General features: G+C 38.8%; 1 protein-coding gene and 1 pseudogene across 1 annotated transcript; both read right to left on the minus strand.

Annotated features, from left to right (window-relative positions):
• Nucleotides 1-33226: 33226 nt before the first annotated feature.
• On the minus strand, nt 33227-201216 carry TRPC6 (transient receptor potential cation channel subfamily C member 6). The gene is made up of 13 exons (XM_027563913.1): nt 200575-201216; nt 91930-92704; nt 76396-76581; nt 71418-71582; nt 62337-62553; nt 55613-55846; nt 51306-51570; nt 49689-49884; nt 48700-48903; nt 46912-46986; nt 36620-36703; nt 35065-35140; nt 33227-34177 (listed from the first exon to the last, which is right to left on the minus strand). The coding sequence occupies exons 1-13, from the start codon at nt 200739-200741 to the stop codon at nt 34026-34028; spliced, it is 2796 nt and encodes a 931-aa protein (XP_027419714.1). The 5' UTR covers nt 200742-201216; the 3' UTR covers nt 33227-34025.
• A 71963-nt stretch (nt 201217-273179) lies between these two features.
• On the minus strand, nt 273180-273827 carry LOC113905138 (annotated as a pseudogene).
• Between the last annotated feature and the right edge of the window lie 14531 nt (nt 273828-288358).

Raw genomic sequence — 288358 nt, forward strand, 5'->3', positions numbered from 1 at the left:
GTATATGATATGAGAAAATATTCTAATGTCATTCTTTTACATGTAGCTGTCCAGTTCTCCCAGCACCACTTATGAAGAGCCTGTCTTTTCTCCATTGTGTATTTTTATATCTTTTGTCATAGTTCAATTGACCATAAGTGTATGGCTTTAATCCTGGGCTCTCTCTTCCGTTCCACTGGTCTATGTGTCCATTTTTTGTGCCAAAACATACTCTTTTTATATTTGTAGCTTTGTAGTATGGTCTGAAGTCAGGGACCAAGATACCTCCAGCTTTGTTCTTTTTCCTCAAGATTTCTCTGACATTCAGGGTCTTTTACCAATTTTAGAATTACTTGTTATAGTTCTGTGAAAAAATGTGATAGATATTTTGATAGGGATTTCAGTGAATCTATAGATTTCTCTGAGTAGTATGTACATTTAAAAAATATTAACCCTTCCAACACATGAACATAGGATATCTTTCCATTTCTTTGTGTTATCCTCAATTTCTTACCACTGTCTTAAAAGTTTTTAGAGTATAGGTCTTTCACCTCTGTGTGAAGTTTATTCCTAGGTGTTTTATTCTTTTTGATGAGATTTCCAATGGGATTGCTTTTATTACTCCCCCCCCCTTTTTTTAGCAGCACTCATTCTTTATTTATGAAGCTAAGAGTATAATTTTTTAATATGAACTTATTGTACAGATTTCTGTGTTAATTGCACTTGCTGTAACTTTACTGAATTTATTTATTGGTTCTAAGAGTTTTTGATGGAGACATTAGGGGTGTATGCCCTATATATATATGTGTGTGTGTGTGTGTGTGTGTGTGTATATATATATATATATATATATATATATCATGTCCTCTGCAAATAGTGATAGATATACTTCTTTTCCAGTTTGGATTTTGTTTATTTCTTTTCTTTATTATGTTAAATGAAAGGGACAAGAGTGAACATCCTTGTCTTTTCCCTTATTTTAGAGGGAAAGTTTTTAGTTTTTCACCATTGAGTAAGATGTTACTTGTGGGTTGGTGATGAATGGACTTTATTATGTTGAGATATGTTCTCTCTCAGACTTTCCTGAGAGTGTTTTTTATCATGAATGAATACCAAATTTTGTCAACTAATTTTTCTGTTTCTGAGAGAATCATGGATTTTTATATTTCCTTTACTGCTGTGGTATATCATATTGATTAATTTGCAAATATGAGCCAGTCTCAGATCTCTAGAATGAATACAACTAGATTCTTGTGTTTGATCATTTTTAAATATTGTTAAATTAGATTTGATAATATTTCGTTGAAAAATTTTGCCTCTATATTCATCAGAGATATTGACCTGTAATTTTCTTTATTTTTTGTAGTTATTTGGTATTAGGGTAATGGTGGCCTTGTAGAATGAATTTAGGAGTCTTTTATCCTCTTCAATTTTTTAGAATATTTTGAAAAGGTCTTTTATATGCTTGGCAGAATTTCCTTGTTAAGCCATCTGGTCCAGGACTTTTGCTTGTTGAGAATTTTTGATTACAGCTTAATTTCACTATTAGTATTTGGTCTATTCAGACTGTTTCTTCCTATTCCATTGAAAAAATTAAAATTATCCATGTTTTCTAGGTGATCCAATTTGTTGTTATGTAGTGTTCATATGTTTATCTTTGTAGTATCAGCTGTAAATTCTCCTCTTTTATTTCTTACTTTGTTTCTTTGATCTCTATTTTTTTCATAATGAGCCTAGCTAAAGGTTTGTTAATATTTTTTTTTAATCTTTTCAAGAACAAAGTTCTTGATTTCATTACTTTTCTATTGTTTTCTAATCTCTACTTTCTGTATTTATTTTCTGATCTTTATTGTTTTTGTCCTTCTTCTGACTTTTGGCTTTATTTGTTCCTTTTACTAATGCCTTTAGATGGTATATTGTTGTTGTTCAGTCTCTAAGATGTGCCCAACTCTTTATGACCCCAAGGACACCAGACCCCTCTGTCCTCCACTATCTCCCAGAATTTGCTCAAATTTATGTCCATTGAGTCAGTGATGCTATCTAAACATCTCATCCTCTGCTGCCTCCTTCTTTTGCCTTCAATCTTTCCCAGTATCCATCTTTTTCAATGAGTTCGCTCTTTGCACCAGGTGGCCAAAATATTGGAGCTTCAGCAACAGTTTTTCCAGTGTATTCAGAGTCAATTTCTAATTTTCAGATCACTTATGCTTTCTTATATGTCACTTGATTTGCTGTTAATTCCCTCTAGTTGGTTGGTTTTTTTTTTTATTTTATTTTTTAACTTTACAATATTGTATTGGTTTTGCCATATATCAACATGAATTCGCCACAGGTATACACGTGTTCCCCATCCTGAACCCTCCTCCCTCCTCCCTCCCCGTACCATCCCTCTGGGTCGTCCCAGTGCAGCAGCCCCAAGCATCCAGTATCATGCATCGAACCTGGACTGGTGACTCATTTCATATATGATATTATACATATTTCAATGCCATTCTCCCAAATCATCCCACCCTCTCCCTTTCCCACAGAGTCCAAAAGACTGTTCTATACATCAGTGTCTCTTTTGCTGTCTTGTATACAGGGTTATTGTTACCATCTTTCTAAATGCCATATATATGTGTTAGTATACTGTATTGGTGTTTTTCTTTCTGGCTTACTTCTCTAGTATGTTTTTTATTCCAGTTATTGTATTCTTCAGCTTTGACTGGTTCTTTTATATATATATATATATGTTTTGGTTCCTTGTTAAAATTTTCACTCTGCCTATTATTTTCCTCAGTTCTGTTAGCATTTTTATTACTAATACCTTGAACTCTTTATATTGTAAATTATTTATCTCTGTTTTATTAGTTATTTTTCCTCCATTTTATCATTTTGCTTAATGGTCTCTCTGTGTGAAACTATGTGAAATAATTACCTTGGTCTTGATGTGACCTGAAGTGAGTGTGAGCCACAGATTCCCCCAGGAGGTTTCGGTAGCTATCACTTTGATGTGAGCTGGGGCTACTCCTATGCTCAGTAGCTATCACCAGCTTATTGCAGTTTCAAGGTGCTAGTACAGAAGTCCTGGGGGTCATGTCTGAGCTAGTTCTGTTCCCTCTAGGTGTGCTCTTTTCCCACTCTCATCAATGGCAACTTCACCCCAGAGAGGAGTGGCACTGAAGCAATAGAGGCTGCAGCGATCATTTGGCATGGGCCAGAGGTATCCTGAGACCATCCTGTCACCCCAGGCAGTGCTTGCAGTCTGTCACCTCCATGAAAGCTTGTAATGGCTGCCCTCACCCAGTTTCAATGCTGCGCAGGTGGAGGGCATCTCTATAACCCACAACTGTGCACTGTCCTCAGCAAAAGCCACTTTTGCACTAGTACGAAGCTTTGCAGGAGCCAAACATGCCAAAGTGGGTACTCGGCTTGGTGTGGGTGTGCCCTGGGGCAGTCATGGGAGACTCCTCAGAGTCCCAGGCATCTCAATTTGCTTTCTTCACCTTGTTTTGGGAGCAAGCAAGTGTGTACACACAGAGTCATACATGTCACAACTCCAATGTCAATCCCGCTGACTTTCAAATCAACTAAGGATACTTGCCTTGATGCATCAGTCCCCAGAGGAAGGGCATCCAGTATGGAGCTCAAGCTTCTTACTCCCCAGGGAGGATCTCCAGGCCTTTGCAATCCCCCTCATTCTCTGTGTTGCCTCCCAGGAGTGCATGTCCCAACCTTCACTTCTCTTCCCTTCCTACTGATTCTGTGTAGAACATTTTTATAGCCTTAGTTATATAGGAGTCTTTCTGCCAGTATCCAGTCTGCTTCTAGGGAAAATTATTCCACATATAGATGTATTTTTAATCTTTTCATGGAGGAAAGTGAGCTCAGCATTCTTCTACTCCACCATCTTGATCTCCGAGGCTGTTTTTCTATTGTCTAACTCATTAGTTTCTAAGAGTCTGTCGTTATTTCTTTTTTTCTAATTGTTTAGGTTCATTCCTTCACTTTTTAGTGACTTCATTAGCTAAATGCTTCAGTTCAGTTCAGTTCAGTCACTTAGTCATGTCTGACTCTTTGTGACTCCATGAAACATAGCACGCCAGGCTTCCCTGTCCATCACCAACTCCCAGAGTTTAGCCAAACTCATGTCCATTGAGTCGGTGATGCCATCCAACAATCTCATCCTCTGTCGTCCCCTTCTCCTCCTGCCCTCAATCTTTCCCAGCATCAGGGTCTTTTCAAATGAGTCAGTTCTTTGCATTAGGTGGCCAAAATATTGGAGTTTCAGCTTCAACATCAGTCCTTTCAATGAACACACAGGACTATTTGCTGCAGGGAGTATAACTGACCAGTGGCCTCAGCGGCTGCCCTTCTGAGTGGCGTGCTAAGATCATGCTTCCCGTGACTTCCTCCCAACTAATAGATGAGCATCGTCAAGGAGCTAATACAGAACTATTCCTTCAAAACACAAGACTCTTTTAGTATGTGGTTTTGCTTGAGAACTTCCACTGGGCTGAAATTTTCATAGAACTGTGCTGTAATCTGAGACCCTTATTACATAATTCTGGCTTTCTCAAGATCTCCTGTCTTCAAAGGATTAAGATTTGTACCATGGGCTAAAGGTTCACCCTACCTTCTCTGGTGTTGTCCCCTTAATTCTTTTTTCTTTTAAATTTATTTTTAATTAGAGGATAATTACTTTATAATACTGTGTTAGCTTCTGCCATACAGCAATGTGAATCGGCCATAACTGTACCTATTTTCCCTTCTTCATGAACCTTCCCCTACCCTTCACCCCATCCCACCACTCTAGGTGGTCACAGAGTTCTGAGTTGAACTCCCTGTGTTATACAAAAACTTCCTGCTAGCTATCTATTTTACATATGGTAATGTTATGTTTAAATATTACTCTCTCAATTTGTCCTACCCTCTCTGAGGTCAGGGGCAGAAGCCGGGAGGACCCCATGCCCGAAGAGTGGCAGCCAAGAGTTACCCAGCGTCCGAGGTCAAGGGGGGCGGCTGAGAGGAGATACCCAGCATCCGAGGTCAGGGGTGGTGGCCGGGAGGAGCAACCCCACGTCCAAGGAGCTGTGGCTGTGTGGGCGCAGGGGGGCCTAGTGGATCTATCCCACGTTGAAGGTCAGGCAGGGCGGCGGTGAGGAGATATCCCTCGTCCAAGGTAGGGAGCAGTGGCTGTACTTTGCTGGAGTAGCCCTGAAGAGATACACCATGCTCAAGGTAAGAGAAACCCAAGTAAGATGGTGGGTGTTGCAAGAGGGCATCAGAGGGCAGACATACTGAAACCATACTCACAGAAAACTAGTCAATCTAATCACACTAGGACCACAGCCTTGTCTAACTCAATGAAACTAAGCCATGCCCGTGGGGCCACAGAAGACGGGTGGGTCATGGTGGAGAGGTCTGACAGAATGTGGTCCACTGGAGAAGGGAATGGCAAACCACTTCAGTATTCTTGCCTCGAGAACCCCATGAACAGTATGAAAAGGCAAAATGATAGGATACTGAAAGAGGAACTCCCCAGGTCAGTAGGTGCCCAATATGCTACTGGAGATCACTGGAGAAATAACTCCAGAAAGAATGAAGGGATGGAGCCAAAGCAAAAACAATACCCAGCTGTGGATGTGACTGGTGATAGAAGATAGGTCCAATGCTGTAAAGAGCAATATTGCATAGGAACCTGGAATGTCAGGTCCATGAATCAAAGCAAATTGGAAGTGGTCAAACAAGAGATGGCAAGAGTGAATGTCGACATTCTAGGAATCAGCGAACTGAAATGGACTGGATTGGGTGAATTTAACTCAGATGACCATTATATCTACTACTGCGGGCAGGAATCCCTCAGAAGAAATGGAGTAGCCATCATGGTCAACAAAAGAGTCTGAAATGCAGTACTTGGATGCAATCTCAAAAAGGACAGAACGATCTCTGTTCATTTCCAAGGCAAACCATTCAATATCACAGTAATCCAAGTCTATGCCCCAACCAGTAACGCTGAAGAAGCTGAAATTGAATGGTTCTATGAAAACCTACAAGACTTTTTAGAACTAACACCCCAAAAAAGATGTCCTTTTCATTATAGGGGACTGGAGTGCAAAAGTAGGAAGTCAAGAAACACCTTGAGTAACAGGCAAATTTGGCCTTGGAATATGGAATGAAGCAGGGCAGAGACTAATAGAGTTTTGCCAAGAAAATGCACTGGTCATAACAAACACCCTCTTCCATCAACACAAGAGAAGATTCTATACATGGACATCACCAGATGGTCAACACTGAAATCATATTGATTATATTCTTTGCAGCCAAAGATGGAGAAGCTCTATACAGTCAGTAAAAACAAGACGAGGAGCAGACTGTGGCTCAGACCATGAACTCCTTATTGCCAAATTCAGACTGAAATTGAAGAAAGTAGGGAAAACCACTAGACCATTCAGGTATGACCTAAATCAAATCCCTTATGATTCTACAGTGGAAGTGAGAAATAGATTTAAGGGCCTAGATCTGATAAATAGAGTGCCTGATGAACTATGGAATGAGGCTCATGACATTGTACAGGAGACAGGGTTCAAGACCATCCCCATGGAAAGAAATGCAAAAAAGCAAAATAGCTGTCTGGGGAGGCCTTACAAATAGCTGTGAAAAGAAGAGAAGTGAAAAGCAAAGGAGAAAAGGAAAAATATAAACATCTGAATGCAGAGTTCCAAAGAATAGCAAGAATAGATAAGAAAGCCTTCTTCAGCTATCAATGCAAAGAAATAGAGGAAAACAACAGAATGGGAAAGACTAGAGATCTCTTCAAGAAAATCAGAGATTCCAAAGGAACATTTCATGCAAAGATGGGCTCGATAAAGGACAGAAATGGTATGGACCTAACAGAAGCAGAAGATATTAAGAAGAGATGGCAAGAATACACAGAAGAACTATAAAAAAAAGATCTTCATGACCCAGATAATCATGATGGTGTGATCACTGGCCTAGAGCCAGACATCCTGGAATGTGAAGTCAAGTGGGCCTTAGAAAGCATCACTATGAACAAAGCTAGTGGAGGTGATAAAATTCCAGTTGAGCTATTCCAAATTCTGAAAGATGATGCTGTGAAAGTGCTGCACTCAATATGCCAGCAAATTTGGAAAACTCAGCAATGGCCACACGACTGGAAAAGGTCAGTTTTCATTTCAATCCCAAAGAAAGGCAATGCCAAAGAATGCTTAAACTACTGCACAATTGTGCTCATCTCACACACTAGTAAAGTAATGCTCAAAATTCTCCAAGCCAGGCTTCAGCAATATGTGAACCGTGAACTTCCTAATGTTCAAGCTGGTTTTAGAAAAGGCAGAGGAACCAGAGATCAAATTGCCAACATCCGCTGGATCATGGAAAAAGCAAGAGAGTTCCAGAAAAACATCCATTTCTGCTTTATTGACTATGCCAAAGCCTTTGACTGTGTGGATCACAATAAACTGTGGAACATTCTGAAAGAGATGGGAATACCAGACCACCTGATCTGTCTCTTAAGAAATTTGTATGCAGGTCAGGAAGCAACAGTTCGAACTGGACATGGAACAACAGACTGGTTCCAAATAGGAAAAGGAGTTCGTCAAGGCTGTATATTGTCACCCTGTTTATTTAACTTATATGCAGAGTACATCATGAGAAACACTGGACTGGAAGAAACACAAGCTGGAATCAAGATTGCTGGGAGAAATATCAATAACCTCAGATATGCAGATGACACCACCCTTATGGCAGAAAGTGAAGAGGAACTCAAAAGCCTCTTGATGAAAGTGAAAGTGGAGAGTGAAAAAGTTGGCTTAAAGCTCAACATTCCGAAAAGGAAGATCATGGCATCTGGTCCCACCACTTCATGGGAAATAGATGGGGAAACAGTGGAAACAGTGTCAGACTTTATTTTTCTGGGCTCCAAAATCACTGCAGATGGTGACTGCAGCCATGAAATTAAAAGACTCTTACTCCTTGGAAGGAAAGTTATGATCAACCTAGATAGCATATTCAAAAGCAGAGACATTACTTTGCCAACAAAGGTTCATCTAGTCAAGGCTATGGTTTTTCCTGTGGTCATGTATGGATATCAGAGTTGGACTGTGAAGAAGGCTGAGCACCGAAGAATGATGCTTTTGAACTGTGGTGTTGGAGAAGACTCTTGAGAGTCCCTTGGACTGCAAGGAGATCCAACCAGTCCATTCTGAAGAAGATCAGCCCTGAGATTTCTTTGGAAGGAATGATGCTAAAGCTGAAACTCCAGTACTTTGGCCACCTCATGCGAAGTGTTGACTCATTGGAAAAGACTCTGATGCTGGGAGGGATTGGAGGCAAGAGGAGAAGGGGACGACAGAGGATGAGATGGCTGGATGGCGTCACTGACTCAATAGATGTGAGACTCAGTGAACTCCGGGAGTTGGTGATGGACAGGGAGGCCTGGCGTGCTGCTTTTCATGGGGTCGCAAAGAGTCGGACACGACTGAGCGACTGATCTGATCTGATCTCCTTCCCCTGCCATGTCCACGGTCTGTTCTCTACATCTGCTTCTCTATTCCTGCCCTATAAATAGGTTCATCCCTACCTTTTTTCTAGATTCCATATATATGTGTGTGTTAAAGGAGTTGTGGTACATATAAGTAATTAAATATTCAGTTCAGTTCAGTTCAGTGGCTCAGTTGTGTCCGACTCTTTGCAACCCCATGAATCACAGCACTCCAGGCCTCCCTGTCCATCACCAAGTTCTAGAATTCACTCAAACTCACGTCCATCAAGTCGGTGATTCCATCAAGCCATCTCATCCTCTGTCATCCCCTTCTTCTCCTGCCCCCAATCCCTCCCAGCATCAGAGTCTTTTCCAATGAGTCAACTCTTCACATGAGGTAGTCAAAGTACTGGAGTTTTTTTTTTTTTAATTAATTTTATTTTATTTTTAAACTTTACATAATTATATTAGTTTTGCCAAATATCAAACTGAATCTGCCACAGGTATATTTACTCAGCCATAAATAAAGAATGCTTTTGAGTCAATTCTAATGAGGTGAGTGGATCCCTAATTCTTAATTAATATTTCCTTCATGAAATCAAATCCCATCTTAACTTTTTCTGAAAGGAAGTGAAGTGAAAGTGGGTAGTCTCAGCCACAAGGTGGCATCTGAAATGTTAAATATTTCACAAGCAGTAACTGGAGAAACTCCTCAGTGGAGGGGAACATCACTACAGGTACAAGATTCAAGCTTTTGCAAAACATGGCAGGGCAATATCTGGGACAGAGAAGTTTGTCAGTGACTGCTAAATTATATTTATGTCCTGGGCAAAGATAATGAAAAACTGAAGACCTTGAAAGCATTTAAAAGCTAAGTGTGAGTGCCAGAGGGCTTCTTTAGTACCTTATGTCCTGCAGTGGGAAAGTTGACACAGTTGAATAGCTGAACAGAGATCTAAATGTTGAAGTTGGAACTCCTAAGATGTAAAAATGGTGAGAAAGCTTGGGAAAAGTTGAGAAAACTTGAGACCCTGAAAAATGGAATTAGGGCATTGAGAAGTACACCAATGAGTATGAGAATGTTGGCTCTGTACACACACCCTGGACAATCCTCAGAGTTTGCATCAAGTAGCTACCCTTCTTTAATAAGAGCCAACACTTTCCTCTATACTGAAAGATGCAACAGAGACTTCTGTCCAACAAGGTGAGAGGCACCCCCTCATAAGAGCTTCTCCTTCTTTATCTCCTGTATCCCAGACTGATAACCCGTTGAAGATATTCTGGGCCTGATAAGAGAAGGAAGAGATTATATACTGAGAGGAGCTGCAAAAATTGGCTATCCTGTATCATTATTGGATTTTGAGAGTATTTGATCAAAGGTGATGGAATTTAAGAGTGGTCATGCAAGAATTCATTGACTTGGGGGAAATTTCTCAAGACACTGAACTTAACACCCACCCTGGCAAGGACCCTAGGGCAGGCAAATTCACTACTAGGGAGGCTATTGGAAACCTGGAGAAACTGATCACTCAAATTGAGTCAAGTGCAAATGTTTAAGTCCTGGAAGACAGTGGAGAAAGGAATAAAGAGGCTGAGGGATATGGGCAGGCCAGCAAGGATTTATTCTGGGAGGGCAGAAGGGCCAGCAGAATTCTGTTCTGCAGGAAGATCCAGAGGACACTCCATTCATCAAGGTCACCAGTAATGTACTGATGACAAGGACAGCAGTTTAGGGCAACTTTCCTCTGCAGGCCAGTGCTTACAGTGGGAGAGGCAGTCACAGAACTGACAGAGCTGGGCTTACTAGTATCCACGGGGAAGATGGAACCTTGGGGGATTAGAGGTGAGGTGGCAGTACTTAGCACTTAACTGCCAGAAGCCAGGAGGCCATAATTAACATAATAACCAGCATTCACAGAGGGCAGCCAGAGGGCCTGATCTTCAGGGAGTTTTGTAGATGGTTAATTGAGCATATCGTTCCCAGGAGCAAAGTGGACAGCAGCCAAAAAGGGAGCTATAAAAAATCTACTGCCAGAAAAAGGAAGAATGGAGGAGCGGAAGGCTGGGGACAGTTGCTCCAACACAAAACCACAATTCCATGCTCAATTCCCAGACCCCAGCCAGACTGCAGATGCTGAATGACATAGTTCCTCTGGGGAGGGATGACGTCGCCATTAAATCCCCTAAAATATGAGCACTCATGGTCCCCATCATATCTCCATATAAGTCGTAGTCTGGTCTCCACAGAGACAAGACAGATCCTGGATGTATACCGCAGCGTGCCGCAGCTCAGAGGCCTGGTGAACCTGAGCAGTGACCAAGAGCTGACCAGACAGGATGAGGAGACAGTGGCTGGGGTGGCAGAGACGTGGTGCTCTCCAGGTTGAATCAGCCTCCTCACCCCCGACTGCACTGTCCTTCTCGGCCCTTCTCCTCATGGGTGCCTGACTCTGCCCACCTCACTGACTTCTCTCCACTTTATCCTTGGAGTAAGCCTGTTCTGCACCCATCCTGTCTTGAGTCTGCGTTTAGGAGGGTCCAAATGAAAAGAGGAGCCTTTGGTGTTGATCTAAGAGGGGGAAAAAAAGCCAGAACGTAAGAACCTCCATCAGGGCTTGTTTTTCCTGAGGAATTTTTTCTCTTGGATATTTTCCTCAGATCTCTGGTAAACAACCTCAATTAATGACTTGTTTGTCCCCAAGCCACCCTTACACTCTCAGACTAAGAATTCTGTTTCCCAAGCCTACTCCCATCCACAACAGAGCTATAAATTACAACACTTAACTACAGCAGGGCTGGAAGAATGTGAGGCCAGTTCAAGCCTCCCAGGCCAGAGTCTCTCAATTTATGCTCAGGGCTCCCCTTCCAAATCGGCTTTAACTGCTGATCATTAAAGGGCAAGGAAACTTCTGATCTTAGTCTGTGTGGTCTCCCCTTCCCTCCCCTCACGTATTCTTCTAGTGTGGCAGGTGGTCCATGAGGGAGCCACAGGCCTGTTCCACATGTGGCCCACCCGAGGCGAATCGTTATGTGGTTCTGTTGAGGATTCAGAATCCACCCGGCCCAAGGCTTTTGTGACGTGACAAGAAGAGCCCCTTTGTGGTCTGATGGAAAGATCTAAAGGTTCGAGCCCTTTGATTGCTGTGCCAATCACCTTTCTTTTGAGCTGAAATTAGTGATCACTTCTACCAAGTGCACCCTCACTTGTAAGCAAAGAATCACCTGGTCAGTACTGACCGTGTACATCACGGTACTCCCCGAGGCTCCGAAAGCATGAGTTCATAAACATTCATCAGTATCCTTCCTCACTCAAGGGGAGCTTTGTACCACGTTTATTTGTTGTGTGAGGTGCATGTCACTTTTGCATATCGCTGAACACTCATTGCTTGAGATGCCAGTAATTGTTCTGCCAAAATGGTTTCATGGTCTAAAATTAATTAAACCTGAAAGCCATTAGACTGAAGCAACTCTAACATCACAGTGACCTATGTAACCCAACCAAATCTAAGCCCGTAATGACCCCAAGGTTAAGGACAGAAACCTGAGGACAACTAGTCACAAACAGCCTACAGGGCTTTAAGCCATAGCCAAGCAATAATAATAATAACTATATATATATATATATATATATATTTTTTTTTTTTTTTTGGTTCCTCACTTTATAAATCTTTCTTCTAGCTCCTACTGGAGTTCTCCTAACCACTTCAGCATTTTGCTGCCTGATACAAACTGATTTTGCTCAAATAGATTCTTTTTCTTAAAATTTTTTAAAATTAATTAATTTATTTTAATTGGAGGCTAATAACTTTACAATATTGTGGTGGTTTTTGCCATACATTGACATGAATCAGCCATGGGTGTACATGTGTCCCCCATCCTGAACCCCCCTCCCACTGCCCTCCCCATCCCTTCCCTCTGGGTTGTCCCAGTGCTCTGGTCCTGAGTGCCCTGTTTCATGCATTGAACTTGGGTTGGTCATCTATTTCACATATGGTAATATACATGTTTCAATGCTATTTTCTAAAATCATCCCACTCTCACCTTCTCCCACAGAGTCCAAAAGTCTTTCTTTATATCTGTGTCTCTTTTGCTGTTAAATAAATTCTTAAAATATTTGATATGCCTCACTTTATCTTTTAATAATGGTTAAATAAAATTTTAAAATGCTGGACTAAAAAAATGTGTAAAGGAATACAAAAAAAAAAAAAAGAAAATGTTTTGATTTCAGAATTTCTCAGAGTCTTTAAAATAACCAAGAAGACATATTGTGATTCTTCAGGAGGAAATAGAGTAGATAGTACTTGCCAAGATTATTTACCACAAAACCCATGGAGTCCATCCTGATTTCTACAGGGTAACTTTCTACAAGTAATGACCCAGAGACTGACACCTGCAAAATGCAAGGTGGGGGGATGAGAAGGATGTTGGATGCCATCCTCTGTCTAATGAGTGAGGTGTTAAGGTTCCAGAGTCAACTGGAATAGAGCTAATCCCTGCTCCCCCTCTCTATGGAGCTTCCTGTAGCCAGAGCCCTCAAGACTGAAAACAATTTGATTTTAATATCCTGGCTGCATCTATTGCAACATAAGGGTCTAAACTGTAGTCCCTGCCTTCAACTTTTAGTTCAGTTCAGTCACTCAGTCATATCCGACTCTTTGTGACCCCTGCAGGACACCAGGCTTCCCCTTCCATCACCAACTCCTGGAGTTTGCTTAAACTCAAATCTATTGAGTCAATGATTCCATCCAACCATCTCATCCTCTGTCATCCCCTTCTCTTCCTGCCTTCAATCTTTCCTAGCATCAGCGTCTTTTCCAATGAGTCAGTTCTTGTCATCAGGTAGCCAAAGTATTGGAGCTTCAGCTCCAGCATCAGTCCTTCCCATGACTATTCAGGACTGATTTCCTTTAGGATTGACTGATTGGCTCTCCTTGCAGTCCAAGGGACTCTCAAGAGTCTTCTCCAACACCACAGTTCAAAAGCATCATTTCTTCTGTGCTCAGCTTTCTTTATAGTCCAGCTCTCACATCCATACATGACTACTGGAAAACCATAGCTTTGACTAGATGGACCTTTGTTGGCAAAGTAATGTCTCTGCTTTTTAATATGCTCTCTAGGTTGGTCATAGCTTTTCTTCCAAGGAGGAAGCATCTTTTAATTTCATGGCTGCAATCGCCATTTGCAGTGATTTTGGAGCCCCCCAAAAATAAAGTCTGTCATTGTTTCCATTGTTTCCCCATCTACTTGCCATGAAGTGATGGCACCGAATGCCATGATATTAATTTACTGAATGTTGAGTTTAAGCCAACTTTTTCACTCTCTTTTTTGACTTTCATCAAGAGGTCTTTAGTTCTTCGCTTTCTGCTATAAGTGTCATGTCATCTGTGTATCTGCAGTTATTGATATTTCTCCTGGCAATCTTGATTCCAGCTTATACTTCATCCAGCCCAGCATTTCACATGATGTAGTCTGCATATAAGTTAAATAAACAGCGTGACAATATACAGCCTTGACGTACTCTTTTTCTGATTTGGAAGCAGACTGTTTTTCCATGTCCAGTTCTAACTGTTGCTTCTTGACCTGCATACAGATTTCTCAGGAGGCAGGTAAGGTGGTCTGTTATTCCCACCTCTTGAAGAATTTTCCACAGTTTGTTGTGACCCACACAGTCAAAGGCTTTGGCATAGTTGATAAAGTAGAAGTAGAACTCTCTTGCTTTTTTGATGATCCAGTCGATGTTGGCAATTTGATCTCTGGTTCCTCTACCTTTTCTAAATCCAGCTTGAACATCTGGAAGTTCATGGTTCACATACTGTTGGATCCTGGCTTGGATAATTTTAAGCATTACTTTGCCAGTGTGTGAGATGAATGCAATTGTACAGTAGTTTGAACATTCTTTGGCATTGCCTTTCTTTGGGACTGGAATAAAAACTGACCTTTTCCAGTCCTGTGGCCACTGCCAGCCTTCAACGTTAAGTGTTGGTAGATCCAGACTGTCAAGTGTACAGTTAATGGTTTTCATTCCCTTTTCCAAGGTTCAAATGAGTCTCATCAGAAGACAAACTCATGGTGGCTGTGGAAAACAGGTCACAATGGCTGTGGAAAACAGGTCACAATGTGAATTCATTTGGCAGTGAAGGCAAGTGGATTGTGTCCCTGGATATACCTTTAGCAACACTAAAACTTTCAAGATTTTCCAAAATAAAGCATTCCTATTAATGTGACACACTATAACAGCCAGTTGCATCATCCCTCATTTGGGAAGATTGTCTGGAGGAGGAAATGGCAAACCCCTCCAGTATTCTTGCCTGGAGAATCCCATGAACAGAGGAGCTTTGCGGGCTACAGTTCTTGGGGGTCATGAATAATCGGACATGACTGAGCATGCATGCATATAACAGCCATGAGTCCACACTGCCCTTTGGTTTGAAGGCCTCCTAGGCTGTGGTTTGTCCTTAAACCTCTTGTACACCACCATCCCACGTTTGGCAAACCTCTCCAGGATGCATGTACATGCAGAGGCTTTCTGGTACATGCTGTGGCCTAAAGATAACCTGAGTTGATTCAGAGTGAACCCCTCTGCCAAGTCCTCTCTGGAATTAGGGGTTCATTGCCACATAGATGGGCATGACGGACTCAAGTAGAGAAAAATGCCTAAAGACTTAAGTGCTTGGCTGATACAGAAAATCCCAGGGTTTGGGAGGCATATCCCTGTAGGAACATTTGCTGTTGGCTTTCTGTTGATCATGAGGCTCCATCTGGCCTCAGGGGACTGTCCACACATGCGAAGTGACTTGCTGCCGCACTGTGGAATGTTCCAGTTGCTACATGTAATGTCTTCTAAAATCTCCATGAATTTTCTTCATTTAACATGGAGAATTTACTTCAATATTTATAAATTTATCACTTTCATTAAGAATCCAAAGGCATGCATTTATTCTAAGAATATGAGATTTTCTGAGATACACAGACTTGTTTTCCATCCTGACCCTGCTTATTCCTCATCAGTGCCCAGAAGTGAATACAGTGACACTCATGTAGCGAGGGGACATCAGGAATTTCCTCTTAGCCATCTTTTTTTTTTTTCCTGGAGACGTGTCAGATGTTAATAATATTCATTCCTATATCAAGACCACAAGACGGAGGCTGTCCCAGAGACCCCAGCTCAGATCACAAATCTAAACCTATGTCAGCCTGCACTTAGGGGAAACTCTTGTCAAGGAAACCTAACAAACACCAAATGCAGTCCTCCAACTCAGCTCTAGGTACCTTACCCTTCCCTGGAAAGTAGGACCTGCTTTGCCTTGGCTTTGACCTTCCAGCCAGTTATGTCCTGTTTCTACGTTGCTACTTCTAAATCTGTTAAAACTCACCCCATCCCAAACCTCTCGGGCAGAATGCTGCACTGCCATGAGCACTGTACTTCCCCAACCCGTGGATTCCAGACCTTAAGTAAAGGACATACAACTTTGACTAAATGGTTTTAATTTTGCCAAAATTTGACAGCTTATATGAGGAGGCCTGTTTTGAGGTATCAGAAGCAGGCAGGGAGAAGACCTGTGAGAGGAGGGCTGGGGAAGGTGTGGGGAGGAGTGGGAGACACTAGAGGGAAAAGCAACACAGACTTAATGGGCTTGTAAAGAACAAGTAGAAGATGTCAGGAAACCCTGTATGCTTGACCCTCTAAACTACTGCATTTAATTACTTGCATTCACTTTGTGACTTAACTCCATGGAGTTTGCTAATGCCCTTTTCTTAGGGGAAATGTTGGCACTTCTGGCCTGTAAAAGACAAAACACATTTTCTAGGATTTTTTTTTTTAATGTCTAAAGTAAATAAAATGCAGATAACCATTTTGCAGGAGAAAAAAAAATCATGAAATAAAGTTGGGTGCACAGATCTTATAATGGTACCATCCTGGGAGCATCAGTGGAGCAGCTGCCAGAGGAACAGCCCAAGGAAGGAGGGTCACCGCTTGGCCTGGAAGGGAAGGCAGGGCTTGGGGCACGTTGGGAGGAACGGATCGCTATCTAGATGTGTCCTTTCCCCACTCAGCTCTTTCTCATCAATTTACAGGAGGGGAAAGTTAGAATTGTGCACTGGGAAGCCATTTGTATTTCCTAGTGTGGTCTTCTCATATGCATGAATTGAGAAGTTTTCTACAGTTCTTATTTATGAGAATCCCTGCTGGGAGACCTGGGTTCGATCCCTGGGTTGGGAAGATCCCCTGGAGGAGGGAAAGGCTACCACTTAAGTATTCTGGGCTGGACAAGTCCATGGACTGTACAGTCCATGGGTAGCAGATAGTCGGACACGAATGAGCGACTGTCACTTTCATTGCTGTCTCAGACAGTAAAGAATCTGCCTGCAACGCAGGAGACCTGGGTTCCATCCCTGGGTCAGTAAGATGCCCTGGAGAAGGGAATGGCTACCCAGTCCAGTATTCTTGCCTAGAGAACTCCATGGACAGAGGAGCCTGGAGGGCTTATCTACAACAATAGAATAAATCTCTCCTCTCTCTGCTGCATCTTGTAGCTTTCACGCATAAATCTATTGTCACGATTACCACCCTATGTGTGCTCACGTGTCTACCTTCTGCATTAAACTAGTCCTGGAGGCACAAGGAACAAGCCACACTCACCTCACTGTCTCAGCCCCCAGCACCCCGCGAGGCCTAAAAACTTGGTTGATGTTTGTTAGACTTAATTAAACTGAAGCTGGGAGAGGAGAGGCAAGAGAGAGGCATAAAACCAACTTTCTTTTCATGCTCAGAAGGAAATTAAGGACAGAGCTCTTAGAATCATTAAGCTTCATTTTCCCACCTGCAGCCAGAAATCTGTTCACTCTAGTTATGTTTTCACAGATATACTTGCACTAACCCCACAGGCTACCTCCTGTATAGCTCAGATTGAAAATCCAGGCTCTATCTCCAGAGTTCACAGTCTGAACAAGCCAATCTGGGTTTGTACCAGCCACCAGCTGCTCCCTGTCCTTGTCAGACAGAAAAATAGATACATGACCTATAGCTGTCACAAATTACAGTGCTCATGCTACCCAGAATAGTACAAGCTGTTCTTTCTTTTCTCAACAGTCAATCAACCTCGATGTGGAAAACCCATTAGAGCATCTTCGCTGTGCTGCTTCTGTCTCTCTCACCCTCTCATTGGATCCTGCAAACCGGCCTTTGGGCCAAGTTATTTCTTTTTCTGAGTTAATTAAAGTGGGGGGACAGCCACTGCTACTGATGGGAGGTGGTTACACACGGGACCGGATTTTACCATTACTTTTTCCCATTTAAGTGGTTCCATCTTCAGTTTTCCAGGACTCAGTTTCACCTGTTACTCCTAATTAGAGTCAGCTCCTACTTATTCAACTCATCAGGTATTTATGAAGCATATACCAGAAGTGTGAGTTGCGTCTGTAACCTCTGGAAGGAAAAGGACAAATCTAAACATCATCTAAGCTTGATCTTCAACACGCTCACTACTGATAGCTCAGGACCTGTGGCAGGAGGCGTAGCTGGCAAAGGTCACCATCGCCTTGTTACTGTCGGGGATACTAGAGCAGAGATTGGAGTCTTTGGAGTAATTTTTCAACCAGCAGTTATGAAGTGCTCAATGTGGACCAGAGTCCCTGTATTGCTCACTGTTTTAATACCCTGTCCAGCAAGGTGGCTGGATGAGAGTTTAGAATTGGTGGTAGTGGGGAAACGGATTAGAGATCATTGTCTATCCAAGTTTAAACTGATTTTCCTGACAGAACTGGTGAAGCTAGTTATTCACAGACTAATCCAGTCTGCCTACAAAGAGAAAATTAGAATTATTTCAATTCTAGTTTCAGTTAGCTCAATTTCAACATGAGCTACTGTTTCCCTCCTGGGTTTCATTTAGTCATTTATTTTAAAATATTTTTAGTGAGTTAAAAAATCTTTTGAAGACGGTTTCAAAGACATCAAGTTATCTGTAACCATAAAGCACCATTTCCTGCTTGCTAAAAAGAACATTTTCTTATTGATTTCCTGGATTTTGTGGAGAATAGGTGCAGGAACATATATCTATATCTATTTATATATATATACAGAGAGAGAGACAGACAGATACAGAGACAGAGTGAGAGTTTTAGGAATCTCTCACCTGGATCGCTTCAGAAGGTAAGCAGGGTAACATCCTAGGAGGGCTTTACAGAGTGGGGCAATGGCGCCCTCTAGTGGCTGACCTTTGTCAATATGCCTTCGGCTGATCTTGCCTGCCGCTGATGCTACTGCTGCTAAGTCTCTTCAGTCGTGTCCTACTCTGTGCGACCCCATAGACCGCAGCCCACCAGGCTCCTCCGTCCCTGGGATTCTCCAAGCAAGAACACTGGAGTGGGTTGTCATTTCCTTCTCCAATGCATGAAAGTAAAAAGTGAAAGTGAAGTCGCTCAGTCGTGTCCGACTCTTAGCGACCCCATGGACTGCATGCAGCCTACCAGGCTCCTCTGTCCATGGGATTTTCCAGGCAAGATCTTCTTGGTAGGCTCCTGGTAGATCTTGCCTGGTAAATTCAAAAACAATTTGTTCTTCTTTGTCTAACTTCACTGCTGATAGACAGGAGCAACTTGACCTGAACTAGATGATTGCTTCAACACTCCTTCTCTTGAAAATAGTTTCTTTTTTTATGGTTATGTAAAATACATGTATAAAGTACCAGCCTTTCCATTAACAATTCTGGGATTAGAATATTGGTCTCAAGCAAGAAACATGTTCACTCCTTCTTTTCTCTAAACCTCAGTATAGGGACTGCTATGAAGACTGAAACAAGCAAATATGTAAGGCATCACATGAAGCACACCCAAAGAAAACTAGTGCACATTAAACAAGTATTCTCCAAGGGGACTACTCATTGACATTTTCTTACTCTGAGTATTAGAAAATTGACTTTAACTGTCAAATGGGAAATGGGATCCCAACAAAAATGAGCAGAGGGGCACAGTAATTATGAACAAATATTTTAGTTACCTTTATATCATATTGAGTTAAATGCTTTGTAAGGAGAATTAAACCAAACTTACTCTGTATACTTATCAGAAGCTCCTATGTATCTCTTTTATCAGTTGCAGAGCTCGAGCACCAATTCATTCCTACTGTGGAGCTGAGGTTTGTTTTACCCCATATGACAAAGAAATGGAAGAGAATTCTAATGGCATAAGCAGCAAAACCATTCTTTGTATGTTAGCTTCTTGGGCCCTTTGGGACCAACTTAAGTAAATATTTCATATTTGTGATCTCAGGATCCGGTGCTGCAGAGTGGGAGCTGTCCCTGCCGCCAGGGGCTCTGCAGACCTCTGCCGTCACACCCAGCTCAGGAGCAGTGTTCTCCGTGGGCTGTGAGAGTGTGTGGGATGGACACTCCAGTGGGAGCTAAGACACATCCTTCCATTTGTGCGGTACTGTAACACTCCCTGAGCAATGCCATTAAACACATGCAAGCCGCCCTCTATCCATCTGTCCACAGAGACCACCACTGTGAATCACAGGCATTTTAATTCCAAAACCTGAACTGCCTCTACAGCACTGTCGTTTTCAAACAGACCTGTATTTAAGTCCTGATTCTACCACAGTAATATGAGGCACAGTTAATGCTGCAGGGTTTGGGGAAAATTATGTGATCTATAGTTCTATTTGTTTATTTTTGTCTGTTCTGGGTCTTTGTTGCTATGTGGGCTTTTCTCTAGTGGCAGTGCACAGGCTTCTCATTGCGGGGGCTTCTCTTGTGAAGTATGGGCTCTAGGGTAGGTGGGCTTCAGTAGCTGTAGCTCCTGGGCTCTGGAGAACAGGCTCAATCGTTAGGGCGCCTGGACTTAGTTGCTCTGGGGCATGTGGGATCTTCCCAGCTCAAGGATTGAACCCATATCTCCTGTATTGGCACATGAATTCTTTTACCACTGAGCCACCAGAGAAGCCCAAATTATGTGATCTGAGTGAGCTTGAATGTTCTCATTTCTGCTAAAACAGTAATACCTACTTCACAGGGTATCTGGACAGTACATGAGACCATAGAGGTAGAGACCTAGCACAAATCTGGCCTTGATGAGTGATTTATAGGTGACAACTGTGGCTGATGATGATTACTAAATGTTCTACAAGTAATAAGGATCTTTGAATGATGAAAACTTAAAACTATAAAATAAAAATGTTATCATTTAAGAATCTGTATAGTTTTAGAAGTGATTTATTTTATAGTGGTACGCATCTACTTGCAACACTCAAATGTCACAGCAGAGTCCCATGCATTGTTAGTGAAGAAAATGTGATGGAGAAATTTGTGTGTGGCCCTTGTACAAGTCAAGGCCTTCATGGCATTCCCTCTTTACACAGTCTTCAGGGCACCTTCTTAAAGGCCATGGTTATGAGCAGGGTTATTAGAGACCACCAGTGACCTTGGAAAAGCCATGGAGCTAGCGTTGGGCTACCAGCACGCTGCTCCAGAGGCTGGAAGGCACACTGGTACTCAAGCTGAATCTGCCAAATGAAGAACCACAGTATCGACCCTTCTCTACTAGGGAGTGATGCTGTAGGGTGACCCCAATATATGGCTCACACCAGCCCTGAGTTACCAAGTGCATCTTGCTCGTCCTGAAATACTGGCTCAAGTCAGTCAGTTTTGTGAAGAAAATGATGGCAAGTTCTTCCTTCCTTCATCAGCTCCCCTCTTGACCTGTAATTCTTGGGGCAAGCATTCTGATACATTTATTGTCATTTCTTGATAGAAATGGGCAGAGAAGTGGGCACAGAATCTTCCCATTAATCACCAGGCAGCTTGGTATCTGTCACTAGCTTCTAGTAGATATTCAGAAAGCCCTGAGACTGGTGCCAGTTTCCTGGCATGCTAGGGGCAACGTAGTCCATGTTAAGGAAGTTACAAGGAAAGAAAGGGGAAAAGAGAGAAAGACTCAGCTTGAAGCTTGCACGTATAAGCTGTGATCAGAGAGAGTATAAACAGGGCTGTGACTGACCCCATTCCTGCAGGTATGCCAAGAGCAAAGGTGTGCGGAGAGCATCACCACGCGGACTCTGACCCAGCCAGTTCTGATGCTCCTGACATCTCACCAAAGTGCCATTCAGGGATGACGGTGGCATGAGAGGAAGAAAAACGGCTCAGCTTCTAGAAGGGGTTTCCCTGGAAGTTTAGCGGTAAAAAATTCTTCGCTGGCGATGTAGGAGATGCAGGTTTGCTCCCTGGGCCAGGAAGATCCCCTGGAGAAGGGAACAGCAACCCACTCCAGTGTTCTCGCCTAGAAATCCCATGGACAGAGGAACCGGGCAAGCTACAGTCCATGAGGTCACGAGTGAGACACGACTTAGCGACTAAACCACCTCCACCAGTTTCTAGAAATGAGGGTCTGAAACAGGCCCCAGGCAGGTAGCTGGAGAAGAATGTTGCTCTCACTGACTTGAAGATCCCACCAAGGCTCCTGAGGAAACTCAGAGTAAAAGCCTGGCCGTCTGTGACGTCAAAGCTCCTCCCACCTGGCCGGCACGCATTTCCAGTCCGAGCTCTCGTCTCTAGCTCTTCCGTTCGCGTCTCTGCTCCAACCCTTTTCCTTTCCTCTCTGTTCCTCAGATACAGCAGACTCTCTCCCGCCTCAGTGTCTCTTTCTCAGGTGGGCCCATGAGGCCGTTCTCCTCACGTACGTGCCAAACTCCCTCCCTCACCTCCGTTCGGTCTTCTCTCACGAGGCCTTTTCCACCCTGCTTAAAATTGCAGCTCCCTCACCGCCTCAGTTTTCTTCATAGCACACGTCCCCTTTTAACACCCTGCGCGCTTCCCTTAGTTATTCTACTTCTAGGCTACTTCCCCTTCCTGAATACGGGTTCCAAGAGGAGTCAGAGGTTCCTTCGGCCTTCGGCCCCCAGGGCAGTGCCTCCTATAGGTGAGTGCGCAAAGCGTGTTTATTGTACAGCAAATTAAGTGTCGAACTCGCTGTTCTCAGCACTGTGTCTCAGGTAGGGCACGGAAACTCCAGGAGACAGGAGGCCTGAGCACGAGGGCCTCACACAGGGTTGTCAAGGAGTTTCTGATCCCGTGGGCTTTCGGAGAGCCGGTGTATTTAGGACTCAGCAGTAGAGTCCTTCAGCCTGTGGAGTGGTAACTTTGAGGAACGGATATAAGACTGAGGGTGCCAATAACTAAGCCCCTGCCATCCGCACCCTGGGGGTACCAGAAAACAAAGCCCAGGATGAAGCTATCCCCATCAGAAAGAGCAACCCTACACTGAAGGCAAATTATGTGTGAAGTTTGGAGGGGAAACTTAGGATACCAAGGCCTACAGACAAAACGGGGTGTGTGGGCCTTGATATTTCTCTGGATGACTCCCCTCCCCCAAACACCTGGCAAAGGTCAGTGAACGCCTCAACCAGGTCTTTATTGATCCAGATACATATCCTGAGGTGTGTCCTGGGATTATTTTATCTCAAAAGTGAGTTGGGCAACCTAAATGACCATCAACAGATGAAACAGATAAAGAAGATGTGGTATATTTGTAATACAATGGAATATTACTGTTATAAAAAAGAATGAAATAATGTCATTTGTAGCAACATAGAAGAACCTAGAGAGTATCATCCTAAGTGAAGTCAGAGAAAGACAAATATTGTACATCACTTATATGTGGAATCTAAAAAACTGATACAAATGAACTTATTTACAAAACAGAAACTGACCCACTGACATGAAAAACACTTTTCAAAGGGGAACTGGGAAGCAATAAATTAGGAGTTTGGGTTTAATATATACACTACTATAAATGAAATAGGTTACCACAAGGAAATATACTCAATATTTTGTAATGACCTATAAGGGAAATACTCTGAAAAATAGATATGTATGTACATATAACTGAATCATTTTGCTGTACACCTGAAACTAACACACCATTGTAAATCAGTCTACTTCAGTTTTAAAAAGTGAATTGGGTATCTGGGGAGGACAGAAGGTAAAAGATGTCTGAGGATTGTATCACCCAATGTCTGACAAAGATGTTCAGTTGTACTGTCCTTAGAGAAACAGTGCTTCTTGTACATGCTCTTATTTAATCCTTATGAGGAAGTCATGAGGAAGGCATTTTTAAGCAACTGAGGAAAATAAGCCCCTCGGAAATGTTCCACATTTCTCTAAGTTCAAGGCAGTGTCAGCAGGTGGGAGGCAAGCGTCCTTCAAGGTCTGTCTCAAAAGCTATGTGCATCTCTCTGAACCACATTGCCACATATTGGCATCAGCAGGGTGGGGCAAGCCTGCCTGGTTCCTCGCAGGTCCTGTCACCAGCCTGCCTGAACTGTGTCAGTGTGACCTCCCAGATCTGGGATAGAATACATTGTGGTTTGGTCAGCAGCCAGGCATAATGGGAACAAAAAAGCCCAAGTTGGATGTCATGTACAACACAGTAATTATAGTCAATAGTACTGTATTGTATATTTGAAAGTTGCTAAGAGAGTAGATCTTGAAAGTTCTTGTCACAAGAAAAAAAAATTGTAACTATTTGTGGTGATGGATGTTAACTAGAATTATCGTGGTGCTTATTTCACAATATAAACAAATCATCATGTTATACATCTGAAACTAACATAATGTATTAGGTCAATTACACCTCAATTTTTTAAAAAAAGAGAATGAAAGGAATTCTGAATGGTAGAAGCCAAAGTGGACCCACCGATTAGCTCCTTTCAGGAAACCAAAGACTGGGTTGATATTTGCTCTTTTCCCAGTACTTAACAATGAGATTTTGGTAGAAAAGTCTCAATTATTCCAAGCAAATGACAACTCTTATGGGGTGAAATTCCATCACTGACTTTGTGTTCAGGGTGGCTGCTTTGCTCTGTGGGGCAATTTGTAAACATTTTAGAGATATCACTTTTTTTTTTTCTTTTTTTTTTTTTGCACTTCACTATAATCTCAGGATGTCAAGTGCACAGCAAGGATTACTCCCCTCCTCTGATGATAAAGGAAACCAAAGTAGCAGAGATAAAGGCAGCTTCCTGCTGCCCCTTTCTCCCTAGAAATTCTGATTGCACTATGTCACCCAGGCAGACCTCCTCTCAACGCTAATCTCTCTTCTGATGTAGATGAAAGGTGATACCCAGGAGGTTGGGACCAGAATAAATTTCTCAAAGAATGGAAAAAAGAGCCCAAGTCAGGCCAGACTTGTGTGTACTCTCTGTCAGTCTAGGGTACACCTCTATGGTGACCAGAGAGAGAGAGCCCTGCAGCATTAGAATCTGTGTCCCTCACTAGACTGCAATGCTGACAGAGCCTGCAGGAGGTCAGTGGGGTCTCCTGTCAAAGTGTTTGGACAGCAAGTCTTGAAAGGGTTTCTCTCAGGAGTTTTGTCTGCCCAAGGCCTGTTCTGTTTTTCTTCTCCTAGGGAATAGCAAGCCCTCCTGGAGTAGCAAGTGGCACCAAACACATTCATCCAATATGTATATTCATTCAGGAAATATACTTTGAGCACCCACTATGTTCTGGGAACCCTGTAAGTACCTGTGACACAAATCCTGTGCCATAGTAGTAAAGAATCTGCCTGCCAAAGCAGGAATTACAAGAGACACGGGTTTGATTCCTGGGTTGAAAAGATCCTTTGGAGAAGGAAATGGCAACCACTCCAGTATTCTTGCCTGGAAAATCCCATGGACAGAGGAGCCTGGCAGGCTACAGTCCATGCTCAGTCAGACATGCCTGAGCACACAGATGCAATATATGTTTTTTGAGGGTTCATGCAAATCCTTTTTTGGTGGCAACAGTGTTGTGAGTATTGTGAAGTAGGACATGTAAGGGAATCATTAGTCATTGATGCTCTTTGATGCATTTTATTAAGGCTGTCCTGAGCTGTTGCATTCTCCACAGCCTTCTGTTACATTTCTGCTGTGCTTTAAGCTAAGGACAACTGCTATGATTGGTTGTAAAGTGGTCTAATTGAACAGCCCCATATTCTAGATTTTTTTTCTTGGACCCACTTTCATCTAAAGTTACCAATTCTGGGTCTCATTCTTCTTTATGAGGAATGAGGACCTCTTTATAAAGGACCTCTTTATCCAGAGGTCTACATAAATTCTTTCAGTTTGATGTTCATAACTGCTTAATATATCACCCTTATTAAAATTACATTTCAAAGGAACGTATTATACCTCTACTTAAAGGAATGCCAACTGGTGGATAATCTTAAGGGCCTAGCTGCCTCATGAGGTATGTCGGTCCAGCATGTGTGTGTAACTCTCAACACTTATCTAGTTCAATGAAGTAAGCAGCCGCCTCAGGAAACAGTCCTGTTTCTGATGCGTACAGACACCGCTTGGTTTAACCCTAAGTATGACTAACGCAGAATCTCCTTGGTTTCAAGAATCTCTTGGGGCTTCCCTGTTGACTCAGTGGTAAAGAATCCATTTGCCAGTGTAGGAGACATGGGTTTGACCCCTGGGAAGACATGGGACTATCCCACATGCTGTGGAGCAACTAAGCCCGTGCACCACAAAAACTACTGAGCCTGTGCTCAGAATACTCACAGCTGCTGAGCCTGGGCATCGCAACTACTGAGCCCGTGTTGCAACTACTGAAGCCTGAGTACCCCCAAGCACCCTGGAGCTGTGTTCCCCAACAAGAGAAACCACCACAATGAGAAGACCATGCACCACAAGTAAAGAGGGGCCCCCACTTGTGGCAACCAGAAAAAAAACCCACACAGCAACAAAGACCCAGTATGACCCAAAAATAATTAATTAGAAAAGAAAAAAAAAAGGTACATGCCCACTGTACATTGGGAGTGGAGCGGGTGTTGTCGGGGCTTCTCCAGATGCTAGCAGACCCCTTTACAGTGCACCCCTCCCTGACATCTGTGTGCTTTTGCTTCTAAGTGTCTGTACCTGACATGCTCTCTGCAGGCCTGCTTTGGGCTACTGAAGCCTTACTCAAAGAGCCTGGGAGTTTTTGTCCTCTTGGGGCAGCTCCTAGATGAAGACCAATGGATCAGAGGCAGAACTTCCTCCAGGTTGATGAAATATTTTAGAGCAGGTACTCTATTAGATCTCAATCAAAAAAAATTTTGTTTAAAACCTATTATATTCATTGCAATGTGTTGGGTGCCATTGCCAATAGTAGTACTAGAAACAGAAAACAAGTAGTTTATGTAGAATCAGTAGTTCGATGGGGCCTACTTTATTCATCCTAGAGAGCCATACAACACTTGAGAAGAAATTCTTTACCATCTGCCAAGTGGAAAATGAAGCCTTAGTGGGATTTTGCCTGCATCACACATTTGTGAGGATTTCTCCTTCCCTGTCCTGCTTTTCCCAACTCTTCATCAGTTTATCCTGGGCCTGGGAGCATGACTTCATTCCAAGTCTGCTCTGGGAAACGTTATTTAAGACAGCCTGTATGAGAGCAAGCATCGTGCCAAGCCACCACAGATGTATTTCCAATACCGCTATTTCCAGGATGTGGAAAGAACAATGTGTCAGCCTACGGGCAGGCTTGTTTGAAATATATGTTACTTCCAACCAGAAGTCTCATTGACGTGAAATAACACACCTCACTCCCAATACCTTGATGCGCGCCTGGGGGCTTTCACAGCATCGAACAGGCGACATGTCTGACTCCTGTGTCTGACTAAGGCTCCTGGAGGGTAAAAAATGAATCCTGATTATTGTTTTAATTTTAAGTGAAATGACTGAATAAGCCACCTATTGCTGACACTCACAACATCCCAGTATCTGTACTAGGCAGGGAGATGCCTAAAAGTTCCTGGAACAAAAGTAACATTAGATACTCCTCGTGTAAAGCCCAGGTCAAAACACACTGACAAATGAGTCCAGGCTTCATTTTCTACTTGGCACATGGTAAAGAATTTCTTCTCAAGTGTTGTATAGCTCTCTAGGATGAATAAAGTAGGCCCCATCAAACTACTGATTCTATATAAACTACTTGTTTTTGGTTTCTATCACTGTTATTGGCAATGGCACCCAGCACATTGCAATGAATATAATAGGTTTTAAATAAAAATTTTTTGATTGAGATCTAAGAGTACCTGCCCTAAAATATTTTGTGATAATATTTTATAACAATACAAAATTATCACAAGCAAAAGTGACACATATGCCTTAAGAGTTTTCTAAATATTATTCAAATATGATTTCTTTTTTCAAGGAAGGAAAACCTTCCTTGAAGTTGGGCCAGAGGGCCAACTTCTCATCTAGTCTCTGTATATTTCTTTCTTACTGATCTCAACAGATCCTTTCTTAGCACAGTGCTCCAGACACATTTTCCAACTAATCAGAGCAACATGAGTTGAAACATAAATTTCATACAATATTATGAGATTTAGGAGGGAGAGATTTAAGACAGGGTAGAATTCGAGAACCACATTCTTTCTCTACAATTGCTACCATTAACCAAATACTTATACACGGCAAGAATGATTTTTGAGTCTAAGATAACTCATTTTATCCTCACAGTAACTTTATGCAGAAGGTGATGTTAGCTTCTTTTCATCTGCAGAATTTAGTATACTCAGAGTGGTTAAACAGCTTAATGACAAATGCACAGCTGATGATTGTCATAGGTCAGATTCAAACCCCCATGTTCTGGCTCTAGAACGTATACTCTGAACTACTAGGGTGAAGAAACTCAGTAGAGGAGGTAGATACAGAGACTAGAGGGAAAAGTTGAAATCATTGAAATGAAAATGAAAGAAAAGGACAAATGAGAAAAGAAACAATCAAAAAGTGCAGATTTGTAAGCATTATCTATTTTTTGTGGCTGTGCTGGGTCTTCATTGCTGCGTGCAGACTTCTCTCTAGTTGTGGCCAGCAGGGCCACTTCACTGCAGTGTGCAGGCTTCTCACTGCAGCGACTTCTCTTGTTGCTGAACATCGGCTCTAGAGCGAGCAGGCTTAGCTGCTCTGCAGCATGTGGGATCTTCCAGGAGCAGGGATTGAACCCATGTCCCATGCATTGGCAGGCAGATTCTTAACCACTGGACCACCAGGGAAGCCCAAGCATAATTGTTTTTTTCTAGGATTATAACCATATTTTGAAAAATGTCTTTGTTTTGATTTATATATATAAAACAGGCATATATTTTACATGCATTATATGATTACAGACTAAATATAATGACAAACTATGTATATGTGTCTATAATATTATTCTACATATTAATAGTAGCAGCAATATGAAAACATGATAACATTTTTTAAAACATCATGTAACACTGAAATTTTACTTCTTCCAATTATTCTGAAGGATAGTCCATTTCCTGAAGGAGAGTGAAGGGTAAATGTCAGACGACTGAATCACAAAATACTGGAAAGGTTAAGGCAGAAGCAGAGAGTTGCCATAGTACTTTTAGTCTCAGACATGATAATTAGTAAATTTATTCTGAGACTGTTCTTGTAATGATTCAGAAGTCTATTTTCATGGACAACGATGAGGACAAAAAGGCAGGGCAGTCGCGTCCAAAACTCATTTCTTAAATGTCGTCATCAAGGTTTCCTCTAATGATTTAGGAAAAAATATTAATGTTCTATGCATTTACTAGAGGGCATACCTATTTGTCTACCTTTTACACACTGTTCCTATAGTTTATCAGTAGATAATGACAGAAGCTTACGGCTTTCAGAGTGGCCATTAGAAAAAGAAGAAAGTAAACCATTCTTAGATTCTGTACATACCAATATTTCTCTTAGTTTTTACTTCAATGTCTTTGATAACATGATACTTAGGGAGTATGATGACTATTATGAATCTGAAAAACTATTTTTTAGCACTATGACTAATATGATCTCTTTAGTAGGTATAATTCCCCTTATCATTGAATAAGTTGGCTGCTTGCTTTGTCATTTTCAAAGAGTTTGAAAAACTTGAATCAATGTCCCCATGATCCACCTACACTGGATATATATCAGTCAAATGGCATTAATATAAAAAAAGCCTATCATACAGTTGGTCAGTATCTCTAGCTATTTACTCAGTTGTACAAAAGTCTCATCAAAAATTGATTTCAAAATGAAAACTTTCTGTGATTTGAGAATAGGTGTTATCAAATTCATACTGGGAAAGTTTTTAAAAGTGTCCACAGAAATATTTACAGTCGTTGCTGTAAATACAAAGTAAAGAAGAAACTTCGAGCAATCATTCTAATGATTCAATTAATTTGCCTTCATTACCTGAGTCTTTTGTTTGTGGTGTATCTCTAACCTCAGGTAGTCACATATAAAAGTAAATACTCAGAAAAGTCAATGTTTTCTATGGTAACAGATTTCTCTGGTAGCTGAATTTTGAAGTTGACTGTCAGTGGTAAGATGCTGAGCTGTACTCCTACACAACCTGTGATCAACTTGCTCACTTGGAAAGCTGCTCAGATAAGTTTCCCAAGTACAACACAGAGGTCTGGGTCAAGAATTCACATCCTTTTTGGTAGGTTCTAGCATTTTCTTGTTGATTCTTGTATAGCAGTCAGTTGTGATTTTGGTATTTTCATAAGGGGGAGAATTTCTACTCTGCCACCTTGAGCTAATCTCTAGATGACTTCTTCTGTACAGTGATAGATGATCAAAACAGATTAAGACCAAATTTTTGATACTGTTAATATTTTAGTTCTGACATTTTTGGTATTTTTTCTTATTGCTAATTCAACCAGGAAATAAATTTACCTTTTTATTCTATAATATTTTATTGTTCTGTACTTCAAATTGTCTGCCTATATTGAAGTGGACTTTTGTTCCAGTATTCTGTAAAACAGAGATTATATACTCATTTCCTTTATCTCACTTTCAAAGGATATATTAATGTATACTATATCATTTTTAGATTAGGCTAAACTATAAAAAAAACACTAAAATGTACTTAAATAAACAGTTTTAAACAATGTGTACTTACTAAAAAGGCTTTTCTTAATTATATGAAAATGAGATTCAGATCTAAAAAAAAGAATTCATATCTTTTTCTGCTTCTTTAGTGATTTAACCTGCAGCCTCTAGTTGGGCAGAGGCTGTAACTACAGTAGAACCTCCCACCCAGCACCATTCAGCAGAGTGGTGGGAACACCTAGCACGTGACCCCAAGGGATGGTTTCAGGGTGAAGAAGGAAGCTATACCTGCTTGTTGGAACAGATAAAAGTTATACTTAGACTGTGGCACTTGGAGAAACAGCTCTTCCTTGGCCTGAAGCTGGATATTGGTACAGACTGATTCTATTGGAGCACTTTTAGGTCAGGCTGCCTGGTTGGCAAATACTGCTGCATAGTCTCTCCATTTTAATTGAAATTTTAGTATATATTTTTTCTTTTTTAACTATTCATATTAAAAAAAAAAAACTATTCATATAGTGATAAGATTCTTTCATACAGGAATAGTGCTGGATGGGTGGGATAGATTGTCCAAAATCAATCTGTTCTCCTCAGCCTGAGTCACAGCCACTGAATTCACTCTCTCTTCCTCTGTGCCCCCGACTCATGTCCAACTCTTGGTCTTGCTCACTGTATGCTCCCCCCTCCCCTTAATATACATCTCCATCTCTTATTCTCTTTTGTATCTACAATCCTTTTGAAATCAGATCTTCTCTTTACTCATAGCCTTCCTTGATTAATGTGATTATGTGCCTGTGGACTGGGTATACAATGGAACACTGGATTTTCAGGTACAGGTTATTTTTCTTCCCCTACAGATTGAACTATGAGCTTTTGCACTGAGGCAATCACACTGCAGATTAGCTGGTCAAGATCCCAGGTATATGTGAGACCTCTGTTGTGAAGCAGGCCTAGGTTTTAGTCCTGATTCTGATACTTACTCTGTATGCAAGTCACTTAGCCACTAAAAGCCTCTGTTTTCTCATTTCTAAAATGAGGATAGTAATAATAGTTACCTTATACAGCTATTGTAAGCATTGGTTGCTGTTGTTTAGTTGTCTAGTCATATCTGACTCTTTTGTGACCCCATGGGCTATAACCTACCAGGCTCCTCTGTCCATGGCATTTTCCAGGCAAGAATACTAGAGTTGCCATCTCCTTCTCCAGGGGATCTTCCCGACCCAGGGACTGAACTTCATCTCCTGCTTGGCAGGCAGATTCTTTACCACTGAGCCACCAGGAAAACCCATTGTAAGCATTGTTATATTAAATTACACAGAGCACAGAAAGCATTTATCACAGTACTTAGCAGATGGTGAATATTCAGTAAGCACTTCTTATAGTTGTATGAAGTCCCATTTCTTTACTTGGTTGCAGTCTCCTTGAGGTCAGATGCATTTTCTATCTCTTAATCCCTGGCAAAGTTTTAAGCAGACAGTAGATTCTTGTGATTAATTTTATACACCTAGTAAAATAACATTGAATTTGTATTATTTCTCAATTTTAGAGTAAGAAGAGCAGAGTAAAACAGGCCCAGGAGTGGGCAGGCTTGGCCCTCAGGGAGGAGCTGTGTGGTCAGAGTATCAGACATCACTGTTCTGTCCTCCTTCTGGGACCCGAAGTCCAGAAAGCTCCAAATCTCAGAGAAGAAGTATGAGAGAGAACAGTTTGGATAAACACATTTAAATTTCTTAATCCCCTAATTGTAAAAGGTTAAGCAGATTCAACATGAATACATGATTTAAAGCCAGTGGTCTTGAGACTTTTGCAGGATGGTTGTGCTTTGACCATCCTTTGCCAGTATGCCTTGAAATTAAGAAGCTCTTGCTGGAATTCTTAAACCCTTTCTTAAAATATGCTTGGTTTCTCTTATCATCTTCCAATTAAAAGGAAATGAGAAAAGATGCCAGTTCAGCTGCCCTTTGAAGGAAATATGTTGATCTCAGGACATATAATTTGAATAATAACACGTAGCACTTTGCCTTTTACTGAGGGGGCCACCATCATGCCTGTTGCATTTCCAAAACTTACATCTTGTCAGGTCAATCAAAAGTCAGTCCAACTCACCACCTGTTACCTGGTAAGCCTGGCCACTGCGGAGCTGCTGGTGCTCCTGGTGGCTGGAGTGCTGAGGAATCTAAATATCTTCTGTAGAATCTTCTAGAATCAAGCCCATTTGCTGTCACAGAATGCTGCTTGGCATGGAGGCCAATCTCTTGCATGGCATAACACACAAGGTTTTTGCATTTAGGTTATTTTAATTCATGGGTAGTGCATTTGGTATGAGTTTGATTTTTACAATTTCTGATTCAAATATTGTCACAGAACATTTGAAAACAGACCTTTTCTGTATCACTAAATAACTTTTCAATTAAGTGATAACCATAAATACAAAAGTCACCTAATATAAAATCTCAGCTAAATTTTCAGATCTGGTTACATAAAGGTTTTTTGATGTAAACAAAATCAAAGTTGGGGCTAACCAGATTCTCTGTGACCACTTTATCTTTAAAATAAAATTTTGCATATGAAGCCTCTCTTTATTGAGTTTAAAGCAGCACTTCCAGTCAATGCCCAGCATCATCTAAATATTGATAGTCTGGGTAGCTGAAGTGTGAACCTTCATTTCTTTCTTTTAGATATTGCCTCACATTATCAATACATAATAGCAACCTCTTGGTAAATGCTCATGAATGCAAATTCTTATTTTATATATTTTGAGAGGAGTGTAGAATATACTGAGAATAACAGATAAGTATTTGCAAGTTCTGTCTACACATTTTTTTCCTTTCCATCTGTTGCCATATGTAGGAAATCACCTATAAAGACCCTTGGAAATGGTACAAAATTGTGCTGTCATTTGACCAAATAAACACAATTGTCTGTGGCTTTGATACTTCTCCAATAAAAAGTTCTTATTTGGCCAACATCTTTTTAGTCACAATAAAAAGTACAACTTAAAGAGCTTTTAAGTATCTACACTGGCTGCAAAAGAAAACAGGACAAGTATTTCATATGCATGTGTGCACATACACACACACACACACACACACACACACACACACACACACACACCACACACTGAACTTTGTTTCCAAGGTTCAGTGAAGGCAGCACTTTTTCACTGGTAAAATATCCAAAGAGATGAATCAGAAAATTTAGGAGCGATTTAACACCACTTTGCACAGACAATATCAAGCCTATTTTGTGGGGACTAAGAAGGGTGGATGATTAAATAGTATTCTCTAAATGGCAAGAGATTATTTTTCTCTAAATTCAAGTCTGGAAGTCACCATCAGGGGTCCACAGAGCAGGCAAGAAGATGCCTGAAGTCACCATCAGGGGAAATAACACAGTGCAGTGTGTTTGCCCTGCCAGCGAAACGATCCCCAGACAGACGCTACATGGCACTCACATAATCACAATAGTTAGACCCAAGAAAGCAGTTTATGAAGAAAAGCACCAAACAATTGGGTGTAATTTTCATCATAATCTGCAATCTTTAACCTGAATAATGAAATTTAATCACCATAAATATTAAATAGTAGAATTCCAAATGATTGGATGACCCAAGTTATCTTTGAACTTTTTCTTTTTCAAAAGCTGGTCACAGTGGCACTTAAAAAAATAAATCAGAAAATAATATGGCTTCAAGTGGACGAATAAATATGAATTTTTAAGAAAGTCTCTGCATTATCTATTGCTTTCCTCTTGATTTGGCTCCATTGATAATTTCTCCCCAAGTTTTCTAATAAGTTCTGCCAGGTCTTCTGAATTCTGAGTTTTTTCTTCAAGGAGTTCATAGCGGAGACTTGAGATGTCTTGTTTAATTTCCTTCAGTTCCCCTTTGAAAAACAAGAGTGACAAGAATTAAATTGTAAATATGTAATGCAGAGAAGCTAGTGATTCTGTATAGATCAAAATCTGTTTTAATTCCACACATATCTGTATTTTGAATCTTTTCAGAGGAAATCACTCTTAATGGGGGCAGATTTCTGTTTTCTCAGCTAAGTATTTTGGGTAATGAAAAGATTATAGAGAAAGCTTATAATGAAAGTCCCCCTAAAATAATTGAAATTGAAACACTGGCAACAAATATTAAAGGATTTTGGGGCCAATGGACCCTCCCTTTCACCACCCACTGATTTCTTCCTCCAAGTGTAAGTAAAAGCATTAGTCACTCAGCTGTGTCCAACTCTTTGCAACCCTGTGAAGGCTTCTCTGTCCTTGGGATTCTCCATGCAAGCATACTGGAGTGGGTTGCCATGCCATCCTCCAGGGAACCTTCCTGACCCAGGGATCAAACCGGGTCTCCTGCATTGCAGGCTGATTCTTTACTGTCTGAACGACCAGGGAAGTCCTCTCCCTCTAAAGCCCCCCACAAAAATAGTACAGTCTACTTTCCCTGTTTGCAGGCTCCGCATCTGGAATATGAAGGATAGACTGGAATACAATACTCCTTTTTTGTATGAGGAACTTGGTATTGACACAGGTCCTAGAACCAATCTCCCACAAAGACTAAGGGATGACCACAGTTACTTATCTAGCCAACGGCATCTGCCCTTTGGAGAAATAGCCTCTATTTCCTCAGCATGAGGCAGTGCTGATGCCCGTTGCGATGCGGTCTCCTCCCCTTGAAGCCCACCCTTCCCACGTCCACCTCTCCAGCTCTCCCTCAGCTTGGCCTCAGGCCCCAGGTGTGGCTCATGCTCACGGGCTGACTTCAACTCACCTTCATTCACTTCATCACTCTCCTTGTCTATCTGGGCTTGTAATACATATCTTTTAATGAGCCTCTTCATTATTTTCTAGACAGGAAAAGGAGAAATCCATCTTAGTTTTACATTCATGACCAATCTCTCATTTGGAATAAGCTTCTGAATCTTTCTGTCTTTAGTAAATACTTTGAAGTGATAGCTATGAGAGATTAAGATGATTTATCTGATAGGGAATGTATACTATCTACAGATTTTAAAGTAAATTTTAACATCACCAGGGCTAATGACTCAAAAGTTAATTCATGAGAAAAGAGTAAGTTTAGAGCAAATGCGTAATCCTTGATGTTCATTGCTTGTATTTTACTTGAAAAATGTTAGAACAAGACACAGCCTTTCAGCTGGGTGGGTCAAAGGTGTGCAGTTCGGCCTGTGGGAATGGAAAGTTAAGTAAATGTGCCTCATTTATGGATTTTCCCCTCCATTACCAAGAAATGTAGCCAGTTTTGATTGTATACTTTCTAATAATTTAGGAATGGCTAGTTTCAATGTAATAATATTTCTCCAGCACTTGGCTTCTACCATGAGGATACTGCTTTTACTATATACTTTTTATTAATAATAAGAGGCTCAGCACATATGTAGGAAGTCCTGAGTGGATGGATATATAGCTAAACCAAATCTTACTACCTAAGCCCAAAATTAAATGATAGACAATAAAGTCCCACTTTCAATAACTTATTCTAAGGATGTAATTAGGTATACAAACAAGTCTGTTCATAGTAGTACTCCTTACAATAGTGGAAAAAATAAACCCTAAGTGTTCATCAATAGGGGATTATTTATTTGTACAAAGGAATACAGTACATCCATTAAAATTAATATGAATATATGCTTTGCGAAGTGGAAAACTATTACTCATTATATATTATTATCTCATTTAGATAACACAGCATATTTGTTGGTGGTGCTGTTTAGTCACTGAGTTGTGTCCAACTCTTTTGCAATGCTGTGGAGTGTAGCCAGGCTCCTCTGTCCAGGCAAAAATAGTGGAGTGGGTTGCCATTTCCTTCTCCAGGGGATCTTTCCAACCCAGGGATCAAACCAGCATCTCATGCATTGGCAGGTGGATTCTTTACCACTGAGCCTTCAGGGAAGCCCAATATTGCATAAACATTTCTATAATAATATTAAAATGTATGTAAAATTATACACATACGTATAATCATCTGGCAGAATATTTACAAAAAGTAAGTAGTCTTAATTGCTCAGTAATAGAGTTTGAGGTGACTTTTACTCTCTTCTTATGCTTTTTGAATATAGTCTTGATACAATAAACATGTAGGGTCTAATTCCCATGATGGCAAGATTTCATCTATTTCATTTACTTCTGTATCTCTAGTACTTAGAAAGTGCATGGTATGTTGTAATTACTCAATAAATATTTTTTGTATTAGTGTATTATCACTGAAAAAATATCATAACAGGTCATTATCCTTTTAATAATCGCACTGGGTGAGTTTCTAAATATTACAAATAACTAGTCTTATTTCTTTAAAACCTCATGCTTACCTGATATTGTCTTGGAGGATTAGTGAAACTGTTTAACTGGAAATCTTCTGAGCTCCTTATACTTGATTGTTTACTATGTGCAAACTGTAATTTGAAAAGAATTAGAAATTGATTATTATTTAATTTTTAAATAATGTGATGGCATTTATCTCATAGTTTCATATGTGATAGTTACACATATGAACTAATAGTCTTATATACATAATCTTTTCTATATGTATGCTGCTGCTGCTAAGTCACTTCAGTCATGTCCGACTCTGTGCGACCCCATAGACGACAGCCCACCAGGCTCCCCCATCCCTGGGATTCTCCAGGCAAGAACACTGGAGTGGGTTGCCATTTCCTTCTCCAATGCATGAAAGTGAAAAGTGAAAGTGAAGTCGCTCGGTCGTGTCTGACCCTCAGCGACCCCATGGACTGCAGCCTTCCAGGCTCCTCCACCCATGGGATTTTCCAGGCAAGAGTACTGGAGTGGGGTGCCATTGCCTTCTCTGTTCTATATGTATAGTGCCATTTTAACTTAATTTGCTTAATATTCTTTCTTCCAACACAAATCATAGATGTTTTAGGTGTGTTCAGCCTCTTGGTGACTATTAGAGGTTGTCTGAGGACTGTCTTAGACTTTGTGGCTGTCAGTCATGCTGTCATGAGAGTCATGCTTTAACACTCCCACAGTTGTATCCTTGGTAGAGGGAGAGACAAACAAGTTGAGAAAATAATAGTGGTGATCTCAGAAGTCCACTGGTGAGGGAGCCACAGTCCAGCACGACTGACAGCACCATCTGCACATGCAGTAGACTGTGATGAGACTCCTGAGGAAACACCAGGAGACGACTTTGTTGAGGGATAGGATCCAGGTGTCAAGAAAGCACTAATAAATCTATTTGAATTTTAGGACGTGTATAATACCCTATCTGGGTAGGACTTTTCAAATAATACATATGCTTGAAGAGGCAAATGACAAAGAAAGCAATCTGCAAGAGAGGTGGTAAAGCACCATATTAACATGCTAAGAGAAAGATTAGAAACCTCTTTAACACATTTTCTAAAGGGAAAATGGCTTTGCAAAGAAATAAATAGGAGAAACTGAACAAAACACAGTATCTCCAGATATATATTTTGCGGGGTGCAAAATTTTTTCAGGGGTAAAGAAACTTCAAGACCATTTTACTAAGACAGCCATGATTTCTATTTCCCAGTGATATCTATGTTGTTAAAGCTAATGCATGCTTGCTTGCTTCAGTTGTGTCCGATTCTTTGTGATCCCATAGACTGTAGCCCACCAGGCTCCTCTGTCCATGGGATTCCTCAGGCAAGAACACTGGAGTGGGTTGCCATTTCCTCCTCTGTTAGAAGTAAAATGAAAGTGAAAGTCGCTCGGTCATGTCCAACTCTTTACCACCCCACTGGAGTATACGGTCCATGGAATTCTCCAGGCCAGAATACCAGAGTGGGTAGCCTTTCCGTTCTCTAGGGGATCTTTCCAACATAGGAATCAAACTCAGGTCTTCTGTATTGCAGGTGGATTCTTTACCAACTGAGCTATCAGAGAAGCCCGATGAAATTCAATTAAAATCCTTAACTCCAATTCTTTGATGCTATAAATGGCCACACATTGAAGTAAAGCAGCTATGCACACATTCATCCATTAAACAGGTATTTTATGAGCATCTTCTATATGTAAAGAACTGTGCTATGTCCTGGGTATTTAATGAAGAACATAAATAATTATCTAGCTGAGTTATAATAATAGGGAAAATACGGCAAGGCTGACAAGATTCATAAAATATATGTATAATTGTGAAGATATTCTTTAGATAACATCCTTTTTCATGTAGCTATTTCCCTTTCTCTTTCACCCTTTCTAAAAATGTCAAGAATACAGACATTCTGTATTTTTTTTAACTTGATATCAACTTTTAAAAAAATAAGATAAAATTATACAATTGACCAAATTAACCAGAAAGATGGCTTAGGTTCTGTAAAAGAACTCTTGACAAAAGCCTGAAAATTCAAATCTGGTTCTGCCTTCAGTTTAGCTGTGGAACACTAGGTGAGAAGCTGAAATCCTATAATCTCTCCTGATAGTGAAGAGAATGCCCTAGTTGATCTCTGGAGTCCTGCTGCTGCTGCTGCTAAGTCGCTTCAGTTGTGTCCGACTCTGTGTGACCCCATAGACGGCAGCCCACCAGGCTCCCCTGTCCCTGGGATTCTCCAGGTAAGAACACTGGAGTGGGTTGCCATTTCCTTCTCCAGTGCATGAAAGTGAAAAGTGAAAGTGAAGTCGCTCAGTCGTGTCCAACTCTTTGCGACCCCCTGGACCGCAGCCCACCAGGCTCCTCCATCCATGGGATTTTCCAGGCAAGAGTACTGGAGTGGGGTGCCATTGCCTTTTCCACTGGAGTCCTTCAAACCCCATTAATTTATGAATTTGTGAGACAAATGTAAACTTCAACATATTTTAATATTTAATTCATTTGCAAATAACATAATCATTAATTTTTATAATGATATAAAATATAATGATCTTAACCTATAATATTAGATATGATTCCTGAATTTCAAACTGTGACTTATGCTTTAAAGACATCATTAAACATGATGACCAGAGTCAAGCTCACTTCCACCCCTCAGTTTTTAAGCTAAAGCATGGAGGGTGAGGACAGGTTCATAACCAGAGGGAAAAGATCCAAACAAAGGGAATTTTGGAGCATCACAGCCATCTACTTATGAACACCTAGCCTCATGGTGACCAATTATTAATTTAATGTTTTCTTTTGTTAGAGGCCACGAACATATCCAAATGGTGTTCATGGAAATAAGAAAGTGAAAATTTATACTTCTTTGAGATTATTTTAGAGATGAATGTGTGGACCTTAGTACATGATGTGCCAATCATCCCAAATTAAAGCAGCTCCACAACACACCACACCTATGGCAATAATACTTTTTTGAAAACTTAATAACCCCACAGGTGGTCTTTCATTTGCTCTTTTCTAACTTAAGGCCTTTGAATTTGTTGTTCCCAATCCCCACATCATTATCTTCCTGGGTCTTTGCCTGACTGACTTGCTTTGTCTGATCCTCTGGAGTTGAGATGAATGTATAAGCTCCTCAGATGGCTTTCTCTGCCCACCCCACGAAAACAGATCTTAAGAAAGTTAGGCCTTTTGTATCCTTCGTGCTCTGTGCATGCCAAATTGCTTCAGTCGTGTCTGACCCCTTGTGACCCTAAGGACTGTTGCCCACCAGGCTCCGCTGTCCATGGAATTCTCCAGGCAAGAATACTGAAGTGGGTTGCCCTCCAGGGGAGCTTCCCAACCCAGAGATTAAACCCGTGTCTCTTATGTCTCCTGAATTGGCAGGCAGGTTCTTTACCACTAGCACCACCTAAGAAGCCTCTTGTATCCTTCATAACATGCCAATTACTTATTCATTGTCTTGTTTACATGGTTATTGTCTACACCCTCCTGGGCTCCACAGAAGAAAGGACTTTGTTTAGTTCATCTCAGTTTCCCCACAGCCATCATTCTGAGACAGATGGTAAATGATCAGAAGTAGTTGGCTGATGAAATGAATGAAGAAGTACTTTTGGGTAACTAATGGAGATCACTTGGTTTCCGGACACCTTGCTGTACAAGGCATGTACAATCTAGGTTCATGAAACAGCTGGCTACAACTCAACCACATGGGAAAAATATATCTGAAACCTGGAGAGCTGGTTTTAAGGTCTGAGGCAGATGACTTACAAACTGACATACTGGATGACACAAAAGAGGCAAGGGAAAGCCAGAAAACAGTTTTAAGAATGCATACGATTATAGGTTTTCTAAAGTGTGGATCTACAGTATGTCATACCGTTTTAGCATAACACATGGCTTCCCTTTGCATGCATCCAGTAGGCAGAGTCTGGGCTTTCTCAGTTGCAACATTTTTAACACTTTGGGCTGAGTAATTTTTTTTTTTACTTTAAAAATTCCATGTGTTTGAAAATTAAATGTCCACTTTTCAATGACAGGTGTATCTAAGAAGCCATTACAAGGAAAATTAGAAAATATGTGTAATGAAAATAATAGAATTTTATATCACTAACACTGCCATTTAATAGAAAAATCTATAATCACTTTTTAAAATCCAGATGCACATTTTTGAAAAATACAAATACCCAGGTATTGTTTTTTTGCTCCAAAGCTCCAGATGTAATTCCAATGAGCAGCCATGTTTAAAAATAAGGTTTTTAATTTGATCTTTTACTTTCAGCCTGTTTCACTTTTTCTATTTCATATTCAGTGCTCCCATTTCACTTCATTTATGGGTTAGGTACTTCCTTACTGTGGAGGTCTTCTAGTGCATTGTATAATGTTTGCCTGTATCCCTGGTCTTCACCCCTAGATGCCAAAAATAGAACCCAACACTAGTTTTGACAACCAAACCTGTCTCCAGGTATTACAGATGCACCCTAGACTGCTGGTCATGTGGGATCAAAATCGGCTCTCACTGAGAACCAGTTATATAATTAAATGGTACCTGACTAAACAGTAATAAATCCACTTGGATCTTTTTTATGTGACGAATTCTACTCTAAATCTGCCACGTGAATTTGAATGCAAATCTAACATCTATACAGCAAAAATTTCGAATCAGTTTCTAATATGTAGTAGGTATTCAACAAGCACATGTTTAAAAACTTAATAACCCCAAGAAATAATATGTAAGAAGAAACTTACCCAATGGTGCAAAGAAGCATTTTAACCACTTGGTGGCAGAAAATTCTAATTTATATTTGTTTTGATGTACGGCCACTAAAATAGACTGAGAAGTCGAAGCGAGTCAGTGGGCAATATGAGTAGCATTTAACCCTTAGTGATTTGGACATTTACAGATGATACTGATGTATAATATGCGATGGGAGTGAGGAAGGGGGTTTGGTGAGTGGAAGCAGGGATGATTGGGTGTGAGCTCTGTACCTGACTAATATGCAGATATACACTCCAGTTCTGAAGGAAGCACTGCCTGCTCCTTTTTTTTCATACCTTCTACCACATTTCCTGCATTATGTTGTCTTTCCTTCACTTCCTAGGAATTAGTTTGATATTAGCATTTTCATCTTGCTGCAGCTTCACTGTAGGATGGCAGTGAGGAATACTAAATAACTGTTGTTATTTGTTAAGCGGAACAAGCAAGCTTCAGTCTTTGGAATTTTTTATGTTTGGACATAGCAACAGTTCTGAGAGTTTCCCACTCTCCACAAGCATTGAAGGGTCTGAGGCTGGGATCAAAGCAATGAACTGAAAAAGTATAGGCAATATGATCAGTCAGCAGTGGGTGCTGACGTGTGGGAATGAAGCCACGTGGTACAGTGCTTGTAAAAACTCTTGCTTTGGAATCAGGTAGATGTGGATTTGAATCCTGGCTCTGGCACATGTCTGAAATGGGACTTTGAGCAGTTCATTTCACCTTTGTTATCCTCAGGTTTCTCATGTATAAAATAAGGAAAATAATATTACCTACATCCCTAGAGCTAAATCTGAGGATTAAAGATGTAAGTGGTGTAGAATATGTAGCTTGACATACAGTTGATATTGTACAAATGTCAACAACTATTATTACTATATGGAAGGATAAATATCTACTTTGTGGCTTTAGACCTGTTTCATGGTTGGTTTGAATCTGTTTTTTTTTTTTCTTTTTTCTTTTTTTTCCTGGAGATACTTCGCTGAATATTGCTTTTCACTTATGTGTCCATGACTAAGGCATTCAGGCAATGAAATATTCAATGATTCCCACACCCAGATGAGCATTAGAATCTCTTAAGGACTTAATAAAATACACATTTCCAGGTTCCATGGCCAGAGATTTTAACTTGATAGCTCTAGAGCAGAGGATGGGTAATTTGCACAAATTTGTATGGCAAAATGACCCTGGTGATTGTAATTGGAACTATTTCATCAGATGACTAAAAAGACAGCCTCTGACCTAATTGAAAGCTAGAGGACGTAGTTCTTGGGTATGTAACTGATGAAAAAAATCTATACATCTCATTCAATATAGTGCAGAATGGATCCAAAATGCCAAGATGTCTTTATGCTCCACACTGGCCTATTGTCTGGGTCACGTGAAACCTGCTCTGAAACTGACACTTGAAGGTGATCTGTTCTAGAGCTGGAACAGAGCAGATATTCAAGAAGCTATTTGGCATTTTTAGGTTTACATATATAATGTAGTATAGCAGAGACTGAATATATGCTGTTCTTTCAGACTCTGTGTCTGAAAAGTTAATGCTAGAGACCACCAAAGTGAGTGACAGAATTAAAAGTAATGACTAAAGATAATGATGAAATTAAAAGATGCTTACTCCTTGGAAGAAAAGTTATGACCAACCTGGATAGCATATTGAAAAGCAGAGACATTACTTTGCCAACAAAGGTCCGACTAGTCAAGGCTATGGTTTTTCCAGTGGTCATGTATGGGTGTGAGAGTTGGACTGTGAAGAAGGCTGAGCACAGAAGAATTGATGCTTTTGAACTGTGGTGTTGGAGAAGACTATTGAGAGTCCCTTGGACTGCAAGGAGATCCAACCAGTCCATTCTGAAGGAGATCAGCCCTGGGATTTCTTTGGAAGGAATGATGCTAAAGCTGAAACTCCAGTACTTTGGCCACCTCATGCGAAGAGTTGACTCACTGGAAAAGACTCTGATGCTGGGAGGGACTGGGGGCAAGAGGAGAAGGGGACGACAGAGGATGAGATGGCTGGATGGTATCACTGACTCGATGGATGTGAGTTTGAGTGAACTCCGGGAGTTGGTGATGGACAGGGAGGCCTGGCGTGCTGCGATTCATGGGGTCACAAAGAGTCGGACACGACTGAGCGACTGAACTGAACTGAACTGAAAGATAATGGATGCTTACTTTGTTTCAAAAAGTATTGTTATATGGCTCATCCAACTGATTTCTATAGTTTACGTGGAGCAGATATGCAGGAAGAAGATGTGGAGGAATGTTCATGTGACCTAACCACTTTAACCTTCAAGGAGTCAGAAAGCAGACCCGAGAGAAATAGAAACTAAACATAGACTTCATGAAAAAGTGAGCAAAAGCTATACAAACTGAGTAAGGGAAAACACACCATGAGAGTTCTTCTTAGTACATAACAGTGTCAAACATGTTCCAGTAGGAGTTCACCTCAGCAACAACAGGCAAAAATAAATGGAACTACAAATGGTTGCTTTAAAAAGCATTTTCTCGGGAATATAGTTAACATATCATGCAAAAGCACACTATGTGAAATGTGCCTAGTTTTGTTCATCATAAGCTTACATGGCAAAGAGAAATAGACATCTGTGTTGGTTTGGTCCTCTGGGAATCAAATGCCAAGACAGTGTCAGAAATATGAAATGTGTTCAGAATCATGCCTCTGAAAGATAATGGGAAGGGTGAGCAGACGGCAGAAAAAGCTTCCAGACCATGAGGCTTGGCTCACGTGTGAAAGAGGGAGAGGTAGGAAGATTGAGAGCTAGGCACAGAGTGCCCCAAGAGAGGTCCTGTGCTGGCAAGAAATGCCCAGGACCCAAAAAGCATGACCGTGGTGGGAAAGCTGAGGGTATCCCAAAGAGGCTGCAGCAGGAGGCTGCCAGCTGACCGAGCTCCCCAAAGCAGGTTCTGTCTTGCAAGAAGATACGAGCCATACATCTCCATGGTTGCCAAAATAAACAGCCACTCTAGAAGTTTTGTTGGTTGCCTCCCTGGTGGCTTGGAAGGTAAAGAATCTGCCTGCAATGCAGGTGACCTGGGTTCAATCCCTGGGTTGGGCAGATTGCTTGGAGAAGGGCATGGCAACCCACTCCAGTATTCTTGCCTGGAGAATCCCCATGGACAGAGAAGCCTGGTGGGCTTCAGTAAACAGGGATGCACAGAGTTGAACACGACTGAAGCAACTTAGCACACATACACCAGAAGGTTCAGCTGACACTGAAATCAACATTTTATTGATCCACCACTAGGGTCAGACACCAGAGGCTTTGTATTGACCTTAAAGAGTTTATTTTAATCTGGGGTTGAAATATATGCTAATGGAAAGCATAAAGTAATCCAGTCATGTTAAAACGATATAAAGTATATTTTTCAGATGATTTAAACAAATTTTAATTTTCTACATTTTTGGAGAAACTACAGAGAAAATAAAATTATTTCATTTGAAAGGCACTACAGATTCTATCTGCCTGGAGAATTCCATGGACATAGACTGCAGGGTTACAGTCCATGGGACCACAGAGTCAGAGACAACTGAGTGACTAACACACACACACAGCTGCTGCTGCTGCTAAGTTGCTTCAGTTGTGTCCGACTCTGTGCGACCCCATAAACGGCAGCCCTCCAGGCTCCTCTGTCTCTGGGATTCTCCAGGCAAGAGTACTGGAGTGGGTTGCCATTTCCTTCTCCAGTGCATGAAAGTGAAAAGTGAAAGTGAAGTTGCTCAATGGTGTCCGACTCTTCGAAACCCCATGGACTGTAGCCTACCAGGCTCCCCTGTCCATGAGATTTTCCAGGCAAGAGTACTGGAGTTGGTTGCCATTTCCTTCTCCAACATACACATAGATTCTATCATAAAGCGAAAAAAAGCATTTTAATCCCCTTTAAATGTTTTATACTTGTTCAATGATTTATTGTTATCATTCACTCATCATACTTTCAGTATAAGCAATTTCTTACTGCAAAGTTATAAAATCCAACTTGAAGTGAAAGTATTAGTTGCTCAGTCATGTCCACCTCTTTGCGACCCCATGGACTGTAGCCCACCAGGCTCCTAGTATCAGTGGAATTCTCCAGGCAAGAATACAGGAGTATGTAGTCATTCCCTTTTTCAGGGATTCTTCCCGACTCAGGGACAAATCTGGGTCTCCTGCATTGCAGGCAGATTCTTTACCATCTAAGCCACCCGGGAAGCCCCAAATCCAACTTACACTGACCTATTTTTTTGAAAAATTTTGTTGAGTTAATTATAACCAAAGGACAAAAGCTGCTTCTCTGTAACAAGTACCTACTAGTGTTTGTGATTTACAAAGCTTCAACTGAATCCTCCCAACCATTTTGTGTGATGGGTTGTACAACTTGATTAGTCCTATTTTGTCAATGAGGAAATTAAGGTTCAGAGAAGTTAAATGAATTGCTAAAGTGGCAGAGATGAGATGAGATCTCAGTCTTCTGACTACTTAGTTCAATGCTCTCACTATATCAATATTATATCAATGCTTAAGAGTATTCCTATTTTGTTAGAGGAGGTAACACACTTGGCTTAAAAACAAAACAAAATCGCAACCCTCCTTGGCGTTTGTGTTGCATGCGGTGGCCCTGGAACAGAGCTCTGGCTAATGAGATATAGTAACAGATGTTGGGAGGCACTTCTGAGGGTGGTGACCGATTCCTCTGGTGCCCAACTTTTCCTCTGCCCCCTTGCTTCTTCATGCCTGAATAGTAGGTGTCATGTCTGGAGGTAAAGGTGTCATCTTGTATTTGACTACGATAAAAGTATCCAGGGGAATTGCAGAGACTCACTCCTGACAAGAACCCTGTACTGCCAACTCTGGAGAGTTAAATGAGAAGGGAGAAGACAACTGTCTTGCTTAAATCACCATGTTTATTATTACCATTATTATGTGCAACTGAATGCAAGTCTCACCTAATACATTGCTCTTCTCCTGATTAGTTCACTCATAATTTCCTTCTGCCTTGTGCCCCTACTATGTGCCTGCTGCCAGAATGAATCAAAAGTCCCCATCATGAAGGATTCTGCCACTCCAAATTAGGCAGCTGATGTAGCTCTCGGGTACACTGCTTATTGTAAACTGTGCTGACTGGAGCAGCCACTGAATTCTCAGGGAGCCTCTTTTGACAACCTCTCGATTACTGACAAATAATGCAGCTCTGCTAGGTGTGCATAATCGCCACCTGAGCTGTGAAGAATTACATTAATTATATCTCCATCAGGTCCCTGACAAGTTCCTCTATTATTTTAATTTTTCCTTCTTTACATCACAGTTCTATATTTTATCACCCCAAAGTACTCCAAATATATGTTTAATATCTGCCTTAAACAGCCATGTAATTCTTTTTGCTGATGCACTGGACACAGGCTTGCTTTAACTTCTCAATAGCAGATTCTTTGAGCACTGCCAAATTGTTAATTCTTTACTGTGTCTACTGTTTCTTAAAATTGCTTCTGAATATTTGTCCTTCTTTCTGAGAAGATAAGCCAGATCATAACTGTGGCTCCATATTTTCAAATGTGATCTTACCTGTTTTCTGTCAAGTGATAATTTTGAAAGGTCTTCATGACTTCCCAAAATTCCAAATTTCTTTCCTTCATTTCTCTTTTAAAGATAGAGAGTAAAATGAATATAATCACTAATTATACATTGAGAACTGTAAGAAGAATTTCAGTCTTCCTTCATCCCATATTCTAAAAGCCATCTGGTCTAATTCTCCAGCAAGTTTCTTTGAGAGGAACATATTCTTACTAGGGTCTTCCGTTTGGTGAATACTCGGACATTTTGTTTGGACACTGAATTGTCTGGGGTTGCAGTTCTAACCACATGTTACTAAGAGCGACATGCTTAGTAACATGGAGTAAGGTGAGAGAAATTTTTGCTATTCAACCCACTGAGTTCTGTAAGTTATACATCTGGGAGAGCACCAAAGATCATATATTTTTTCCAAAATTCCTATCCAAAATAATCGTCATACATTTAAAGAAAGCTTAAGAATTCTCAAAGCACTTTCACATATTTATTTGATTTGATTTTCATGACATAGATATAACTGTAATTCCCATATTACAGGTGAAATTGGAGCTCAGGGAGCTTAACTTGAGAATCCCAAGTAGTAAGATGCAAACCCAGCAGGAATTACAATATTTCCTTTATATTCAATAATAGAACCTTATAATTGCAAGGGACCTTTATGATCATTTGGCTCAGTTGCCCACCCAGTGCAGAAAAATCTATAAAATCCTAATACTGGTCATCTAGCATTTATTGATTACTTAAAATGATAGGGAACTCACTATTTCATAAGAAAGCCCACCATTCTGTTGGACAGATCTTGATAATTTTTTTTTTTACATAAAGCTAAAATTGAACTATTAGCAAATTTTGCCCATGGCCTCTTTTCCTATAATTTGAAGAATAAAATAAACAAATGTATTTCCTCATTAAAATTGGGAATTGTAAAAAATATTCATTGTATTCCCCTTCAGTCTTCCTTCTAGAAGCAGCTGACTCATCACTTATCTATGACACCATATCCAAACCTGTCTGCCTCTTGGCCCTCCTCTGGCGGCATCTAGTCTGTGCTCCTCCTGGATACAGAGTTCTGTCCCCTCGGAATTCCTGGCAGAGAATAACCTCCCCACCCCCACGCAGTCCACATAGTGCTCCACATGCTCCACACATTCCTTAACCCTCTGTGATGGTTCTACTCCTTCATCAGGCACTAGACAGATCACTTCCATGGATTCTTAAGATGGCCCTGCTTCATGAGATTACAGTTTCCAATTAGTACCCTTAGATAGATCTTTCTTGATGTAATGCCAAGCCTCATCTCCCATATTACATGTGAGCAATTGATTTCTGAAGTTCTTTGTGTAGTACTTAAGAGTCTGTCAGTGTCCCCGAAGTCATAATTAGCTAGCTGTATAAGTTGAAGGTGAAAAAAAATTGAAGCTGCCTAAGCTGAGGTATATAACTACACCTAGCTGTATAAATTGAAGGCAAAGGGAGGGACATGTAGCTACCACAGTGAAAATACGCCCCAGAATAGCTCTTCCTTTTAATACCCACGCTGGAAAATGTGACACATTATTGTAGCTACATTTCATGGATTTTTCTTATATTTTTTAGTAAAAAATGTCCAGTGTACTCCTAATAAACAGACAAAAGCCAAAGGACTGCTCTGAGCTAATTGACTACATTTGGGAACGAATAGGCATGTCATCACAAACTGCTTCTTTATAAAGGGATGTGGTATCGTGCCTATCATGGTTTTAGTGTTTAAAAACATAACTTCAAATTATTAAGTCAAATCACCTTGTTCATTTCTGCATCCTCCTGGAAACCTTTTTTATGGCCCTGGAACAATTCAGAAATCCATTTCTTAAGCCTCAATAAGAGATAAAACAGGGACTTTGGACTTGGCACCAGGTTGAAGGGAACAGGAAGAGTTCTTCCCTCCTCAAAGTAAGAAAACCAAAGTTTGGCCCTTGCGAATTTCCATTCCACATCAGCATCATCCTATACAAATAAATATGACAGTTCAGCAAGGAAATGCATAAACAGAATTACTGGGATGCTTCTGACATTGTGTGGCTAGATGGAAGTAATGTTACCTACAACGATCTCAGACCCCAAACACCACCCCAAGATATTCTCAAAAATATTAAGGTACTATTCACACACTCTTAGGAAAGAAAATTTAGGAAAATTTACTTAAAAAAATTATCATTCTTACAGATCTTAAAACTTGCATGTATTTATAAATACACTGAAAGTTATAAAGCTATTTTCCTATATTCTGAAAAACACTATGAAAAATTATTCACTCTTATATTTTGCAACAGATCACTGCTTTGATGAATTTGGGACACACACCAAGATTCTTGAATAAAAATCACTCTAAATTTGAGAAAAAGTCAATTTTGAACATCACTCAAAGTAAGATTTGGAGAACAGTGGCATTCATAAGCAATAATTTTTAAATGAAATATAAATTCATGCTGATATAGTATCTCTAAGAATTTACAAATAATACTACTAAATCATACAACATTTCTCATCCTTATTTCTTACTATCCTACCACACCCATAGATGATGTGCTTGGAAGCAAAGGATTAAAATTTTCTGATTACTACATATAAAGAATATAAAAATATAAATTTTCTATAAAATATATAAAGAACTATATAAAAAGGTAAAGAACAGATAGAAAGTAGTCTATAGTATCACCACCATTGCTGAGTTGATCCCTGGAATAGTTAAAATATATACCACATAGTATACAAATGTATAGAGATTATACCTCAATTTCCTGGAATGAACTGTTGATCATTGCAATTAACATGTTTAGCAAAACAATGACCATTGTAACATTATAGACTCCATAAAGAACATAACCGATGTTTTCAATAAATTTGTGATTATAGTTGATGACCACCGATTTCACTTCAGAAAGTCCAAATATAGCCCAAAACAGTGTCTTAAAACTCTCTTCCACACTGGGTAAAAAAAAGGAAATAAAGGAGATGATAAAGCATACAAATGAATGACAATGATAGTATAATAAAAGCAAGCTGATTTAATGTCTGAAAATTATTAGATATTCATGAGAAAATTCTTCACTTCCCTGAGCCTCAGTTTTCTTTTTTGTAAAATAGGTACAATAACTATTTCCAGGATTGTTGCAAGGATAAGGGAATATTTTGCATATGAAGTACACAACTCACTATCTGGCACATAATAAGTGCTCAATAAATGTTAACATAACTTCAAGCCACAGACATTAACATTTAAATAATCCATAGTTTTGGTAAAGAAAATATTAAATGTATTAATAAAAACAATGTAATATGTAATTTATAATTTATATATGTAATGTAATAATGTAATTTATAGTCCTTTTGTGTTTTCTGCTCATCTACACTTCTAATATCCAATAAATAGATAATGGTATGTGTCTTAAGGTGTCTTAAGGAAAATATGACAATATAAACATAGTCAATGTTACTAAAATCACTGACATGTCTTAGGAATTTCAATGCATTAGGCATAATTATTGACCAAAATGAAGCTCCTCTGCTTAGGTCAGTTGGTTCAATCTCTCTGATAAACTGAACTTTACAGGAATATGAATAATAGGTTATGCTTTGATCAGTACTTCTCATTGTAACATTTTTTTGTTGTTCTTCAGTTGCTCGGTAGTGTCCGACTCTTTGTGATCCCATGGACTGCAGCATTCCAGGCTTCCCTGTCCTTCACCATCTCCCAGAGTTTGCTCAAATTCATGTCCACTGAGTCAGTGATGCCATCAGTCTTTCCTAGAATCAAGGTCTTTTCCAGTGAGTCGGCTCTTCGCATCAGGTGGCCAAAGTATACCTGAATACCTAATATTTGAGTAATGTATTCCAAACATACTTTATAAAAAACGTGTATCCATGATGAACATAAGTTAAAACCCTTGTTGCTGCTGGTAACTCAGATTGATTTTGGAAGCAGCCATTCTTGTAGGGCCCCAGGAGTCTGAACTGAGCAGGATACAGCAGTGAGGAGCACAGATGCTAGGGTCAGTGGACAAGGGACTAGTCCTGGCTTTTCTACATACTAGCAGCTATGAGACACTCAGCATGTCATTTAACTTCCCTGAGCTTCAGTTCCTTTTTGTGTGAAACAGAAATAATAAGATAATGTGTATGAGGTAGCTCCTGGCCCTAAAATTGTTAACTATAATTACTTACTATTAGAAAGGTTGCCTACATTGTTGAGTTCTTACAACACATTTAAAACTTCTCTCATAATGCTAAAGAGTAACTGGGAATAATGTCTTTACTAAAACATTATTTATCCCACTGTTGTATATGAACACTATTAGGCTAAAGTTTAATTGACAATCATCATGATTAAAAGAACCAAAAACACCTACGTTGTGAAGGCTTCGTTTTGCTTTGCACCAATGTAGTAGGAATAGAGGTTGAACATTCCAATCATAAAGGCCACAAACACCATGATGAATATGACCATGAACTTGAAGATATCTTTTACCGTTCTTCCAAGTGATATCTGCAGAGGTCCAAAGCTTTCATTTGCTGGTAAAATGTAGGCTATTCTGGAGAAACTTAAAACTACAGCAATTGCATAAAGACCTTCAGATATAATTTGAGGATCAGAGGGGTCCCACTTTATCCTGGCTAGGAGAAAGGAAAGACAAAAGTTATGGTGAGTTTATTTACATTTTTTACTTGGGGCTTTCCTGGTAGCTCAGATGGTAAAGAATCTGTCTGCATTGCAAGAGACCTGGGTTTGATCCCTGGATCAGGAAGATCTCCTGGAGAAGGAAACTTTTTACTTAACTTCTTTTCTGGGATAGAAATATAATTACATTAGCAATCCAGTTCCTAATGGAACTTCTTTAAGTGTCAGGTATATTTGAACTTTTGAATTTACAAAGAAAATTACCCCCTGGTTTGCTGGTAGTTTTCCATAATGGTATAGCATAATGGTTGAGAGTACAAACTATGGACTTGGCTTATGTAACCACTCCGATACTCTTGCCTAGAGAACTCCACGGACAGGAGAGTGGTGGGTTGTAGTCTGTAGGGTCGCTGAGAGTTGGACATGATTCAAGCGACTTACCACACATTTCTGCATGCATCTATCTATCTAAAATCAACTAGAAGAACTAATACAAATTATTTATCTTATTAATAGTTTTATTTTCCCATCTTTAAAAATGACATACTGTTTATACCCTATCATCTGTTGTGAGAATTTAGCAAGTCAACATACATTCAGTGTTTAGAAAGTGCTTGGCACTAGCTAAATAGTGGCATTTACTATTTAATCTTAAACTATAATAAAAGAAAATAAGGCCCTAGTAAATGATATCATTATTTAGTCTTAAACTATAATTATACCATAAAGTAATTTGGGGCCTGTGCAGTACTTGTGGTTATTTAAACTTACTAAGGTAATTTATATTGGCCATTCAAGTCTATTTTTATCATAGAATGTAGTAATTATTCATTTATGAATTTTTCTGACATTATTACATCAGAACATCAAAAATCTAATTAAGAAGCCATTATGAAGAAAAATGCAAAGCAGTGTGTAACAGAGAGGAAAAACATAATTATAAATTTGTATTTGCTTATTTGCTGAGAAGTAGAATTAGGAACAATAAAGTAATAAAAGCAGTTTATTTTTATATAGCACTTTGAATATAAGTTCAGTATAAAAATAGTTTGACTTGTAAAATTCCATATATTAAAAATTTTCTTATAAAATAATGGCTATATTCCCTGTGCTGTACAATATATCCTTGTATAAAAGCCCTACATGTGCTCTAAACATTGTTAGGTATTAAAATACTAAAGAGAAAAAAAATACTAAAGAGAAATAATAAAAAAGAAATCCCTATGTGATACAGCCAATAAAACTCATAGAGACGTCAACTGTATGTTAACTGACATCTTATCAGAGGAGGACTTGAAGTAAGTAGTCAAAGAGAATCTGTTTTTCCCACCCTAGGTTTCTACAAGGAGAGGTTTTCCCTAAGCAATAACTGAACCTACTTCTGTTCCTTTTTTAGTCACTTTCCTCCTGGGGAGGTAGAATGACTTCTCTGATTGCTAAACTAGGGTAGAAACTGAGCATACTGGACTCAGCTCTGCCCTCTTTATCTTGGGAATTTCCTTCTGATCTTCCACGGAGGACTCTCACATGATCAGATACCTGCTACCATACCCCTCTTTGGGTATGACTGCCCTGTCCATGGCTGCCTGGAAATTGGAGGATACATCTGCCTAAGCCTGGGGTTCAGTATTGCTGAGCCAGTTGACTAATAAACTCAGAATTATATCATCCACTCTAAACTTTGTCAGTATTAAAGGTGATGATTTGACCTAATGTTGGCACTTTGTTTTATTTCTCATCTAGTTCAAAGGCTTCCCTCATGGCTCAGCAGGTAGGTTATATCCCTGGGTCGGGAAGATCCACTGGAGGAGGAAATGGCAACCTACTCCAACATTCTTGCCTGAAAAATCCCATGACAGAGAGCCTGGTGGGCTACAGTCCAATGGGTCGCAAAGAGTTGGACACGACTGAGCGACTAAGCACAGCATAGCACTAGTTCAAAGTCTGGGTGAGAAAAAGGGGTGCTATTTATTGGGAGCCTTCAATGATTCACTTGCTTTCGAATAGTTTACATGCCTTAAACAGAAATGGTACTTAAATGTGTACTATTTTTAATAGACAAGAAGAAAAAAATAAATCCATGACATAATACAAGCATTCTCAATGAAGTTTGGTGGTTAGCCAATTAATCCCAGAGATAAGGGGAGATGATTCTTGTGATTGAGAGGTTTTCTGCCAGAAGAAATATCAGAAAAGAAGTAGAAAGCATAATAAAAGATATAGATAATCTGAAGAAGCTGGAAACTGACCAATAATTTTATGAGAATTGAATAGTAACCAAACTGCTACTGATGTGTTCCTTTTTTTTTTTCTTTCATCATTTTATTTATCTAAAAAAATTTAAATAAATTTTTATTAAAGTACAGTTGAATCACAATTCTGTGTTAGTTCCTGCTATATAGCAACAAGAATCAGTTATACATATACCCACTCTGTTTTAGATTCTCTTCCCATATAGGTCATTACAGAGTATTGAGTAGAGTTCCCTGTGCTATACAGTAGGTACTTATTAGTTATCTATTTTATATATAGTAGTGTGTATATTACTTTACGCTAGTAAAGTAATGCTCAAAATTCTCCAAGCCAGGCTTCGGCAATATGTGAACTGTGAACTTCCTGATGTTCAAGCTGGTTTTAGAAAAGGCAGAGGAACCAGAGATCAAATTGCCAACATCCGCTGGATCATAGAAAAAGCAAGAGAGTTCCAGAAAAACATCTATTTCTGCTGTATTGACTATGCCAAAGCCTTTGACTGTGTGGATCACAATAAACTGTGGAAAACTCTGAAAGAGATAGAAATACCAGACCACCTGTCTGCCTCTTGAGAAATTTGTATGCAGGTCAGGAAGCAACAGTTCGAACTGGACATGGAACAACAGACTGGTTCCAAATAGGAAAAGGAGTTCGTCAAGGCTGTATATTGTCACCCTGTTTATTTAACTTATATGCAGAGTACATCATGAGAAACGCTGGACTGGAAGAAACACAAGCTGGAATCAAGATTGCCGGGAGAAATATCAATAACCTCAGATATGCAGATGACACCACCCTTATGGCAGAAAGTGAAGAGGAGGAACTCAAAAGCCTCTTGATGAAAGTGAAAGTGGAGAGTGAAAAAGTTGGCTTAAAGCTCAACATTCAGAAAACAAAGATCATGGCATCTGGTCCCATCACTTCATGGGAAATAGATGGGGAAACAGTGGAAACAGTGTCAGACTTTCTTTTTCTGGGCTCCAAAATCACTGCAGATAGTGACTGCAGCCATGAGATTAAAAGACGCTTACTCCTTGGAAGGGAACTTATGACCAACCTAGATAGCATATTCAAAAGCAGAGACATTACTTTGCCAACAAAGGTTCGTCTAGTCAAGGCTATGGTTTTTCCTGTGGTTATGTATGGATGTGAGAGTTGGACTGTGAAGAAGGCTGAGCGCCAAAGAATTGATGCTTTTGAACTGTGGTGTTGGAGAAGACTCTTGAGAGTGCCTTGGACTGCAAGGAGATCCAACCAGTCCATTCTGAAGGAGATCAGCCCTGGGATTTCTTTGGAAGCAATGATGCTAAAGCTGAAACTCCAGTACTTTGGCCACCTCATGCGAAGAGTTGACTCATTGGAAAAGACTCTGATGCTGGGAGGGATTGGGGGCAAGAGGAGAAGGGGACGACAGAGGATGAGATGGCTGGATGGCAGCACTGACTCGATGGACATGAGTCTGAGTGAACTCCGGGAGTTGGTGATGGACAGACAGGGAGGCCTGGCTTGCTGCGATTCATGGGGTTGTAAAGAGTCAGACACGACTGAGCGACTGATCTGATCTCATCTGATCTGAGTGTGTATATGTCAATTCCAATCTCTCTCTTGTGTTTATCCCTACCCTCCCTTCCCTCTTGGTAACCATAAGCTTGTTTTCTACATCTGTGAGTCTATTTCTGTTTTGTAAATAGGCTCATTTGTACCATTTTTTTAAAGATTCTGCATACAAATGATATAATAAATTCTGCATTTTATAAACATGTTGACTGGGTACTGTAAACTCACCCAAATTGTAGTATTTCACATTGTCTCCCAGTGTGACTTTTGTTAAATCTTTTAAAGTATCATTTGCATCAATGATGCTCTGGGCTTTGGAAGCATGCCAAAATGCCATGAATCTTGCAATGAATGATGCTGCAAAGATTGCCAGCATTCCAAAATCAAGCATATTCCACAACTCAAACAAGTACTCCTTGGGGCCTTGAGTCCAAATTTCTTTACATTCAGCCCATATCATGCCTGCATGGGAAAGAGGTTAAAATAGGGGTTAAAATCCAATTTCATTCCAGCCTTAGTTTTCAACAAAACAAATTTAAAAGGTCTCAGGCTGACATTCAAAACCCTTCAAAATATGACCTCATCTTACCCATTCAGCCATAATTATACTGTCCCTACAAATCCTATAGTCCAAAAATATCAGTGCATTATCATAAAGCAATTTGACAAAGTTCATTAAGGGCATTCAAGCAGCAAACATGATTTGATCCATTAATTCTGTACATAAGATGTTCATTATAGGATTCTTTATAATAAAAAAATATATATGTAAAAACAGCGATACTAACATCCTCAAAATAGAAGTAATCATGGGACTTTCACAAATAGACTATTATGTAGCCATTTCATATGATATTTTAATTACCATGGAATAGTGGCCACAAGAATGTGCCCCACAGGCCTCCAAATACAGAAATTCAACTGGCCATGGGCCAAAGCTGCAGCACTCTGAAGACTATAGACACTTTTGCCCTAAGGCCATGCTTCCCATGGGCTGCTCCTCACCAGTGACTGAGGGCACCCCTTCTTGAGAGTCATGGGACTCCTCCAATGGCTGACCTCAGCTCAAGGATCTCTTGACAGACTTGTCAAACTTTCTTTAGACAGAATGGATATCTAGGGTGCTTCTGTCCTACCTTCCTTCCCTCTCTCCTGCCCTGAACATCAACCTTGCATCACAGTCTTACAGCCCTTGAAGGTTTCTTCAGCTCCCTCCCATTTCTCTCACATAGAATTTCCCTTAATAAAATTGTTGCATGTTAATTTCTGTCTTTGCATATGCTTCTTGGAGGACCTAGACTAATACACAATGGGAAATGTTTATGTCATAAACATTCAAGCATGCCAAGTAAACATTTTATATATTCTATGATATTATGTTTAAACCAGCATAGTAAAAGACTAGAAGGAATTACAGGAGCATAGTAGTAGTAGTAGTTTCTTCATGGCAGAATTATTAATAATGTTGCACATCCACTCTAAAACTTAGTGTATTACTTAGGAGCACAGGTTTTGGAATCAGACACCACGGCATCACTAATGCAATGAACATAAACTTGGGCAAACTCTGGGAGATGGTGAGGGACAGGGAGGCCTGGTGTGCTGCAGTCCATGGGGTCACAAAGAGTCAGACACTGCTGGGTGCCTGAACAATCACAGTCATCCATTTGTTAGCTGTGCAATCTTTGGCAACTTACTGAAACTTTCTAAAATTCAGCTTGCAAAATGGGGATGATAGTAGTTTGTACCTACTTCATAGGATGGTCATGAGACTTAAATAACATATAGAAAATGCATAGCACAGTGTCTGGCACTTGAAAAGATAACTAATACTTATTGAGAATTTACTATTTCAGATTTTCTATGTCTGGTATATATTTTCTTTCTTTATTAAAAAGAAGTAACTTTACCCCTATTATCTTTAAGACATCCTAATCTCTGATGTCCTGTCTCCTCCTAGAGCCATCTGGAGAAACACAACCTAAACACCAACAATTCCTCAAAGTCTACTTCCATCAAGAAGTCTCCAGGGTCCCCTAGTTGAAATAAATCTTCCGCCCTTTCTGCGACTAATCACCTTCCCCAAATCCCCATGTTTGTCATAAACTTTTATCACAGAACCTATGTGAATGATTGCGAAGCCCTGTAGGGGTTTTAAAAAGCCATGCTGTGTCCTTCCAACAGCTTGTGCGTGCACGCTAAGTCACTTCACTTGTATCTGACTCTTTTCGACCCCGTCGACTGTAGCCTGCCAGGCTCCTCTGTCCATGGGATTCTCCAGGTAAGAATACTGGAGTGGGTTGCCGTGCCCTTCTCCAGGGGATCGCCCCAACCCAGGGATCGAACCTGTGTCTCCCGTGTCTCCTGCATTGGCAGGCAGGTTCTTTACTACTAGCACCACCTGGGACTCGCCTTCCAACAGCTTAACTGTGCTTTTCTCAAAATCAGCATTCAACGTATCACACGACTTACTTATTTTGAAATTATTCCAAATTTAGAGAAGGCTGGGATTGGATTCATATATACTTTAGTGGATCAGACTTATTAATAACATAGGAAACACTGCGTGTGTCCACTCATGCACATGCACACACACACACAAGTATGAGCAAGAGTGAAAAAATCTGAGGGCCGTCTGTGTGTGGATGTGGTCCCTGGGTTCCCACCAGCTTCCTCACTATGAAACAAGGGTAGTTTGGAGTAGCTGAAAAACGGATTACTGGGGGTTTTCAATTCGTATAGTCTAGTTGCTTTCAAAGCTTCTCTCCTTCCCACTTCTCCTCCATCTTCTCTCTCTTTAAGGGGTACACTTCTTGGTAAAAATGATATCTTCTCAAAGCTTAAAAGATAAAACAGACACAGCAAACCATTCTGTTTGAAGGAAGAATTTCCACATTATGTTTTCTGAGGACCCCCAGGCGTTGCCAAGCATAGTTCAAAATCCTCCATCTAGTCCAGTTTCTCCACAAGTGGAGAACTTCCACAGGGTGGAGCCTCTGCTTGAATATGTCCTGAATTACTCCTACTGAAGGCTGCTCATCTGGACATTGTTGACTTTGCAGGAAGTATCCCTTCACTGTGAACCTGTCAGTACTAATTCTGCCCTCAAAAGAATGAATCTGCTCCCTCCACCTTTACATTTCTTAAAATAAAATTTTTTAAAAAGCAAAAACACCTGTGCCCTCATTAAATTTATTCTTCTAGAGCAGAGGTGGGTTTCCCATTTCCCATTTAAATGAAATTTGAATTCTAGGATGCCTTATTTGCCCAGGATCCTCCATTTTTCCTTCTCTATTTTGCCTTCTTTTTCTCTAAATGGGGCCCTCCAAAAAATTAAATTTCAGGCTTCACAATCCCTAGGTTCCGCCCTACCTCCCACCCTACAGAGTAAGTTTCTCCAGTCCCAACAGGGGCTTTTCTGTGGAGAAGCCACTCACTTTTCTGACGGCTTTCCACTTGGAATGCTCCCTATTTTGCCAATTGCCTGCAGCTGTGGTCTAGACAGAGTGTGGCTCAGGGACTTAATTACAGCCCTTCCCTGCAGTCCTTCCCTCCTGTTGAAGAGTCAGTCCTGCATTGCATTTCCTTCCTCGGCGCTCACACTGGACATTAGGCTAAAACTGCTGCTTAAGACCTTTTCCTGTCAAGTGTCATCAAGCACGTCTCCCCCTCCCTGTGTTCCTGCTACCCTTCTCATTTCTCTTTGTTTTGAGCTCACCATTCTGTCTTGTCAAGATCTCTTGGAATGCAGAGTCCATCATTCAGCTTTTCAACTTTTCACTAAAATTAAATCAATTTGCTTTCTGTGATCAGTAATGTCAGTCTTTTCTTTCAAACCAGCTAGCATCAGACCTAAGTAACTTAGGCCACTTAATGATTATTTCCAGAAGGTACAACCACTTTCAAGAAAATTCAAGAAGAAAAATAAATATCAGTGTTAGAAACTGAACCAGGAGTCTAACACATGCTACAAAGTACCAGTTGTCCATTCTGAGTTGTTCATTGTTTTACCTGTAAATGAACACTGAGAACATCTCCACATCTCAAATATAAAGGTTATTGGGCCAGTTGTTCCAAGGAAAATGCTTTTATTCATAAAATTAAAAGTTAACATTCTTGGTTTAGGTTTCCAGGTGAAAAAGGAAAAACTTCTAATGCTTATATTAAAATATTAGTATGAGAAGAGTAAATTATGTTTGATAAAGAATGAGATGAACATGGATGCACGTGTATGTATGGATGAGTCCTTTTACTGTTTACCTGAAATTATCACAACCTTGTTAACTGGCTATGCCCCGATACAAAACAGAAAGTTTAAAATAAGAACAAGAATAACATGAACATTCATTATATCTAATCCCCTTACATAAAATTAAATGCTTTCAAAGTTTAACCTTGAAAGAGTCATATCTTGATTAATATCTTTTCAGTAGGAAATATCACTTCCATATAAAACATATGAACTCTTAATGAAGAGTTTAATAATAATCATAGCCATCTGAAATTTATTAAACATTTCTAATGTGCCAAGTACTATATTATGTATGTTACACATGCTAACACGCACAAAACATGACGGCATATAGGCATATTTAGCTTGAGATAAAGGCAATGTCCAAATGATCATTCTTATTTTAAATCAAATATTCAAAGTGAGATGTAATATATTTCTTAGAGCTTTATAGCATAAGACAAACCAATTAGAAAAGAAAAAGTGGACAATCAAACTCTTCTTTATCAAAGGTTTACCTTAGTGATGCAATTCACATGTTAAGACACTATATTTCTCCTTGGAACATAACCAGGAAATGAAGTGATTCAGAAGTTTTGAATAACTCTCAATGCTGTTGAATTACCTCATATGCATTTAAAATGCTCATAAGGTAATTTGTATAGTGCTTTATAACATTTCAATTGATTATCCGATCAGCCCCAGAATGAGGAAGCCTAGAAGATATCCCTTGCCACAGAAGTAACATAAAACTGACTACAGATGCTTCTCCAGATCACCAGGGGAGAACCAAGCTTACGGACTGCCAACAGTTTTGGATAAAGATTCCTTGAGCTCTCTTCTCACATCCTTCTCCACATATCTACCCTGCAGGACTTCCTGCATAGTCAGGACCTTATGGAGATAGCTGAAACTTTGTCCACAGCCTGGCTTCTCTCTAGGGTTGCATTTCCTATTACTTAATAGACGTCTTCACCTGAAAATCCCATGGGCACTTCAAAGTCAATCTCAAGCAAACTTCCTTACCAGCTTTTCATTCTCCTGGTCTCAATCCTTATCTTCCCTCTGTATTCTTCCTCTTAGAGACTTGCAGTCAGCACCTTAACCCAAGGCAGAATCCACAGCTCTCCCTGTCCATGTGCAATACATTACCAGGTTTTTTGAAGAGTATCTTTTACAAAGCTCACAAGTCCTTTCCTCACTCCCTTTCCACATTCCACACATTCCACACATGGATCACTTCAGTTGTCTCTCAGCCTCCCGAACCCCCTCCTCAAAGCCACCCTCTACCTCACAGCCAGATGTGTTTTATAAAAGGTGAGGAATCACAGCACCAATAGCTGAAAATCATCCTCTGACCGTGTCTCCTCCCCTCTCTCCCATCAATCACATCCATAAATGAGCCTGCGTTATAGCTGAGCCTAACACATGACTTGGCAAATGAGGAGCCAAGTGTGGACCTAGTTCCACATCTTTGCCTTCAGCTTTTTGATCCATGCCTTGTAGCGTCCTTCAGTTCAGTTCAGTCGCTCAGTCATGTCCGACTCTTTGTGACCCCATGAACCGCAGGACGCCAGGCCTCCCTGTCCATCACCAACTCCCGGAGTCCACCCAAACCCATGTCCATTGAGTCGGTGATGCCATCCAACCATCTCATCCTATGTTGTCCCCTTCTCCTCCTGCCCTCAATCTTTCCCAGCATCAGGGTCTTTTCAAATGAGTCAGCTCTCCCCACCAGGTGGCCAAAATACTGGAGTTTCAGCCTCAACATCAGTCCGTCCTTACCTCCCCATAAACAGTCAGTAGGATTAACATGCCCTTATCTTAAAAATCTCAGGTTGAATGTACTGTCTAGGGAGACCTTCTCTGCCCCTTCCACATCCCACCCACTCAGATTTAGGTGCCCAATCTGTATATGTTCATAACCCTCTAATAGCTCCTCAGTAATATTATTTGTTACATAGTTTTCTTTGTTGATTTACTTGTTGACCTGCCTGCCCCCCTCCAGCAGACTTAACTTCCTTGACTATAAGGACTACATTTTATTCACATTATTAACCTCAATAGGTAATAGTTACTGAGTCTATTCATTTATAAATATCCAATTGAAATATCTTTTATTTGCATTATATTTAATGTCAAGCAATATGGATGACTGATTCTAAAGACAGCCTAGTAATTGAGACTGCATTCTCTCTGTTTCACTTTCCTTCTGGGAGACCTAAAGCCATAATGTAGACATTATTATTATACGATAGAGTAGACCTCTAAAGCACAAAGACAGTGGGTAATGTGATGCATGTAAAATGATCTGAACAGTTCTTAGTACATAACAAATGTTCAATAGGTGTGAGTGGCTAGGACCTTCTGTTCCTATTAAATTGCAACATAAAATCATATGGTTATTTTTAAGCTTGAAGTCACAGCTGTCCCAAAATATGAATGGCAGTTTTTCATCACTGGAAAGGTTTGATTCATACTATCCTGTTCATTTTCTTCCTGGGTTTTTCTTGGAAATCTAAAAAGCATGTGGCATGTGAGAGAACTGTGGTACTGAAAATGAACCCTAGATAACTGCACTTTAAAAACACAAAATCATGTTGTGCAGAGCATTGTATTATGCTGCATACATTTATATAACTGACGTGTGAGAGAACAGGTGTCATTCAGTCCTATTGCTATGGCTGCAAAAATAAATGATGAGAGAAAGTCAGTCTTTACCTATTACCCAGGAAATAATGAGCATCTCCATCCATGAGAAGCAGGATGTTTTCATCCTGAACAGCTGTTTTGCATGATCTGTGCTGGTTTCATTAGGAAGGATTTTGGTGCCTTCGAATCTGTCAGCTGCATTCATGACTAGCAGTCCCAGAAAAATGGTGAAGGAGGCAGCGTGTGCCACAAACTTCATGAATGGTCCACGCATTATCTTTCCCATCTGCCACAAAACACACCAAAAGAAAGTCTTAGCTTTGTTGTGTGCATTTTGCAAAACACACATGTCTATACACAAGAACAAACATCTGTGCAGTCCAATGTTCTTCTAAGATAATTATGTACATTTATAACTGATAATAAAAAAATAATCCTTTATGCTAATATAAAATTTTGTCTCATTGCTCATCTATATATGCTGATATTTGGGATTGATAGTTAAATAAATTCACTTCTATAAAATAATATTTAAGTTCTTAAAATATATGTGATACTGACAAAATATTTTATTAGTATAATAACAAAAGGCAGAGCAGAGTATCACAATTATTCATGAAAAACAAACTAATTTAGTGGGCATGAAGTTTTGAGGAAGCAGCAGTGAAAATATTAAACTGAATCTACTTTGCCATGTATACACCCTTCGTTGACATTTGCCTTCTGGGCTTCCCAGGTGGCATTAGTGGTAAAGAACCTGCCTGCCAATGCAGGAGACACAGAAGACGTGGGTTCAACCTCTGGGTCAGGAAGATCCCCTGGAGAAAGAAATGGCAACCCGCTCCAGTATTCTTGCCTGGAGAATCCCATGCACAGAGGGACAGAGGAGCCTGGCAGGCTACGGCCAATAGGATCACAAAGAGTCAGACACAACTGAAGTGACTTAGCACTAGCACTGTCCACACATGTATTTCACTGATGTGGGTGCGAAGAACTGACTCATTAGAACAGACCCTGATGCTGGAAAAGATAGAAGGCAGGAGGAGAAGGGGACAACAGAGGATGAGATGGTTGGATGGCATCACCGACTAATGGACATGAGTTTGAGTAAACTCCAGGAGTTGGTGATGGACAGGGAGGCCTGGTGTGCTGCAGTTCTTGGGGTTGCAAAGAACCGGACATGACTGAGTGACTGAACTGAACTGCTGTGGGTGCAGGTCAAGCTTCAGGTGATACTGTATGTTGGAGATGCTATGTGGAGCAGAAGTCAGGAGTACCAAGAAAAGGACGCCCAGCCAAGGGCAGGACAGCAGGGCAGGTCCCGCCATGCACTGAACCAACGTCCTGGAATGACACTGCATTGAAAGTCAAACACTTTAGGTTCAGGTTCCAGTTTCATTCCCTAGTTAGCAATGAGTGAACTTCCTAAATTATGTGAAAATCAGAGTCTTCATATAAAATATGGAGACCATAAAGCTCCTGCGCATCAATAGTGCAGGAATCATTCCCATCTGAGATGCACGCATCCTAGTCAGAGCAGAGGTGTGGTGTGTGCCCAAGATGTGTCTCAGGGGCTCTGTGCACCCCTGGAATGGTAAACAAAACTCAGCACACGCATGTAAGGATATTTTTTTGTAGGAGAGGGCTCATAGCTTTTAACAGCTTTTTAAATTAACTGATTATTACAGAAAAATATAGAAATAAAATACAGAAATTAATAATAATACCACCACTTATCCAGTACTTTTATGTGCTAAGTACTGTTTTAAGTGCTTTACTCTATTAATTACATGTAACTGTTACAACAATACAAAGGGGTATATGCTGCTGAAATGCCCATTTTACAGATGAAGGAAAAGAGGAAGAAAGGTCCAGAAACTAGCTCCTTAAGTGGTAGAGCTGGAATTTGAACTCAGGTATACTTGGGGCTTCTCGGGTTGCTCAGCTGGTAAAGAATCTGCCTTCACTGCAGGAGACCCTGGTTCAATTCCTGGGTTAGAAAGTTCCCCTGGAGAAGGGATAGGCTACCCACTCCAGTATTCCTGCCTGGAGAATCCCCAGGGACGGAGGATCCTGTTGGGCTACAGTCCATGGGGTCGCAAAGAGTCACATACTACTAAGCAACTAAGCACAGCATATTTGTTTTAAGAGTTAATGTTTATATTTGGTTTACAAAACAATTTCTTATTTTCTCATGGAAGTACATATACATGTAAATTTTTAGGGGAAAAAAAAGGTTCTAAGGTTTTTAACAAAGAAATGCTATAATGGAAGAAACCCAATCAATATTCTCTGCTCCTACAAACTTTATCAGTCTATATGGTTTTCAAAATCATAAAAGTTAGAGCTAGAATGATGAGTCACATAGCTTAGTCCTTTCTCTCTTAATTAGAATCATTTTTTTTAAAAATTTTTATAGGAGTATAATTGCTTTACAATGTTGTGTTAGTTTCTGCTATACAACAAAGTGAATCAGGTATATGTATATACATTTTTCATTCTTCTTGAGCCTCCCTCTCGCACCATCCCACCCCTGTGATTCGTCACAGAGCACCGAGCTGAGCTCCTTGTGCCATCAAAAGCTTCCTACTGGCTATCTATTTCATCCATGGGAGGGCATACATGTCAATGCTGCTCTCCCAGTCTGTGCCGCCCTCCCCTTCCTCTTCCATGTCCACGTGTCCACTCTCTACATCTGCATCTCTGTTCCTGCCCTGTAAATAGGTTCATCAATACCGTTTTTTCCAGATTCCATTTTTATGTGTTAATGTACGATATTTGTTTTCTCTCTCTCACTTAGGCCAGGCAGAATGTCATGCTGTGTATGTGTGTGTGCATGTGTGTGTGTATGTGTATGTTTATCTAGATCAATAGATCAATCTAGTTTTAAGTCAATGGATCCATACAATTAGATATATTGCAGAGCCAATTCAAAATTAATTTGTAAAAAGTTGCTATAAAAATCATGTCTGAAAAGCATACTTCCCTAAGTAAATATTCCTTAGCTTGAATCAGAGTATTTTTTTGTGTTTCTTTTTAAGACCCTGTTTAAATAGAACTCTCATATAAAGTTAAAACAAATGGGAGAGAAAATAGGACTGATTTCCTTTTGCCTACTGTCCTTATCGATGTTTTTCTTTAAATATGGACTGTTAAAAACTGAACATTAATGCAACTTTAATTTCTTTTCCATAGTGTACCACATATACAATTTAAATTTGGCATTGTTATATATACAATTTATCGTGACTTGGCTATTTAATCATGTATTATATAAAGTTTTTCCATGATCCAGTGGATGTCGGCAATTTGATCTCTGGTTCCTCTTCCTTTTCTAAAACCAGCTTGAACATCAGGAAGTTCACGGTTCGCATATTGCTGAAGCCTGGCTTGGAGAATTTTGAGCATTACTTTACTAGTGTGTGAGATGAGTGCAATTGTGCGGTAGTCTGAGCATTCTTTGGCATTGCCTTTCTTTGGGATTGGAATGAAAACTGACCTTTTCCAGTCCTGTGGCCACTGCTGAGTTTTCCAAATTTGCTGGCATATTGAGTGTAGCACTTTCACAGCATCATCTTTTAGGATTTGGCATAGCTCAACTGGAATTCTATCACCTAGAAAAACATCTATTTCTGCTTTATTGACTATGCCAAAGCCTTTGACTATGTGGATCACAATAAACTGTGGGAAATTCTGAAAGAGATGGGAATACCAGACCACCTGATCTGCTTCTTGAGAAATTTGTATGCAGGTCAGGAAGCAACAGTTAGAACTGGACATGGAACAACAGACTGGTTCCAAATAGGAAAAGGAGTACGTCAAGACTGTATATTGTCACCCTGATTATTTAACTTCTATGCAGAGTACATCATGAGAAACGCTGGACTGGAAGAAACACAAGATGGAATCAAGATTGCCGGGAGAAATATCAATAACCTCAGATATACAGATGACACCACTCTTATGGCAGAAAGTGAAGAGGAACTAAAAAGCCTCTTGATGAAAGTGAAAGTGGAGAGTGAAAAAGTTGGCTTAAAGCTCAACATTCAGAAAACGAAGATCATGGCATCCGGTCCCAACACTTCATGGGAAATAGATGGGGAAACAGTGGAAACAGTGTCAGACTTTATTTTTCTGGGCTCCAAAATCACTGCAGATGGTGACTGCAGCCATGAAATTAACAGATGCTTACTCCTTGGAAGGAAAGTTATGACCAACCTAGACAGCATATTCAAAAGCAGAGACATTACTTTGCCAACAAAGGTCCGTCTAGTCAAGGCTATGGTTTTTCCTGTGGTCATGTATGGATGTGAGAGTTGGACTGTGAAGAAGGCTGAGCGCCGAAGAATTGATGCTTTTGAACTGTGGTGTTGAAGAAGACTCTTGAGAGTCCCTTGGACTGCAAGGAGATCCAACCAGTCCATTCTGAAGGAGATCAACCCTGGGATTTCTTTGGAAGGAATGATACTAAAGCTGAAACCCCAGTACTTTGGCCACCTCATGTGAAGAGTTGACTCATTGGAAAAGATTGATGCTGGGAGGGATTGGGGGCAGGAGGAGAAGGGGACGACAGAGGATGAGATGGCTGGATGGCATCACTGACTCGATGGATGTGAGTCTGAGTAAACTCTGGGAGTTGGTGATGGACAGGGAGGCCTGGTGTGCTGCAATTCATGGGGTCACAAAGAGTCGGACACAACTGAGCAACTGATCTGATCTGATCTATATAAAGTTTAATCAAATAAAGCTCATACACAGGATTAAACTTTATATAATACATGATTAAATAGCCAAGTCACAGCAAATTATATATATAACAATGTAACTTAAATTGCATATATGGTACACTATGGAAAAGAAATTAAAGTTGCATTAATGTTCCGTTTTTAACAGTCCATATTTAAAGAAAAACATGGCTAAGGACAATAGGAAAAAGGAAATCAGTCCTATTTTCTCTCCCATTTGTTTTAACTTTATATGAGAGTTCTATGGATCTTGTGTATGAGCTTTATTTAGGAGAAGGAAATGGCAACCCACTCCAGTGTTCTTCCCTGGAGAATCCCGGGGACCGGGCGGTCTGGTGGGCTGCCTTCTATGGGGTCGCACAGAGTCGGACATGACTGAAGCAACTTAGCAGCAGCAGCAGCATGAGCTTTATTTAATCGTTTACTTCAAGGTTCAATATCTTTCTGGTGAAAAAAAATCTATTGTTATAAATATTAAATGATCGTTTTTAAAGTTCTCAATTTATTTGACTGTTGTTGAAAACTGGGATTGGGGCATTGACTATTAGTAGTGAAATCTATGAAAAACTTATTTACTCCCTGCCTTGTTCAGGGGAGAATCAGAGGCAGCCTTCAAAACACAAAATAACAAAAACTCAAGAAAGCACAAACTAAAACAGGAGGAGAAGAGAAAAGGCTAGGGATGTAAAACAGAGTGAGTAGAGAGCCACCCACGTTAGAGTGGACCTCAAGTCTGAGAGGCCTGGAGCTTGCATCCAGCTGTCTGAACACATCTCAAGCCAGTATTCAGCCATCCAGGGCGATGAGCTGCACCTCCCTCCTGAGCAGGCTCACTCTCGCTCTTCACGGGGTTCCTGGCCCTCTGCAATCGACCCCTTCATTCTATCCAGAGGGCAAACAGGAGAATCAAACCAAGCATTTTTGTTGCTCATTAAAGGTTGTAGTTTAAAGAAAAAATAAAACAAGAAAACACATAAAAAGTTGGCTTATAGGAAACTATAGTGACGTGTGTGGATATTCATATTTTCCATTTATTATCACAAATCATTGAGAGCTGAGTTTCCCTATAGAGATGCTGGGAGATTTGGTGGACTTTAGGAACCGAAGTTACTCCTTTGAGTTTACTATGAGTTACTCATAGTAAAATTTGTCATCTATATATTCTGTGATGTAAACAAATTTCTAAAAAAAATAACTAAAGAATAATTGACCAAAGTGAAAAACTGATGGAGTTTCAAAAGGGAGGGGATATTTGTATACCTATGGCTGATTCATGTTGAGGTTTGACAGAAAACAGCAAAATTCTGTAAAGCAATTATCCTTCAATAAAAATAAATTAATTAAATTAATAAAAAACCACACGGGTTGGAGGGGGAGAAACTTGTTGGGCAAGGTCTGTATTTCACTGGTATGATTATCTGGCTACAATATTCATTCCCTTTTTGGGAACTACAGATCAGATGTTATGCTACAAGTTGATGCTCTTTCAGTCCTTAAAGCTGAACAAATACAAATTAGAAAGATGGTTTTACAAAACAGATTGGCCTTAGATATTCTAACAGCCACACATTGGATATTATTAATATCCACTGTTGTACATATATACTAGATATGAGTACTAATGTTACTCACTTTACTAAACACGTGAACAAAATGAATCAGGCTATGGATACTCCTAAAGCCACAGTCACCTCACTTTGGGAAACGTTAACTAGCTCCCCATGGTGGAAAACTATCTTAATCGTAATAATTCTAACTGTTCTGTTTTTGCTGTTTGCTTCACATCTGTAACTGTGTAACTGGATTTGTTTCTCGCCGTCTGAAAGCTTTTAGGTTACAAAAGGTTGTTCAAGCTCCTACGAGTACCACAGCCTCCTCCAACTATTACTTGGGGCCCCTGGATCAGAGACCCTCCATTTGAGGGTTAGGAGAATATGCTGCCTCAACAGCAGGAAGTAGTTATGTAAAGAAAATGATGCCCCTTTCCCTTGGCAATATAATTCTCCTAAAAGAAAAGGGGGCGATGAGAGAGTGAATTCCTAGGCAGGTTAATAAGAAGTTCAGGGTCCCCGAGGAGAGAGGGGTCTGGGATTTTTGAGGAAGAGATAGGAGTCTGGAATTCTCAAGGAGGAGGAAAGGACAAACTTTTTTTTTTTTTTTTCCTCTCTCTACATTCCTTAGTCTTCATCACATAAAACTTTTTTTTTTTTTTAAGCCCAGAACTGATGATTACACAAAAAAAAATTCAGTTTAAACTCTGTACTGGGGATTATATAACAACAATGTAGCCTGCTTGAGGACAGTTTTTGCTTCCTGAAAGCCTTCTGACTAATCCTGGTATCTTAGAATGTATATTATGGGAGTGGGTCTGGTAGGGTCTTTCTACTGTTAAGTTCTAATCCTGTCATCCTAAAATGTAAATTGTGGGAGTGGGTCTAGTAAGACTTTTACAACCTTGAGACATTCTTTTGATTTATTGTAATAACTAATTTAAAAAGTATATAACCCCCTTGCCAACACTAGCGAGGGGGGCATTCTCCATCCCCCTTCTGATGTCTGTGTCAGTAGCTTTCGCTGTCCCTTTGCATTTTAATAAAACTCTGCTACACAAAAGAAAAAAAAAAAAACTGATGTACCTGAAAAATGACTGAAAGGAAGAACTTTAAATATTACATCATATTCTTTTTAAGTATGTATTTATGATCAAATAGCTATTAAATACCAATAGTAAATAGAAAAGGTTGAAGCTAGTACTAGCTGAAGCCAAAATGATTTGAAATCACAGCATGACCTATTTTTACTATCATGAGCATAAAACATATTTGGATTATGGTAGAAAAAAGAGAACAAGTAAGGACAAAAAAGAATTTCTTAAAGAGCAGACTTGAGGAATGAAAACCAAGCTCTAAACAGAAACAGGGACTCTGTCAAGGTGCATAGGACTGAAATTTGATCTGGTATAATTTTCATGGATGTTTTTGAATTTTTAAGTATTTAAAACAGTATTTTAAATAAAAGTATTAATATAGCCTGAGTAATTTTCCATTATTACAAAAAAATTTTTTCTAAGCTGTAATATTTATATCTGTATCACTAAAGGGAAAATATATTTTATAATCATGCTTCAAACCCTAAATAAGAGTCAGTAAAATAGATTTTAGATATGAGAGAAAAATACATTGACAGTGTCCTTTTAATTTGATTATTTGCCTTGATGATCTAAATGAGGATGAAAAACAGATGGCAGAAAGAAACACAGTTATGGAAGAAGAAATAGTGAAGGAAATCAGGTTGATTAGGATTTAATCAAAAATTAAGAAATGTGAAACTCTAAGGACTGCCAAAAATAGTCTGTCAAAGACCAAACCCTCTGAAAGGCATTATGTTTTTGAGCCCATTATGGAGAGGGGCAATTATTCACTTTAGAAAATATATTACAGTTTGATCACAGAGTAATAAGAAGCATAATTCAGTTTAAATCTCTGAAGAACCCAGAAATGTATGTTGAAGCAGAATAGAGACCACATACATAGATGTGGCCTGTGTTCTAGTAAGGAGGATTAATTAGTTTTTTCAAAATGAAATCTGTCATTCCTATGAAAAAAGGAAAAGCTTAACTTTCTAGAAAAAAATCCATGCTATAAATTCTAATTCTAGTAAATATCACTATTTTCATTTTATTTTCCTCCTTTATATTTTATTTATGAATCAATTTTTGGCCTTTATGGGGAAAACATTTATGATGATAGATTTTACCCTCAGGAGAAAATGCTCGGTTTCTAGCAGTTCCTATCTTCATCACTGGAAGTAATGATGAAGCTCCCACTGTGTGAAAAAGGCTTTGCATCGGCTTCTTACTATAAGCCACTTAGAAACATTCCTATAAGGTTAAAGCACCAAATATGTGACTAAATAATAATTTTTAAAAATGTTGGCAATAAATAAAATTTAAAAAACAATGGCAAGATGTTTATTTTAGCTAATAAATTAAGATTTATTAGCTAAAATAAATGATAAACAGAAACTTTCATCTCAAATTTTGCCAGCAGGGGGAAAAACAAAAGGAAGCATTTTTAGGATGTTATTTGAAATTCTGCTCAATGCATGCTTCATTAAAAATGTAGAAATATATGCACAGGCATGACTAGAGAGAAGACAAATAGGAATAATCTAACTGATGTTTTGTTTCACATATTACTAACAGTGATATTACAGGTGAATTTTTTCTTTCCATTGCTTTTTAAAAATTTCTTATAGCAAATATATTATTTTTATAATGTGAACCCAACTCTGACTTCCTGACATTTTTGTTTGAGAAATAGAATTTTCCCTGCTTAACTGGGTCTGATAAATAAAACAGACAGACTTTGACGGGCTGACAGAGGTCCAGGCTTCACAGACGTACCTTGCTGCACGGAGCGAACCAGTAAACGAGAGCCAGGAAGGGCAGTCCCACGGCAACGGCGAGGACCACAAGGAACTTGACCGCCATGGTCTGCTGCCGCAGCCCGGAAAGGTTCTCATACCATATGGACAGGAGCTGCTGTTGGCAGTTTGGATGGGCTACAAACTAGCAGGGGGTAACAAAACATTTAACAGCTTGATTAAAGAAGGATTCAGCATAAGCTTTTTCTTGTGTTCTAATATTAAGTTCTATCCTTTCTCATAAAAAATATTGTTAGAATTAAAGAACAAATGTAAAATATGTAGGGGACAGGTATCAAGCAATGTGGCCGGAGGCTGTAATGCAGTTTATGTAAATTCAAGGATTCAAATTTACCAAACTTTTCCTTTAGGACTAATAGACTTTCAAAGCATAGACGAATTTTGAAAATTTACTGTTATAAAAAGCTTCATCAATATTTTATAAAAGGACTTTCATGATTATGCACTTTTTCCATCTAGAAGGAATGATATAAAGATCCTGCTAATTTGGATGTCTAAATACTTTTTTTAAAAAAAAGTATACCACCTTTTCTGCCCTGACCTAAAGGGCTAAATGTATTTTATACTAGATTCCCATTTGCATATGATCTTTTCATGGACTGCCTATTCTATTCCATTGATATATTCCTGTGCCATAAACTCTTTCACATAAGAAAATTATATAACTAAATTTCATAATTTTTACTTTTCAGAATATTTTTGTTCTCATATATTTAATTTTTACAGATGAATGCTATATATGACAGAGAGCATCATTTAATATACAAAAAGCAACAATCCAAAATAACAATTGCTGAAGAATATTAAAAGGTTAGACAAAGGACAGATTATATAAAGGAACTAAAAATGTTTCCTAAGGATGGTTAACAGTCAAAGACAATTAAATCAAGATACAGTGTTTGTCTTTGTAGAATGGTAAGGTTTAATGATACATGAGTGGAAGAAATAAGCCCGTTTATACACTGTTGACGTGTACCTTTTTTGAGGGAAATTTATCAAATGTTTTGAAATAACAGAAACTTAAGAAAATAATAGACACCCTTAAACAGTAAATGGATTAAATGAACATAATTATATAAATCAGCATAATGATATGTAGGCTTTGAAAAGGTTGAGTGGATGTTTACATGCTAATCTATGAAGATGTCCAAGATAAATGTATGGAGAAAAATAGAATACTGACTATTCTGCATTAAGAAATAGGAAGACAGAAAGGGGTTATGTCTATACTGTTTGAAAGCCAATCATAAGTCTGTATTACTTTTATTATAAAATCCACCTTTAAAAACTGGTTTTTTAAATACAAAGGGAGAAAAATCAAATCAACAAAAATAGAAATGAAAATGGAGAGATCACAACAGACAACACAGAAATACAAAGGATCATAAGAGACTGCTATCAGCAACTATATGCCAATAAAAGGGACAACTTGGAAGAAATGGACAAATTCTCAGAAAAGTACAACTTTCCAAAACTGAACCAGGAAGAAATAGAAATCTTAACAGACCCATCACAAGCATGGAAATTGAAACTGTAATCAGAAATCTTCCAGCAAACAAAAGCCCAGGACCAGACAGCTTCACAGCTGAATTATATCAAAAATTTAGAGAAGAGCTAACACCTATCCTACTCAAACTCTTCCAGAAAATTGCAGAGGAAGGTAAACTTCTAAACTCATTCTGTGAGGCCACCATCACCCTAATACCAAAACCTGACAAAGATGCCACAAAAATAGAAAACCCAGGCCATTATCACTGATGAACATAGATAAAAAAAAATCCTTAACAAAATTCTAGCAAACAGAATCCAACAACATATTAAAAAGATCAAACATCATGACCAAGTGGACTTTATCCCAGGGATACAAGGATTCTTCAATATTCACAAATCAATCAATGTAATATACCACATTAACAAATTGAAAAATAAAAACCATATGATTATCTCAATAGATGCAGAGAAAGCCTTTGACAAAATTCAACATCCATTTATGATAAAAACCCTCCAGAAAGCAGGCATAGAAGGAACATACCTCAATATAATAAAAGCTATATATGACAAACCCACCGCAAACATTATCCTCAATGGTGAAAAATTGAAAGCATTTCCCCTAAAGTCAGGAACAAGACAAGGGTGCCCACTCTCACCACTACTATTCAACATAGTTTTGGAAGTTTTGGCCACAGCAATCAGAGCAGAAAAAGAAATAAAAGGAATCCAGACTGGAAAACAAGAAGTAAAACTCTCACTGTTTGCAAATGACATGATCCTCTACATAGAAAACCCTAATGACTCCACCAGAAAATTACTAGAGCTAATCAATGAATATAGTAAAGTTGCAGGATATAAAATCAACACACAGAAATCCTTTACATTCCTATACACTAACAATGAGAAAACAGAAAGAGAAATTAAGGAAACAACTCCATTCACCATTGCAACGAAAAGAATAAAATACTTAGGAATATACCTACCTAAAAAAACAAAAGACCTATATATAGAAAACTATAAAACACTGGTGAAAGAAATCAAAGAGGACACAAATAGATAGAGAAATATACCATTTTCATGGTTCGGAAGAATCAATATAGTGAAAATGAGTATACTATCCAAAGCAATCTATAGATTTAATGCAATCCCTATCAAACTATCAATGGTATTTTTCAGAGAACTAGAACAAATAATTTCACAATTTGTATGGAAATACAAAAAAAAACTCAAATAGCCAAAGCAATCTTGAGAAAGAAGAATGGAACTGGAAGAATCAACCTCCCTGACTTCAGTCTCTACTACAAAGCCACTGTCGTCAAGACAGTATGGTACTGGCAGAAAGACAGAAATATAGATCAATGGAACAAAATAGAAAGCCCAGAGATAAATCCATGCACATATGGACACCTTATCTTTGACAAAGGAGACAAGAATATACAATGGAGAAAAGACAATCTCTTTAACAAATGGTCAACCACTTGTAAAAGAATGAAACTAGAACACTAACACCATACACAAAAATAAACTCAAAATGGATTAAAGATCTAAACATAAAACCAGAAACTATAAAACTTCTAGAGAAAAACAGGCAAAACGCTCTCTGACATAAATCACAGCAGGATCCTCTATGACCCACCTCCCAGAATATTGGAAGTAAAAGCAAAAATAAACAAATGGGACCTAATTAAACTTAAAAGCTTCTGCACAACAAAGGAAACTATAAGGAGGGTGAAAAGACAGCCTTCAGAACGGGAGAAAATAATAGCAAACAAAGCAACTGACAATTAATCTCAAAAATATACAAACAACTCCTGCAGCGCAATTCCAGAAAAATAAACAACCCAATCAAAAAGTGGGCCAAAGAACTAAACAGACATTTCTCCAAAGAAGACATACAGATGGCTAATAAATACATGAAAAGATGTTCAACATCACTCATTATCAGAGAAATGCAAATCAAAACCACAATGAGGTACCATTTCATGCCAGTCAGAATGGCTGCTATCCAAAGTCTACAAGCAATAACTGCTGGAGAGGGTGTGGAGAAAAGGGAACCCTCTTACACTGTTGGTGGGAATGCAAACTAGTACAGCCACTATGGAGAACAGTGTGGAGATTCCTTAAAAAACTGGAAATAGAACTGCCATATGACCCAGCAATCCCACTGCTGGGCATACACACTGAGGAAACCAGAATTGAAAGAGACACATATACACCAATGTTCATTGCAGCACTGTTTATAATAGCCAGGACATGGAAACAACCTAGATGCCCATCAGCAGATGAAAGGATAAGAAAGCTGTGGTACATATACAGAATGGAGTATTACTCAGCCATTAAAAAGAATACATTTGAATCAGTTCTAGTGAGGTGGATGAAACTGGAGCCTATTATACAGAGTGAAGTAAGCCAGAAAGAAAAACACCAATACAATATACTAACGCATATATATGGAATTTAGAAAGATGGTAATGATGACCCTATATGTAAGACAGCAGAAGAGACACAGATGTATAGAACAGCCTTTTGGACTCTGTGGGAGAGGGCAAGGGTGGGATGGTTTGGGAGAATGGCATTGAAACATGTATTATATATGAAATGGATCACCAGTCCAGGTTTGATGCATGATACAGGGTGCTTGGGGCTGGTGCACTGGGATGACCCAGAGGGATGGGATGGGGAGGGAGGAGGTAGGGGGGTTCAGGATGGGGAACACATGTACACCCATGGTGGATTCATGTCAATATATGGCAAAACCAATATAATATTGTAAAGTAATTAGCCTCCAAATAAATAAATTAAAAAAAAGAATGTGAAATTTTAAGAATTAATGAGTTTACATACAACTTAAGATATGCGCTGTTTATGGAATATATGTTATATCTCAATAAACAATTTTTTAAAGAAAAAAATAAGTAAAACGTATCTTACATAACTTAAGAAAGCAGTCAAGAATAGGAGGCACTGCCTGAAGACAGAGACTAAAAATATTCCACAAATAAAGATGCAGGAGATTCAAATGCACTAAAGAAGGAACTGAAGGCATTGGTCCAGAAGTGGACAAAATTAATAAGTGGAGATGGGTCTTTTTTTTTTTTTAAACTTCACATAATTGTATTAGTTTTGCCAAATACGGATGGGTCTTAAATAATGATGTTCCCATCCTACAACAATGCCTTGTATTTTGAACACACAAAGCCATTTTTGCATCATTCGTTAAGTAAAAGAAAGTGTCAATCATTGGATAAACAAGTCTAGATTTTTAAAGACCAGCATTTAGTGTAGGTGAAATGTCTCATTGCCTGGCAGTTAGAATTTACTAGAGGTCCTACCTAGAGCAATTAATTAGAAAAACCCAGCTTAACCTAATTATGCCAATCCTTCATCTTGATTTAGCACCAATAAAAACTGAAATAACATAAAAGGGGCTTTGTGCCTGGTCTTACTTTTTTTACGTCATACTTAATGGCAAGTTTTAAACGGCTGAGGTTAGGACGATAGTGATCTCCACCACTGTGGTGTATTTCAACATCCCCATTCAGAATGGCTTCTACTTCTTCAGTATTTCTGCACAGATCAAGGAGTCCAACAACAAAATCTTTGCACTGCATCGACAGTTTTTTGTAGTCATTCTAGGAAAGATAAAGCAAAAAAAAAAAAAAGTAGAAGTATCACATTTTACTATGTTACACTGTAGAATTTATCAGTGATTTGACTGTAGAGAATAAAAAAGCTCTATTTTTAGGTTTATTATTCTTTTTAAAGTGCTTAAGTTGCTATTCTGTTGAGTGAGCTCTGAAATATATTAGCACCATAAAGATTGTCCTTATATTCCAAAGAGGAAATTTGTCTAAAACACAATGAAAGTTGCCAAAAAGTACTGTACTACACCAAACTCACCTGCTGATTCAGGAGAAATAAAAAGTTAGCAACTCTTCCCATATCATGATCATACTTTCTTGCACACATCATATCTCCTATGTTCATAACTTCACCAGCTAGGCACATAATACACACATTTGCTAGGTCTTTGGAAGACTTTATATACAGTGTTGATAAACTTGAGAAACAGAACATTTGGTAAGGTTTCAAGAAAAGCAAACATATATCACTTCCCTATTTACTATATTGTTATTGAGGAACTTTACTTATCAAACTTATGGGGTCAAAAGACAAGATCTAATATATAGTCTGCAAATTGAGATTCTTTGGATAAAAGGAAGTTTAATGAAAATACTTTGATTATAAATTACTGCTGAGGACCTAATAGCATGTTGAGAGGATTTGGAGACTACAGATCATATTTAAACATCAAATACTCTTTTCGAATTTACATACACCATCTATATATATATCTTCATTCAGGTTTCTAAAATTTCCTTCCTCTGGATTCTCTTACATGGAAATAAGGCCATTCATAACCCAGTGTTAATAAAGAAAATCTATTAGCTAGAATTTGTTGCATTGCAAGTGGATCATAGAATCTCAGTTAATCTTCACAGTCACCTTGATCACTTAGGTTACATCCAAAACTGCAGCCACTAGGTGCCAAAATGAGGCTTTAAATTTAACCCTGTTTGGCTGCACTTTGCCTGTAAGAGTTTTGTCACTTTGTCTCTTTGTAGAATGCTTTTCTGTTTTGATCTATGAAAAACTGCAAGGTAAGCCAGGTAAATATGATTTCCATTTGGCACATCAAAAAACTAAGGTCACAGCCTCCACGGCGAGTTTACTCTTAAATCAGCTTTGCAGATGCAGAATTAGTTGTCCCCTCCATTTTGAAGTCACCAGCGTTATAGGATAAAAAGATTCCTTGCAGGAATCAAGAGAAGAAGATATTGGAGAAATAGGAGAGGCTCTAGATATGATTCAATAAGGTAACATTGTGGGGAGTCTATATGGAAAACAATTTCATCCTGAATGTATGCAAAGGACCTACTTGGGCTCCTCCCTGTTAGTTTCACTTTGCTAACTGTAGGTTCAAATAGATTCTATAAAAGGAATTTCGTAAACTATGTCTCAACTGAGAATGACTCAAACTCTTTTCCATGGTATCTGGTCAGATAGTATAAACAAGGTCATGAGGAAACAGCTCTTCCCCTTTCATGAAATAGTCGGTTAAGGTCATGGCGAAGACCTTTGAGGTGTGGAAGTACATATGTTGTCCATGCCCACGATTCCATGTTATAGTGTTTAGGAGCTTGGGCTTTTAAGGTTAAATGTGTGCTACATGCATGCTAAGTTGCTTCAGTCATGTCTGACTCTTTGTGACCCTATGGACTGTAGCCCGCCAGGCTCCTCTGTCCGTGGGATTCTCCAGGCAAGAATACTGGAGTGGGTTGCCATGCCCTCCACCATGGGATCTTCCTGACCCAGGGATCAAACCTGCGTCTCTTATATCTCCTACACTGGCAGGCAGGTTCTTTAACCACTAGCACCACCTGGGAAGCCCAAGGTTAGATATACTTGTGATCAAATCCCAGCTCCTCCAGTTTTTAGCCATGTGCTCTAAGGTATGGAGAAGGCAATGGCAACCCACTCCAGTACACTTGCCTGGAAAATCCCATGGACGGAGGGGCCTGGTAGGCTGCAGTCCATGGGGTCGCTAGGAGTCGGACACAACTGAGCGACTTCACTTTCACTTTTCACTTTCATGCACTGGAGAAAGAAATGGCAACCCACTCCAGTGTTCTTGCCTGGAGAATTCCAGGGACAGAGAGCCTGGTGGGCTGCCGTCTATGGGGTCGCACAGAGTCGGATATGACTGAAGTGACTTAGCAGCAGCAGCAGCTCTAAGGTAACTTAAAATCAATCTATGAGGTAGGTGCTATTATTATTCTCATTTTAAAGATAAAAAAATACAAGCTTAGTGAGATTAGTTGTGCTAAAGAAATCACACATTTCTTTATATATAAAGAAAGAATATATGTAAAGAAAAGAATACATATAAAGAAACTTTATATATAAAGAAGTGCATATCAGGCACTTGAAAAAACATAATTATTGTATTATATCATCAAAGGCAAGACCTGAAAACAAGCTGTTTCTTAACATTAGTAAAACCCATGGAGTTATGACAAAATTTAATATACCTGGCCTCTCTTGTCTGTAGCACTCAATTCTAGATGTATCCTTAGTCCTTATGGAGACAAAAATGTAAGACTCAAAACCAATACTCTCTAGAATTCCAATAAGGCTCATGTGAAATTAGATATTTCAAAGGAGAGTATGACCCTTCAAATATGGGGTAATAATTTGAGTAGAAACCACATGAATTGATACAGTACAGGCATTCTTTGCTGTTCAATATCTTAAAAATTATTTCCAACTCATTGCTAATTCACAAGATATATCCCAAGCAAAAACAAAACAAAAACCCATTAAAAAAAAAAAAAGAATAAGACTGCTTTTAGAAATGTATGCTTTTTTTCACCTTGGGCATCATTTACAAATGTTTTCATATTTATGTTCTCTCACACTGAAATGTAAACTCACTAAAGTGAGATATTGGCAGTAGTTCATGAGCCAGACTTAACACTGTGATTTCAGTTTTTTGAAAGAAAAAGCGAAGCTGGCAGTTGATTTAATTCTGCCTTTGGCTCACACATTCACCCCATACATTAATAAATTAAAAGTGGGTGCTTGCCTATTAACCTTTGACTTTTAAAGAGATGACTGATAGTGGGTTAATAGAACATAAAGATTATAAAACATAAAAAGACCCTGATACAATTATCCTTTCAAAGGGTAATTTTAGTTGGATTTTTATATAGTAGAAGATACGGTGTGTAATTTTAATTCATAATTCCATATAAAGAAAAGGCTGCTCTATAGAAATTAAAAGGGTGAGGAAAATGCATGTCTTAATTCTCATGAATCAACACTAATTAAGTGAGTTTTGGATAAGGGCAGACCTGGATTTCAAGTTAAGTACACTTGAAATCACTTACACCTCACTTACTAGGTGCATGAGTTGGGAAAATTACTTAAGCCCTTACAGCCTCAAAATTCTTATTTGTAAAGTGAGGATAATATAAGGTTCTTCCTAGGGTTGCTGTGAAGGTTATACAAGATAACAAATGCTAACTTCTTGGCTCAGGGATGGGTTGAATCAATGGTAATTATTATTGTTGTTGTTTTCATCATTTCGTAAATACCCAAGTCATCTCAGTACCTTGACACAAAATTGCACTAAAAAATATAAAATCATGATGAAATTCCTAGTGATAAAAGATATTTTCACATATTAAAGTATGGGTAAGTCATTCTGGCTTAGATAAGATAAGTCGCTCAGTTGTGTCCAACTCTTTGCGACCCCATGAATCGCAGCACACCAGGCCTCCCTGTCCATTACCAACTCCTGGAGTTCACTCACACTCACGTCCATTGAGTCAGTGATGCCATCCAGCCATCTCATCCTCTGTCGTCCCCTTAACCTCTTGCCCCCAATCCCTCCCAGCATCAGAGTATTTTCCAATGAGTCAACTCTTCACATGAGGTGGCCAAAGTACTGGAGTTTCAGCTTTAGCATCATTCCTTCCAAAGAAATCCCAGGGCTGATCTCCTTCAGAATGGACTGGTTGGATCTCCTTGCAGTCTAAGGGACTCTCAAGAGTCTTCTCCAACACCACAGTTCAAAAGCATCAATTCCTCGGCGCTCAGCCTTCTTCACAGTCCAACTCTCACATCCGTATATGACCACAGGAAAAAGCATAGCCTTGACTAGACGAACCTTTGTTGGCAAAGTAATGTCTCTGCTTTTGAATATGCTATCTAGGTTGGTCATAACTTTCCTTCCAAAGAGTAAGTGTCTTTTAATTTCATGGCTGCATTCTGGTTTATACACGAGTTAAATTTAAGCTAACTAAAATAGCCTGTTTGTGGCCTGTCAAAACATATATTGTACATCTGCTTTAATTATTAAGAAAAGGGCACACTGACCAGAAGTAAGGAATATCCATGTTAAAAATAAAAATTGAATGTCTCCCTTCCTGGGAAGCCAATACTGGTCCTCCTTTTTGATAAGATTCCTTTCCCAGGTGCCAAGGCCAGACTGACTGTGTACATGCTGACCTGTGATTTGAAACCTTGAAGGAATGTATCCCTGACTTGCTTAATGTTCTTTATTCTGACAAGATATAAAACTGTGCTAAAAACCGTGCTTTTCCAGATCAGTTCCTCAGAATTATGAGAGGCTGTCTTCCAGGCTTCAGTTTGCCTCAAATAAAACTCTTTTCTAAGCCTATTATAGATTGTTTATTGAGTATTTTCATCAACATTGAGTGTCACTTGAATGTACTGAAAATAAAACAATTATTCATTCATTATTTCAACAAATGTTCTACAAATATTCAGCAACCAGTGCTGTGATAGATAACACATTCTATCTCAGACAGAATTTTTAAAATGAGATTGCGTTCTTGAAGAATAAAGAAAGCATTGATTATCATTATCCAGCTTGTGCCTGAATTAACCAGCCATGCTCTTGGAACCACAAGCAACTCTAGGGCTTTCCTGCTCTTCAGGATAATTGTCACTAAATGGCATGATGATCCCTGAGTCCTGTCACAGCTGGTGTACAGAAGAGTAACAAGCACTTATACAGCACCTACTACTCAGGGCTGTGAGGGACATAAAAGGAAATCAGATACTGCTCTCAAGAAAAGGTAACAGGAGGTGAGATACAATTTCAGACAAGAATTGAAGACAGGCATTTTCCTAGATATGTCAGATCCTCCTCACTTTTATGCTGAACGTTGCCACAGCAGCAGCTACTTATTTAACTTAATACAGTGCTTGATTCCAGTTTTTATTCTTCCTTCAACATAGAAATTCTCAGGTTCAGCTGAAGCCATGAAGCTTAAAGAGCAGCCATGAAGGTAAACAGATGCTTCAGGGGCTGAGGGCTCTCAGGTTACAAACCGCTGCACTTAACTTCCCTCCCCAACTATTGACTGGATCTAAAATTTTGCCAGAATGGATTTTCTCTGCCCGTCTATTTAAACTGATAGGAAAATCAAACACAAGAACAGACTCATACACTTTACTGCATTTGTTCATGCATCTGCCTCTCTTGAGCAGACTGTAGATCATAACAAACTGTGAAAAATTCTGAAAGAGATGGGAATACCAGACCCCCTTATCTGCCTCCTGAGAAACCTGTATGAAGGTCAAGAAACCACAGTTAGAACTAGACATGGAACAATGGACCAGTTAAAAATTGAGAAAGGAATACCTCAAGGCTGTATATTGTCACCCTGCTTATTTAACTTATATGCAGAGTACATCATGTGAAATGCCGGGCTGGATGAAGCACAAGCTGGAATTAAGATGGTCAGGAGAAACATCAATAACTTCAGATATGCAGATGACAGTACCCTAATGGCAGAAAGTGAAGAGGAACTAAAGAGCCTCCTGATGAAGGTGACAGAGGAGAGTGAAAAAGCTGGCTTAAAACTCAATATTCAAAAAACAAAGATCATGGCATCCAGTACCATCACTTCATGGCAAACAGATGAGGAAAAAATGGAAACAGTGACAGACTTTATTTTCTTGGGCTCCAAAATCACTGCGGACAGTGACTGAAGCCATGAAATTAAAAGATGCTTGCTCCTTGGAAGAAAAGTTATGATGGACCTAGTGAAAGTTGCTCAGTCATGACTGACTTTTTTGAGACCCCATGGACTATACAGTTCACGGAATTATTCAGGCCAGAATACTGGAGTGTGTAGTCTTTCCCTTCTCCAGAGGATCTTCCCAACCCAGGGATTGAACCCTGGTCTCCCACATTGCAGGCAGATTCTTTACCATATGGAGAACTTAAAAGCTGTTGTATCATAAAGTTAGATTGTAAACCACTTAGAATAATTCATTAAGCTCGATGGTGGTCCATTTCCTCCTTTCCCTTTGGCCTGGACCCTTGTCCTGTGCCTCTGTAGGCTATTTTGCATGCAAGCAACACCTCTGTCACCTTACTAAGGTATGATGACAGTCACACTGCCTTTCTGCTAACAAAAACTACTTTTCAACTCGGTCTGTTTCCTAGAAGGTTATTTCTTTTGCAAACAATGCCAGGCATCTTTGAACATTTTGAATGCCAGAACATAGCAACAGTTTAAAAACAAGCAGAGTAGTGTCTTCCCTTTTGTCTAAGTCGACGCCAGAGGTGTCTGGACAGCCAGGTGCCTGTTTAGATACATGGCCCCAGGAAGACAAGCAGGATTTGGTGAAGCTTCAGAAAAACTATTTATCCAGAACGACAGGGTAGAGGGAAATCCCTGACATTTATAGAGAAGGTGATTTTAGGGTAATTAAAGGAAACATTGTTCAGTTCAGTTCAGTCACTCAGTCGTGTCCGATTCTTTGTGACCCCATGAATCGCAGCACGTCAGGCCTCCCTGTCCATCACCAACTCCCGGAGTTCACTCAGACTCACGTCCATCGAGTCAGTGATGCCATCCAGCCATCTCATCCTCTGTCGTCCCCTTCTCCTCCTGCCCCCAATCCCTCCTAGCATCAGGGTCTTTTCCAATGAGTCAACTCTTCCCATGAGGTGGCCAAAGTACTGGAGTTTCAGCTTCAGCATCATTCCCTCCAAAGAAATCCCAGGACTGATCTCCTTCAGAATGGACTGATTGGATCTCCTCGAAGTCCAAGGGACTCTCAAGAGTCTTCTCCAACACCACAGTTCAAAAGCATCAATTCTTCAGCACTCAGCTTTCTTCACAGTCCAACTCTCATATCCATACATGACCACAGGAAAAACCATAGCCTTGACTAGATGGACCTTTGTTGGCAAAGTAATGTTTCTGCTTTTCAATATCTAGGTTGGTCACAACTTTTCTTCCAAGAAGTAAGCGTCTTTTAATTTCATGGCTGTAATCACCATCTGCAGTGATTTTGGAGCCCCCAAAAATAAAGTCTGACACTGTTTCCACTGTTTCCCCATCTATTTCCCATGAAGTGATGGGACCATGATCTTCGTATTCTGAATGTTGAGCTTTAAACCAAATTTTTCACTCTCCACTTTTACTTTCATCAAGAGGCTTTTGAGTTCCTCTTCACTTTCTGCCATAGGGTGGTGTCATCTGCATATCTGAGGTTATTGATATTTCTCCTGGCAATCTTGATTCCAGCTTGTGCTTCTTCCAGTCCAGCGTTTCTCATGATGTACTCTGCATAGAAGTTAAATAAGCAGGGTGACAATATACAGCCTTGACGTACTCCTTTTCCTATTTGAAACCAGTCTGTTGTGCCATGTCCAGTTCTAACTGTTGCTTCCTGACCTGCATATAGGTTTCTCAAGAGGAAGGTCAGGTGGTATGGCATGCCCATCTCTTTCAGAATTTCCCACAGTTTATTGTGATCCACACAGTCAAAGGCTTTGGCATAGTCAATAAAGCAGAAATGGATGTTTTTCTGGAACTCTCTTGCTTTTTCCATGATCCAGTGGATGTTGGCAATTTGATCTCTGGTTCCTCTGCCTTTTCTAAATCCAGCTTGAGCATTAGGAAGTTCACGGTTCACATATTGCTAAAGCCTGGCTTGGAGAATTTTGAGCATTACTTTACTAGTGTGTGAGATGACTGCAATTGTGCTGCAGTTTGAGCATTCTTTGGTATTGCCTTTCTTTGGGATTGGAATGAAAAGTGACCTTTTCCAGTCCTGTGGCCACTGCTGAGTTTTCCAAATTTGCTGGCATATTGAGTGCAGCACTTTCACAGCATCATCTTTCAGGATTTGAAAAAGCTCAACTGGAATTCCATCACCTCCACTAGCTTTGTTCGTAGTGATGCTTTCTAAGGCCCATTTGACTTCACATTCCAGGATGTCTGGCTCTAGGTCAGTGATCACACCATCGTGATTATCTTGGTCATGAAGCACAATCTAAAATGTAAATAGGCTTAAAATGTGTTCAGAGACATAGGTCATAGGTAAATTCTGAGATAGTAAAAGGAAGTTAAAAATTTGGAAGAATGCATTTGCTAAAATAATGGTACTGATCCTTTTGTCTTTCTGATGATTCTTAATCTCGAGTCAAGGAGAGAAGGGAGGTGTTATACTCTCCTTTCCCAATATCAAAAACAGTCAAAATTCTGAGTATATATTGCCCAAATTAGGCTTAGCCCAAGTTTAACTTAAGGTGGCTGAGGTCTCTTTCTACCAAAGCAAAAAGTTATTGATAAAAACTCAGTATGTAAAGATTGAACTTGAATGGATGAAACTTTTAAATCTGGCTTCTCCCCATTCACTGTGAAGACCTGTAGTGTCTCAGGTCTGCTGGCTTTCTTCTATTCTTGAGGTTCCATCTAACTGTTAGATTTCTCTGCTGTGTTCTGGCTGTCACCTCTGCATAGATCCATCTTCAGACCTGATGATACAGTAATGAGTGCAATTCGTCCTGTCTAGAAGAGTCAAAGTGCCAGACTACAGTTGCCTGAGGAACTCAGTTGCACCTCCTCTGTCCTCTTTTGTTCAACGACTATGGACTAATACAGAAAAGGAGAATTTAGGAGGAGCTTAGAGAAACTATATATTGGAGTTTACGATCTTTGTGATTGTTCTCATCTCTAACTCATAAAATAGATTAGTTGCCTTCAAGCAGAGAAATATGAAGACTTTTCAAGGGGCCACAGAACACTGATAGTTTTAAGAGAAATAATTTCTAGATCCTCAACTTTCCTGTAACTAATTTTCTTGAGAACAGATCATTTTTCCCTTTACAAAAAATTCTCCATTCTCACTCACCCCTGCAGCAAACAATGGAAATTCCCCTTTAATAATTAATCCAGGTACCGCAGACCCTGAGGGGTTTCCTGTATTTCCTTTCCTTTATACACATTTCCAATGAAGATGAAGCTAAATGATAGGAATACAACATGGCAGTTCATGTTGGGATATTCTGAATTTAGATGAATTTTAATGTACTTTGCCTCTTGATTCTTCAATAGCTCTCAAAGAATGCATCCTTCTTAAATGAGAGGACAGTAAGGAAGACATCAGTAGGGAATACTGAATACGAAATTCCACTACTTCATGTTATTTAAATTAAGTGATTATTTAAAATTATTCTTTTTAAAAAATTTATTGGAGTATAGTTGATTTCCAGCGTTAGTTTCAGGTGTACAGCAAAGGGAATCAATCATACATATACATAAACCTTCTTGTTTTAGATTCTTTTTCCATATAGGCCATTACAGAGTACTGAGTAGAGTTCCCTGTGCTATACAGTAGGTTCTTATTAGTTATCTATTTTATATATAGTACAGTGTATATGTCAACCCCAATTTCCCAATTTATCCGCTTCACCCTGATCACCCTGATAACCATAAGTTTATTTTCTACATCTGTGACTCTGCTTCTGTTTTGTAAACAAGTTTATTTTACCCTTATTTAAAACCATTCTTAGTACTTATCTTTTGGATGTATCATTAACTTAAAAGAAAGACATCACAAAAGTGCAAGGCAGAAAAGTTTAGTGAGGATGAGTCTTTTTACTGCGACTTGGAATGGTTTCCAGGACTTAAAATTTTTCATAGGCTATTGGCTAAAGCACAAGGATAAAACTTTTATGTGATTTGTTTCAGATCAGTGTGGGTAATTCAATAAGGCAGTTATCAAATCACATCAAGAAATATTTATCCCAAATATAGTCTACTATCTTTTAATTCTATTCCATAAAATCATTAATAATTTATATATTCCATTAACAAAAACTAAAACAATATGCTGGCTGACAAATCAAGTTATTTTAACAGGTTATAAGTTTTTGTTTCATTAAATACATAACAAAAGTATGGATATGACGTTCCTTTAAAATTCATTTCTAATAGGAAATGTATCATATATTTAAAATTTATTTTTCAGAATTTGTGTATGTTATTTTGAAAAATTATGTTCAATTTATGTAGTTTTGATCAAATATACTGCTGATAAATATAATGGTAAGTATTTCCAGAATATTTTAAATACCTAGAGCCTGATGATAACAGAAAGTAAAACAAATTCTAAAATTTCTTGTAAACATACACATTACACATGTGTTATGCAATATATATATATATCATATATATAAAATATACATATCTAATATATATATATAATAGGTGATCTATAAAGGACTTTACAATAAAAAGCTATTACATTAGAAATCACATTTGTGGAGGAAAATGTACTAGAATACAAGTTTAAGGAGAAAAAGAAAGATGTAACTCTTAATGAAAATTAAAGAGGAGGTTGTTTATTTTTAAAATAGGTGATGGTGTGTATAAAATCACAGCACTTAAAGGCCCCTAGATACATCTGAAGCAGCCATTTAAGATATATATTTTTAAATGTTAATATTTAGGCCACACAGAAATTATACCTTTTAAAATTATTTAAACTTAAAAGTAAATAAATTTAGATGCCAAATTTAAAATGTACTCATGAGCACAGAATTTTTCAAATGTTTTTCAGGTGAAAAGGAAGCAAAAGAATTTGAAGACCATGAGCAGAGAGGATTGCCTGTTGCCAGTACAATATTTCAGGTCCCTGTGAGGTATCTCACAGTCTTTGGTCCCTGAGACTCTAAGGGGCTTGACTACTAAAAATAAGACTGGTAGGATGCATGTTGGCATGTTGCAGTATCAGTGTTTATTTCTGGAAGGATACATGTTGGCGTGTTGTAGTATGAAAATTAGAAATTATTTTTAAATTTTTCTTCATATTTAAATTACTATTTTTTAACATGATCATGTAAGGTGACCTTTGAACAAAGCAGAGGGAAGGAGAACCAGTACTCTATTGAGCGAAAACTCCGCACATAACTCTCCAGAGGGCCCTTGGCATCCACTGTTCGACACCCATGGATTCAACCAGCCCGGGCTTGTGTGGTACTGTAGTGCATATTTAGTGGAAAAAAGCCACATGTAAGTGAACCCATATACTTCAAACTCGTGTTGTTCAAGAGTCAACTATATTCTTTTTAAAAAAGAAAAGAGAAGTTATTCTTGAAGGACAGAACAGCAGATTTAGCAAATCTCACCAGATTCACCAAGCCCTTTGGGGTCCCATCCTGTTGTAAACGGGCTGGGCTGCTGGAGCAGGTTTAGCACCATCACACGAGTGTGCATGGTAGCATGAAATGCTTTCGCTGAGTTTACACCTGAGAGTCATGGCGGCGCATTCTCACATGAAGCTGTTCTTGCCTCTATGGGCCAACTGAGTCTGGGAGAATAAAATAATTGTTCTAGAGTGTCCTGTCTGGTGAGAAAGAAAACATTATGCTTTCTTGTTTTGTATTTGCCAAAGGCTTTTAAAAACTGCCAAGAACTGGCCTTTCTCCTTGTGTAATACAAGGATTTGGGGAGTCAAATTTCTAATTAGAAAAGCTGTTGAATTGTCAAGTTCTAGGACATACTTTTAAAAACATTTTTAAAACTGCTACCCTCTTTTAACAGTATACTTTAATCCTTGAGGATGATTTTTTAAAGATATTAGGAATAACATATTATTAAAGAGATTTGTGTTTTCAGAGAGAGTTACCTTTTCTTTGCCATTAACCCTTCACAGAGGCAGGGCATTAAGCAAAGGGTGAGCCTGATTAGAGGCTAACAGTGTGGACCTGCACAGAGAAAGCAGGGATGAAGGGAGAGTGCCTGATCCATTTACCTCGCACCTAGGTGGGCAGAAACAGTGTGTGATGAACAAGTAAAGGGATATCTGGATCCCTCATTTATCATAAACCTAAAGCAGCCTTCACATTATGCAATGCATTTAGGGACAATGAAAAATTCGCATTCTGATTAGATATGATCCTTTATCTTTGGCCCACCAGCCCACCCCTCATTCCACAAGGTCATGTCTTATATTATAGTTATTTCACACAGGCCTTTGCTCTCCTATTAAATTACAAGTTAATTGAGGGCAGGGTTATTGACTGAACTGTCTTTGTGCTGTGCGATATCTCCACCCTAATTCTTGACTCTCCCCAGAACAATATTTGCTACAACCATGGGCTCAGAAGATGTAAGCAAGTGAATGAATGAATAAAGAATGGTTTAGAGTATTGTGTAAACAATGATACAATTACAGAAACAGAAATGTTGAAACCTAAGCAGTAAAGTTTCATAAAAATTAAATATAAATTTTAAGAACAATTTTAAATTGCCAACATCTCCTGGATATGGAAAAAGCAAGAGAGTTCCAGAAAAACATCTACTTCTGCTGTATTGACTATGCCAAAGACTTTGACAGTGTGGATCACAATAAACTGTGGAAAATTCTGAAAGAAATGGGAATACCAGACCACCTGGCCTGCCTCTTGAGAAATTTGTATGCAGGTCAGGAAGAACAGTTAGAACTGGACATTGAACAACAGACTGGTTCCAAATAGGAAAAGGAGTACGTCAAGGCTGTATATTGTCACCCTGCTTATTTAACTTCTATGCAGAGTTCATCATGAGAAACACTGGGCTGGAAGAAGCACAAGCTGGAATCAAGATTGCCAGGAGAAATATCAATAACCTCAGATATGCAGATGACACCACCCTTATGGCAGAAAGTGAAGAGGAACTAAAAAGCCTCTTGATGAAAGTGAAAGAGGAGAGTGAAAAAGTTGGCTTAAAACTCAACATTCAGAAAACAAAGATCATGGCATCTGGTCCCATCACTTCATGGGAAATAGATGGAGAAACAGTGGAAACAGTGTCAGATTTTATTTTTGGGGGGCTCCAAAATCACTGCAGATGGTGATTACAGCCATGAAATTAAAAGACGCTTACTCTTTGGAAGGAAAGTTATGACCAACCTAGATAGCATATTAGAAAGCAGAGATATTACTTTGCCGACAAAGGTCTGTCTAGTCAAGGGTATGGTTTTTCCTGTGGTCATGTATGGATGTGAGAGTTCGACTGTGAAGAAAGCTGAGCACTGAAGAACTGATATTTTTGAAGTGTGGTGTTGGAGAAGACTCTTGAGAGTCCCTTGGACTGCAAGGAGATCCAACCAGTCCATCCTAAAGGATATCAGTCCTGGGTGTTCTTTGGAAGGACTGATGCTGAAGCTGAAACTCCAATACTTTGGCCACCTCATGCGAAGAGTTGACTCATTGGAAAAGACCCTGATGCTGGGAGGGATTGGGGGCAGGAGGAGAAGGGGACGACAGAGGATGAGATGGCTGGATGGCATCACCGACTGGATGGACATGAGTTTGAGTGAACTCCGAGAGTTGGTGATGGACAGGGAGGCCTGGCGTGCTGTTCATGGGGTCGCAAAGAGTTGGACACGACTGAGCGACTGAACTGAACTGAAGATCATATTTATCAGATTTCCAAGATAGCGTAGTTCCCTGCCTCCCTGAGTTCTGGGAGCAAAGTGAGAAGTATAAAAGAATGCGACATTGTTGGAAGAGATCTTCTGCTTGTCCTACATCCTCAGCTGCCAGGGAGCTAGAGGAAAAGCAGCATCCTCCATGCTGGGAGCCAATGGAAGGCTTCAGTCACTGGTGACCTGCCCTCCTCACCTGGACAGATAGGACCTGGGGAGAGACACATGCTAGGCTGGGGTTTGCAGTGTTCCTTCAGTGACAGAGGCACCAAGAAACTGCACAGGAGAGACCCCAAGGTACGGAATAGAGAGACATGCTTTCTCACAGCATATAGGATAGAGAAAATGAAACCAATATTTATCTTTGTGTAATACTGTATTTGATGAATCAGACCTGATTCCAAGCAGTATATAGCTGAGTAAAGAAGAAAAGCCCACTCTAAGTAGTATCATACAGCAGAACATGATGAGCACTATAGGAAAGGTCAGATAACCTGTGGAGGAAATTTAAAGATGTGTGTGTATAAGTGTGTGACCTCGGACTAGGAATCTGAACTTTCACCCTCTCCAAATGAAGCACAAACCACGCAGACAATGGCAAGGTCTGACAGCGTGTCTCCCCACTTACTTCTTATTTAGAGATTGCTCAAAGTTCCCTTGAGGCAGGAACGAGACACAGACATAGAGAAAGGACATGTAGACTCAGGGCGGGAAGGGAAGGGTGGGATGAGTGGAGAGAGCAGCGCTGACATATGTGCACTAACTTGTGTATACGTCAGATATAAAACAGGTAGCCAGTAGGATCTCATCAAAGCACAGCGAGCTCATCTCAGTGCTCTGTGATGATCTGGAGGGGTGCAATCAAGGGGATGGAGGGGGATTCAGAAGGGAGGGGGCATACGTATGCATATGGCCGATTCACTTTGTTGTACAGCAGACATGAATACAACATCGTAAAGCAATTATATTTGACTACTTCTCCCATATCTACAAGCTTTAGTTTTGGCTGTTACCTTGGCCTAAAATATCTTCTCCTTCATTCTCTGCCTTCAAATATGCTATTTATTCTGCCATATGCAGCTGAAATACCATTTTTCATGTAACTTCTCTGACATCTAATCTGAATTAAATACTGCTTTCTCTGAACTGCTACAGCACACTGCTTATAGCCCTGTCTAGTAGTTTCATTTCTCTTTATAACATATGTATGCATGCATGCATCTGTCTCTCAAGTCAAACTATGACTTCCTTTGTCTTATTCATCTTTCTGACCTCAACAGTAGCTATCACCATGATCTGAATATAGAAACAAGAGTTTCACAGGAGACAGAACCTGGGTTTTAGAGTCTGCATCCCTGGGTTCTGATCCCAGCTCTGTGATTTCACCAGCTGTGGCTCTTGGGCCTTAACCCTTCTATACCTCCATTTCTGCATCTGAAAAGGAACTAAGATCTTCCCAAGGTTGTGATAGGTATCAGACATAATAAATGCAAAATGTCTAGTTTATAGTAGATCATCTCCAAATGGTAGTAACCACAACTTTTACTCTATATAATAAAGAACTTGTTGAATCAAATATATAAAATTGCCTACTATCTACAATACCTAACAGAGTGTGAGTGCATAGTGGAAGCTTATAAATTCACCTTGACTCCGACTTGTTAAAAACCTACCTTGAACTCCTTCTCTATGTTGGCCAGCACTGCCAGCTCATTGCTAAGCTCTAAAGCTGTCATGACTGGGTCTTCGCTAGACAATGACAGGTAAGCTGGGCTTGCCAGGCCTTTGTAAGCATTAATTCTAGATCTGGAGTGGCTGAAGGAGTCATGCTTCTGTTTCTGGTTGCATTCACTGCACTTGCAGAAATAGTCATGAGGCCGTTCGATCCGAGCACCCTTCCGCAAGAGGGTGTGCACAATTTCATATTCTTGGCAGTGGGCAGCCAGAATGATCGGGGTCACGTCATGGGAGAACCGTGTCCCATCTTCATCATATGCATAAAAATCATCTTGCTGGAGTTCAGACTGACTGGGGCTGGTTGCTAACCGCTTGCCTTCAGCAAAAGCTGGGTGACTGAGAATGGCTTCCACAATCCGAACATAACCTTTACTAATAGCTAAAAGCAAGGCATCCCCAACGCGAGAGAGATTTTCTTTCTTGAGAAGAAGTTCTGTAATTTCCAGATGCTCATTAGCCACTGCCAGCTGCAGGGCGTTCTGGCCCATGTAATCCACACAGTTGACATTGAGTGAGAGGCATTCTTCCAACATCTTCCTTACCACTGGGATGTTGCCATACTCAGCTGCATCTAAAAAGCGTTCCTCCTCAATAGATAGGCTTGTTGAGTGGTCGTTAAACATGTACGCTGGTCCTCGGTTAGCTAACCGTCTCCCCTTCTCACGGAGAACTGTCTGCCGCCGATGGGTCAGTCTACTGTCGGTGCCCCGGCTGTAATAAAATAGAAAGATTGTGAACAAATTACATTAAGAGCATTTTAGTGTGTCAGATGAGCAGCGTATTAGATGTTGTCCCATCAGCTCTAGACCAACTATAATACAAATACAAATGAAGACACATTTATTTGTTAATGGATTCCAAGAATTTCTCTTTTTAGAAAGTCAAGCATTTTGCAGATTTTAACATTTTAATTTGGGTGGAGGTTCAAGCAGTTCCCATAATCTCTCTGTGATGTGCACATACAGATTAATGTGTGTTTTTCATTTACAGGTGGTATAGATAAAAAAAAAGACCAAAATGTTGCCATTATGACATAGTATGTGAAAATATAAAAGATAAGTAGGAAAATCACTCAAGTCAACATATATTTATTGAGTCCCTCCTATGCCAGGGTCAGGCATTATATAAGGTGTGGACAAAGCAGTAGTGAAAGCAAAATAAAGTTTCTGTCCTTATAAATCTTATAGTCCAAAGGGAGAAATGGGCAATTAGTGCATTACTATTATTAGCTGTTTAACTGTCATGATAAACCTACCACAGGGGCATCTAGTCTACCTTCCTAGAGAAATGATGTGCTGAAAATGGACGCATAGAAGTCAAGTGTGACAGTGTATTTGGGGAGAGTGGAACAAGGTCAGGTCCAGCTAGGGAGCTTCCTCCAGCACAGGGATCAATTAAATGCCACGGAGAGGGTTTCATTGACTAGGAAAATAAATGGGTTGGACTCTGCTAGGCATTATTCTAAAAATCACTGGAAACCTGAAAAGCTGTGATCCGGTGTTAAGGTACAGGTGGGGAGCTTCCTCCAGCAGAGGGATCAATTGAATGCCACAGTGTGGGTTTCATTGACAGGGAAAATAAATGGGCTGGACTCTGCTAGGCATTATTCTAAAAATCACTGGAAACCTGAAAAGCTGTGATCCCGGTGTTAAATGGGAAGGATCAAAAGGGTGGCCAGCCTTCAATGTTGGCTTTCACTCTGTGATCAGAAAAAGTGATACTCCCTCTGAAGGAAATGCTAAAATGGGGATTTTTTTTTTCTAGTGATTCACAACTTCATGTCTTAAGGTCTTTTTGAGCTTGAACCTGTGTCACTATCACTAATTGGAAACCCAACAAGGATAAGTTCCTGCAGAATATGAAAGAGCCAGGTTACGGGGGAGTATGAAATGAAGAAAAGTGTGACTGATGATTGATGTCACAGATCTTTATAAATGTTCCCAAAGTCATCCTCCTTCAAAGACTCACAAACTTCCCTGTATGAAGAGAATTTAAATAGACCCAAAGACCCCATAAACCATCTTCCCTTTCTATCGGGCCAGGCCTAGAGAAGCTAATTTTCTTTCCAAACTAACCCTTGTCCATCTTGATACCAAAGCTCCAGGCAATGTTGACCATGGCAGTATGATCCCAAAGGAGTTAGCAAAAGTCTGCAGCTCAGAAATAGGTTGTGTCTCTCCAAGGAGAAGGCGATAGCACCCCACTCCAGTACTCTTGCCTGGAAAATCCCATGGATGGAGGAGCCTGGTAGGCTGCAGTCCATGGGGTCGCGAAGAGTTGGACACAACTGAGCGACTTCCCTTTCACTTTTCACTTTCATGCATTGGAGAAGGAAATGGCAACCCACTCCAGTGTTCTTGCCTGGAGAATCCCAGGGATGGGGGAGCCTGGTGGGCTGCTGTCTATGGGGTCACACAGAGTTGGACACGACTGAAGTGAGTTAGCAACAAGGAGCTTGACGAATGTTCTGCCATATTCACAAAAATTTTTTCAGAAATTTTTTGTTCAACAGTGTAACCATTCATGGCCTCTTAAAACTAACCAAGTTGTTTTACTGAAAAGACAGCTATGTAAATTCTTTAAAATGATGTCGAGGCCATAGCCAAACATGTTATGATACTAGTAATCTTTTAAGATTTTTTAATTGGAGGATAATTGTTTTAAAATATTGCATTAGTTTCTGCCATGCAATACTGTGAATCAGCCAAAAGTATACATATATCCCCTCCCTCTAGAGCCTCCCTCTCACCTCTCCATAATTTTTAAGACTGATCTTTAAATAATGTATATATAGCTTTTATTAAGTACTATAATAAGGGAATTATTTATTGCATCTATTTTTATTTCTATAGCTATTGTTTTGTTTCCAATTCCATTTTAACCTGCATCCAAGCCATGCATGTGCATGCTGAAAGACTTGAAAAGCTTGTTACAGAAAATAGCAGGCCCTTATTCTTCATTTTCTCCACATCCTGATATTTAGAGGAAATACATTTCAACTATTTTAGTTGATTATTTTATCATTTAAATCCTTACATCATATAACTTGGTAATATTGCTATTTCTTAATTTTCCAGATTTGGTATTACCTACAGACTTCCCATTGTGAAAGTTGAATATTTAGGTCACTTTCACAATCTCCCACCCTATATTCACACCCTTCTCTCTCTGTCTCTTTCTCTCTCACACACACATACACACACACACCCCATGCTTTTTTGGTGATTGTCATTCTGATGGCTTGAGGTGATATCTCACTGTAGTTTGATTTGCATTTCTCTAATAATTAGTGATGCTGAGTATTTTTTCATGTATTTGTTGACCATCTGTATGTTTTCTTTGGAGAAATGTCTATTAAGATCTTCTGCCTATTTTTTGATTGGGTTGTTTGTTTTTCTGATTTTGAGCTACATGAGCTATTTGTATATTTTGGAGATTAATCCTTTGTCAGTTGCTTCATTTGCAAATATTTTCTCCCATTCTGAGGGGTTCTCTTTTCATCTTGTTTATGGTTTCCTTTGCTATGCAAAAGCTTTTAAGTTTAATTAGGTCCTATTTGTTTATTTTTGTTTTTATTTTCATTACTCTAGAAGATGGGTCAAAAAAAAAAAACCTTGCTTCAATTTTGGCCAGATGCTGTAAAACTCTTAGAAGAAAACATAAACAGAACACTCTTTGATATTTTTGATTCTTGTCTACAGAGTCCTTTGTTTCTGGAACTCCTTCTTTTTGAATGTTGGTAATTCTGGAATATCCTTTATTTTCTTCTTTTTTCTCTATTTTCCAATTATTTATCTTTTTGTACAATACTCTGAGATATTTCTTCAACTTTAATATATCTTTTGTAAATTTTTCCTCTGCTATTACTTTTTAATTTGCAAGGACATCTTTTATTCCTCACATTAAAAAAAATAATACCTTTTTCTGCTTTTGAAAACACAGTATCTAATTCTGGGGACATCAGTGATAAAGATTCTGACACAGATCAGAACACTTCAGGGAATTTACTCCTATTCCTTTTTTATGCTTGTTTTTATATTTCTATTTTATGTTTGTTTTATACTTTATATTAAAGTTTCACCTCAAGTAACTAGTGATCCTTAGTTGATATTATTTTCAATTTTTAAAAATAAATATTATTTCTAATGTCTTTTAAAAGAGAAAGTAATTTTTTTCTGTCACTTTTCTGGCTTCTAATAACCTCTTTAGCCTTTCACTTCCTCTCTTGTCTTCTGTATATATTACTTTCCATAGATTCTGTTGTAGATAGGAGGAAGCTCAAAAATCAGGGGGAGGGGAGACATCTCCAGAACATGATTAATGCTCTGAGAAAGAAAACTGTAAAATTAAAGGAGAAAAGAGCTAGGATCAGGGGATTTATAGAAGTGAGATTAAATTAATAGGAGTGCAAGAAAGGTTTTTGTGTAACTAAAATATAAAAAGACACAGAATTGACACAAAATAGTACCAAGTACCAAAAGGCCAAGAACCAAGCCTCTTTCTTGTTCTTTTTCTTCCATAAGATCAGCAGAAATAATTATTCCAATCTATTTTACAGAATTACTTCTAGGCTCAATTGGAAATATGAATGTGGAAAGCATTTAAATAGAAATGTTCAAGTTCTAATAATATTGTTTGCTTTCCCACTTGACGTCCATGTAATATTTTAGGCTATTCTTGTAATTATCAAGAGTGCTTTAATCTACATAATCTGGGACCAAGTTGTCAACTAAGAGTACTTGAGATTTATTTATTTATTAAATTAGTTTATTATTTTAATTGGAGGATAATTGCAATATTCTGATGGTTTTTGCCATACATCAGCATGAATCGGCCACAGGTATATACGTGTCTCCCTCATCCTGAACCCCCTCCCACCTCCCTCCACACTCTATCCCTCTGGGTTGTCCCAGAGCACTGGCTTTGGGTGCCCTGCTTCATGCACTGAATTACACTGAGATAGAATAAGCCTGAGTTGTGACACCTTTCATTCTAAATTTCTAAATTAACGATTTATGACTTTAATGTTATTAATATGAATAATGGCAAGTTCTACCCTGGCAAGCCACTAAGGATATATCCAATCTCCTTCTTAACTATTATGACTTTCATACCTATAACTTTCATCCTTTTGAAGAACAGCAAAGACAGTTCCAGAGAAAATGTTTTCTTCAGTTTTAAAGCTTCTCCTGTCTCTATCACAAATTTTAATCATATGCAGTGACATAGATTTCAGATATCTTTTTATAAAAAGGCTTGGATCATCATCATTTCCTTAGCACTCTGCCACAGGAAAGCCAGATACAGAATGTTTATAGAGGCATTTATGATTGTTTTAGGAAGGTAACTCTGACAGGCAGAATGAAGGCAGTAGTCCTTGCATGAGTAGTGAGATAAAGGGAAAGTATTTGCATGTTGACATGCATGATTTGCTGTCTCCTTGTCTTCCTCAATGGCTTCCCTGGTGGCTCAGCTGGTAAAGAATCTGCCTACAATGCGGGAGACCTGGGATCGATCCCTGGGTTGGGAAGATCCCCTGGAGAAGGGAACGGTTATCCACTCCAGTATTCTGGTCTGGAGAATTCAAAGACTGAATGACTTTCACTTTTACTTTGCCTTCGTCAACTGCAGTGTAAAGAAGCAACAAAAGGCTCTATGTATAGCATTTCGTCACAAGTGGTGATGCTTAATCCTTAAGTGTCAAACACAAAAGCAAAATGTGTAACAGCTTTTTAAATGACAAATATTTGAAGCCTTTCAAGAAAGATACTAGACACTGCTAGATTAAACTACCTCTCTGAGAATGGATTTTACAAGGCTATATTGTAGAACTGTATATTAATCGCAAATGTAACCTAGATAAACTGTCTACTAGAAATAGGAACAATAGCCCAAAGCATTATGTTAACAAAAGAGACATTTTCATTCCACCTTAAGTGCACACTTTAAAAGTGGGTTCTTGTATTTAAGAAAAATATTTATTAAGATTTTTTTTCTTCAACCCTTTAGCCATATTTAGCATGGTTGGATGTTTAGTAACCTACATTTTTGTGACCATTTTTTTTATAATTTGCTTTATCACAATACATAAATACCAGTTCTAGGAAATAGTATAAATAGTCACTGCCTCCATACTACTCAAATATTGATTAGGTCAAGAAAACAACTTTTTTTACATACCTCATTTTTATGATTATTTTTGTTGGCTAAATGATGCCTGTTGTCCTAAATAGGGAGAAATGGAATAACCCATCTCCATTGAAAATGCCAGCAATGCAAATTAGCTTCTGAGTCAAATGGACAATGTGTTTGAAGCCAGAACATGTGCAGTAATTTTCTACATCCTGTTCAAATATGATACACTTTTATCATTTGGAACTGCTCCCCTACAAACTAAGCTCCATATTAAGTATCTATCTTCACTTTTATTTTTTGCTTCAAAAATCCTTGAAATATTTAAATAAAGCACAATTCTGCTAAAGCAGAAGTGCTGAAACCATAAATGGCATGTAACTATTCCAGGCAGCATGGAAGAGCCACAAGAGTAGACTTTTAGATGTCTTATAGGAAAGTGAAAATTAAACAATTCTAGGATGTATATTTTATTATGTGCACAATTATCCACAGAAAAAATTAGATGTGGATAATTAGAGGTTAACAACCAACTCAACTAGCAATTTTGCATACTACTTTAGGAGGATAAATGATAAAAAGTAATTTTATTCTGATTTTGTAATGAAACTGTTTTTACTCTACTTAATCTCTAGCCGCACACTTTCCTCTGGGGCTTCCCCTGGTCCTTCCCCTGGGGCTGAGGGGGCAATAAACAACTGTAGTGGTTTCCCTTTCTCCCATGAGAACAAGGACTATTTTGCCTTATTCCACACTGGATTCCCAGTGCTTAGCAGAAAAGGTATACTGCAAACACTCCAGACATAACATCAAATGCATGAACCCCTCTTGTCACAGGAATAAAAACCAAAGCCTGTTTATTTGCTATTAAGCTAACAGCAAATCACTAGGATATACAACCCTACCAAAAAAAGATAAAATGAACACAACATGAAGATTGAGTCATAACATGTCCTGGAGAACGTATAATGATTATATTCATTTCAAATAAGCGGCAAATTCAATAGGGAACAAAGAAAATTGAAAGGCATATTTTTAAAAGTGGCATTTTCGTGACTTGTCCATGATCCAGAAGTGGAGTCTTTTGTCCTTAAAAAACTAATATTATCTCACCTCTATTGCTTTCCTTGTCTACCCTTGACACCACACATAGAGCAGAACCACCTATCCTCACAACATATTATGAAATCCCTTTATCCTCCAGGTACTTTTCAAGATAACAGTTCTTTATTTTGATTCAGTTAGCTTCGATTTTCCCCCATGGACTCTTCCTAGTCCATCAAACACTAACTTTCTATGTGATTAGTCAGACTCTATCACACCACTGCTTCAGTATTCTGCAAAATGATAGAGGCCTGAACTGCTTGTCACTTTTAGGTGGGAGCCAGCAAAAATGTGACTGAAAAATGTCTTGTGCATATTATGTATTTTTGTTTATTTTTATCACCAATTGACATCTCATTTATATACATTAGAAACCAAACTATGTGAGAGAATGAAAACATGAGTAAATACTGGAACAGTTATAGAATTTTTTTAAAACAACTAAATCTGAAATGTCATTGTTTCTTTTCAGCCTTTAGCTTGTAGTTTATTTCATGTGTCATGCCATCCTTCTTTGAAATGCTCTTTCAAAGAAAGAATGCCCATGGATTTATTTTTATTTGTTTTGACAGAGTACTCTTGGAGATATTAAAAGTTTGTGTTTAATACAAGCAAAATATATCCCAATTATCTCACCAAAGAGTTTTAAGCCCTTTGCCTCAATATCAACAGCCATCATAGTCCTGTGTATTACACAAGCATATTTTCCTATTCCAAAATAACTTCTATATAAGACAGATTCTGGGCAGGAAAAAGAATACTTAAATTGGGTAATCTGAGGACTTTAATGAAGAGATACTAGGACTGTGCAGCAGGCGTTGGGGAAATCCACCATGGTGCCTTGCAGTACTTGGTCTAGGACAAGGGAGGCTTCAGACTGCAGGGGAGAAAGGAGGAAAAGTTAGAAGCAGTTAAATAGGGTAAGGCAGGCCCTTGTCTAAGGCAAGGCCCATTTGACAGTGTTTCTGGCCTTTAGTTGAGGGTAATAGCCAACCCTCGAGAAAAAATCAGGGGAACTGATACTCTGACCTCACTCTCCCACCCTCTAATTTCTCAGAGGGGCCTTCCCATGGGCTGCACCCAACCCAAAACCTGGAAGTAAGGAGCACACTGAAGCCATCCAGATAGGTTTGCACTGATGCCAACCCCTTGGGCAGAGGGCAGTGTGCAAAGGTGGAGAATAGGCCATGAGAGCAAGCCAACAACACCCAACACATGCTCTGGAGGTGACTTTGACTTTGCCATGATTATCTCCTCCAGAAATCACTGATGAAAACAGGCATAGAAAATTGTAAGTCTACAATTTTTTTTCTTTATGAGTCATTGATGCATCGTTAGTTGTCACCTTTCTGAGCTTACTTTTCCCTTCTATAAACTGTCAGGAGAGACACCCACATTCAATTTCAGGCAGTCCAATATCTTAAAAATTAGCCTTTAACTAAGATTCATCTATCCACATTTCAGTTAATATTCCTATGAGGCTTAAGAGGAGCAGCTCTGATTGTGAGGGTGAGAAGGAGGGCAATGTGATGTCACTGAAACATTTAGAATTGTTAAGATTGTGTGTTTAGCACGAGCTGAAGCTGCCAACTGCTGGAGCTAACAGTGCTAGACTATAAAAATAAGTCTGAAACATGCTTTCAACATCTTCCTTGGAGGCTAGATCCAGTTGCTCACAATGCAGGTTTGAATCGATATGTACCCAGAACGTATAAAGGAGTACAAATATAGAGAAAGATGACTAAAGAATACAGTGCATAGTTTAATTGATTTAGAAACCAAAATTGTGGACTGTCTTTCTTTGTTGATTCAGCATTATTTTACCATTATCAAGCCTCATATCAGCCATCATGATCTTAACAGTTCACTCATTCAGCAGATCAAATATTTGCAACTCCAGGTACTATGCTAGACACAAGAGGGACACTTCAAGGAAAGACACTCAAGACATGACAGAAAGAAGAAAAATAAACTGAAAATTACAAGATATGGCAGAAAGAAGAAAAATAAATGGAAAATTATAGGGTGATGCATATTAATAAAGAAAAGGTACAACATGCTATATAAATGAAGAGCAAGGAATTTTCAACTCAATCTATGAGTCAAGGAAGGCCTTCTGAAGAATTGTCCTTCTTGTTAGAACAAGGAAGAAGTTAGCGGAAGGGAGAGAAGAGGAAAAAAAGGCATTCCAGGCAAAGACAACCGTTCTTGCAAAAGTCAGCAGTCCAAAGAAATGGAAAGATGTCCATTATGGCTGGAATGCACTGGAGTTCCCTCCTCCAAGGGGCTTCTTATTCCTGGCCCAGTTTAATTGAAGGTTGACGACTCAGGATTTAGAAGCTGGGGTCTGGGTTCCATTGCTAATCTTAGTTCAACACTTAGCATGTATGCCTTAGGCAAAAAGATGAAAATGTACATAACTCTAAGGTAAAAAGCTAATAATTTAATTTTAGGAGATTCAAGCTTCAGAACTCAACTGTGAGATCTCTAGCTCAAGGGGCTTTGTTCTGAGGCATTTGGAGGTTACATAATTCAAGTGCACGAGTTTGGAAAAATTAAGGACACATATATGGCTGCTGAGAATTAAGTCTTTAGGGATCTAAAGAACTTGAGGCAAGTCTGGGGAGCTCTGCCAAGTACTGGGAAGAACACTGCTTTGAAGAAAGATTTTGTTGGGGATCCTGATTGGGCCATTTACCAGCTGTATCACCTCTCTGAGCACCCAATGCTATTAAATGGGTAAACTGGGGAGCTGGGGGAATAATGTAACTTTGCAGAGTTACTATGAAATCAGTGACTCACGCAATTCAGCTTAAGGTAATTTGATGCCTTAAGCTTTATGGACATTAAATCCTTCTTAACTATAATTGTTCAAAGCTTTCCAGCTTGAAGATGTTCTGTTTAATAAACAAGGTGGAAGCTAAGTAGTCATTAAATGGCTTTCCTTTCCTCAATGTAATCTCTTAAATTTGTACCATGTGCCCAAAATGACAGATTGACCTTCCCTTGTTTTTTTCCTTACTACTTTCATTGCCTTAGTTTTGTTTTAATCTTCATCATATTCTGACCTTCATTCTTGCTTGCACTGTTCCTAAATAATGCTCCAGTCTTTTCTCTTCGTCCCTTGACTGTGTTTGTCTTACCCTTCTTGAATACATGTGCTCTTAAAGCCCCATTTCATCTTCACTTTCCAGTGTCAGGCACAAGCTGTGCCTATAATGTCTGTGAATCTACACATGAATGAATAAGTAATAGAAAGAAACATGTATGAAAAGAAAAATTAATGGACAGCATCCTGTTTTGTCACATTTCTAGGAGTTTCCAAAGCTATTTTATTCCATGTGTATCTGTGTGCATGTGCTTAGTCATATCCAACTCTTTGCGACCCCATGGACTGCAGCCCACCATGCTCCTCTATATATGGAATTTTTCAGGCAATAATACTGGAGTGGATTGCCATTTCCCACTCCAATTTTTACTCCATATCAATAACTAATTTTTTTTACTATACAGTTAGAATGTCATTTATCCTCAATAACCAAGTGTGTAACAACCATACTGCACAAGCTTCCTGTGCTGGCAGGGAGTTAAATTTTGAAAAGTACATCCTGTATCCACCAAGTAAGGGTAACTTCTCATAATGTTCCTGCATCATTCAGGTAGCTGAGGGCAAAGTAGACAGACTACTCTGTAGATATAACCAGATTTGCTAAACTTCCTACAAAATGAATGTCTATTCATTTAGGATTTCTCCCATCCAGAAGGATGTAATCTAACAACACATCAGATTTTTAGATCATGAATTTGTGGGATAAGATAATTTTATGTCTAAATATTAAAATAGTCACATGGCTAAATCAACCAATTTTTATATACTCACTTGATACAACTTAGTGAAAGCGAAAGTCACTCAGGTGTGTCCGACTCCTTGGGACCCCATGGACTATATAGTCCATGGAATTCTCCAGGCCAGAATACTGGAGTGGGTAAGCCTTTCCCTTCTCCATAGTATCTTCCCAACCCAAGCATCGAACCCAGGTGTCCCACATTGCAGGCAGATTCTTTAGCAGCTTAGCCACCCAATAATCCTCAGTGTTCTCTTTTTTATAGGCTGGTTCCTTAGAAATATAAGGCAAAGTATTTGAAAGTACCATAAATAAGTAAATATTGCCCCCAATGACTTTCAAAACTAATCTATAAAACTGTGCCCTTTACCATTCCTAGTACAGCAACATCAGACTTTGCAAAGCTACACATTTTCTTCCTCATCCTGTGATCAAATCATACATTTTCATTAAATACTTCAGATTCACAGTGGTTTAAATACAAATGCTAGAATAACCAGCTATGGAGTCAGGTTCTGATGTGCCAATTTGTTGACTCCCTGGCTTCCTCCAAAATAAGGATGATAATTATCCCATTCACAGGATTGCTGGGAGGGTTAAAAAACTGTATGTATTTTATTTGGAAATATCAGTTATAGACCCAGCATAGTAACAAGTGTTCTTCAAGTCTTAACTCAAGTAATCTTAACAACCTTATATAGTAAGTACTCTTATTATTCTCAATGAGGTAAAGAATGTAAAGCATTTACTATTTACTAATAATAAGTGTTCAAAAAATAGTCTTGTTATTATTATTCTATTGCATTTGAAAGTAATTTTTACTTGTAATAAAATCAAATATATTTGTCCACCATCAGTGATAATGAAGTGAAGTGAAGTGAAATTTGCTCAGTCATGTCCAACTCCTTGTGACCCCATGGACTATACAGTCCATGAATATCAGTGAGAATGAAATATGGCAATTTGGTAGAGCTTGATTTTTAGCATACCAATTGCATCAAGTAAAGTTGTTAGTTCACTGTATAGTTACTGTTTTTTCTAGCTTTGTAAGGAAAAGTTATATAAATAAGATTAAAACACATAGGCAATGTTGGAAATGTAAATTGGTACAGCTGCTATGGAAAACAGTATGGTAGTTCCTCGAAAAATTAAAAATAGAACTCCCATATGATTCAGTAATCCCACTTTTGGGTATATATTCAGAGAAAATGAAATTGGTATTTCAAAAGAGTATCTGTGCCCCCATATTCACTGCAACATTATTTTCACTAGGCAAAACACGGAAAGAACTTTAGTGTCTATCAGCAGATGAATAGATAAAGAAAATATGATGTATGTGTGCAATGGAGTATTATTCAGCCATTAGAAAAACCAAGAAAATCCTGCCATTTGCAACAACATGGGTGGATGACAAGGGCATTATGCTATGTGAAATAAGTAAGAGAAAGGAAAACAGTGTATAATTTCACTAATACATAGCATCAAAACAAAGCAAAGTAACAACAACCAAAATCTAAACTCATCAGTACAGAGAACAAACTGTTGCCAGAGGCAGGAGGTAGGAAGTAGGGTCAAGATGGGAGGAGGTGGGCCAAAGGTACAAACTACCAGTTATAAGATAACAAAGTTGCTAAGGGACTAGATCTTAAAAAGTTCATCACAAGAAAAGAAAATTTGCATTTATATGTTGTGATGGATGCTAACTAAACTTATTGTGGTGACCATTTTGCAATACATACAAATGTCAAATCATTAAATTGTACACCTAAAATTAACACAGTGTTATACATTGATTGTGCTATGCTTAGTCGTTCAGTTGTGTCCAACTCTTTGCAGCCCTATGAACTGTAGCCTGCCAGGCTCCTCTGCTCAAGAGACTTTCTAGGCAAGAATACTGGAGTCTGGTGCCATTTCCTACTCAAAGGGATCTTCCTGACCCAGAGATCAAAGCCATGCCTCTTGCATCTCCTGCATTGGCAGGCAGATTCTTTACCACTAGCACCACCTGCAAAGCCCTACACATCTTTCAAGAAAAAATAAAATAATATAAACAAAATTACTGGATAAACTCTTATGAATCTATATATTAAATTAATTTGACTAGAACCAGCAGAGTAAGAACTGATCATTACTAAGGTTTACTATGTGCCAATCTCTTTATCAATTATATTTTATTTAATTTCCCTGCAGTTGGTGAAGCTGGTGTTGTTACTTCCACTATACATATGAAGAAATGTTCAGAGATCAATCAGGATCAGAAATGGTATGCATAGGGAAAAGTGTTATTTTTGTTGTTGTTATATTTTTTCAATTCAGTTCATGTGCTCAGTCATGTCCGACTCTTTGCGACCCCATGGACTGCAGCACACCAGGCTTCCCTGTCCATCACCAACTCCCGGAGTTTACTCAGATTCACATCCATTGAATCCGTGATGCCATCCAACCATCTCATCCTCTGTTGTCCCCTTCTCCTCCTGACCTCAATCTTTCCCGGCATCACGGTCTTTTCCTGTGAGTCAGTTCTTCACATCAGGTGGCCAAAGTATTGGAGATTCAGCTTCAGCATCCGTCCTTCCAATGAACAGCAAGGACTGATCTCCTTCAGAATGGACTGGTTGGATATCCTTGCAGTCCAAGGGACTCTCAAGAGTCTACTACAACACCACAGTTCAAAAGCATCAATTCTTTGGTGTTCAGCTTTCTTTATAGTCCAACTCTCACATCCATACATGACTACTGGAAAAACCATAGCCTTGACTAGATGGACCTTTGTTGGCAAAGTAATGTCTCTATTTTTTAATACAGCTGAAAAAAAAAACTAATACCCTAAAAAATGTTTATGAACTCTCTACAGTACCTGGAACTAGTTGCTGCTGCTAAGTCGCTTCAGTCATGTCCAACTCTGTGCGACCCCAAGATGACAGCCCACCAGGCTCCCCCATCCCTGGGATTCTCCAGGCAAGAACACTGGAGTGGGTTGCCATTTCCTTCTCCAATGCATGAAAGTAAGAAGTGAAAGTGAAGTCGCTTAGTCATGTCTGACTCTTCGCGACCCCATGGACTGTAGCCCACCAGGCTCCTCCGTCCATGGGATTTTCCAGGCAAGAGTACTGGAGTGGGGTGCCATAGCCTTCTCCGCTGGAACTAGTTATGATACACTACTCCTTAAGTTCATACTAATGATAAATATAGTAAAGCAAGATTATAAAATAGCTTTATCGATGTATTTCACTTTTTAAATCTTATTTTTATTATTGTGAAACATACATGCTGAAACGAGCTGTTATTTTAAGATTAATAGTGAAATGAACACCATTTACCAACCCTTCCCCTCACCTTCCCTCTAAGAATAGACCACTGATAACTCTGGAAACCTCTGTGGCCCACTCTGAATTACTATCTTCCCTGCACACTGCAACAAGTGACCACTACACCAGCACCTTGCTTTGGCATTAAACATTCTTAATATTATTATTATAGCCATTCCATCTGTGTCTGCCCTAAATAATATAGATTAGTTTGGAAAACTAAGTACTTAGTGCAAACCTGGCAGAATAAGGAAAGGGAACTACTCTGCCACTCTCCTGGTGAGGGAGGCTCCTGGACAAGACCAGCGGAGCATAGTCCGCAGTCCACTGTCTGTCTCCAGCTTCCCTGATGGTTTACAGGGATCCCTGTGGGTTGGTAGCAACCAACCGCTCAGAGTCCTGGGAAACAAGGGGTTCACCTGAACTGTAGCATCTGGCTGGACACATGGTGAGGCATCTGGCCTTCTGCAGCTCATGACTCTGCTGCACAGAGTTAAGGCAAATCACCTCAGACGGAATAGGGTCCTCGCCCTTCTCCTATTTATTCCATAAGGGCTTTAGAAGTCGGTTATCCAACTTTGCTTCATCTCCTCTTTCCTCTGTATTTTAAAAAATAATAATCTTAGTTAAACAAAACACCAAATTACACAGAAAGCTCCATAGCATGACTAGCCATACTAACTGAAAGCTACTAGTTATCCTGAGCCACGGATGGAAAGTCTATATTTCCATCTGCAGCTATATCCAACTTTCAGAGGCATGGTAAGTGAGCTTCCCTTAAATGGGACTTTCAAGGCAACTTGAGCTAAAAAAGTCATATGACTTCCCTAAAGTAAGATGAAAAGGAAAAAACAAGCTCAGTGAAACCAGTGAAGCCACTGCTTTGATAGAACACAAAGCCAACCTAGGTAACTAACCTCTAGAGTATTTGATATCACCTGAGCAAAAAATCAGGGTCTACTTTTCCACAGAGTAGTAATTCTTAGCTTACCCTTCTTCTTGTATGGTAAAAATGAAATTCAGTTCCTATAGGTATAACACAAACCCTTTTTTATTAATTGCATTAAATTGCTATGCTAGTAAATTTAAAATTGAGAACCCTGCCCAAGGGTCATATTTCCTCCAGGCATACTACTCTGTGATTCTTTATTAATACCATCAGTCACTTAGTGAATGTTAGTTACTTAAATGTCTGAATGTATGGGATACATTTCTGCATCACTTCACTTTATCCACCAAAGCAATAATAGTGGAAGCACAGACTGGAAATGTTAGAAAGGCACTTAGAAATTGTCTCTTCCAACTTTCTGCCTTAAGTTAATTTCTATTAAAGAAAACTGAGGCCCAAAATAACTTGCTCAATGTTAAATAGCTTCTTACAACCCCGAACTCTTCACTCATTTTCATTCCAAGATATTATTACCTCAAAATAAATTTTAAAATAAAGGAAATTAGCTTCTGGTCCTGTTAAGAGGAATTTTCTTATGATAAAGACCAAATTTAACAAGCACCTCTTGTTTATCAGACAGTCTCATAGCTGGTATTAAATTCATTCCATAGAGACTGTGGCCAGATAAAGGAGAAAAGTCAAAACATGTGGCTGGATCTATAAACTTCATCTCTTAGCTGAAGCCCAGAACAGTGAATTCAACTCAGAGAAAAGCATCAGTATTCCTCTCTGGTCTTTCATTTTCTTGCTTGTAAAGGAATCTGTAAGGCCCATTCAAGTTAATACTATATTTGATTCTGTTTCTTTATTTTAAATAATGGAATACTTATCTTCATTTCCAACAGCTCTGAGGGTAGAGACAAAACTGAATAACTTGAAGTCAGATGAAAACTTGAGGAAAACATTCAACAATATGATGCTTTTTGCCAAATTCTGCTTCTCTTATCTTGTTCCCTGTCTCAGTTAGTGGCCCTCCAATCATCTAGTTACTCAAAAAAAAAAAAAAAAAAATTGCTGATGGCATTCATCCTTGACTTCTTCCTTTCTTGGATACCCCGAGAACTTTAAATCAGGAAATCTTTTCAATTGTACCTTAAAATGCATCCAGAATCTGAGCACACCTTGCTCCCACCCTAGTCCAGACCCTATCATCTAAATCACTGCTATAGTCTCCCCACTGCTTCCATCTCACCACCATCCAGGAAAGACTATTCTTACCACAATAGCAGTCAGGGAAATACTTTTAAAACATTAGTCAGATTGTGTCACCTCTCACCTCAAAACTCTACAACTGCTCCCTGTCTCAAAACAAAAGCAAAGTTCTTACTGTGACGTACAAAGCCAGGCACAATCTGGACTTTGTGCTTGTTCTCTGTATGGAGCCCAGCCCCACTCAGACCTTTTTCTCCAGCCACTCTGACCTCACTGCTCTTCCTTTATGTGACAAGCATGCTTGTGCTTTTGTACTTCTATGCTCTGCCTAATATCTGAGTTCAAGTCTTCACTTAATAGTCACCTTCTCACTGAGGTCTTCTCTGGTTACTATTTAAAGTAAAATCCAAACCTCTAACATGCCCTGCTTTTATTTCATTTTACCGCATATCATCAACATCAACATGTTCTACTTATTTGTCTTGTTTATTATCTGTTTCTCTCACAAGAATGTAGATTCTATGAAGGCATGGGCTTTTTACCTAACGTATTCTCATTGCATCTAGTAAAATCTCAGTAAATGTCTGCTGAATGGAGGAAAAGATGAATAGATATACCCTAGATTGACTGCCTATAAGAAATTGGGTGGGTATAGTTTCCGTACCAGCATTATTTGGAGGTTTGTTATTGTTGTTGTTTTGAGAACAATACAATCTATAAAATTCTATCCGAAGAAAAACCGATTTCCTCTAAGATCAGGAACAAAACAAAGGTGCCCACTCTCACCACTATTATCAACAGTTTTGGAAGTCATAGCCACAGCAATCAGAGAAAACAAAGAAATAAAAGGAGCTCAGATTGGAAAACTCTCACCGTTTGCAGACGACATGATCCTCTGCATAGAAAACCCTAAAGCTGCCACCAGAAAATTACTAGAGCTAATCAATAAATATGGCAAAAGTTGTAGGATATAAAATTAATACACAAAAATCCTTTTCATTCCTATACACTAACAATAAAAAATCAGGAAGAGAAATTAAGGAAACAATCCAATTCACCACTACAACAAAAAGAATAAAATGCTAGGAATAAACTTACCTAGAGACAAAAGACTTGTATGCAGAGAGCTATAAGACAGTGATGAAAGAAAGCAAAGAGGACACAAATGGAGAGATATATCATCTTCTTGGGTTGGAAGAATCAATATTTGAAAATGAATATACTACCCGAAGCAATCTACATTTTCAATGCAATCTCTATCAAACTACCAATTTTTTTCACAGAAATAGAACAAAAAATTTCACAATTTGTATGGAAACACAAAAGACCCCAAATAGCCAAAGCAATCCTGAGAAAGAAAAGTGGAGTTAGAGGAGTCAACCTTCCTGATTTCAGACTACTGTAATGCTACAGTCATCAAAACAGTACAGTACTGGCACAAAAGCAGAAATATAGACCAATGGAAAAGATAGAAAGTCCAAGAAGAAACCCATACACTTATGGGTACCTTATCTTTGAAAAGGAGGCAAGAATATACAACGGAGAAAAGACAGCCTCATCAATAAGTGCTGCTTGGAAAACTGGACAACTATAAGCAAAAGAATGAAGCTAGAACTCCTCCTTAAACCATATATGAAAATAAACTCAAAATAGATTAAAGACCGGAGTATAAAGCCAAAAAATATGAAGCTCTTAGAGGAAAATATAGGCAGTACACTCCTTGATATATACCACAGCAAGATCCTCTATGACCCACCTCCTAGAGAAATGGAAATAAAAACAAAAAAATTAACAAACAAGAACAACAAAAGAACAAATGGGACCTAATTGAGCTTAAAAGTTTTTGCACAACAAAAGAAACTATAAACAAGATGAAAAGACAACCTCAGAATAGGAGAAAATAATAACAAATGAAGCAACTGAGAAATGATTAATCTTCAGAATATACAAACACTTCATGTAGCTCAATACCAGAAAAACAAACAACCCAGTCAAAAGTGGGCAGAAGACCTAAACAGACCTTTCTCCAAATAAGACATGCAGATGGTTAATGAGCACGTGAAAAGATGCCTAACGTCATTCATTACTGAGAAATGCAAATCAAAACTACAGTGAGGTATCACTTAACACCAGTCAGAATGGCCATCATCAAAAAATCTACAAACAATAAATGCTGGAGAGGGTATGGAGAAAAGGGAACCCTCTTGCATTGTTGGTAGGAATGCAAATTGATACAGCTGCTTTGAAGAACAGTAAGGAGATTCCTTAAAAAACTAGGAATAAAAAAAAAAAAAAAAAAAAAAACTAGGAATAAAACTACTATATGACCCAACAATCCCCCTTCTGGGCATTTACCCTGAGGAAACAATAGCTGAAAAAGAACATGCATCCCAATGTTCATTACAGCACTATTTACAATAGGTAGGAGGCAATCCAGGTGCTCATCAACTGATGAATGGATAAAGAAGCTGTGGCACATACAATGGAGTATTACTCAGCCATAAGAAGGAATCTATTTGAGTCAGTTCTGATGAGGTGAATGAACCTAGAGCCTATTATACAGAGTGAAGTGAGTCAGAAAGAGAAAAACAAATCACATGTACTAACACATATGCTGCCGTTACTGCTAAGTCGCTTCAATCATGTCCGACTCTATGCGACCCCATAGATGGCAGCCCACCAGGCTCACCCATCCCTGGGATTCTCCAGGCAAGAACACTGGAGTGGGTTGCCATTTCCTTTTCCAATGCATGAAAGTGAAAAGTGAAAATGAAGTCGCTCAGTCGTATCCGACTCTTAGCGACCCCATGGACTGCAGCCTACCAGGCTCCTCCATCCATGGGATTTCCCAGGCAATAGTACTGGAGTGGGGTGCCATTGCCTTCTCTGACTAACACATATATATGTAGACTAAAAAGATGGTACTGATGAATCTATTTGCAGGGCAGCAATTGAGATGCAGACAGAAAACAGACTTGTGAACACAGTGGGGGAAAGAAAGTGTGGGATAAATTGAGAGTAGCATTGAAACATATATACTACCATATGTAAAATAGATAGCCAGTGGGAATTTGCTCTGTGATGCATGGAGCTCAAATCCAGTAATCTGTGACAAACTTTAGGTAATCTGTGATAACCTTGAGGGGTGGGATGAGGTGGGAGGTTGGAGGGAGGTTCAAGAGGGAAGGGACATATGTATACCTATGGCTGATTCATGTTGATATATGGCAGAAACAACACAATTTGTAAAGCAATTATGTTTCTATTAAAAATAAATTATAAAGCTCTACCAGATTAGAAACAATGCCAAGAATGAAAAGTGACATTATTACTGACTCTACAGATGTTAAAAGCATAATAGAATATTATGAACTACCTTATGCCTACAAATTAGACAATTTTGAGAATTCTAGATATGACACCAAAGTAATGATCCATAAATTTAAAAATTAGTAAATTGTGCTTCATCAAGGTGAAGAACTTTCACTTTTTGTAAGACACTGTTAATAGAATTAAAAGGCAAGTCACTGACTGTTCGCAAATTACCTACCTGATAAAGGACTTGTTTCCAGAATACATAAAGAACTTTTATAGTTAATAACAAAATTTGATTAAAAAGAAAAAAAGAACCCAATGAAACAAAGAACCCAGTTAAAAATAAGCAAAGATTTGACAGATATTTTATCAAAAAATAAATACGGATGACAAATAAGCATAAGAAAAGACGCTTAATGTTTTTAGCCATTAAATTAATGCAAATGATAGCCTTTATGTGATATCAGTGCGTACTTATTCAATTCAGTTCAGTCGCTCAGTCGTGTCTAACTTTTTGCGACCCCATGGAGTGCAGCACAACACACTTCCCTGTCCATCACCAACTCATGAGTTTACTGAAACTCATGTCCATTGAGTCAGTGATGCCATCCAGTCATATCATCCTCTGTCATCCCCTTCTCCCCCTGTGTTCAATCATTCCCAGCATCAGGGTCTTTTCAAATGAGTCAGTTCTTCACATTAGGTGGCCTAAGTATCGGAGCTTGAGCTACAGCATCAGTCCTTCCAATGAATATTCAGGACTGCTTTCCTTTAGGATGGACTGGTTGGATCTCCTTGCTGTCCAAGGGACTCTCAAGAGTCTTCTCCAACATCACAGTTCAAATGCATCAATTCTTTGGTGCTCAGCTTTCTTTATAGTCTAACTCTCACATCCATACTGGAGAAGGCACTGGCACCCCACTCCAGTACTCTTGCCGGGAAAACCCCATGGACGGAGGAGCCTGGTGGGCTGCAGTCCATGGGGTCACTAAGAGTTGGACACGACTGAACGACTTCACTTTCCCTTTTCCCTTTCATGCATTGGAGAAGGAAATGGCAACCTACTTCAGTGTTCTTGCCTGGATAATCCCAGGGATGGGGGAGCCTGGTGAGCTGCCGTCTATGGGGTCGCACAGAGTCGGACACGACTGCAGCGACTTAGCAGCAGCAGCAACAGTAGCACATCCATACATGACTACTGGAAAAAAACAAACCTTTGCCTAGGCAGACCTTTGTTGGCAAAGTAATGTCTCTGCTTTTTAATATGCTGTCTAGGTTGGTCATAACTTTTCTTCCAGGGAGCAAGCATCTTTTAATTTCATGGCTGCAGTTAGGATGGCTAAAATTAAAAACAATGATCACACCATGTTTTGGTATGGATGCAGGACAACTGGAACCTTTTGTGTTCCTTTTTGTATTGTACAAGATTCCTAGTTCAATTGTACCCTCTTCTGTGAATATCACAAAGCTCAGATAGGTGAGTAGACTGTTGCTCTTTTGGTGGTTAGAGATCAGGTTGTATATCCTTCAAATTTTTGGTTATCCATTGTCTTTCTGGACAGATACTTCTCTTTTTGGCCTCTTTTATCTTTCACTACTTAATAAATAGCCAAAGGGGGCTTTTCATATCATTTTTGCCTTTCACCCTAGAAGGTATACATTTTCAAGAATGTTCAACCTATACCCTGTAGCTCTTTCCCTGGAGTTCATGCTCTGATCTACCAAGGCACATTTTTTTAAGTATTTTTCAGACTAAGTGTAGGCTTAATCTTTCTGGGGCTTTCCTGGTAGCTCAGCTGGTAAAGAACCTGCTTGCAATGCAGGAGACCCCAGTTCATGTACGGAAGTTCCCTTGGAGAAGAGAGAGGCTACCCACTCCAGTATTCTTGGGCTTCCCTGGTGGCTCAGATGGTGAAGAATCTGCCTGCAATGCAGGAGACCTGGGTTCGATCCCTGGGCTGGGAAGATCCCCTAGCAAAAGGGTAGTCTATCCATTCCAGTATTCTTGCCTGGAGAATCCCATGGACAGAGGAGCCTGGTGGGCTATGGTCCATGGGGTCACCAAGAGTCAGACATGACTGAGTGACTAAGCATAGCATAGTCTTTCTGACAGTGCTTTTAGACCAGCCTGAGACTCTCCACTAGCTTTCTTCTCTCTTACCCATGGATTTTCTTGTTCTGTCCTTGCTAAGCAGGCCATGGTAGAGCAGAGCTGTCAGGAGGATGTGATCTTGCACTAGGATTTAGTAGGTTTGTTTTCCATTTTCTTATTTCAGTTATACTGAAGTTTGATCACTCTTTGTTTTCAAGTTATACCATGGGTATGTTTCTGTGAAATTTTATTTGCTCTTTCTTGTTCTTTATCATTTCTAAGATATATTAGAAGACTAGAAGCTATGCAGTGACCCTTGTCTTCCTTTATCTGAAATTCTCTTTTGTTTTGCCTTTATTCTGAAACATTTCAAATCAACTGTAGCAGAAATAAAACACAGATTTTACTAATCATTGGAGACTAACTCTGATAAAACCAACTGACATCTTCAGTAAAAAGCAAAAGTTCTATATTTCCCCTTAGGTTAGACAACTGTCCACAAATATTTATCTGAAACTGAAACAAAACAAATTGAAAAAGACCAAAGCTATTCATTTGTGATAAAAATGTATCTAATCACTACTCAAATATTCTCTACTTGCAATGACTATTTAAGTAATGTATATATAAATGAAAAAAAAGTTGTTTACAATTTTTCTGGGAGAGGGAGAGGGTGGGATGATTTGGGAGAATGGCATTGAAATATGTATAATATCATATATGAAACGAGTCGCCAGTCCAGGTTCGATGCACGACACTGGATGCTTGGGGCTGGTGCACTGGGACGACCCAGAGGGATGGTATGGGGAGGGAGGAGGGTTCAGGATGGGGAACACATGTATACCTGTGGCAGATCCATTTTGATATATGGCAAAACCAATACAATATTGTAAAGTTAAATAAAATTAAATTAAAAAAAAATAAAAAATGGATACAGTGATTCCACATGAATTTTCTGCCCCTCCCATGTCAACATTTGAGACAAACTTTCACTTCTCTCTCACTTCTCTGCCTCTGAATTCTTTTATGGTTTTAAAATTATAATAACTAATTTGGAAGGATCTCCTCAAACTAGACAGGCTCTGTCCTTGCCAAAGTCAATTTGGGCTTACTCAGTGAAAGTCAGCCAGCATTTCTCCAATCTGGAAGTAGTCTCTCATTCATACTAATTTTTATCTTCACTGTAGTGTCATTTTCACAAATTTGGACTGTGTACCCATCAAGACCATTCTGGTGAATGTCTAAAGACAGGGACTTCAATGTCTGTCAGGCCTGTTTTATCCCTTAGATCTGAATGTATTTAAGTCAAAATGTAATTCTACCATATTGTAAAGCTTTGCTTTCAAGACTGGATCTTTTGTTTCAATATTCTCCATTTCCCCCAAAAGAGTCAGTAGCAGGAAGTATGATACATGTGAATACATTATTATATATATAATCTACAAAATATAGGAAAATTTGCTAACAATGGTTATATGTGGGTGGGTGGTAGAATTTCCTACAGTTTGCTTGCAATATCTTAAAATTTTTATTTGTTCATAGGAGATTCATAACTACAATGACATTTTTGTCTGATTAGAATTTTTATTTTTTCATAAAATTGATTATATTGAAGGTGTGCAACACGTTGATTTGATATATATACACATAGCAAATGATTACTATGGTCAAGCTAATTAATATATCCATTTATTCACATAGTTAACCTTTCTTGTGAGAGTAAGCATATCTGTAGTCTACTCTCCTCAGAGAAGGCAATGGCACCCCACACCAGTACTCTTGCCTGGAGAATCCCATGGACGGAGAAGCCTGGTAGGCTGCAGTCCATGGGGTCCCTGAGGGTCGGACACGACTGAGCGACTTCACTTTCACTTTTCACTTTCATGCATTGGAGAAGGAAATGGAAACCCACTCCAGTGTTCTTGCCTGGAGAATCCCAGGGACGGGGGAGCCTGGTGGGCTGCCGTCTATGGGGTCGCACAGAGTCCGACACGACTGAAGCGACTTAGCAGCAGCAGCAGCAGCAGTCTACTCTCCTAGCAAATTTCCAGTATTCAATATGAAATTATTAACTATAATTATCATGCTGTACTTGAGATCTCTAGCCCATTAATTTTATATAACTGCAACTTTGTACCTTTTGACCAACATCTCCCCGTTTATCCCATTTCCCTGTCCCTGGTAACCACCATTTTACTTACGTCTCTGTATATTCAGCTTTATTAGATTCTACATATAAAGTGAGATCAGCCTGAAATCCTTTTTAAATAATTTATTTTTCTCTTATTTAAAATGAAAATATCTGCTTCATTCACTTTTCAATTATTTCTTACTTTCTATCCCTTAGAAATATAAAGTAAAAGTCTAGTGCTCAATTTTGTTAGCCACTGATTTTTATATAAATATGGAAGAAACAAAAAATTAAATTAAACATCTTAAAGCAACAACATTTTTGGAGCAAACGTCTGGAAACGTAGGAGAAAGGCAATGTGCTAGAGCATTTTGGCTTTGAAGTCATATGGAATTTGATTTTCATCCCAGATGTGTGACCTATTAAATGTGTGGTCCTGAGTTGGCAACTTAATCACTTTTAGCTTTAGTTTTACCAGGGGAACAAGAATACCAACCTTGCAGGTATGCGTTAGTAAGTAGGAGAAATTTAAATAATTCACAGTAAAGATGCTTCAGTTCAGTTCAGTCGCTCAGTCGTGTCTGACTCTTTGCGACCTCATGAATCACAGCATGCCAGGCCTCCCTGTCCATCACCAACTCCCAGAGTTCACTCAGACTCACGTCCATCGAGTCAGTGATGCCATCGAGCCATCTCATCCTCTGTTGTCCCCTTCTCCTCCTGCCCCCAATCCCTCCCAGCGTCAGAGTCTTTTCCAATGAGTCAACTCTTCACATGAGGTGGCCAAAGTACTGGAGTTTCAGCTTTAGCATCATTCCTTCCAAAGAAATCCCAGGGCTGATCTCCTTCCGAATGGACTGGTTGGATTTCCTTGCAGTCCAAGGGACTCTCAAGAATCTTCTCCAACACCATAGTTCAAAAGCATCAATTCTTTGGTGCTCAGCCTTCTTCACAGTCCAACTCTCACATCCATATGTGACCACAGGAAAAACCATAGCCTTGACTAGACGAACCTTTGTTGGCAAAGTAATGACTCTGCTTTTGAATATGCTATCTAGGTTGGTCATAACTTTCCTTCCAAGGAGTAAGCGTCTTTTAATTTCATGGCTGCAGTCACCATCTGCAGTGATTTTGGAGCCCAAAAAAATAAAGTCTGACACTGTTTCCACTGTTTCCCCATCTATTTCCCATTAAGTGATAGGACTGGATGCCATGATCTTCGTTTTCTGAATGTTGAGTTTCAAGCCAACTTTTTCACTCTCCTCTTTCACCTTCATCAAGAGGCTTTTTAGTTCCTCTTCACTTTCTGCCATAAGGGTGGTGTCATCTGCATATCTGAAGTTATTGATATTTCTCCCAGCAATCTTGATTCCGGCTTGTGCTTTAGTCTTAGAATTTTTAGGATTTGATGATTGATTAAATGAAAAGGACAAGAAAAAGGGAAGATAGTAGGAAGACACTTATGTTTTTGGCTTGGATGAATACATCTGAACAGAAACCTAAACAATGAGAATGAATTAACCAGGTACAGGTGCAGTAAAGGAGATGAGAATGTTCTAGAAAGAGGAAGTACATGAACCAGGGGCAGATAAGATGCATAAACATAATGTGTCCTTGGAACTCTAAGTAGTTTAGTTACACGTTAGGGTCCAGTGTAACAAGATGGCTAGAGATTAGGATGGGAAGAACATGGCATGCCAACTATTAAAGATGTTTTGAGACATAATACTGTGTTTGAATGCAATCCTGAGAGTGATGTGGGGAGAGTGAAAGCTTCTAAATTAGATTTAGAGTGGACAGGAGCAAGGATGTGAGGCAGGACGACCAGTTAGGAGACTATGGCTAAAAGCTGGGTGAAAGACGAGGACGACCTAACATGGGGCAGCAAGAACGGGGACTGAGAAACACACAGGAAAGCTTTCTCTGAACCCTGGATAAGAGCAGTGGCTTCCCTTCTGTGCTCCATAGCCCTTTGCACTCACTGCCTGCATAGTAGGGTACTTACAACAATGAGCTTTCATCACATGGTAAAATGTAAGTTCAAGAAGGACAAAAATCAAGCTTTTCTTTTTCAGTCCCACACACAATTTCTGGCATGTGGAAAGGGTTCAATATATATAAACATTAATGAAGAGGCATAAATATGAATCTCCTTCCCATTCTGTATCCCTCCTTTGAACAATGAATACTCATGTGGATAATGCAGACACTTCAAAATAACGGAATGGTTTCCTCCAACATAGAGAGGAGCACTATCATCCCCATTAAAGCTCTGAGAGCTAACTTCCATGTGAAACTGTATTAAACACTGAACATAAGCTATCTATGGTTTGTTTTCTGTCCTTAGAAGCTTATATATGCTTCTTAATTTTCAAAAAATGTTATACATCTTAGTTTCCCTTCCCCTTTTTAAAATCAAAATCAATAACCACAGTTACTTTTTACTGAGTGGGCTTTTTCCAGATGTGCCATTCCTAAATTGTCTTTTATTGTATATATAATTATTTTCTAGAATGTTCTGATATCAAAAGATGATTTTTTAGATAGACATCTCCCAAAGTATAGGCAGTGTACATTTTAAAGTATAATTAATTAGGTCATGTTTCTAATGAATTATACTATTCATTATACACACAAATGCTGATGGGATGAAAAAAGCTACAATTTCAAAATGTATAGGTACAATTGTGCAATATTTTATACATCATAGTACTGAAACTGGAGAAGGAAATATGACTAGCAATACAAGAAAAATTCAATTAGTTATAAATTTTCAGGAATAAAAGTAATGTCTTTTGGTTTTCATTTCCTGCAGAACATTTATTTTCCTCTGAAATCGTCACTTCTCCTGAAAATGCCAAGTGATGTTCCTGGGCTTTGAGGTCTCTGTTGAATTATTGCCTTTAAGTCTTGGTTATACTTGTTTTACCAATTAAGAATAATTGCTAAGTTATTTTTCAAATTTTAAAAGTTTAAAAAACTTTAAAAAAATTTTAAAAACAATTGAAACCACTACCAATAATTAAAATTGAATCTTCTATGACACTTAGACATTCATGAAGTAAAATCTTTTGACTTTGCTTGATCATTTTATGCCCACAATGATTGGACTGAGCAAGAAAGTGTTCTTATATAATGTTGAGAGAAGACATAGATTTCACAATTTATATTTTTTGATGACAGAGGTCCAGTACTATATATTAGATTGACAGGGGACTATATGCATTTGTGAAATGGGGTATGTATATGTGCATATGTGTGTGTCTGCATATGATACGTTAATTGTTTTCAAGGACACTTTCAGTTCAGTCACTCAGTCATGTCTGACTCTTCGCGACCCCATGGACCACAGCACACCAGTTTTCCCTGTCCATCACCAACTCCCAGAGCCTGCTCAAAATCATGTCCATTGAGTCAGTGATGCCACCAAACCATCTCATCCTCTGTCATCCCCTTCTCCTCCTGCTTTCAATCTTTCCCAGCATCAGAGTCTTTTCCAGTGAGTCAGTTCTTCGCATCAGGTGGCCAAAGTATTGGAAATTCAGCTTCAGCATCAGTCCTTCCAGTGAATATTTAAGACTGATTTCCTTTAGGAGGGACTGGTTGGATCTTCTTTCAGTCCAAGGGACTCTCAAGAGTCTTCTCCAACACCACAGTTCAAAAGCATCAGTTCTTCAGCACCCAACTCTCACATCCATACATGACTACTGGAAAAAGCACAGCTTTGACTAGACAGACATTTTTTGGCAAAGGAATATCTCTGCTTTTTAATGTGCTGTCTAGGTTAGCCATAGCTTTTATTCCAAGGGGCAAGCGTCTTTTAATTTCATGGCTACAGTCACCATCTGCAGTGATTTTGGAGCCCCCCAAAATAAAATCTGTCACTGTATACATTGTTTCCCATCTGTTTGCCATGAAGTGATGGGACTGGATGCCATGATCTTAGTATTATGAATGTCAAGATTTAAGCCAACTTTTTCACTCTCCTCTTTCACTTTCATAAAGAGGCTCTTCAGTTCCTCACTTTCTGCCATAAGGGTGGTGTCATCTGCATATCTGAGGTTATTGATACTTCTCCCAGCATTCTTGATTCCAGCTTGTGCTTCACCCAGTGTGTCATTTCGCATGATGTACTCTGCATATAAGTTAAATAAACAGGGTGTCAACATGTAGCCTTGATGTACTCCTTTCCTGATTTGGAACTGGTCTGTTGTTCCATGTCCAGATCTAACTGTTCCTTCTTGACCTGCATACAGATTCCTCAGGAGGCAGGTAAGGTGGTCTGATATTCCCATCTCTTTAAGAATTTTCCAGAGTTTGTTGTGATCCACACAGTCAGGGGCTTTGGCATAGTCAGTAAAGCAGAAGTAGATGTTTTTCTGAAACTCTTTTGCTTTTTCTATGATCCAATGGATGTTGTCAATTTCATCTCTGGTTCCTCTGCCTTTTCTAAATCCAGCTTGAACATCTGGAAGTTCATGGTTCACATACTGTTGAAGCTGGCTTGGGGAATTTTGAGCATTACTTTGCTAGCATGTGAGATGACTAAAACTGTGCAGTAGTTTGAGCATTCTTTTGCATTGCCTTTCTTTGATATTGGAATAAAAACTGACCTTTTCCAGTCCTGTGGCCACTGTTAAGGATCTGAAATAGCTCAACTGGAATTCCATTGCCTCCAGCAGCTTTGTTCATAGTGATGCTTCTTAAAGCCCTCTTGACTTCACATTCCAGGATATCTGGCTCTAGGTGAGTGATCACACCATTGTGGTTATCTGGTTCATGAGGATCTTCTTTATACAGTTCTTCTGTGTATTCTTGCCACCGCTCCTTAATATTTTATGCTTCTGTTAGGTCCATACCATGGACACTTTACAGCTTTTATAAAAACAATGGTGCACAATTTAAAATTTATTAAATTCATGAAATTATCTGTTTACAAAAGAACATGTTTTACAATGAAGTAACTAAATAATTACACCATTTGTTTTTAGTTTTTTCTTTAAATCTCTGGCACCACAAATACTTTTTGATATACAATGAATTATATATTTTATCTGTGTCTATCTGTATATCCATATCTATAATCAGGTTTTAAATTATTTGAATAAATATACTTATGTTACATTTATGTATTTTTTATTTTAAACATGTGTGATGGAAAAGGTAAAAGTCAGGTTAATAAGTATTAGCCAAATGTGAGATTCAGAGATACTGACATGGAAAGAGGTCTACTCTGATTTTAAAAGGGGAAAGGGAAACTAAGATATGATTTACAAATGCAATGCAGTTCATAAAGTAGTGTATGCAATGTAATCTTACTCACTAATGTAATCTTGTTATGAAATATTTTGATTAAAAATTATCTTTAAAATACAGGTATCACCTTAGGGTGTGTCCTCTATTTTTTTTTTTTAAGTCACTCAGTCGTGTCCCACTCTTTGTGACCCCCTGGACTGTATAGTCCATGAAATTCTCTAGGTCAGAATACTGGAGTGGGTAACCTTTCCCTTCTCCAGGCGATCTACCCAACTCAGGGATCGAACCCAGCTCTCCCCAATTGCAGGTGGATTCTTTACTAGCCTAAGCCACAAGGGAAGCCCCATATAACAGACAAAGAACTGCTTAGTGTGGCCCTTGGCATAAGACACAATAAATGCTGTTATCATTATTTCCTTATTGTTTCTATTATTACCTCTCATTTGTAGGCTGTTTTCTCTTCTCATATAAATCTGTAAGGATGCAGGACCATTGCTTTTGCCATGTAATGCCCTCTCACCTATCTGTATTTAAAAAATATAAACCTGCTCAGGAGTGTGAGGTAATAAGTAAATGTACCAAGAAAAATCCTATCAGACAGAATTTTGACAGGCCAAAAAAGTTCTTAGATATCTTCTAGGAGGTTAAATTGATCTAAGAGTCTAGAAATGAAGCAGTAATTTATAAACTAATACCAAACACCAATTGGTATTGGAAATCATGAAAATATTAATGATCCTTGCCAAGTCATAGATCCTGGAAATTTCCAACTAATCAATAAATAACCTACTGGTAGGAAGGAGGCATTAACCATGGACAAACACAGTTTTCCTCTTTTTAACTACTAATGAACTGAATTTCAGTTGAAAGTAAGGAATAAAAGGGCTTCCCAGGTAGCTCAGTGGTAAAGAACCTGCCTGCAGTGCAGGACACTGGGATTCAATCCCTGGATCAGGAAGATCCCCTGGAGAAAGGAATGGCAACCCACTCCAGCATTCTTACCTGGAAAACTCCATGGACGGAGGAGTCTGGTGGGCTACATACAGTCCATGGGGTGGCAGAGTTGGACACGACTGGGTGATTTTCACTCTTCAAGGAAAAGAAAGTATATTTGCTAAGGAATTCTCATGTGTTTTAAGTGCCAGACTTGTAGATCCATAAGATTTCATTTATAGCTTTATAAAGGGATTTCTTTGGAAGGAATGATGCTAAAGCTGAAACTCCAGTATTCAGCCACCTCATGCGAAGAGTCGACTCATTGGAAAAGACTGATGCTGGAAGGGATTGGGGGCAGGAGGAGAAGGGGACAACAGAGGATGAGATGGCTGGATGGCATCACTGACTCGATGGATGTGAGTCTGAGTGAACTCCGGGAGTTGTGATGGACAGGGAGGCCTGGCATGCTGCGATTCATGGGGTCACAAAGAGTCGGACACAACCGAGTGACTGAACTGAACTGAACTGAAAGGTTTATAGCTCAGAAGGTTAGCAAAGTTCAAGATAAGGAAGGATTAAAGGAGTTTGCATGCTGGTAAAGATGGGAGTAGGATGACGCACATGCAGTCTATTAATCAGTTAGGATGGAATGACACAGAAGCAATGGGGTGCCAGGATGAATACCAGGCTGCCTCCCGGCTCTGCAAGCCCTGCCTTCAGAGCCTTCTCTTGAGGGACCGGCAGATGCTACTGCTGCAGCAAAGGAATTAAATGGCCTGGGGAAAGGCATGAGTGTGCACTTAGCAGACTTTTGTCCTTTAACTAGGTCCTCTGACATACATGGGTTTCCTTTGTGGCTTAGATGATAAAGAATCTGCCTGCAATTCAGGAGACCCAGGTTCGATCACTGGATCAGGAAGATCCCCTAAAGAAGAAATGGCAACCCACTCCAGTACTCTTGCCTGGGAAACCCCATGTACAGAGGAGCCTGGCAGGCTACAGTCCATGGGGTCGCAAAGAGTCAGACACAACTGAGTGACTAACACTAACATAAACAGTATGTTTTAAAATATTTGTCAATGTAGAATCACCTAAAGGCAAAGTAAAACAAGGCTAAAGATTGGGCAGAACAGACTCTTCTATAAAATTAGATAATCTGAGAATTAGGAGAATCTTAGAAAACATTTATTTATGAAATACTTAGATAGTACTTACTCTGTACATGCCAGGTACAATTCTAAAATTTATTTTATAATGAATAATTCAATTGTCATAACAACTTTAATACTACAAGGTATATAACTATAGTATCTCCACCGTCCAAATGGGGAAACAGGATGAGAGCATATGTAACTTGCTCTAAGCCATACAAGGGTCTCCTCAGTGACAAAGCTGGATTTGGTGCCAGGAAGTCTGGCCCAAGTCTGCCACCTTCACCTCTTTAACGTGTTACCTTTTATCTGGGTAGGCACTGCGTGTTACATTCTCTACAATATGAAAGGCGGTGATAATGTATATGAACAGCATGCATAGCCTGTGTTCTAAGAAATATTTTGATTCACAATCTTGAATATAAGAATATCTGTTTGGTTGTTCTAAAGGAAGATTATTTGCCAAAATTCTTCCTGAATCCTGTGAATATGAATAAAGTAGACATAACTTGAGACTTTCTGTATTGACACAATTTTACTGTCATATTTTCAGCTAATCTAGATATGCAGACCCACATTAGCAACTTTTCCACATCCATTCCCCCTCTCCCAGTCATTTGGTATTAATTCCATGTACTGTTTTCCTTTTTTCATCCCCTATAACCAGTCAAGTTCACCCTCTCTTCTCCCTGTTCTCTCTGCTCCACTGAAGTTCAAATTCTTATCACCCAGATTATTGCAGGTATGTCCTTGATGTTCTTTCTCCATCTCCTTCTTCCTGTTTTAGCCATAGCAGAGATGAGCTGGTCAGGGATGGCCCTGTGGGTCATTACCTCTGAAGATGAGGTGAGCCATATCCTAAGACAGAGGCACAGGTGGATAAACAAGGGCCTAGGTCAGACCAATTACTCATAGTGCCAAGGCAAAAGCAAGGTCAGAGGTCAGATCAAGCAACCACACTGCACAGCTGAACTCAGGGCACATTTATCCTGAAGCTAAGGAGCTTCAGAGCTTCTCACTCCCCACAGTAGAAACAATGGTTCATAACTGTTGTGATGGGTCACTTCTCTACCATGCATGCTTCACAGCAAACCAAAGTTTTAGTCCAATATGTTTTTTTCAGAAATTAAAACAATGGTTTATTAAGAAATCTTGATTTGCACAACAGAAATAATGTACAGCTGACATAAGATTTATGTGAGAAAATACACACATATAAATTACATGGGATGTCAAAGCAACTAAGAAATATATAGTAACATAAAAGAGGAGTTTGAACGTTTCCAGGATGCTCAGAAGTAATGTGTTCTGGTTAATTTATTTTGTTGTTAACTTAGTTACTATACAAACAACCCATTAATTTTATTTTGTTTTTCCTGTTTTTACCTTTATTATTGAAAGTCCTCATAAAAATAGTTACTCACTTTTAGGCCAAGATAATTAAATCTCTTTTTCATGATGTGGGACTTCAGAGGACCATAGGGTCCTTATTCTGAACATTCATGCTAACCTCAAATAGAAAAAAATGTAGAAAGCTGGGCTAACTCTGGGGCAGTGCTTAGTGGTTCTGTTTACAATTTAGTAAAATCTCTGATAATAGTCTTTCCCCTCATTGTGCTTTCTTAGCCTGTTAAAAGCAGAGTATAAAAGCATTACTAATTGAGAATACTAGTTAATCATTTTTATTGAACTATTTCAAAGTTTTCTGTGGCAAGCTAAATCACTTCAGTCATGTCTGACTCTTTGCAACCCATGGACTGTAGCCCACCATGCTCCTCTGTCCATGGGCTTCTCCAGACAAGAATACTGGAGTGGGTTTCCATGCCCTCCTTCAGGGGATCTTCCCAACCTAGGAATCAAATCCACATCTTTTATGTCTCCTGCATTGGCAGGGTTTTTGTTTTTTGTTTTTTACCACTAGCGCCACCTCGGAAGTCCATTTAAAAGTTTAGATGGAAAGAATAAAATGTTCTGTGATTAAATATAAAGGCCTGACTGGAAAAATTAAATGACTGTGGAAAGGGAGAATATCCTACATATAATATTCCTATAAATATAAAACATATGGCATCACACTTGGTTTTAATAAATGCAAAGATTAGAGGAAAGAAATTAACCAACATTTTTATGTCTCAATCTTGCCTATTTAGACAATCATTCCCTTATTCATGGGCTTCCCTTGTGGCTCAGCTGGTAAAGAAACTGCCTGCAAGGTGGGAGACCTGGGTTCGATCCCTGGGTTGGGAAGATCCCCTGGAGAAGGGAAAGGCTACCCACTCCAGTATTATGGTCTGGAGAGTGCCATGGACTGTATGGTTCATGGGGTCACAAAGAGTCAGACACTGAATGACTTTCACTTTCACTCCTTTATTCATTCAGTAAATATTTAATCAGTAACTGCCATGTGCTAGGAAATGGGAGTTAAGTGGGAAATAGGTAGATTCCCCTCTTCATGGAACTCCCATGCTGATGGAGAAAATTGGCATTAAAAATACAAGTGCTCAGTGTTCTTAGAAGTATAGAATGTTAAATACTCAGGGGTATTTCCTCTAATTAGGGGTGGTGATCAGGAGAATCTGGAGAAGGTGATATTTGAGCTGAAGCTATAAGGAAGAATGAGATGCCTCAATAGGAGGAAGAATGTGTAACAGGAAGAGAAAACAATCCATGTGATGGCCCTAAAAACTCTGGCATGTTTGAGGAGCCAAAAGAAGCCCAGCAGGACTGAAAACTCAGAGCTGGAGGGAAATGGTGCATCTGAGGACTCAGCATCAACAGCGGTTGCATCATCCAGGCCATTGTAGCCACTCTCAGGACTCTGGGAAGCCACTGATGTGTTTAAAATGTGGAGCGGAATGATCATACTTACTATACAGGGATCATTTTGCAAAATGAGGAATGGATTGGAGGGGCAAAGAGAGATGCAAGGAGACCACTGAGGAGATGACTGCAGAGCTCCCAGGTTAGATGGTGGCACCATTAAGATGGAGAAGAATGGATGGATTTGAGAAATATCTAAAAGGTAGAGTTGCTAGAGAAATATCAGTAATCTCAGATATGTAGATGACATCACCCTTATGACAGAAAGTGAAGATGAGCTGAAGAGCCTCTTGATGAAAGTGAAAGAGGAGTGTGAAAAAGCTAGCTTAAAACTCAACATTAAAAAAGTAAAATCACAGCAACCAGTCCCATCAATTCATGGCAAATAGATGGGGGAAAAAATGGCAACAGTGACAGACTTCATTTTCTTGGCCTCCAAAATCACTGTGGAAGGTGACTGCAGCCATGAATTAAAAGACTCTTGCACCTTGGAAGAAAGTCTATGACAAACCTAGACAGAATATTAAAAAGCAGAGACATCATTATGCCAACAAAGGTCCATCTAGTCAAAGCTATGGCTTTTCCAGTGGTCATGTATGGATGTGAGAGTTGGACCGTAAAGAAGGCTGAGCACCAAAGAATTGATGCTTTTGAATTGTGGTGTTGGAGAAGACTCTTGAGAGCCCCTCGGACTGCCAGGAAATCCAATCAGTCAATCCTAAAGGAAATCAGTCCTGAATATTCATTGGAAGGACTGATGCTGAAGCAGAAGCTCCAATACTTTGGCCACATGATGAGAAGAGCTGATTCATTGGAAAAGACTGAGGGCAAGAGGAGAAGAGGGTGACAGAGGATGAGATGGTTGGAGGGCATCATTGACTCAATAGATATGAATTTGAGGAAATTCCAGGAGATAGTGAAGGACAGGGAAGCCTGGCGTGCTGCAGTCCATGTGGTCACAGAGAGTCGGATACAACTGAGCAACTGAACAAGAGTTATTTGAATTTGCAGGCTGACTGTCTGTTAAGAGGGGATGAAGAAGAAGTAAAGGATTTAAAGGGTTAAATGTGGTTTATCAAGTTTCTGGACTTACCGTGTAGGAGAAGTAGGAATTGGGGATAAAATAATGCAGCCACTGAGTGTCACTTCCTTTAGTAAAACTTTTAAGATAATTAAATCTTTTAAGATAACATTTGTACTGATACGTTCAATTCAAACCCAAATTCTAAACCAGAGTTCTTCTATATACTTTTATATATACTTCTCTCTTATATCTGGAGAAGGAAATGGCAACCCTCTCCAGTATTCTTGCCTGGAAAATCCCATGGACGGAGGAGCCTGGCAGGCTACAGTCCATGGGGTCGCAAAGAGTTGGACACGACTGAGTGACTTCACTTTATTTCACTTGACTTCACTTCTTTCTTATATACTCTTCATCTGTACCAAGAATCCTACGTCTCAAGGACACAGGTAATAACATAATATCCCACATATATTCATTTACTTTTTCCCACATTACACACATAAGGGTCTCAGAATAACAATAGTAATTCTACTATATTAGAATTATTAGTTACCTATATAATTACTGAGAATGGGTGAATATTTTTTTCTTTTACATATGTGCTTTTTACTCTCTATTGCTTAGTAGCTGGACTATATTATTCCTAAGCATATAGCCATTATATACTATCCTCTCTTGTCCTAAAATCATTTACTCTTGAGTTTTATAAGTAACTAAACATTTAATGACATCACATGGCCTTATGTTGCTGCTTCTCTTGTCATTTTGGTAGTTCAGGAGCACAGTCTCTAGAAGCTTCTTCAGGAAGAAATCTTGGGAACTATTTCCTTGAGTTCTAATGCTATTTGTTTGTCTATACCCTTTAAACTGGCAGGTAGGTCTGATGAATATAAAATCCCTGGCCAACATTTCTTCCCTTGAGTACCTTAACTTTATGTTACTCCATTTTCTCTTAGCATAAAGTACTACTAACAAAAACTTTCTGATGATAACATAATTTTCTTTCCCTTATAAATCACCTGCTGATTTTGCCAAGATGAAAAATAAGGCTTTTTTTTCCTTTAAGCTGTAGTAATTTTGCTAGAATATATCTTGATTTTGGTCATTCTAGATTGATATTCTTAGGTACTCAGTGAGTATCTAATACATAATTTCAAATATATACATATTTTCAGAAAGTCTTCTTGTTAGTGGGTTTTCCTATTTTCTTGTTTTGTTTTCAATTTTTTCCAGAGACTTCAATAACATTTATATTGAATTTTTATTGCCAGTTCTCAGTGTTTTTAATTTTATCTCCAATTCTTCTTTAAATTTTTCATGTTTTATATTTGATATGTTGTTCTTTTTTATTATCAGTTTTTCTTAAAGTAATTTCTTTATTCTCTCTTGTGTTGAATTTTTTTTCTTTTATTTCCAATACCTCAGCTCAGTTCCATTACCTCCTTTCTGAATTTTTCTCTGATGAATATTGTTCTTTCACATCTTATACCATATCTTTAAATCTTTAGTTTATTTTTGAAATATTATAAAAGGCCATATTTATACTTTTTGTTGAATTTAGTTTCTATGAACTTTTAGAAGGAGGCACAGTTCAGGCTAAATTTTTAACATCATGGAGCTCCCTCGTTTGTTATTTTTGTACAGCAGCTTGCTTCCTGAGATCTCCAGGCTCTGTGCCCCTCTCCTCATAGTGTAGAATGAATGGTCATCCCAGATATCTGAGTCCTAATCTCTAGAACCTGTAAAGACATAACTAAGGTTACAGACCATAAACTAAAATCCAGGGAGATATCCCAGATTATTATCTGTGGAAACCCAGTTGAATCATACAAGCGCCTTAAAACAAGAGAACTTTCTTTAGCTGGAGGCAATAGGGATGGGGCAGAACAAGAGTAAGAGAGATCTGAGACAGGAGGACTGACCCACATGAAGAGGCCCCTGATTCTGGCCTCAAAAATGAAGAAGGCCACTAAGCAGAGAATGCTGGCAAGCTCTGGATGCTGAGAAATGACCCTTGGAGGAAACAGGACCTCAGTCCCTTAACACATGGCAGAGAGCTCTGCCATCCACCTGAATGAACAGAAGGGGATTTTTCCTACAATCTACCCATAAAAGCCCAGACACATACACCTTGGTTTAAGCCTCATAGCAGAGTCACCTGAAACCATTCATAATTCTGACCTAAGAACTCCAAGATAATACATTTATGTTGTTTCTAAGTCACTAAGTTTGTAGCAATGCCTTACAGTACTAAGGTAAGCAAACACACCCTGTTTTTTTGATAGGCTTTACTTTTTAGAGCTCCCCTTGTAGCTCAGTCTATTAAGAATCTGCCTGCAATGCAGGAGACCTGGGTTCAATCCCTGGGTCGGGAAGATCCCCTGGAGAAGGGAATGGCAACCCACTCCAGTATTCTTGCCTGGAGAATCCCATGGACACAGGAGGCTGGCAGGCCACAGTCCATTGGGTCACAGGAGTCAGACGTGACTAAATGACAACAACTTTTTAGAGCAGTTTTAGGCTCATGAACAAAACTGACTGGAAGGTGCAGAGATTTCCCATACATGCTCTGCCTCCACCCATGCAGAGCCTCCTCTAGAGTCATGTCCCCCATGACAGTGACATATTTCTTACAACGGATAAACCTACAGTGACACGTCATTACCAATCAAAGACCACAGTTTACATTAGAGTTCACTCTTGGTATGTTTTATGAGTTTAGGCAAATGACATATATCCATAATTAAAACATCAAACACAGCAGTTTCGCTACACTTAAAATCCTCTGCCCTGCCTACTCATCTCTCCTTACCCTCTAGCTCCCTCAGCTACTGAGGTTTTCACCCTCTCCATAGATTTGCCTTTTCTAGAATGTTGTAGAGTTTGACTATCACACTATGAAGTCTTGCAGATTTTCTTTCACTTAGTGACATGTAATTTAAATTTCCTCCATGTCTTTTCGAGGCTCTTGGCTCACTCATTTTATCTGAACCTTCCTTTTTCTCTCCGTCATTCTTATCATGTTCAGTTTTAACTCCATACTTCGCTGGGAGAACCTTTCTCCAAAAGGAGCTCCGAAGGTTCAGTTTGGAGATTTCACAGGGACCCGGCTGCTTGCGTGTTTAGGATTCACAGTAAGCCCTTGCACTTTGCTACAGAGATGAGCAAAACCCTCCCAGCTGCCCAGCTGCAGCTGCTGTTCTGCAATTGTCCTGGGACTTCTGGTAAAGAGCTGTGAGCTGACCTGCTCTCAGTTTCTCAGAACCCATGTTCAGGGTCCTTCTGCTACCTGCAGCTCAACACTGATAACAAGCTGGCCTTGTGGCTGCAGCGTTTATTTCAGCAGCCTGCATTTTGGGGGACTGTGGAGATATGTTGTTAACAGTTTTGTTGTAAATGTCCATTGGTTTTGGTTCTGCTAAATAGCTATCTTGGTTGTTTATGTGTGGGAATTCAAATACATTTTTAAAAACCGGATGTCTTCTGCTGGTACCATCTTCCCAGAATTTCGAGCCTAATCTAGACATATAGATATTTTTTAAAAATTGCTTGTAAATATCATTCTTAGAAAGTGGGCCATATTTTAATCACCCAGTAGCAGCTTTTCTTATAAAGAAATTTAGTAATAAGTCACTCTGTAAAAAGAGTTACTTAAAATATATATCTAATTATGCCCTAGACTGTACATTTTATGAATCTGGGGTGTTTGTGAAGTGAGATCCACCTGTATATTACAGACTAGGAGCATCAGTGCTGAGGAAGTGGCAGGTGGTAAAGGCAACAGCCATTCAGTCAATTAAAGACATTTCAATGGGATCATTTACTTTTGTTCTGAGATTAATTATATGTCTGAAATACTAAATCATCTTTAAGTCTCCAGTTATGTCAAAATACAGCAAGGAATTGAGTGAGTTATATAAGAAGATGAAAAATTTATTCAAAATGTCTGTAGTTCCTCTGAGTACTGAGCAACACATTTGTGTAAAACTTCCTGTTTTCTGCTGCTGCTGCTGCTGCTGCTAAGTCGCTTCAGCCATGTCCAACTCTGTGCGACCCCATAGACGACAGCCCACCAGGCTCCACCATCCCTGGGATTCTCCAGGCAAGAACACTGGAGTGGGTTGCCATTTCCTTCTCCGATGCATGAAAGTGAAAAGTGAAAGTGAAGTCGCTCAGTCGTGTTTTCTAGAAAGTGCTTAAACAATTATCAGCAACGAAAATGAGGTAACACCATGGGGTACATAGGAGAAGACTGCCTTAGGCCTCTCCTCCCCAACTGGGAAGTCTCACAGCCGATCAAGAACAGATGAGGGAACACAAAACTGGGCAGGGAACCAAGTAGACTTAGGTACTTAAAGCAGTTATCTTTCACTTTTCACCATTCTTAAAGACGTGAAACAAAGGGAAGAAGTGGTATCTTCCATAGTCAATACTTTTTTAAAAAATGTTTTATCATATGTATTTTCCCAGGCTTCTGTGTAGTATTTAATGTCCCCATTTATCATATGTGTTTGAGAATACTAAAATTCACTCTTGTTTAACTTTGTTGCTATATGTAAAAAGACTGTATTTCTGATAGCCTCCGTGAGATCAAAAGCTTGGCCAGGGCCAAGCTGAATGGATGGGATATGATGAGGGAATTCTTCACATGCAGCTTCTGATTAAGGGCTCCACTCATGCCTCCTTTTGCCAAGGCCTGCAAAATTCCTTGGAGGATGTTGGACTGGGAAATGCCTTTTTCAATTGCCATTTACAGATAACCAGTGTCATCCTGTTAGCATTCTCAGTAATTCAAGAACTAAAACACACATGCATGTTTAGCACTGCTAACAACAACGTGTTCTCAAGGCACCTTTGGTGTTTCCATTGTAACTGTTTTGGGGCACCATGAAACTTGCCCATATAGATGGCGAACTTTACTGATCAATGTGTGTGTGTTCCATTTCATGAACCAGCAGTTCCCATCTTTTTCCCTCTCTGCCAGCCTCCCTGTTCCCCGACACACAATACTTTATTTAAAAAGAAGAGTCAATCGATGTGGCAAACTTCTTTTCTTATTTTAAGAAATTATCTCAGCCACCCCAACCTTCAGCAGTATCCACCCTGATCAGTCAGCAGCCATCAACATTGAGGCAAGATCCTTCACCAGCAGAAAAATATGGAGGTTCAGGGGATGGTTAGCATTCTTAGCAATTATGTGTTTTTAATTAAGGTATGTACATTATTTTTTTAGATATAGTGCTATTTCACTTAACAAACTATAGTGTAAACATAAATTTTATGTTTACATAAAGAAACCAAAGAAACCAAGAAACCAAAAACTCTGTGTGACTAACTCTGTTGCAGTGGAGTGGAATCCTCAATACCTCCAAGGTATACTTGTACCCAGACTCAGGTGATAATGAGATAAAACAGCAAGTGCAAAGGTTTCAAGGGAACACAGAGGTTACTCAATAACAATTACTGATTTAATACATGCATAAATTAATTAATGAGTTAATTAAGGGGCCAGAGAAATCTCAGTTTGAATCCTAGCTCTTCCACTTAGTACCTAGAAATCGGCAAACTACTTAGCCTTTCAGAGCTTTGTTTTATTTTTTCATTTCCAAGATGGGAATAATTATACTTACTTGGCAGAACTGATCTGAGGACTAGACATGATGTATATATAAAGCATCTAGCACATCATTTGGGAAACAGTAGACTTTCTAAAAAGTAAAGTACAGCTGCAGGAAGATTTGACAAAATTTAACTTCTATTTATGATTAAAAAAAAAAAAAAAAGAAGGCTCTTAGCAAACCAGGAATAGAAGGGAACTTAGTCTGTCAAAACATGGCTATAAAAAACTAGGAAATGCAAATATCAAATCATAGATAAGAAATTCTTGTGTTCCCCATCCTGAACCCTCCTCCCTCCATAAAGGAATAAAAAATTAAAAAAAAAAAAAGACGCTTGCTCCTTGGAAGGAAAGTTATGACCAACCTAGACAGCATATTAAAAAGCAGAGACATTGCTTTGTCAACAAAGGTCCGTCTAGTCAAGGCTATAAGAAAAAAAAAAAAAAAGAAATTCTTGAAGAACAAATTAGAAAGACTTTCACCATCAAATAAAATTTATTGTAAAACTTTCATAATAAATAAGGGTCATATACACAGTGGTAGAAAACACACCAGGAGAACTAAATAAAGTAGTATAAACAGACCAATGGACATCAGTTGATAGAGAAGATTTGGGGAGACAGAATAGAACTTTCAATAAATCATGGTGGAAATCTAATTTTCTTTATTATAAAAAGAAAATAAAATTTTACCATTGCTTAACAAAAACAAAAAACAATCCCAGGTAGAAAAATGACCTAAATGAGAGAAACAAAACTGTAAGGTTTTAGGAAAAAAATATAGAAGAAGAAATCCATAATCTCAGGGCAAGGAAGGATTTCTTAACAAGACAGAAAAAATACAAACCATAGGAAAATGTTTACTAAATCAAATAAAAATTTAAGAACTTACTTTTATTATAAAAAATAAGTAAATGGCAAACCACAGGGTAGGAGAACATAACTGCAACACCTATGAAGAAGCACAAGCTGGAATCAAGATTACTGGGAGAAATATCAATAACCTCAGATATGCAGATGAAACCACCTTTATGGCAGAAAGTGAAGAGGAACTAAAAAGCCTCTTGATAAAAGTGAAAGAGGAGAGTGAAAAAGTTGGCTTAAGGCTCAACATTCAGAAAACTAAGATCATGGCATCTGGTCCCATCACTTCATGGGAAATAGATGGGGAAACAGTGGAAACAGTGTCAGACTTTATTTTGGGGGGGCTCCAAAATCACTGCAGATGGTGACTGCAGCCATGAAATTAAAAGACTCCTTGGAAGAAAAGTTATGACCAACCTAGATAGTATATTCAAAAGCAGAGACATTACTTTGCCAACAAAGGTCCGTCTAGTCAAGGCTATGGTTTTTCGGTGGTCATGTATAGATGTCAGAGTTGGACTGTGAAGAAAGCTGAGTACCGAAGAATTGATGCTTTTGAACTGTGGTGTTGGAGAAGACTCTTGAGAGTCCCTTGGACTGCAAGGAGATCCAACCAGTCCATTCTGAAGGAGATCAGCCCTGGGTGTTCATTGCAAGGACTGATGCTAAAGCTGAAACTCCAGTACTTTGGCCACCTCATGCGAAGAGTTGACCCCTTGGAAAAGCCTCTGATGCTGGGAGGGATTGGGGGCAGGAGGAAAGGGGACGACAGAGGATGAGATGGCTGGATGGCATCACCGACTCAATGGTCATGAGTTTGAGTGAACTCCAGGTGTTGGTGATGGACAGGGAGGCCTGGCATGCTGCAATTCATGGGGTTGCAAAGAGTCGGACACGACTGAGCGACTGAACTGAACTGATGATCAAAAAAGTACTAGTGTCCAAAACAGTAAAGAGAATTCCTATAAAGAAGTATGAAAAAAGTTGGCAGCCTAAGAGAAATAAAGGGTCAAACCTTGACATGGTACTTAAAAAAAAAAAAAAAAAGACTATCAGATTATAAATAACATGTGAAAAAAACAGGATAATATGTGAAAAACCAGGGAAGTAAAATTAAAATTATAATGCAATATCATTATACTTCTACCAGATTTGTAAATATTGAAACATCTAATATACCTGTTATAGGCTGAATTATGCCCCTTCTGTCCAAATATATCTGCTGAGGTCTAAACCCTGGTTCCTCAGAATGGGGCCTTATTTGAAGATAGGACCTTTACAAAGGTCATCAAGTTAAAATGAGGTCATAAGGGTGAGGTCAGAGGAGAAATTTGCACCCAGAGACATTCAGAGGGAATACAATGTGAAGACACCTGGAGAAAATGGCCATCCACAAGCCAAACAGAGAAGCCTGGAACAAATCCTTTCCTTACAGCCCTCCAAAAGAACGATGCCTGCTGACAACTTGATCTTGGGCTTCCACCCCGCCAGAACTGTTAGAAAATAAATTTCTGATGCTTATGCCACCAAGTTTGTGGTACTTTGTTACAGAAGCCTTAACTGCTGAGCTCCAAACCAAGCGCTGTTGCGGATGCAGGGGCCTTAGGAGCAGGGTTCTCTTATACAGTTGAGTGGAATATAAACTAGTACAACCACTTTGAAAAACAGTGTGACATCATCTGGAAATGTCTATCTGAGGTCCTAACAATTCCACTCCCAGGTATGTATTCCTAGACTATTGCTGTTGAATAGAACTTTCCAGAATGATGGAAATGTGCCAGAAATGGTGCTGTCCAATACTACTGCTATCAGCCAATAGTACTGGTGACACAATGTGGCTGTTGTACACTTGAAATGTGGTTAACACAACTAAAAGACTGCATTTTTAATTTCATTTAATATTAACTAAATTTGTCAGTCTAGTGCTTGCCATAGTTGATAGTACAGCCTAACGGCTGCACTATCAAATGCTTACAGCAGTATTGATCATAATGCACACATAACTATAAATAATAGGATGGATGAATTACAATACGTTTATACAATGGGATATCATATGGTCATGAAAATGAACTAGAGCTACACACCAAATTGACGACTCTCAGAATTATCATAAAAGCAAATTAAGCAGAAATATGGGAAATAGATGGGGAAACAGTGGAAACAGTGTCAGACTTTATTTTTTGGGGCTCCAAAATCACTGCAGATGGTGACTGCAGCCATGAAATCAAAAGACACTTACTCCTTGAAAGGAAAGTTATGACCAACCTAGATAGCATATTCAAAAGCAGAGACATTACTTTGCCAACAAAGGTTCATCTAGTCAAGGCTATGGTTTTTCCTGTGGTCATGTATGGATGTGAGAGTTGGACTGTGAAGAAGGCTGAGCGCCAAAGAATTGATGCTTTTGAACTGTGGTGTTGGAGAAGACTCTTGAGAGTCTCTTGGACTGCAAGGAGATCCAACCAGTCCATTCTGAAGGAGATCAGCCCTGGGATTTCTTTGGAAGGAATGAAGCTAAAGCTGAAACTCCAGTCCTTTGGCCACCTCATGCGAGGAGTTGACTCATTGGAAAAGACTCTGATGCTGGGAGGGATTGGGGGCAGGAGGAGAAGGGGATGACAGAGGATGAGATGGCTGGATGGCATCACTGACTTGATGGACGTCAGTCTGAGTGAACTCTGGGAGTTGGTGATTGACAGGAAGGCCTGGCATGCTGCGATTCATGGGGTCGCAAAGAGTCAGACACGACTGAGGGACTGGACTGAACTGAACTGAAGCAGAAATAAAAGAATACAGATAGCATAATACATTTACATAAAGTTCAAAAACAGTAATGGATCATCAACAAGGACCTACTGTCGAGTACATGGAACTCTGCTCAATATTATACTGCAGCCTGGATGAGAGCGGAGTTTGGGGGAGAATGGATACATGTATGTATGACTGAGTCCCTTCCCTGTTCACCTGAAACTATTGCGACTTTGTTAATTGGCTATACCCCAATACAAAATAAAAAGCTTTTTTTAAAAAAAAGAATAAATACACAGGTGGTAAAAGGTAAAGAGAAACAAAGAAATGATCCTTACAAAGGTCAGGTTGGAAAGAAGCCCATGGGAGTCTTCTGGGTTTTTGCATGTTATGTTTCTCCATCTTGGTATTGGTTACATGGAGGTCATTTTACAATTATTATTTAAGCTATTACATACATAGGTTTAATATTTCTGTATGTGTGATATGTATCTCAATAAAGAACAGGAACAAAAGTATAATTATTATCATTATTCTTAGACACTGTTTTTAATTAATGTTTATTTTCTTTTACAAATACATAAAATCTACATATGTGAAATTAGGGTCAGAGATATTTTTAGTAGGAATCCAAATCCTTACGTTCTTTAACATACCTGAATTCTCCAATTTAAAAGCACAATCCAATGACCATATACAGGCTGCTCTCTTAACTGACCTCCTCTTATATAACCCCTAAATTAACTAATGTCTACCATTTGGAAAATAAACTTACTGGTTCTCTTAGCACACAAAATGCTTGTGGCTACTGAGCATGGCAACAGCTCCAACAAAAGTCAACTCTATTCTTAATAATAGAATAGGAATGTAAAGTGAGACTTGTCAACTCTCTCAAGAGTAATTTGGATACTTTGGGAAGACAAGATAAGGAAGAGTCTATCAAGAAAAAACTGCTGTACGTTTAAATCCACTATAAAGATGAAACATCGTAAGACTCTAGAAGAATTCTATTCTCAGATTGCTGTAGTTTGTAACTTCTCATTAACTATAGATTTAAAATTATGTATTTTAGTGTTGTTAATAACAGAAAGACACGAAGCACCAATCAGTGGCCCATAGTATTGGACATACTCAAGGAAACACCTGGGCATGACATCAAAATACTGGTGAGTCAATCCTATGTATGTTTGAACTTTAAGCATTTTTCATTATTCTCTGCTTCAAGTTACTCTTCCAGTTAAACTACTAGTAGTCCCATTAGGGAGAAGGAAATGGTAACCCACTCCAGTATTCTTGCCTAGAGAATCCCGTGGACAGAGGAGCCTGGTGGGCTGCTGTCCATAGCGTCGCACAGAGTCGAACATGACTGAAGTGACTTAGGATGCATGCATGCACTGGAGAAGGAAATGGCAACCCACTCCAGTATTCTCGCCTGGAGAATCCCAGGGATGGAGGAGCCTGGTGGACTGCCCTCTATGGGGTCACACAGAGTTGGACACGATTGAAGCGATTTAGCAGCAGCAGCAGCCGTCCCATTAGGGTCAGATAAGGAGATCAGTATTATTTAAGCTATACATACATAGCTATACATACATTTAATATTTCTCTATATGTGATATGTATCTCAATAAAGAACAGGAACAAAAGTATAGTTATTATCATTTTTCTTAGACATTGTTTTTAATTAATGTTTCTTCTCTTTTACAAATACATAAAATCTACATGTGTGAAACTAGGGTCAGGGAATTTTTTAGCAGGAATCCAAATCCTTATGTTCTTTAACATACCTGAATTCTCCAATTTAAAGGCACAATCCAGTGACCATATACAGGCTATTTTCTTCACTGACCTCCTCTTATATAACCCCTAAATTACTGTATTCTCAACAGGTTAATGTGGGGAGGGCACTGGAAGTTTGATTTTACAAAAAACTCCCCCTAAGTAGCAAAAGTTTTCAGAAGTCTCGAATAGATCTATTATCTCCATCCTCTCAACCTTATACTGTCCTCAACTTATTCTAATCTGGATTTTGTATTTACTGGCTGCATTGAACACTTTGCACTGAGGCGGTTATTGACCTCTACTGTGAAAATTCAAAAGTCAATTCATTTATATCCATCTTGACTGTTGTGCTGACATCAGGACACAAAAGAAGTGTTTTATCTTCTTGAAAGATTTATTTTCCCTAGGTTCTTGGGATGCCACATTCCCATGTTCTTCTCCCATTGTACTAGTCAGTCCCTCTTCATCTGCCTGATGCCTAAAAGTTATAAGGAACCAGAGTCCTTGTCCTGGTTCCCTTCTCTTTTCTATTTCCACTTACTTCTTAGAAGAGTTCATCCAGTATGTGACTTTAAATGTCAAATCAATATACCCAGATCTAGCCTCATCCCTGAGGCCATTGATTCCACTTCCTGATGCCTAACAGCCATTTTAAAAACTAATATGACCAAAATAGCACTCATATCTATTTTTCCTGTTCCCCAATTTTCTTTACTTCAGCAAATGGTCCCACTATCAAACTTAGGGTGAAAACTTGGAGCAATCCTTCATCTATGTCTTTTCCTTACAGGTAAAATTTTCAGTGTTTTTATCTCAAAAATATATTTGGAATCTAATACTCATCAGTGTGTCTGCTCCTAGAATCCTCATCTAAGCCTCTCTCACCCCATCCCTGATCTACAATAACTCTACAGCAGCTCTTTTGCATACATTCTTGCCCCCTACATAGAGGTCCAAATATTTTCTCAAAATATAAAATCAGACAATATACTTATTTTGGCATAAGATAAACTCCAATAGTTTCCCATTGCAATCAGACAGTATTAAACTCTTTCCCAAGGCAAATCAGGGGAAAAAAATCAAATCAGTAACTAGCAGTCTGATAATATATGGTTCACACTTCTGCCCATTTTCCATTCTGCTCATGGACACTGGCTTTGTTGCCATTGCTGTTCTAGGAATATGCCAGGTCCATTCCTATTTCAGGGTCTCTCCAGTCTATCTAGAATGAACTTCCCTCCAGATTTATAGGTAGCTCTCTACTCCTCAGAGAGTACGTGTTTGCACAGCCTAGCTAAAGAAGCTATACATCCTATCATGCTGTATCCCACTGCACAGTTTCATTTTCTTAAAGTAATATTTTACCACACTTTAAAATGCATTTGCTTATCTTATGTATTTGTCAGGATTCTGCATCAAAAGGCTTCTCTGGTGGCTCAGACCATAAAGAGTCTGCTTGCAATGCAGGAGACCTGGGTTCGATCTCCGGGTCGGGAAGATCCCCTGGAGAAGGAAACGGTAACCCTCTCTTGCCTGGAGAATCCCTTGGACAGAGGAGCCTGGTGGGCTACAGTCCATAGGGTTGCAAAGAATCAGACAGGACTGAGCGACTAACATACTCCCCAAGAAAATGAAGTATTTAGAGGAAGAAATTTGGACCTAAACATTGGGTTACTATTGTGAGTGTGAAAGTATTGATAAATAAATAAATCATTGAATGAATAAATGAAAAAAAATAAGACAATCTCAGGGTTGTGGTCCTATGTAGAGAAACACCAAGAAAGAGACTCACAAAGGCCTTTCATACCCAGTGTTCTCAATATCCCCAAAGTATCCTTATACCTAGGAGCAAGGCAGGGGTTAAGATTCCTAGGCACTCATAAACCATTCTAGTAAAATTTTTCCTTTTTGACATGGGAAATAACTAAGCAGCTCAAGTTTTCCAAAGTGTACATAGAATGAATGGCAAAGAAAAAAGCTCTGTTGCAAGGAAAACATTCTAGAATTCTAGTACCTGAATTTAGAAATCCCAAAAACCTCCTTGGTTCAAACTAAGAATATATGATCCCTGCAAATTATGCCAAGCATACCCCAGGAAGGCATTAATTACTGTTAAAGCTTAGTCTTATGACTGTCTCTTCCTGTCTGAAATTAAGAAACTTTGTACAGAAAACAGGCTTTCCTAGAAGACATCCAGGTGATAATCTTCCTGTGAGAGTTTCAGACTCATGTCCTAATAGACATTTCAAAAGCCAGACATTCACTAACATAGGCACATGGAGAATGGAACAGGTATATTATCAGTTCAGTTCAGTTAGTCACTCAGTCGTGTTCAACTCTGCAAACGCATGGACTGCAGCACGGCAGGCTTTCCTGTCCATCACCAACTCCCAGAGTTTACTCAAACTCATGTCCATCAAGTCGGTAATGCCATCCAACCATCTCATCCTCTGGCGTTCCCTTCTCCTCCTGCCTTCAATCTTTCCCAGCATCAGGGTCTTTTCAAATGAGTCAGTTCTTCGCATCAGGAGTTTTATCTTCACCATCAGTCCTTCTGGTGTATATTCAGGACTGATTTCCTTTAGGATTAACTGGTTGAATCTCCTTGCAGTCCAAGGGACACTCAAGAGTCTTCTCCAAGCACAGTTCAAAAGCATCAATTATTCAGTGCTCAGCTTTGTTTATAGTCCAATTCTCATATCCATACATGACTACTGGGAAAACCATAGCTTTGACTAGATGGACTTTTGTTGGCAAAGTAACGTCTCTGCTTTTTAATACACTGTCTAGGTTGGTCATAGCTTTACTTCCAAGGAGCAAGTGCCTTTTAATTTTATGGCTGCAGTCACCATCTACAGTGATTTTGGAGCCCCCAAAAATAAAGTCTGTCACTGTTTCCATTATTTCCCCATCTATTTGACATGAAGTGATAGGACCAGATACCATGATCTTAGTTTTCTGAATGTTTAGTTTTAAGCCAATTTTTTCACTCTCCTCTTTCACTTTTATCAAGAGGCTCTTTAGTTCTTCCTGCTTTCTGCCATAAGGGTGGTGTCATCTGATTATCTGAGGTTATTGATACTTCTCTTGGCAATCTTGATTCCAGCTTGTGCTTAATCCAGCCTGGCATTTTTCATGATGTACACTGCATATGAGTTAAATAAGCAGGGTGACAATATACAGCCTTGACAATTATACACACATATTTTATTTGGTCTTAATAGGCACTATATTCTCCTAGCCTGTTGCCTCTTTCTTCCTATTATTAATTTCTGATATTCATGGCTACAGAGCAAGCCAAGAAGCACTAAAGTGAGACTACTAACCAACTTCAACATCAAAATTGTTATGTCAATAAATATACTACATTCAAATGTATTCACACACATTTCCTACATATAGACTGTCTCTGGAGATGCCAATTATGACCTTAAGATTCTTTAAGGCTGTTCAAAGCACAGAAGTTTTACCATGTACATTGAATCTGTTGTTTCACACTTTCTTTTTTCCTTAGTTAGCCAGGAAAGCTAAACATAATCTTATATACAGAAAGCCCTAAAGACTCCACTAAAAAACTGTTAGGACTAATCAATGAATAGAGCAAATTTGCAAGGTACAAAATCAATATACAAAAATGAGTTGCATTTCTATACAGAAACAACAAGCTATCTGAAGAAGACATTCTTTTTTTTAAGCCCTTTTGCAATAGCATCAAAAAAATAAAATACTTAGGGATAAATTTAACTAAGGAATGAAAGAGCTATACATTGAAAACTATGAAAAACTGATGAAATAAATTGAAGATGACACAAATAAATAGAAAGATATTCCATGTTCATGAATTAGAAGAATTAATTTTAAATTTTAAATTTAATTTTTAAATTTTAAATATCCAAAGAAATTCACAGATTCAGTGAAATCCCTATCAAAATCCCAGTGGCAAATTGAAAACAATCCTAAAATCTGTGTGGAACTCCAAAAGGCCCCCAAAGCAATCTTGAGGAAGAAGTGTAAAGCTGGAGACATCATATTTCCTGATTTCAAACTATATTACAAAGCCATAGCAGTCAAAACAGTACAGTATTTGAATTAAAAAAAAAAAAAAAGACTCATAGATCATTGGAACAGAAGAGAGGCTCCAGAAAGAAACCCACAGTATACAGCCATCTGATTTTTGACAAAGGCAGTAAGAACATACAATGGAAGGAAGAGCAGTCTCTTTTTAAGTGAGGTTGGGAAAATTGGACAAATATCTTAATGAGCAAAAGAACAAAATTGGACTGTTATCTTAAAACACAAAAATAAATTCAAAATGAAGTAAAGACTTAAACATAGGAGGGCAGTCCTAAGATGACAGAGGAATAGGATGGGGAGACCACTTTATCCCCCACAAATTTATTGAAAGATCATCTGAACACTGAGCAAATTCCACAAAACAATTCTGAATGCTGGTGGAGGACACCAGGCACCCAGAAAGGCAGCCCATTGTCTTTGAAAGGAGGTAAGACAAAATATAAAAGATAAAAAGAGAGACAAAAGAGTTAGGGACAGAGACCTGTCCTGGGGAGGGAGTCGTGAAAGAGGAGAAGTTTCCAAACACCAGGAAACCCTCTCATTGGCATGTCTGTGGGGAGTTTTGGAATCTCAGAGGGCAACATAACCAGGAGGAAAAATAAATAAATAAAACCCACAGATTATGCGCCTAGCCGCAACTCCCAGTGGAGAAGTAGCCCAGATGCTTGCATCCGTTACCAGCAAGCGGGGGCTGAACAAGGAGGTGCGGGCTGCGTTGCTGAAGGTAAGGACCAGGCCTGAATGCCCTGAGGACAATCTAAGGGAGCTAACGTGCGATGACAACCCAAACCGTGGGATTGCCAGAGAGAGAAAAAAAAAGAGACAGAACTTTCCCATGAAAAGATCTAACCTAAGGCACTGCCGGCCCACTCACAGAACAAAGGACTGAGCCGTCACCAGGGGAGAGCTAGCCGGCAGTGGACCAGCCCATCGCCTGCTGGAGGCAGAGAGGCAGGCGGGCGACAGCCAGAGCCAGAAGGCGAGGGGCAATCTCGGCCCCAGAGACAGCATCTTCTTTCAAACTGCAAGCAGGCTCCCAGTTGCTAACCAAGTCTTCCTGGGATCCTGGATGGTTAACATCACCAGGAGGGTCACAGCCAGAGATCAGCTCCCCAGAGAAGACACACAACACACCTGAGACAGTGCTACCACTGCGCACCCAGGAAACCAAGAGGTTGGGACCAGGGAAGTGGTAAGAGGCACTGCCCACCTGGTGGGAGTGTGCTCGCCAAGCATCTGGTCGCCTGAGCTGTTCTGACCTGGGAAGGGCACAAAACCCAGGCCCAACCAAGTCTGTGCCTTTGTGGAGTACCCAAGAACCTGAACCTGAGCAGCTTAAGCCTGGGTAGTACACGCAACCCAGGGCCCATTTTAGACAGTTCCCCTGTAGAGCAACCTGGAGACTGAGCAGTGTAGACCAAGAAAGCACATGCCATGAGTGGGGACAAATCAAGTGTGGCCCAGACTGCAAGCACTCCCCACACATGCCAGTGATATTTGTTTGCAGTATTCCTTCCTCCCCACAGCACAACTGAACAAATGAACCTAAATAGTGACCATCTTTGCCTCCTTGTGGCAGAGTGGAAATTAGACACTGAAGAGACTTGCAAACAGATGAAGCCAAAATAAACAAAGGGAACCGCTTGGGAAGTGACAGGTGCAACAGATTAAAACCCTGTAGTTAGCACCAACTACATTGGAAGGGGCCTATAGATCTCGAGAAGTATAAGCTGGAATAAGGAACTAGCTGAAACAGAACTGACCCCACACTGCCTGCAACAGCTCCAGAGAAATGCCTAGATATATTTTACTATTATCATTTTTATTAAGTCCTTTATTACTCCTTTAATTTTCATTTTCATAACCTACTATTATCTTGCAAAAAAAGACCCAATTTTTAAAGCAAATTTCATATATTTTTTTTTATAATTTTGTGATTTTTTTTTAATATTGCATTTTTTAGAGTCTAACCTCTACTCTAGATTTTTAATCTTTGCTTTTTGGTATTTGTTATCAATTTTGTACCTTTAAGAATCCAATCTTCAGTACCCATTTTTACTTAGGAGTGTGATTACTGGCTTCATTGCCCTCTCCCCCTTTTGACTCTCCTTTTTTCTCCCCCAAGACACCTCTATCTCTTCCCTCCTCCTTTCTTCTCTACCCAACTCTGTGAATCTCTTTGGGTGTTCTGGGCTGTGGAGAACATTTAGGGAACTGATTACTGGCTAGATCTTTCTCTCCCCTTTTGATTCCCCCTCTTCTCCTCCTGGTCACCTCTATCTCCTTCCTCCCTCTTCTCTTCTCTGTGTAACTCTGTGAACTTCTCTGGGCATTCCAAACTGTGGAGGGCACAAAGGGAATTGATTACTGGCTAGACTGCTCTCTCCCCTTTTGATTCCCCCTCTTCTCTTCCTGGTTACCTCTATCTCCCTCCTCCCTCTTCTCTTCTCCATGTAGCTCTGCAAAACTCTCTGGGTATCTCTCACTATGGAGAATCTTTTCTCCATTAACCTAGATGTTTTATCATAGGTGCAGTATGGATGGAGAAGTCTTGAGGCTACTGTAAGAATAAGACTGAAAACCAGAGGCAGGAAGCTTAAATCCAAAACTTGAGAACACCAGAAAACTCCTGACTCCAGGGAACATTAATAGACAAGAGCTCATCCAAAATCCTCCATACCCACACTGAAACCAAGCTTCACCCAAGAACCAACAAGTTCCAGAGAAAGACATACCATGCTAATTCTCCCGCAACACAGGAAGACAGCCCTGAGCATTAATATACAGGCTGCCCAAAGTCACACCAAACCCACAGACACCTCAAAATTCACTACTGGATACTTTGATGCACTCCAGAGACAAGAGATCCAGTTCCACCCACCAGAACACTGACGCAAGCTTCCCTAGGCAGGAAACATTGACAAGACACTCGTCCAACCCCACCCACAGGGAGGAACCTCCACAATAAAGAGGAACCACAAACTTCCAGCACACAGAAAGGTTACCCCAAACACAGCAATCTAAAGAAAATGAAAGGGCAGAGAAATATTCAGTAGGTAAAAGTACATGATAAATGCCCACCAAATCAAACAAAAGTGGAAGAGACAGAGAGTCTACCTGAAAAAGAATTTAGAATAATGATAGTAAAAATGATCCAAAATCTTGAAAACAAAATGGAGTTACAGATAAATAGTCTGCAGACAAGGATTGAGAAGATGCAAGAAATGTTTAACAATGACCTAGAATAAATAAAAAAGAGTCAATCAATAATGAATAATGCAATAACTGAGATTAAAAACACTCTGGAGGGAACCAACAGTAGAATAACTGAGGCAGAAGATAGGATAAGTGAGGTGGAAGATAGAATGATGGAAATAAATGAAGCAGAGAGGAAAAAAGGAAAAAGAATTAAAAGAAATGAGGACAACCTCAGAGACCTCTGGGACAATGTCAAATGCCCCAACATTTGAATCATAGGAGTCCCAGAATAAGAAGACAAAAAGAAAGGCCATGAGAAAACACTTGAGGAGATAATAGTTGAAAAATTCCCTAAAATGGGGAAGGAATTCGTCACCCAAGTCCAAGAAACCCAGAGAGTCCCAAACAGGATAAACCCAAGGCAAAACACCCCAAGATACATATTAATCAAATTAATGAAGATCAAACACAAAGAGCAAATATTAAAAGCAGCAAGGGAAAAGCAACAAATAGCACACAAGGGGATTCCCATAAGGATAACAGCTGACCTTTCAATAGAAACTCTTCAGGCCAGATGGCAATGGCAGGACATAAAGTGATGAAAGAGAAAAACCTACAACCCAGATTACTGTACTCAGCAACGATCTCATTCAAATATGAAGGAGAAATCAAAAGCTTTACAGACAAGCAAAAGCTGAGGGAATTCAGCACCACCAAACCAGCTCTCAAACATGCTAAAGGATCTCCTCTAGACAGGAAACATTGAAAAGGTATATAAACTCAAACTGAAAACAACAAAGTAAATGGCAACGGGATCATATTATCAATAATTACCTTAAATGTAAATGGGTTGAATACCCCAACCAAAAGACAAAGACTGGCTGAATGGATACAAAGACAAGACCCCTATATACATTGTCTACAAGAGACCCACCTCAAAATAAGTGACACATACATAATGAAAGTGGGGGGCTATAAAAAGATATTTCACACAAATGGAGACCAAAAGAAAACAGGATTAGCAATACTCATATCAGATAAAATAGACTTGGAAATAAAGGCTGTGAAAAGAGACAAAGAAGGACACTACATAATGATCAAAGGATCAATCCAAGAAGAAAATATAACAATTACAAATATATATGCATCCAACATAGGAGCACCACAATATGTAAGACAAATGCTAACAAGTATGAAAGGGGAAATTAACAGTAGCACAATAATGCTATTCTATGCTATGCTAAGTCGCTTTAGTCGTGTCCGACTCTGTGCGACCCAATAGATGGCAGCCCACCAGGCTCCGTCGTCCCTGGGATTCTCCAGGCAAGAATACTGGAGTGGGTTGCCATTTCCTTCTCCAGTGCATGAAAAGAGAAAAGTAAAAGTGAAGTTGCTCAATCATGTCCAACTCTTAGCGACCCCATGGACTGCAGCCTACCAGGCTCCTCCATCCATGGGATTTTCCAGGCAAGAGTACTGGAGTGGGGTGCCATCACCTTCTCCAAGCACAATAATAGTGGGAGACTTTAATACCCCACTCACACCTACAGATATATCAACTAAACAGAAAATTAGCAAGGAAACACAAACTTTAAATCACACAATGGACCAGTTAGACCTAATTTATATCTATAGGACATTTCACCCCAAAACAATGAATTTCACTTTTTTCTCCAGTGCACATGGAACCTTCTCCAGGATAGATCACATCCTTGGCCACAAATCTAGCCTTGGTAAATTCAAAAAATTGAAATTATTCCAAGCATCTTTTCTGATCACAATGTGGTAAGATTAGATGTCAACTACAGGAAAAAAAAAAACTATTAAAAATACAAACATATGGAGGCTAAACAACACACTACTGAGTAACCAAGAAATCACAGAAGAAATCAAAATACACATAGAAATTAATTAAAATGCAAACACTACAACCCAAAACCTATGGGACTCAGTAAAAGCAGTGCTAAGGGGAAGGTTCATATGAATACAAGCTCACCTCAAGAAACAAGAGAAAAATCAAATAAATAACCTAACTCTACACCTAAAGCAACTAGAAAAGGAAGAAAGGAAGAACCCCAGGGTTAGTAGAAGCAAAGAAATGATAAAAATTAGGGCATAAATAAATGAAAAAGAAACAAAGGAGACCATGGCAGAAATCAACAAAGCTAAAAGCTGTTTCTTTGAGAAGAGAAATAAAATTGACGGACCATTAGCCATACTCATCAAGAAACAAAGGGAGAAAAATCAAATCAACAAAATTAGAAATGAAAATGGAGAAATCACAACAGACAACACAAAAATACAAAAGATCATAAGAGACTACTATCAGAAACTATATGCCAATAAAATGGACAACTTGGAAGAAATGGACAAATTCTTAGAAAAGTACAACTTTCCAAAACTGAATCAGGAAGAAATAGAAAATCTTAACAGACCCATCACAAGCACGGAAATTGAAACTGTAATCAGAAATCTTCCAGCAAACAAAAGCCCAGGACCAGACGGCTTCACAGCTGAATTCTACCAAAAATTTAGAAAAGAGCTAACACCTCTGCTACTCAAACTGGTCAGAATGGCTTGTATCAAAAAGTCCACAAACAATAAATGCTGGAGAGGGTGTGGAGAAGAGGGAACACTCTTACACTGTTGGTAGGAATGCAAACTAGTACAGCCACTATGGAGAACAGTGTGGAGATTCCTTAAAAAACTGGAAATAGAACTGACATATGACCCAGAAATGCTGGGCGTACACACCGAGGAAATCAGAAGTGAAAGAGACACATGTACGCCAATGTTCATCACAGCATTGTTTACAATACCCAGGACATGGAAACAATCTAGATGTCCATCAGTAGATGAATGGATAAGAAAGCTGTGGTACAAATACACAATGGAATATTACTCAGCCATTAAAAAGAATGCATTTGAATCAGTTCTAATAAGGTGGATGAAACTGGAGCCTATTATACAGAGTGAAGTAAGTCAGAAAGGAAAACAGCAATACAGTATACTAATGCATACATATGGAATTTAGAAAGATGGTAACGATGACCCTATATGTAAGACAGCAAAAGAGACATAGATATAAAGAACAGTCTTTTGGACTCTGTGGGAGAAGGCAAGCGTGGGATGATTTGAGAGAATAGCATTGAAACATATATATTACTATATGTGAAACAGATCGCCAGTCCAGGTTCAATGCATGAGACAGGGTGCTTAGGGCTGGTGCACTGGGGTGACCCAGAAGGATGGGATGGGGAGGGAGGTGGGAGGAGGGATTCAGGATGGGAAACACATGTACACCCATTGCGGATTCATGTCAATGTATGGCAAAAACCACTACAATATTGTAAAGTAATTAGTTTCCAATTAAAGTAAATAAATTAATTTTTTTAAAAAAGGCTTAAACATAACACCTGAGACCGTAAAATTTCTAAAACACACATTGAGGTAAAGTTCACTGACATCTGTCTTGGCAATGACTTTTTACATCTGACTACAAAAGTGCAGGCAACAATAGCAAAAATAAACAAATATAAATAAACAGAATAAAAAAAAATACTTGAGTGATCTCTTTGATAAGGGGTTAACATCCAAAATATATAAAAAGTTCTTACAACTCAATAGAATGGAAAAAAAAAATCTGATCTTAAAATGGTTATAGGACCTGAATAAATATGAATGATATCACCATAAGTATATGAGTGAAGTGAAATTTGTCCTTTTTCATTGATGACACAAATTTGAAAAATCCTTTTGGAAAATAATTAAATAATATGTCTAAGAAATGAAAATGTATTAAGTTTTTGTACTTTAGAATGCTCCTTCTTGGAATTTATTCTAAAAAAGTGTAAAGGAAACAATACGCATACTAGATGATTTTCTAAACACCATGTATAAGTATAAAAATTTAGAATCAACTTATATGTGACAAACAATAAGGGAATTATTAATAACATATTTAATTCTTCAATAAAATTTTCTCAATAGAATTTTATGTGACTTTCAACATAATGATTATAAAAAATACATATCCTACATGTGAAAACACAGGTATATTACTACATTACATGTAGAAAGTATAGAGATATATACCATGATGTAAAATAATACATGTATATACCTGGGTAAAAGAAAGTAAAAGAATTATATTTTGATTTGTTAGGGTTCAGATGTATTTATACATTTTTCTTAATTTTAAGTTGATTTCTATTTATGCTGCTATGAAAATATTTGTGGAACTAATGATAAATTTTATAACCCTAAAACACAGTGTAGTGTTTTTAAGCAACAAAAAGAAAAATTAATTTCAATTGCAAAATTTATAATTAGTTATAAGCACTAATAAAAAGTGACAAAGGGCAGTTGAATATTATATTACTGTTTATATATAAATGTTTCTAAGGATCCGTGGCTGCACGGGCACAGGAGGGCCTAGTGGAGCTATCCCACATTGAAGGTCAGGAAGGGAGGCAGTGAGGAGACACCCCTCGTCCAAGGTAAGGAGCAGCAGCTGTGCTTTGCTGGAGCAGGCATGAAGAGATACCCCAGGCCCAAGGTAAGAGAAACCGAAGTAAGATGGTTGATGTTGCAAGAGGGCATCAGAGGGCAGACACACTGAAATCATACTCACAGAAAACTAGTCAATCTAATCACACTAGGACCACAGCCTTGTCTAACTCAGTGAAACTAAGCCATGCCCGTGGGGCAACCCAAGACGGTCAGGTCATGGTGGAGAGGTCTGACAGAATGTGGTCCACTGGAGAAGGGAATGGCAAACCACTTCAGTATTCTTGCCTTGAGAACCCCATGAACAGTATGAAAAGGAAAAATGATAGGATACTGAAAGAGGAACTCCCCAGGTCAGTAGGTGCCCAATATGCTACTGGAGATCAGTGGAGAAATAACTCCAGAAAGAATGAAGGGATGGAGTCAAAGCAAAAAGAATACCCAGCTGTGGATGTGACTGGTGATAAAAGCAAGGTCTGATGCTGTAAAGAGCAATATTATATAGGAACCTGGAATGTCAGGTCCATGAATCAAGGCAAACTGGAAGTGGTCAAACAAGAGATGGCAAGAGTGAATGTCGACATTCTAGGAATCAGCGAACTGAAATGGACTGGAATGGGTGAATTTAACTCAGATGACCATTATATCTACTACTGCGGGCAGAAATCCCTCAGAAGAAATGGAGTAGCCATCACGGTCAACAAAAGAGTCTGAAATGCTGTACTTGGATGCGATCTCAAAAATGACAGAATGATCTCTGTTCGTTTCCAAGGCAAACCATTCAATATCACAGTAATCCAAGTCTATGCCCCAACCAGTTCTTCTTCAGCTGAAGAAGCTGAAGTTGAACGGTTCTATGAAGACCTACAAGACCTTTTAGAACTAACACCCCAAAAAAGATGTTCTTTTCATTATAGGGGACTGGAATGCAAAAGTAGGAAGTCAAGAAACACCTGGAGTAACAGGCAAATTTGGCCTTGGAATACGGAATGAAGTAAGGCAAAGACTAATAGAGTTTTGCCAAGAAAATGCACTGGTCATAACACACACCCTCTTCCAACAACACAAGAGAAGACTCTATATATGGACATCACCAGATGGTCAACACTGAAATCAGATTGATTATATTCTTTGCAGCCAAAGATGCAGAAGCTCTATACGGTCAGCAAAAACAAGACGAGGAGCTGACTGTGGCTCAGACCATGAACTCCTTATTGCCAAATTCAGACTTAAATTGAAGAAAGTAGGGAAAACCACTAGACCATTCAGGTATGACCTAAATCAAATCCCTTATGATTCTACAGTGGAAGTGAGAAATAGATTTAAGGGCCTAGATCTGATAGATAGAGTGCCTGATGAACTATGGACGGAGGTTCGTGACATTGTACAGGAGAGAGGGATCAAGACCATCCCCATGGAAAAGAAATGCATAAAAGCAAAATGGCTGTCTGGGGAGGCCTTACAAATAGCTGTGAAAAGAAGAGAAGCAAAAAGCAAAGGAGAAAAGGAAAGATATAAGCATCTGAATGCAGAGTTCCAAAGAATACCAAGAAGAGATAAAGAAAGCCTTCTTCAGCAATCAGTGCAAAGAAATAGAGGAAAACAACAGAATGGGAAAGACTAGAGACCTCTTCAAGAAAATTAGAGATACCAAGGGAACATTTCATGCAAAGATGGGCTCGATAAAGGACAGAAATGGTAGGGACTTAACACAAGCAGAAGATATTAAGAAGAGGTGGCAAGAATACACAGAAGAACTGTACAAAAAAGATCTTCACAACCCAGATAATCATGATGGTGTGATCACTGACTTAGAGCCAGACATCCTGGAATGTGAAGTCAAGTGGGCCTCAGAAAGCATCACTACGAACAAAGCTAGTGGAGGTGATGGAATTCCAGTTGAGCTATTTCAAATCCTGAAAGATGATGCTGTGAAAGTGCTGCACTCAATATGCCAGCAAATTTGGAAAACTCAGCAGTGGCCACAGGACTGGAAAAGGTCAGTTTTCATTCCAATCCCAAAGAAAGGCAATGCCAAAGAATATTCAAACTACCACACAATTGCACTCATCTCACACGCTAGTAAAGTAATGCTCAAAATTCTCCAAGCCAGGCTTAAGCAATATGTGAACTGTGAACCTCCTGATGTCATGCTGGTTTTAGAAAAGGCAGAGGAACCAGAGATCAAATTGCCAACATCCGCTGGATCATCAAAAAAGCAAGAGAGTTCCAGAAAAACATCTATTTCTGCTTTATTGACTATGCCAAAGCCTTTGACTGTGTGGATCACAGTAAACTGTGGAAAATTCTTCAAGAGATGGGAATACCAGACCACCTGACCTGCATCTGGAGAAATCTGTATGCAGGTCAGTAAGCAAGAGTTAGAACTGGACATGGAACAACAGACTGGTTCCAAATAGGAACAGGAGTATGTCAAGGGTGTATATTGTCACCCTGCTTATTTAACTTCTATGCAGAGTACATCATGAGAAACGCTGGGCTGGAAGAAGCACAAGCTGGAATCAAGATTGCTGGGAGAAATATCAATAACCTCAGATATGCAGATGAGACCACCCTTATGGCAGAAAGTGAAGAGGAACTCAAAAGCCTCTTGATGAAAGTGAAAGTGGAGAGTGAAAAAGTTGGCTTAAAGCTCAACATTCAGAAAACTAAGATCATGGCATCCAGTCCCATGACTTCATGGTAAATAGATGGGGAAACAGTGGAAACAGTGTCAGACTCTATTTTTTGGGGCTCCAAAATCACTGCAGATGGTGACTGCAGCCATGAAATTAAAAGATAGCTTACTCCTTGGAAGGAAAGTTATGACCAACCTAGATAGCATATTCAAAAGCAGAGACATTACTTTGCCAACAAAGGTTCATCTAGTCAAGGCTATGGTTTTTCCTGTGGTCATGTATGGATGTGAGAGTTGGACTGTGAAGAAGGCTGAGTGCCGAAGAATTGATGCTTTTGAACTGTGGTGTTGGAGAAGACTCTTGAGAGTCCCTTGGACTGCAAGGAGATTCAACCAGTCCCTTCGGAAGGAGATCAACCCTGGGATTTCTTTGGAAGGAATGATGCTAAAGCTGAAACTCCAGTACTTTGGCCACCTCATGGGAAGAGTTGACTCATTGGAAAAGACTGATGCTGGGAGGGATTGGGGTCAGGAGGAGAAGGGGATGACAGAGGATGAGATGGCTAGATGGCATCACTGACTCGATGGACGTGAGTCTGAGTGAACTCCAGGAGTTGGTGATGGACAGGGAGGCCTGGCGTGCTGCGATTCATGGGGTCACAAAGAGTCGGACATGACTGAGCGACTGAACTGAACTGAACTGAAGGTGACATATCACAAAACACAAACAGGTTAAGCAAAAGTATATGTGATATATCCAGAGTAGGAGGTATTAATATAACCTTTAACATTTAGAGAAATATCAAACATTTGGATCAAATATAGTACTTTATAAGATTCCACATTGATGTTTCATTTTATTTAAAAAATAACACACACGCTAAATTTTGTGTTCGTTACATTCACTTAACAAGTGTTGTGAGGTAAAAATGATTCATACATTTTATTGAATTGTAATATTAAAAAGAAACTGAATCATATGATTTAAAAATAAAACCAAAATTTAATTTTTGGTGCTTCATTAGCCAAAATTAAAACAATCATTTTCAGTAAGAGTAGTTATATTACTATAAATATGTAAGTATTTAGGATAAAAAGTTAGTTTCTACAGTCTAGCTTGCTTGGAGAAAATGCTTCTTTTGTAATCAGAAAATAGTTTCTCCATATAAGAACATATTTTCAATTTAATATACTTCTATAAAAATAGCATGATTTCAACATCATAGAAATGAGTATTTAACATTTAATCAGTAAATACATTCAGTGAAACTAGGAAATAAGTTAAAAGGACTAAACAGCATGTATTGGCACTCATTAAGCATGACCAACTTAAAAGCATTAGAGTAAACTATATTAATGGCCAGTTTAGGGTGACAATCTTAATTTTAAACTTTTATAAAAAGTTTGTTTAAAAAAAGGCCAAAAATATTTTGGAGAAGGCAATGGCACCCCACTCCAGTACTCTTGCCTGGAAAATCCCATGGACGGAGGAGCCTGGTAGGCTGCAGACCATGGGGTCTCGAAGAGTTGGACACCACTGAGCGACTTCACTTTCACTTTTCCCTTTCATGCAGTGGAGAAGGAAATGGCAAACCACTCCAGTGTTCTTGCCTGGAGAATCCCAGGGACGGGCAAGCCTGGTGGGCCGCCATCTATGGGGTCTCACAGAGTCGGACACGACTGAAGCGACTTAGCAGAAGCAGCAAAAATATTTAGCTTTGATCGTTTAAACTATTTTTCTTTGGGGAGCATAACTTCTGTTTTTGAAAAAGGAGTAATGTTATTTAAATTGCTCTCCTGAGAATTCAGTCAATTCAGTTCAGTCACTCAGTTGTATTAGACTCTTTGGGACCCCAGGGGCTGCAGCACACCAGGCCTCCCTGTCCATCACCAACTCCCGGAGTTACTCAAACTCATATCCACTGAGTCAGTGATGCCATCCAACCATCTAATCCTCTGTCATCCCCTTCTCCTCCCGCCTTCAATCTTTCCCAGCATCAGGGTCTTTCCAGTGAGTCAGGCCTTCACATCAGGTGGCCAAAGTATTGGAGTTTCAGCTTCAGCATCAGTCCTTCCAATGAATATTCAGGACTGATTTCCTTTAGGATGGACTGGTTGGATCTCCTTGCAGTCCAAGGGACTCTCGAGTCTTCTAAAAAACATTTTTATAAAACCCGACTTAACATTTTCTAACCTAAGTTAAATTGCTTTCCACTATTTCCTCATACAGTCATAAGTATGCAATTTTTTCTATAGTTATAATTTTAAAATCACCTTTCCCCCCAAGATATTGTCTCAAAAAGACTCTTAAAATGCAGTTCATCACAGATGAGTCTAGAGTGCCTACATAGTTTGTGTGTGATGCAATGACTGTCCTTTGTTCCAAACTATTATTTATAGGATGCTGGTATAGCAAACAGCCTTGGAAGACAGAGATGCTGTCTTTCTCCAGAGCACAAGGGCAGTCACGGCCATTGTCCATTTCTAAAGATTTAGGTTCCCTAAGCTCAGAGTTTCTCTCCTGCAACGTAACTCACTGAGGACAGCACCATCTTGAGCACCCATGTCGCCGTGTGGAAACTGGGGCTTGGGGGACCAATCCAAACACGAGAACACACTGGCCACTGTCACTGCTAGTGTAACAAACTGTCCTTTATCTCTGACCTAGGAGACTTGTGTCTTCTCCCAGTGTCCATGAAGCTGTGACAGGCGGTCTTGTAAGTCTGCAAGTGAAGTAAGATCTCAAACCCTGCGCTGTACTGGAGATCAGACATGTAATTTACATATGGTTTATAAATTATTTTCAGGATTTATTTGATTATGATTTTCTTTAACTAAATGAAGCCAGGGCCACTCACTGCACATCTTCCAAAGTGCAGCTAGCTACTGTTAGCTTAAGAGACTAAAGAAATATGTGATGAAGAGAAATCGACGTAACCCATATTTGAAACACACAATGACCTATATTTGAAAAAAATCATATAAAAGCCACATGGGACAGAATTTTCCAAAATTACTTGGCTCTAAATATTTGTGTCACCTTCTGTCTCATTGTTTTATATATCAAGAACTAAAAATGGTCCAGGAAGCATTTGTATGAAATAATAAAATTTAGTCAATCCATTCTGGCACAAAATGGAAGCTAAGGCAGTAAGCCAGAAACTTCAAGCTTTGCTTTTGAGACATCTTCTTTTCTCTCCATTTAGGTCTGTTTATTTGTTGCCGCCCCCCATTCCCCCAAAAAAGAGCAATGATCAAAACTCCAACCATGAATTCTAAAAGAAAGTGCCTTAGTTATCAGACTACCCAGTTTTTAAAAATTCTGCCCAATTGATTATAAGTGTCTCAAACTCTGCACATTTCCTCTACAATTCCCACATTATTATTGTGTATTGGTATTGAGTATTTATCTTACCCCAATAAATTAGGATCTGGTCTAATTCCAGGTTCTAGGCACTGCCTAGAAAAATAGATGTGTAAATGCTATTATGTGAACAAGAATGATAGTTATAAATATTGTTGGACTTTATCCAGTGTGGTTTTCCTGTTGCAAGTGGCAGAAATGAAACGAAAATATCATATCTGGGAAATCATTTTTTCCCCCTTAAAATGGAGAAGAAATTAAGCTGTATTCATTTACTGTGAAATGAGAAGCTTTCTTAAAGTCTGGTTTGCAAAAATCAGGAAGTAGTGTATTAATGAGAAGTAAGATAAGAGCTATGAAGTGGAATGTAATTTTAAAAAGAAGCAGACAGTCTCTTCTTTGCATGCCTGACTCAGCAGCTGGTGCTCAAGACCATGAATCTGAGCTGCTCTTGACCAGTCAATTACTCTAGTCTGTAAAGTTAAGAATCGAAACAGTCCTGGTTCAGAAACCAGAATCCTCCTGAGCTGTATTCTTCCCTACAACCTGTCCCACATTTGCCAGTCCTGATACAGCCTTGCTTTTCTTATGTGTCTCCCTGCCTAGGCTTTGTAATTCTCTCCTTGAATCTTTATTAGAGTTGGTATCTTATATCAAAATAGATGAATAAAAAATAATTAAGATGATGTCATAGAATGAATCTAAATGTCTCACTAGCAGTTGACTCCTGCTGCCTTGCCCACCTGTTAGAACAGACGGCTGTGGATGCCAATCACCTAAACCAAGTAACTTGGTCCCATGCTTTTGGACATTATAACCTAGACTCCTGACCAAAACTGTAGAATCAACCTAGACTGTGTTTCTAATAGTTCCAGGCTTTCTTCCCTTCTCAAACAGTTCACTTGCTTGAGATCTCAGCATACACTGTATCAGGTCCACAAAGAATCATCAAATTTTCAATCACATTGTATCTGAAAGTTCCTTTGTTGTATTCATGTCTCCATTGACCCCCACAGTTAGTTCTAGAAGAGAAAATACACTCACACATCATTCTTTCCACAGAAATTCACTTAACGTTTGTCGTATTCCAGAGACCAACCCGTAGTAATAGGATGTACACAAAGGAAAATAAAACACTTGCAGACAAGAAGTATTTTGTAAACACCTGCTCTGTACAGGAAGCTGTGATAAGTTCATATTTCAGTGGGAAAAATGTTCACATCTTTCATATTTGTTTTAAATGTTATACCAGAAGTTTACATAATGAACATGAAAATACAGAAACAGACACACTGAACTTAACCTTAGTTGGAGCAGAATTCACAGGGAGGTGATTTTAAAATACATTGAGAAAATGCAAAGAGGCTGTCTAAGTGAAGAGGAAAGAAGACCGTCTGCAGCCCAGGCAGACAGACTAGTGTGTGTAACGGAAAGGAAGTATGAGACCATGTGCTGTCATTTCAACAGGAAGAACTGAAAGTCAGCACTGTTCCTTCTTACTTCATTTGTATTATTGAGGGCTCAGTTTCAGAGAAGCTGTACAAAAAAGTTTTGATTTGCATATATTCATCTTCTTAAACTTTTGTTTGCATTTATTTTATGCTTGGTATATCAACTATATCAACAGAGAAGGCAATGTCACCCCACTCCAGTACTCTCGCCTGGAAAATCCCATGGACGGAGGAGCCTGGTAGGCTGCAGTCCATGGGGTCGCTAAGAGTCGGACACGACTGAGCAACTTCAGTTTCACTTTTCACTTTCATGCATTGGAGAAGGAAATGGCAACCCACTCCAGTGTTCTTGCCTGGAGAATCCCAGGGACAGGGGAGCGTGGTGGGCTGCCATCTATGGGGTCGCACAGAGTCGGACATTACTGAAGTGACTTAGCAGCAGCAGTAGCAGCATATCAACTAGACACAAGCTTACTTGAAAGCTGAGCAACAGTGGGAAGTTAGCCTTTTACGAGAATAAGCAATAGCCTAATATGCTGGAATCCCTCATGTTTCCCAGGTCTGTATGACTCTGACTGTGAAGTATCTCTGGATTGGGTATAGGGGTCTTCCTGGCTCCAGGGAGAGTCAGTGACCAATACAGTAACCCCTGTGTCCTGGCCAGTTTCAGCTGGTACCTGCCTAGGGCAGGGCAACAAGAGACAAGTTATCTGTCTCACCGCATCCGTTTTTGGCCTCACGCAAACAGTGATAAAAAAAAAAATTTAAACAAAAATGAAATACAACCAATCTAAAATATTACTTATTAAGTAAAGATAAAGAAATTTAATCTGTAAGCTCAGAAAGACAGCAGCTGGCCCACCTATCAGAACTGGATGTTCCCTCGAGAGATCTCAACCCTGTCTCCTCGCCTTAGATGTGGGGGAGCTCACTTGGTAAAGAATCAATTTACCTGTTTCAATCGGTGGGTCAGGAAGATCCCCTGGAGAAGGGATGGGGTACCCACTCCAGTGTTCTTGCCTGGAGAATCCCATGGACCGAGGAGCCTGGCGGGCTGCAGTCCATGGGTCACAGGGAGTCGGACAGGACTGAGAAAGTAAGCACAGCACACACAGGTGTAGGCACTAGCTCCCCTGCTCTGCTCCCTCCCTGTCCTCTCACAGTTTGTCTTGTTCTCTGTACTTCGGAGTCTTAGAACAGGCCACAAAGATGCCATCCCACATATGCAATCAGGCTGCATCAGTGTTTACCTAATTTTCAGAGACAGCACAGTGAGGGCTGATATGCACTGAGTGCACTGAGCCCTCACTTGCCAAGCCCTGAGCAGGGGAGTTCAGGCTTTGGAGCTTCCTCCTGGTGCTGGTTATGGACATGGCGTGTCCATTCACTAGATGACCCAACAGACTCTCTTACTGGTGAAGTCGGCTTTCTTCACCTATTCTTCAAAGCAGGATGCTTTATGCTTGGTGTCAACCGGTCATGGAACATATTGGGGCTCCATTTTATGTCTTCCATTCCAAACACCTCTCTTTTCAACATCGCCACGTGACACCCTACTCTTTCAGCATGCCGAAAGGGAACTTCCCCTTATTCCATTATTTTACAAAGGCTTCCTCTTGGCTCCCCTAACTGTCTTTTCCTGTCTAGGAAGTTCCTAAGTGCTCAGTGTATTTGCTCATGGTCTGAGTTTGGGAAGGGGCTGAGTTGACATTTTCTGTTCATAGTCACTAATGTGACTCACTGGCTCTTCCCATCCTATATTAGTACCACTGAGCATGTGGCAAGACCTAAAGGTACACAAAACTATAAATAAACATATTACATCTTTCTGGAAGAAGAGGTGGTGGAAAGCTATTTCCTTTCCCCATAAATATGGGAACATTATGGAATAAAGTGCAAACTTGTATTGGGAAGCAGATGTCAAAGAATATTTGTGCCTCCAGTGGACTCTACCAGTCTCAAAGGCTTCTATGAGAACCAGTCTTTTTTTTTTCCCCCTGTGGCTGGGGATACAAAATGTTGAAAATTTTACATAAAAAATTTTATTCATAAAACTTTGAAGAGCATTATCCCTAGAGAGTGTTTTTTCATGAAATTATCTTTATAGATTTTAACAGAGTAAATAAACCTTAAAAATCATAACATCATGAATATACCTTTAAATAAGGGCAAACATGATTTTTTTTTTCAACCAGGGAGTTAACAGAATTTCTTGATAATTTGAAGGTATTTTTTTTACTGAGATTTTTCAAGATTTATTTCTCTAAAAGCATCAATTCACTTTTTTTTACACTTCCTTTTTAAAATAACATCTCCATCTTATGTAAAAGTAACATCTGTAAGTCCAAATTGAAAATTACAATAAAAACCTATATGTCACCAAGATATAGTAACATTCTCTTTTTATCAATAATGTGGTAGATTCCATTATAGTAGAATATCAGCAAGCAAAATTTGTTAAACCTCTAACTAAGGTTTCATGGAAACTGACCTTTTACTCATTCTAAATTTTTAAAATTGTCAGTCTGGGAGTTGGATCTGGTCTGTAGACCTTTTGGACCATATGATTTTTTTAAAATGAAAATATTTCTCATATAAAAACTTTACCTTGGGCTTCTCTTTAAAAGCTGGAGGGTTTAGGAGGATGGGCCTCTAGTGCCTCACGGTGACAACTGACAAGTACTAGTGGAGACTGACACTTTCATACAGGGCGTCTTCTCCAGGTCACAACACTCCCAACACTCCCAGCCTTTCCAGCAGACTCGATTCATTTCTTTCCATAATTTGCCCAGGCATTTGAGTTGACACTATTGAATCTTTCTACCAGTCTTGCATTCATCAGACATTTCTAGATATTGTAGTATATCATGAGAAATTCCAGACTAGATGAAGCACAAGCTGGAATCAATATTGCTGGGAAAATATCAATCACCTCAGATATGCAGATGACACCACCCTTATGGCAGAAAGTGAAGAAGAACTAAAGAGCCTCTTGATGAAAGTGAAAAAGTTGGCTTAAAACTCAACATTAAAATACTTAAGATCGGCGGAGGAGCCAAGATGGCGGAGGAGTAGGACGGGGAGAACACTTTCTCCCCCACAAATTCATCAAAAGAGCATTTAAACGTAGAGTAAATTCCACAAAACAACTTCTGAATGCCGGCAGAGGACATCAGGCACCCAGAAAAGCAACCCAACTCTTCAAAAGGAGGTAGGAAAAAATATTAAAAACAAAAAAAAAGAGACAAAAGAGGGAGGGACGGAGTTCCGTCCCGGGAAGGGAATCTTAAAAAGAGAGAAGTTTCCAAACATCAGGAAACCTTCTCACTGCCGAATCTGCGCCGAGCTTTGGAAGCACAGAGGGCAATATAACAGGGAGAAAAAATAAATAAACAATTTAAAACTTGCAGATTGCGAGCCCTACGGTAACTCCCCCAGCAGAGAAGCAGCGCAGACGCCTGCATCCGCCATTAGCAAGCCGGGGCTGGGCAGGGAGGCGCGGCGCGGGCTGCATCGCTGAGAGTAAGAATCTGGCCTGAATACCCTGAGCGCTATCTGAGCAAAATAATTTGGGCTAGCAAACCAGACTGTGGGATACCTACCACGCGAAAAGCCAGCCCTAACCTAAGACCGCCAGGCCCGCGCACGGAACAAAGGACTGAACAGAGATAGCCGGCTGCAGACCTTGCCCCTCCGGTGACAGGCAGCCAGAGCCGGAAGGGGGCAATCGCAGCCCCAGAGAGACATTATCTATTAAACTGTAAGCAGGCTTCTTTGCTAACTAAAACTTCTTGGGGGTCTGGACGGTCAACATCTGCCTGAGAAGGTGCGCCGGTTTTACATCCAGATATCCGAGTGGCGGGGAGGCGATAAGTCGCAGCATTGGCGCTCGCCTGGGAAGAGCAAATTGGCGCTCGGACCTGGGAAGAGCACAAAACGCAGGCCCAACTGAGTCTGCGCCTCTGAGGACTACCCGAGTGCCTGAACCTGAGCGGCTTGGACCTGGGAGGTGCATGCAGCCCAGGGCCAGCCTCGGATTGTTCCCGGCGGAACAACCTAGAGTCCGAGCAGTGTGGACAGGGAGGCTACACGCACCGTGAGCGGGGGCAGACCCAGGGTGGCTGAGGCACTGCGAGCCCACGCCAGTGTTATTTGTTTGCAGCATCCCTCCCTCCCTCCCCACAGCGCGACTGAACAAGTAAGCCTAAAAAAAAAAAAAAAAGTGTCCTCCACCGTGCCCTTTGAGTCAGGGCAGAAACCAGATACTGAAGAGACTAGCAAACAGAAGAAGATATAACAGAGGGAAACGCCTTGGAAGCTACAGGCAATAGATCAAAACCCTGTGGTTACTACGGACTACATAGGAAGGGGCCTATAGATCTTGAGAAATATAAATCTGACCAAGGAACTAGCCAAAAATGAACTGAACCCACAACACCCACAAAAAAAAAAACCCAAAAAAGCCCTAGATATATTTTTATTATTTTTACGATCATTCTTTCTTTTTTTTTTTTTAATAAAAAAAAAAAAAATTTTAAGTCCTCTATTGTTCCTTTAATTTTCACTTTTATAACCTATTACTTTGCAAAAAAAAAAAAAAAAAAAAAGACCCTATTTTTTTTCTTCTTCAGCAAACTTCATATATATATATTTTATAATTTTTTGACCTTGTTTTTTTTTTGTTTGTTTTTTTCTTCTTTTCTTTAACACTGTATTTTTGAAATTCCAAACTCTACTCTAGATTTTTAATTTTCGCTTTTTGGTATATGTTATCAATTTTGTACCTATAGTTTTTTTTTATATAATTTCTGTGACTTTTTTTTTTTTTCCTTCTTCTCTGTTTCTTTCTCTTCTTCTTTTATATAACATTGTATATCTGAAATTCCAAACTTTACTCTAGATTTTTAATTTATGCTTTTTGGTATTTGATATCAATTTTGTACCTGTATTTTCTTTATAATTTTTGTGACATTGTTCGTATTTGTTTGTTTGTTTTCTCTCTTTATTTTTCTTCTTCTTTTTTTTTTTTTTTTTTAACATTGTATTTTTGAAATTCCAAACTCTACTCTAGATTTTTAATTTTTGCTTTCTGGTATTAGTTATCAATTTTGTACCTGTACTTTCTTTATAATTTTTGCGACCTTGTTTGTTTTTGTTTGTTCGTTTTTTCTTTCTTTTCCTTCTTCTTTTCTTTAACATCGTATTTTTGAAATTCCAAACTCTACTCTAGATTTTTAATTTTCGCTTTCTGGTATTAGTTATCAATTTTGTACCTGTACTTTCTTTATAATTTTCACGACCTTGTTTGTTTTTGTTTGTTCGTTCTTTCTCTCTTTCTTTTCCTTCTTCTTTTCTTTAACATCGTATTTTTGAAATTCCAAACTCTACTCTAGATTTTTAATTTTTGCTTTTATGTATTTGTTACCAATTTTGTACCTTTAAGGACCCAATCTTCAGGACCCATTTTTCACTAGGGAGTGAGATTACTGGCTTGACTGCTCTCTCTCCCTTTGGACCCTCCTTTTTCTCCACCAGGTCGCCTGTGTCTCCTCCCTAACCCCTCTCTACTCTACCCAACTCTGTGAATTTCTGTGTGTTCCAGACGGTGGAGAACACTTAGGGAACTGATTACTGGCTGGATCTGTCTCCCTCCTTTTCATTCCCCCCTTTTATCCTTCTGGCCACCTCTGTTACCTTCCTCCTTCTTCTCTTCTCTGTATAACCCCGTGAACATCTCTGAGTGGTCCAGTTGTGGAGTGCACATAAGGAAGTGACTACTGGCTAGCCCACTCTCTCCACTATTGATTCACCTCATCTCATTTGGGTCACCTCTAACTCCCTCCTCCCTCTTCTCTTCTCCATGTAACCCTGTGAACCTCTCTGAGTGACCCTCACTGTAGAGAAACTTATCATCTTTAATGTAGATGTTTTATCAGTGGTGCTGTATAGAAGGAGAAGTTTTGAAACTACTGTAAAAATAAGACCGATAATCGGAAGCAGGAGACTTAAGTCCAAACCCTGACTCCAGGGAACTCCTGACTCCAAGGAACATTCATTGACAGGAGCTCATCAATTGCCTCCATACCGACACTGAAACCAAGCACCACACAAGGGCCAATAAGTTCCAGGGCAAGACATACCAAGCAAATTCTCCAGCAACAAAGGAACACAGCCCTGAGCTTCAAGATACAGGCTGCCGAAAGTCACCCCAAAACTATAGTCATCTCATAACTCATTACTGGACATTTCATTGCACTCCAGAGAGAAGAAATACAGCTCCACCCACCAGAACACCGACACAAGCTTCCCTAACCAGGAAACCTTGACAAGCCACCTGTACAAACCCACACACAGTGAGGAAACGCCATAATAAAGAGAACTCCACAAACTGCCAGAATACAGAAAGGACACCCCAAACTCAGCAATTTAAACAAGATGAAGAGACAGAGGAATACTCAGCAGATAAAGGAACAGGATAAATGCCCACCAAACCAAACAAAAGAGGAAGAGATAGGGAATCTACCTGATAAAGAATTCCGAATAATGATAGTGAAATTGATCCAAAATCTTGAAACTAAAATGGAATCACAGATAAATAGCCTGGAGACAAGGATTGAGAAGATGCAAGAAAGGTTTAACAAGGACCTAGAAGAAATAAAAAAGAGTCAATATATAATGAATAATGCAATAAGTGAAATTAAAAACACTCTGGAGGCAACAAATAATAGAATAACAGAGGCAGAAGACAGGATTAGTGAATTAGAAGATAGAATGGTAGAAATAAATGAATCAGAGAGGATAAAAGAAAAACGAATTAAAAGAAATGAGGACAATCTCAGAGACCTCCAGGACAATATTAAACGCTACAACATTCGAATCATAGGGGTTCCAGAAGAAGAAGACAAAAAGAAAGACCATGAGAAAATACTTGAGGAGATAATAGTGGAAAACTTCCCTAAAATGGGGAAGGAAATAATCACCCAAGTCCAAGAAACCCAGAGAGTACCAAACAGGATAAACCCAAGGAGAAACACCCCAAGACACATATTAATCAAATTAACAAAGATCAAACACAAAGAACAAATATTAAAAGCAGCAAGGGAAAAACAACAAATAACACACAAGGGAATTCCCATAAGGATAACAGCTGATCTTTCAATAGAAACTCTTCAAGCCAGGAGGGAATGGCAAGACATACTTAAAATGATGAAAGAAAATAACCTACAGCCCAGATTATTGTACCCAGCAAGGATCTCATTCAAGTATGAAGGAGAAATCAAAAGCTTTTCAGACAAGCAAAGGCTGAGAGAATTCTGCACCACCAAACCAGCTCTCCAACAAATACTAAAGGATATTCTCTAGACAGGAAACACAAAAACGGTGTATAAACTCGAACCCAAAACAATAAAGTAAATGGCAACGGGAACATACTTATCAGTAATTACCTTAAATGTAAATGGGTTGAATGCCCCAACCAAAAGACAAAGACTGGCTGAATGGATACAAAAACAAGACCCCTACATATGTTGTCTACAAGAGACCCACCTCAAAACAGGGGACACATACAGACTAAAAGTGAAGGGCTGGAAAAAGATTTTCCATGCAAATAGGGACCAAAAGAAAGCAGGAGTAGCAATACTCATATCAGATAAAATAGACTTTAAAACAAAGGCTGTGAAAAGAGACAAAGAAGGTCACTACATAATGATCAAAGGATCAATCCAAGAAGAAGATATAACAATTATAAATATATATGCACCCAACACGGGAGCACCACAGTACGTAAGACAAATGCTAACAAGTATGAAAGGAGAAATTAACAATAACACAATAATAGTGGGAGACTTTAATACCCCACTTACACCTATGGATAGATCAACTAAACAGAAAATTAACAAGGAAACACAAACTTTAAACGATACAATAGACCAGTTAGACCTAATTGATATCTATAGGTCATTTCATCCCAAAACAATGAATTTCACCTTTTTCTCAAGCGCACATGGAACCTTCTCCAGGATAGATCACATCCTGGGCCATAAAGCTAGCCTTGGTAAATTCAAAAAAATAGAAATCATTCCAAGCATTTTTTCTGACCACAATGCAGTAAGATTAGATCTCAATTACAGGAGAAAAACTATTAAAAATGCCAACATATGGAGGCTGAACAACACGCTGCTGAATAACCAACAAATCACAGAAGAAATCAAAAAAGAAATCAAAATTTGCATAGAAACGAATGAAAATGAAAACACAACAACCCAAAACCTGTGGGACACGGTAAAAGCAGTCCTAAGGGGAAAGTTCATAGCAATACAGGCACACCTCAAGAAACAAGAAAAAAGTCAAATAAATAACCTAACTCTACACCTAAAGCAACTAGAAAAGGAAGAAATGAAGAACCCCAGGGTTAGTAGAAGGAAAGAAATCTTAAAAATTAGAGCAGAAATAAATGCAAAAGAAACAAAAGAGACCATAGCAAAAATCAACAAAACCAAAAGCTGGTTCTTTGAAAGGATAAATAAAATTGACAAACCATTAGCCAGACTCATCAAGAAACAAAGGGAGAAAAATCAAATCAACAAAATTAGAAACGAAAATGGAGAGATCACAACAGACAACACAGAAATACAAAGGATCATAAGAGACTACTATCAACAATTATATGCCAATAAAATGGACAACGTGGAAGAAATGGACAAATTCTTAGAAAAGTACAACTTTCCAAAACTGGACCAGGAAGAAATAGAAAATCTTAACAGACCCATCACAAGCATGGAAATTGAAACTGTAATCAAAAATCTTCCAGCAAACAAAAGCCCCGGTCCAGACGGCTTCACAGCTGAATTCTACCAAAAATTTAGAGAAGAGCTAACACCTATCCTGCTCAAACTCTTCCAGAAAATTGCAGAGGAAGGTAAACTTCCAAACTCATTCTATGAGGCCACCATCACCCTAATACCAAAACCTGACAAAGATCCCACAAAAAAAGACAACTACAGGCCAATATCACTGATGAACATAGATGCAAAAATCCTTAACAAAATTCTAGCAATCAGAATCCAACAACACATTAAAAAGATCATACACCATGATCAAGTGGGCTTTATCCCAGGGATGCAAGGATTCTTCAATATCCGCAAATCAATCAATGTAATACACCACATTAACAAATTGAAAAATAAAAACCATATGATTATCTCAATAGATGCAGAGAAAGCCTTTGACAAAATTCAACATCCATTTATGATAAAAACTCTCCAGAAAGCAGGAATAGAAGGAACATACCTCAACATAATAAAAGCTATATATGACAAACCCACAGCAAACATTATCCTCAATGGTGAAAAGTTGAAAGCATTTCCTCTAAAGTCAGGAACAAGACAAGGGTGCCCACTTTCACCATTACTATTCAACATAGTTTTGGAAGTTTTGGCCACAGCAATCAGAGCAGAAAAAGAAATAAAAGGAATCCAAATTGGAAAAGAAGAAGTAAAACTCTCACTATTTGCAGATGACATGATCCTCTACATAGAAAACCCTAAAGAGTCCACCAGAAAATTACTAGAAATAATCAATGACTATAGTAAATTTGCAGGATATAAAATCAACACACAGAAATCCCTTGCATTCCTATACACTAATAATGAGAAAACAGAAAGAGAAATTAAGGAAACAATTCCATTCACCATTGCAACGGAAAGAATAAAATACTTAGGAATATATCTACCTAAAGAAACTAAAGACCTATATATAGAAAACTATAAAACACTGGTGAAAGAAATCAAAGAGGACACTAATAGATGGAGAAATATACCATGTTCATGGATTGGAAGAATCAATATAGTGAAAATGAGTATACTACCCAAAGCAATTTATAGATTCAATGCAATCCCTATCAAGCTACCAACAGTATTCTTCACAGAGCTAGAACAAATAATTTCACAATTTGTATGTAAATACAAAAAACCTCGAATAGCCAAAGCGATCTTGAGAAAGAAGAATGGAACTGGAGGAATCAACCTACCTGACTTCAGGCTCTACTACAAAGCCACAGTTATCAAGACAGTATGGTACTGGCACAAAGACAGAAATATTGATCAATGGAATAAAATAGAAAGCCCAGAGATAAATCCACGCACATATGGACACCTTATCTTCGACAAAGGAGGCAAGAATATACAATGGATTAAAGACAATCTCTTTAACAAGTGGTGCTGGGAAATCTGGTCAACCACTTGTAAAAGAATGAAACTGGACCACTTTCTAACACCATACACAAAAATAAACTCAAAATGGATTAAAGATCTAAACGTAAGACCAGAAACTATAAAACTCCTAGAGGAGAACATAGGCAAAACACTCTCCGACATACATCACAGCAGGATCCTCTATGACCCACCTCCCAGAATATTGGAAATAAAAGCAAAAATAAACAAATGGGACCTAATTAACCTTAAAAGCTTCTGCACATCAAAGGAAACTATTAGCAAGGTGAAAAGACAGCCTTCAGAATGGGAGAAAATAATAGCAAATGAAGCAACCGACAAACAACTAATCTCAAAAATATACAAGCAACTCCTACAGCTCAACTCCAGAAAAATAAACGACCCAATCAAAAAATGGGCCAAAGAACTAAATAGACATTTCTCCAAAGAAGACATACAGATGGCTAACAAACACATGAAAAGATGCTCAACATCACTCATTATCAGAGAAATGCAAATCAAAACCACTATGAGGTACCATTTCACACCAGTCAGAATGGCTGCGATCCAAAAGTCTACAAATAATAAATGCTGGAGAGGGTGTGGAGAAAAGGGAACCCTCTTACACTGTTGGTGGGAATGCAAACTAGTACAGCCACTATGGAGAACAGCGTGGAGATTCCTTAAAAAACTGGAAATAGAACTGCCTTATGATCCAGCAATCCCACTGCTGGGCATACACACTGAGGAAACCAGAAGGGAAAGAGACACGTGTACCCCAATGTTCATCGCAGCACTGTTTATAATAGCCAAGACATGGAAGCAACCTAGATGTCCATCAGCGGATGAATGGATAGGAAAGCTGTGGTACATATACACAATGGAGTATTACTCAGCCATTAAAAAGAATACATTTGAATCAGTTCTAATGAGGTGGATGAAACTGGAGCCTATTGTACAGAGTGAAGTAAGCCAGAAGGAAAAACATAAATACAGTATACTAACGCATATATATGGAATTTAGAAAGATGGTAACAATAACCTGGTGTACGAGACAGCTAAAGAGACACTGATGTACAGAACAGTCTTATGGACTCTGTGGGAGAGGGAGAGGGTGGGAAGATTTGGGAGAATGGCAATGAAACATATAAAATATCATGTAGGAAACGAGTTGCCAGTCCAGGTTCGATGCATGATGCTGGATGCTTGGGGCTGGTGCACTGGGACGGCCCAGAGGGATGGTATGGGGAGGGAGGAGGGAGGAGGGTTCGGGATGGGGAGCGCATGTATACCTGTGGAGGATTCATTTTGATATTTGGCAAAACTAATACAATTATGTAAAGTTTAAAAATAAAATAAAATTGGAGGAAAAAAAAATAAAATAAAATACTTAAGATCACAGCATCTGGTCCCATCACTTCATGGCAAATAGATGGGGAAACAGTGGAAACAGTGTCAGACTTTATTTTCTTGGGCTCCAAAATCACTGCAGATGGTGACTGCAGCCATGAAATTAAAAGATGCTTACTCCTTGGAAGAGAAGCTATGACAAACCTGCTGCTGCTGCTGCTGCTAAGTCACTTCAGTCATGTCCGACTCTGTGTGACCCCAGAGACGGCAGCCCACCAGGCTCCCCCGTCCCTGGGATTCTCCAGGCAAGAACACTGGAGTGGGTTGTCATTTCCTTCTCCAATGCATGAAAGTGAAAAGTGAAAGTGAAGTCGCTCAGTCGTGTCTGACTCCTAGCGACCCCATGGACTGCAGCCCACCAGGGTCCTCCATCCATGGGATTTTCCAGGCAAGAGTACTGGAGTGGGGTGCCATTGTCCTCTCCATGACAAACCTAGACAGCATATTAAAAAGTAGAGGTATCACTTGTGGACAAAGATCCATGTAGTCAAAGCTATGGTTCTTCCAGTAGTCATGTAAGGATGTGAGAGTTGGACCATAAAGAAGGCTCAGCACTGAAAAACTGATGCTTTTGAACTGTGGTGTTGGAGAAGACTCTTGAGAGTCCCTTGAACTGCAAGGAGACCAAACCAGTCAATCTTAAAGGAAATCAGTCTTGAATATTCATTGGAAGGACTGATACTAAAGCTGAAACTCCAATACTCTGGCCACCTGATGTGAAGAGCCGACTCACTGGAAAAGACCCTGATGCTGGGAAAGATTGAATGCTGGAGAAGGGGATGACCAAGGATGAGATGGTTGAATAGCATTCCGTGGATATGAGTTTAAGCAAATTCCAGGACATGGTGAAGGACAGGGAAGCCTGGCATGCTGCAGTTCATGGGGTTGCAAAGAGTCGGACATGACAAAACAACTGAACAACAACAACAAATGACACTGTTCTGCAACTAGCAAGTACATTACTTAGCCCTTCCCTCTGCCCTTGAATACTCAGAAGTCCATACAACAGAATGAATCACTGAACTATGGCATTGTAAAAGCAATGACAGAGATCTGCTCTGAACAACACGAGAGCTCTAAAGTGGAGAAACTCCAGTTTGGAATGGATAAAAGGGTTCAGGGAAGGAGTCCCTGAAGGGGTGTGCCTGATAACAAAGGAGACGAGTATAATTTAGGCCGATTGAATAGTCTAAAGAAAGGCACAGCAGTCAAAAGTGTCTGTACTTTTATCGTGAGAACACAAAGACTGGAAAAAGGTGAAGAGAATTGATGTTTGAGATGGAAAGAAGTCAGATTGAAGAAGCCAGTATACTGAGTTGCCCACATAGGGCCTCAGATTATATGTGGCATCAAAAAAAGAATCCACATAAAGGAACATTACAGTTTACTCCCATGTCTTACAACATGAAATTTTTGTTAGCTATATTGGATTTAAAATCTTCCTAAAATGCATTGCATACATCTCCTCTTTCTTAAATTATGGAATGATAAATTTAAATTTCTTTTGATGACTCAAGAAGAGCAATATAAATGTCAATGATTAAATCACTGCCAATAAAATACCAGTGCTATAAGTGGGAATCTTCCTCTTACATAAATAAGGGATCCCTGGTGGCTCAGACAGTAAAGAATCTGCCCACAGTGCAGGAGTTCAGTTCAGTGGCTCAGTCGTGTCCCACTCTGTGACCCCATGGGCTGCAGAGTGCTAGGTTTTCCTGTCCATCACCAACACCTGGAGCTTGCTCAAACTCATGTTCGTAGAGTTGGTGATGCCGTCCTATCATCTCATCCTCTTTCGACCCCTTCTCCTCCTGCCTTCAATCTTTCCCAGCATCAGGGTCTTTTCCAATGAGTCAGTTCTTCTCATCAGGTGGCCAAAGCTTCAGATTCAGCATCAGTCCTTCCAACGAATATTCAGGGTTGATTTCCTTTAAGATAGATTTATTTTATATCCTTGCAGTCCAAGGGACTTTCAAGAGTCTTCTCCAACACCATAGCTCAAAAGTATCAATTTTTTGGTTCTCAGCTTTCTTTATAGTCCAACCCTCACATCCATACATGACTACTGGAAAAACTATAGCTTTGTCTAGATGGACCTTTGTCAGCAAAGTACTGTCTTTGCTTTTTAATATGCTGTCTAGGTTGGTCGTTGCTTTTCTTCCATGGAGCAAGCAGCTTATAATTTCATGGCTGCAGTCACCATATGCAGTGATTTTGGAGCCCAAGAAAATAAAGTCTGTCACTGTTTCCATTGTTTGCCCATCTATTTGCCATTGAAGTGATGGGACCAGATTCCATAATCTCAGTTTTCTGAATGTTGAGTTCTGAGCCAACTTTTTCACTCCCCTCTTTCACTTTCATCAAAAGGTTCATTAGTTCCTCTTCACTTTCTGCCATGAGAGTGGTGTCATATGCATATCTGAGGTTATTGATATTTCTCCCAGCAATCTTGATTTCAGCTTGTGCTTCATCCAGCCCAGCATTTCACATGATGTACTCTGCATTTAAGTTAAACAAGCAGGGTGACAATATAGTCTTGATATGCTCCTTTGCCAATATGGAACCAGTCCATTACTTCATGTCTGGTTCTAACTGTTGCTTCTTGACCAGCAAACAGGTTTCTTAGGAGGCAGGTCAAATGATCTGGTATCCCCATCTCTTTAAGAATTTTCCACAGTTTGTTTTGATCCACACAAAGACTTTAGTAATAAAGCAGAAGTAGATGTCTTTTTCTAACTCTCTCGCTTTTTCGATGATACAATGGATGTTGGCAATTGGATCTCTCGTCCCTCTGCCTTTTCTAAATCTGGAAGTTCTCAGTTCACGTACTGTTGAATCCTTGCTTGGAGAATTTTGAGCATTACTTTGCTAGCGTGTGAGATGAGTGCAATTGTGGGGTACTTTGAGCATTCTTTGGCATTGTCTTTCTTTGGGATTGGAATGAAAACTGACCTTTTCCAGTCCTGTGGCCACTGCTGAGTTTTCCACATTTGCTGGCCTCTTGCATGCAGCACTTTCACAGCATCATCTTTTATTTATTTTTTACTTTTTTACTTTTTTTAGGAGCATCATCTTTTAGGTTTTGAAATAGTTCAGCTGGAATTCCATCATCTCCACTAGCTTTGTTCATAGTGATGCTTCATAAGGCCCACTTGGCTTTGCACTCCAGGATATCTGGCTCTAGCTGAGTGATCACACCTTCGTGATTATCTGTGTCATAAGATCTTTTTTGTACAGTTCTTCTGTATATTTTTGCCACCTCTTCTTAATATCTTCTGCTTCTGTTAGATCCATACCATTTCTGTCCTTTATTGAGCCCATCTTTGCATGAAATATTCCCACTGTATCTCTAATTTTCTTGAAGAGATCACTAGTCTTTCCCATTCTATTGTTTTTTCCTCTATTTCTTTGCATTTCCTTAGGAAGGCTTTATCTCTTCTTGCTATTCTTTGGAACTCTGCATTCAAATGGGTATATCTTTCCTTTTCTCCTTTGCTTTTCGCTTCTCTTCTTTTCTTAGCTATTTGTAAGGCCTCCTCAGAAGCCATTTTTGCCATTTTTGCATCCCATGCCCCCTGCCAATTCAGGAGACCTGGATTCAGCCCCTGGGTTGGGAAGATCCCCTAGAAAAAGGATGGCTACACACTCCAGTATTCTTGCCCAAAGAAAACCATGGACAGAGCAGCCTGGCAGGCTACAGTCCATAGGATCGCAGAGTGTCAAACACAACTGAGTGACTAACACTTTCACTTTCATAAGTGGGACTCTTCCTCCTACGTTAATAGTATTCTATTTGAGTAACATCTTTTTTTTCCCCCCTACTTTACCAAAATCTGTCTTTATTAAAGTGAACAAATCTTTAGCATACTATCCCGAATGTAATGGGAGAGGGCTGTGTAGACTCGACCTGCCTGTCTCCAATCACATGGATGCCAACAGACTACATTCACCTTCCATGAACGTAGTCACCTGCCATGACTGTTTGGCAGAACTCTCCACACTTCTAAACATTATTTAGCAGAAGACAGCAGATTTCAGTGCTTTTAGGGACTTGGTATTTTCAGTAAACTTTTTCTGAGCAGCAAAGAAAAAGAATTTTTTTCAAAAATCTTAGAATTGGATATAAATGTTGGTAGTAGATACCATCAATAAGTACCTTGAGTAGACTCATCTTTTTTTGATATATACCTGTTAGGTGAATTGAAAGCAATTGAGGGAAAAGTAAGAAGTCTCAAGTGCTGTCTCCCCCTTATTTGTTGTTCCGAAAACAATATGGGCTAAAAGTAAAGGATCAGACTCGTTACAAATACATACAATATGTCTTTTATTTAGGTTGGGATCGGTACTTTTATAAACCAATATACCTTAGATCAGATCAAATCAGTCACTCAGTCGTGTCCGACTCTTTGTGACCCCATGAATCGCAGCACGCCAGGCCCCTCTGTCTATCACCAACTCCCGGAGTTCACTGAGACTCACGTCCATCGAGTCAGTGACGCCATCCAGCCATCTCATCCTCTGTCGTCCCCTTCTCCTCCTGCCTGCAATCCCTCCCAGCATCAGAGTCTTTTCCAATGAGTTAACTCTTCGCATGAGGTGGCCAAAGTACTGGAGTTTCAGCTTTAGCATCATTCCTTCCAAAGAAATCCCAGGGCTGATCTCCTTCAGAATGTTCTGGTTGGATCTCCTTGCAGTCCAAGGGACTCTCAGGAGTCTTCTCCAGCACCATAGTTCAAAAGCATCAATTCTTTGGCGCTCAGCCTTCTTCACAGTCCAACTCTCATATCCATACATGACCACAGGAAAAACCATAGCCTTGACTAGACGAACCTTTGTTGGCAAAGTAATGTCTCTGCTTTTGAATATGCTATCTAGGTTGGTCATAACTTTCCTTCCAAGGAGTAAGCGTCTTTTAATTTCATGGCTGCAGTCACCATCTGAAGTGATTTTGGAGCCCAGAAAAATAAAGTCTGACACTGTTTCCACTGTTTCCCCATCGATTTGCCATGAAGTGATGGGACCAGATGCCATGATCTTCGTTTTCTGAATGTTAAGCTTTAAGCCAACTTTTTCACTCTCCACTTTCACTTTCATCAAGAGGCTTTTGAGTTCCTCTTCACTTTCTGCCATAAGGGTGGTGTCACCTGCATATCTGAGGTTATTGATATTTCTCCCGGCAATCTTGATTCCAGCTTGTGTTTCTTCTAGTCCAGCATGTCTCATGATGTACTCTGCATATAAGTTAAATAAACAGGGTGACAATATACAGCCTTGACGAACTCCTTTTCCTATTTGGAACCAGTCTGTTGTTCCATGTCCAGGTATGCCTTAACTTCATGCCAACTCTTTTATTTACTCAGAACCATCTCCTTGCCCTTTTTTTTAACTTTCACGTAGACTTGAATAGATTTGAAATCAGTGGCTCTCATCCCTTTATTCCTCTCTACATCCAAGCTGGTGGATATCAAATGGGAAAGAATCTTCCTTGGACTGGATACAGACAGTATAGGCTGGGTTATACACAAGTCTCACTCCTCTTTTCTACTCTTGCTTCCGAAACATACGAAAAGGCAGGTCAGTATCAGGATTCTAGAGATTACCTTAAGTCCCCTAAAATTTAAATTTTTTAAAGCACATTCCTTTGAGGTATTAGTCCTTTAACCCTTGTTACTAATGAGTTGCCTGGGGCACAGTTTCACAAATGCCTGCTGCTGCTGCTGCTAAGTTGCTTCAGTCGTGTCCGACTCTGTGCAACCCCACAGACAGCAGTCCACCAGGCTCCGCCGTCCCTGGGATTCTCCAGGCAAGAACAATGGAGTGGGTTGCCATTTCCTTCTCCAATGCACGAAAGTGAAAAGTGAAAGTGAAGTCGCTCAGTCGTGTCCGACTCCTAGTGACCCCATGGACTGCAGCCCACCAGGCTCCTCCATCCTTGGGATTTTCCAGGCAAGAGTACTGGAGTGGGGTGCCATTGCCTTCTCCATCATAAATGCCTAAGAGACACCATAACATCACAAAAAGACGGTGTCAGTTGCTCGGATGAGTGAGTGAACCTGTGGCAAAATAAACATTTTGAGATACTAAAATTCCAAACCTGCTTTGACCATGAGTGGTTCCTATTCTTCCTCCTCTAACCTTCTTAAAAATGGATAGGCCAGGTCATAGAAGAGAAGGAAAAGAAAGGAATTAAAAAATAAAGAACTGCAAAAAGAAAAGGTACACAAGAGGAAGAGAAGAAACCATGGGAAATCACCCAATTTCAATGGATCTTGCTAGGGTTTGAATAAGCATTTATCTATTTTGCAACTATCTTTTTGGGGCAGTCCCTAAATTCAGGAAATTTATGACTTCATCCTTGGTCCCAGAATGTCACCAGGGTAAATCCCTTTGCAAATCACGTATTCTCTTTCAACTTCTTTCATAAAAATGGCATTTTCTGTACAACCTGAAATTTTAAAGTGGTTAAATTTTGTCCTAGACATTCCAACAAAGAATCTTAGTTTGTAATGCACTTTATATTCATAAGTAGGTAGTTACCTTCTGTTTCGAGTTCAAGTATAATAGGAAATGTATCTTTTTCCTTGTTTCTGACCTTTGGGATTATTATGCCGGAAATAGGTATTAAAACTATCTTACTAGAGAGTGTAAAATAAGGGCTTAGGATCCTAGACTCTGGAGTCAGACTGCTTAGGTTTGAATCTGAGGTGACAATTGGGAAAATGACTTTAGCTATGTCTGCCTACGTTTCCTATTCTATATGGAGATGACAGTGGGTGGAGGTGTGGCTTTGGGGAAAGATAAATATGGTGCAGTTGGAGCTGGCAAGGTGCACTGTATGCCCATGGGTGCTCGGGAGGGAGGGAAGGAGATGTGAGCCTTGAGGGAGAGGAAGGATAAGGTGGGCTGGGGTGTGCTGAGCATCAGAGGCGTCACAGATGAAAAACACAGAAAACACAGATAGACTGCCTTCTGCGTATTGTGATAAACGACCTGGAACACTCCACCTGAGTGGCTATGAAAAGGGCACATAGAAAACAACTTCATTTAAAAAGATCTATGTAACCAACACCACCCCCCAAAAAAAACCACTTTTGTGTACACATTCAGTTTTCTGAAGGGGCTTCCCTGGTGGCTCAGAGGGCAAAGCATCTGCCTGCAATGCGGGAGACCTGGGTTTGATCCCTGGGTCAGGAAGACCCCCTGGAGAAGGGCATGGAAACCCACTCCAATATTCTTGCCTGGAGAATCCCACGGACAGAGGAGCTTGGTGGGCTATAGTCCACAGCGTCGCAAAGAGTTGGACACGAATGAGCGGCCTCACTTACTTTCTTTCTTTCAGCTTTCTGACAACAAAGCAACGTGCAAAACTTGCTTAAACCTGAGCATTACCTTTTCAATGAAATAAAAATTAAAATTAAAAATAAATAGGAACCAAATGAAATAAAGTCAATTCCGGATACGATCCTACAAGATCTGCTGCCTCTCCCACTGAGTGGCAGGATTCAAGTCATCATTAGGAGGGAATTTTATTTTTAAACATGTTATCTTAAGCTGTAAGACTGTCCATTAAACTCTACCTTATAGGGTCATAGTGAGGTTTAAATGAATTAATAGGTGGAAAATGTTTAGGGCAGTGCCTGGCGCATTGTCTGTTCTTTATGAAAGCTCCCTCTGCTGGGAATCTGGAAAACTAACCTGTGCAAAGGTGTTGGAACAGCACTGTCCAATATTGTGGCCTGTAGCCACAAGTAGCAATCGAAGCTTTAATTCAACTTAGCTGAAATTAAATGAAGCTAAAAAATTCAGTTGCTCAGTTACATTCATCACATTTCAGGGGCTTAGTACCAGTGGTTGTCATACTGGACATGGCAGGTATAAAACACAAGGCCCCAGAAAGTTCTACGGCACAGTGTTGTGTTAGAAACGGATAATTATAATAGTAGTAGTACAGCAGAAACCCCAGGAACAGAATTAGTTGAGTCAGGCAGTCATTAAACAGGAGTGAGGGCCTCCTCTGGACCAGATGTCATATGAAATGCAGAGGATACCATGTCTGTCTGTGCACGCCTGTGTGTGTCCCATGTGCTTGTAAGGGTGGGGGCGGGCTGATGAATCAGGAAAATTAACTGTAAGGAGACTCGAAGGGTGACTACATTTTATGTAGGAAAACATTACAGAACTTTAAAGCTGTTCATTAGTCATCTGTGTAACTAAAATCTCTACTCCATACACTGAAATTATGTGTGTCTTGTTCATCTTTTTAATTTCTTGTTCCTTGCACAAGGTTCACCACATGACTGGTCACCATACATTTTCAAATTAATGAGCTTTAAAAGTCAATCTGAATGGAGTGAGGATGGTGAGGATGAGCATCTGGAAGCGAGGCTGGAGGAAGGAGGAGAGGGAAGGGCAGGACGAGAGGAGAGAGGTTCCGGCAGAAAGAGTCAGCAGAGCACACCCCGAGGAGAAGGCAGCACAGGGCAGATGGAGACCGAAGGTGAGAGCAGATCACGCCCCCTCATCCTTTGCCTGGGGATGCCCACCCTGCTTGTACTAAGGATTTCCCTTCTTTATCCCACTTTTTACCTGTACATATTGAGTAAGGAAAAGGTGACCTGGGAGAAAACAGGGTTATATGTTTACTTTATGGAGCTGTAGCAATGGACAATGTCTATCCACGCACACATTGCGACGGTCCAAGGACCTCCCCCAAGGAAACTAACGTGAGGGAAATTGACTGTTTCTGGCTATGTTAGTGTCCTCTCCTGTTAATTTGTTTTCCAAGTTGGTAGGTCTGCAGACAGCCTACAATTCCTGCTTGACATTAGAAACAGTGTTTTGAACATTCCTGCATGTATACACTGGGATACATGAATGAAAATTTCTCTTGGGGAGTAGCTTGCAAAACTTAGCATGTATTAGAACCACCTAGAGAGCTTGTTAAAACACAGGCTGCTGCTCTTGTAAGTGGAATCCGAAAACAAAAAATGAACTCAGAGAGACAGAGAACAGGTGGGTGGTTGCCATTGCAAGAGGGTGAGGGGGAGGCCAAATGAGTGAAGTGGATCAAAACTTCCAGTTACAAAATAAATAGGTCCTGGGGATGTAAAGTACCAGATGGTGACTATAGTCAATAATACTGTATAATAGATTTGAAAGTTACTAAAAGAATAGATTTTTAAGAAAAGATTTGTTAACTATGTGTGACGATGGATGTTAACTAGACATTTGTGGTGATCCTTTTGCAATATATACACATGTCAAACCATGTTGAACACTTCAAGCTAATACAATGTTATATGTCAATTACAACAATAAAGTAAATAAATATTTTTTAAAACTAAAGCTTGAGAAACACTAGGGTTTAAATATTGCAACTCAATGTAAATGAATAAAATTAAGCCATTAATTATTGGGACTTCCCTGGTGGCAAAGTGGTTAAAAGTCCGAGCTCTCAATACAAGGGGCTTGGGGTTCAATCACTGGTCTAGGAATTATTACTAGATCCCACATGTTACAACTAAGACTCACCTGCTGCAACTAAAGATCCCGCATGTTGAAATGAACAGCGAAGATTCACGTGTCGCAACTAAGACCCAGTGCAGCCAAATAAATAAATAAAACAAAACAAACAACATGAATCGTTGTAAAAAAATTTCTCCACACATCACAACTCCTTTTGGGTTTTAGTAAACCTCAGTTGATATCTTAATCAAGTGTTTATTCAAAACATACTGATTATCTGCTATGAGATAGGTGCCATTCTAGGCAGTGAAAATATAGTAGAAAGGATCTCTAAGTCCCTCATTCACTGAGATTATACACTAGTGAGGCTATACAAACAGCATGATTTAAAATAATGGAGAGATTAATACTGGTCAGAGACTTATCTCTTGACTCTAACCCCACACTTCTCAGAGCAGAGGCTATATAAACAGCATGATTTAAAATAATGGAGAGATTAATATTGTCAATCAGAGACTCATCTCTTAACTCTAACCCCACACTTCTCAGAGCAGAGGACACTCTGTCCCCTTTCTCACCATCTAGGAATATAAGCAGTGGCTATATCCTTCCTTCCATAGCCAAAGACATCACCAAGTCCTCAATTCCTGCTTGACTCAATTCCTGACACCAGCCTACCGCTCCTTTCATAACAGGTCAGTGAATCCACAGATGTTTACTGAGCATCTCCTGTTTCCTCAGGATGAGGCGCTTGTCAGGGCGAAAAAGGGAAAAGTAAGAACTCGGAAGGACATGTAACAGAGAAGTCCAATGCTGACGTGCACTCAGCAAGTCTCTACTCCACAGGTCCACGTAACCAAGTCCTGAAGGGTGAGAGGAACACAGAGAGAAAGAAGCCACGATTCTTGCCTTTGGGTAGGATTGATCCTCTGGTAAGGCAGGACAACACTTCATTCAATCAAAGATACTTCTTTTACATTTTAAGATCTTTGAAATTGGACTTTATTTTACAATTGGGGTGCTTTCAACTGGATGAGATCATAAAGATAGCGCAAAAGAGCATCACGCCCTGAGAGCTGTGTAGAATCTATGGCGATTAGAACAGCGGTCTGAAGTCAGGCTGTACCTTAAAAAAGCAAATAAAAACCACACGTGTTGCTGGGCTCCACCCTCAGATTCAGTTAGTCTGGAATAAGGCCTGATGATCTGGACTGCTAACAAGTTCCAGGGTGCTACTGAGCACATGCTTTGAGAAGCCCTGCTCCAGAGCTCTGTCTTTAAACTGGAGAACCCCTACCTCTGGACAACACAACTTTGCAAGAGGTGAAGGGTCGGAAAGAGTCCACTGAAATCTATCAACTCCCCCATATCTGAATGTGTTCTTTCCTAAAACACCCCTCAGGTTTCCCTCAGAACACGCTTGTCGTCAGTCACCACTTCCCAGCCACGTCGCCCTTGTCTCACTTTGCAAAGGAAAAACACGACCCTCACCCATTCCTAACAGTGACCTCAAGTGTAAAGCCTTCTTGAATATTAAACAAATGTTCCAAAGTTCAACGCCTCTCTTAATCAGGGCACCAGAAGTATCCCCATCCATCTTTGCAGTAGATGCTTTTCTACTCGTGTGTGTGTTAGTGGCTCAGTCATATCCAGCTCTGCCACGCCATGAACTGTAGCCCACCAGGCTCCTCTGTCCATGGGATTCTCCAGGCAAGGATACTGGAGTCTTGTCCAGGGGATCTTCCTGAACCAGGGATTAAACTTGGGTCTCCTGTATTGCAGGCCAATTCTTTAGTGTCTGAACCACCAGGGAAGCCCTTTTGACTCATTAGTAAACAAAAAATTAACTATTACTGATCAAAATGTATGAAGATTTTATTTTTAAAAATGTGAAAAGTGGAGTCAAAATATATAGAATCCAATCCTGAACTACTTAACTATCTGTGAAAGTTATTTAATCTCCCTGTGCCTCAAACTCCACTTCTATAAAAAGCAAATGGTAAGTTCCTTTTTTGATTATTATGCACATTAAATGATACACATAAATAGTGTAAGTGTAAATTATATACATTAATATATTTAGAAATGTTTAGAATTGTATCTGGCACATAGGAAATGCTATATGTGTTAGCCTATGGTGGTTGTTGTTGTAATTATTAATGGCAATAATAATATCTCAGGATATTTTTTTGACTTAATCTTAAACTTAATCTTTTTTAACTTAAGCATTTTTTTTAACTTAATCCATTTTAAATAGATTTATTTCAGAAAATTTTATTAAGGTCATTAACAAAAAAGCCTTCAAAAATATGTTGCAACATGATGGTTAAATTATGTAAAAAATGATTTCAAGTAAAAGGAAGTAAAACTTTGTAATTAAAGAACTTACATATTTTTTAAGCTAATGGTGACTATAACACAATTTTAAAAGTAATGGATCGATTTTATTTATAAACATTAATTTCACAATATAATGACAATTACATTTTTTGCAACTATTTAAAATTATGATGAACATTTCAGATGTTAATGTTCTTTTAGGGTAACCAACCTGAACATCATCAAGACCAGTGCTTTAGGTATATGCCAAGGAGTGAAATTATTGGGTGATATGGTGTTCCCATCTTCACCTTTACTAAGTTTTGCCATTTTTATTCTAACAAAGTTTTTCCCATTTGATGTAAACTCTTACTAACTGGGTATAGGGTTTCATTGATCTACATCATCATAGACACTTACTATAATCAAACTCATTTTTTTTTTTTTTTGTCAATTTACTGGATGTCAAAGAGTAACTCTCTGTGATTTCTTTGGCATTTTCCAGATTATTAATATGACTGTGGATGATTATTGGTCATTTGTGTTTCTGCTGCTGTAAGAAAAAGCTGTGTGTCTTTGTTAATTTTTAGAGAATCTATATATTGTCAGTATTCTATATAGTCATTATTTTATATGTTTTCAGTATCTTTTGCCAAACTGTAACCTTATCTTCCTTTTCCACTTATGGTATCTTTTGGTAAGCATAGTTTCTTAATTTTTATGTGTTAAACTTATCAATTTTATTTCTGTTTTGTGATTTTTTGTGTGCCATAGGAATCCTTTTCTATCCCAAAGTCATTAAAATGTTTAGAAAACAAATGTTTTGCCTCTTAAAAATAATCTGGAGTAGAATTTTCTGTAGGGTGTGAGTTAGAGATCCAATTTATACTTTTTTACCCCCATATGGATGTCCAATTTCCCTATCACTATTTTAATGAAAAATCAGCTTTCTCTCAGAAAGGGCAGCTGAAGCTGCCAAGCCACCTGTCTCATAATGGTGGCTGTTCATGTTTTCTTTCGTGAACATTCTTTAATTTTTCAGTACAATTTTAAAGTTTATTCCATAAAAGCATGCACATTTATGGTTAGATTTAGTACTGATGCCTTAAGTATTATTTTTTTTCAGTGAACAGTAATTTTTGTGATTTATAACAGTCTGTTGCTGATATACATAAATGTAATTGATTTTATATGTTTATCTCATAACAATGTGTTAAATTCTTTTATTATTTCCATATTTGTCTACACAATTTGGGGACTTTACTATGCAGGAAATATTATGCTAATAATTTGGGGTTTTGCTATCTCAGCTTTATTGTGATATAATTGACTTTATAAATTTTAAGATATTTATAGCATATACATCATGATTTGATATACATAAGTATTGTGAAGGGATTCCCCCATCTAGTTAATTAACACATTTATCACCCCACATATTTACATACTTTACTTTTTTTGGTGAGAATATTTAAATTTCATTCTCTGAGCAAATTTCAATTTCACAATATAATGTTATCAACTATATTCACCATGTTTTATTAGACTCTCAGACTCAGACTGTATTCATCTTTTAGCTAGAAGTTTTTACCAACCTGTCCCTATTTCCCCAACTCCTCTCCTCTGGCAGGTTTCCCTGGTGGCTCAGAGGTAAAGAATCCACCTGCCAACACAGGAGACACAGGTTCAATCCCTGTGTCAGGAAGATGCCCTAGAGAAAGGAAACCCACTCCAGTACTCTTGCCTGGAAAATCCTGATCCACTGGGTCTCAAAAGAGTCAGACATGACTGGGCGATTAACAGCAACAGTCCTCTGGCAACCTTCTTCTGTTTTGCTTCTATAATTTTAAATTTGAGTATACATATAAGTGATACCAGTGCAAAATATGTGTATTTACCTGGCTTAATTTGCTTAGCATAATGCCCTCATGGTTCATCCTGCTGTTGCAAAGGACTGGATTTCTTTCTTATGCTGAGTAATATTCCATTAAACATATATACCACATCTTCTTTATCCATTCATTGAGGAAACCTACTTTGGCTATTCTAAATAATGCTGCAATACTTATATAATAACAGCGATTCTCTTCTTCCTTCACAAACTTATTACTTCTATTTATGTTCTTTTCCTTTGTGCTTGTTAATTCTCCAATACACACTATAGAAGAAGTGAGGTGGTCATCAGTGTCTAGATCTAGAATTTTAAAACAATGTGTCAGAATATTTTCCTATAGATCTGGGGAGATTCCTATTTTGTTGAGTTTTACTGTGAATGAATACTCAAGTTTATCAAATGATTTTTCATTTATCATTGAGATGATCATATATTTTCTTTGATTTATTGATCTGATGAATTATATAAATTATTTCTTTAGAATTTAACTGCTGGATTTGGTTTACCAATACTTTGTTCAGAAAGTTTTGAAAAAAAACTGTCTTATAACTTTCTTGCACTCCTATTTTGGGTTGTTACAATGTTACAATGGCTTCCCTATAAGAGTATGTGAGAGATTAAAGGGATCTATGTTTAGGAAATTTACTAAAACTTATTTATAAGACTCCCTGAGCCTATCTTTTCTTTATGAGAATATTTATATACTGAATAAATTTCTTTAATAAATAATTATGAAACTATTTGGGCCCTCGATATCTTCCTAAGTAAACTTTGGTATGTTCTGTTACTCTAAAAATCGAGCATTGTGCTTTAAATTTTCAAATTTTGGCATAAATTTAGTCTATTATCATATCTTTTCCAACCTCTGATAACTGCTATTATGTTATATCATTATGTTCTTTTTCAATCTTTCAGGTACCTGTGTATATATCTTTCATGCTAAATATTATTTATTTGTGAATTATCTTTTCTGGATAAAGCTCACCAGTCTTTTCTACTTACTTTTTGAAAATAATAAACTTTTAGATTTGTTGCACTCCACTATTTTATTGTTTTTAATTTTAATTTTATTCATTAGCTAAATGTTCAATTTATGAAAGGGAGCACAGAAGAGAATAAACACAAAAAAATAGCATTATAGAATAAAAATATTTGCTGGATTCTGTTTTCTCTAAGCATTTAAGTCTAAGTACCAATGTTACTACCACTACTATAAACTGCTATGTAATATTTTCATTGTAATTTATTTTTAAATTTCTATTATAATTTCTTCTTTGTTGCATGAAACTTGTGTATGTGTATAGATAGATTTATCATATCAATTTTTAAATTGATGGAAACTATTTTTGTTGCTCATCTCTATTTCAAATATATTGTGATCAGATATTTTTTTCCTATGAGGTATGTATTCTTTCAGTAAAGTTTATATGTATTATACCAAAAAGCTATCTCAACAAATTTTAATGTTTCACATTTAAAAAGTGGATATTATTTAAACTGCCAGGTTCCATATATGTCCAATTAATAATGTTTCATAATTTTACTTTCAGGTTTCCTTATTTAAAATTTTTTATTTGCTCAACCTATCAAAAATTGAGATTTCCCACTATGATGACAGATTTGTCAGTGTTACTCTTACAGTTCTTTTGATCTCTGCTTTTATATTTTTAACACTACTTTAAGATGGGTATATAAGTTTTTAACTTCTATACCTACCAGATGAATTATACCTTTTATTATTTTGTTGTTGCCTCTATTTTCCTATCAATGATTTTTGCTTTAGAACATTTGTTGAATTTGATGTTATTATACCTACCAATATTTCTCTTTGCGTTTGTCATATATATTTTTGTTCTTGTCTTGATCCCAGTGTTTCCACGTCCATTAATTTTAAGTATACTTCCTATTTAAATGAAAAATAACTAAATTAAGAAAACTCTATTCTTCTGGGGATTTTTCCCAGTGAATTTAGTCAGTTTCTATTTATTATCTTAACTGATATATATGAACTTGTTTTACCAACTTGCTATTCTTCAAATTTATCTTTTTTTTCTAGGCAGCGTCTTTCTTGCTTGCTTTTCTTTCCAGTTCTTTTTTTCCATTTTCCTTTCTTTTTATCTTCCCTCTAATGAAATATCAATAACCTCAGATATGCAGATGACACCACCCTTATGGCAGAAAGTGAAGAGGAACTCAAAAGCCTCTTGATGAAAGTGAAAGTGGAGAGTGAAAAAGTTGGCTTAAAGCTCAACATTCAGAAAACCAAGATCATGGCATCTGGTCCCATCACTTCATGGGAAATAGATGGGGAAACAGTGGAAACAGTGTCAGACTTTATTTTTTTGGACTCCAAAATCACTTCAGATGGTGACTGCAGCCATGAAATTAAAAGACACTTACTCCTTGGAAGGAAAGTTATGATCAACCTAGATAGCATATTCAAAAGCAGAGACATTACTTTGCCAACAAAGGTCCATCTAGTCAAGGCTACGGTTTTTCCTGTGGTCATGTATGGATGTGAGAGTAGGACATCAGCACTGAAGAACTGATGCTTTTGAACTGTGGTGCTGGAGAAGACTCTTGAGACCCTTGGACTGCAAGGAGATCCAACCAGTCCATTCTGAAGGAGAGCAGCCCTGGGATTTCTTTGGAAGGAATAATGCTGAAGCTGAAACTCCAGTACTTTGGCCACCTCATCGAAGAGTTGACTCATTGGAAAAGACTCTGATGCTGGGAGGGATTGGGGGCAGGAGGAGAAGGGGATGACAGAGGATGAGATGGCTGGATGGCATCACTGACTCGATGGATGTGAGTCTGAGTGAACTCTGGGAGTTGGTGATGGACAGGGAGGCCTGGCTTGCTGTGATTCATGAGGTCGCAAAGAGTCGGACACGACTGAGTGAGTGACTGAACTGAACTGAACTGAACTGATTCGTACAGTTATATACTCTATTTCTATTCTTATATGGACTTCCTTTGAAATTTTATAATGTAGACTTTAAGCTCCACTACTTCCTAAGCAACATAAGGACTTTAGAATTTTTTAAGTCTGAAAATTCCCTTCTAGTCTATAAGAAATTGTTCAGTACTTTAGCTCTGTCCTCTTTTTTAAAGACAAATTAGACATAATTATGTTATAGGAGAATGATTATTTAATGTTATCCACATTTATCAATTTCATTGTTCTTATTTCTTTAATATCACAGACCATCCTCCTAGGATAGGTTTCCATTTTTCTGCAGTATGGTCCATCCCTTACAAGTTCTTTTCATGTAGGTATACTGGTTAAAAAAAAAAAAAAGCTTTTGATTTTTTTTTCCCTTGAAAATACCTTTATTTCAAATTCACATCTAGATAGAAGGAACTGAAACTACATTTCAAAAAAAAAATTTAAAAACACTTTGTAAGCAGTCAGAAAAATACAGATTATGTACCAAAGAAAGAGAATTTTCTTCCAGCAAATATCTCAACAGTAAGAAAGGAAAGCAGAAAAGAATGATATGTCCAAAGTCCTATTAATATTTTTCACTCAGTTCTTTGTAACTAGGTGTGTTTCCTTTTATTTATTTGATATATAGAAGCCTTTCTCTGTAGCTTTATATTGTTCATTAATTCTGGAAAAAACAAAACCTAAGCCACCATTTTTCTAATTGTTTCCTCAACTACATTCCCTTTATTCTTTGCTTATGGTACTTTGAATATATATAAACTGTTCTTTCCAATTCTAGCCTCTATTATTTCTTAACCTCTCTCATATTTTACAATTCTTATCTTTCTGTATTGCATTTTGAGAAAATTTTTAGTATCTATCTCCCCAATTATCAATTCTCTTGCTAGCTGCTCTTAATCTTCCACAAAGAACTCTGGTCCATTGATACTTTTATTTCAATAGCTTTTGGTTTTTTTCTGAAAGCTCTACTGTTGTCATTTTTTTCCACATGCTTGCTCATTTTTGACAGCTTTCCTTTGTTTTTTCACTTTTGAGACTCTATGTCTTTACACAGTTCAAAGTAATTTTATGTGCTTATCTTTAATCTTTACATTGACATGCTTAAAAGTTTATATCTTGCTTGTTATTTCTGCTGACTCCTACTTCTGATGGCTGTTTTCTTGTGTAATTATTGTAAATTAAATATATAATCATATTTAAAGATTACCAATTTGTAGAGAACCCAGGGGACCAGGATTAACTAAGAATTTTCAGGTTCAAAGCTGAGTCTCCTGACCATAATGCTGACATTAGCACCTTATTATGGAATTCTGCCTTTAAAGAGAGTTCACTGTTCACTCAGAGAAGGCAATGGCACCCCACTCCAGTACTCTTGCCTGGAAAATCCCATGGACAGAGGACCCTGGTGGGCCACAGTCCATGGGGTCGCTAAGAGTTGGACACAACTGAGTGACTTCACTTTCACTTTTCACTTTTATGCACTGGAGAAGGAAAATGGCAACCCACTCCAGTGTTCTTGCCTGGAGAATCCCAGGGACGGGGGAGCCTGGTGGGCTGCCGTCTCTGGGGTCGCACAGAGTCGGACACGACTGAAGTGACTTAGCAGCAGCAGCAGCAGCAGCAGCGCTGTTCACTGCTGCTCTGATAGAAATCTGTGACTTCTATCATGTGTGCGTTTGCATACAGGGTTGGATAAGATTTTCCTTACTTCCTATAAGCACAGAAATATAAACTACTATATTTCATGCAGAATCTAGTTGTTTTGTAACAGGATGATCACCAAGATTATTCTGCTGGAGGCAGAATTTCAAAAGAGTGTTTCAAAACTTGATAATATTCAGAAAAAGAAATCCAGTTAAATGATAATAAGCTTATATAACAGAATTTTCATCCTTTTAAGAAATTTCAACTCATAAAATCGTGGATGATTTAAGAAGGTCAAACTTCCCCCGTATTTTCTGAAAATAGATAATTCAGATCAAGAAGAAGGTCAACATTAAGATAAAAATAAAATTCAAACAAATTACATTCTCCTCTAATTCAAATATAAAATTATTGTGTTATGTTTTGATTTAAGAAACAGACTGGAAAAACAGACTAGTTTTTATCATGTACTTTCTCACAAAACAAGCTATTACTCTCCTGGCATCTTATCAAGCATATTTCCTATATTATCACTATTCTCCAAAACATATCAAGAATACACATTCTGTACAGCAGGTTATTTGATGAAACTTTGCTGAATTAAAATATACTATTTTTCAATTTATCTGATCATTGGATCTTAAGTAGAAAAATTAATTTCAATCTCATGTCGTTGCATGGATGAATACACAGTAATGGTTTTCTTGATTGAAATTAGGTTTAGTTCCTAACTGCTTTTCATAGTGAATCTAAAGTAGCTGAAACAACAGGTTTGTAAAACAGACTATGATTTGAATCAACCAGGGAAATTAAAAAAAAAAATTAATCCTAGGCCATATCCACACCCCCCTGCAAGAAATATTGCAGAGACATTACTTTGCCACCAAAGGTCTGTCTAGTTAAAGCTATGATTTTTCCAGTAGTCATATAATGGATGTGAGGGTTGGACTATAAAGAAAGCTGAGCCCCAAAGAATTGATGCTTTATGAACTGTGGTGTTGGAGAAGACTCTTGAGAGTCCCTTGGACTGCATGGAGATCCAACCAGTATATCCTAAAGGAAATCAGTCCTGAATATTCATTGGAAAGACTGATGCTGAAACTAAAACTTTGGCCACTTGATGTGAAGAACTAACTCATTTGAAAAGACCCTTATGCTGGGAAAGATTGAAGGTGGGAGGAGAAGGAGATGACAGAGGATGAGATGGTTGGATGGCATCACTGACTCAATGGACATGAGTTTGATAAAACTCTGGGAGTTGGTGATGGACAGGGACGCCTGGTGTGCTGCAGTCCATCGGGTCACAGAGTCAGACACGACTGAGCAACTGAACTGAATTGAGTCTAATATATAGCCAGATTATTAAACCACTGATAAAAACATTTTTTCATCCCCATCATCTGATGCATGTTTAGACAAAAGGTTGCTGACATTTTTTCTGTTTCACATCAGTCAGTGTGCAACACTATTCTGTTGAGGGTATATCAGACTTTTACATGTAGGAAAGAGAAGTTGTCTAAGGAAGTTGCCTAAGTCTGAGTTAGGTTGCAATATAATTTGAGAATAACCAATCAAATTTCAAGAAGACATATTGCCATGAAACTCAACTAAATGACATTGTAAGTTTTGCCCAGGCACAATGTGATTCAAATAGTTGCATTATAATTAACATGTAATTTTTAGATCATTTTATTTAACCATTCTTTCCTCACTTTCTCAATTGTAAGCTGGATTTTTTTTTCATTTATGTATTTAAAACTTTCCTGAATGTAATGAATTTTGGTCTTTGGAAGTTCAGTTTTCATAAACTTTTTCAACTTAAACAAATAGAAACTCAAGTGCCTTTCCTCTTGCCATTACAGTAAAAACAAAAAAGATTAATCTCCATGAGTTGTCTATCAACATAATGCAAAATAATTGCATTATTCATATTTTCTTGTTTGTAGGATTATTTAAAAATATTTAACAAGCACAATGTTAGGGATCAAACAAAATATATATCACAAAACTCTTAGAATTCATTAAATGACTGAAGCTGCAAGAATAAAAGACTCTAATATTGTAGTATTCTTTAAAAGACTAAGAGGAAAACATGGTACCCTAAAAGCAAAGTCTCACAAAACTGTATGATGCCCAGAAAAAGAATTTTAGTGGTAAGGCCAATCAACTGGAATCAATTTGTATAAAGAAGACTTTGCATTCATTCACCCACCAAATATTTACTGAGTCCCTGCCAAATGCTAGTCAGCATTTACAGACTGTATCCCTGACCTCATAGAGCTCCCATTCCAGTGGGGGAAGAAGTTCAGAGACTGAAGGTGAAAAGCGAACAAGCAAACAAACCAAACAGTCAAATATGAGTTCAAACACAAGCTCAGATTTTTAAGAGCTATAAATTCATAGACACGTTACTTAACCTTTCTGAACTCGTCTCCTCATTTACAAGTAGAAATAACACTACCTATCACACAAGTTTGCTGTTAGGATCAAACAAGATTGGTATGGTCTTACCTGTGTTTCAAAGTCAGGTAGAGCTTAAAATTCAAAACTCTCAAATTCTATACAGATAATAAAGCATATTGTCTGCCTTGTAATCTTTCCTACCTCACCTGCTTTCATTTACCCCAACTCTAGCACACCAAAAACCAAATTTCACTGATTCTAGGACATATATTTCTCCCACTTCAACTTCTCTGGAATAGAACGTGTTATCATATAGCCTTCTTGAAATCGCTGCTAGTCAAATATCAGTTATTACCATGATAGTTTTCCATTGCCAGTATCTGTGTAAGAATTAAAAGAAATGGCTCCAAAATTGCAAAATGGATGACAGTGGCTTGAAAATAAATCTTGGAAACAATAGATAAGCATACCTCTCAAGCCTGAGAAACTAATATGTGTATGTATGTGCATGTGTGTATCGGGGAGGATGGATCATACATGGGAAATGGTTGTGAATCACGTTTGTTCAGCAACATTCAGGAACTGTTAAGTCAAAATAGTCTAGCTCTATATAATTACAAAGTCACTGCTGAGAATGACTGCAGCCATGAAATTAAAAGACACTTGGCTCCTTAGAAGAAAAGCTATGATAAATCTAGACAGTGTATTAAAAAGCAAATATATCATTTTGCTGACCAAGGTCCATATAGTCAAAGCTATGGTTTTTCCAGTAGTCATGTACAGATGTGAGAATTGGACAATAAAGAAGGCTGAGTGCTGAAGAATATAGATGCTTTCGAACTGTGGTGCTGGAGAAGACTCTTGAGAGTTTCTGGACAGCAAGGATTTCAAACCAGGTCATCCTGAAGGAAATCAACCCTGAATATTCACTAGAAAGGACTGATGATGAAGCTGAAGCTCTAATACTCTGGCCACCTGATGCAAAGAGCCAATTCATTGGTAAAGGCCCCGTTGCTGGGAAAGATTGAGAGCAGGAGAAGGGGATGACAGAGAATGAGATGGTTAGACAGCATCACCGACTCAATGGATATGAATGCGAGCAAATTGCAGGAGACAGTGAAGGACAGGGAAACCTGGCATGCTGCAGTCCATGGGGTTGCAGAGTTAGACACAACTTAGGGACTGAGCACACATAACTGCAAAGTCAGCTTAACTGCCTAGAAACAAAAGCTTTGGTTTCTTTGGATTCTTTAAAGAAATGCTGCATCACCAATTGGTTTTGGGAACAGAGGATAAGACTGTGTGGAGAAACATAGATATTGAAAATTCTGAGTTGAAAATGGCTCAGGAAAGTTCATCTCTTAATGTTAAGAAGCTTTATTAGAACTTTAACTAAATTCATTTTGTTTAGACTTTCTTTTTTCATATGTGCATAAGAGTTATATATGACCCAAACCTATACCTTGATCTTGTTTAGTCACTAAGTCACATCTGACTCTTTGCAACCCCAGGGACTATAGCCTACCAGGCTCTTCTGTCCATGGGATTTCCCAGGCAAGAATACTGGAGTGAGTTGCAATTTCCTTCTCCAGGATATCTTCCTGACCCAGGGATTGAACTTGCATCTCCTGCTCTGAAGGTGGATTCATTACTACTGAGCCACCAGGAAAGCCCATAATTAAATATAAAGATATAGTTCAATAGTTATCCTATAAAAATCTAAGGTATAATGTAATTGATATCATCTTTTCTTGCTTTTCAAAGGCATATAAAACATCAGGATAGGTTAAAATTGATAGAATCTTGGACTCTATGAAATATGATATCCAGAGTTCTCTAATATGGAACTTGACCCATTAAAGGAGCTTAATAAACATTCACTGAAAAAAATGAATACATTATTCAAGAAAGAATACTGTGTCTGGCCCTGAATGCTCCTCCAAGAAAAGGGGTCCTGCAGAAAACATTTTCCTGGGGAGAGGAGAGGATTCTTACAGTGTTCAGGAATCAGCTGTTCATAGCAACCACAGCCATCCTTCAACCTGTTCAATTCAAAATTCTGTTTCAAAAAGGTTAACATAGATAAAACTTATTTGTATTATTACCCTAACAGTTTAACTGCCTATAAGAAACCTTAAAAGAGTTTAGAAATTACATCATTTCCAATTCTTATTTTAACTTTCAAGATAATTTTCTTAGTAATTCCCATGAAGAGAATGCTTCCCAGTTTTGTGCAAGGGTTTTGTGCTGACCTACCCATGTCAGGGCAAAATGCTCTTTATGCTACAAGCAGTTTCTGCAACCGAAACATGGAATCTATCTTGAAAAGGCAATCAATCTTAACATAGCTATTCATGCTGTAATTGATTTCTGGCAATATATACTTTCAGATGAATACCATGTAAAATGCTTTAAAAATTATGCAAATCCTGCAACAAAATAAATCCACAGTATCACACTACCCTCTGAGTCAGGTCAGTTTTTCTGATACAACCTGTTTTATAGCACAGAAGCAATTTATCCACTTGATAGAAATCAAGACCAAAAGAAAGTTTCATCTTTTGTAACCTTTAAAGTGTCATAATCAGCTTGAGGACCATTGGTAAAATTAGTAATTTACAGATTATCTAGCTTTGATGCATTATTAATCTTCCTTTGGTGACAAAGATTGGCAGTTATTTAAAACCTAGTTTCACTGTTTGTCTAGATAAGTGATAAAAAAAGAATCTTCTGTTCTTTCCTTTCTTTCTGTCAACTACTGGCTGTGTAATCCTTGGCAAGTTACCCTCTCATTGCTGTGGTTGCTTTTTTTTTTCTTTCTTATCAATAAAGTATCAGTGAAACAGTGATTATAAAAGTGCATACCTCACAGATTTGCTAGAAGTATTAAAGGCTATAAAGCACTTAGAGGAGGCCCTAGCACACAGAAACCCCTAATAAATCTAGCTGCTATTGTTATTATTATGCGACATAATCACATAAGGTCAAAGATGAATGAATAAACAGATTAATGAATTAGTGGAATATAAAGCTTGACCTTCATAGGTGATTAAGATTTCAACAGAGAGAAGAGGTAGAAGTGAAACATACTTATTCCTGCTATTCATAACCTTTCTTCCTGTCTTCTTCTCTTGCCAGAGTATAACTTAGATAAAAGGAGCACAGGTCAGGAATCTTGGTTCAGTGCATCAGAGCTAACCTGTGGCTTCTCAAGTGCCTATCAAAGAAGAGATGAGGACTGATGAGTGTGCACTCCCAAAGCACACCCACAACACAGCCAGCTGTGCTGGGTGCAGGCATGATTATACAGGATGCTGAGAGGAGACTCTGCAACCAGCCAGCCCTTCCTCCAAGAGCTCCAGCCTGCACTATCTAAAATGCATTTGCTTATTATCCACTTGACAACAATTTGCCAGCTATGTACCTTTCTAAACATTGTCTAACATCTCTAAACTTCACATGGGTCATCTATAAAATGGACATTAAAAATAGCCAAGTAGTTGCCTTGAAGAGCAAATTACATTTGTATGACAATTAGAAAAGGATCTGCTACAGAGTAGGTATTCAAAAAATGGTAGTCCCTCAAAATATATGTAAATACTTTACAGATTACTCCTCTACAGAAACAGCAACTCGCCTGGGCCTGTAAATAACTAACTCTAGTCAGCACCATTGCTCCTCTTTGGGGCTGAGAACAATTAGGCTGCAACTACCTGTGTTGTTTGGGTATCATTGTTTCATTGTAACAGCATGTATCATTTCTATACCCTGCTCCAAATGGACATTCTATAAGAAATGTGATTCAGTCCATTCCAACTGCTTAAGGATCTTCAACAGCATACCAAGTTTTAGATATACAAGTTTAACTGAAATTTGGCATACAGATGAGCACTTCTCCATGTACTAAAACCCAGCAGATGACTCCTAAACAAAGAGCAATCACAAATGGTAATTTTACCCAACTGGATCCAATTATGTTTAGCATTTTTTTATGACAGAGGCAGGAAACGAAGAATGGGCTCAAGAAAATGTTTTCCTTTTATGATTTACTCTCTAAGAGGCAAAGATGAATGCCTTATGAAGTTAAAAATTATGCAAGGTCTTCCTAGAGGTAAACACTCTGTTACAGAACAAGTGTGTGCATTTCAGCACATCCTGCAATAACGCCACAGGTCACAGTGCTGAGACCCTAATAACATTTCATGACAATAAACTGTTATCAGCAGACGTTGATTACTTCAATCCAGAGAGATTTAGAAACAAAATATCTGGTTTCTGTCATGCAGAACATAATCCTGCAAAGTGGTCAACTGAAAGAGATCCACCATTAATCCAAATGGCAGCTAGAGGAGATGTTGATTGCTAAATGAAGAAGAGGAAGCAGAGCCAAAGGTGATTTTCACACTTGCTTTGCAGCTTCCAAACTGCAAACTCTTAACCAAGGTCCAGGTTTTTGCTTTATGGTTATGGATACTATTTTTTTTTTCAAAGGACATAATAGATACTAAGATTCTCTGAATCTTATGTTTGTGATATCATAAGAAATCATGATATCACACATACTTCCTTTGATGGATTTTATATTTCTTTTGATAACTGTGTTTTTATAAGGAAATGAGACCCTTGATTTTATTTGGAAATCCCTTTTACAGCTGCTGGGTGGTTGTGTTCTCAAGAAAATGCCCCTATGGGTCCAAGAGTGAAGTCATACCTGTTGGGGTAAGTGGTGGGGTCTCTGTTTAAAGGATTAGACATACCTAAGGTCAATGATCCAGGAAAGAAGGAAGGAGAAACTAGAAAAACAAATGGGAGTTTGAAAGGCATATCTTAAGTGAGTGGTATTCCTTTATCCATCTGGGCTAAGACTGACTATTAAGAGCTAGATTGTTTGGGGATGGTCTTTGTGAGGTAGAGTGGGGGAGAATACTCTCTGCCAACTGGAAGAAGCTTGGTGTTAGGGAGGAGTCAGTCCTTAAGAAGCTTCACAAATGAGGGGAAAGACAGTCACAGCCAGCTGGGAGTTTGTCTCTGTATGTTAATTCTCTTTTGTTATCCCTAAACATTTGATAAGTGAGTAAACTCCAGGAGTTGGTGATGGACAGGGAGGCCCGGTGTGCTCGCAAAGAGTCAGACACGACTGAGAGACTGAACTGAACTGAACTGAACTGGACTGCTAATTCTGCTCACCTTACCTCAGGTGAGCAGAAGGAACCTGAAGGGAAGCGCCTGGGGCTAGAGCTAAAAGGAGAGCAGTGTTGTGGCAAGGTCATCAGTGACAGCTTCCCCAGAAGAGGGTGAATCTCCACAAAACAGCAGCTGGCATAGAAGATCTGGGTATCTCCTTCTAGGTGGACATTCACTCTTTTACCTTCCTTAAAGGACTCAGAAGCTATTTTATGAAAAGAGCCAGCATCACTTTATTCCTTATCAGAATAAATGCGGAGAAGAGTACCATGTCTCTGTTGAAGAATAAATTAATTTATACCTTCTCTTTGCTAGACACTCTGCTAAGTGTAAGGGATGAAGGACAGCCCCACCTCTGGAGGCATACGGTCTGGTGGAAACAGATATGTGAGCAAAGAAGTGTAGAAAAGTGAAATAGATGTTTGAATAACGTATTTATCAGACATGTGGAGGCAAAAATGATGGAGGTATAACAAGCATATAAAAATGTACTGTGATTCATAGTTTTGATGGATACTCTGAAAGAAAGTGAAAGTTCTCAGTCGTGTCTGACTCTTTGCCACCTCATGGACTACACAGTCCACAGAATTCTCCAGGCCAGAATACTGGAGTGAGTAGCTGTTCCCTTCTCCAGGGGATCATCCCAACCCAAGGATTGAACCCAATTCTCCCACATTTCAGGTGGATTCTTTACCAGCTAAGCCATCAGGAAAGCCCAAGAATACTGGACTCGGTAGACTATCCCTTCTCCAGTGGATCTTCCCAACACAGGAATCAAACTGGGGTCTCTTGCATTGCAAACTTCTCTTGAAGCTTGACTGAAGGTATATCCACACGCTAACTTCAATCAAACTTTGAGAGAGTCATGTACTATACTCTGTCAACAATTAATGTCAGAAAAACATTTTATAGCCTGCAGCCTGAATTTTTCATTTCCTTATTAATACATAATTTTGATGGAGAAAAGAAGGCTACATGGGGGGATTCTATTTATCTGTGGTCTCTGATATTAAGTTACCTCTCTTAAATCAGGAGTTCATAGTCTGGGTCCTTGGGCTCATTAGACAGGTTTCGTCCAAAACCATCCTGAGGTCAATAACGATTTTAAAAGGTCTGTGATCCATTAAAACATTTCTTTAAAAGGTAATTTGTGTTTCATCATGTGAATTAAAGAATCTCTTTGGGTTTCTTCTGAGACCATGATTTAATGACCCTTGGAATCCCTTTTTGTCTGTATCCATGTTTAAACAAATCCTACCAGCAATGGAGCAGTGACTTTGTATTAAAAAAATTAAAAACTACATTAATAACTAGAGAGTAAAAACTGCTTTACATAAAAGAAAACCATAGCTCTCACAAGCTTCACATTGCATAACCTAGGTATCAAGATACAGTATGAGTACATTTCCATATTTTGAATTTTAAAACTTACTCATTCAAATCTCTCATATTTTGGTTTATTTTTTAATGTTTCTTCTTTAGTGTTCTTCAATTTCAATATGATACATTTAAATAAGTTTATGTTTCTGCATCGCACTAATATTCTTGTACTTCATAAACATGAGAATGAATCACTTCAGAAAAATTATCACTTATTATCTATTCAAATATTGCCTCACCCTCATTCTCTATATTTTCTCCTTCTGGAGCTTTTGCCTGAATGTTTATATTCTCCACTTATTTATATCTCTGTATTCTAGGTATTACTATCAATTATACCATGGTTAGTCTTCACTTTTAAATCTTCCACTGAGGTTTTATTTCAAAATTGTCTTTTTCTTTTACAGGTTTTCTACTTGTGGTTTTTGTTTTTTTTAAATAACTTATTCTTTGTTTGGGCTTAATGTCTTCTTTTATACTGTCAAGGTTTTGTGTCCATGGAATTCTCCAGGCAAGAATACTGGAGTGGGGAGTCATTTCCTTCTCCAGGGGATCTTCCCAACCCAGGGATCAAACCTGGCTCCCTTACATTGCAGGCAGATGCTTTACCATCTAAAGCACCAGGGAAGCACTCAAAACTATACACATATTCATTTTATATATTCTCTTTTATGCTGCAATATCATCTCAAGTTTTTAAGGATCCAGTACTGCTGTTAGGTCTCATGTTAATTTTCCCTCTCATGGCTTGTACCGTCTGCTAACTTTTGTTTAGTCGATTGCTTCCTTGTGTGTTTCATCATGTATCACAGCGATCATGTCTTTAGCAGGGCTTGCTGTTTTCTTGAAAATCCTTAGCAGTCTAGACTTCTGTACTTTCAGAATGGTTTTCTGTTTTACTTTTCTAGGAGCCTCAGGGGTATTTGTCAATTTGATGATTTCTAGGTCAGTTAGGTGGTATAAAAAGCAAAAGCAAAATAAAGTCACATGATGTGCAGGCCTAAAGAATAAAATTCTTAAGGGAAGATTTCTTTTCCTCTTAAAAGTTATTCTTTTAAGAGGAAAAGAAAGTTTCTTCTCACTGTACTGACAGCATATTATTCTAGCCTAACTTTTCACTAATATAGGGTCCTGGTTTTACACAGGGGCTAGGGATGTCTATGGAGTCACACAGAGTTGGACACGACTGAAGTGACTTAGCAGCAGCAGCAGCAGCAGGGATGTCTCAATTCCAACTCTCTGCCTCATCTGGGGCCAAGGCCTTAGTTTCTCTCTACCTCAAATGCATATTAGACTCCAGCTTCCTGGTCACCCAAACCTCTAACCCCTGGGGCAACCACAGCATCAGTCCCCAGGATATCCTCTGGCTTTTAACTTCCTAGCTTTTGGCAAATAGTAATCACTTTTTTTTTTTTTTTTTTCAAAATTGGGCAGCATGTTAAAATCCTTTTAATTATTTTATCCATTACTGCTAGGCGTTTGTAACCAAGAGTCTGTTTCAGAATATCTCAGTCTACTGTTTTGCCAGAGCTTTAGTTTACAGTTTGTAATCAATCAGTCATTTCCAAGCAGGAATTTTAGCTGAATTGTTTCAGATCTTGAGAATTTAGAAACACTTAACATGCTTTATGTACAGAATTCTTCTCCATGTTCAGAAGTGATGGACTAAAGACATATTTATCTTCAAAATGAAGGAATTCTGTGATATAACTTCTGGGATCCTCCCAGGACATGGACATTTCTTGCTAATCACCATTACAAACTGATTAAAATAGATTGAATTAATTTATTTTCAATTAGAAGTTGAAAAAAAGAATTTGAATCTTTTTCTTCTAAATACTAACTTCAAAATGTTACTTATTGCTCTTAAAGCCTGAGAATATGTAATTACTCTCAAACAAGATAGTTAGGCACAAATTTCAGTAGTAAAAGCCTCATAAATATATGTAAGAAAATCTTTCTACAAAAGTGAACTATGAAAAAGAATAGTTTTAGCAAGAGTCCATAGAACTTATCCCACAGAAATGACAATTTGCAAAAATCTGTTCTTACATGGGAAAATCTCAATAATTTGAGATAATGGCAGAACCAAACCTAAAGTGTACTAGTTATTTCAACTTTCAAAAATAATATGCCTCCTACTCTAGGAAAATATATGAAATTGTTTAAATTATAAGTCAAAAGCATAGACAAGGGCTTATTTGTATCCTCTACCAGAAGGAAATGATTTTCCTTAATTCTTTCTCATAAATCACAGGTGTGAAGTGCTGATGTTTATTGGTGAAGATTTTTCAGTAACTTGATTATTCAAGAGGAAAAAAATAAAAACCTTGTAAGAGTAAACAGTGATGAAAAGTTACTATAGAACCTTTCGGAAATAATAGATTTGGACAAGACCAAAGTCTTATTTAGAAACATGGCTCACTCTTTAGTTTGCTATCATATGTTTGACCTGACAGAAGGTGTTCATTATGAATTGAAGCACATTAAAATATTTCTGTTGATCTCTCTGTTACCAATGCATTAAAAATGATCTGGGATTCCTTAATGCAGAAAAATACTTTTTCTCTAAATAGTAGATGATATAAAAACTAGATAAATCAACGAGGAAGGAAACCACATTTGAAGAAAGCATTAGGGTTATTTTTCAGGACAACTTGGAATTACTATTTTATTTCGTCTCTTTCACTACTAATATATATCCACAAGTTTTAAAAATCAATTTTCCCCACAAAGTAACAAGTGACTACAGAATGATTAAATGATAAAAAAAAATAGATGTTTGTCTATGGAACAGCATAACTTTTAAAAAGCAATATAGCTTTTATAAGTTACTTAACTTACAGGTAACATTACCAAACATAACCCTCAGACTTAAGGGTAAGCTCAAATCTAAGTCAATGTAAAAAATCCATGTGTTTTAAACATACCCTCGAAGCAAACTTGCAAGTAGCTACATTCAGAGTATGCAGAATTGATTTACATTCTGTCTTTTCTTGAGATATATCTCCTTGCTACTCAAAGTGTGCTCCATGGACCAGCAGTCTCCTTATCTTCTCAGAGACTGTTGGAAATGCAGAAATTTTGGCTGCACCTAGACCCTACTGAATCAGAATCTGCATTTTAACAAGCTCCATAGGTAATTCATGTGGCCATTAAAGTTTGACAATTTCTGTAATAACAGACATAGTAATACTTTCTAATTTAATGTCAAGTTAAAGTATAAGATTTCTTTAAGGGAGGATGTTTTCAAACCGTACAGTACACAAATGAAGGGAAGGAGTTACAGGTTTTTTCTTTTTATCTAGGGGGAAAATTACATGCAGCATCTTCTGGGGGTCACTTCCTCCTGGGAAAAGGATCCACAGCAGACCTTGACGCTGCGCAGCCCTGAGCAGTGATCTGAAGGTGTCCCCATCGATCCTGCCCCCCTATTCTGCCTCCAGACACACACACACACACACACACCCCTCTAGAGCTGCTTACAGAACTGCTACTGAGAACTGCTTTCCGTGGGAAACCCCATGCAGATGATGTGACGTGTCAAGAAACCAGACCCTATAGTCAACTAAAGGGGCTGGGAGACAGAAAGGCTCTCTGCCCGCCACACTTCTGGGCCCAGGCCTGCAGCGAGCGGGAGACTTCGCCCCGCTTCTCCCTCGGCCCGCCCCTGCCTCTCATCCTCTACCCGCCAAAAAAGAAACCCTGTAGACTTTCGAATAAGATCTCGTAGTTCCTCGGAGTCCACCCCCCACAGCCCTCTGGGGCTTCTCCCCTGCGGAGTCTCCTGGGCGCGCACCTGTAACAATTCCCTCCCGGGAGCCCTCGGTGAGAGGTGCGCGCGGCGGGGAGGTGAGCCTGGAGGCGGCATTTCTCCACCGCCTGCGAACTCGGCGGCCGGCCAGGGCCCGCGGGCCTGCGGGCGCCTCTTGAAGGGTGCCGGCGGGGCGCGTTCGGACGGCGGGGCGCGCGGGTCACCGAGCCCCCCGCGGGCAGGAGCGCCGAGCTGCGCCGGCGACCCTGAGAGTTCTCATCAACCCACAGCGGCGTGCCACAGGGGACGCAACTGTGAATCAGCCCGGGCCACGACTGTGACGAGGGAGCTCCTCGAGGACGCGGGGGAAACGGAGCGGACCGGCTGGGGCGGCGTCGGGACCCGGCGCCCCGCGCGCGCTCGCCGGGGCGCACTTGGCCCCGCGCGCTCGGCCCCCTCGGGCCCCTGGGGACCCACCCGCCCGCCCGCCCGCGGCGCCAGCACTCACAGGCAGGGGTAGTAGCCGTAGGCAGGCAGCGGGGGCTGCGCGTCGTCTCCCAGCTCCGAGTCCATGAGCAGGTAGTCTTGGCTCTCGTTGCGCCGCGCGCCAGCCCCGGCCACCACGGCGGGAGAGCCGCCCCTCCGGGGCCCGAACGCGGCCGGGCTCTGGTTCATGGCGGGGACGCCCGATTGACGGGCCGGGGTCCCGCTCGTGACGGACCCGCCTCAGCAATTCCCGCGGGGACCCGGTGCTCAGGGGCCCGCGGCGGCCCGGCGCCCCCGGGGCGAGGCTGAGGCTGGGCGCGCAGACGCCCCGCGGGCTGAGATCCGCGCGCGGCTGCCCCGCGGGCCCGGGAAGCAGTCGCCACGTAGCGGGGCGCCAAGCAGACGGGGCGGGGGACCCTCGAGGAGGTGGCTGGGGCTCCCGGGCCGAGCGAGCCCAGGCGGGGCGGAGGGCGGCAGCGGAGCCTGAGAGCCGAGAGCCCGGGAGACCACGCTGGAGTTACTATGTCAACCGAGACTCCAGCCCTCGGCTCCCGCCTTCTTCCCCCGCGCCCTCCGTCATGATCCCACCTTTAAAGGGATCAGAACGAGGTTCCAGAAAGCAGCCGAAGCCTATCGTGGAGCCACAACTTTCAGAGCCAAGAGGAACCTCAAGTAGGTGGAGCCACACACACTTTTTTTTTTTTTTTTTCTAGGCCCTAAGAGTGCTTATTTAGAAACCATCCAAATGAAGAACTTTCTAGGAAGCTTCTCTTAAGTAAGACTCAGAGAACCAAGAACTCAACTGTTTTAAAAGACAGGAGCCTCTCCTTGCTCCATACTGCCTTCATCTTCTTAGGGCATTCTCTCTCCCCCTCCCTACCCCCGAAGTGATAACTCTTCACTTTATAATGAACAACATTCTATGTTCCCAGTGCCAGATGGTCCCAGTTCCTGAGCAAATCAACCAAAATAGGCCAGCATTTTTCGATAACACCAATAGAGGCCAACAACCTGCTTACTTCAGAGAAAAAACTTTTCTTCCATCATTGCAAATGCCAGAATTACTTCTCTGCCAGATGTTTCCCACATTTCAGAACTGTTTTTAATTTTAAGACTTAGTTTTAAATTCTGACTTAATCTCCGTACACGTGTGAAGTAAAACTACTCAACAAGGATGAATCACTAACTGTAGTAGTTCAAGCAATTGTCAGTTAAGAATCCATTCATTTATTCAACAAATATTTCATTGATCCCAGTTTCCAAGCAGCGTTTTAGGATTCAGAGGCAAACTAGCCAGCTAAGGCCCGCATCAGCCCTTGTAGAGATTTAATGGAAGAGAAGGAGACAGAGATTAAACAAGTAAATAGAAAAGGAATCAGAGACAAAGGTCACAATAAAAATAAGACAGGTTGATGTTATAATAACTGGAGACTGTCTATTTAATATTATTAGGTGGTTTAAAGAGGCCTTTCCAAGTAGGTGTTAGTTAAGTGGAGATCGACAGGGCATGGAGTCAGATATGCACGATACTGGAAGCTTGGGGCTGGTGCGCTGGGACGACCCAGAGGGATGGTATGGGGAGGGAGGAGGGAGGAGGGTTTAGGATGGGGAACACATGTATACCTGTGGCGGATTCATTTCGATATTTGGCAAAACTAATACAATTTTGTAAAGTTTAAAAATAAAATAAAATTTAAAAAAAAATAAAATTAAAAAAAAAAAAAGATCAGAAACTGGTTGCAAAGGGATTGAAGACAGACAGTCAGAAATTCTGTTGTAAAGGTACTTTTGCATCCCATAAGTAGGTGGATGATAAAATGTATATTGGAAGTGTGAAAGCAGTGAACTTAATAGAAGAGAAAAGGTGTCGCAAATTTAGAGCTTTTGCTTGGTCACCACACTAAGAACTAAAACTCAGAGAAGAAGGAACCATTGTATTCTTAGGGTCTGGTTCTGTATTTGTCACTGGTATGTGGAATGAATGAATGGATAGATGGATGGATGGATGAAGTACAGAAAAAATAAGAAAAGAGTCTTAACCACTAAAACATTTACCCTGAGAAACTAATTGCCATCATTCTGAAGTATATTATTCCTGATTAAGAGTCTCTTTGGATTTCTCATCATGTGGAGCCATGGCTTAAAATTCTTACTATTGCCTAATAATTATGCATAGTGATAATGTTCACTGCTTGAAATTTGTTTGTGGCAATACTATCCGTAAGAACACTAGTTTTCATGCTTGAATAAATTAGTTAATAAATGTTTAATTAAATAGTGCCAAGATAATCTGTTTGAGAACATCAAGTATAGTAAACAATTTAAGGACTTCCCTGATGGTTGGATGGCATCACCGACTCAATGGACATGAGTTTGGGTAAACTCCAGGAGTTGGTGATGGACAGGGAGGCCTGGCATGCTGCATTCCTGGGGTCGCAAAGAGTGGAACATGACTGAGCGGCTGAGCTGAGCTGGTGGTTCAGTGGTGAAGAAACTGCCTTTCAATGCAGGAAATGGGGGTTTGACCCCTGGGCAGAGAGCTAGGATACCATATGCCACAGGGCAACTAAGCAAGTAGAGACCCCAACCACCACAACTACTAAGCCCGCAGGCTCTAGAGCCTGTGTTCTATGCTACAAGAGAAGCTCAGACGCCCCGAATAGACAGAAACCCCCAGTGCCGCAAATGAAGTCACAGCACGGCAAAAAAAAAAAAAAAAAAAAACATTAGTGGGGTGAGTAATCAAATGTTTTTGAACTGACTCAAATTCTGTGAGCTGAAGAAAAGTTAGAAACGACTGGTGGTGTTAGTTTAAGTGTTAGTCTTTAACTTAGAAAACAAAAATTGAGACAGAATTAATGGTGTTGTCATAGTTAGTTGAGCTGTTTGTGCCTTTTCTTATAACACTGTTTTTCATTCTCAGGTAGCAACCTTCACACTGAAAAAATTATTACAGTAAACTTATAATGTGATATAAATTTATCATTTTGCAAGATAAGACATGCTTTTCTCCGTTATTTGAAATGTAGTTAGTACCAGACCAAAAAAAATTCCGGGGCTGTTTTCACAGAAGGGAGAAGGTGATGGACAAAGGATTAGAGGATTCTGAAAGAGTTTAATGATCTGATGAAGTGGAAAGAGCATTTGACTGGAAGCCTGAAAGCCTTGTTCTAACCATTCCACTAACTGAAACTGTATAATTTCAAAAAGGATATCTAATTTCTCTCTGCCTCTTTCACTAACCAGTAAGCAGAGATATAATTACAAAGCACTCCTCAGTCTCTAACTTTCTGCATTTTATCCTTACCTACGCAGTTATCTCCTCAGCCACCAGGTGGCTTAGAGGGTAAAATGTCTGCCTACAATGAGGGAGACCTGGGTTCAATCCCTGAGTCGGGAAGATCCCCTGGAGAAGGAAATGGCAACCCACTCCAGTACTCTTGCCTGGAAAATCCCATGGACGAAGGAGCCTGGGAGGCTGCAGTCCATGGGGCCACAAAGAGTTGGACACAACTCAGTGACTTCACTTTCACTTTTTGATGCAGTTATCTCTTCAGTTACATTAAAAAGAAGATAACCTCCCAGCCAATTAATGTATATTTTTAATCAAGTGAGGCATTGTTGAGTAGTATATCTGGAGTAATGAAGAAAATTGGGGAATGAAGTTAAATAAAAAAGTAAAAAATGGTTGGTTGAACCATTTCACAGAGCTTAAAACATTGCTATGCAATTTTATGTTGTATGTACGTCATATGTTTATGATATTAATAAAAAAGAACACCAAGTGGTAGGTCTGAGATGTGGAGATGAAGGCAGGCTGTGTGTCTGAATGGGCAAAGGGTGGGATGCCATTAAGAGAGGACTTTCACCTCATAATACATACATGCAGTTTGTTTGATTGATTGATTTTAATGCAACACAGTATTTTGAAAAATCAAGAAGAAGAGCTGCCCTCTAGAAGGTCTCAAACCAAGACCCCAAAGGGAAAGAAAATGATATTTCTAGTGGCATCAGGGACAAAAGGTTGAGAAAACCTTAGTAGATGCCTAATGACTCAAAAAGAAGGCATTGCACGGAAGACTTTAGGCAGTTGCTGTTTATCAGATGCTACTATTGATGAGAAGCCACTGGCACAAGAGCTTTTCTGGGAAATGCTTTGAGGTTAGTTGACCAACAGCTACAAATAATACTTTAGTCAGAAATTCATGTAGATAATTCAAAACGTGGAGACCCAGAGCCCTGTCTTCTCATGCACATAGAATTTAGAGGGGAGAATCTACAGGGGAAAGAAACAAACAAACCAACAATAACCCTGGAAGCTTCAGAAGGCCTGATCTATGAACAAAGTCCTCTGTAAATTCTGGTTTGAGTGAAATAGTTGCAGGTGATACCAGATCTTCGAACCTCAGTTGCTTTATTTTTAAGTGAGAGGGCTGTAACAGTTATATTTAAATCTCTACTGCAGATATTAAAACTTTATTATATTAAATATTAAAAGCAGTAGAGTTAAAATGGTGGCTCAGTGGTAAAGGATCTGCCTGACAAGGCAGGAGATGCAGATTTGATCCCTGGGTCAAGAATATCCCCTAGAGGAGGAAATGGCAACCCACTCCAGTATTCTTGCCTGGGAAATCCCATGCACAGAGGAGGCTGGCCGGCTACAGTCCATGGCATCACAACAGAGTCGAACACTAAACAGCTACAACAAAAAGTTAAAATAGTGACCTATTTTAATATTTTCTTTGAGCTTAACATAGCTATCTAAAATTCTAACATTATCATATGGGTATTTTGGAAGCACTTGTGATTACCATGATTTCACTTAGAACAAGTCATGGTTGACTAAATTAATCTCTTTTAATAGAATTATTAAAATAGTTTCAGTAAACTACTGGCCAAGGGCATTATATGACATTTATCAGTAAGATTGAACTATGTGGACTGAGGAGCAGATGTATGATTTGGAAGTAGTCAGAAGACTGTTGAGAAGATGCGTGGTCTATGGATCAATGTCACTCAGGCTCAGTAAATGGGGACATGTCAAGAATGGATGGAGTTACTTGGTAACTAGTTAGTTTCCCATCACCGGACACATTCAAATGCAGCCTAGACCTCAAGTTTTGCTATAAAATGACCCAATATATTTGTGGAAAATTAAATGAACTCTAAGATCCTTTAAGAAAAGTCTGAAATTCAAAACTTATTGTCATCTCAGTGGATCCAAAATGCACAACTGATAAAATTCCATCTTTTCTTGACGATTTTTTCTTTTTCATAAAGGCTTAGTAAACAGGTACATTCTTTAACATGGTGAAGAAGATCCACTTCAGACAAAACCAACATGGGGAAATACTGGACATGTTTATGTAAGTGTAAGGAATAAGACAAAGATATTACCATCATTACTATTAATTATTAGCTAAGAACTTTTATAATAAGTTAAATAAAACATGATAAATAAATGAAGGAAATATTTAAAAAGGAACATAAATCTATTCATTTACAGATGGTATACTTGTCTACCATAAAAATTTTAAGATCTTTAGCTGAAAATTATTAGAACTACAGAGTAAGAAATATGTTTGGAACAATGTTATGTGAACAATGTTATGTTATAAAGGTAAGCATAGAAACTTCAGTAGCTTTCCTATATACTAGCAATAGCCAGTCAAAATATAATAAAAGCTTTACCAAGCATAAAATAAATTGAAATAAATTTAACCAAGCACTGTAAGACCTATGTAAAGAAAATTGTAAAAGTTTACTAAGACCTAATTTTAAGATGAGTCAAAGGCCTAACTCAAATTATACAATGAATTTTATTGAGAGTATGATGAAACTGATATTAAAATTTACAGATTGAGTGGAATGTAATATTTTCAATATTGTCTTTCCCTCTAAGGACAGGTTTTTCTCTACTATTTATTTTTTTCCAAGAATAGATGTGAAAAAAGTAAGAAAATTCATTTTAAAAAAGGAATGAAAGGATATTTCTCTATTAAACATTGAATAAGTTTTGATGATTTGTTCACAACAAATAGATTCATATTAACAAAATAGAAGCATTCAAAGAATATAAGAGAAAGTTTAGTGAAATACTTCAATATATTAAAGATTTTATGATATGATAAAGAATACATCTTAATTCAAGAGGGGAAATGAAGAAATGTTGAATAAATGGAACTGGATGAGAGATTTCTGTCTCCACCTTTGTCAAAATTAATGGAAGGCATTAAAAAGTTGAATGTAATTTTAAATCTCTAAATCCTATTAGAGAAAGATAGGAGTGAAATTTATTTACAATATGTAATCTTCAAGTGGAGAATGCCAGCCTAAGAATTCACCAACAGTTGAAACAAACAAACAAGCAAAATTTAAATTTAGAGAATCTACTAATAAAAGCAAAAATATATAAATGTTAATACATATAACTCAGATGCCACAGATGCCACTCACCTGAATTGCTGGGAGTCTTCAAAGAGGCAGCAGCTTAAAGGTTGAGCTCTATTGTGGACTTATAGTTCCTTTGACATAAATTTCTGAAAATTAAAAAATTTATTTCCATTTGATTTCAGTAAGTTTCATGTACCAGTGGTTATATCCATTCTTTTCTAGTCACATTTCTTGGATTTGCCACATTTCATTACATCTTCACCCCCGTGACTCTCCTGTTCCCTCACTGTCTTTTATAAATGCAGACACCTCGCACAGATCAGGGTGCAGTGGGAGCCCCACACTCTCAGCCATTTCCTTCTCTTGAAAGGATTTACTCTGTGCCACCTAAGTCCATCAGGATTTTAACAGTGAGCCTCATGGCCACAACTTTGACTTGATCCTTAAAGTGAGACTGAGAGGTATAGATCTTTGGGGGCTCAAATAATTTCTCAATTTTATAGTTTTATTGTTTGGGGATGAAAACCAACAACAACCTCTTTAACTCTGATGTGCATGCGTGCATGCCTGTTAATTTGCTTAAATTGTGTCCGACTCTTTATGATTCTATGGACTATAATCCACCAAGCTCCACTGTCCATGGGATTCTCCAGGCAAGAATACTGGAGTGGGTTGCCATGCCCTCCTCCAGGGGATCTTCCCGATCCAGAGATTGAACCCAGATCTGCATTGCAGGTGGATTCTTTACTGTCTGAGCCACCAGGGAAACCTTTAACTGTACAGGTCTCTGAATTTCAGGACTCTATTCTTTTTCAATTTTGCTCGCAAACTTTCCAATACTGTTCAGAGATCATCTCTTTCTTGTCAAATTGCCAAATATAGCCAATAGTAACCAACATTTGCTATGAACATTCATTTTTTCAATTCTTCTTTATGATTAGCACCTCATTAGGTACACTGTCCTCCAAGTAATTGGAGGTGACAGTTTTTGACATTTTTTCCTACCACATAACACCAGTAATATGAACTGCCCTCTTTCCAGGAGTTGATAACAAATTATTTGTCTACCATCACTTGGCATCTGAGGAAATGTTACATATTTCAGTTTAGTTTGTGTGTTCTTTTGTCTTGTTTACAGAATCGCTCCACTTCTAATTACTAATTTTGGTGACGGAGATAAGGAAGGTCATTCTATTAGAAGAGATCCCCAAGAGGGCATGACTCCCAATTGATCCTCAAACTGAACCTGGGCTTTCCTGTCCTTGGAATGTGTGAAAGCACCTACACTTAGACCTGTTTCAAGGACACAGCCATGAGATCATATGTGTTCTTGAGATCACCTGGACTGTATATGTGACTGAGCCCAGTCAAGTTCTCTCTGTAAATGTTTGAAATGCTTGCAGGTGGATGCAAAGATCTACTCATCTTGCAGTCCCCCCAAGACAAGTCTTGGTTATTAATCCTGCACTTACCAATTGAGTGGTGTGAGCGTTCTTCAGTCTCCTTGCCTTCTGTGTAGGGGAGCCAGTTTCAGATTTCACTGGAGGAACTCCCGAGTTTGTAAACCAACAACTTCATAGTGATGCAATGTTTACTTTTTTAGAAAATATGGTCATAACACAAGCATCCCCTAGTGATAATTTTCCATTTTCCTTCAATATCCAAACTTTATAGAAAGTACTGAGTTCTCATTATAGCATTTTTTGACATGATTTCTAAGCAATAAGCTAATATTTACATACTCAACCTAAAAACAACATTTTTAACAAAATGATGTGCATTTAGTTGAGTTCCATTCCAAATGCAAGTGATGAAGCATCATCAAAAATCACATTTATGTAGATTTTTCTGTTGAGAAGTAGCAAGTTTTATTGAGAACCTTCTGCTGTTGCAAGATGGCAACTTAACGTGTTGGGCTTCCCATGTGGTCAGTGGTAAAGAATCTGCCTGCAGAGCAAGAGACCTGGATTCAATCCCTGGGTCAGGAATCTCCCTTAGAAGGAAATGGAAACCCACTCCAGTATTCTTGCCTGGAGAATCCCATGGACAGAGGAACCAGGCAGGCTACAGTCCATGGGGTTGCAAAGAGTCAGACATGAATGAAGAGACTTAGCACGCATGCACACACCTCAATGTGAATTTTCTAAGAACAAAGATATTCAGGTACAGCTATCAAAACTAGAATATTTAACAGTATACAATGCCAGGGACCAGCCCCGGCTGATCCAGGGTATTCGAAGGAGAGACGGCGTAGGCGAAGATCAGGAAACAACTGCTTAATTAAATGTTAATTAAGGATATAAAGACTAATAGGATGAGGATAGCTCAGTGAGGAAATTCAGTGGAGAAAAGAGGCTGAGTGGCTTGGTTTACGCGGGAGACCAATAAAACTTCAGGACAAGAAGTTTGCACCACTTACGTAGGCCACAGGCGTCCTTCCGTTCTCCCGAAGGAGAGGAGACACTGAGGCCTCCCCGGTCGGATCTTAGAAGCCCAGGCATAATTAGTAAGCATGGTGGGTTCCGCGCTCCAGATGGAGACTCAGCCAGAGTGAAAGAGAGAGAGACATGGGGAGACCAGTATTTCGAGAAACTGATCCCAATTCTTTATTTTCCAGAGTCTGTTTTTATACACTGAGATGTTATACAAAAGTCACGTGGGGACAGCAGTCCTGACTTTTATTAAAGTCAGGTGCTTCAGACAAATGTATACAGAGGTCTTAGGGGTGTTACATCATCTTCTGGCCAGGGGGGCCTGCTGACAATTTACGACCCTCTCCTTGTGACAGCGGTCAGTCAATCAGGACACTTATTTCTCCAGGGCTGATTATTCTCAAAACAGACGCCACCCAAATAAAGTTACATTCCTACAGGGTGACGGTGTAGTGGGTTTTAGTTAAGGAAAGAATTTACTTAGCCTAAGGTCTAACGTGATTAATATCAAAGGTTAATACTTATTTCTTCTATATATTCATTAATGTGTGTAAGGGCAGGGGATGTGGAGACGTAGCAACAAACATTGGCTCAACAAATGAAAAACCCTTCACCAACACAATTTCTAATTAGCCCACTATACTTATAGTTTTCTAACTTCTCTAAAGAACCTGTTTTTAGAGGGTTTAAAGCATCTCGTGCCTCTCACGGTTGGGAGGCTGTGAGCAATCACATGTGGCCAGATGAGCCTGTCAGGCAGGCTAGAGAACCTTCAGAGGAGTTTGTAGGTTAAAACACTCTTGTCACACCCAAGAGTTTTTATTGACTGGAGCTCTAGGTTAACTCCTTCTCCGAAAGAGGTGGTGGGGGACAGCCCCCCGTAAAGTCAGAGATGTAGGTAAGAGCACAAAGTAGTAAAGTAGGCAGGCTCTGGTTATGGGGGTAGACGCTCGAGGATTTCCAGGGGGACTCCTGAGGCTCGATCCCGCCTTTGCGTATGTCGAGCCTCCTTCCTCATGACCTTTGCCATGGGCGGAGTACCTCACTCTGGCCCCCAACAATACAATTCTCTTGTATAACCTCCAGAACTTAATCTAATTTTGCAAATTGCTCCAAGAAGTCTTTTTTGGCAATTTTGTTTGTTTGGTTCAGGGCCCCATCCAGGTTCATGCACTTCATTCACATGCCATCTCTTTGGTCTCCTCTGATCTGAAACAGTTTCTCTGAGTGTCTTCACCATGATATTGGTATTTTGAAGGTACAGGTCAATTATTTTGTGAAATGTCTCCCAATTTCAGTTCATCTGACACCGCTTTATCCTTAGATTGAAGTAATACATTTTGGGTAGGAATACTATAAAAATGATCTGCTCTCCTCAGTGAAGCTCATCAAGAAACATACAATGTCATTTTGTCCATCATTTGTATTGTTAACCTTGATTACTTGGTTAAGATGGTACTCTGATGGCTTCTACTGTGAAGTTATTATTTTCCCATTGTAATTAGTAATTTTTAGGGTGGTATATCGGATCTACAAAAATAAATACCTTGTTCTTTACCAAATTTTACGCATCCTAGTTTTAGCATCCACTGATGATTCTCGTCTGATTTAACTATCATTATGACTACAATAATAGCCATAAGAAATAGTGATATTTCTAATATCATTCTTTCATATTCATTTGTTGGCATTCTACTGTAAGAAAGAGGCTTTCTTTCCTTGCCTTTCATTCATTCATTTTCTGTATGTATTTTATTCTAAGTGTTGTAATCTATTATTGTCATTATTTTAATACTCAAATGGTCCTTTGTTAAGCCCTTTTTATTGGGCCTCTTGACAATTATTCCATGTGTTTACAGAGAGACTGTCAATTTTTCTTTAAAAATAGATGCATAGTACTCCAGTATGTAAATCAGAGATTGATAAATTATGACCCACTGGCTTAATCTGATCCTACCATTTATCTGTTTTTGTAAATAAAGTTTTATTGACACACAGCCATGAACATTTGCTTATACATTGTTTATGACTGTTATAACCACAGAGGTAAGTAGCTGAAGCAGAGACAGTATGAGCCAAAAATTACTATCTGGCTCTTTAAAAAAAACTGGCTATCACTTGGTGAAATTCATTCAAAATTTGTTCAAATAATATCCAATGTATTGATATTAAGATGCATCCAATATTTTAAATTATTAATGATGCTATAATTAATAGCTTTATATGTAAGTGTTTTCATATTATTAGAGATACATCTTTAGAGTAAATTCCTAGAAGCAGGATCAAAAGCAAATGCAGAGTTTCTTGAATTTGAAAAACAAAATTTAGGCAATTATATGTTTAAATACTTTTCTCTGTCCCATCTTCTTCTCTCCTTGTATGCATAGTTCAAGGGCCAGCCAAAGACTTAGCCAGAGTTCACTCACAAAATTTGAAAATTACTCTACTCTGACTTTATTTCAGGACTCTCTCCAGACTTTCCAGCAGCTGAAATTGCCTGGACTTCTGTTCTTTGTTCTATAGTCTATACACACTATGGATATTGGAGTTTTACCCACCCTACTTGGTGACTGTTTTGGCCTGTTCTCACATAAAAGCTGTACAAGGGGAAAACTTGCTGTGTGTGAGCCTCTTCTTTCAAGTCTTCACACTCCTCAAAAAATCCTGAGTAAGTTATTCATGATTCTTAAGTAACTTTGTCTATTTTTTTTATTTTGTCTGTAATTAATAGTTATTACATATGGTAGGTTTGAGTCTGAAAGGAATTTACAGTATGGAAGTAGGCACATCATAGATTAACTGCTGAAAACCAAAGGCAAGGAGACAATCTTGAAAGAAGCTGGGGGCAAACAACGCATTATACACAGGGGACCAGCAGTTCAGTTAAGGTAGTAACTTCTCTCTAAGGGCCAGAAGACAGCAATACAGCTTTGTTAAATCTTATCAAATCTGGGTTTTAAGTCATAGTTAGATTGTGTGGGTGTAGAGAAAATTACCCTTTCTAGTAATTGCATGACTTTATATCATTTTGAAATTTATTCTTGTATGTGGTATGGGATATGGACTTACTTTTATCTTCTTCCACATGGCTATCCACTTACCCCAGCACCACTGAGTAAAAACTTAACTTGTGTCCCAGTAATTTTAGATACCATCTTTATCATATATTAAATTTTCATGTGTACTTTGGTCTATATCCAGACTTGCTATCCTATTCCATAATGTTTGTTTATTCAGATGTGAGTTCCAAACTATTTTAACTACAGAGGATTAATAATATATTTTAACATATTGTAAGATTAGTCCCTTCTCTTAGCTTTTCTTTTCTATGTTTTCCTAGCTATTCTTGTATGCTTATTTTTCCATATGAACTTTGGTATCAACTTTTCTAACTCCAGAAAAAAATATTCGTTGGTATTTTTATTGGGATCACATTACAATTATAAATTAAGCAAACTGACATCTTTATGGCTCTCAGTTATATCCAAATACAAGGGATGCTTTTTTTCTTTGCTCATATCTATTTTTGTGTCTTGTAGATAACTTTTACACATTTCTTTCTAAGCACATTCCCACATTTAAAAAGTTTATCAACCTATTTTAAATACTGATTATCTTCCATTATATTGTCTAAACAGTTATTTTTGCTTATGTGAAATCAACTGATTTCTAGGTTAATCTTATATCCTGATACTTTACTGGGTTCTTTTATTTTTTTCAGTTTATCATTGACTTTCTAGGGGTTTCCAGAAATACCATCATATCATTTAAATGAGAGATAGATTTTCTATTTTTTTTTCAAATTTCTACTATTCTAGTTTCCTGTTACCAGAATATTGTTAATATTACTATAGATTAAATATAAATAATAGAAATGTGTGTGTATGTGAGGGGGTGCATATGCTAAGGAAATGTCTGTCAATTTCTATTTTCTTGAGCTTTAATTTTTTTTAAAAAAAGAGGCTTTCCAAATCATTATGGAGATAATCATGTAACTTTACTCTTGAGATTTATTAATGTGGTCCATTATACTAATGAATAACAGTATTGAACCATTCTTGCAGTACCAGAATAAAGCCCACTTGATCATTATATTAATATATTATGTCCCAAATATGGTACAGAAGGTTGCTTGCTAATATTTTATTTAGGATTTTTGTACCAATATTCATAGTAAATATTGATCTGTAACATTGTTTTTGTGCTATAAAGGTAGACATTTTGAAAAGCATTCAGAGTGTCAACAAAGGTAATGAATGTTTACCTGAGATGTTATTGGTGCTAAAAGAAACTGTTATTTATGCAAAAAAGATATTGGTTAACAAATATTGATAAACCAGTTTCTTTGGTGATTAAAAAGTAGTGTTTTGAACATTTTTTGTATCCTATCATGTTACTTTATATTCATATAGATAGTTACAGGGGCTTCCCCAGTGTCTCAGTGGTAAAGAACTCACCTACTAATCATGGGACGCAGGTTCGATCCCTGGGTCAGGAAGATCTTCTGGAGAAGGAAATGGCAATCCACTCCAATATTATTGCCTGGGAAATCCCATGGAGAGAGGAGCCTGGCAAGCTACAGTCCATGGGGTTGCAAGAGCCAAACATGACTTAGTAACTAAACAACACTCCAGATTAGTGTTTTTGCACATAATGTCATTTTTCCATGGGCATATTTCCATGGGGATATTAAGCAGAAATTGCTTATATAACAGTTCTCAATAATAAAGCCTCAAAATATATAAAGCAAAACTAATAGGTCTACAAATAGAAATAAATTGGCAATATATGGTCTGTTAGTCATATATAGACTAATAGATTAGTCATATAGACAATATATGACCTAATAGTTATATATAGAACAATCAATTGGAGTGGGAGCCAGCAAACTGGGCCAAATTCTGCCTGTGGTCTGCTCTTGAAGGAAATGTGAGTTAAGAATGGTTTTTATATCTTAAAAGAGTTGTGAAAAAATAAAGAAAAAATTGTTACAAAGACCATAAGTGGCCCATAGAGCCTAAAATATTTACTCTTTACTCTTCAGAGAAAAACAAAATGCTGACCCATACACATACCTTTACAAACATACCTGAAATGTTAAAATGTCAGTCAAAGAGGATCTCATAATGGTTTGTTAATAAATGGTGAAATATGCTGCTTTATCTACTTATGATGTATTCATCAAATTCATTTAATCTTCCTCTTTCTGAGCATGTAAGAAAATAGCACTTGTCAAATTCTTCTACACTTAAAGGCCACGTAACTGACTATGAGGGTGTTCTAAACATTTCTGTACATCAGTTGACACTTTTCCAACTGATATGTCTATGTCCCCACCCCTTGAATTGGAATCAGCTTTAATGACCCATTTATAACTATTAGAATGCAGGAGAAACAATGATGAGTAACTGCCATGGCAAAGTAAAAAAAAAAAAAAAAAAAGACTTTCTCTGTTACCGCTTAACTCTCTCTCTGGTCACTTGTCTTCAGTGTGACCCAACGGAGGTCCGATTGGAGAGCCTTATGCTGTGAAGAATCCAGACCACATGGAAAGGTGACAGTTCCAGCTGACAGTCAGCAGCAACAGCCAGATATATGCACAGAGACAGTCATAGTTTCAGCCCTGAGCTTTGAAGCCATCAAGGGTTAACAACCGAGGCCACAGACTTTGGGGGCCAGAGACAAGCTGATGTACCCTGTGAGAATACCTGACCCACAGTATCTGTGAACATAAGAAAATGGTAATTTCATACTACTAAGTTTGGGGGTAGTTGGTCATGCAGCTATAGTGATCGGATCAGTTATCAGTGGAATAGAGATAGGAGTTATACATGCCACTTTGATAACTAGCCATAAATCCCACCTACTCTTAAGCTCTCTTCCATAATGACTCTCTCATAGAAGGAGGTTTGGCGGGCATACTGATAAGATAAAAGGAGCCTGGATGCTTGAGTGGCCACCTGGAGAAGACTGGGCCATGAGTTTTCCTTGACCCACATTAGACTCATACATAAGTCGAAGATAAATCTTCACTGTGCTGAGCCCCTGATATTTGGATTAACAGCCCATCCTACCTTACTAACACAAATACACTTTGTACTTTAAAAGATGAAGCTAAGGCAGAATTTAAAGAATTCAGCTTTAAATTCATGTATTACAAAAAGAGAATGGTGAAAATTAATGATGGACTTACTCATATAATGGTGTAATAAAATCAAAAGCAAAATGATACCAAAGAAAGTAGAAGAAAATAAATAATAAGCACAGAAAGTAAAGGAATAAAATCTGACGTAAAAATATACAATAAAAGCCCAATTAAAAAAAAAATGATGAATGTGATAAACCTAATGCAAGACTTACCAAAAAAAAAGGAAAGAAAGGGCAAAATAAAACAACAAAAATTTCAAAAGAGAACATCACTATACCTCTTACAGACACTAAGAAATAATGAAAAGCTATTATAAACAGTTATAACCATATGAAAGTTACAGAAGTCCTAGAAAAATATAGCTTATCAAAACTAACACAAGAAGATATGTCTTACTAGTCCTACATTATTAAAGAACTGAATCAGCATTTAAAACTGCCCCACAAAGAAAATAGTACCAAATGCCTTCAACATTTCAAGAAACAAAGTCCAGTCTGAAACTAATTTATCCATAGATTAGTAAAAAAAAGGGAGGTGGGATATTTTCCAATTTACTTTCATAGTCTCAATATCAGAACAAACTAGGCAATGTAAGAAGAAATTTCTAGGCTAATCTTGCTTATTACTATTCATTCATGTGACTTAAAAAGCCCAAATACATACAAACAAAACAAAAGTATAAATATTTAAGTATCATGTACATAATGAACAAATTGACTTTCTCCTAAGAATGTAAGAGGAATTTAATATTAAAAAATCAAGCAAGGTACTTTGCGTCAAAGAATTGATGTTTTCAAACTATGGTGCGAGAGAAGACTTTTGCAAGTCCCTTGGACAGCAAGAGATCAAACCAGTCAATCCTAAAGGAAATCAACCCTAATTATTCATTGAAAGGACTGATGCTGAAGCTGACACTTCAGTACTTTGGCCACCTGATAAAAATAGCCAACTTACTGGAAAGGATCCTGATGTTGGGAAAGATTGAGGGCAGAAGAAGAAGGAGGCAGCGACAGAGGATGAGATGTTTGGATGGCATCACTGACTCAATGGACATGGGACTCTGGGAGACAGTAAACTCTGAGAGATAGTAAAGGATAGGGAAGTCTAGCGTGCTGCAGTCCATGGGGTCGCAAAGAGTTGGAGGCAAATGAATTACTGAACAACAATTTGCTGCGTTAATAATTTAAAGGAAAATGCTCAAAAGATCATTCATCTCTTAATTCCTGTTTTTTTTTTTTTAACTCTAAGTGAATAATTAGGGATTTGAATAAATATTATTATAGATAATCTCAATTTTTCACCTGTTTTTCTGTCTATTCCCTTTGCCATGTGACTATAGTTTCTCCTACTAAAGAGATGGAGTCGATTTTCTAATCTTTTGATTCTGAGGTTGGCTGTGTGACTTGCTTCCTCAAGAGGTATTAGCAGATAAGATTGCTTCAGAGATTGGCAAATGTGGTTCTGCATTTTTACTTCCTCTCCTGGCTCTTCTTCAAACATGCCAAGAGCACTTCTGCCTTCCAGCCTTTGGTCATCCTGCTCCGCCCACCTGAAATGCTCCTCCCACCTGAAATGCTCCTGCCTGTAGATGTCTGACAGCTGACTCCTCACCTTCAAATTCACATCTGAGCTTTTAATTGTTACCTCACCAGAGAAACCCTTTCTGAATATTAAAGTTAAAAATATGTATCCAATGAAAAAGAAATTCAGGACATCGCTCCCTATCCTGTTTTCCCAGTTGTCTTTATAGCATCTAATGCTGATTTTGTTCACTGTCTGTCTTCCTGACTGGATTATTGAGTACAGGGACTTTTTCTATTTTACCAATGGATTTTTAGTGCACAGGAACTAATGCCTGGCATGTAGTTAGCACTCAAGAATTATTGGCCACATCAAAAATATGCCTTGGGTCTTACCAATTCAACCACTTTACTCTTTATTAATTTAGCAAAATATAATGCACCCCAGAACCTGATACTTGTTGGGGGCAGGAATGACAAAGTGAGGCAAGACTTAAAGTTGCTAAAAGCTGGGATAGTTAACTTAAAATATAGTTACATGCATGCTAAGTCTCTTCAGTTCAGTTCAGTTCAGTCGCTGAGTCCTGTCTGACTCTTTGCGACCCCATGAATCACAGCACGCCAGACCTCCCTGTCCATCACCATCTCCCGGAGTTCACTCAAACTCACATCCATCGAGTCGGTGATGCCATCTAGCCATCTCATCCTCTGTCGTCCCCTTCTCCTCCTGCCCCCAATCCCTCCCAGCATCAGAGTCTTTTCCAATGAGTCAACTCTTTGCATGAGGTGGCCAAAGTACTGGAGTTTCAGCTTTAGCATCATTCCTTCCAAAGAACACCCAGGGCTGATCTCCTTTAGAATGGACTGGTTGGATCTCCTTGCAGTCCAAGGGACTCTCAAGAGTCTTCTCCAACACCACAGTTCAAAAGCATCAATTCTTCGGTGCTCAGCTTTCTTCACAGTCCAACTCTCGCATCCATATGTGACCACTGGAAAAACCACAGCCTTGACTAGTCAGGCCTTTGTTGGCAAAGTAATGTCTCTGCTCTTCAATATGCTTTCTAGGCTGGTCATAATTTTTCTTCCAAGGAGTAAATGTCTTTTAATTTCATGGCTGCAGTCACCATCTGCAGTGATTTTGGAGCCCCCAAAAATATAAAGTCTGACACTGTTTCCACTGTTTCCCCATCTACTTCCCATGAAGCAATGGGACCGGATGCTATGATCTTCATTTTCTGAATGTTGAGCTTTAAGCCAACTTTTTCACTCTCCACTTTCACTCTCATCAAGAGGCTTTTTAGTTCCTCTTCACTTTCTGCCATAAGGGTGGTGTCATCTGCATATCTGAAGATATTGATATTTCTCCCAGCAATCTTGATTCCAGCTTGTGTTTCTTCCAGTCCAGCGTTTCTCATGATGTACTCTGCATAGAATTTAAATAAGCAGGGTGACAATATACACGCTTGACATACTCCTGTTCCTATTTGGAACCAGTCTGTTGTTCCATGTCCAGTTCTAACTTTGCTTCCTGACCTGCATATAGGTTTCTCAAGAGGAAGGTCAGGTGGTCTGGTATTCCCATCTCTTTCAGACTTTTCCACAGTTTATTGTGATCCACACAGTCAAAGGCTTTGGCATAGTCAATAAAGCAGAAACAGATGTTTTTCTGGAACTCTGTTGCTTTTTTGATGATTCAGTGGATGTTGGCAATTTGATCTCTGGTTCCTCTGCCTTTTCTAAAACCAACTTGAACATCTGGAAGTTCACGGTTCACGTATTGCTGAAGCCTGGCTTGGAAAATTTTGAGCATTACTTTACTAGCATGTGAGATGAGGGCAATTGTGCGATAGTTTGAGCATTCTTTGGCATTGCCTTTCTTTGGGATTGGAATGAAAACTGACCTTTTCCAGTCCTGTGGCCACTGCTGAGTTTTCCAAATTTGCTGGCATATTGAGTGCAGCACTTTCACAGCATCATCTTTCAGGATTTGAAAGATCTCAACTGGAATTCCATCACCTCCACTAGCTTTGTTCATAGTGATGCTATTTAAGGCCCACTTGACTTCACATTCCAGGATGTCTGGCTCTAGATGAGTGATCATACCATCATGATTATCTTGGTCATGAAGATCTTTTTTGTACAGTTTTTCTGTGTATTCTTGCCACCTCTTCTAAATATCTTCTGCTTCTGTTAGGTCCATACCATTTCTGTCCTTTATCAAGCCCATCTTTGCATGAAATATTCCCTTGGTATCTCTAATTTTCTTGAAGAAATCTCTAGTCTTTCCCAATAGTGTCCGATTCTTTGAGATTCTGTGGATTGTATCCTCCCAGACGTCTCTGTCCATGGGATTCTCCAGGCAAGAATACTGGAGTGGTTGCATGCCCTTCCAGGTGATCTTCCCCACCCAGGGACAGACCTGGGTCTCCTGCACTGCAGGCAGATTCTTTACCATCTGAGCCACCAGGGAAGCCCAAAATGTAGGTAAGAGAGGGCATAACTAGAAAGTATTTAACCATAGAAAGTACCTACTTGCAATTAGTCTTTACAACTATTCTAACACACTGAGAGAATTGCAAATTGATCATTCATGAAAAGCCATATGAAGAAATAGAGATGTTAGATAAATTTTAGACAAACTGAAAAAAATTTGAAGGAAGAACTTGAAAGATATAATGAGTCAGAAACCTAAGCATGGATGAAGCATTAATGAATAATAATCACAATGTTCAAGGAAGAAATGGAGTACCTTCACTCAAATAAACTGTATATATGCAAGGGAGAAAAGCTACAGAAATATAAATACATATAAATACAAATACATATAAATAAAAATACTCAATATACTGTGACCGAAGAAACCCAGAAATTAAAGACAGGGAAATGTGTAAAACTGTCTCATTCTACAACCGAAATATTTAGATGTTGAGAATGTACTTGTTTATATAATTGAACATGTTGTTCAGTAACTAGGCAGATGATGAAGAATTTGCAGTAATAATATGGTAATGGCATGTAACAAACTGCAATTGGAAACACAAATAATAGATGCTCAGCAAAAGCTAAATTCTGAGAACTACTTTCAAGAAAGTGAATCCATATGTACAGCAGTCTTGTCCATACCACATAGATAATTTCATAGCATTAATAGAATGTCTATGACTAGATTTTCAAAAAAAAAGGAACTATGTAAAACAGGAAAATAGCTTGCCTAACTGAGCCTAAATTAGTCTAAGCTATTTTTAGTCTGTGATTTGGCCTAGAAGCTCCTTGGGAATTGGAGGGAAATATGGAGATAGAAAATTTGTTTTTTCCCAGCTGAATGAGACCAAAATATTCCTGAAATACAGTTTAAAAGGTTTCCTGTTCCAAAGATAACTCAGTTTCTGTCAGTCACAGAGAGAATTTAAATGTGGAAAGTTTATTATTATAACACAATATTTCCTCCAGTGAGCCCTCTCCAGGGTGACCACTGACTCCTGTTATATGTAGTAGAAGCAGACAGGGATGTAAACTCTATGCAATATTAAACATCTGTAAGTTTGACTAAAAATCTGGTTATGTTCAGTTTTGAAAAAATTCTTCTGAATTTTATTAGGATATCCCTGGTCACCCTCTCAAATACAACTCCAGATGGTTGTCAGCCCAACATTACTTTTCCAGTGTATTTGGCTAAGATATATTGATAGTTTTAGTTTCTGGCCAGCTTTTAAGGAGTTTGGGGGGGAAAATTGAGTCAGTTCATGAGGTGAGTGAATCTAGAGCCTGTTATACAGAGTGAAGTTAGAGAAAAAAAAATTTATATTATTGCATATATATGGAATCTAGAAAATTGGTAATGATGAACATATTTGCAGGGCAGGAATAGAGGTGCAAATGTAGAGAACAGATTTGTGGACACAGCAGTGAGAAGGAGAGGGCAGACCAAATTGAGAGAGTAGCATTGAAACATATACATTACCCTATGTAAAATAGCTAGGCAAAAGTGGCTGTACAACACAGGGAGCTCAACCCAGTGCTCTGTGATGGCCTAGAAGGGTGGGATCGGGTGGGAAGTGGGAGGTGGGAGGGAGGTTCAAGAGGGAGAGGACATATGGATACTTATAACTGATTCACCTTGTTGAATGGTAGAAACCAACACAACAATGCAAAGCAATTAAAATAAAAACGTAAAAGAAATTATAAAATAAAAAGGAAACAATGCCTGAAAAAAAAAAAGTCACCCTAACCACAAGCAAAAAGCTGAGCAAACTGAAAATTCAACAACTCTTCTTAGATCCATAAGACAAAAGAGGTCACAGGGCAAAGTGTTTCTCCCTTAAATTGGAGAGACTGAGGAGCGAGTACAGAGAACCATACTCACTGGAGCAGAAATGTCCATGGGAACCAGTGGTGGAGTATGAAACCCTAAAGTGCAATTAACAAATGCTGGAGGTTTGATACGGGCCGTCTGAGAGATTAGAACTCCAAAGAAACCAGTTACTAGGAGGCCCTCACATGTCTGTGAAGTTTACTTTCTGAAACTCTACCAGATTATCACGGTGAATATAAGAGAAAATCTCCCAGTACTTCCTGCAGAGAAAGTGGAGACAAAACCATTTTTTAAATATTCCAGAACATTCTTTTATTCTTGATAAGGTCTGCCCTCAGGAGAAGCTAGTTAACCAGGGCTCAAATCAATAAAATGAGAAATGAAAAAGAAGTTACAACAGATACCACAGAAATGCAAAGGATTATAAGAGACTACTAAAGGCAACTATTAATATATACCAATAAAATGGACAACCTGGAAGAAATGGACAAATTCTCAGGAAGCCACAAACTCCCAAAACTGAACCAGGAAGAAATAGAAAATATGAATAGACCAATCTCAAGTACTGAAATTAAAACTGTGATTCAAAAACTCCCAGCAAATAGAAATCCAAGACCAGATGGCTTCACAGGCAAATTCTACCAAACATTTAGATAAGAGTTAATTGATGAGAGAAACTGGAAGACTAGCAGAAAATATTTTCCACTACTAAAAATGTAAAGAACCACAATGAAGTAGGAGGAGCAGAGGTAGATACAGTCAAGACCCCATACCCTCTGTGGGAAACCCACAATTGGGAAAATAATTACAATTACAGAGATTGCACCCAAGGATCAAGGGGTCTGACCAGTACACTGAACTCTCCAGTATGGGGTTCTGCACCAGAAAGATGAACCTCCAAAACACTTGGTTGAAGTCCAGTGGAGCTTCCTTTCAGGGAAGCCAGAGGACTGTGGGAAGATTCCACTCTTAAAGGACACATAGAAAGTCTCACATGACTGAGGACCTAGGAAAGAAGAAATAATTTGAAAGGAGCCTGGGTCAGACCTACGTGCTGGTCATGGAGAGCCTCCCAGAGAGACAAGAGACAATAGGAACTCATCCTGAGGGCATGAACATTGGTGGCACCCATTTGGGGGAGCCTGTTCTATCATTTGGACCCAGGTGATGGCAAGTGTCATTTTGGAATCTCCTGCTATCTTATTAGCACTGGGACCCAACCACACTCACTAGCCTGTCCAATACTAGGACGCTTACCAATACTGGGACACTACAGACCAAGACACTAGCTGTGTGGAGACACAGTCCTACCCATGAACAGGCCTACTGCCTTAAGAACTGGTGAGCCATACTGTGACCCTGTCTTGTCCACCAGAAGGCCCAGAACCTGGCCTTACACACTAGTGCACTAGCATTAGTCCAAGGATCAGCTTCACCCACCAGTGGGTATGCACCAGTTTGGGGATATCTCTGAACCTGCAGTCAATTATGTCAGGAACTGGTCCTTCCCACCAGCAGGTTGAAACCAGATCCAGCACCACCAACCCCACAGCCACCCACTCCATAACCCAGCTTTGCCCAGTAGGACAGCACTAGCCCTCGGACTCCAAGAACCTCACAGCCAGCAACCTCATTACCTAGCCCTGCCCACCAGTGACCAATAAGCTCTGTACAAGTCAAGGCCTGGCAATCAACCAGACTGGAGGGTTAGCCATGCCAGCCAGACCACCTATAGTCAGCCCTTCAAAGCAGAAGGATCCATGAAGCACAAATTAGAGGGCACTCCTAAAACATATAGCTCTGGTGACCAGAGCGAAGTGCACTGCTGAGACATATAGGATATTCTCTACAAAAGGCCACTTCTCCACATTTACCAAATACATAGAAATAAAAATAGCATATTAGGCAAAATGAGGTGAGAGATGAATATGTTCCAAACAAAGGAACAAGACAAAGTTCTAGGAGAAGACCTAAGTGAAGTGGAGTTAAGTGTGTCTACCCAGTAAAGAGTTCAAGGTATGTATCATAAAGATGTTCAAAAAACTAAAAGAAGAGTATATTAACAGAGTGAGAAATTAGAAGAAACAAACAGAAATGAAGAATACAATAACTGAAATGAAAAATACACTAGAAGGAAATAACAGTGACTTACGGACTGAAAGTGAGGGATGGAAAAAGATATTTCATAACAAATGTAAATGACAAAAAAGCAGAGGTAGTAATACTCATATCTGATGATGTAGACTTTAAAACAATGTCTATAACAAAAAACAAAGAGGGGCATTATGTAATAATACATGAATTAATTCAAAAAAGATGTTAGAATTTGTTAACATATATACACTTATTAGTCGAAGAAGGCAATGGCACCCCACTCCAGTACTCTTGCCTGGAAAATCCCATGGATGGAGGAGCCTGGAAGGCTGCAGTCCATGGGGTCGCTGAGGGTTGGACACGACTGAGCGACTTCACTTTCACTTTTCACTTTCATGCATTGGAGAAGGAAATGGCAACCCACTCCAGTGTTCTTGCCTGGAGAATCCCTGCTGTCACAGAGTCGGACACGACTAAAGTGACTTAGCAGTAGCAGCATACACTTATTATGCTATGCTAAGTCACTTCAGTCGTGTCCGACTCTGTGCGACCCCATAGATGGCAGCCCACCAGGCTCCCCCGTCGCTGGGATTCTCCAGGCAAGAACACTGGAGTGGGTTGCCATTTCCTTCTCCAATGCATGAAAGTGGAAAGTGAAAGTGAGGTCACTCAGTTGTGTCCAACTCTTAGCCACCCCATGGACTGCAGCCTACCAGGCTCCTCTGTCCACGGGATTTTCCAGGCAGGAGTACTGGAGTGGGGTGCCATTGCCTTATAAGTGTACCTAAATACATAAAGCAAATATTAACAGACTTAAAGATAGAAATTGACAATAATGTAATAATAGAGAACTTTAACATCTCACTTACATCATGGATAGATCATTCATAGAGAAAATTAGTAAGAAAAGAATGGTATTAAACTACACATTAGACCAGATGGACTTAATAGAGATCTACAGGACATTTCATCCCAAGTCAGCAAAATGCACTTTCTTTTCAAGTGCACATAGGACATTCTCCAAGATAGATCACATGTTGGGCTGCAAAGCAAGTCTCAACAAATTTAAGTGGCTAGACGTCTTGTTAAGCATCTTTTCCAACCTTAATGAAATGGTATGAAATAGTAGAGATTAATTACAGAAAGAAAAAATGGGGAAAACAAAAATATGTGGAGACTAAACAACATGATACTAAAAAGCAATGGGTCAATAAAGAAATCAAAGAGAGAATCAGAAAATACCTCAAAAGAAGTCCAGGTTTGATGCATGATACTGGATACTTGGGGCTGGTGCACTGGGACGACCCAGAGGGAGGGTATGGGGAGGGAGGAGGGAGGGTTCAGGATGGGGAACACAGGTATACCTGTGGTGGATTCATTTTGATATTTGGCAAAACTAATACAATATTGTAAAGTTTAAAAATAAAATTTAAAAAAAAAATATATATATATATAACTTTCCAAAATCATTGGGATGTACTTGAAATTGGTCTGTTCATATTTTCTATTTCTTCCTGGTTCAGTTTTGGGAGTTTGTAGCTTCCTGAGAATTTGTCCATTTCTTCCAGGTATATATTCCTTCTGCTGACTTTGTGTTTGTTATTCCTTTTCTAATTCCTTTACATGTTAGGATAGGGTGTTTATTTGAGATTTTTCTTGTTTCTCATCAAAGTGGGTATAAAGGGGACATAGGTCAACATAATAAAGGCCATTTATGACAAACCTACAGCCAACATTATATTCACAAGTGAAAAGCTAAAAGGTTTCCTGTTAAATTCAAGAACAAGACAAGAATGCTCATTCTCACCAATTCTATTTAATGTAATATTGAAAGTTTTAGTTACAGCAATCAGTAATAAAAAGAAATAAAAGGCACCCAAATTAGAAGATAAGTAAAATTATCAGTATTTGTAGATGATATGATACTATATACAGAAAACCCTAAAGTTGCCACTAAAAAACTATCAGAACTAATAAATTAATTCAGTAAAGTTCCAGAATACAAAATGAATATACTGAAATATGCTGCTTTTCTATACATTAATAATAAAATATCAGAAATACAAACCAAGAAAAAAAATCCCACTTCAAATCACATCAAAAAGAATTGAAATACCTAGTAATAACATAAGCACAGAGTGAAAGACCTATACTCTGAAAATTATAAACATTGATGAAGGAAACTGGAAGTGACACAAAGAAATTAAAAGATATCCTATTTTTATGGAAGAATTAATATTTCTTAAATGAATGAAATGTTCATACTACTCAAAGCAATCTACAGATTTAATGTAATCTCTATCACCTATCCATGATATTTTTTGCAGAACTAGAAGAAATAATCCCCCACTCAGTTGTGTCCAACTCTTTGTGACACCATGGATTGTAGCCTATCAGGTTCCTCTGCCCATGGAATTTTCCAGGAAAGAATACTGAAGTGGCTTGCCATTTCCTTCTCCACAGGATCTTCCCAACTCAGGGATCGAACCCAGGTCTCCTGCATTGCAGGCAGATTCTTTACCATCTGAGCCACCAGGGAAGCCCCATAAAATTTATATGGCACCACAAAAGACTCTGAGTAGCCTAAGCAATATTGAATAAAAAGAACAAAGCTGGATGTATCAAGCTCCTTGACTTCAGACTACACTATAAAGCTACAGTAATCTAACACATATGATACTGTCATAGAAACAGACACAAAGGTCAGTAGGACAGAATAGAGACCCTAGAAATACACAAACAGATTTATGGTCAAATAATCTATGACAGACTTTATTTTCTTGGGCTCTAAAATCACTGCAAATGGTGAGTGCAGCCATGAAATTAAAAGATGCTTGCTCCTTAGAAGAAAAGCTATGACAAACCTAGATAACATACTAAAAAGCGGAGACATTACTTTACCGACAGAGGTCCATCTAGTCAAAGCTGTAGATTTCCCAGTAGTCATGTATGGATGTGGATGTTGAACCATAAAGAAGACTGGATGCAGAAGAATTGATGCTTTCGAACTGTGGTGTTGGAGAAGATTCTTGACAGTCCCTTGGACTGCAGGAAGATCAAACCAGTCAATCCTAAAAGAAATTAACCCCGAACATTCATTGACAGGGCTGATGCTAAAGCTGAAGCTCCAATACTTTGGCAACCTTGATGCAGAGAGTAAACAGTTCATATAGCTCAATATTAAAAAAAAAAAAAAAACAATTTAAAAATGTGCAGAAAACCAGAATAAACATTTTTTTCAAAGAAGAAATACAAATGAGGAAGTGGGATGGAATTTCAACTGGAGGGGTATGTGTATACCACACAGCCAATCTGGGTCTTGTTGTTAAGTCACTAGTCATGTCCAACTCCTTTTGTGACCCCATGGACTGCAGCTCACCCGCCTCTATGGGATTTCCCAGGCAGAACTACTGGAGTGGATTACCATGTCCTTTTCCAGGGGATCTTCCTGACCCAGGGATCAAACCCATGTCTCCTGAATTGGTAGGTGGATTGTTTACCACTGAGCCACCAAGGAAGCCCAATCTGGGTCCTGTGCTCTCTAAACTGGTCAACAAAGCTTGCATTATCCACCTACATTTTCCTAGTATCTATTCTTGCCAAGGAGCAAATTTAACAGTGTCCCAGCATTTCAAATTGGACTATGGCACCTGACGTAGATTTCCTTTGATTTGATCCAATAGGCAGGCAGGCAGATTGCAATTAGTTGATTCTTGATACATTAAGAATTACCTGGCACAATTTTCCTCTGAAGAAGATGGTAAAATCAGAAGCATCTAGAGGCTTCATGATATTCCCAGAACCTAAGTTTAGTAGCAAGGCCACTGGATTATGACAGAGAATACCTGGATTCTTTGTCATTTTCTGGTTATGTGCCAAGTATGTGGCAGATAATGGCAAATACAATCCATCCATGGGGTTGTAAAGTGATCCCATGGACTATAGTCCACCAGGCTTCTCTGTCCATGGGATTTTTCCAGACAAGAATACTGGAGTGGATTGCCATTTCCTCCTCCAGAGGGGATCTTCCCCACCCAGGGACTGAACCCATATCACCTGCATCTCCTGCATTCTTTATCACTGTACCACCTGGGAAGCACCATTATAGACCATACTTAGGAATAAATGAATGGGTTATATGACTTTGGACTTCCCTGATAGCTCAGCTGGTAAAGAATCTGCCTGCAATGCAGGAGACCCCAGTTCAATTCCTGGGTTGGGATAATCACCTGGAGAAGGAAAAGGCTACCCACTCCAGAATTCTGGCCTGGAGAATTCCATGGACGGTATAGTTCACGGGGTCACAAAGAGTCGAACAGGACTGAGCAACTTTCACTTTCTTATGACGTTGTCTAAATCTTTTTCATCTTTTGGGGCCTTTCTGTCTCCACTGCAAAATTAAAATGTTGGATAAAAATGTGAATTTCAAGACATCAGGGAAAACCATCCAGAGTAGCTCTAAGCACATCATCACAAATGCTTTCTAATCCCGTTCTACCTTTCTGCATCACCCACAACTTTCTTGAGGGCTCAAAACTCACTTGCTTCCAGTGCAGTGTGCTAAGCCACTCGCAGTTCTGTGTTCCCCTTCTGGTTGTGGTCGCTCACTTTCTTCCTGAGTTTGACCTAGGATCTCACTGGCTATACCAAAGCACCTGGAATTCCAGGAGAGTAAAGGGCATAGCTGTGAAATCTCAGTTCAGTTAATGATCTGATCTATTTATAAGTAATTGTCACTCTGCCTTTACTCCAGCTCTTTCTCCTAAAACTTGTTTTTCACACTTCACAACTTTCCTCCTGGTGAGGGAATGACCCACCAGTATTTCTCTCACACTCCAGTCTTCACTGTCAGACACTTTGATAATGTATGGGACACACACACATTTAAAGAAATATAAGATTATGTAAACATTTCAAATTAGATATTGGACAAATCAGTACTGGGTTAGATAAAGTTTCTTCACTCTAAAATATAGATTTAAAGAAGAAATTTGGTGCTTTGCTTCGATGAAAAATTTGCTTTTTTAGATTCTGTATTAGAAGTTCACATATTCACAGATTTCTCAGGAAGAGAGTTAAACTAACTTTCATAAGATGCCAGGCTCAGGATGTACTTTGTTTTATGACATTTACAGGTGATATTTACATATGTAAGAACATAAATCCTGCATATCAGCTCTCTTAAATTTGGCTTATTTTCCACCGAGTCTTTGTGGTTCTGGGTTATCTGTTTTTTCACTGTGGGTTTTCAACACTTCACACAGATTGACTCTGTTTAGAATGGTTTAGAATTCAGTGCAACTGAAAAAGTGCAGCAGTCAGATAAACCAGACAGTCTCAACTTCGTTCTGTTTTAAGCATTTGAATATATTTAAGTCTTCCTCTTCTCTCCCTGAAACAGCAAAAATAAGCAAGGGTGACCTTTACTATTCTGCTTAAGCAGAAGCTCTTTCCTTTGAGCCTCTTTCTGAGGATTTATTGAAGTTCCCTGACGAGTCCCATGATTCTTATTTCCTGAATTTGGCTGCTCCCGTCCTTTTTGGTTTGCTTTTTCATAGACATGGAATTAATACAGAAGGGTACAATTAAAATGAATTTTTGTTTCTCTGAAATGATGTGACATATTCCATTGATGTCTGGTGCAACTAACATAGATGTTAGGAAAAAATCAGAACTCATTCTCTGTATATTGGTAAGAGGAAATATAGTTGCTGTGCTGTACAAAATAAGACAAAGTGAATAACAAAATGGCTCAAGAGAAAGGAAATAAAAGTGACTCAGAAGCTTTAATTCTATTTTGTTCATGACTAAGCACCTACAAACAGCTTTGAAACAGCACCTTTACCTTTTCCATTCCTGTTCTAAAGTTTTAAAATAAAGTTATAGTATAAGAGCTGCCAATTACTGAGCAATTTTGATATACGAAGAACTATGTGTACCGACATTTTTACCCTGATATTTTAAGACATTTGCTTGTATATAGTTAAGCTGCAGACCTGAGATTTCTAAAATAGTTTCCTGGGTCCAAAGCTAATGATCTGGGATACATGGCCTTTCCATCTTTGTTTATTGCCATCTAAGTGATGAGCAGGGTTTATGTGATCAGGGATAGTAAGGGATGGAAATCTTCCCAGTAGCAAGAGGTGAGTGGAACAATGAGACATTAAGTTAGGTTACAGAGGTGGGTTACATGGTACTAGTCAGGGAACTTCCTAGTTTCTACAGAAATAGGGAAGGAATAGAACTAGTTCAGTAAAGTTTATGGAAGAAATTATTTCCATTCCTTATCCTGTCTTCCCAATCCCCAACTTCCTTAACTATTTATTGGAGCTTAGTTTTAGAGAATGCCTTTGGTTCCAAACATCTGTTAAACAACATGTGTATTTTAGTGTTTTTGAATACTGATCTATGGTAAAATTTTTAATGATCTCAGTAAAGAAATGTTATATTAATGAATTTTATATTAAAATAAAACCACCAAGTTGATGTAATATCCTATATTTGGAAAGATGTCTATCCTGCTATTTTCAAAATCAGTGCATAAAATGTTAAATAAAAAATTAAAAATAGTTTTTAGCTTTTATTTTGTTCTATTTTTAAGACTGGTAGAAACACTCTTTGAAATTTTGAAGTTTATAAATGCAATTCTAACCAAAGTGAGGTTTGGAGCAAATTATTCAGGAAGATAAATCTAGCAGGCATGTATGGAAATGGAAAGACAGAAATGCAGGTGTTGAAGAGATGATGAGGAAATTATTGCAGTAATCCAGCATGAGGGTAAAAGCATATGGTTATATGGTAGCAAAGGTAATAGATAGAAGAAATGAAATGTAAGGCATATTTCAGAGGAAGAACCAGATGGACTTTGTGCCATGGGAAATTAATGGAAGAAAAGAATTGTTAAAGGTATGAGGTGATCATACACATAACTAAGCAGTTACACTTAACTAAGCAGTTGTAGTACACCTAGTCAACTTTCCTGAAGTTAACTCTGTAGCTTCAAATTAATGAGACTTCCGTATCACCTGGAAAGCCGTCCAAAGTGTAGCCCCACTGGGAATGAGTTGTGTTTTAGCAGATTAATGACCGGCACCATGCCAGGCTCGTAGTGAGTGCTCGATCATTATTGTTCATTTTCCGCTATGTGATTCTCTTTCACCTTCACAGATTTCTGAATGCAACTAAGGGAAGCTTATGTTGCAAATGCCAATGCTGAGGTCAGAGAAGCTCATTTCACATGAGTAGAAACTAGTTTGCATGGTAGAGAGGAAATCTGAATACAGATCAGGGAGCATGAGAAGTGAACATGCGTCCACCTTTTGTCAGAAGCAGTACTTCAAGACCTCTTTGGATAACTTATCATGGAAACACAAGAAACAGGAACAGTATCAGTATCTCCTGTGACCTCATTTGTAAGAACATTCTACAGTTGATTTAATGAGAGCAAATTGTCAAAGATGAACTTGCATCCTACTGTGTGCCAGACATTATGGTAGGTCCTGAGCTTCAGAAAATAAAAATATATCTTGCCCCAGGGGAGCTCAGCACCCAGTGGGCAAGCGAGATAAATGAGAAGGGAACAACATTGTAGAGTAGTGCAGAAACACTTCAGTATGAACCTCAGCACGACCAGTGTACTGTATGAGAAGAAATACACAGATTTTTGTCAAACCTGCTTTTTGAGACAGCCTGATTTATATTACACAGAGAGAGCTAAGAAAATTCATTAGAAATAGAACTGAATTTTATAATACTGCACATTTTCAAAACAGCTGTGTAAAAATTTCTTCAAATAACCATTTAATTCCATTTTATATTTACTGAGTAGATCCAGGTATATTTTAATTCTGACTAAATCAGAAAAACTCTTGAGAGAGTCTTCTTTGTGTTCATTTATTATTCCTATGAAAGTTCTGAGGTTTTGAACCTGAAACTGTTTTTTAAAATTGATTTTTTTAAAAAAAAAAGTATGAGTTTTAGTTTCTTACTAACCAGATAGGCCAGCAGGTAGATTATTAAAACCAGCCAGCACTTAAATTTTAAGTACTAAATCTATTTGGCTCTAAATGCTACTAATACTCGCAAGGCCCTGGCTTGGACACTGTATCACACATTTTGTCACTGATCTCACTCAGTAATCAACAATGACTCCCACTGCCTGTTGCTTCAGTCTGGTTTTCTTACATATGATCACTGGCTACTGACCTAGACTTACTGTTCCTAGAGCCCCCACATGCATTTCTGCACCCCCACCCCCAACAATGTCATTCCTATCCCTTGCACGCGCACACACACACTATACATCTCTAAGCTCACTCCCTTCCCCACCTGGTACACAACACCTACAGCAAGTGCTTGTGTCAGTGCCAGGCTTATCCCTAAATCTTTACCCCTGGCTTTATTGAAGAGGGAGTGAGGGGACGGAGGATAAACTTTTGCAACTTCACTTCCCAGTTCTGTGTAAGCTGGCTTCCAGCACGACTCGGCTAATGTGAAGCATCTCCTAAAGACTGGGGGACAGAATGAAAAGAGAAACCAGGGCCTTCCCTTCCCTCTCCCTGTGCCTATGACTCCTTCCCTAGCAATAAAGATAGCTTCTCTGTGGCTCTGCCTCCTGCTCCCTGTGTTTCTATTCATATACTATAGGGAAAACAAGTGTTTTACCTCTTTAAGTCTCAAAGTCGCACAGTTGGTGAGAGTCCAGATTGGAACTAAGATTTAGTTACTTTTCAATTGTTTACGCATCTATTCAATTAGGTCATAGACTTTTTAGAGTCTGGATCAATGGTTATCCTTCCTACATCTCCTTCTTTGATATTTGGTACAGTTGGGACAGTGTGAATAAAGGCTCAAAGTTTCCAGCCTCAGAAAACCTGTCTTGTAAGAGCATGCTTTAACTATTTCAGTTGCTTGGTCCCATCCATCTTCTCCCATGTCAGTAAGATTTATGAGTGAGAAGAGAATTAGCTCTTGATGAAAGTGAAAGAGGAAAATGAAAAAGCTGGCTTAAAACTCAACATTCGAAAAATGAAGATCATGGCATCTGGTCCCATCACTTCATGGCAAATAGATCGGGAAACAATTGAAACAGTGAGAAACTTTATTTTGGGGTGCTCCAAAATCACTGCAGATGGTAACTGCAGCCATGAAATTAAAAGATGCTTGCTCCTTGGAATAAAAGCTATGACCAACCTAGACAGCATATTAAAAAGCAGAGACATTTCTTTGCCAACAAGGTCCATCTAATCAAAGCTATGGTTTTTCCAGTAGTCATGTATGGATGTGAGAATTGGACTATAAAGAAACCTGAGCACTGAAGAATTGATGCTTTTGAACTGTGGTATTGGAGAAGACTCTTGAGAGTCCCTTGGACTGCAAGGAGATCAAACCAGTCAATGCTAAAGAAAATCAGTCCTGAATATTCATTGGAAGGACAGATGTTGAAGCAGGAGCTCCAAGACTTTGGCCACCTGATGTGAAGAGCTGACTCATTTGAAAAGACCCTGATGCTGGGAAAGATTGAAGGCAGGAGGAGAAGGGGACAGAGGATGAGATGTTTGGATGGTATAGAAATTTTTGATCCTAGGAAAGGATGGACACCAAGGTTCATACCAAGTATCAAAGCCTCACATTCAAGAAACAAAGCAAAGATTTGATTTCAGGAGGGGAGACAAGGTGACTTTCCTGGTGGCTCAGTTGGTAAAGAGTCTTCCTGCAGTGTTGGAGACCTGGGTTCCATCCCTGGGTCATGAAGATCCCCTGGAGAAGGAAATGGCAACCCACTCCAGTATTCTTGCCTGGAGAATCCCATGGACAGAAGAGCAGAACAGAGAAAGACATAGCAACCAGATGGCAGAGACATGCCCTGGATAATCTCTTTCTGAGATGAGCCATGGAATACTCAAAACAGAGCTTAGTCCAAAGAAACAAAGCTGGGCAGGAATGAGAAAAGAATGCATGTCCCAGCCAGCTGGCACGGGTACAGTTAAGATGTCTGGCAGGGTGCAAAGAGCTAGAAGAGAGAGAGATTCTGGAAACCAAAAGATTAGACAGACTGTCTTCCATGGGAGTGGACAATTGTTAATGCCGCTAAAACTCACAGCAAAGAACTTAATACTCTCCAAGATATTAGCTCTTTGATATAAATCTACACAGGAGACTTATTACACCCTCACTGGTGGGGGTGGCTTCAAACCTATCTCAGCTATACTGCATCATGAGCATAGCTTGTATACAGTATATGATTTGTAGCTGGGGCTGATAGCTTCCACTTTACTGGGACCTATGTATGATCTTTTACTAGATTTTCTTCCCTTTTCAAAGGAAATGTGGCATATTCCACAGGAATCTCATAGGCACTAGCATCCATTTAGTAGGAACAAAATAGAAGATTGTCCCTGAGAGATTATTGGGTAGGTTGGGAGTTACCTTCCAACTTCTTCTTTCCAAGAATGATAGTACATTATTTCCTCCACTGGCCTTGCCTTCCTCTTCTTATCTCCTTGCCATCAGATAACAAATTTACCTCTCATCTATTTGAGACAAGGGATAAATTAAGATTCATTGATTATGCTAAAGCCTTAGACTATATGGATCACAAAAAACTGTGGAAAATTATTAAAGATATAGGAATACCAGACCACCTTACCTGTCTCCTGAAAAACTTGTATGCAGAACAAAAAGGAACAGAACCGGACATGGAACAATGGACTGGTTCAAAATTGCAAAAGGAATACATCATCAACAACAACAGCAAACCTATTTAGGAAGAAAGAGGAAAGCTTAGAGTAACTGGCTTCACAACTACAAGTAAAGAAAGAATATGAAAGAGGGAGAGGTCAATAAAAGCAAATTCCGCAGCAAAATTACTTTTCTCCAGCCTTAGACATATATTGACATATATATATAATTGACATATATATGTCACATATATAACATTGTTTAAGTTTAAAGTTTACAATGTGATGATTTAATATCCATATATATTGTAGCATGTCTACCACAAAAGTTTGTTAACATATTCTTTATCTCACAAATTACTGTTTTGTCATTGTTGTTATTATGGTAAGAACATTTAAGCTTTAGTCTCATAGCAACTTTCAAATATACAATACAGTATTGCTAACTATAGTCACCAGGCTGTATCCTTGATCCCAGGAATTTATTCATCTTATGACAGATAGTTTGTGCTAGTTGACCAATGTCTCTTCGTTTCCCTCACCCCTCAGTCCCTGGCAACTACTGTTTTACTTCTTCCTCTCCTATGTGGATACCTTTTTAAAAAAAAAAAATCAAGTTATATGTATGTTTGTATTTGCCTAACTGCTCTGGCTAGGACTTCCACACTAGGTTGAGTAGTAATGGTGAAGGTGGGCACCTTTTTGTCTTGTTCCTGACCTTGGAGGAAGACATTTCAATATTTCACCATTGAACATGGTGTTAGCCGTGGGCTTGCCATATATGACTTTTATTACCTTGACGTGTGTTCCTTCTACACCAAGTTTGTTGACTGCTTTTATCATGAAAAGACATTGATTTTTGCCAGTTTTCTGTGCCTATTTAGAGAATCTGTGATTTTTATCAATCATTCTATTAATGTAATAAATCATGTTTATTGATGTCTGTTAGTAAACCATCCTTTTATCCCAGTGATAAGTCCCTCTTGGTTATACTGTATGACCCTTTTAATGTACTGTTAAACTCAGCTTATTAGTGTTTTCTTAGGAATTTTTATAACTTTATTCATCAGAGTTATCAGTCTGTAGGTTTGTTGTTGTTTTTCCTATAGTGTCCTTATCTGGCTTTTATATCATAGTAATCTGGTCTTATAGAAATGAATTGGGGAGTATTTCTTCCTCTTTAATTTTTTGAAACAATTTGAGAAGAACTTGAGTTAATTCTCCTTAAATATCTGATAGAATTCATCAGTGAAATGATCAGATCCTGGCTTTTCTTTTTGGAGAGCATTTTGGTTACTGATTAAACTCCTTACTCATTATTAACCTGATTCAAATTTGGCATGATTTGAATGATATGATTCATGATTATATTCGTGAGTTCAAATTTGGTATGATATATATTTCTAAGAATTTATTCATTTCTTCTGTTGTTCAATTGTTGACATATAATTGTTCAGTGTAGCCTCTTATGATCCTTTGATTTCTGTGTGTCAAATATAATGTCTTCTTTTTCTTTATTACTTTTATCTGAGTCCTTTCTTTCTTCCTGGGTAGTTTAGCTACGATTTTGTCAATTTTGTTAGAAAAGCTTACTTTGATATTTTTTTCTGTCCTTTTACTATTTTCTATTTCACTGATTTTTGTTTTAGTCTTTATTATTTCCTTCCTTCTGCTACGTGTGGGCTTACTTGGTTGTTTTTTAATTCCTTGAGGCATAAAGTTGTTTATTTTATATGTTTTTTCTTAATATAAGCATCTATCACTATAAATTTCCCTCTCAGACTCATATTGCCTCATTCCATAAGTTTTGTTATGGTTCACTTTGTTATGTTGTCTGTCTCATGATACTTGCAGATTTCCCTTTCGATTTCTTTTTAACACACTGGCTTTTCAAGAGAATGTTGTTTAATTTCCAGGTGCTTGTAAATTGTATAGTTTCCCTCCTAGTTTCATTCCAATGTGATGAGAAGATAGTATGATTTCGGTCTTCTTAATTTAGCTAAGACTTGCTTTGAATTCAACATGCAGCCTATCGTAGAGAATGTTCTATGTATACTTGATAAAAATATGTATCTCAGTGCTGTTGCCTGGAATGTTTGTTTTTATCTGTTAGGTCCATTTGTCTATTAATGTTGTTCAAATTCATTGTTTCCTTATGGGGGTTCTGTCTGGGTGATCTATCTAATGTTGAAAATGGAGTATTGAAGCCCCCTACTATTATTGTATTTTGGGCTATTTTTCCTTTCAGTTCTGTTAGTATTTGCTTTGTGTATTTATGTTATCTGATGTTATATGCTTAAATATTTACAGTCTTGGCTGAAAAGAAAAAGGGAGAGGGAGAGAAAGAAAGAGGGGAAGGGGAGACAGAAGGTGTTAGAGGATGATCCATGGATTAATAGATGGAATATAATTATGGCAGTATAGCATCTGAGTGCAGTTAGATTTATGAAACTTGGATTAAGGAAGGATAGCTTTTCATTAAGAAAAGCAGTAAAAGAATAAGGATGGGTGTCATTGAAAGGAAGAGTTTGGAAGAGTGATGAAGTGCAGTGGGAAAGGTTAATGTCCATGTCCCTTCTAAATTATTTTCACAAAATTTATACCTCATTAGACTCTTAGCACAAATACAGATTATCAAAATAGCATTTATGTAACAGGTCAACACTCTGTTTTCTCTTAGATTAATTTCCTACCTTTTCCTTCTTATACTCTGTGCTATAGAAAGCTATATTTTCTAGCATCTCTTCTTTCTGGCTTCATGGTACTTTTGACTAGTTGGTGTAGCTGGCAGAAGCAAGGAATAAGCCGAAGTCTTTCCCTCCCTCTTTCTCTTCTTCTTATGGTGTTTGGCAGCAGACAGATCTTAACTAGAATTCAAGACCTTAAAAAGCTGTGTTCTCTGCTCTCAACTAGTAATGCCTATCTTCTGACACATTCCAAACAGTTCTAGCTTTTACAGTCTGGAAGCATTTCTTCTGTTACCTGCCTGCTATCAGTAATCTCAAAATTGCCTCAGCACCTCCAATTGGATTTTCTAAAAGAAAAACTTTTATACCCCCGTATAACCAATGTCTTATATTACACTTACTCTGTTTGAAAGAAATAAAGTGTTTCTCTTTTCCCAATTGGACACTGACTGATCAAGCATCCATCCAATGTAAATTGTTCATATAATCACATGTGTGGTGTGATCCCAGGGTCATAACAGATGAACCTTAATCAAATTTCTTCTTTTTGAGATGCATTCTCAACTACAGTATGGCTAATTTTTTTTTCTGAAACACAGACTAATAGCTATTATAACTCTTTCTTTTCAGAAACACTATTGATAATTGGTTATGATATTTTATATTAGATTTTAAAATAATTTTTCAATCATTGATTATAATTAACCAGTTATTCCACAGAAGAGTATAGAGTAGTATTTCTAGATAGTTCTATAATCAATAAATAATGTCTGTGTTTTATCTTTATTTTTTAATTAATTTTTTTAACTGGAGGATAATTACTTTACAATGCTGTGTTTGTTTCTGCCTTACAACAATGTGAATCAGCTAAAAATATACACATGTCCCCTGCCTCCCAAGCCTCCCTCCCACCTTCCCCCATCCCATTTCTCTAGGTCTTCACAGAGCACTGGGCTGAGCTCCTTGCATTATACAGCAACTTCCCTCTAGCTATCTATTTTCCATGTGGTAATGTTATGTTTCTATTCTATCTCTCAGTTCATCCTATGCTTTCCTTCCCCCACTGTATCCACAATTCTCTTCTTTATGTCTGAATCTCTATTCCTGCCCTGTAAATAGGCTTATTGCTACCATTTTTCTAGATTCCATATATATACATTGTGCTAAGTCACTTCAGTTGTGTCTGACTCTTTGCAACCCTATGCACCATAGCCCACCAAGCTTCTATGTCCATGGGGATTCTCCAGGCAAGAATACTGGAGTAGGTTGCCATGCTGTGCTCCAGGAAATCTCCCCAACACAGGGATTAAACCTGTGTCTCTTATGTTTGTTTAATCGGCAGGCAAGTTCTTTACTGCCAGTGCCACCTGGGAAGGCCATATATGCATTACTATATAATATTTGTTTTTCTCTTTCTGACTTGTTTCACTCTATATAAATGGCTCTAGGTTTATCCACCTCTGTTCAACTGACTCAAGTTCATTCCTTTCCATGGCTGAGTAATATTCCATTGTAAATATCTACCACATTCTTTATCCATTCATCTATTGATAGACATTTAGCTTGCTTCCATGCCCTAGCTATGGTAAATAGTGCTTCAGTGAACATCAGGGTACATGTGTCTTTCTAAATTATGGTTTTATCAGGATATATGCCCAATAATGGGATTGCTAGGTCATATGGTAGTTTTATTCCCAGTTTTTAAAGGAATCTCCATACTGTTGTTCAAAGTGGCTGTATCAGTTTACATTCTCATTAACAGTGCAAGAGTTCCCTTTTCTCCACATCCTCTCCAGAATTTATTGTCTGTAGATTGTTTTGACAGAGAAGGCAATGGCACCCCACTCCAGTACTCTTGCCTGGAAAATCCCATGGGCGGAGGAGCCTGGTAGGCTGAAGTCCATGGGGTCGCTAAGAGTCGGACACGACTGAGAGACTTCACTTTCACTTTTCGCTTTTATGCATTGGAGAAGGAATTGGCAACCCACTCCAATGTTCTTGCCTGGAGAATCCCAGGGACAGGGGAGCCTGGTGGGCTGCCTTCTATGGGGTCACACAGAGTCAGACACAACTGAAGCGACTTAGCAGCAGCAGCAGCAGCAACAGATTGTTTTGATGATAGCCATTCTGACTGGTATATCTATCTTTATTTTTACTTGTCCTAAATATTTTTTTTAAACTTCCTCACTCTATAGCATAATGTTACTGCCCAATCACATGACAATAAGAATATTCTACATATTGTTACATAATCTGTCCATTAGGATCTAGTAGAAGACTCCTTCACACAGCAAGGCCAATCTGCTTAAAGTTTTTTTGATATGAGAGAAAGAAATCATCTGAAAGGGCTGGAATATTTTGAATTCCCAAGGGAAAATCTGAAAGGAAGGACACAAGCATCAGTGAAGTGCCACCTTGAAGGAAAGAAAGAAAACCTCCCTTTCCTCTAGCCCCAGGGTCCTTGGCTCGGAAAGAACTTTTAAAATGTTGTAATAGATAGCCAATGGGAATTTGCTGTACACCTCAGGGAACTCAAACAGGGGTTCTGTGACAATCTAGAAGGGTGGGATGGGAAGTGAGATGGGAGGGAGGGGACATGGCTGTACCTATGGCTGATTCTTGTTGATGTTTGACAGAAAACCACAACATTCTGTAAAGCAATTATCCTTCAATTAAAAAAACAAATAAAGTGGCAAAGAAAAAGTTGTTTCATCTAAATTGTTGACTGTGGGATTTGTCAGGTAAAGCTCTGCTGTCTCCTCTAGGGAGTTTTCAAATTGTTTTTATTCATGATGTTATGCAAGTAAATTCAGAGCAAATTGATTTCACATGAGTGAAATCAAACTGATAGAAGAAAACTGATAAGTGTGAGATAGCTTTTAAGAGAAAAATTCATCTGAGATTCAATAAGTATGTTGTCTACTTTGTGCTTTTCTGAATTTGAAGTTACGAAGTGCTCTGTGAACAGAAGATTCACTCATTCATCCAGATGGCCATCTCCTGTCCTGGGACATGATGTGTACACATGTGTACTGAGTGGGTTCAGTGTCCACTTACTTCTAGAGTTGGAAAATTATCAAGTCAGACTGAAATATTCAGGTGAATTTTGAATTTATGCTATAAAGTTGTCTTGCAACACAGAGATTCAGCCAGGCTCTTACAGATCTGAGGAAGCAGAAACAAGGTCACAGGAAGGATGACAGGAAGCACTGGCATAGGTCACTTTTCCCATGGCCTGCCTAGGGTCGCAAAATGGATTTTTTTTAAGAGTACATTTTCTCATAATTTTCTAGGCATCTATACGCTAACCTTAGTATCCAAGAGTCCTTTCATGACACCCAAGCAGTTCTTCATAATGGGCTCTGTGTGTAACATAGGTTGGTGTGTGGAGGGAAGCTGCACTTTCTGAGAAAACGTGCTTTGTAGGCCCAGAAACAATATTGGGTCAGTGCCTCTAGATGGCCAGGCCCTGAGGACTTGACACACACTGGGTAAAATACACAAGAGACTAACGTTACCTGGTGGAAAACAGCTGCCACAGTGACAGCAGATGAAGGCCAAACATGTTCTCTTCCTGTGGTAAGCAGCATAGGAAACTGTTGAAAAATCATGAAACATCTCTGCCTTGGAGACGGAAAACATCTGAACACTTTACTAGCAATGCACTTCTCCCCCATGAGTAGATCTAGTGTGAACTGAGATGTTCCTTTGTGAACTTTGCCTCAGGACAAAGGGAGTGAGTACTATTCTAGTATTGTCTGAAGGTGCCTTCTCAAAACCTCTCTCTCCTGCACTCCACTCTGAGGTGGCAGTATTGAAAGGATTTGGGTTAATAAGTACCAAAGTACTGCTGCTGCTCCTGCTGCTGCTAAGTCGCTCCAGTCGTGTCCGACTCTGTGCAACCCCATATACGGCAGCCCACCAGGCTCCCCCGTCCCTGGGACTCTCCAGGCAAGAACGCTGGAGTGGGTTTCCATTTCCTTCTCCAATGCACGAAAGTGAAAAGTGAAAGTGAAGTCGCTCAGTCGTGTCCGATTCTTCATGATCCCATGGACTGCAGCCTACCAAGTTCCTCCATCCATGGGATTTTCCAGGCAAGAGTACTGGAGTGGGGTGCCATTGCCTTCTCAGACCAAAGTACTAATGAAGCATAAAAGGCAACATACACACACACACATACACACACACACACACAAGGAATAGCTTTTCATGTACTGCCTCATCTCAACACATTAGATGCATCTCATTTTATCAGATTGCCAACATTTGCTGGCTTATAGAAAGAGCAAGAGAATTCTAGAAAAACATCTACTTCTCTTTCATTGACTACACTAAAGCCTTTGACTATGTGGATCATATCAAACTGTGGCAAACTCTTAAAGATATGGGAATACCAAACCGCCTTACCTATCTCCTGAGAAGCCTCTATGCAGTTCAAGAAGCAATACTTAGAACCATGTATGGAACAACCGACTGGTTCAGGATTAAGAAAGGAGAAGGACAAGGCTACTTATTGTAACCCTGTTTGTTTAACTTATACAAAGAGCACATCAAGCAAAATGACAGGCTGGATGACTTACAAACTGGAATCAAGATTGCCAGGAGACAGTGCATTCCTCTCACAGGCAGTCTTAGCATTGGAGCTCCTGATTTAGCTGGTAGAGGATTTGTCAGGATGTAATGAAAGATGAATGCTTAATACTGAAGCTGCACCTGAAAGAGAAGGATGAACTAATTTCCCAACTTCAGGAACAATTGGAAAAAGTTCAGCACTTACAGAAGGCTTTTGCTTCAAGAGTAGATAAATCCACACAAACTGAACTTCTAGACTATGACAACACAGGATCATGAAGAATGTGATGAAGAACTAACTGAAGTTGGCCAAGGCAGAAGCAGGAAGACAAGTCAGAAGGCTAGCACCATAATCCAGAGATCAAGCCCTGAGCCTTTGGAGTAGGTGCACTGACTCCAAGACCCTAGACTACCACAGAACTCCTAACCCTATGGAGTATCAAATCGTGAGCATTCCCACAAAGGAAACCAGTAGAATACAAGACACGGCATCACCCAACTTCCAGTAGCACCTGGGCAGGATGCCTCATCCAAACAACAAACAAGTCAAAAATACAAATCCAATCATCAGCACAAAGGATTACCACCTCACTCAGCCCTGCCCATCAGAGTGGGGGGAAAAAAAACCTCAGTACAAATATCACCCTATATGAAGCTTACACAAACCACTGGACCAACCTTAGGAGGGAAGAAACCAAAAGGAAGAAAGAATTCAACCTTGAAGCCTGGGAAAAGGAGACCTCAAAAACCATAAGTTTAAAAAAATAATGAAAAGGTAGAAAAATACTGCACAAATGAAGGAACAAACTAGAAACACAGAAGTCCAAATAAATGAAGAGGAAATAGGCAAACTACCTAAAAAAGAATTCAGAATAATGAAAGTAAAGATTATCAAAAACCTTGAAAACAGAATTGAGAAAATGCAAGAATCAATTAACAAAAACCTAAGAGAATTAAAGAATAAATATGCAGAGATAAACAGAACAATTACTGATATTAAAAATACTCTAGAAGTGATCAATAGCAGAATATCTGAAGCAGAAGAACGGATTAGTGTGTAGGAAGATAAAATGGTGGAAATAACTTCTGAAGAGCAGAATAAAGTAAACAGAATGAAAAGAGCTGAGGATGATCTCAGAGACCTCTGGAAAATATCAAACATACCAACATTTGAATTATAGGGGCCTCAGAAGAATAAGAGGGAAAAAAAAAGGTATGAGAAAATTTTTGAAGAGATTGTAGTTGAAAATTTCCCTAACATGGAAAAGGAAATAGTCAATCAAGTACAAGAGGTGCAAAGAGTCCCATACAGGATAAACTCAAGAAGAAACATGCCCAAGACACATACTAATCAAACTAACAAAGGTTAAACACAAAGAAAGAATGTTAAAAGCAACAAGGGAAAATCAATAAGTAACATGCAAGGGAAACCCCATACATTTAACAGCTGATCTTTCAGCAGAAACTCTGAAGGCTAGAAGGGAATGGCAGGATATATTTAAAGTACTGAAAGGGAAATATCTATAACCAATATTACTCTCTACCTGGCAAGGCTCTCATTCAAAATTGATGGAGAAATCAAAAGCTTTTCAGATGAACTCAAGTAAAGAGAATTCAGTAGAAGAATGAAATAGAAGGGGAAGGAAAGAAAGAAATGAGCACCCACTCCAGTACTCTTGCCTGAAAAATCCCATGGATGGAGGAGCCTGGCAGGCTATAGTCCATGGGGTCACAAAGAGTTGGACATGACTGAAAGACTTCACTTACTTACTTAAACCAGCTTTACAACAAATGTTAAAGGGACATATATCAGTTCAGTTCAGTTCAGTTCAGTTCAATCACTCAGTCGTATCTGACTCTTTGCGACCCCATGAATTGCAGCACTCCAGGCCTCCCTGTCCATATATAGTCAGGAATTAAAAGGGAAGAAAAAGATCTACCAAAAAAAAAAAAAAAACCCTAAACAACTAAGAAAATGGCTATAGGAACATATGTATCAATGATTACTTTAAATGTAAATGTATTAAATGCTCCAACCAAAAGACACAGACTGGCTGAATGGAAATAAAACATGACCCATATATATGTACTGTCTACAAGAAACCCACTTCAGACCTAGAGACATATATAGACTGAAAGTGAGAGGATGTAAAAATATATTCCATGCACATGGAAAGTAAAAGAAAGCTAGAGTAGCAATCCTCATATCAGAAAAAGTAGACCTTAAAATAAAGGATATTACAAGAGATAAGTAAAGACACTACATAATGATCAAGGGTTCAGTCCAAGAGGAACACATAACAATTGTAAATATCTGTGCACCCAACATAGGAACATCTCAATACACAAAAAAACACTAACAGACATAAAAGGAGAAATTGACAGTAACACAATAATAGTAGGAAACTTTAACACCCAACTTACACCAATGGATATATCATCAAAACAGAAAATTAATAAGGAAACACAAGTCTTAAATGATCCATTAGATGAGATGGATCTCCTTGATATCTTCAGGACATTCCATCCAAATGCAGAAGAATACACCTCCTTTTCAAATGCACATGGAACATTCTCAAGAATAGACCACATCTTGGGTCACAAATCAAACCTCAGTAAATTTAATAAAATTGAAATTTATCAAAGCATCTTCTCTGACCACAATGCTATAAGACTAGATATCAATTACAGGGGGAAAAAAAGGTAAAAATCACAAACAAATGGAGATTAAACAATATTTTTTTAAATAATGAACAGGTAACTGAAGAAATCAAAAGGGAAATCAAAAAATTTCTGGAAACAAATGAGAATGAAAACATGACAACTCAAAACCTATGAGGTACAGCCAAAGCAGCTCTAAGAGGGAAGTTTATAGCAATACAACCCTACCTCAAGAAACAAGCATTGAATAGATAACCTAACTTTACACCTAAAACAATTGGGAAAAGGAAAGAAAAAATACTCCCAAAATTAGCAGAAGGAAAGAAATCATAAAGATCAGAACAGAAATAAATGAAAAAGAAATGAAACAAACAATATAAAGATTAATAAAAATAAAACTGGTTCTTTGAGATAAGCAAAACTGAAAAACCTTTAGCTAGACACATCAAGAAAAAAGAAGAATCTAATCAACAAAATTAGAAATGAAAAAGGAGAGGTTACAGCAGACAATGCAGAAATACAAAGGATTATAAGAGACTACTATGAACAACTATATGGCAATAAAATGGATAACGTTGAAGAAATGAACAGATTCTTAGAAAAGGTCAATCTTCTAAGACTGAAGCAGGAAGAAATAGAAATTATGAACTACCAAATTACAAGCACTGAAATAAAATTGTGATTAAAAAAACTCCAAAAAACAAAAGCCCTGTCCCAGATACCATGACAGGTGAATTCTATCAAACATTTAGTGAAAAGCTAATACCTATCCTTCTAAAACTCTTTCAAAAAATTGCAGAGGAAGGAACACTTCCAAACGTATTCTATGAGGCCATCATCACCCTGATACCAAAACCAGACAAAGACAACACACAAAAAAAGAAAAACTACAGGTCGATATCAATGATGACCATAGATGCAAAAATCCTCAACAAAATTTTAGCAAACAGAATTCAACAATACATTAAAAGCTCATGCACCATGATCAAGTTTGGTTTATTCCAGGGATTCAAGGATTCTTCAGTATCTACAAATCAATCAATGTGATACACCATATTAACAAATTGAAGGATAAAAAACATATGATAATCTCAATAAATGCAGAAGAGGTCTTTGACAAAAATCAGCACCCACTTATGATTAAAACTCTTCAAAAAAAAATGAGCTTAGATATAACTTATCTCAACGTAGTAATGGCCATATATGACAAGCCCACAGCAAAAATTATACTCAGTGGTGAAAAACTGAAAGTATTCACTCTAAGATCAGGAACAAGACAAGGGTGCCCACTTTCACAACTATTATTCAACATAATTTTGGAAGTCTTAGCTACAGCAATCAGAGAAGAAAAAGAAATAAAAGGAATACAGATCAGAAAAGAAGAAATAAAGCTCTCACTGTTTGCAGATGGCATATAATGTACATAGAAAACCCTAAAGATAGTATCACAAAATTACTAGAGCTAATAAGTGAATTTAGCAAAGTTGCAGGATACAAAATCAATACACAGAAGTCACTTGCATTTCTATATACTAACAATGAAAAATCAGAAAGAGAAATTTAGAAATCAATCCCATTCACCTTTGCAACAAATAGAATAAAATATCTAGGAATAAACTTACCTAAGGAGACAAAATCACAGTATTCTGAAAATTATAAGACACTGATGAAAGAAATCAAAGATGATATAAGCAAATCAGGGAGAGATGGAACCCATGGTCCTGGGTAGGAAGAATCAATATTGTGAAAATGACTATACTACCAAATTTAATCTACAGATGCAATGTGATGTGATCCCTATCAAATTACCAATGGCATCTTCCACAGAACTAGAACAACAAATTCACAATTCATATGGAAACACAAAAGACCCCAAATAGCCAAAGCAGTCTTGAGAAAGAAGAATGGAGTTGGAGGAATCAACCTTCCTGACTTCAGATCATACTACAAAGCTACAGTCAATAAGAAAGTATGGTACTGGCACAAAAACAGAAATATATACCAATGGAGCAAGATAGAAAGCCCAGAAATAAACCCATGCACATATGGGTACCTTATTTTTGACAAAGGAAGCAAGAATATATAATGGGACAAAGACAGCATCTTCAATAAGTGGTGCTGGGAAAACTGAAGAGCTCCATGTAAAAGAATGAAATTAGAACATTTCCTAACACCATATGCAAAGATAAACTCAAAATTGATTAAATTCCTAAATATAAGACCAGAAACTATAAAACCCTTAGAGAAAAACATAGGCAGAACACTCGATGACATAAATCAGAGCAAGATCCTCTATGCCCTGCATCCTAGAGTTATGGAAATAAAAACAAAAGTAAACAAGTGGGACATGATTAAACTTAAAAACTTTTGTATATCAAAGGAACACTATAAGCAAGGTGAAAAGACAACCCCCAGAATGGGAGAAAATAATAGCAAATGAAACAACTGACAAAGGATTAATTTCCAAAATATACAAGCAGCTCATACTACTTGTTACCAGAAAAACAAACAACCCAGTCAAAAAATGGGGAAAAGAACTAAATAGACATTTCCCCAAAGAAGGCATACAGATGGCTAATAAACACCTGAAAAGATGCTCAACATTTCTCCTTATTAGAGAAATGCAAATCAAAAGTACATTGAGATATCACCTCACACCAGTCAGAATGGCCATCATCAAAAAGTCTACAAACAGTAAATGCTGGAGAGGGTGTAGAGAGAAGGGAACACTCTTGCACTGTTGGTGGGAGTGTAAATTGATACAGCCACTATGGAAGGTGGTATGGAGATTCCTTAAAAAACTAGGAATAAAGCCACCATATGACCCAGCAATCCCACTCCTAGGCATATACCCTGAGGAAACCAAAATTGAAAAAGACACATGTATCCCATTGTTCATTGCAGCACTATGTACAATAGCTAGAACATGGAAGCAACCTAGATATCCATTGACAGATGAACAGATAAGGAAGTTGTGGTATGTGTAAAAAAATGGAATATTACTCAACCATATAAAGGAATGCATTTGAGTCAGTTCTAATGAGGTAGATGACCCTAGAACCTATTATACAGAGTGAAATAAGTCAGAAAGAGAAAGATAAATATCATAAACTAACACATATATAAAAAATCTAGAAAGATGGTACCAAAGAATTTATCTGCAGTGCAGCAATGGAGAAACAGACATAAGAAACAGACTTATGGGCATGGGCAGAGGTGAGGAGAGAGTGAGATGTATGGAGAGAGTAACATGGAAACTTTTCCACATATAAAATAGATACCCAATGGGAATTTTCTGTATGTCTCAGGAAACTCAAACTCTGTATCAACCTAGAGGGGTGGGATAGGGAGAGAGATGATAGGGAGGTTCAAAAGGGAGGGGATATATGTATACCTATGGCTGAGTCATGCTGAGATTTGACAGAAAACAACAAAATTCTGTAAAGCAGTTATCCTTCAATTAAAAAAGAAATAAAAAAAAAAAAAAAGATTACTGGGAAAACTATCAACGACCTCAAATATGCAGCTGATACCACTCTAATGGCAGAGTGAAGAGAAACTAAAGAGCCTCTTGATGAGGGTGAAGGAGAGTGAAAAAGCCAGCTTAAAACTCAATGTTTAAAAAATTACATTATGGCATCTGTTCCATCACTTCATGGCAAATAGAAAGGGAAAAGGTGGAAGCAGTGACAGATTTCCTCTTCTTGGGCTCTAAAATCACTGTGGATGGTGACTACAGCCATGAAATTAGAAAATGATTGCTTCTTGGCAGGAAAGGTATTACAAAACTAGATAGTGTGTTAAAAAGCAAAGATGGAATTTTGCCCACAAAGGTCTGTATAGTGAAGGCTTTCCAGTAGTCACATACAGATATGAGAGATGGACAATAAAAATGGTAGAGTGCTGAAGAATTGATGCTTTTGAGCTTTGGTGCTGAAGACTCTCAAGAGTCCCTTGGGCTGCAAGATCAAACTAATCAATCCTAAAGGAAATCAACCCTGAATATTCATTGGAAGGACTGATGCTGAAGCTGAAACTCTAATACTTTGGCCACCTGATGTGAATAGCTGACTCTTTGGAAAAGACCCCGATGCTGGGGAAAGATTGAAAGTAGAAGCAGAAGAGGGTGATAAAGGTTGAGATGGTTGGATGGCATCACCAACTCAATGGACATAAACTTGGGCAAATGCCAGGAAATGGTAAAGGACAGGGAAGCCTGCATGATGCAGTCCATGGGTTCATAAAGAGTCAGATAAGACTTAGTGACTGAAGAACAACATTGCAATGTATTGTTCACATTTCTCAGATTACAGTATGTGTGATTGTGTTAACTTCATGTCAGCTCTTCTGCCTTTCATGAAACAAGTTCTAGTTCAGTTTGGATATTTGAATCATAAATTGGACCACACTGATGAGTGATTATTTTAATGACATCTACCTAGTGAGAGTTTGCAGACATGTTTTAACTTTCTAGTTATTTTCTTGTAAATCTTCTGGCTTATGGATCACTGTTTGTTCTATCAAGTTAATGAAATCATTAATGTACAGTCATTCCTAAGAAAAGTGAGGTACTGTACGCTAACTTTCTAAAGCCACAATATGGCAAAGCTGGTTTCTAGTCCACTTGTATGTGAAGCCAAGTTGGGGCTCTTTCCAGTGCTTCACATAGCCGCCATCAATGTGCAGGCCCCCATCAGTCTGGGCATGTTTATGAAGGTTTCCTCCACTGCCTTAGCAGTGAACCAATATCCTTCCAGGGTAAGTGATGTTGAAATACTCATAACTGCCTGCAGCTCCTGTTGATGCAGATGTAAGAAGCTTCAGTATGAATGGTTGAGAAAATTTCCAAGTGCTTGATTATGAGTATTAACCATTCTGTTACATGATACAATTAACTTCTGCCATTGTGTCTTGTCTCTACTGGCAAATTAGTTTGTAAAGTGTCTTATATACCAAATTACTCTACCATTGAATAAGTCTGTTATTTGAGAAGGTGATTTAAAATCCCTGAGCTTTCATTTCTTCATCTGTAAATACTGGATAATAAAAGTCATTATATCAAGGGTTTTGTGAGCTTTAAATGAAATTGTGTGGAGAAGGATCTGGGGATGGTTATAGAAGTACAAGTATGGGATATATAAAAAGTGATAGAAGTTGCCAAAATTTTTGTGGAAAACACTAAAATATTATTGCAAATACTTTTACACAAATCACCTCATTGTATCTTTCAAATATCTGTACTATCTCCATCTTACAACTAAGGACACAGAAATTGTAGAACTTAAAGCCCCTGCTCAAGAACAGGTTAATAAGTCCAGGAGAGTTTGACTTTCCTACAATAAATACGTATAGATATTAGATTCTAAATAGCATGTGTGTGTGTGTGTGTGTGCCCGCCTAGTAATACCTGTGTTCCTAGCACTGTGGTAAATGCTTTATATGTTACCTTAACTGTCAAAATCATGCTCTGAGATGTTTATTATCATTATTTACATATTTAAAGACTGAAGACTAGAGAGGGTAAGCAGTTTGCCTCTGAAATATCTTGGGAAATGGTTAAGGCCAATGCTTGATCCCAAAGCCTGTGCTCTTTTCAGGGGGTCTCCTTAATGCTATTAATAATTAATGTACTACAGCTTTCTTATCCATTCATCTGCTGATGGACATCTAGGTTGCTTCCATGTCCTGGCTATTATAAACAGTGCTGCGATGAACATTGGGGTACATGTGTCTCTTTCAATTCTGGTTTCCTCGGGAAGTGGGAGGGGGATTCAGGATGGGGAACACATGTACACCCGTGGTGGATTCATGTTGATGTATGGCAAAACCAATACAACATTGTACCTCTAATTAAATAAATTTATATTAAAAAATAATAATTAATGTAAGTAGCCCTTAGTTTCCTAGTCTATAAATTTTAAGGAATACCTACATTATAGTACTGTGTGAGGATGAGATGACATAAAATAAAATGGTAAGGCTGGACAGCATAATAGACAACAGAATGTTAGTTCTCTTCCTCTTTATTTGAGGGAACAGCAGCTCAAAGAGAGGAATGGAAGACAGGTGCAGAGTCATTGGCCTTATCTCTGAGTGACATCTGCAGGCAGCTCAGTGACATTAGCATTGGATTGTTCTCGTCTCAAAATGGCCACCACGCTGTGAGCTCTGTACACAGATCAGTTACTGAGGGACACAGAGGCAGATCAGATGGGGCTACATCGTAAACTTCCAGATTTAAATAATGCAGTTCTTTTTTTAATTATTGTTTTATTATTTTATTTTTTACTTTACAATATTGTATTGGTTTTGCCATACATCAACATGCATCCACCACGGGTGTACAAAAACAGAGAGATTAGACCAGGAGACCTGAACCAAAAAAATATGCACAACAAATTACGGTGTTCATATCTTAAATTTGTATGCAGTCCAAACGCTACTAAATAACGTGTAAACAAGAAAAAAAATAAAAAGAAATAAATAATGCAATTCTAAATGTCTTCAGACTTTGGCATTACACTGTCACTTTTGTCTTAGAAATGCTATACAACTCTTCAATCAGTGAAAGTTAACTTTTAAAGACCAACTATTTATCACCATTTCTCAATAGCAAGATGCCCTATGAATGGTGAAAATACTGTTTCATCTTCAATGATGACAGATGAGCAACAGACAGAGGAGTGCAGAGAATGAGCCTGGACCCTGTTGGGTCTCATAGCTAAATTCTCTATAGTGGCAAAGCTTAGCACAAAGCTTTGGAATCTACAGATAATCCCTTTAAAAAATTCTTTCCGAGCTCCAGGGTTGGTGAGTCAGTAGAGGTGCTGGGAGGTGCTTGGCAAGCTCCACACCCTTTCCCCATACATTGTCCTAATGCATGTCTTCCATGTGGCTATTCCTGAGTTCTGTTTTTTTATAACTGACCTGTAATCTAGTTTCTGTATATGTTATTCCACACAAAATAAATTAGGCAGACTATGCACTGGATACCCAGTACATTAAAAAATATATTCATTTGAAGGACAATATAATAACTTTTTCAGTCCAGTATCACATAATATCCAACATCACTGATATTAATATTGAGATGTTTTATCAGGAATTACATGTGATGTATCACAGCTTAAGAAATCATAAATAAGAGCATCAAAGGGTTTCCCTAGAAGCTCAAACAGTAAAGAATCCATCTGCAATGCAGGAGACCTGAGTTCCATCCCTGGGTTGGGAAGATCCCCTGGAGAGCATGACAACCACTCCAGTATTCTTGCCTGGAGAATCCCCATGGACAGATGTACCTGGCAGGTTACAGTCCATGGGTTCACAAAGAGTCAGATACCACTGAGTGACTAAGTACATGGCATCAAGAGTCTGAATATTGGTGTAGGTTACTAAAAATTGGCATGTTAATCTAGTTTTATTAAATTCTTACACAACAATAGGTATCTAATTCAAAAGTTTGTATCAAGTATACGAAATTTTGAGTAGAGGAATATTTATGTTTTCAGTTCAGTTCAGTTCAGTTGCTCAGTCGTGTCCGACTCTTTGTGACCCCATGAATCACAGCACGCCAGGCCTCCCTGTCCATCACCAACTCCTCAAGTGTTTTCAAGCGCTTATTTAATAAACTATATAAGGTTTGCCCAGTTTATTACTCTTAGCTTTTTTTATACTTTTTGAACTATCATAATTTTCTGCATCTCTTCATTTTTCTTCAAACCTAGTATTAAACACATACAGTTTTAACTAAATAATAATAATAAATAGATAGATAGATAAACTATAAGTCACTATGCTAGGTTACATACATACAGACATTTAACAAAAACACAACCCCAACTTGATTTAGTTATGTGGGACACCAGAAAAAAAAACTAATCATCACTTTGCAGGATATGAAGAGTTGTAAAGAGAACCGGGAGGGAGCAGCAATCTAGGAGACACATAACTAAAAATAAGCTTAGGATAAGGGGACTTGGAGGGATTCCTGGAAAAGCTGATGTTGATATAACTTTGAAATATGGAACAAATTTTGTCAGGCAAAAAAAAGAAAAGTATATCTAGACAGGAAAGGGCATGTGCAAGAACATAGGGAGGCTGTAGTCTGGGCAGCATCAGTTAACGAATAAAAAGAGTAAACCTGGGATCATAATAAGATAAGAAAAAGTGTATAGCTTGGGGTAAAATAGGAAGCTTAAGTTGGAATCTTAATGGGGTCCCATTACATATAATGTGTGATTAAGCTTCATAGTAAAGTTAATGAAATGTCCATGGGGTGAGCAATTAAAATGAAGTGGCCAGAAATGTAATTGTAATAAAGAAGGTAAAGGAACTTTGATGATGGTGTAGGGCTATGGGCTACCATCTTGACACTGATGTCCTCCAGAACAGTTATTAGATGTGCAGAGGAAGACTATGAGCCTATTGTCAATGCCACTCACTCACCTGCTCTGTTTCCAGAGGCCAGCACTGCACAACTAAGTTGATTGGAAACAGTGAAAATTCATGATCTTGAAACTCAGCTGATATTGGTCAGGAATTCTGTGATTTCTAGGTAGAGCTAACTCTTCAGTTCAGTTCAGTTCAGTTGCTCATTCATGTCCGACTCTTTGTGACCCCATGGACTGCAGCACACCAGGCCTCCCTATCCATCACCAACTCCCAGAGTCTACCCAAACCCATGTCCATTGAGTCGGTGATGCCATCCAACCATCTAATCCTCTGTCATCCCCTTCTTCTCCTGCCTTCAATCTTTCCCAGTATCAGGGTCTTTTCCAGTGAGTCAGTTCTTTGCATCAGGTGGCCAAAGTTCTGAGTTTCAGCTTCAGCATCAGTCCTTCCAATGAATATTCAGGACTGATTTCCTTTAGGATGGACTGGTTGGATCTCCTTGCAGTCCAAGGGACTCTCAAGAGTCTTCTCTAATACCGCAGTTCAAAAGCATCAATTCTTCAGTGCTCAGCTTTCTTTATAGTCCAACTCTCACATCCATACATAACTACTGGAAAAACCATAGCCTTGACTAGACTGACATTTGTTGGCAAAGTAATGTCTCTCCTTTTTAACATGCTGTCTAGGTTGGTCATAACTTTCCTTCCAAGGAATAAGCATCTTTTTATTTCATGGCTGCAGTCACCATATGCAGTGATTTTGGAGCCAAGAAAATAAAGTCAGCCACTGTTTCCACTATTCCCCCATCTACTTGCCATGAAGTGGTGGGACTGGATGCCATGATCTTAGTTTTTTGAATGTTGAGCTTTAAGCCAGCATTTTCACTCTCCTCTTTCACTTTCATTAAGAGGCTTTTTAGTTCCTCTTCACTTTCTGCCATAAGGGTGGTTTCATCTGCATATCTGTGGCTATTGAGAATTCCCAGTCTTACTTCTTCACAACTATTTCCAGCCTTCAAAACCCAACTTGTTTTTTTACCATGTAAGCTTCCTCCTCATTCTCAGCAGATTTCCTCACTTTCTGTTTTATAGAGCCAAGGTGAGGTCTATAAGCATCAAAATATCAATTTCTTTCCCCCACCTAAGAACTAATCTGCATCTACATTCTCCTCTTTGTGTCTCCTTTCCCCAGTTATAAAAATGAAATAATAATTAAACAAAACTGACAATGCTTTGTAGCGAAGACTAAATAACATGCAATATTCAGGCAGGTGTGCCAGGCAATGATCAATACTTGTTAGTCATCATCATTGTTGTTATTATGGCTGTTGTCCAAACCTGATCCTGTCTATCCTTAAAGTGTCATCCCCAGCAGCCTCCTGGAACCTCTTACTTCATCATTAATCCTGTCTCTCTCCTGTATCTTCCAGATTTTCCTCTCTAGTAGCTCTTTTCTCTCAGCATGGATCACTTCTCTGATAACTGAAAAAAAAAACAAAAAACAAAACAACTTTCTCTATATTGATTCCTCTCCCTAAGTCACACCCTACATTTTTCTTGTGCTTTATATTGAGCTCTGTGAGAGCTGTTCAGAATCTGCTATGTTCACTTCCTTCATTAATATGAAACTGCTACATTCTGGCCTCTTCCCTGCAGAAACTGCTTTTCAAAAGTTACTTATAATGAGCCAGGTATCAAATCTAATAGGTGCTGTTTGGTTCTTACTGTATTTGAACCCTCATGAACATTGACACTGTACAACATTCTTTCCTTTGAGACATTCCCTCTTTTTCCCTTCCTTCTAGACATCTCCTTCCTCTTCCTCCCCCTCTTCTTGGCTGATTTTATTGTTTGATAAATTTAAATACCCCTGTTTAGCATGATATTCAGTACATGTTTAGTACTCAGTAAATATTTGTGGAATTGATAAAAATGACCTTGATGATAACATATTGAGCAAAAATGAATTTCTTTTGTTGTTCAGTTGCTGTTGTGTCCTGCCCTTTGTGACCCCATGAACTGCAGCATGCCAGGCTTCCCTGTCCTTCGCCATCTCCTGTAGTTTCCTCAAACTCATGTCCACTGAGTCGGTGACGACCTCCAGCCATCTCATCCTCTGTCACCCCCTTTTCCTTCTGCCCTCAATCTTTCCCAGCATCAATGTCTTTTCCAATGAGTCAGCTGTTTGCACCAGGCGGCCAAAGTCTTGGAGCTTCAGCTTCAGTATCAATCCTTTCAATGAATATTCAGGATTGATTTTCTTTAGGATTGACTGGCTTGATCTCCTTGCTGTTCAAGGCACTCTCAAGGATCTTCTCTAGTACCACAGTTCAAATTTCTTTTGAGCATTAAGTATATTTTATATTTTAATGTTTAAGAACTGTTATGTCTGAGCTGTGGACATACTCAGGGTAGAAAGTTGTCTCTATCAGTGTAGAAATTAAACTATCCTCTGAATTATCTTTTCTTAATAGAATAAAAAACCAATTAGCTGGTGCCCAACTATAATATTTAAAATTATTCAAGTTTTATTTGCTCTCAGACTTTAGTAAGAAGAGACACATTACCACATAAATAGCTCCATTATTGTAAATTCTCTTTATCATCTTGCTTTATTTTGACTAGATCATAAAATAAAAGTGTTGGTTAAAAAAATTCCTGGATGCTTTACAGTAACAAATATTTGTATCTTGTTAGGTGAAGCTTCAGTGCACCCTCTTATAAAGTTAGTGCCTTAAATGGGAAAAGGGGCCATTTCAGGTTTCCCAGCTGGCAGTGTACTGTGGTAAGACGCACCTATTTAGGGGATCTCAAATCCCTGATTAGCATTCATAGGACTTGCGATTGTAGCACAGTAAATATCTCATTGAAAATGTTCTGCACTGCTTCCTTCATCACAGTCTTTGTATATGTAAGTACAACAGAATCAGATGCAAGGACAAAAACAACCAGTCAGCTTCTCTGTGGCTTGTTACCATAGCCCTCCAAAGAGTAGAATCTGTATTTCTGGTCTCACTCTATTCATGAAACTATAAAGGAACTTGCCACATCTGTTTCACTTGTTGATTTATTCATTAATTTACTCACTCATTCATGTTCTCACATATGCTTTGAATGGATGAGGCTGAATCATTTTTGCAGTCACATAGATTGGTCCTAGTGAATCCTAATTACAGGATCCCCAAGGGTGTCTACATACAGCAAAACCATCTAATGGATGAGCTGACTCCGTTATGTCTGCCCTTTTTATTCCAAATGACACTACTCTAATTTATGTCCTATTGCCTATCACCTAGACGAGTAGTGCAGTCATATCATGAGTAATGTCACAGATAGATTTCCCTGGAAAACTGGCTCTGAGATAGAGTTTAGGATGCAGGATATTTATTAAGAATTGCCCTCGGGATCGATATCTGTGGAAGGGAAGAAAAGGAAGCAGGAGTGGACAGAGAGAAAAGTCAAGCCACAATCAAGTCCATGGGCAGCCTGAGCTCAGCCCAACGCCACAGGAAGCTTAGAAGCCAGGATGACTCTTCTGAGTTGTCCCAAGTTTGGACAAGATATGCAAGCCTTTATGTGCATGAGTGCTAAGTTGCTTCAGTCATGTCCGGCTCTGTACGACCCTATAGACTGTAGCCTGCTAGGCTCCTCTATCCATAGGACTCTCCAGGCAAGAATACTGGAGTGGGTTGCAGTGCCCTCCTCCAGGGGATCTTCCTGACCCAGGGATCAAACCCACATCTGCAAAGTCTCCTGCATTAGTAGGTGGGTTTTTTTTGGTTGTTGTTGTTGTTGTTTTACCACTAGGGAAGCCCTTATGGTACTGAATAAAATAGTCACTGTATGTGAGCTTCTCCTGTCAGAAACTTGACCTTGGCCAAGATAGCTGAGCCAATCCACGGCAAGCCTGACAATCAAAGGCTGCCTGTGGCTAGCACTGCCAGTATCATTCCCCTCATTTGGGGGCATATCTCATTGTTCACCACAGCTGGATTCCTCCTTCCCCCTCTCCCCACTGTAATTCACCACACATATTATAACCAATTCCCCAGATCAATCTCCCAACAGGCCAGGTTTACTCATGACACCCGACTGTGCAAAAACCAGCCTGAGCTTCAAAAAATGCAATAAAATTTAATTTGGCTAGTTCTCCTTTATCTCCCCCTCAAGCCAGCTCTCTAAGTTCTCAGCCACAGTACTCATGTATGCATCCTCAATGTGGCAAAACCACACCCCTACGCCAGTGCAGCTCTCAACTGTGGCCAGATGAAGCATGTGTGTGTAGGAACAATGGTGGACAATCTGGAAAAGCATTTTCATGAAAGATCACTTTTAATATCCCACCCCTATTCTTATCTTTGTTTATAATGTTTCCTTGATAAATGCCCTGGTTTTCCCAATTTCTAAGTGTATAAATCCTATTGTTCTTCAAGGCTTAGCTCATTACACTATTTCTTCCATATGATTCCTCATGTAGAGAATACCCAAGTGACTTTTATGAACCATAAAGTTTAACATTAAATTTTATGTGATTTTATATGCAATAGTGTGTCTCTGCCTTACCCTCAAAAGTGCCAACTGCCTTGTCTGGGTGGTGCTTCAGAAACATCAGAGATGGGGGACTATGCTCCATGTCTTGTTCATCCCAGAGACAGAGGACTGAATGGTTGCAGAAAGCAAGACTTTACTAAGGCTAAGTGCTCTCAAAAATGTAGGAGTGGAACAGGACCATAAAACTTTTAATCCCTGACAAACTGCATACATTTGGTAAGGCACACTACTCCCTCAATATGAGGAAAGAGGATGTATAGCCATTTAAATTTTGACATTGAAGAGCCCATGAATTCATAAACCTGGGTACTGCATATGTCATTTAGAGTTGGGTTTAATGTGTAAAATGAGCAGGGTGGATTAGATGCTTTCCAGTTTCCTTCATGAACTATTAATATAATTTTTAAAAAATTGGGGGACCTAGGTTATGCTTTATATTTGCGTAGTCATCTTGTTGATGTCCATGTTTGTGAGCTCTTTGAGGTCAAAGACTTGGTCTTGTTCATCTCTCTGTTACTGAAAGAACTGTGTCTTACAGGTGAGTGAAAGTGAACATCGTGTCTGACCTTTTGTGACTCCACAGACTGTAGCTTGCCAGGCTCCTCTGTCCATGGGATTCTCCAGGCAAGAATACAGGAGTGAGCTGCCATTCTCATCTCCTGGGATTTTCCTGACCCAGAGATTGAACCAGGGTCTCCTGCATTGTAGGCAGACTCTTGAACGAGCCACCAGGAAAGCCCTAGAGGATACTTAATGAAGGCTCAGTAAATGTTAACTGAAAGCAATACCTCATCCCAAGTCAGTTCACCATAAAGAAAATTCAACTAGGGATGGTGTTTTAGGTGATAAATTTAATTAGAGAAACAAAATATTTCCAGTGAGTAAGCATTAAAGACATCTTGGGATATCCCAGTATGTACCCTTTGCATTTTCTTAACCTCTTAACAGTTGTCAAATGAAAGGGCCAAACATTATAGCATAGAGTTATACACTCATATTCAGTAAAATCCCCACAGCCTGGAGTGAGGTTCCATTACTTTTTTTTTTTTTGTAGGGACGAGCATAGTCCTAATTACATGACAAAATGAATGTAAAGCAATTATCCCAATGTATATGGTAAGCTTTTGATAAATCCTAGCTATTATTTGTTATTTGCATGATATTTGTGTACAATTAATATAGCTGGAAAAATCAGGGTTTTTTTTAGATGAAGCCCCTTCTGGTTCTGATTTCAAGGCTCTACGATTCAAATCTCCAAAGCAATTTGGGAAATTTGCAGTCCAAAGCTACAGGCTAGGTAAATCGTATTTTTAAAAAGGTTACACAGAATTCCATGAGGCTTCTGGGCTGCTGTTGCACTCTATACACATCCTTTAAAATATGAAACAGAGATAAAAAAATAATATTTTAAAACTTAGGAAACCAACTCATGTTTTCTGAGATGGTCACATATTCAAGTCTCATTTTTTTGTTGTTTGTTTTACACTAAACAGATGTAATCAATCAGGTTCTTGGGAAATAGCACACCCAGAGAAGAGAGCAAAGAGTCTTTTATGAAGAAATGGTTTAAGAGGCTGTGGGCAAGTCTGGAACTCACAAGTAGTGGTGATGAATGCCAGGACTAGAAATCACAGGAAGATTCTACCTTTCTTCAGTTGAAGGGGTAAGGATAGGTAGAGGTAGCTTTTAAGAAAACAGCAAAATTTATAGTGTGGGTGAGATGTCATGTGATGGTAACTATGGCCTTAGCTGAAGGAATGCAGTCACTATAATCCCCCCCAAATAAATACCCACTTCTCTCTCTATTCCCAATTACTAATATCTGGCTGTTGAAAGTCATCCACAAAATCCAACCAGAGTCTAGAGAGTGAAGGATTATGAGTGACAATTAAAGCAGTCAGCTTCCTAAGTCACAGAGCCTAGTGGCAAAGGTGAAGAGCAGACTTGGAAAAGCAAGCAGGAATATCCAAAACATTGGTGGTGGTGGTTTAGTTGCTAAGTCATGTCTGATTCTTGTTTCCCTATGGACTGTAGCCTACCAGGCTCCTCTGTCCATAGAATTCTCCAGGGAGAATACTGGAATGGGTTGCCATTTCCTTCTCCAGGGAATCTTCTGGATCAGGGATTAAACACACGTCTCCTGCATTGCAGACAGATTCTTTATCACTGAGCCACCAGGAAAGACCTTCCAGAACATTAGGCAACCCTATATTTATGCCATATCTTAAGACAGTGGGTACATATTAAGTGCAAAATACTAGACAAAGGCAGAAAGGCTGAGAGAAAAAGCACCAGTGAAAAATGCAATAGGAAATCATTATCTTGACTTATAGAGGGGATTATGAGAAAAACAATAGAGAAAACAATTGTGACAACAATATTATGAGGCTTCAAAGAAGACCCATGTGATGAAGATGGGGAATAAAGTGGGTCATAATACGTACTTAGTTGGGCCAGGCAAAGGCCCTGCAATCTGTGGATGCCATTACTGAAAGTAGAATCAAATGATAATTGGGGAAAATGTCATCATGCTTCCTTATTATACCATCTTCACTCTCCATGAGGCACGTTCAAGGTCTTGAATTATGATGATGAGGGGTTCAGTATGAGAGATATAGGGAGAAGGAAAATGACAGAATTTGGAAACCATAAAAGGAAGAGTATGAAACGTGCATAGCATAGTTTATAAATAGTTTCCTTTTTTTGCTACTGAGATAACATTTGTGAAACTTATTTAGGATGTTAAGCTGTTTATCTCATGGAACCAGAAAGGAAGGTCATCTTGCTGTTATTATAGGTTCATAACTGTGGGCCACAGTTTGATGCAGTCTATTTGCAACAGTCTGACATTAGGGAAATTTCTGTTGTTTATCATGTAGAAATCATGACTTCCTTCCTCCTTCAGTTAAAAAGAGTTTAAAAATTTAGCTCAAAATTCTGAGTATAAATATTTTTGCCACTTTTCATTACTTTAAAGCAATATGCAGCATCAATAAGTGCTGGAAATCAACTGAGATACATGTGGTTCTAAAGAAAAAATTGTATTTCAGCCTTTGTTGAACACTTATTTTTACGTAGTAAACAATTTCCTTTTTCTCAAACTCAAAACATATCTCTCTTCTTGTTTTAGTCTATTAACTAATTATAATTTACATGTAATGAAATGTACAATTGTTAATTGCATAGGTCAATGAAATTTTTCTGTGTAGACATTCATATAACCACTCCCATTTAAAAAATATATATAGAACATTTTCCTCATTCCCTATGTACCTTCCCAATCAATCCTAACATAAATTTTGTCTATTCTCAAAGATATGGACCTAACAGAAGCAGAAGAGATTAAGAAGAGGTGGCAAGAATACCCAGAAATACTGTACAAAAAAGGTCTTAATGACCTGGATAACAACAATGGTGTGGTCACTCACTTATAGCCAGACATCACATACAGCCATAGCAAAGTCAAGTGTGCCTTGGGAAGCATCACTATGAACAAAACTAGTGGAGGTGATGGAATTCCAGTTGAGCTATTTCGAATCCTAAAGGATGATGCTGTCAAAGTGTTACACTCAATATGCCAGCAAATTGGGAATGCAACAGTGGCCACAGACTGGAAAAGGTCCATTTTCACTTCAAACCTAAAGAAGGGAAATGTCAAAGAAGGTTCAAACTATCACACAATTGTGCTCATTTCACATGCCAACGAGTTAATGTTCAAAATCCATCAAGCTAGCCTTCAGCAATGTGTGAATTGAAAACTTGACAGATGTACAAGCTGGACTTAGAAAAATCAAAGGAACAAGAGATCAAATTGCCAACATCCACTGCATCATACAAAAAGCAAGGAAGTTCCAGACAAACATCTACTTCTTCACTGACTACGCTAAAGCCTTTGACTATGTGGATCACAACAAACTGTAGAAAATTCTTAAAGATATAGGAATACCAGACCACCTTACCTGCCTTCTGAGAAACCTGTATGCAGGTCAAGAATCAACACTTAGAACTGGACATGGAACAACAGGTTGGTTCCAAATTGGGAAAAGAGTATGTCAAGGTTGCTTATTGTCACCCTGCTTACTTAACTTATATGCAGAGTACATCATGAGAAATACCAGGCTGGATGAAGCTCAAGCTGGAGTCAAGATTTCTGGGAGAAATATCAATAACCTCGGACATATGGTTAGCACCACACTAATGGCAGAAAGCAAAGAGGAACTAGAGTTTCTTGATGAAAGTGAAAGAGGAGAGTGAAAAAGCTGGCTTAAAACTCAACATTCAAAAACTAAAATCATGGCATCCGGTCCCATCACTTCATGGCAAGTGGATGGGGAAACAATGGAAACAGCGAGAGATTTTATTTTCTTAGGCTTTAATATCACAGCAGACGATGACTGCAGCCATGAAATTAAAAGACGCTTGCTCCTCAGAAGGAAAGATATGACAAACCTAGACAGCGTGTTAAAAAGCAGAGACATTACTTTGCTGATAAAGGTCCATCTAGTCAAAGCTATGGTTTTTCCAGTAGTCCTATATGGATGTGAGAGTTGGACTATAAAGAAAGATGAGTACTGAAGAATTGCTGCTTTTGAACTGTGGTGTTGCAGAAGACTCTTGAGAATCCCTTGGACTGCCAGGAGATCAAACCAGTAAATACTAAAGGAAATCGGTCTTGAATATTCATGGAAGGACTGATGCTGAACCTGAAGCTCCAATATTTTTGCCACTTGATTCAAAGAACTGACTCATTGGAAAAGATTCTGATGCTGGGAAAGATTTAAGGCAAGAGGAGAAGGGTGACAGAGGATGAGATATTTGGATGGCATCATAGACTCAATGTCCATGAGTTTGAGCAAACTCCTGGAGATAGTGAGGACAGGGAGGCCTGGCATGCTGCAGTCCATGGGGTCAGAAAGTCAGACATGAATGAGTGACTTATCAACAACAAAAACCTTCATATAAAAGAAATCATATGCTCCATACTCTTTTCACTTCTTTGATTCAAGCAAATGTTTTAACATTCTTCCATGATGTGCCACATCATGTTTATAATGTATCCACACCATTATCCATTTGCCATTAAGACTGTTTTCAATTTGGGCTGTGGTTTAAAAAAAAAATAAAAAACCTCTCTGATCCAAATTCTTGGAAATACACTTGGTATTGTCAGCCATTTAAACTTCAGTCCTTTGGGAGGACTAAAGGACTGTGTGCTGCTAGCTTGTGGTTTTAATTTGCATTTTGCTGGTGATGAATTATGCTGACCACCTTTTTATATATTTATCAGCTTTTTGATATTTTATTTTGCTTGTGTTTAAAAAACTAGGGTTGCCTTTCTTTTTCTTTATATAATCTTGATATAAGACCTTGTCAATTTATGAATTATAAATATCTTCCACTAGCATATGACTTGCCTTTCCACTTTCTTAATGATGTCTTTTGATGAACAGATTTTTCATTTTTATAGTGTCTAATTATAACTTTTTCTCTTATAGCTAGTGTTTTGGTTTTCTGTTTAAGAAATCTTTATATACCCCAAGTCTTAAAGCTATTTTCTTGCTTTCTTCAAGAAGTTTTACAATTTTAGTTTTCACATTTAGGTCTCTAAAATAAATAAATTTTTATATAAGGTATAAGTTATAAGGTAAAGAGTTACTTTTTTCCATATGAATTTACCAGTTCCCCAGCACCATTAATTGACAAAACAAAATTCACTGTGCTTTTAATTATATTAAAATCTTTTTGAAATTAATTATCTGCATTCTTGTATCTATGTTTCTATTTATCTATCCTTGCACAAATATGTTATCATCTTAATTAATGAGACTTCACAATAATTTTATCCAAGGAGCATTTATTAAGCACTTAGCATCTGTTTCAAAAAATCAGTGTAAGCCACTGAGCCCTTTTAGGAACACACAAACAAGACCTCTGGGACAAGACCTATAACTTATGATCTGCGTGGAGACACTCCTACCACCCATGTTTGTTTTATATTTGTCCATATATTTGTTCATTACACAAGTATATATGAAGTGCCAAACCATGTTCCAGGTTTTGCTCAAAATTTTGTGAATATAGCAATGAATAATAAGAAAGGATCCTGTCTTCTTGGGATAAACGTGGCAAAATGCAAGTACACGTTCTATAAAGTAAATGAATAAATAACATTATTTCAGATAACAATAAGGTTCTATGCTCAAGAATGGTAGGGAGCAATTTTACAGAGTGATTCAGGATGGATGTACAAAACTGAATGAGGCTGTACACTGCCCAACTCCAGCACCATTGCATAGACCACAGTGTAAATAGTGACCTCTTGAGCTGTACTATATAGCCCTGGCTGATCAGGGAAGGGCCTTTTTAATGAGACGACATTTGAGTGGCATCCTGGATAACAAGAAAGTATCATCCATATCACCCTCTTGAATAGGAGTGTTCCAGGCAAAAAGAACAAAGGATTCCAAGGCAGGTAGCAGTTCAGTGTGTTTGAGAAAAGAAAGATGACCATGATTGCAGGAACATAGTAAAAGATGAAGATGGTTTTAGATGAGACTGGATGGCAAGCAGTGGCAGATCATGTTAGGCCTTGTTGATTATGGTAAAGAGCTCCAGTTTTAGTCTAAGTGCCGAGATACCTTCAAAAGGCTTTAATTAGAAAGTTGATCTCCTCTGATCCATGATTTGAAAAGATTACTTTGACTGCTGTGCAGAAGAAGGCTTGTAGAGAATTCTGCTTTGGTATATGGAAGATTATCAGACTAATCATAAAGGTAAGAACAACTAACAAAGGTGGGTAGTACCTATTAAGTACCTATTAAGCTGTATTAAGCTGACACTAGCTTAGAAGGTTGTTTTCTTTGAAAAAAATAGAATGGACATTTTCTATAGTATTTAATATTAGGATAAGGTACATGAATTATATATGTATTCAAAATATTCTTTTTTAATTTGTTCATTTTCCAAGAAGTATTTTTACATTTCCTATTTCTGAACATACAGTCAGGCGATTTTTAAAAGTAATCTGTGTGTACAAGTCAGTTTTTGGCTCAAATTTGATTATGTCTATGATTTAAATGTGTTTCTAAGTTTATAGTTACATTGAACTGTAATGACTCTAGAGTGGTGTGTATTATAGGGTTTATTTCAGAAGTGGTACTTAATCAGCACTGAAGTGAAGTGAAGTGAAGTTGCTCAGTCATGTCCGACTCTTTGGGACCCATGGACTGTAGCCTATCAGCCTCTTCCATCCATGGGATTTTCCAGGCAAGAATACTGGAGTGGGTTGCCATTTCCTGCTCCAGGGATCTTCCCGACCCAGGAATCGAACCCGGGTCTCCTGCATTGTAGGCAGACTCTTTTACCATCTGAGCCACCAGGGAAGCCTAATCAGCATTACTGACACCTTTAATGACAACACAAATTTGTGTCCATTATTCACGTCACCATCCAGAACTCAGGGCTACTTCCTACCTTGAGATTAAGGCCAATTTCTGAGTGAAATGATGAGTATTGTGGGCGGCCTGTAAAGTGGCCTCCAGTGACCCCTACTTTCTGGTAGTCACACTTCTATGTGATGCCCTCCACTTGAGTGTGGACAGGGCCTTGTGACTTGTTTCTGATGAGTAGAATATAACAGAAGTGATGGAATATCAGGTCTGGGATTCAGTAACAAAAAGCCTCTGACTCTCTTCTTGGGAACTCTGTTCTGCACTCTTGCTCTCTCTTTGATTGCTCACTCTGAAAGTGGAAGCTAGCTACCACTTGTGAGGACACTCAAGCAAACTAAGAAGAGTTTCACGTGGCAAGGAACTGGCCAACAACCACCGAGGAACTGAAGCCTACAACAACCATGTCAGGGATTTAGAGGAGAATTCTTCAGCTCCAGTCAAGTCCTGTAATGACTGTAATCCTGGTCAACAGCCGAAGCCTAACTGTGACTTCATGAATGAACTTGAGCCAGAGACATCCAGTTAAATCACAATATTTCTGCCAATAGAAACTATGAGATAACCTAACATCTGACACTGGATGTTTTTAAATCAAAATTCCCAACAAAGAAAAACTATAGGACTATATGTTTCCATTGCATCAAACGTGTAAGGAAGAAACAGTACTAACATTGTACAAAGTATTTGAGACAATAGGGTGAGGCCATACTGTTCAACTGGTTTTATGGGGCCAGTGCAAGCTTGATAACACAACTTGCCAGATACATTACAACAGAAATAAAGCATAGAACAATAGCTACCATGAGCAATGAATAAGGATAAAAAATCCTTAATAAAACATTAATAATTAAAAAATGAGCCATTGTGACTGAGTATGATTATCCCCTAAGAATACAAAGTTGGCTTAACATTACTCAATGAAATGATACAAAAGAGAATTACTTAGATGGTCTTATTAATAGATTCAGAAAAGACATTTTAAAAAATTCAACATTATCCTCCCCTGGCTTTTATGATTCTATGCTCTAGTTTTTCTTCATATCTGCTGATTATTCTTTATTTATCTTTTTTTATAGACTCCACTTCTGTTACCTCTAAATGTTGTTTATATGTTTTCAGCCTAAGCCATCTTCTTTTCTCCCCCACCTCTTTAGGTAATGTCATTGTTTCTGTGGCTTAACTTTTTATTCATATTTACAACTCTCACTCAACCCTCTACCTTCCATACCTATATGCACAATTGCTTATTTATATATTCTTTGGGAAATCTCACACTTAATAAGTTGAAAACTGAACTCACATCATATACACTCCCATTCTTAAAAAAATCTATTTATCCTTTAGTCTCTTCCTTCACAATAAATATCAGTGTAATCTGCACAACTGCTTGAGTCAATGGCTCTGGTATCCTGCTCAATTCCTCCTTCTTACTCATTACTCTCTTCTTCTAATTTATTAAGTACCATAATTTATATTTCTACAATGTAACATATTTTCTATGTCATCGTGTCTATTTTGAAATGTTTTTTTCAAGAAATTTTTCTAATTCAATAAAATTGAATTTATTGTCAGATTCATAGTGGTTTATGCTACTCCTTCCTTTATATTTTTAGGCCTTTGACATAGGTTGTTAAATTATTAATATCGGGAATTAAAGAGGAGATAGTTGTTTTTTTCTCACTTTTCTTTCTTTCTTGATGTACTTAGACTAGGTTTTTAAAATATATATTAGTCTTTTTAAAGAATGGACATTACGTTTTGTTAATTTATGTATGTGCTAATTTTGTACTTATTGGTTTTAATTTGCACATCTTTCAAAGCTTTTTAATTCGGAAGGTTAACGAAGTGAGTTTGAAATTAATGATATAAGCATTTAAAGTTATAGAATTCAGTCAATGCAATTATAACTGCATAATTTTCTTTCCAAGGAGTAAGCAGTGTGGATCACAACAAACTGTGGAAAACTCTTTAAGAGACAGGAATACCAGACCATCTTACCTGTCTCCTGAGAAACCTGCATACTGGTGAAGAAGCAATAGTTAGGATCCTTTATGGAATAGCTGACTGGTTCAGGATTGAAAAAGGAGTTTGACAAGGCCATTTATTATCACTTTTTATTTAACTTATATGCACAGCATATCATGAGAAATGCTGGGCTGGATGAGTTACAAGCTGGAATCAAGTTTATGGGGAGGAATATCAACAATCTCAGATACACAGATGATACCAATCTAAAGGCAGAAAGTGAAGAGGAACAAAGGACCTCTTTATGAGGCTGAAGGAGGAGAGTGAAAAGGCTGGTTTATAAAAAAATTTAAAAACTAAGATCATGGCATCTGGTCCCATCACTTCATGACAAACAGAAGGGGAAAAAGTAGAAGCAGTGACAGATTTCCTGATCCTGGGCTCTAAAATAACTGTGGGTGGTGACTGCAGCCATAAAATTAGAAAAGTTATGACAAATCTAGACAGCATATTAAAAAGCAAAGACATCGCTTTGCCGACAAATGTCTGTATAGTCAAGTCTATGGCCTTTCCAGTAGTCACATACCATTGTGATAGCCGGACCGTAAAGAAGGCAGAGCCCAGAAGAACTCATGCTTTTGAACTGTGGTGCTAGAGAAGAATCTTGAGAGTCCTTGGACTGCAAGGGGATGAAACTAGTCATTCTTAAAGGAAATAAACCCTGAATACTCGTTGCAAGGACTGATGCTGAAGCGGAAGCTCCAATACTTGAGCCACTTGATGAGAACAACTGTCTTATTGGAAAAGACCCAGATGCTGGGAAAGATTGAAGACAGAAGGAGAAGGGGATGACAGAGGATGAGATGGTTGGATGGCATCACCAGTGCAGTGGACATGAACTTGATTTAACTCTGGGAGATGGTGTGGGACAGAGAGGCCTGGCGTGCTGCAGTCCATGGGGTCTTGGAGTCATACAGGACTTGGCAACTAAACAAAAACAACAAGTTTTATATATTATTTTTATTATCTTTAAGTTGGAATATTTTTAATTTCTCCTAGTGTCTTTTTCTTTGATTCATAGGATACATTAAAATATGTTGCTAATTTACCCACAGTTGGGCTTTTCTATATATTTAATTTTTGTTGGTTTCTAATTTAATTTTCTTTTGTCAAAGAACATCCTCTCTAAGATTCAATCCTTTTTAGCTAATTGAAAACATTTTTATGGCCCAGCATTTGTTCTATTCTGATGTACATTTTATGTGTACTTGAAAAGATATGTTGTTCAATTGCTCACTTTCAATTAGTGTAAAAATGTCAGTTGGTCAAGATGGATGATCATGTTGTTAAATACATTCCACATTCTTACTGTTTTATTATCCAGTCCTCCTATTAATTAGAGGAGAATGGGAAAATACTCCACTCTAATTTTACATTTGTCTCTTCCTCGTTTTAGTTCTGCCAATTTGGCTTCACGTGTTTTGAAGCTCTTCTTTTTATTGTGTGTCTATGTATTTACACATATGATGTCAGCCTGTTGAATTTTTTACAGTTAAAAACTTGCAGTTTGTTCATATTCTTTTTCTTGAAGTCTGTGTTGTTGATGCTTAGATGGTTGTACCAGCTTTTGTATATTAATTTATGAATGGTATGTTTTCCCCACCCATTTACAGTTTACATGCTCTATCTTTACAGTTACTGCAAACCAGATATCACTTTTTTTTTTTTTTTTTTTTTTAAGATAAGCAATCTGCAATTAGATAGCCTCTGCCTTTTAACTGGGACACTTAGTCCACTGACATTTAATGCAATCACATGGTGGTGTTTAGGTCTACCTTTTTACAATTTGTTTTCTATATCTCTCTCTGCTTTCTCCTTTTTCATTCTTCATTTAAGATTAATTTAATAGTTATATTATTGCATTTTTAATTCTTTGTATTTGGGTATACTTCTATTTAAATTACAGCTGTAGCTATTACACTCTGCTTCTTTAATTTGTCACAGTCTACTTAGAATTAAAATTTTGTTTTTTATAGAACTGTAAGAACCTTTAAACATAATTCCATTCACTTTGTGTTTCTCCTTTGTGTTCAGATCAGATCAGATCAGTCGCTCAGTCGTGTCCGACTCTTTGCGACCCCATGAATCACAGCACGCCAGGCCTCCCTGTCCATCACCAACTCCCGGAGTCCACTCAGACTCACGTCCATCAAGTCAGTGATGCCATCCAGACATCTCATCCTCTGTCGTCCCCTTCTCCTCCTGCCCCCAATCCCTCCCAGCATCAGAGTCTTTTCCAATGAGTCAACTCTTCGCATCAAGTGGCCAAAGTACTGGAGTTTCAGCTTCAGCATCATTCCCTCCAAAGAAATCCCAGGGCTGATCTCCTTCAGAATGGACTGCTTGGATCTCCTTGCAGTCCAAGGGACTCTCAAGAGTCTTCTCCAGCACCACAGTTCAAAAGCATCAATTCTTCGGCGCTCAGCCTTCTTCACAGTCCAACTCTCACATCCATACATGGCCACAGGAAAAACCATAGCCTTGACTAGACGAACCTTTGTTGGCAAAGTAATGTCTCTGCTTTTGAATATGCTATCTAGGTTGGTCATAACTTTCCTTCCAAGGAGTAAGCGTCTTTTAACTTCATGGCTGCAGTCACCATCTGTAGTGATTTTGGAGCCCCCCAAAATAAAGTCTGACACTGTTTGCACTGTTTCCCCATCTATTTCCCATGAAGTATATTTTATATATTGATTATTTTTTCTATAGCTATTTTATATTTTATTCAGTTTAGTTTTTAGCTCCAGAAACTCTACTTGTGTAACCTATTCATTTTGAACTTATTTTTAGACAACTTTGTGTGCACTTTGAATATGTTTTGCAGTTCAGGGACCCATAAGATAGAAAATACACCAATAATATGAATAGGAAAATTATAATTAAAAGAATTATTAACTAGTTCCAGGGAATTAACTACTGACAGATAAAGAGAACTCCAAAGAATATATAAATAACCTACACAGGGAGCAGCCAGTGCCACTGATTCAGGTATAAATAGACATGGAATAAGGTATAAATAGACACGGAATGTGGTATAAATAGACATGGAATAAGCCACTTTCATCTTCAAGACTGAGGGTCATACAACATTAGATTGAGTGTATCTTTGGACCACTGGATGGTAGGAAAGTTCATGGTGTACTTTGGGCAAGGGACGGAAAGCAGGAAATCCCCTGCTGGGATGGCAGTCCAGTGGAGAAACAAGTGGGAATCTGCCTGCTGAGGTGCTGCTAAAACTCATTGGAAAGCCACCGTCTGGTGTCACACATTCTACTGGCTGCCTCATGCTGCAACAACCAGCATTTTTTAAAAGTTAAAAGCACATCATAACCAGGGAGAGGAGCCTCTATCCCTTGCAATAACTCATTTAGTACCTTCTATTAGTAAACTTTTTCATTGTGCCAGCTGGCAAAAGAGAAGTGTTTGTAGACTCTAATTCCAATATCACAAAGCAGGGCAAAGAAAGGTTGAATTGGGACTGAGAAACAATAAATAGATAAATTCCAGTTTGCATATAGTTATAATACCTGCTTTAATATTCTCGTCTGCTAGCTTCAACATCAGTGTCATCAGGGTTTGTTCTTTTGGCTCATTTTTCTCTTGACTCTGTGTCACGTTTTCCTGGTTCTTTGCATATCTACTAATTTTTAGTATGTACTAGACATTGTGGGTGGAAGAGTACAGAGGCTCTGAATCCTCCTATCATTCTCTGGATGGTGTTTGTTTTTGATCTAACAGGCTATTACATTACTGGCCATTTACATTAGACTTGTGAAGGCTTGTTTCTATGATATCAGGAGTGAGTCTCATGATTTATGTTCAGACCTAGGGTGAACCCTTTAGATCTGGCACATAGTCTTTAGTCCAGTGACTTGAAATTTGGGGGGTTTCCATGAACAGCTTGAGTTAACCAAGCCTTCTGTCACACCAGTGTATGTTCCTCGGTTCTTTTGTTTTGTCACAACAAAGATTTGGAGCAACGGACATTAAAGCCCTCGGCGCATCACTGCTCTTGGGTCTTGGACAAACTGTGTTACAGCTCTTGGGCACATCAGTGTTACAGCTCCATTTTATTTAGAAGATAGCAGGAGAGTGAGAGAGAGAGAGAGAGAGAGAGAGAAAGAAAAGAGCGCACGCACGCAGGAGAGAGAGTCCGAGAGAAAGCGCTTTGGCTCCTCCTTTTATATGTTTTTTCCTCCACCTGGGCCTGCCCTATGCAAATTGGGCTTAGCCAGGAGTGCTGTTTGTTCTGCCTGAAGTCTTCACTCTGGTCCTCGGACCTTCCTTTGACCTTCCTTGTCTTTTAGCCACCGCCATTTTGGACTCCTTCTCCCTATTCTACCTACCTAACACTTCCGATACAGCCGAAACTCTAAACTCTTGTCTCCCTTATGGAGGCAGCAATTGAAATTTCTTTCAACCTTTCCAGTGTTGCTTTTTGTAGGATGTCTGAGCATCTCCCCTATGTTGGGGGATTTGAGAGGAATTTATGTAGAGATTTAGGGGCTCTTCCTTGTGTGGTTTCTTTCTTGCTAGGATTTCCTCACTCAATTTCCAGCCATTCTGGCAGCCCTCAGCTCTATCCTCTGATATCTCAAGTCAGTAACAAAACAGCCTTCTGCTCATTTCCAGTTTTTATGTGCCTCTCAAACAAGAGATTTCCCTCAGAGAAAAAGCCTTATTAAAATGCATCCCGCCCAGTGAAGTTTTCCCCCTTTAAGGGTTATATCCTTTACAGTTTCTTTCCTGCTTTTTGTTATTCTCAAATTCCTGAGATAAACATCTCTGCCACTACTGGAACAAGGTACATTCTTACTCTAAGGGCTTTGGATCCAACTTCAAGAAGTAAGTACATTGTAACACACATGGAAATGAATCACTGTGTTTATTGGAAAAAAAATTCTAAATGGTCATTTCAGTACAATGTGTATTATATTTGAGTACATACTGACTGCAGTTCTCTGCAGAGTATTAATTATCCAGAAGTATAATGAAGTGGAAAAATAGGATAAATGTACCAGAATCAGCAAGGAGGGTTATGTCTTCATAATAAATAACTAGTTAGTCAACTGAGCATAATTATGATATGTGCATGTACATAAAGAAGAGTTCAGCACAATATAAGGATTCATTTTGCTCTTGAACTTGCTTAAGCTCCCTCTTTGGAAATATACAAATACAAATGTTCCTTCACGGGTGAATTGTTTTTCCACTACAATCCATTGAACATGGAAGTTCTCATGGGCAAAGCACTGGGTCACCTAGCACAGCTGGCAAAAAAGTAATCTGGGAAAGGATTTTTAGCTCAGTGGCAAGCAGACATCTTGAGGCCTGTTTCTTTCTTCTCCCATTAGCTTGTCTGAGGTTTCCTTTCCTTGCAACTCTAAGCTGCACATGGCTCCATCTTATTCAGATGAAGCACTAATAAATCTAGTATTAGGTAGTGCTTACTCTAGTTGTCTGAAAATAGTGTTAGTAAGAAAATCAGCTCCTCCCTGTGATGGCGAAGGTCATCAGCCTTTATCTGCAAAAGAGAAATGCTCAGAGACAGCCTGTCTGTATTCCTTTTTATCTATTTTATGATGTAATTTGTATTGCTATTCTTTTCTTTTTATAAGAAAAAAATCATACACACTGCAATAAAAAGGTCAGGAAACATATGAAGAGCAGAATTTTTAAAGATGATTCCTAACCTCACTACCTAGAGGTTGTGATTATAAACATTTTGTGGTATAAACTTGTATGCACATTTAAACACACACACAGTTTCTTCTTTATCTAAATATACATCATCATTAGTTTTAGTGACTGCATACTTTATGGATACATTAAAAATTATGTTGTTAAACATCTAGGGATAAGTATTTTCAAGATCCCAGCATATGCATTTTTTAAATTTTACTTCACTTTTGTGTTTTTATTGAGGTATAACAGACAAAATAGTAATATATTGAAAATGTCCAGCATAATGATTTGATAGACATATGCATTGTGAAGGAGTCATAGAATCAAGATAAATAACATATCTATGAACTCATGTGAAAGAAAATGAAAGTGTTAGTCACTTAGTTGTGTCCAACTCCTTGTGCCTCCATGGACTGTAGCCCACCAGGCTCCTCTGTTCATGGGATTCTCTAGGGAAGAATACTGGAGTGGGTTGCCATTCTTTTCTCCAGGAGGTCTTCCCGACCCAGGGATCGAAGCTGGGTCTCTCACACTGAAGGCATATATAGATAGATAGATAGATAACTTTTTGGTAAAAATGCTAAAGATTTACCCTCTTAGCAAATTTCAATACACTATTATGAACTTTGGTCACTATACTGTATGTTAGAATCTTCAAATTTATTTATCTAATCTTTGTCCAGCCTCTCCCTATTTCAACCACACCCTTACCAACTCCAGTATTTTGCCTGGAGAATCCCATGGACAGAGGAGCCTGGTGGGCTATAGTGCACACGGTTGCAAAGAGTCGGACACGACTGAAGCAACTTAACACACACATATACATGGCACTATTACTGTTGATGAGACACTTTTACATTGTGATGCTCTTTATTATGGAAGCAGTATAGTTCTGTAATCAGGCCATTTACACAAAGTGGAACTTTTGGGGTTTGTCTAACCCCTTAAGCTAGATATCAATGAAGACTGGAATGCAAGTCATCATTAATAAGCATGCTTACACTTCATCCAATCTTACGGTCTTCATTTATTCCAATTGTGCTTCCTTGGTCAGATGGTTCTTATTATGTTTTACCATACTGTGGATGCCAGAGAACTTGAGTTTGCCAATGAATAATCTCCTGAGATGCAATTTCATGGAGGAGAATGGTGTAGTCTAACTCAATAAAGTCATCATTTCTTTGCACTTGCTAGACAGTCTGAATTTCTGCCATTTTGTACCATGTACCTTCAGTAGAATTTTGCCATATTATATAACCACTGGAAACCCAGGCTAACTGTTGAACTGGCTTCTTTTCTGGATGTACATTTCCAAAACTATCTGGAATATTTTGTGCTTCTATTGTTTCCTTCACTGACTTCAGTCTTTGATAAAATGTCTTTCCTTCCTCATCTGGGTTTTCTCCAATTTCTCCTTCAAATGTGAAGTTGACTTCTGGTGCAGTATCTTGTTCCATTGGAGGGTACAGTACTTCAGCTGTGCAGTTCACTGTAACTTCTTTTTGGATAATTTCTTCCACAGAAAATTTAAGGCAATGCTTTTATCCTCTTCCTGACATATCCTCCAGGCTGGCTTGATTGACTGTTTGCATCAGAAACACCTTGTGAGGGGTGCCCTGCTCTGTATCTCTGAGGCTGCCCTGAAAACCAGGTAGTGGGTCAGAGGGACTTTCATTCTTACTGAGTGTTGGCTGGGCTGCTGTGAGTCCCTGTCTCCATTCTGCCTGCTGCTGGGTCCCCTGGGAGGAAAAGTCCCTATGGGTTTGACTTTTTTTTTAAATAAATTCCACATGTAAGTGAGCTTTCCTGGTGGCTCAGATGGTAAAACGTCTGCCTGCAATGCAGAAGATGTGGGCTCAATTTTTGGGTCAGGAAGATCCCTTGGAGAAGGAAATGGCAACACACTCCAGTATTCTTGCTTGGAAAATTCCATGGACAGAGGAACCTGGTGGGCTAGAGTCCACGGGGTTGCAAAGAGTCATATGACTGTGTGATTTCACTTCTTCTTCTATAAGTGAAACCATACAGTGTTTTTCTTTCTGTCTGCTCATTTCATTTAACACAATGCCCTCCAGTTTCATCCATGTTGTTACAACTGACAAGATTTCCTTCTTTTTTATTTTATTAATTATTTTTTAATTTTATTTTTAAACTTTACAATATTGTATTAGTTTTGCCAAATATCAAAATGAATCCGCCACAGGTATACATGTGTTCCCCATCCTGAACCCTCCCCCTTCCTCCCTCCCCATACCATCCCTCTGGGTCATCCCAGTGCACTAGCCCCAAGCATCCAGTATCGTGCATCGAACCTGGACTGGCATCTCATTTCATACATGATATTTTACATGTTTCAATGCTATTCTCCCAAATCTTCCCACCCTATCCCTCTCCCACAGAGTCCATAAGACTGATCTATACATCAGTGCCTTTTTCGTACACAGGGTTATTGTTATCATCTTTCTAAATTCCATATATATGTGTTAGTATACTGTATTGGTGTTTTTCTTTCTGGCTTACTTCACTCTGTAAAATAGGTTCCAGTTTCATCCACCTCATTAGAACTGATTCAAATGTATTCTTTTTAATGGCTGAGTAATACTCCATTGTGTATATGTACCACAGCTTTCTTATCCATTCATCTGCTGATGGGCATCTAGGTTGCTTCCATGTCCTGGCTATTATAAACTGTGCTGCGATGAACATTGGGGTACACGTGTCTCTTTCCCTTCTGGTTTCCTCAGTGTGTATGCCCAGCAGTGGGATTGCTGGATCATAAGGCAGTTCTATTTCCAGTTTTTTAAGGAATCTCCACACTGTTCTCCATAGTGGCTGTACTAGTTTGCATTCCCACCAACAGTGTAAGAGGGTTCCCTTTTCTCCACACCCTCTCCAGCATTTATTGCTTGTAGACTTATGGATCGTAGCCTTTCTGACTGGCGTGAAATGGTACCTCAGAGTGGTTTTGATTTGCATTTCTCTGATAATGAGTGATGTTGAGCATCTTTTCATGTGTTTGTTAGCCATCTGTATGTCTTCTTTGGAGAAATGTCTATTTAGTTCTTTGGCCCATTTTTTGATTGGGTCATTTATTTTTCTGGAGTTGAGCTGTAGGAGTTGCTTGTATATTTTGGAGATTAGTTGTTTGTCAGTTGCTTCATTTGCTATTATTTTCTCCCATTCTGAAGGCTGCCTTTTCACCTTGCTAATAGTTTCCTTTGATGTGCAGAAGCTTTTAAGTTTAATTAGGTCCCATTTGCTTATTTTTGCTTTTATTTCTAATATTCTGGGACGTGGGTCATTGAGGATCCTTCTGTGATGTATGTCAGAGAGTGTTTTGCCTATGTTCTCCTCTAGGAGTTTTATAGTTTCTGGTCTTACGTTGAGATCTTTAATCCATTTTTAGTTTATTTTTGTGTATGGTGTTAGAAAGTGTTCTAGGAGGAGCCAAGATGGCGGAGGAGTAGGACGGGGAGAACACTTTCTCCGCCACAAATTCATCAAAAGAGCATTTAAACGTCGAGTAAATTTCACAAAACAACTTCTGAATGCCGACAGAGGACATCAGGCACCCAGAAAAGCAACTCAAGTCTTCGAAAGGAGAGAGAAGAAATACAGCTCCACCCACCAGAACACCGACACAAGCTTCCCTAACCAAGAAACCTTGACAAGCCACCTGTACAAACCCACACACAGCGAGGAAAAGCCACAATAAAGAGAACTCCACAAACTGCCAGAATACAGAAAGGACACCCCAAACTCAGCAATTTAAACAAGATGAAGAGACAGAGGAATACCCAGCAGATATAGGAACAGGATAAATGCCCACCAAACCAAACAAAAGAGGAAGAGATAGGGAATCTACCTGATAAAGAATTCCAAATAATGATAGTGAAATTGATCCAAAATCTCGAGATCAAAATGGAATCACAGATAAATAGCCTGGAGACAAGGATTGAGAAGATGCAAGAAAGGTTTAACAAGGACCTAGAAGAAATAAAAGAGAGTCAATATATAATGAATAATGCAATAATTGAAATTAAAAACACTCTGGAGCCAACAAATAGTAGAATAACAGAGGCAGAAGATAGGATTAGTGAATTAGAAGATAGAATGGTAGAAATAAATGAATCAGAGATGATAAAAGAAAAACGAATTGAAAGAAATGAGGACAATCTCAGAGACCTCCAGGACAATATTAAACGCTACAACATTCGAATCATAGGGGTTCCAGACGATGAAGACAAAAAGAAAGACCGTGAGAAAATACTTGAGGAGATAATAGTTGAAAACTTCCCTAAAATAGGGAAGGAAATAATCACCCAAGTCCAAGAAACCCAGAGAGTCCCAAACAGGATAAACCCAAGGCGAAACACCCCAAGACACATATTAATCAAATTAACAAAGATCAAACACAAAGAACAAATATTAAAAGCAGCAAGGGAAAAACAACAAATAACACACAAGGGAATTCCCATAAGGATAACAGCTGATCTTTCAATAGAAACTCTTCAAGCCAGGAGGGAATGGCAAGACATACTTAAAGTGATGAAAGAAAATAACCTACAGCCCAGATTATTGTACCTAGCAAGGACTTCATTCAAGTATGAAGGAGAAATCAAAAGCTTTTCAGACAAGCAAAAGCTGAGAGAATTCTGCACCACTAAACCAGCTCTCCAACAAATACTAAAGGATATTCTCTAGACAGGAAACACAAAAATGGTGTATAAACTCGAACCCAAAACAATAAAGTAAATGGCAACGGGATCATACTTATCAGTAATTACCTTAAACGTAAATGGGTTGAATGCCCCAACCAAAAGACAAAGACTGGCTGAATGGATACAAAAACAAGACCCCTACATATGTTGTCTACAGGAGACCCACCTCAAAAGAGGGGACACATACAGACTGAAAGTGAAGGGCTGGAAAAAGATTTTCCATGCAAATAGGGACCAAAAGAAAGCAGGAGTAGCAATACTCATATCAGATAAAATAGACTTTAAAACAAAGGCTGTGAAAAGAGACAAAGATGGTCACTACATAATGATCAAAGGATCAATCCAAGAAGAAGATATAACAATTATAAATATACATGCACCCAACACGGGAGCACCTCAATATGTAAGACAAATGCTAACAAGTATGAAAGGAGAAATTAACAATAACACAATAATAGTGGGAGACTTTAATATCCAAATCACACCTATGGATAGATCAACTAAACAGAAAATTAACAAGGAAACACAAACTTTAAATGATACAATAGACCAGTTAGACCTAATTGATATCTATAGGACATTTCATCCCAAAACAATGAATTTCACCTTTTTCTCAAGCGCACATGGAACCTTCTCCAGGATAGATCACATCCTGGGCCATAAATCTAGCCTTGGTAAATTCAAAAAAATAGAAATCATTCCAAGCATCTTTTCTGACTACAATGCAGTAAGATTAGATCTCAATTACAGGAGAAAAACTATTAAAAATGCCAACATATGGAGGCTGAACAACACGCTGCTGAATAACCAACAAATCACAGAAAAAATCAAAAATCAAAATTTGCATAAAAATGAATGAAAATGAAAACACAACAACCCAAAAGCTGTGGGACACTTTAAAAGCAGTCCTAAGGGGAAAGTTCATAGCAAAACAGGCACACCTCAAGAAACAAGAAAAAAGTCAAATAAATAACCTAACTCTACACCTAAAGCAACTAGAAAAGGAAGAAATGAAGAACCCCAGGGTTAGTAGAAGGAAAGAAATCTTAAAAATTAGGGCAGAAATAAATGCAAAAGAAACAAAAGAGACCATAGCAAAAATCAACAAAGCCAAAAGCTGGTTCTTTGAAAGGATAAATAAAATTGACAAACCATTAGCCAGACTCATCAAGAAACAAAGGGAGAAAAATCAAATCAATAAAATTAGAAATGAAAATGGAGAGATCACAACAGACAACACACAAATACAAAGGATCATAAGAGACTACTGTCAGCAGTTATATGGCAATAAAATGGACAACGTGGAAGAAATGGACAAATTCTTAGAAAAGCACAACTTTCCAAAACTGGACCAGGAAGAAATAGAAAATCTTAACAGACCCATCACAAGCACGGAAATTGAAACTGTAATCAGAAATCTTCCAGCAAACAAAAGCCCAGGTCCAGGCTTCACAGCTGAATTCTACCAAAGATTTAGAGAAGAGCTAACACCTATCTTACTCAAATTCTTCCAGAAAATTGCAGAGGAAGGTAAACTTCCAAACTCATTCTATGAGGCCACCATCACCCTAATACCAAAACCTGAGAAAGATGCCACAAAAAAGAAAACTACAGGCCAATATCACTGATGAACATAGATGCAAAAATCCTTAACAAAATTCTAGCAATCAGAATCCAACAACACATTAAAAAGATCATACACCATGACCAAGTGGGCTTTATCCCAGGGATGCAAGGATTCTTCAATATCCGCAAATCAATCAATGTTATACACCACATTAACAAATTGAAAAATAAAAACCATATGATTATCTCAATAGATGCAGAGAAAGCCTTTGACAGAATTCAACATCCATTTATAATAAAAACTCTCCAGAAAGCAGGAACAGAAGGAACATACCTCAACATAATAAAAGCTATATATGACAAACCCACCGCAAACATTATCCTCAATGGTGAAAAATGGAAAGCATTTCCTCTAAAGTCAGGGACAAGACAAGGGTGCCCACTTTCACCATTACTATTCAACATAGTTTTGGAAGTTTTGGACACAGCAATCAGAGCAGAAAAAGAAATAAAAGGAATCTAAATTGTAAAAGAAGAAGTAAAACTCTCACTATTTGCAGATGACATGATCCTCTACATAGAAAACCCTAAAGACTCCACCAGAAAATTACTAGAACTAATCAATGAATATAGTAAAGTTGCAGGATATAAAATCAACACACAGAAATCCCTTGCATTCCTATACACTAATAATGAGAAAACTGAAAGAGAAATTAAGGAAACAATTCCATTCACCATTGCAACAAAAAGAATAAAATACTTAGGAATATGTCTACCTAAAGAAAATAAAGGCCTATATATAGAAAACTATAAAACACTGGTGAAAGAAATCAAAGAGGACACTAATAGATGGAGAAATATACCATGTTCATGGATTGGAAGAATCAATATAGTGAAAATGAGTATACTACCCAAAGCAATTTATAGATTCAATGCAATCCCTATCAAGCTACCAACGGTATTCTTCACAGAGCTAGAACAAATAATTTCACAATTTGTATGGAAATACAAAAAACCTCGAATAGCCAAAGCGATCTTGAGAAAGAAGAACGGAACTGGAGGAATCAACCTACCTGACTTCAGGCTCTACTACAAAGCCACAGTCATCAAGACAGTATGGTACTGGCACAAAGACAGAAATATTGATCAATGGAACAAAATAGAAAGCCCAGAGATAAATCCACATACCTATGGACACCTTATCTTTGACAAAGGAGGCAAGAATATACAATGGATTAAAGACAATCTCTTTAACAAGTGGTGCTGGGAAAACTGGTCAACCACTTGTAAAAGAATGAAACTAGAACACTTTCTAACACCATACACAAAAATAAACTCAAAATGGATTAAAGATCTAAACATAAGACCAGAAACTTTAAAACTCATAGAAGAGAACATAGGCAAAACACTCTCTGACATACATCACAGAAGGATCCTCTATGACCCACCTCCCAGAATATTAGAAATAAAAGCAAAAGTAAACAAATGGGACCTAATTAAACTTAAAAGGTTCTGCACAACAAAGGAAATTATAAGCAAGGTGAAAAGACAGCCTTCAGAATGGGAGAAATTAATAGCAAATGAAGCAACTGACAAACAACTAATCTCCAAAATATACAAGCAACTCCTACAGCTCAACTCCAGAAAAATAAATGACCCAATCAAAAAATGGGCCAAAGATCTAAATAGACATTTCTCCAAAGAAGACATACAGATGGCTAACAAACACATGAAAAGATGCTCAACATCACTCATTATCAGAGAAATGCAAATCAAAACCACTATGAGGTACCATTTCACGCCAGTCAGAAAGGCTGCGATCCATAAGTCTACAAGCAATAAATGCTAGAGAGGGTGTGGAGAAAAGGGAACTCTCTTACACTGTTGGTGGGAATGCAAACTAGTACAGCCACTATGGAGAACAGTGTGGAGATTCCTTAAAAAACTGGAAATAGAACTGCCTTATGATCCAGCAATCCCACTGCTGGGCATACACACTGAGGAAACCAGAAGGGAAAGAGACACGTGTACCCTAATGTTCATCGCAGCACAGTTTATAATAGCCAGGACATGGAAGCAACCTAGATGCCCATCAGCAGATGAATGGATAAGAAAGCTGTGGTACATATACACAATGGAGTATTACTCAGCCATTAAAAAGAATACATTTGAATCAATTCTAATGAGGTGGATGAAACTGGAGCCTATTATACAGAGTGAAGTAAGCCAGAAGGAAAAACACCAATACAGTATACTAACGCATATATATGGAATTTAGAAAGATGGTAACAATAACCCTGTGTACGAGACACTATGTATAGAACAGTCTTATGGACTCTGTGGGAGAGGGATAGGGTGGGAAGATTTGGGAGAATAGCATTGAAACATGTAAAATATCATGTATGAAACGAGATGCCAGTCCAGGTTCGATGCACGATACTGGATGCTTGGGGCTAGTGCACTGGGACGACCCAGAGGGATGGTATGGGGAAGGAGGAAGGGGGAGGGTTCAGGATGGGGAACACATGTATACCTGTGGCAGATTCATTTTGATATTTGGCAAAACTAATACAATTATATAAAGTTTAAAAATAAAATTAAAAAAAAAAGAAAGTGTTCTAGTTTCATTCTTTACAAGTGGTTGACCAGTTTTCCCAGCACCACTTGTTAAAGAGATTGTCTTTAATCCATTGTATATTCTTGCCTCCTTTGTCAAAGATAAGGTGTCCATAGGTATGTGGATTTATCTCTGGGCTTTCTATTTTGTTCCATTGATCAATATTTCTGTCTTTGTGCCAGTACCATACTGTCTTGATGACTGTGGCTTTGTAGTAGAGCCTGAAGTCAGGTAGGTTGATTCCTCCAGTTCCGTTCTTCTTTCTCAAGATCGCTTTGGCTATTCGAGGTTTTTTGTATTTCCATACAAATTGTGAAATTATTTGTTCTAGCTCTGTGAAGAATACCGTTGGTAGCTTGATAGGGATTGCATTGAATCTATAAATTGCTTTGGGTAGTATACTCATTTTCACTATATTGATTCTTCCAATCCATGAACATGGTATATTTCTCCATCTATTAGTGTCCTCTTTGATTTCTTTCACCAGTGTTTTATAGTTTTCTACATATAAGTCTTTAGTTTCTTTAGGTAGACATATTCCTAAGTATTTTATTCTTTTTGTTGCAATGGTGAATGGAATTGTTTCCTTAATTTCTCTTTCTGTTTTCTCATTATTAGTGTATAGGAATGCAAGGGATTTCTGTGTGTTGATTTTATATCCTGCAACTTTACTATATTCATTGATTAGTTCTAGTAATTTTCTGGTGGAGTCTTTAGGGTTTTCTATGTAGAGGATCATGTCATCTGCAAATAGTGAGAGTTTTACTTCTTCTTTTCCAATTTGGATTCCTTTTATTTCTTTTTCTGCTCTGATTGCTGTGTCCAAAACTTCCAAAACTATGTTGAATAGTAATGGTGAAAGTGGGCACCCTTGTCTTGTTCCTGACTTTAGAGGAAATGCTTTCCATTTTTCACCATTGAGGATAATGTTTGCGGTGGGTTTGTCATATATAGCTTTTATTATGTTGAGGTATGTTCCTTCTATTCCTGCTTTCTGGAGAGTTTTTATCATAAATGGGTGTTGAATTCTGTCAAAGGCTTTCTCTGCATCTATTGAGATAATCATATGGTTTTTATTTTTCAATTTGTTAATGTGGTGTATAACATTGATTGATTTGTGGATATTGAAGAATCCTTGCATCCCTGGGATAAAGCCCACTTGGTCATGGTGTATGATCTTTTTAATGTGTTGTTGGATTCTGATTGCTAGAATTTTGTTAAGGATTTTTGCATCTATGTTCATCAGTGATATTGGCCTGTAGTTTTCTTTTTTTGTGGCATCTTTCTCAGGTTTTGGTATTAGGGTGATGGTGGCCTCATAGAATGAGTTTGGAAGTTTACCTTCCTCTGCAATTTTCTGGAAGAGTTTGAGCAGGATAGGTGTTAGCTCTTGTCTAAATTTTTAGTAGAATTCAGCTGTGAAGCCGTCTGGACCTGGGCTTTTGTTTCTTGGAAGATTTCTGATTACAGTTTCAATTTCCGTGCTTGTGATAGGTCTGTTAAGATTTTCTATTTCTTCCTGGTCCAGTTTTGGAAAGTTGTGCTTTTCTAAGAATTTGTCCATTTCTTCCACGTTGTCCATTTTATTGCCATATAACTGCTGACAGTAGTCTCTTATGATCCTTTGTATTTGTGTGTTGTCTGTTGTGATCTCTCCATTTTCATTTCTAATTTTATTGATTTGATTTTTCTCCCTTTGTTTCTTGATGAGTCTGGCTAATGGTTTGTCAATTTTATTTATCCTTTCAAAGAACCAGCTTTTGGCTTTGTTGATTTTTGCTATGGTCTCTTTTGTTTCTTTTGCATTTATTTCTGCCCTAATTTTTAAGATTTCTTTCCTTCTACTAACCCTGGGGTTCTTCATTTCTTCCTTTTCTAGTTGCTTTAGGTGTAGAGTTAGGTTATTTATTTGACTTTTTTCTTGTTTCTTGAGGTGTGCCTGTTTTGCTATGAACTTTCCCCTTAGAACTTCTTTTAAAGTGTCCCACAGCTTTTGGGTTGTTGTGTTTGCATTTTCATTAGTTTATATGCAAATTTTGATTTCTTTTTTGATTTTTTTCTGTGATTTGTTGGTTATTCAGCAGCGTGTTGTTCAGCCTCCATATGTTGGCATTTTTAATAGTTTTTCTCCTGTAATTGAGATCTAATCTTACTGCATTGTAGTCAGAAAAGATGCTTGGAATGATTTCAGTTTTTTTGAATTACCAAGGCTAGATTTATGGCCCAGGATGTGATCTATCCTGGAGAAGGTTCCATGTGCGCTTGAGAAAAAGGTGAAATTCATTGTTTTGGGATGAAATGTCCTATAGATATCAATTAGGTCTAACTGGTCTATTGTATCATTTAAAGTTTGTGTTTCCTTGTTAATTTTCTGTTTAGTTGATCTATCCATAGGTGTGAGTGGGGTATTAAAGTCTCCCACTATTGTGTTATTGTTAATTTCTCCTTTCATACTTGTTAGCATTTGTCTTACATATTGAGGTGCTCCCGTGTTGGGTGCATGTATATTTATAATTGTTATATCTTCTTCTTGGATTGATCCTTTGATCATTATGTAGTGACCATCTTTGTCTCTTTTCACAGCCTTTGTTTTAAAGTCTATTTTATTTGATATAAGTATTGCTACTCCTGCTTTCTTTTGGTCCCTATTTGCATGGAAAATCTTTTTCCAGCCCTTCACTTTCAGTCTGTATGTGTCCCCTGTTTTGAGGTGGGTCTCTTGTAGACAACCTATGTAGGGGTCTTATTTTTGTATCCATTCAGTCAGCCTTTGTCTTTTGGTTGGGGCATTCAATCCATTTACATTTAAGGTAATTACTGATAAGTATGATCCCGTTGCCATTTACTTTATTGTTTTGGGTTCGAGTTTATACACCATTTTTGTGTTTCCTGTCTAGAGAATATCCTTTAGTATTTGTTGGAGAGCTGGTTTAGTGGTGCAGAATTCTCTCAGCTTTTGCTTGTCTGAGAAGCTTTTGATTTCTCCTTCGTATTTGAATGAGATCCTTGCTAGGTACAATAATCTGGGCTGTAGGTTATTTTCTTTCATCACTTTAAGTATGTCTTGCCATTCCCTCCTGGCTTGAAGAGTTTCTATTGAAAGATCAGCTGTTATCCTTATGGGAATTCCCTTGTGTGTTATTTGTTGTTTTTCCCTTGCTGCTTTTAATATTTGTTCTTTGTGTTTGATCTTTGTTAATTTGATTAATATGTGTCTTGGGATGTTTTGCCTTGGGTTTATCCTGTTTGGGACTCTCTGGGTTTCTTGGACTTGGGTGATTATTTCCTTCCCCATTTTAGGGAAATTTTCAACTATTATCTCTTCAAGTATTTTCTCATGGTCTTTCTTTTTGTCTTCTTCTTCTGGGACTCCTATGATTCGAATGTTGTAGCGTTTAATATTGTCCTGGAGGTCTCTGAGATTGTCCTCATTTCTTTTAATTCGTTTTTCTTTTATCGTCTCTGATTCATTTATTTCTACCATTCTATCTTCTAATTCACTAATCCTATCTTCTGCCTCTGTTATTCTACTATTTGTTGCCTCCAGAGTGTTTTTAATTTCATTTATTGCATTATTCATTATATATTGACTCTCTTTTATTTCTTCTAGGTCCTTGTTAAACCTTTCTTGCATCTTCTCAATCTTTGTCTCCAAGCTATTTATCTGTGATTCCATTTTGATTTCAAGATTTTGGATCAATTTCACTATCATTATTCGGAATTCTTTATCAGGTAGATTCCCTATCTCTTCCTCTTTTGTTTGGTTTGGTGGGCATTTATCCTGTTCCTGTATCTGCTGGGTATTCCTCTGTCTCTTCATCTTGTTTAAATTGCTGAGTTTGGGGTGTCCTTTCTGTATTCTGGCAGTTTGTGGAGTTCTCTTTATTGTGGCTTTTCCTCGCTGTGTGTGGGTTTGTACAGGTGGCTTGTCAAGGTTTCTTGGTTAGGGAAGCTTGTGTCGGTGTTCTGGTGGGTGGAGCTGTATTTCTTCTCTCTCCTTTCGAAGACTTGAGTTGCTTTTCTGGGTGCCTGATGTCCTCTGTCGGCATTCAGAAGTTGTTTTGTGGGATTTACTCGGCATTTAAATGCTCTTTTGATGAATTTGTGGGGGAGAAAGTGTTCTCCCCGTCCCGCTCCTCCGCCATCTTAGCTCCTCCCCCCCCCAAGATTTCCTTCTTTTTAGCCTGAATTATATATATCTATATATACACCACTTTTCTTTATCCATTCATCTGTTAGCAGACAGATTGTTTCTATATCTTGGCTATTGGAAACAATTTCTGGCATATATTGATTAATTAATTCTTCAGAGGCCTTTCTTAATTATTTAAACATAAGTCACTCACTAATACAATAGCTTACTTTAATTTCTGGCAATGCATTTATCATTCCTTGATATTTGCATGTTTGTCCATTCATATTCCTGTTCACTGTCAATGTCTTTCTCTAGATTATAAATGATGTAAGATTAGGACATTATTTTATTCAGTCCTGTCTCCCAAACAACAAGAAGAGGGTCTTATACAAAGAAAGTTTTCATAAATATTAGTAGTATGAATGGAAACTGATACTGTGATGCCCTGTTTTGAGTGGAGAGAGTGAGATTTTTGGCCTATAGTATTGTCAAAGTTAGGTCCAAGACCATTGCCTGACATAAGTATTTAAGAATTTAAGAATGGTCTTGGACTTGTACTGGAATATTTTTAGAGAAGAAAAAAATCATAACCTGTGCATCGAAGGGAAGTTGGCATTAGTATGATCAAAGAATCTTCTCCCAAAATATAATATTCATTAAACTCAGTTCAAATGTTCACCAACTTCCTATCATACACCTAGGCTAATCATTGCCATCTGTGCAACCTCTGGTGTGGCCTATATAATTGCTGTAGGCGTGGCAGGCTGAGGCTGCAGGTATTAATAGATAAATTGTGAACTACACTCTGACAATGAGATAGGACAGGCACGGGGGTCAGTCCCAGCTGTAACTGACAGAATAGCATGGTAGCCAGGAGCATGAGGACAGAGAACACAACACACCCAAACAAGGACGTGGCATCAAAGACATAAAAGGGAGTGATCTGTGTCCTGAAATGAAGCCAGCACACAGTGATGGGCATTCCAGAGCAGGCAATAAATCACCAAGTAGAAGGGAGGCAGGCACTGGGCCAGGACACCAACTCAAGAGCTTTAGAAACCAAGGGGTGAGGATGAAGGATGGAATTAATCAAAACAAAGCACAGTCCAAGTACTTCTGATTGATTTACTGCACATGTTACCAATGCAGGAACACTGACAAGGATGGGAAAAACCAGTGTATGAAACATTCCATGATAAAGACACCTGGACCAGCACAGGAAAGGATCTGCATTGTTCCTCTGTTTTTATTTGGCTGCATCATTTCTTAGTTGCAGCATGTGGGATCTTCTTTGCATCATGCAGGATCTTTCACTGAAGCACAAGGAATTTCTAGTTGTGGAGGGCAGTCTTAGTTTCCCTGCTGCATGAGGGAATCTTATTTCCCTAACCAGGGATCGAACCCATGTCCCCTGCATTACGAGGCAAACTCTTAACCTCTGAGCCACCAGGGAAGTCCCGTAGTTTCTCTGTTTAGTGAAGTGAACTCACTCAGTTGTGTCCAACTCTTTGTGACCCCGTGGACTGTAGCCCACCAAGCTCCTCTGTCCATGGGATTCTCCAGGCAAGAATACTGGAGTAGGTTGCCATTTCCTTCTCCAGGGGATCTTCCCAACCCAGTTTCTCTCTTTAGGGATGGCTGAATACAGGCCCAGGAACATGTTTCCATAGGAGTTTAGGACAGTTAGGTTCAACATTTTGTTAGGGAAAGCTTATAAGGAGCTCTCATTGACAGCATGGCAAAAACAGCAACTTACTGCCCGATAGCTATTCTTATTTTCTTGTTTTGAAAAAGAACCTTGATTTAACTGGGGCAACAATAGCTCCAGTTAAAAACTACATCTTTCAGCCTCCCTGTCAGCTCTGTGCGACTAAGGTATATGTAAGCCTCAGCTATATGTAAGGTTTGTCCAAAGTGATGGACTGCTTCATTGAAGCTGCTTTAGCTGGGTTGAACACTTTTCTATTTTTCTATTTATTCTATTTTTTATGTTAGTGATGGCTACAACTATCAATAGCCATACTGAACGATGAAGTGACCTTAAGACTAAAAGCTGTGACTGAAACATACACTAAGAATTGCACAGAACAAAGAGAGATTTGGGGTCCCAGATGAATAAGAGGACCTGCCATACTGCATACTGGTCTTGACATGCTTTCTTCCAGATTTATCTTCCTCTGTTTTTATGTGAGAGAAAAATTAAGTTCTAATTTTGCTTTAGTCACTATTAACTTGGCTTTTCCATTATAAGCAACTTTCCTTAATCTCAGTGAATATAGACAGGCTAAGGACTAGGATGAACAGACTCTACAGTGGTCCTTATAATCCCCACCTCCTTGTTCTCATAGCAGCATAGAATTGCCTTCCCTGGAGTGTGGGAAAAGCCCATCACTTGCTTCTAGTTAGTGGAAAAATGGCAAAGCAGAAGGTAAGTCCCTCCTGTTTATATTATGTTTATAAGACTATCTTGTTGGCAGATTAACTAGAGTCTTTTTCCCTAGCCAACTTTCTTTTTCCTTGCCAGCAAGACTCACCTGGCAAGGAGCTGAGGATGGTCGCTAGGATCTGAAAGTGGTTTCCACCCAACAGCCAGCAACAAAGCAGGGTCCTCAGTCCAACAACCAAAAGGAAATGAATTCTGCTGACACCCTAAGTAACCTTGGAAGTGAATTCTTCCCATCAGCCTCCAAATGTGGACATATCCCAGCTAACAGTTTGGTTGAATCTTTCTGAGATCCTAAGCAGAGAACTCAGACTTGGACCCTTGGACACTGTGAGATATTAACAATAAACCTGTGTTGTTTGAAGCTCCTGAATTTGTGGTAACTGTTATGCAGCAGTAGGTTGCTAACACAAGGAATCTAGACTTAATCTGTAATTCTCAAATTCCTTTTGACTGTAGTTCACCTTAGCCTACAAGGATAGTGTCATTCCGTTATCCTGTAGAATGTGTATATTTGGAGTTCACAGTTACCTAGACCATACCTATAATGTGAAAAACAAAAAAATAAAAAAGCATGGTCTTTACCTCCAAGAAGTCCATGAAATGGACTTTTTTGTAGCTTTACTTATGACTTCATTTGCACCTTCACCAAATGAAGGCAAGAAAGTTAAGGCCCATTCAGGTTCCTTGAGAAAAACAGCTGAGTGAGACTCTCTCTTTATTT

The sequence above is a fragment of the Bos indicus x Bos taurus genome, chromosome 15 (assembly GCF_003369695.1).
Source record: "Bos indicus x Bos taurus breed Angus x Brahman F1 hybrid chromosome 15, Bos_hybrid_MaternalHap_v2.0, whole genome shotgun sequence".
Classification (NCBI taxonomy): Eukaryota; Metazoa; Chordata; class Mammalia; order Artiodactyla; family Bovidae; genus Bos; species Bos indicus x Bos taurus.

What these genes read in the sequence shown, in the direction of transcription:
- TRPC6 (XM_027563913.1), bottom strand. Translation starts at nt 200,741, where the DNA reads ATGAACCAGAGCCCGGCCGCGTTCGGGCCCCGGAGGGGCGGCTCTCCC. An exon ending in GGTTCGCTCCGTGCAGCAAG is followed by an intron (nt 62,554 to 71,417) that starts GTACGTCTGTGA and finishes GTTTTGTGGCAG; the next exon opens with ATGGGAAAGATAATGCGTGG. An exon ending in GAGTGATGAAGTGAATGAAG is followed by an intron (nt 34,178 to 35,064) that starts GTGAGTTGAAGT and finishes TGTTTTTCAAAG; the next exon opens with GGGAACTGAAGGAAATTAAA.